At 41.4% G+C, this 288,358-nt stretch overlaps 4 protein-coding genes and 1 long non-coding RNA gene across 7 annotated transcripts in view; all 5 read right to left on the reverse strand.

Moving 5' to 3' along the window:
- Positions 1 to 40,740: 40,740 nt before the first annotated feature.
- Positions 40,741 to 51,880, reverse strand: LOC132805807 (protein S100-B-like). The gene is made up of 2 exons (XM_060821082.1): positions 51,749 to 51,880; positions 40,741 to 40,884 (listed from the first exon to the last, which is right to left on the reverse strand). Exons 1-2 carry the CDS (start codon positions 51,878 to 51,880, stop codon positions 40,741 to 40,743), a joined length of 276 nt encoding a protein of 91 aa, XP_060677065.1.
- A 16,781-nt stretch (positions 51,881 to 68,661) lies between these two features.
- esyt1a (extended synaptotagmin-like protein 1a) lies at positions 68,662 to 228,359 on the reverse strand. 2 transcript variants are annotated; one of them, XM_060821180.1, is made up of 31 exons: positions 227,456 to 228,359; positions 160,731 to 160,772; positions 157,347 to 157,481; positions 155,880 to 155,953; positions 141,622 to 141,694; positions 135,434 to 135,523; positions 133,995 to 134,050; positions 133,144 to 133,264; positions 129,069 to 129,245; positions 122,556 to 122,638; positions 121,526 to 121,574; positions 116,297 to 116,386; positions 114,521 to 114,616; positions 105,544 to 105,615; positions 102,355 to 102,441; positions 98,961 to 99,110; positions 96,383 to 96,577; positions 95,105 to 95,281; positions 93,195 to 93,277; positions 92,712 to 92,760; positions 90,620 to 90,709; positions 89,864 to 89,959; positions 89,409 to 89,480; positions 86,802 to 86,888; positions 86,386 to 86,529; positions 83,666 to 83,901; positions 83,268 to 83,360; positions 79,246 to 79,377; positions 76,340 to 76,436; positions 74,420 to 74,469; positions 68,662 to 72,802 (listed from the first exon to the last, which is right to left on the reverse strand). In XM_060821180.1, exons 1-31 carry the CDS (start codon positions 227,780 to 227,782, stop codon positions 72,781 to 72,783), a joined length of 3,345 nt encoding a protein of 1,114 aa, XP_060677163.1. In that variant the 5' UTR covers positions 227,783 to 228,359; the 3' UTR covers positions 68,662 to 72,780. The 2 variants fall into 2 exon arrangements, with proteins under 2 accessions (XP_060677163.1, XP_060677164.1); XM_060821181.1 differs by lacking the exons at positions 141,622 to 141,694; positions 157,347 to 157,481; positions 160,731 to 160,772; positions 227,456 to 228,359 and having other exon boundaries at positions 68,663 to 72,802; positions 155,880 to 155,955.
- Positions 228,360 to 241,083: 12,724 nt separating this feature from the next.
- LOC132805849 (uncharacterized) lies at positions 241,084 to 249,382 on the reverse strand. Its single transcript, XR_009640963.1, has 3 exons — positions 249,149 to 249,382; positions 247,332 to 247,414; positions 241,084 to 241,364 (listed from the first exon to the last, which is right to left on the reverse strand). It is a non-coding gene; the product is annotated as an uncharacterized LOC132805849 (long non-coding RNA).
- Positions 249,383 to 256,694: 7,312 nt separating this feature from the next.
- Positions 256,695 to 263,517, reverse strand: LOC132805775 (zinc finger CCCH domain-containing protein 10-like). The gene is made up of 4 exons (XM_060821019.1): positions 263,459 to 263,517; positions 261,815 to 261,893; positions 259,472 to 259,578; positions 256,695 to 258,038 (listed from the first exon to the last, which is right to left on the reverse strand). The coding sequence occupies exon 4, from the start codon at positions 258,002 to 258,004 to the stop codon at positions 257,165 to 257,167; it is 840 nt and encodes a 279-aa protein (XP_060677002.1). The 5' UTR covers positions 258,005 to 258,038; positions 259,472 to 259,578; positions 261,815 to 261,893; positions 263,459 to 263,517; the 3' UTR covers positions 256,695 to 257,164.
- A 22,562-nt stretch (positions 263,518 to 286,079) lies between these two features.
- LOC132805810 (zinc finger CCCH domain-containing protein 10-like) overlaps positions 286,080 to 288,358 on the reverse strand; it is a 5,516-nt gene continuing 3,237 nt past the window's right edge. For both annotated transcript variants that reach the window (XM_060821091.1, XM_060821092.1), the window contains exon 2: positions 286,080 to 288,358. This exon is cut by the window's right edge and continues 1,421 nt beyond it. The gene's annotated coding sequence lies outside the window, so the exon portion shown is untranslated.

Below are 288,358 nucleotides of genomic sequence, written 5' to 3' on the forward strand. Positions count from 1 at the left end.
AGCTCACCGTTCGCCTGATACTGACTGACACTGACTTTGGGTCCTCTTTTAGCTCACTGTTGTACTGATACTGAATGACTATGGATCCTCCGTTAGCTCAGTGTTCTACTGATACTGACTGACTCTGGGTCCTCCTTTAGCTCACTGTTCTACTGATACTGACTGACTCTGGGTCCTCCTTTAGCTCACTGTTCGCCATGTACTGACTGACTCTGGGTCCTCCTTTAGCTCACTGTTCTACTGATACTGACTGACTCTGGGTCCTCCTTTAGCTCACTGTTCTGCTGATACTGACGGATTCTGGGTCCTCCTTCAGCCCACTGTTCTACTGATACTGAATGACTCTGGGTCCTCCTTTACCTCACTGTTCATCTGATACTGACTGACTCTGGGTCCTCCTTCAGCTCACTGTTCTACTGATACTGATTGACTATGGGTCCTCCTTTAGCTCACTGTTCGCCTGATACTGACTGACTCTGGGTCCTCCTTTAGCTCACTGTTCTACTGATACTGACTGACTCTGGGTCCTCCTTCAGCTCACTGTCTTCCTGATACTGACTGACTCTGACTCGGGTCCTCCTTTAGCTCACTGTTCTCCTGATACTGACTGACTTTGACTCTGGGTCCACCTTTAGCTCACCGTTCGCCTGATACTGACTGACACTGACTCTGGGTCCTCCTTTTGCTCACTGTTCTACTGATGCTCACTGACTCTGGGTCCTCCTTTAGCTCACCGTTATACTGATGGTGACTGACTCTAACTCTGGGTCCACCTTTAGCTCAATGTTCTACTGATGCTGACTGACTATGGGTCGCGTTTAGCTCCCTGTTCGCCTAATACTGACTAACACTGACTCTGGGTGTTCCTTTTGCTCACTGTTCTACTGATGCTGACTGACTATGGGTCCTCCTTTAGCTCACTGTTCGCCTGATACTGACTAACACTGACCTTGGGTCCTCTTTTAGCTCACTGTTCTTCTGATACTGACTGACTCTGAGTCCTCCTTTAGCTCACTGTTCTCCTGATCCTGATGGATTAAGGGTCCTCCTTTAGCTCACTGTTTCACTGATCTTGACCGACTCTGGGTCCTCCTTTGCCTCACTGTTCTTCTGATACTGAATGACGCTGACTCTGGGTCCTCCTTTAGCTCAATCTTCTACTGATGCAGACTGACAGTGACTCTGGGTCCTCCTTTAGCTCACTGTTATCCTGATGCTGACTGAATCTGACTCTGGGTCATCCTTTAGCTCACTGTTCTCCTGATACTGACTGACTCTGGGTCCTCCTTTAGCTCACTGTTCTACTTATAATGAATGACTCTGGGTCCTCCTTTAGCTCACTGTTCTTCTGATACTGACTGACACTGGGCCCTCCTTTAGCTCACTGTCCTACTGACACTGATTGACTCTGGGTCCTCCTGATACTGACTGACTATGGGTCCACCTTTAGCTCACCGTTCGCCTGATACTGACTGACACTGACTTTGGGTCCTCTTTTAGCTCACTGTTGTACTGATACTGAATGACTATGGATCCTCCGTTAGCTCAGTGTTCTACTGATACTGACTGACTCTGGGTCCTCCTTTAGCTCACTGTTCTACTGATACTGACTGACTCTGGGTCCTCCTTTAGCTCACTGTTCGCCTGATACTGACTGACTCTGGGTCCTCCTTTAGCTCACTGTTCTACTGATACTGACTGACTCTGGGTCCTCCTTTAGCTCACTGTCTTCCTGATACTGACTGACTCTGACTCGGGTCCTCCTTTAGCTCACTGTTCTCCTGATACTGACTGACTTTGACTCTGGGTCCACCTTTAGCTCACCGTTCGCCTGATACTGACTGACACTGACTCAGGGTCCTCCTTTAGCTCACAGTTCTACTGATACTGACTGACTCTGACTCTGACTCTGGGTCCTCCTTTAGCTCAGTGTCCTACTGATGCTCACTGACTCTGGGTCCTCCTTTTGCTCACTGTTCTACTGATGCTGACTGACTCTGGGTCCTCCTTTAGCTAACTGTTCGCCTGATCCTGACTGACTCTGGGTCCTCCTTCAGCTCACTGTTCTACTGATACTGATTGACTATGGGTCCTCCTTTAGCTCACTGTTCGCCTGATACTGACTGACTCTGGGTCCTTCTTCAGCTCACTGTTCTACTGATACTGACTCTGGGTCCTCCTTTAGCTCACTGTTCATCTGATGCTGACTGAGTCTGGGTCCTCGTTTACCTCACTATTCTCCTGTTACAGACTGACTCAGGTCCTCCTTTACCTCACTGTTCTACTGATACTGAATGACGCTGACTCTGAGTCCTCCTTTAGATCAGTGTTCTCCTGATGCTGACTGACTTTGACTCTGGGTCCCCCTTTAGCTCACTGTTCTACTTATAATGAATGACTCTGGGTCCTCCTTTAGCTCATTGTTCTTCTGATACTGACTGACTCTGGGTCCTCCTTTAGCTCACTGTCCTCCTGATACTGACGGACTCTGACTCTGGGTCCTCCTTTAGCTCACTCTTCTGATACTGACTGACACTGGGCCCTCCTTTAGCTCACTGTCCTACTGACACTGATTGACTCTGGGTCCTCCTGATACTGACTGACTATGGGTCCACCTTTAGCTCACCGTTCGCCTGATACTGACTGACACTGACTTTGGGTCCTCTTTTAGCTCACTGTTGTACTGATACTGAATGACTATGGATCCTCCGTTAGCTCAGTGTTCTACTGATACTGACTGACTCTGGGTCCTCCTTTAGCTCACTGTTCTACTGATATTGACGGATTCTGGGTCCTCCTTCAGCCCACTGTTCTACTGATACTGAATGACTCTGGGTCCTCCTTTACCTCACTGTTCATCTGATACTGACTGACTCTGGGTCCTCCTTCAGCTCACTGTTCTACTGATACTGATTGACTATGGGTCCTCCTTTAGCTCACTGTTCGCCTGATACTGACTGACTCTGGGTCCTCCTTTAGCTCACTGTTCTACTGATACTGACTGACTCTGGGTCCTCCTTCAGCTCACTGTCTTCCTGATACTGACTGACTCTGACTCGGGTCCTCCTTTAGCTCACTGTTCTCCTGATACTGACTGACTTTGACTCTGGGTCCACCTTTAGCTCACCGTTCGCCTGATACTGACTGACACTGACTCTGGGTCCTCCTTTTGCTCACTGTTCTACTGATGCTCACTGACTCTGGGTCCTCCTTTAGCTCACCGTTATACTGATGGTGACTGACTCTAACTCTGGGTCCACCTTTAGCTCAATGTTCTACTGATGCTGACTGACTATGGGTCGCGTTTAGCTCCCTGTTCGCCTAATACTGACTAACACTGACTCTGGGTGTTCCTTTTGCTCACTGTTCTACTGATGCTGACTGACTATGGGTCCTCCTTTAGCTCACTGTTCGCCTGATACTGACTAACACTGACCTTGGGTCCTCTTTTAGCTCACTGTTCTTCTGATACTGACTGACTCTGAGTCCTCCTTTAGCTCACTGTTCTCCTGATCCTGATGGATTAAGGGTCCTCCTTTAGCTCACTGTTTCACTGATCTTGACCGACTCTGGGTCCTCCTTTGCCTCACTGTTCTTCTGATACTGAATGACGCTGACTCTGGGTCCTCCTTTAGCTCAATCTTCTACTGATGCAGACTGACAGTGACTCTGGGTCCTCCTTTAGCTCACTGTTATCCTGATGCTGACTGAATCTGACTCTGGGTCATCCTTTAGCTCACTGTTCTCCTGATACTGACTGACTCTGGGTCCTCCTTTAGCTCACTGTTCTACTTATAATGAATGACTCTGGGTCCTCCTTTAGCTCACTGTTCTTCTGATACTGACTGACACTGGGCCCTCCTTTAGCTCACTGTCCTACTGACACTGATTGACTCTGGGTCCTCCTGATACTGACTGACTATGGGTCCACCTTTAGCTCACCGTTCGCCTGATACTGACTGACACTGACTTTGGGTCCTCTTTTAGCTCACTGTTGTACTGATACTGAATGACTATGGATCCTCCGTTAGCTCAGTGTTCTACTGATACTGACTGACTCTGGGTCCTCCTTTAGCTCACTGTTCTACTGATACTGACTGACTCTGGGTCCTCCTTTAGCTCACTGTTCGCCTGATACTGACTGACTCTGGGTCCTCCTTTAGCTCACTGTTCTACTGATACTGACTGACTCTGGGTCCTCCTTTAGCTCACTGTCTTCCTGATACTGACTGACTCTGACTCGGGTCCTCCTTTAGCTCACTGTTCTCCTGATACTGACTGACTTTGACTCTGGGTCCACCTTTAGCTCACCGTTCGCCTGATACTGACTGACACTGACTCAGGGTCCTCCTTTAGCTCACAGTTCTACTGATACTGACTGACTCTGACTCTGACTCTGGGTCCTCCTTTAGCTCAGTGTCCTACTGATGCTCACTGACTCTGGGTCCTCCTTTTGCTCACTGTTCTACTGATGCTGACTGACTCTGGGTCCTCCTTTAGCTAACTGTTCGCCTGATCCTGACTGACTCTGGGTCCTCCTTCAGCTCACTGTTCTACTGATACTGATTGACTATGGGTCCTCCTTTAGCTCACTGTTCGCCTGATACTGACTGACTCTGGGTCCTTCTTCAGCTCACTGTTCTACTGATACTGACTCTGGGTCCTCCTTTAGCTCACTGTTCATCTGATGCTGACTGAGTCTGGGTCCTCGTTTACCTCACTATTCTCCTGTTACAGACTGACTCAGGTCCTCCTTTACCTCACTGTTCTACTGATACTGAATGACGCTGACTCTGAGTCCTCCTTTAGATCAGTGTTCTCCTGATGCTGACTGACTTTGACTCTGGGTCCCCCTTTAGCTCACTGTTCTACTTATAATGAATGACTCTGGGTCCTCCTTTAGCTCATTGTTCTTCTGATACTGACTGACTCTGGGTCCTCCTTTAGCTCACTGTCCTCCTGATACTGACGGACTCTGACTCTGGGTCCTCCTTTAGCTCACTCTTCTGATACTGACTGACACTGGGCCCTCCTTTAGCTCACTGTCCTACTGACACTGATTGACTCTGGGTCCTCCTGATACTGACTGACTATGGGTCCACCTTTAGCTCACCGTTCGCCTGATACTGACTGACACTGACTTTGGGTCCTCTTTTAGCTCACTGTTGTACTGATACTGAATGACTATGGATCCTCCGTTAGCTCAGTGTTCTACTGATACTGACTGACTCTGGGTCCTCCTTTAGCTCACTGTTCTACTGATATTGACGGATTCTGGGTCCTCCTTCAGCCCACTGTTCTACTGATACTGAATGACTCTGGGTCCTCCTTTACCTCACTGTTCATCTGATACTGACTGACTCTGGGTCCTCCTTCAGCTCACTGTTCTACTGATACTGATTGACTATGGGTCCTCCTTTAGCTCACTGTTCGCCTGATACTGACTGACTCTGGGTCCTCCTTTAGCTCACTGTTCTACTGATACTGACTGACTCTGGGTCCTCCTTCAGCTCACTGTCTTCCTGATACTGACTGACTCTGACTCGGGTCCTCCTTTAGCTCACTGTTCTCCTGATACTGACTGACTTTGACTCTGGGTCCACCTTTAGCTCACCGTTCGCCTGATACTGACTGACACTGACTCTGGGTCCTCCTTTTGCTCACTGTTCTACTGATGCTGACTGACTCTGGGTCCTCCTTTAGCTCACCGTTATACTGATGGTGACTGACTCTAACTCTGGGTCCACCTTTAGCTCAATGTTCTACTGATGCTGACTGACTATGGGTCGCGTTTAGCTCCCTGTTCGCCTAATACTGACTAACACTGACTCTGGGTGTTCCTTTTGCTCACTGTTCTACTGATGCTGACTGACTATGGGTCCTCCTTTAGCTCACTGTTCGCCTGATACTGACTAACACTGACCTTGGGTCCTCTTTTAGCTCACTGTTCTTCTGATACTGACTGACTCTGAGTCCTCCTTTAGCTCACTGTTCTCCTGATCCTGATGGATTAAGGGTCCTCCTTTAGCTCACTGTTTCACTGATCTTGACCGACTCTGGGTCCTCCTTTGCCTCACTGTTCTACTGATACTGAATGACGCTGACTCTGGGTCCTCCTTTAGCTCAATCCTCTACTGATGCAGACTGAATCTGACTCTGGGTCATCCTTTAGCTCACTGTTCTCCTGATACTGACTGACTCTGGGTCCTCCTTTAGCTCACTGTTCTACTTTTAATGAATGACTCTGGGTCCTCCATTAGCTCACTGTTCATCTGCTACTGACGGACTCTGACTCTGGATCCTCCTTTCTCTCACTCTTCTGATACTGACTGACTATGGGTCCACCTTTAGCTCACCGTTCGCCTGATACTGACTGACACTGACTTTGGGTCCTCTTTTAGCTCATTGTTGTACTGATACTGAATGATGCTGACTCTGGGTCTTCCTTAAGCTCCATGTTCTCCTGATACTGACGGATTCTGGGTCCTCCTTCAGCTCACTGTTCTACTGATACTGACTGACTCTGGGTCCTCCTTTAGCTCACTGTTCATCTGATGCTGACTGACTCTGGGTCCTCCTTTACCTCACTATTCTCCTGTTACAGACTGACTCAGGATCCTCCTTTAGGTCACTGTTCTCCTGATACTGACGGATACTGAGTCCTCCTTTACCTCACTATTCTCCTGTTACAGACTGACTCAGGATCCTCCTTTACCTCACTGTTCTACTGATACTGAATGACGCTGACTCTGGGTCCTCCTTTAGCCCACTGTTCTCCTGATGCTGACTGACTTTGGGTCCTCCTTTAGCTCACTGTCTTCCTGATACTGACTGACTCTGACTCTGGGTCCTCCTTCCGCTCACTCTTCTGATACTGACTGATTCTGCGTCCTCCTTTAGCTCACTGTTCTTCTGATACTGACTGACTTTGACAGTGGGTCCTCCTTTAGCTCACTGTCTTCCTGATACTGAGTGACTCTGACACTGGGTCCTCCTTTCGCTCACTCTTCTGATACTGACTGACACTGGGTCCTCATTTAACTCACTGTTCTACTGATACTGACTGACTCTGGGTCCTCCTTTAGCTCACTGTTCTCCTGATACTGACTGACTGACTCTGGGTCCTCCTTTCGCTCACACTTCTGATACTGACTGATTCTGGGTCCTCCTTTACCTCACTGTTTCACTGATACTGACTGACTCTGGGACCTCCTTTAGCTCACTGTTCTCCTCATATTGACTGACTCTGACTCTGACTCTGGGTCCTCCTTTAGCTCACTCTTCTGATACTGACTGACTCTGGGTCCTCATTTAACTCACTGTTCTACTTAGGCTGACTGAGACTGGGTCCTCCTTTAGCTCACTGTCCTACTGACACTGATTGACTCTGGGTCCTCCTGATACTGACTGACTGTGGGTCCACCTTTAGCTCACCGTTCGCCTGATACTGACTGACACTGACTCTGGGTCCTACTTTTGCTCACTGTTCTACTGATGCTGACTGACTCTGGGTCCTCCTTTAGCTCACTTTTCTACTGATGCTGACTGACTCTGGGTCCTCCTTTAGCTCACTTTTCTACTGATGCTGACTGACTCTGGGTCCTCTTTTAGCACACTGTTCTCCTGATCCTGACTGACTCTGGGTCCTCCTTTAGCTCACTGTTCTCCTGATACTGATGGATTAAGGATCCTCCTTTAGCTCACGGTTTCACTGATCTTGACCGACTTTGGGTCCTCCTTTGGCTCACTGTTCTACTGCTACTGAATGACTCTGGGTCCTCCTTTAGCTCACTGTTCTACTGATGCTGACTGACTCTGGGTCCTCCTTTAGCTCACTGTTCTACTGATACTGAATGACTCTGGTTCCTCCTTTAGCTCACTGTTCGCCTGATAATGAATGACTCTGGGTCTTCCTTTAGCTCACAGTCCTACTGATACTGACTGACTCTGACTCTGGGACCTCCTTTCGCTCACTGTTCATCTGATGCTGACTGACTCTGGGTCCTCCTTTACCTCACTATTCTCCTGTTACAGACTGACTCAGGATCCTCCTTTAGGTCACTGTTCTCCTGATACTGACGGATACTGAGTCCTCCTTTACCTCACTATTCTCCTGTTACAGACTGACTCAGGATCCTCCTTTACCTCACTGTTCTACTGATACTGAATGACGCTGACTCTGGGTCCTCCTTTAGCCCACTGTCCTCCTGATGCTGACTGACTTTGGGTCCTCCTTTAGCTCACTGTCTTCCTGATACTGACTGACTCTGACTCTGGGTCCTCCTTCCGCTCACTCTTCTGATACTGACTGATTCTGCGTCCTCCTTTAGCTCACTGTTCTTCTGATACTGACTGACTTTGACAGTGGGTCCTCCTTTAGCTCACTGTCTTCCTGATACTGAGTGACTCTGACACTGGGTCCTCCTTTCGCTCACTCTTCTGATACTGACTGACACTGGGTCCTCATTTAACTCACTGTTCTACTGATACTGACTGACTCTGGGTCCTCCTTTAGCTCACTGTTCTCCTGATACTGACTGACTGACTCTGGGTCCTCCTTTAGCTCACTGTCTTCCTGATACTGAGTGACTCTGACACTGGGTCCTCCTTTCGCTCACACTTCTGATACTGACTGATTCTGGGTCCTCCTTTACCTCACTGTTTCACTGATACTGACTGACTCTGGGACCTCCTTTAGCTCACTGTTCTCCTCATATTGACTGACTCTGACTCTGACTCTGGGTCCTCCTTTAGCTCACTCTTCTGATACTGACTGACTCTGGGTCCTCATTTAACTCACTGTTCTACTTAGGCTGACTGAGACTGGGTCCTCCTTTAGCTCACTGTCCTACTGACACTGATTGACTCTGGGTCCTCCTGATACTGACTGACTGTGGGTCCACCTTTAGCTCACCGTTCGCCTGATACTGACTGACACTGACTCTGGGTCCTACTTTTGCTCACTGTTCTACTGATGCTGACTGACTCTGGGTCCTCCTTTAGCTCACTTTTCTACTGATGCTGACTGACTCTGGGTCCTCCTTTAGCTCACTTTTCTACTGATGCTGACTGACTCTGGGTCCTCTTTTAGCACACTGTTCTCCTGATCCTGACTGACTCTGGGTCCTCCTTTAGCTCACTGTTCTCCTGATACTGATGGATTAAGGATCCTCCTTTAGCTCACGGTTTCACTGATCTTGACCGACTTTGGGTCCTCCTTTGGCTCACTGTTCTACTGCTACTGAATGACTCTGGGTCCTCCTTTAGCTCACTGTTCTACTGATGCTGACTGACTCTGGGTCCTCCTTTAGCTCACTGTTCTACTGATACTGAATGACTCTGGTTCCTCCTTTAGCTCACTGTTCGCCTGATAATGAATGACTCTGGGTCTTCCTTTAGCTCACAGTCCTACTGATACTGACTGACTCTGACTCTGGGACCTCCTTTCGCTCACTCTTCTGATACTGACTGACTCTAGGTCCTCATTTAACTCACTGTCCTACTGACACTGATTGACTCTGGGTCCTCATGATACTGACTGACTATGGGTCCACCTTTAGCTCACCGTTCGCCTGATACTGACTGACACTGACTTTGGGTCCTCTTTTAGCTCACTGTTGTACTGATACTGAATGACTATAAATCCTCCGTTAGCTCACTGTTCTACTGATACTGAATGATGCTGACTCTGGGTCTTCCTTTAGCTCAATGTTCTCCTGATACTGACGGATTCTGGGTCCTCCTTCAGCTCACTGTTCATCTGATACTGACTGACTCTGGGTCCTCCTTCAGCTCACTGTTCTACTGATACTGACTGACTCTGGGTCCTCCTTTAGCTCACTGTTCGCCTGATAGTGACTGACTCTGGGTCCTCCTTTACCTCACTATTCTCCTGTTACAGACTGACTCAGGATCCTCCTTTAGGTCACTGTTCTCCTGATACTGACGGATACTGAGTCCTCCTTTACCTCACTATTCTCCTGTTACAGACTGACTCAGGATCCTCCTTTACCTCACTGTTCTACTGATACTGAATGACGCTGACTCTGGGTCCTCCTTTAGCCCACTGTCCCCCTGATACTGACTGACTCTGACTCTGGGTCCTCCTTCCGCTCACTCTTCTGATACTGACTGATTCTGCGTCCTCCTTTAGCTCACTGTTCTCCTGATACTGACTGACTTTGACTCTGCGTCCTCCTTTAGCTCACTGTTCTCCTGATACTGACTGACTGACTCTGGGTCCTCCTTTAGCTCACTGTCTTCCTGATACTGAGTGACTCTGACACTGGGCCCTCCTTTCGCTCACACTTCTGATACTGACTGATTCTGGGTCCTCATTTAACTCACTGTTCTCCTGATACTGACCGACTCTGGGTCCTCCTTTACCTCACTGTTTCACTGATACTGACTGACTCTGGGACCTCCTTTAGCTCACTGTTCTCCTCATATTGACTGACTCTGACTCTGACTCTGGGTCCTCCTTTCGCTCACTCTTCTGATACTGACTGACTCTGGGTCCTCATTTAACTCACTGTTCTACTTAGGCTGACTGAGACTGGGTCCTCCTTTAGCTCACTGTCCTACTGACACTGATTGACTCTGGATCCTCCTGATACTGACTGACTGTGGGTCCACCTTTAGCTCACCGTTCGCCTGATACTGACTGACACTGACTCTGGGTCCTACTTTTGCTCACTGTTCTCCTGATGCTGACGGATTCTGTGTCCTCCTTTAGCTCACTGTTCTCCTGATCCTGACTGACTCTGGGTCCTCCTTTAGCTCACTGTTCTCCTGATACTGACTGACTCTGGTTCCTCCTTTAGCTCACTGTTCTACTGATAATGAATGACTCTGGGTCTTCCTTTAGCTCACAGTCCTACTGATACTGACTGACTCTGGGTCCTCCTTTAGCTCACTGTTCTACTGATACTGACGGATTCTGGGTCCTCCTTCAGCTCACTGTTCTACTGATACTGAATGACTCTGGGTCCTCCTTTACCTCACTGTTCGACTGATACTGACTGACTCTGGGTCCTCCTTTCGCTCACTCTTCTCCTGATACTGACTGACTTTGACTCTGGGTCCACCTTTAGCTCACCGTTCGCCTGATACTGACTGACACTGACTCTGGGTCCTCCTTTTGCTCACTGTTCTCCTGATCCTGACTGACTCTGGGTCCTCCTTTAGCTCACTGTTCTACTGATACTGAATGATGCTGACTCTGGGTCTTCCTTTAGCTCAATGTTCTCCTGATACTGACGGATTCTGGGTCCTCCTTCAGCCCACTGTTCTACTGATCATGACTGACTCTGGGTCCTCCTTTAGCTCACCGTTATACTGATGGTGACTGACTCTAACTCTGGGTCCACCTTTAGCTCAATGTTCTACTGATGCTGACTGACTATGGGTCTCGTTTAGCTCACTGTTCGCCTAATACTGACTAACACTGACTATGGGTCCTCCTTTAGCTCACTGTTCGCCTGATACTGACTAACACTGACCTTGGGTCCTCTTTTAGCTCACTGTTCTTCTGATACTGACTGACTCTGGGTCCTCCTTTAGCTCACTGTTCTCCTGATACTGATGGATTAAGGGTCCTCCTTTAGCTCACTGTTTCACTGATCTTGACCGACTCTGGGTCCTCCTTTGCCTCACTGTTCCACTGATACTGATTGACGCTGACTCTGGGTCCTCCTTTAGCTCAATCTTCTACTGATGCTGACTGACAGTGACTCTGGGTCCTCCTTTAGCCACTGTTCTCCTGATACTGACTCTGACTCTAGGTCCTCCTTTAGCTCACTGTTCTACTGATACTGACTGACTCTGGGTCCTCCTTTAGCTCACTGTTCTACTGATAATGAATGACTCTGGGTCCTCCTTTAGCTCACTGTTCATCTGCTACTGACGGACTCTGACTCTGGATCCTCCTTTCTCTCACTCTTCTGATACTGACTGACACTGGGTCCTTCTTTAGCTCACTGTCCTACTGACACTGATTGACTCTGGGTCCTCCTGATACTGACTGACTATGGGTCCACCTTTCGCTCACCGTTCACCTGATACTGACTGACACTGACTTTGGGTCCTCTTTTAGCTCATTGTTGTACTGATACTGAATGATGCTGACTCTGGGTCTTCCTTAAGCTCCATGTTCTCCTGATACTGACTGACTCTGGTCCTCCTTCAGCTCACTGTTCTACTGATACTGACTCTGGGTCCTCCTTTAGCTCACTGTTCATCTGATGCTGACTGACTCAGGATCCTCCTTTACCTCACTATCCTCCTGTTACAGACTGACTCAGGATCCTCCTTTACCTCACTGTTCTCCTGATACTGACTGACTTTGACTCTGGGTCCTCCTTTAGCCCACTGTTCTCCTGATGCTGACTGACTTTGGGTCCTCCTTTAGCTCACTGTCTTCCTGATACTGACTGACTCTGACTCTGGGTCCTCCTTCCGCTCACTCTTCTGATACAGACTGATTCTGCGTCCTCCTTTAGCTCACTGTTCTCCTGATACTGACTGACTTTGACTCTGCGTCCTCCTTTAGCTCACTGTTCTTCTGATATTGACTGACTTTGACTGTGGGTCCTCCTTTAGCTCACTGTCTTCCTGATACTGAGTGACTCTGACACTGGGTCATCCTTTCGCTCACTCTTCTGATACTGACTGACTCTGGGTACTCATTTAACTCACTGTTCTACTGATACTGACTGACTCTGGGTCCTCCTTTAGCTCACTGTTCTCCTGATACTGACTGACTGACTCTGGGTCCTTCTTTAGCTCACTGTCTTCCTGATACTGAGTGACTCTGACACTGGGTCCTCCTTTCGCTCACTCTTCTGATACTGACTGATTCTGGGTCCTCATTTAACTCACTGTTCTCCTGATACTGACCGACTCTGGGTCCTCCTTTACCTCACTGTTTCACTGATACTGACTGACTCTGGGACCTCCTTTAGCTCACTGTTCTCCTCATATTGACTGACTCTGACTCTGACTCTGGGTCCTCCTTTCGCTCACTCTTCTGATACTGACTGACTCTGGGTCCTCATTTAACTCACTGTTCTACTTAGGCTGACTGAGACTGGGTCCTCCTTTAGCTCACTGTCCTACTGACACTGATTGACTCTGGGTCCTCCTGATACTGACTGACTGTGGGTCCACCTTTAGCTCACCGTTCGCCTGATACTGACTGACACTGACTTTGGGTCCTCTTTTAGCTCATTGTTGTACTGATACTGAATGATGCTGACTCTGGGTCTTCCTTAAGCTCCATGTTCTCCTGATACTGACTGACTCTGGTCCTCCTTCAGCTCACTGTTCTACTGATACTGACTCTGGGTCCTCCTTTAGCTCACTGTTCATCTGATGCTGACTGACTCAGGATCCTCCTTTACCTCACTATCCTCCTGTTACAGACTGACTCAGGATCCTCCTTTACCTCACTGTTCTCCTGATACTGACTGACTTTGACTCTGGGTCCTCCTTTAGCCCACTGTTCTCCTGATGCTGACTGACTTTGACTCTGGGTCCTCCTTCCGCTCACTCTTCTGATACAGACTGATTCTGCGTCCTCCTTTAGCTCACTGTTCTCCTGATACTGACTGACTTTGACTCTGCGTCCTCCTTTAGCTCACTGTTCTTCTGATATTGACTGACTTTGACTGTGGGTCCTCCTTTAGCTCACTGTCTTCCTGATACTGAGTGACTCTGACACTGGGTCATCCTTTCGCTCACTCTTCTGATACTGACTGACTCTGGGTACTCATTTAACTCACTGTTCTACTGATACTGACTGACTCTGGGTCCTCCTTTAGCTCACTGTTCTCCTGATACTGACTGACTGACTCTGGGTCCTTCTTTAGCTCACTGTCTTCCTGATACTGAGTGACTCTGACACTGGGTCCTCCTTTCGCTCACTCTTCTGATACTGACTGATTCTGGGTCCTCATTTAACTCACTGTTCTCCTGATACTGACCGACTCTGGGTCCTCCTTTACCTCACTGTTTCACTGATACTGACTGACTCTGGGACCTCCTTTAGCTCACTGTTCTCCTCATATTGACTGACTCTGACTCTGACTCTGGGTCCTCCTTTCGCTCACTCTTCTGATACTAATTAACTCTGGGTCCTCATTTAACTCACTGTTTTACTTCTTCTGACTGACACTGGGTCCTCCTTTAGCTCACTCTCCTACTGATACAGACTGACTATGGGTCCTCCTTTAGCTCACTGTTCTACTGATATTGACTGACTCTGGGTCCTCCTTTAGCTCACTGTTCTACTGATAATTAATGACTCTGGGTCCTCCTTTAGCTCACAGTCCTCCTGATACTGACTGACTCTGACTCTGGGTCCTCCTTTCGCTCACTCTTCTGATACTGACTGACTCTGGGTCCTCATTTAACCCACTGTTCTACTTAGGCTGACTGAGACTGGGTCCTCCTTTAGCTCACTGTCCTACTGACACTGATTGACTCTGGGTCCTCCTGATACTGACTGACAATGGGTTCCCTTTAGCTCACCGTTCGCCTGATACTGACTGACTCTGTGTCCTCCTTTAGCTCACTGTTCTACTGATGCTGACTGACTCTAACCCTGGATCCTGTTTTAGCTCACTGTTCTACTGATTAGATTAGATTAATTACTTACAGTGTGGAAACAGGCCCTTCGGCCCAACAAGTCCACACCGACCCGCCGAAGCGCAACCCGCCCATACCCCTACATTTACCCTTTAACACTACGGGCAATTTAGCATGGCCAATTCACCTGACCCGCACATCTTTGGACTGTGGGAGGAAATCGGAGCACCCGGAGGAAACCCACGCAGACACGGGCAGAACGTGCAAGCTCCACACAGTCCGTTGCCTGAGTCGGGAAGTGAACTCAGGTCTCAGGCGCTGTGAGACAGCAGTGCTAACCACTGTGCCACCGTGCCGCCCACTACTGACTGACTCTGGGTCCTCCTTTAGCCACTGTTCTCCTGATACTGACTGATTCTGGGTCCACCTTTAGCTCACTGTTCTCCTGATACTGACTGACTATGGGTCCACCTTTAGTTCACTGTTCTCCTGATACTGACTGACTATGGGTCCACCTTTAGTTCACTGTTCTCCTGATACTGACTGACTATGGGTCCACCTTTAGTTCACTGTTCTCCTGATGCTGACCGACTCTGGGTTCTCCTTTAGCTCTCCGTTCTCCTGATACTGACTGACTCTGGGTCCTCCTTTAGCTCACTGTTCTACTGATGCTAACTGACTCTGACTCTGGTTCCTCCTGTAGCTCACTGTTCTACTGATACTGACTGAATCTGGGTCCTCCTTTAACTCACTGTTCTCCTGATCCTGACTGACACTGGATTCTCCTTTAGCTCACTGTTCTCCTGATACTGACTGACTTTGGGTCCACCTTTAGTTCACTGTTCTGTAGCTCACTGTTCTGTTGATGCTGACCGACTCTGGGCTCTCCTTTAGCTCTCCGTTCTCCTGATACTGACTGACTTTGGGTCCTCCTTTAGCTCACTGTTCTACTGATGCTGACTGATTTTCGGTCCTCCTTTAGCTCACTGTTCTACTGATACTGACTGAATGACTCTGGGTCCTCCTTTAGCTCTCTGTTCTACTGATGCTGACTGACTCTGACTCTGGGTCCTCCTTTAGCTCAATGCTTTGCTGCTACTGACTCACTCTGGGTCCTCCTTTAGCTCACTGTTCTTCTGATATGTCATGCAGCTTTGTTGTTAAAGCCTTTCTGCCACTCTCTTTGATACAGGAAACCATCTGTCCACATTATAATTGGTAAGTCACAGGTGCCCTCCATGTAGACCTGGCAGATTTCAGTTTACAGTAGTGCCATGAAGATCTTTGAGGGTAACCTTTTCCAGAAAGCAAGGTTCTTTCATCACCATCTACCACTCATTGAGAATGCGGAGATGTCACCCTGACTAGCGACCATAGTATTTTTCAGTTGGGTGCAACTAATTCGCCTTGCCTACTCCACCTCGTGAAGCAGATGTATGACACTGACTCAGGTTCCACATCTTTGGATTCAACGCTCAGTATATCAGCAAAAAAACTGCCCAGATAAGCATTTTCTCACCATTCTAATTTTCTGCAAGCTCAAGACCTCCAGTCGGTAGCTGAAAGCTTGTAAGGGAGCTGCTATTTTGGATATTGATCATGAAAGGATTTGGAATGTTCATTTAGATGAAAGGGAAATCTACTGATGTCTTGTTGGAATGAGTTGCTCTCCATGTAGAGTCATCCTATCTCAACACATCCTTCAACTACCATGCTATTTGGGTGACTTTTAACAGTGGACCCACCGCCAATGTGATTCATGCTTCCACAGGCATGAAACACAATGTGCCCATCAAGAGTTCATCCCAGGCTTATTAGTCTGTCACCTTTCCATGTTTGATGAAGCACACTTCTCCTTGACTTAGAGACCATCACAATCTTGCCTTTGGAGGTTTGATTGTAGAGAACCTTGATATTGAAGTATTTGCAGGCACTCCATCATGGAAACCGAAAAGATATCAATTCAACCTACCAAAAACCTAATGTTCGTTAGTGATTCCACCATCTGCATTTCTGATCTCATCCTTCCTCCAGCCCATCAAGAATAAGATGAGCCCATGTACTTTGCGCTCCCTCCAGATCAACAGCAATAAGGCCAACAAGGTTCATTGAGACGACTCCACCTAGTGTTGTTGCAGCCCTCTCTCCTCTTCTACTATCAAAATGTACCAACCCACCAGCCCTGGGCATCTGCCACATTTTAGACTCATACCACTGACAAGATTTGCATCACAAAGCTCTCTCTTGAATCGTGAGTCCAGTCTTGCAATGAGTATTTTTAATGAATATAACCTGTCTTCCCCCTCAGCAACCTTCTGAGACTGCAAGGTCTGTTGCGATGTTCACAGATTCACCTTTGTGTCACACAGAGGCGTGGCTCTGTGGTTAGTACTGCTGCCTCAAAGTGCCAGGGACACTGGTTCGGTTCCCACCTTTGGCGCCTGTGTGGAGTTTGCATATTCTCCCCGTGTCTGCGCGGGTTTCATCTGGGTGCTCTGGTTTCCTCCCACAATCCAAAGATGTGCAGATCAGGTGAATTCGCTGTGCTAAATTGCCCATTGGTGTTAGGTATATTAGTCAGGGTAAATGTAGGGGAATGGGTCTGGGTAGGTTACTCTTCGGACGGTCAGTGTGGACTTGTTGGGCTGAAGGGCCTGTTTCCATACTGTAGGGAATCTAATCAAAAGCATCTTGAGTGATGCTGTCCTCCAGATGTGCATTGGGCTTCATTCACTCGATGGTCCCCTATCTATCATATAGACTGATCCTGCCCCGGTTTGTCAGCCCTGTTCAGCGGTGAACTGCTTCAGGAAAGCCACATTACCACTAAACTTAGGAGACTGAAGAAACCCAAAGGAATCCAGTAGCAAAGAAAGTAATGCAGGAACATATCTTCCAGTTCCTACACCACAAACCACATGAAGGCTCTTGTTACAGCTTTGAACCTATCTATCACCAATGCACATTCCTTTTCTGTGAAAGAATTATAGACACTGAGAGGACAGTCACTAATGTATAAATTCCCCTGTTCAATACCAGGGTTATTGTGACTTAACATTGACTCTGTCAGATCAATCACCTGTCAAGTCAGAAATCCAAGGTCCCCCTAGGACTATAGCCAACACTCACTTCAATTGATATTGGCGATCTGATCTACTTCCACGCTGTTGTGTTGTGACATAGGCCTGCAAGTGCTACTTGGTTGTCTTTGTCGATAACAGCTGGTGTGATATTCACAGGTTCATCAGTTCCCAGCCGCATAGCACAGCATAATGAATCAAGAGATCTGAATGTTTCAAGGTCCCTTTCTTTTGCACTGGCTCAACAATAACTCTTATACATTGGCCGAGCTATGTATCTCTGTATCCTCAGCCCCAGTGTCAGAAGTGTTAGCTATTAGATCAACCACGCCTACTCCTGCGATAAATTGCATGGTCTTGTCTCAGTCTCTACCTTTGGGACAAATTCCTGATTTTCATGCCTCCCTCTCCATGTGCGGCGATGATATCTGATCCAGGCCACAGTCTTTATCTGTTACTCCAGTTTTGCAACACCAGATCATTTTCTTGATCCTGTAGCACTTGTCAGTTAACTATGTGTATCACTAGCCATGTTCCCTTGATACCTGTTTTAAACGTTCCACTTGTCACAGAAGACCCTCTAACCTCAGAATGCCTAAAGTTCTGAAGAAGGGTCACTAGATCCAAAACGTTAACTCTGCTTTCCACAGATGCAGCCAGATCTGCTGAATTTTTCCAGCAATTTCTGTTTTTGTTTCAGATTTCTAGCATCTAACATCTCTTTTTATCCTATGGATTGGAGAGTAGTTAAAGCAATCACTTTAATTAAAGAAGGAAGGCAGAGAGAAGACAGCTAATGATTGGTAATAGGAAAATGCTAGAGTCCATTATAAAATATGTAATAGCAGAGCAGTTTGAAGATAGCAACAAGATTGGAAAGAGTCAGCAAGGATTTACAAAAGAGACGTCATGCTTTACAAATCTGATTGAACTTGTTGAGGATGTCCCTTGTAAAGTTGATAAAGGGACCAAGTGGATGTGGTTTCATTGGATTTTCAAAATGCTATCAATAAGGTCCCATATAAGAGATTTGCATGCAGAATTAAAGTGTGTGGGATTAGGGGGTAATGTACTAAGAACTAGTTGGCAGACAGGAGACAAAGTAGGAATAAACGGGTAAAAGCAAATTACTGCGGATGCTGGAATCTGAAACCAAAAGAGAAAATGCTGGAAAATCTCAGCAGGTCTGGCAGCATCTGTAAGGAGAGAAAAGAGCTAACGTTTTGAGTCTAACTGACCCTTTGTCAAAGCTAAAAAAGAGGGAGAAATAGGGAGGTATTTATACGAGGCTGAGAGGAGGTGAGTCATGGCTCCAGAAGCAAAGGTAGCAATAAAGAGGTGATAATGACAGTGCATAGAGAGATTATGGGGAGATCAGGAGCTGTGAATGACCAAGGCTGAAGCCAGTGCTGTGTGACAAAATATGTGGGGGGATGGGGAGGCAAAATGGAAAACAGGGGAGAAGGTTAGCAAAGGGGAAGAGGAGAGAAAAAGGTTCTGTACCACTTATTTCTTGATTGTCTCTCTTTCTCTCGCTCCCCACTCTCTCATCACCTTTTTCTCTCCTCTTCCCCCTTTACTACCCTTCTCCCCTGTTTTCCATTTTGCCTCCGCTTCACCCCTCCCCCGACATCCCCCCACATATTTTGTTACATAGCACTGGCTTCAGCCTTGGTCATTCACAGCTCCTGATCTCCCCATAATCTCTCTATGCACTGTCATTATCATCTCACTATTGCTATCTTTGCTTCTGGAGCCATGACTCACCTTCTCTCAGCCTCGTGTAAATACCTCCCTATTTCTCCCCCTTTTTTTTAGCTTTAACAAAGGGTCAGTTAGACTCGAAACATCAGCTCTTTTCTCTCCTTACAGATGCTGCCAGACCTGCTGAGATTTTCCAGCATTTTCTCTTTGGGTTTAGGAATAAACGGGTCTTTTTCTGAGTGGTAGTGACTAGTGGGGTACAGCAATATTCAGTGCTTGGACCCCAGCTATTTACAATTTTTATTCATGATTTAGATGAAGGAACTAAATGTGATATCTCCAAATTTGCAGATGACACAAAGCTGGGTGAGAAGGCATGCCGTGAGGCAGTGTGATTTGGACAAGTGGGTGGCATGGAAGATAAAATGTATAGGCAGTCCCAGTATGCGAATGAGTTTCATTCTGGAGTTTTTGCAAGCCAAATTGTATGTAATTTGGAACTCAGTGCAGGACAAGGGAAAGCAGCTACAGTATTTGTAAGTACAGGGGAAAATCGGAGACGTTCTGTACTGTGTGTAATTGTGAGGTTTTCCATTTTGGTAGCAAAAACAAGCAGACAGATTATTATCTGAATGATGATAGATTGGGAAAGGGAGAGATCTGGGAGGTCACGTAGACCAGTCACTGAAGATAAGCAGGCAGATGCGCAGGCAATGAAGAAGACAAATGATATGTTGACTTCCATAGTGAGGCGAAATGGTCTTCACCCTTAACAATTTCTCCTTTGAATCCTCCCACTTCCTCCAGACCATGGGCACACGTATGGGCCCCAGCTATGCCTGTCTCTTTGTTAGCTACGTAGAACAGTTGATCTTCCGCAATTACACCAACACCACTCCCCACCTCTTCCTCCGCTACATTGATGACTGCATTGGCGCCACCTCGTGCTCCCGCGAGGAGGTTGAGCAATCCATCAACTTCACCAACACATTCCACCCTGACCTTAAATTTACCTGGACCATCTCTGACACCTCCCTCTCCTTCCTGAACCTCTCCATCTCCATTAATGATGACCGACTTGACACTGACATTTTTTACAAACCCACCGACTCCCACAGCTACCTGGATTACACCTCTTCCCACCCTACCTCTTGCAAAAATGCCATCCCGTATTCCCAATTCCTCCGCCTCCGCCGTATCTGCTCCCAGGAGGACCAGTTCCACCACAGAACACACCAGATGGCCTCCTTCTTTAGAGACCGCAATTTCCCTTCCCACGTGGTTAAAGATGCCCTCCAACACATCTCGTCCACATCCCGCACCTCTGCCCTCAGACCACACCCCTCCAACCGTAACAAGGACAGAACGCCCCTGGTGCTCACCTTCCACCCTACCAACCTTCATATAAACCAAATCATCTGCCGACATTTCCGCCACCTCCAAAAAGACCCCACCACCAGGGATATATTTCCCTCCCCACCCCTTTCTGCCTTCCGCAAAGACCGTTCCCTCCATGACTACCTGGTCAGGTCCATGCCCCCCTACGACCCACCCTCCCATCCTGGCACTTTCCCCTGCCACCGCAGGAACTGTAAAACCTGTGCCCACACCTCCTCTCTCACCTCTATCCAAGGCCCTAAAGGAGCCTTCCACATCCATCAAAGTTTTACCTGCACATCCACTAATATCATTTATTGTATCCATTGCTCCCGATGCGGTCTCCTCTACATTGGGGAGACTGGGCGCCTCCTAGCAGAGCACTTTAGGGAACATCTCCGAAATACCCGCACCAATCAACCACACCGCCCCGTGGCCCAACATTTCAACTCCCCCTCCCACTCTGCCGAGGACATGGAGGTCCTGGGCCTCCTTCACCGCTGCTCCCTCACCACCAGACGCCTGGAGGAAGAACGCCTCATCTTCCGCCTCGGAACACTTCAACCCCAGGGCATCAATGTGGACTTCAACAGCTTCCTCATTTCCCCTTCCCCCACCTCATCCTAGTTTCAAACTTCCAGCTCAGCACTGTCACCATGACTTGTCCGGACTGGTCCAACCTGCCTATCTTCTTTTCCACCCATCCACTCCACCCTCTCCTCCCTGACCTATCACCTTCCTCTCCTCCCCCACTCACCCATTGTACTCTATGCTACTCTCTCCCCACCCCACCCCCCTCTAGCTTATCCATGCTTCCAGCTCACTGCCTTTATTCCTGATGAAGGGCTTTTGCCTGAAATGTCGATTTCGCTGCTCGTTGGATGCTGCCTGAACTGCTGTGCTCTTCCAGCACCACTGATCCAGAACCATATTCACTAGAGTTCAGAAGACTGAGAGCATCTCTTAGAAGCCTACAAAATTCTACCATGATGAAGGCAGGGTCGATGCAGAAATGATGTTCTCAGTAACCAGGGAGTCGAGAACCAGGAGTCACAGATAAAGGATAGGCTTTTTGGGATTGAGATGTGGAGTAGTTTCTTCACCCAGAAAGTGGTGCGCCTAAGAAATAGTTCTTCAGATTGAAGAGATCATAGGATATGGAGAGAAAGCGTGAACACACTGTTGAGTTGTATGATCACATATGATCATATTGAATGACATAGCAGTCTTGAAAAGTAGAATGGCCTACACATGCTCCTATATTTTGCTAATCTGGCAAATCACCAATTCTGCTATCTACTCTTGACATTGTTGTTCCTTCACTATCACTGGCTCAAAGTCCTGGAACACTCTTTCTAATGGCATGGAATGTACCATCATGAGATTGGTTTAAGAAAGCAGCTCACTGCCACCTTTTCAAAGTTGATTAGGAATAGGCAACAAATGCTGCCTTGCTCACATCTAATGAAATAAGTCTCTGTAAAAGTTCCTAGGAAATTGGTAACATTTTCACATTCATACTAGTATTTCTGATTACTTTGTAAAACTTGGAAAACTGGACTGTGACCACTGCCTGAAGACTCAGGTTCAGTTGGTTGCATTTAGAACTGAAGTGCTACCATCAGTCTGTGCCTGTCAGTAATTCAATTTTGCCTGCAGGGAACCCAAAGGGTTGTGAGAAGACATCCCATTCTTTCCTTTGTTTCCAGACCCTTGGCCAATAAAGGTGGTTCTCTCAATTTGCTGTAAACATCTTGGCAGAGAGTAATCTTTTTGTTATGAGTGTGTCTGTGTTTGAAATTAAGGGGTCATAGTTCTGATTTCAGATCATAGCTTAGATATTAACAAGTGTTTGCTACTTGTTTTTAAAAATAAGATTTATGTTTATAGTTAACATTATTTTGAGTGCGAGAAAGAGACCTGATGAACAAATCTTGTACTTGTTTATAGGCTGCCAAACAGTTGTGTTAATTTCAGGTATGGTATAAATCATGAAATTACAAATGCACGCAGCAAGGGGAATGTAATAATCATGGGTGACCAATATACATAAAGGCTGTAAATCTAATGAGCATTGATGCTGTGGAGGATGAATTCCTGGAATTTCTGAGATGAATTTCTAGATCACCATTTTGAGGAACTAGCAAGAGACAGACAACTTTATATGTAGTATTACATAATGAAAAGTAACTAATTAATCTTGTTGCGAAAGAACCTTTAGGGAAGAATGACTATGATATAAAAGAATTTTACATAAAATTTGCAGATGATGTGCTTCAATCTGGAACTAGTGTCTTAAATCTAAACAAAGGAAACTAAAAGTATGAGGAGCAAATTGACCGTGATTGGGAAAATACGTTGAAGAAAAACAATGGTAGGTGGGAAATAGTTAGTATTTAATGATTTTGAGGAAGGCTAATGGCAAATGTATATCCCTAGAAAGCAAAATTAAAACCTAATAAAGTAAGTCAACTATCAATGAAAGAAAGGAAATTAAAGTTTCAATTAGATCAAAAAAGGAAGCTTATAAAGTTGTCAAGAAAGTCCTAAGCCTGAAGTTTGGGAGCCTTTGAAAATTTAATAAAAGAGGGCCAAGAAACCAATAAAGAGAGAATAGAATAGAAATAAAGAGAATAGAAACGAGCAGGGATCATGAACATGGATTTCAAAAGTTTCTTTATACAAAAACAATAGGAAAGACAAATGTGGCTCCATCATAAGTAAGGATGGGAAAATAAACAATGGGAAGTGGGGAAATGACAGAAGCTACGTAGTTACTTTGTGTATATCTTCACTCTGAAACTTGCAAGAAGTCTCACAGAAATAAAATGTATTCAAAGGACTAGAGTCATAGAAGTGTACAGCACAGAAATAGACCCTTCAGTCCAGCTTGTCCATAAGACATAGGAGCAGAAATTAGCCCATTGAGTCTGCTCTGCCATTCAATCATGGCTGATAAGTTTTTCACCTCCATTCTCCCACTTTCTCCCCACAACCCTTGATGCCCTTGACAATCAAGAACTTATCTATCTCCATCTTAAATATATTTAATGACCTGGCCTCTACAGCCTTCTGTGACAGTGAATTCCATAGATTCACTACTCTCTGGCTGAAGAAGTTTCTCCTTGTCTCTGCTGTAGAAGGTCTTCCATTTACTCTAAGGCTGTGTCCTCGGGTCCTAGTCTCTCCTACCAATGGAAACATCTCCCCAACATCCACTTTGTCCAGGCCGTTCAGTATTCTGTATGTTTCAATTGGATCGCCACTCATTCTTCTGAACTTCATCGAGTATAGACCCAGACTCCTCAAACGTTCCTCAAATGTTAAGCTTTTCATTCCTGGGACCATTCTCATGAACCTCCTCCAAACATGCTCCAGGCCAGTACATCCTTCCTGAGAAATAAGGCGCAAAACTGCACTCAATACTCCAAATGTAGTCTGACCAGAGCCTCAGCAGTACATCCCTGCTTTTATATTCAAGTCCTTTCAAAATAAATGCCATCATTGCATTCCCCTTCCTAACTACTGATTCAACCTGCAAGTTTACCTTGAGAGAATCCTGGACTAGAACTGCCAAGTCTCTTTGCACTTCAGACTTGTGAATTTTCTCCCTATTTAGAATATAGTCCATGCCTCTATTCTTCCTATCAAAGTTCATGACCTCATGCTTTCCCATGTTGTACTCCATCTGCCACTACTTTGCCCACTCTCCTAACCTGTCCACACCTTTCTGCAGCCTCCCCGCCGCCTCAATGCTACCTGTGCCTCTACCTATCTTTGTATCATCTGCAAACTTAGCCAGATGCCCTCAGTTCCCTCATCCAGATCTTTGTACTTAATGTATAAAGTGAAAAGTTGTGGTCCCAACACTGAACGTTGCGGGACAACACTTATGGAACACCATGCCACTATCCTGAGAAGGACCCTTTTATCACCACTGTCTGCTTTCTGCCAGACAGCCATGCTTCTGTCCATGCTAGCACCTTGCCTCTAATACCATGGACCCTTATCTTACTCAGCAGCCTCCTGTGTAGCACCTTGTCAAAGGCCCTCTTGTAGTCATAGAGATGTTCAGCACGGAAACAGACCCTTCGGTCCAACCCGTCCATGCCGACCAGATATCCCAACCCAATCTAGTCCCACCTGCCAGCACGGCCCATATCCCTCCAAACCCTTCCTTTTCATATACCCACCCAAATGTCTCTTAAATGTTGCAATTGTACCAGCCTCCACCACTTCCTCTGGCAGCTCATTCCATACACGCACCACCCTCTGTGTGAAAAAGTTGCCCCTTAGGTCTCTTTTATATCTTTCCCCTCTCACCCTAAACCTATGCCCTCTAGTTCTGGACTCCCCACCCCAGGGAAAAGACTTTGCCTATTTATCCTATCCATGCAGGTTCATAGCTCTTTGAAAGTGGAGTTGCAGATAGATAGGATAGTGAAGAAGGCGTTTGGTATGCTTTCCATTATTTGTCAGAGTATTGAGTACAGAACATTGGTTAGGCCACTGTTGGAATATTGCATGCAATTCTGGTCTCCTTCCTATCAGAACAATGTTGTGAAACTTGAAAGGGTTCAGAAACGATTTGCAAGGATGTTGCCGGGGCTGGAGGATTTGAGCTATAGGGAGAGGCTGAACAGGCAGGGGCTGTTTTCCCTGGAGCATTGGAGGCTGAGGAGTGACCTTATAGAGGTTTATAAAATTATGAGGGGCATGGATAGGATAAATAGACAAAGTCTTTTCCCTGTGGTCGGGGAGTCCAGAACTAGAGGGCATAGGTTTTGGGTGAGAGGGGAAAGATTTAAAAGAGAGCTAAGGGACAACCTTTTCACGCAGAGGGTGGTACGTGGATGGAATGAGCTGCCAGAGGAAGTGGTGGAAGCTGGTACAATTGCAACATTTAAGAGGCATTTGGATGGGTATATGAATAGGAAGGGTTTGGAGGGACATGGGCTGGGTGCTTGTAGGTGGGACGAGATGGGGTTGGGATATCTGGTCGGCATGGATGGTTGGACCGAAGTGTCTGTTTCCATGCTGCACATCTCTATGACTCTATGCCTTTCATAATTTTGTAAACCTCTATAAGGTCACCCCTCAGCCTCCAACGCTCCAGGGAAACAAACCCAGCCTAACATCCACTGGCTCTCCTTGGTCTAACATAGAGTTGTAGAGATGTACAGCACAAACCCTTCGGTCAAAACTCATCCAGAATGACCAGATTTCCTAAATTAATATAGTCCCATTTGCCAACATTTGGCCCATATCCCTCTAAACCCTTACTATTCATACAGTCATCCAGAAGCCTTTTAAATGTTGTAATTGTACTAGCCTCCACCATTTCCTCTGGCAGTTCATTCCATACACACACCACCCTTTGCATGAAAAAGTTGTCCCTTAGATCCCTTTTAAATCTTTCCCCTGTCACCCTCTAGTTTTGGACTCCCCCAACCCAGGGAAAAGACCTTGTCTGTTTACTCTATCCATGTCCCTCATGATTTTATAAACCTTTATCAGGCTCTGATGCTCCAGGGAAAACAGCCCCAGTCTCTTCAACCTCTCCCCACAGCTCAAATCCTCCAACTCTGACAACATCCTTGTAAATCTTTTCTGAACCCTTTCAAATTTCACAACATCCTTCCTAAAGCAGGGAGACCAGGATTGCACACAATATTCTAAAAGTGGTCAAACCAATATCCTGTACAGCTGCAACATGATCCCTCAACTCTTATACTCTCTGTTCTGACCAGTAAAATAAAGCATACTAAATGCCTTCTTTGCTATCCTATCGACCTGAGACTCCACTTTCAAGGAACTGTGAACCTGCACTCCAAAGTCTCTTTGTTCAGCAACACTCTTAGTATTCAGTGTATAAGTTCTGTCCTGATTTGCTTTTCCAAATGCAGCACTTCGCATTTATCTAAATTAAACTCCATCTGCCACTGCTTGACCCATTGACCCATCTGATCAAGATCCAGTTGTACTCTGAGGTAACCTTCTTCTCTGTCCACTACACCTCCAATTTTGGTGTCCGGCAGGGAGGAAGATATAGAACGCGTGAGCCTTGGTTTACTAAGGAAGTGGAATCCCTGGTCAAGAAGAAGAAGAAGACTTATGTTAGAACAAAATGTAAAAACTCAGTTAGCGCTTGAGGGTTACAAGGAAGTCAGGAAAGACCTAAAAAGAGAGCTCAGAAGAGCCAGGAGGGGACATAAGAAGTTGTTGGCGGATAGGATCAGGGTTAAACCCTAAGGCTTTCCATAGGTATGTCAGGAATAAAAGAATGACAAGAATTAAATTAGGGCCAATCAAGGATAATAGTGGGAAGTTGTGTGTGGAGTCAGAGGAGATAGGGGAAGCACTAAATGAATATTTTTCAACAGTGTTCACTATAGAAAATGAAAATGTTGGCGAGGAAGATACAGAGATATTTGCATCTAGACTAGAAGAGATTGAGGTTCACAAGGAAGAGGTATTAGAAATACTGCAGAGTGTGAAAATAGACAAGTCCCCTGGGCTGGATGGGATCTATCCTAGGATCCTCTGGGAAGCAAGGGAAGAGATTGCCGAGCCTTTGGCATTGATCTTCAAATCATCATTGTCTACAGGAATAGTGCCTGAGGACTGGAGGATAGCAAATGTGGTTCCCTTGTTCAAAAAGGGTAGCAGAGACAACCCTGGTAATTACAGACCAGTGAGTCTCACTTCACTGGAAAAGGTTATAAGAGATAGGATTTATAACCATCTGGAAAAGAATAATCTGATCAGGGACAGTCAGCATGGTTTTGTGAAGGGCAGGTCGTGCCTAACAAATCTTATTGAGTTTTTTGACAAAGTGACCAAACAGGTAGATGAGAGTAAACCGGTTGATGTGGTGTATATGGATTTCAGCAAGGCGTTTGATAAGGTTCCCCACAGTAGGCTATTATACAAAATGCGGAGGAATGGGAGACATAGCAGTTTGGATCAGTAATTGGCTTGCTGAAAGAAAACAGAGGGTTGTAGTTGATGGAACATGTTCATCTTGGTGTCCAGTTACTAGCGGCGTACCGCAAGAGTCGGTGATGGGTCCACTGCTGTTCATCATTTTTATAAATGACCTGGATGAGGGCTTAGAAGGGTGGGTTAGTAAATTTGTGGACAACACTAAGGTCGGTGGAGTTGGGGATGGTGACGAAGGATGTAGTAGGTTGCAGAGAGACATAGATAGGATGCAGAGCTGGGCTGAGAGGTGGCAAATGGAGTTTAATGTGGACAAGTGTGAGGTGAACACTTTGGACAGAGTAATCGGAATGCAAAATACTGGGCTAATGGTAAGATTCTTGGGAGTGCAGATGAGCAGAGAGATCTTGGTGTCCATGTAAACAGATCCCTGAAAGTTGCCACCCAGATTGACAGGGTTGTTAAGAAAGCATACAGTGTTTTGGCCTTTATTAATAGAGGGATTGAGTTCTGGAACCAGGAGGCTATGCTGCAGCTGTACAAAGCTCTGGTATGGCCACACTTGGAGTATTGCATACAGTTCTGGTCACCGCATTATAAGAAGGATGTGGAAGTTTTGGAAAGGGTGCAGAGGAGATTTACTAGAATGTTGCCTGCTTTGGAAGGAATGTCCTACGGGGAAAGGCTGAGGGCTTTGAGGCTGTTCTCATTAGAGAGAAGAAGGTTGAGAGGTGACTTAATAGAGACATACAAGATAATCAGAGGGTTAGATAGGGTGGACAGGGAGAGCCTTTTTCCAAGTATGGGGATGGCAAACATGAGGGGGCTCAACTTTAAAGTGAGTGGAGATAAGTATAAGACAAATGTCAGAGGTAGTTTCTTTACTCATAGTAAAAAGTGAGGTCTGCAGATACTGGAGATCAGAGCTGAAAATGTGTTGCTGGTTAAAGCACAGCAGGTCAGGCAGCATCCAAGGAACAGGAAATTCGACGTTTCGGGCCAGAGCCCTGATGAAGGGCTCTGGCCCGAAACGTCGAATTTCCTGTTCCTTGGATGCTGCCTGACCTGCTGTGCTTTAACCAGCAACACATTTTCAGCTCTTTACTCATAGTGGTAAAGGTATGGAATGCTTTGCCTGCATCGGTAGTAGATTCGCCAAGTTTAAGTGCATTAAAGTCGTCTTTGGGCAGGCAAATGGACGTACATGGAATAGTGTAGGTGGGATGGGCTTCAGATTAGTATGACAGGGCGGCGCAACATCGAGGGCCGAAGGGCCTGTACTGCGCTGTAATGTTCTATGTTCTATCTGCAAACTTACAAATTATACTTCCTATGCTCATATCCAAATCACTTATAGAAATGAAGTAATGGACCCAGCCACTAATCCTTGTGGCACATCACTGGTCACACCCTCCAGTCTGAAAAGCAACAATCCTCCACCACCACCACCCTCTCTTTTCTACCTTCAAGCCAGTTCTATATCCAAATGGCTCATTCTCCCTGAGAGATAACCTTGCTGACGAGTCTCCCATGAGGAACCTTGTCGAACACCTTACTGAAGTCTATATAGATCACGCCCACTGGTATGCCCTCATCGATCCTCTTCGTTGCTTCTTCAAAAAACTCAAGTCAAGTTAGTGAGATAATTTCACACACACAAAGCCATGTTGACTCTCCATAATTTGTTCTTGCCTTTCCAAATATAAATCCTATTCCTCAGGATTCTCTCCAACAACTTGCCCAGCACCAATGTCAGACTCACTAGTCTATAGTTCCCTGGCTTTTCCTCATCACCTTTCTTAAATAGTGGGACCATGTTAGCCAACTTTGAGTCTTCCGGCATCTCACCTGTGACTATCGATGATCCAAATATCTCAGCAAGAGGCCCAGCAATCACTTCCTTCGCTTCCCACAGAGTTACGATGTCACCATCTATTTCCCCACATTCTGTATCTTATATGTCCTTCTCCACAGTAAACACTGATGCAAAATACTTGTTTAGTACCTACCCCATCTCCTGCGGTTGCACACATAGGCTGCCTTGCTGATCTTTGAGGGGCCCAATTCTCTCCCTAGTTACACTTTTGTTCTTAATGTATATATAAAATTCTTTTGGATTCTCCTTAACCCTATTTGCCAAAGCTATCTCATGCTCCCTTTTTGCCCTCCTGGTTTCCCTCTTACTGCCTGGACTAGATTAGGTTGGGATGTCTGGTCTGCATGGACAAGTTGGACTGAAAGGTCTGTTTTCGTGCTGTACGTCTCTATGACTCTTCGAAGGATTCACCCGATCTCTGCTGTCTATACCTGACACATGCTTCCTTCTTTTTCTTGATCAAAAGCTCAATTTCTCTAGTCATCCAGCATTCCCTACACCTACCAGCCTTATCGTTAACCCTAACAGGAATTACTGTTTTTAGACTCTCGTTATTTCATTTCTGAAGGCTTCCCATTTTCCAGCTCGTCCTTTACCTGTGAACATCCAAACCCAATTAATGTTTGAAAGTTCTTGCCTAATGCCATCAAAATTGGCCTTCCCTCATTCCTGATGAAGGGCTTATGCTCGAAACGTCGTATTCTCTATTCCTGAGATGCTGCCTAACCTGCTGTGCTTTGACCAGCAACACATTTGCAGCTTCCTCCAATTTAGAACTTTAACTTTTAGATGCTATCTATCCTTTTTTCTATCACTATTTTAAAACTAATAGAATTATGGTCGCTGGCCCTAAAGTGCTCCCCCACTGACATCTCAGTCACTTGCCCTGCGTTATTTCCCAAGAGGAGGTCTTGTTTTGCACCTTTTCTAGTTGGTACAACAAAAATACTGTATCAGAAAATTTTCTTGTACACACTTAACAAATTCCTCTCCATCTCAACTCTTTAAACTGTGGCAATGCCTGTCCATGTTTGGAACGTTAAAATCCCCTACCATAACCACTCTATTATTCTTACAGATAACTGAGATCTCCTTACAAATTTGTATCTCAATTTCCTATTGACTACTGGGGAGTCTATAGTACAATCCCAATAAGGTGATCATCCCATTCTTATTTCTGCGTTCCATCCAAATAACTACCCTGGATGCATTCCCAAGAATATCCTCCCTAAGTGATGTTATCCCTGATCAAAAATGCCACTCCCCCTCCTCTCTTGCACCCTCCCTTTCCTATCTTTCCTATAACATTTATATCCTGGAAAGTTAAGTTACCAGTCCTGTCCATCTCTGAACCATATCTCTGTAATTGCTATGACATCCCAGTCCCATGTTCCTACCCATGCCCTGAGTTCATCTGCCTTCCCTGTTAGGTCTCTTGCATTGAACTAAATGCAGTTAGTGAGAATGAAGAACTGAAAGAAATTATTTGTTTAAAAAAAAAGTAGTCTGGATAAATTAATGGGATTGAAGCTTAACAATACCATGCGACTCTGATGATCTACGTCCTAAAATGTTGAAAGACATGCTTGTTGATGTTGTGGATGCATTAGCAATCTGTGGTTCTGCCACCTGCACAAGATATGTGAACCATCGTGCATAGTGATGAACCATATGTGCAGGTAATATATTTGCAAGGATAAAAAGAATTGGTTGGCTAATAAGCAGAGAGTAGGGATAAATGGGTCTTTCTCGTGTTGGCAAGCTCCCATGAATGGAGTGCCTCATTGATTAGTGCCAGATTCTCAATTATTTACAATTAATATGAGTGATTTGGATGAGCGGAACCCAATGTATGGAGCTGCATTTGCTGATTACACCAAGATGATTAGGAAAATATGTTGACAAGAGGCACTAGAGAGTTCTACAAAGTGATAGACAATTTAAGTGAGTGGTGGGGAGAAAAATTGGCAGATGTCGTATAACGTGGGTACCTGTGAACTTGTCCATTTTCTCAGGAGGAATAGAAACACAGTATGCTTTTTAAATGGAGAGAATCTTCAGAATTCATTGGGTTCTATATGCCCTGATACATGAATCACATAAGCTTAGCATTGTCATGAAGGTGCTTCCATTACTACTATGTTTTGAGGATCTATGTCTGAGAAGATACTTACTCCTATTTTTTAAATTAGATTAGATTCCCTACAGTATGGAAACAGGCCTTTCGGCCTAACAAGTTCACACCCACCAAGACCCACTCCTCTCCCCTATATTTGCCCCTGACTAATGCACCTAACACTATGGGCAATTTCCAATGGCCAATTCACCTGACCAACACATCTTTGGACTGTGGCAGGAAACCGGAGCACCCGGAGGAAACCCATGCAAACACAGGGAAAATGTGCAGACTACACACACAGTCACCCAAGGCGGGAATTGAACCCGGGTTCCTGGCACTGTGAGGCAGCAGTACTAACCACTGGGTCACCATGCCGCCAGTTTTCTTTCACTTTCACTGGAAAGGCACTGTGGGGCACTTTCTTTGAAAACTGCTTAATGGAAGTCACATGTCTGAATTTATGTGTGTCTGCAGTTCAAATTATATTGAGATTGTTTGGAATTCAGTTGTGATGTACCTTGTGGCCCCTCAGTTCAGCCTTTGCCACCTTTCTGAGAAGCCCTGTTGAGAATCCCATGAAAAGCTGAAAAACAAACAGCTATTGTCCCTGATAGCCTCTGGAAGGCTTCCTCTTAGCATCTTCTGAATGTTTTACTTCTGAGAGGATCTCAGTGGCGTGACATGTGCGGTGACACCAGTTTGAAAGTTGTCAGGAACATATTGTACCTTGTTTTCTGAGAATTAACAAGTATCTGGCAGAAGTTTTTCTTTCTCCAAAATTAATCTCTGTAGAGAAGGTTTCTTTATTTAACTGGTGTGTGTTTTTATCTATGTTAGGCTATTTAGTAGAGTAAATATTTACACTTTCATATTTCAAACTGTGTTAAATTGGCTTTGCATCTTTGTGAATCTTTGAAGACACCTGGTTGATGGATCTTTTTATTCTGAACTTCATATGAAATGTATGTTTGTTTTACTCAGTGACTGACAATGTTGTGACCAGTAGAATAGTGACGCGAGAGATATTGTGAACTCCTCCAACCTTGGTTGTAACAGAACAAAGGTCTAGCAAATAATTTGTAGGTAATTGGAAGGTTGTGTTTGTTGCAGTAGAAAGCAATATAAAAATAGACAAGTTTTACTGCAGCTTTTATAGAGCATTGGTGAGACCACATCTGAAATACTGTGTACAGATTCGGTCTCCATTTTTGAGGAAAAGATGTAATTGCTTTTAAAAAGCAATTCAGAGCAGGTTCACTCAACTCATTTCTGTTATGACAATGTTATCTTATGAAATAAGGTTGAGCAGGTTATGTAACCATTGGAGTTTTGTAAAACAAGAAGTGATCCTATTGAAACGTGTAAGATGGAGGACAGTAAAATGAGGGAACATAATTTAAGAATAAGAGATCGACCTTGAAGACAGATGAATTCTTTTTATTACGGAGTGTATGGAATTCTCTTTCCCAGAAGGTAGTGGAGGCTAAGTTTGTTCAAGGTTGTTTCGATTTTTGATAGACAAGGGGGTTAGTGGTTTTCGGGTGCAGTCAGTAAAGTGCAAATGAGACCACAACAGATCAGCCATGATTTTATGAAATGATAGACCAGGCTGGAAGGGCCAAATGGTTTAATCTTGCTCTTGAGTTCTGTGTTCCTATGATTTTTTAAAAATTCTGTATATTTTGGAACAATGCCAGCAGATTGTAAGGTTGCAAATGTAACCTCACTGTTTTAAAAGCGAGCGAGTGAGAGAGAGAGAATGCAGGGAATTATAACATTTTAGATTGATGTCAGTAGTAGGGAAAATAGTGGAACTGATAAAGGATGTGATAACTGGACAGTTAGAAAGTCTGATTAGGTATAATCAATATTATTTATGAAAGGGAAGTCATGTTTGACAAAGGGAGAAAACAGTGGATGTGGTGCACTTGGATTTTCAGAAGGCTTGTCATAAAGTCCTACACAGATTAGTTAACCAAATAAGATCACATAGAATAGGGGTGCAACAGAGGGGAGGTGATGGTATGGTGGTCACTGGAGTATTAATACAGAAATCCTGGTAATGTTCTGGTGACCCTGGTTTGAATCTCACCACAGATGGTGGAAGTTGAATTCAGTAAAATCTGAAATAGGAAGTCTAATTATGACTACGTAAACCATTATCAATTGTCGTAAAGATAAAACATCTGGTTCACTAATGTCCTTTAGGGAAGCAAATCTGCCATCCTTACCTAAGCTGGCCAGCATGAATACAGACTCCAACAAAGTGGTTAATTCTTTAATGCCTTCTGGGCAATTTGAGATGGGCCAACAGCCAACAATACCAACATCCCATATTTAAAAAAATAAAGTGATATACTGGCATGGGTTGAGGATTTATAAGTGAAAACAGAGAGTTGAAATAAATGGGTTGTTCGCAGATTGACAGCTGTCATTATTGGAGTAAAGCAAGGCTCTGTGCTTGGAGCCGCAATTTTTCACAATCTATATTAATGATTTGAATGTGGGGACCAAGGACTCTTGTGGTGCAGCAGTAGTGGCCCTACCTCTGAGTCAGCTGGCCTATGTTCAAGTGCCACCTGCTCCAGAGGTTTGTAATAACATCTCTGAACAGGTTGATAGGAAACTTATCTGGATGTGAGGACCCTAAGACCTAGGCGCAGAAGTAGGCCATTCAGCCCAAGTCTGCTCTCCATTCATTGAGATCATTGTTGATCTGGTAATCCTCAACTTCACTTTCCTGCCTTTTTCTGTAATCCATGATTTCCTTCCTGATAAAAAAAATCTGTCTTTCTCAGCCTTGAATATACTTAATGACCCGATCTCTGCAGCCTCTACAAAAAACAACTACACAAATTCACTGCTACCTGAGAGAAGAAATTCCTCCTCATTCTCTGTCTTAAATAAGTGATGTATTATTCTGAGATTATGCCTTCCAGTCCTAGACTCTCCCACAAAATAAACAACCTCTCTGCATCTACCATGTCGAGCTCCCTAAGAAATTTGTATGTTTCAATAAGATTGCCTTTTAAGAGGACAAAATGCAATAGTTCCGAGTTTGAGGATGGAATAAAATGAGGTGCAAAGAGAAAAGAGGCTTCATGGGGATTTTGACAGATTGAGTTCGTGGGCAGGAACATTACAGATGGGATATATGTGGATAAGTGTGAAGTTATCTACTTTGGTAGGAGGAACAAAGGTGCAAGGTGGGGGTGGGGGAATGCTCTAGAACCAGAAGATAGACTCAGAATAAGGGTAAGCCACTTTGGACTCAATTGAGGAATAATTTTTTCACTCAGACGGTAGTGAATCTCTGCAATTCTGTATCCCAGAGGGCAGTGTAAATTCAGTCATTGAGTTTTTTTCCAAGACACATTAATGAATTTTGAGATACTACTGACATACAGGAATATGGAGATAGCATGAGAAAATGGCAGTGAGGTACATGATCTCAAATGATTTAGATTGAGCAAGCTCAAGGGGCTGAGTGGCTTTCTCCTGTTTCTATAGACAAATAGTTTTGTCTTTTTACTTTTCCAGTGTTTGAAATGGAGCATACAGCACCTCATCAAACAACTTCTAGTTATAACTCTCCATACAGTCGTCGGTTTGCACTTCTGTTCCCAGAGTCACCTTTACATCTGGTGCCTGATGTTGAAAGATCTGGCCTTGAGTGGTTTGATGTCCGAGTTTCTGAAGTGATGGAACCAGGTAATTTCAAATAAAGCTCCAAAATGTTACACTTGAGAAAGCTGGTCTTCTATAAAACTTGATTTTTCTTTCACTCTTCAGTTGACAACAGGGACCAAGATGTGCCATCCTCGCCTTTGAATAACACTGTTGAGAAAATGCTGAATTCCCAGGATACAGGTAAATTTTCACTTTTGTCCTCACAAATTAATTTGTTTTTCTACTAATGTGCTCTACTAAACTACATAACATTTTCTAGCTCATGAAACTGCCAGACATTGCCTACAATGTTAATATAGATATAGCAATATATCATGACTGTCTAACCATGTACTTTTCTCAAATGATAGTGTCTGTCCTCCACTCATGTTTAACCAAATACTTGGTACAGCATTATCATGTTAACACAGCTTTTAAAGTAAAAAAAACTGCAGATGCTGGAAATCTGAAATTAAAACAAAAAGATGTCTGTAGTACTCAGCAGGTCAGGCTGAGCAAAAACAAGAGAAAACATTTTAGGTCCATGACCTTTCTTAAATGATCAATGAGTCCTGATAAAAGCTCAATAACCTGAAACATTAAGTCTGTTTCTCTCTGTCCAGGTGCCACCTGTCCTGCTGGGTATTTGTAACATTTTCTATTTTTATTTAATAATGATGTGTTTATTGATTTGCATATATAATTGCAGTCACTGCACTTCAAAAGTAAACAGTTGCATGAATTGTGAAATGCTTTAATGCAAGACTCCATGGAGTAGAATTTCTGGGAGGATTTCCTTGATCTTCCATTGTAATTCTCATAGATGACCAGTAAAAATTCTTCGGATATTGTGAAAATGGTATCTGCCCTTTTCTCTTTGTTTTTGCCGATCTGACAGTGAAATGTCTGCAGGAGTTTGGAAGAACCACTGTGGAAGTTCCTAGTCTGTAAATTTAATTGATATACAAGGTGACCCTTCCTCAGAACTGATGGTAGCTGGGAAAATCTGGTTTATCTGCAGAAGATGGGAATAAGGAGTAATCAATAGGTGGGGATAGAGCTCACAGAGAGAGAACAATTGGATAGATAAAGGAGTGGATAACAATCTGGCTAGGAAGGTGAACAGCTGTTAATGGAGACTGTTAGTGGCTGACAAGAGAGAGTCTGCCATGGCACACTGTGTGATAACCAGGCCTGGGGTGTGTGTGGTAGGGAGCTAGGACATCAGGGAGTTCAAGCACTAAAATTATTGAACTCGATATTATATTGAGTCCAGAGGGCTGCAGGGTCCCCAAGCAAAAAATGAGGTTGTTCTTCCAGCTAATGCTGAGCTTCACCAGAACACTGCAGCACACCTGAGACAGAGGTATTGACCAGGGAACAGGGTGGTGTGTTGAAGTGACAGGCGACTGGAAGCTCAGGGTCATGTTTGCAGGCAGAAAGTAGGGGTTCTGCAAAGCTGTCATCCAGTCTACGCTTTGTTTCCCCAATGTAGAGAAGACCACTTTGTGAACAGCAAATGCAGTAGATGAGATTGTGAGAAGTACAGGTAAAGTGCTGCTTCACCTGGAAGGTATGTTTGGGCCCTTGGATACTGAGGAGGGAGGAGGAAATGGACAGGACAGGTTTACACCTTGGGCAGGGCAAGGTGCTGTAGGGCTGTTTTGTGTGTGTGTGTGGGTGTCGGGGGTGGTGGGGGGGTGGGGAGCAGAGAGAGAGAGAGAGAGAGAGGAGGTGTGGAGGGAAGAGTGGACCAGGGTGTCCTGGAGGAACAGTTTCCGCAGACTGGGGAAGGGAAGGGAATACATGTGTCTGGTGGCGGCATCTCTCTGGAGGTGGCAGAAAGGCAGTTGATGACCTTCTGGATGTGAATGCTGGTAGGATGGTAGGTAAAGACAAGGGGAACCCTATCGCTGTTGTGGGAAGGAAGACAGGGTGTAATGGTGGAATTGCATGAATATGTTTTATTTTCTATATTGGATACTTGTTTTGGATCAATCATGACCCTCATTTAAATAAGGTACATGGATTTATTGATTAGCATTTACTTCAAGCTGAACATTGTTAATTTTCAGATTTTGCAGTACCTTCAACCCCAATTGATCCTAAGCTGGAAAAGGTGGTTACTGCTAGTGCTCACCAAACTTGTGTTCTGAAGCCATCCCCTCAGGGTAAGAATTTCTGCATTACTTTATTACATTTACCTCCTTCTTGCTCTTTGTTCTCCCATTTTGAGGGGAGAGCACCATTCAACTTAAAATGATCTAAATCTGAATCTAAAAGCTCATGTTTCCATGCAGCTAAAACCCAAAGTATAAAGATTGGTATGTTTATATCAAATCTGGAACAGTTATCACTAGGTAATTAAATTTGTCATTCAACCCTCCTTCCTCTTGTCTCTGACCTGTCTTCTCTTCTCCCTTTTCTTCCCTTCACCAGTTCCATTTCCTTTTGCATGCTCAACCTCCCCATCCTTCCTTCCTGTAACACCTTCCTCTCCTTTCTGCCTTCCTCATTAACCCCTCCTTTGCCTCTCTCATTCTGTCCCTGCCACTTCTACCCGTCTTCCTTATCCCCTTCCTCCTGCCCCTATCCCCAGGCTCACTTTCCCTTTCACTTTCTCTCTTTACCCTCACTCCTTCTCTCCCCTCTAGTTTTTTCCACACAGCTACTCCTTGATCTTGCTCTACCCACAATGCCTCAGCCCTCCTTTCTTTTTTCCTGCCACTTCAATTATCTTCCTACCCAGTCTCTAATCCTCCTTGATCTGAAAAATGCTCTTGACTGTCGTCCCTTGAGCTTTACCACAGGGGACCAACTAGTATTTTTTTTTAAAACCATTGAATTGGGTAGTGCTGTTGTTATACCCAATTATTGGCATCGGGTTTAGTGCAGCTAATCACATGTTGTGCCACTCCTTGCCTTGTGTACAATTTCTTTTGCATCATATTTATGCCTGTAGACTGTTTCACGTATGTACAATGTAACACTGATCTCCAATTATAGTGGAGTATCCGAGAATAGATATTTATTAGAACGTTAAAAATCTACTGCTTGCTTTCCATTTTGTAAGATATAGTATTAATCTTATCCATTCTTAACAGCTTTCTGAACTTTGTTAATTCCTTTGATTCCAAATGTGCAGATCTCCCATAGCCAGTTCTAATGCTAACCAGTAGCTAGATTTGACAAAGCTGGAGACTGTGTAGTTTTGCTTACTAGCCGTAGCAAATCTGGCAAACTTACTTTGGTGTTGGCATTGTGTTGTAACAAAGTTATAAATTTATACAGTCTCTATTTCTTACATAAGTAATGTGAGCATATGTATGGAAGTCTATATTGCTGTCTTTGTAATTTTTATATTTATGTTTTTGTTCAGTGATACAAATTGTGCCCTTGTTAGAGAGGAAGTCTTTGAAGAGTAGCACAGGCCGGCAACAGACAGTTATACGAAAACAGAACATTGGAAAGGAATAAAATTCCTGAAATGGTTTACACTTAGATTGGAACTCAAATATTTCCTACAGCATTGTTAGCTGCTTGATATACTTCTGCAAAATTAGCTATGGGGTGTTACTATTAGTTACAAAATAGTTTTTTAGGATCGTATTTATTGTAAAATCTGATGCATGAGTAATGCTTGCATGAATATATTGATGTCTTCTCAAAATAAACAGTTGTATCACAAAGCATTCTATCTTTCAGTAATAACTTTATATCCTCTTGTTCCCAAGCACTAACCAGTGAAAAATCTTTCACTAATTACAGCCTCAAAACCTTTGATAATTTTGAAAACCTCCATTAGATGCCCAGTTAGTGTTTTTATGAAAAGTGTGCATTTTTTAAGCCTTGTGTTATAATTTTAATTTTTTTTATATTATCATTGTACTGAATAATTGCTAGATTATTTTCATTAATCTGATTTTCTTTCTATAATTGAACGTCCAAACCTATAAACAACAGCGGTCTGACTGACATCACTTACAAATTTAAATTCACTTTTGTTTTTGTAATCAATGATCCAATGTAAAAAAAATCCCATCTCATTTGCTTTCACTGAGCTTTTCTATCGGTGGCTCCACTCTTTAAAGTTAGAATTGAGATTCCTGTTTGAGATAGTAACTTAACGTTGTCTGTTGTAAGAATTTTGGAAAGTTGCACCAGTAATGTTGTCGACTCTTAAGGAACCTAATCGAAAATGACAACTGTTTGGATACTGGTTTTGTGAAGCTGGAACTTTCAGTCATCACTAAATCTAAGCAAGGTTAGTGAATTTTGCTGCCAAATTAATTATAATATCAGTATAGGTTTGGTTTGACCACCATTTAATAATCCCTAGAATTTTGAAACCCTTTGAACCTTCAGAGACAATTTGATGTACAACAATATAGTGATAAATTGTAATGATACTGAAAACTGCATGTTGGTGTGCTGTAGAAACGGGTGCATTGTTGCAGAGGCTGTGCATTTTTTAATAGCTCAGTGAATGCAAATTTTAAAATAAAATATCATTAGCTCTTAATTTTTTAACTTACTTGAATGAAATTTGCTGTGAATGTCAAACTGCTCAGAATCCAAAACCTGATAAACTATTCCAGGAATATGTTGGAACAAGTGGTAATAGGACTCACTAGTATGTGAAGTATAATTATTTCCCCTGTGTTTTCATAAACTATCTTTGTTTTACCCTTCATGTCTAAAGTGTATTCAACCTATTATGTAGTAATTGACTGAAGCCTGCTATGATCATGAAATCAAGGAGATTGGGTACCTCATGCCAAGTAATGGGTTTTCCCCTGATATTTAGAGAATAAAGCATTCTGTTATCATACTGATGCTCTGAAGGATATTACAAGTTAGGCTTTCAGAATACTACCTGCTGCCAGGGGAGCTCTGACATATCACAGTCAGGGCCCTTTATTTCACTGCTCTCTTTATTCAATCAATAAAACTTCCATTTGGGTAACATTCTTTTTGTGAGTTCAAATTTTCCAAACAATCATTAATACTAGTGCAGTTATCTTAAAGCAGACAACTACATTTAGTGGGAGTTATAAAGTGGACATTTCTGAAGGACTGCATTTACAGCTGACATCCAATTTAGAATACTCTTATTTTCAAAGCATATATGCATATTCAGTTGGACTTTTCAGGGTCATGGAGTCATACAACATGGAAACAGACAGAATACAAGTAAAGGATTAAAATATTCTTAGCCGTTCTAGACGTCTCTATAACACTTCTTATTCTGATCTGATAATTATGCTTCTATTCTCCTTGAAAAGTTGTTTGCTTTATTTAGTTGGGGTTTTTCAACTCATCTCAGAAAGCAATGTACACATCCAGAATTCGCTCTTAGTTCCAACGTTCGCTCTTGGTTCCAAAATTCACTCTTGAGGTGCAAAGAAGCTGTGACATGCTGAGGTAATCATAGCAACAAAAGTGACAAATTCTTGAAAATCAATTTCCATATCACCATTTTCATCCAAGTCCAGCATGAGTGTATCCAAGGTCGCTTGGTCTTTTATGTTCTTTGCAAGATTGATTGGAAGATTAAAAAAAATTGTTTAAACAAATAAGCATAAACAAATAAGTGGAATGATTGATTACAATATCTTGTTCTCATATTCAATCCAGTTCTGAACTCATGTTCAGTCTCAGTAAAATACAAAAGGAATAGTTCACATATTCTTGGTTGGGCTGCTAAATAGAGTGACTCTTTTGTTTTGATGTGGGCCTGATTTTATATCCAAACACAGTTAGAATCCACTTGAAGAAAAAAGCCCAGGAGTTGATGGAAATTGCTGGGCATTAATGCATTGACACAAGCTGTTGGCAGTGGTCACACAGCTGCAGGAAGTTCACCTGAGCAAAAACGTCAGGCCACCTGCTTGACTGGATGTGGCCCTTGGGTAAGTTCTGGGAAGGGCATTTGTGACTGCTTTTGAGTAAGAACACTCATGCTCCTCCAAGCTCCACATGATGAAGGGCTTATGCTCGAAACGTCGAATTCTCTATTCCTGAGATGCTGCCTGGCCTGCTGTGCTTTGACCAGCAACACATTTGCAGCTGTGATCTCCAGCATCTGCAGACCTCATTTTTTACTCGATGATTTTCTCTAATCCAACTTTCAATCTGACCTGAATGCTTTAAGAAGGAATCATGCAGTAACTCACCTCCTGACATCCCAATACGTGTAAACTATCTAAGAAACACAAGTCAGGAAGGTTATGTAAAACTCCCCACTTGCCTAGATTGGTCCAAGTCCAGTAACACTCAAGAAGCTTGACACCATCCAGGACAAGCAACCTATTTACTGGCACCACATCCATAAACATCCACTCCCTCCACCAGTGATGCTCAGTAGCAGCAGTGCATATTATCTACAAAGATGCAGTGTAGGCATTCACCAAAGATCATCAGATAGCATCTTACAAATTACTTCCATCAAGAAGATCAAAGAACAGTAGATACATAGGAATACCACCACCTTCAAGTTCCCCTCCAAGCTACTCATCATTATGACTTGGAAATAGATTGCCATGTCTTCAGTGTTGTTGGGACAAAATCCTGGAATTCCCTTCCTAACTGTATTGTGGATATACCTTTGTTGCATGGACTGCAGCACTTGGAGAAGGCAGTTGACCACCAACTTCTCAAGCAACCCGCGATAGGTATCAAATGCTAGCCAAAGCAATATCCATGTCCCATGAGTGAATAAGAAGTGCCTAAACTTCACTGCATTAGTTTGGCATGAGCACTTTGTATCTGTGATATACATCTGTATAAGCTGATGTAGCTCAGAATATTGAGGCATGACACTGGCCTTGTGAAGCTGCCAAAGTATTCTGTCAGGTGGAATGATTGTAATGACATCAGTCAGGTGGGCCTCATAGAATAGGAGTTCACTGATTGGGGCTGTTAATCTGGTCCAGTCAGGGAGTCCTGGCTGACAGATAGAAACAGGAGTGTCTACCCGGGTGTTTTCCTATCTTCCAGGTGGTGGAAATTAAAGAAAGATTTGTACACTTTGTGTCTCTTACTAAAAAATAATCTAACAAAAAAAGAGAAAAAAAATATATAACCAGGAGACTCAGGCAACATTGGGCCCTGATGTGAAGGGCACTGCTTTGTCACAAAAAAAAACAGGAGTGTAAGGGCACTGCTTTGTCACTGGACCAAAAAAAAAGAAACAGGAGTATCAGCATTGCCCCTTTTGATGTGAAGGGCACTGCTTGTCACTGGCCACCCGGGTATTTTCCTATCTTCCTGGTGGTGGAAATTGAATAAAGATTTGTGCACTTTGTGTCTCTCACTGTGTCTCACACCTGCACACACACACCATGGGTGCTGGGGAAAAAATAAGCACTACCGCAGTTAGGCGGTAGTGTGGGGGTTAAATAATAAAAAAGAAACAGGAGTGTCAGAGATTCTGCTCACTCTGAGAGTTGGCTCTGAAGGAGTTGGATCAGTGTCAAGGACTTTCCACGTGTAAATAAAGGGTGACTTGGTGACGGGATACTGGCCTCTGTGGAGTTATTTCTGTGGTGACCAGAGCAAAGCACGCTTCTGAAGAAATTCACTTGTAACAGTCATCTTGAATTGAGGTGAGTGTTTCTGGCATCATGCCATTATTTGGGAAACTTGACTTGTTTGATGCTGCTGAAGAATGGGCATGGTACATGGAAAGAATACATTTCTTTTTCATGGGAAATGCCATTGAGGCAGATGGAAAGCAACAAGTAATTCTGACAGTTTGTGGACCCGCAGCTTTTTCAGTTATTAGGAGCCTAACTTTCCCTGAGGTACTAAAACCCTTTGAGTTTATGGATTTAGTTAAGGAATATTACAACCCCAAGCTGCACCTCATTCTGAGATGCTATTGTTTTTACTCAGCAATTTAAGAACCAGGGGAATCCATATCATGATTTTTGATCAGTTTTTGACGACTGGCACAGTCATGTGATTTTGGTTTAACCCTTAATGAGATGCTGAGAGACCATTTGGTATGTGGAATTAATGATGTTACTGTGCAAAAGCACCCACTAGCTGAAGTCTAACTGGACTTCAAACAGGCCTTACAACTGGTTTTATCCTTGGAAAATGCAGTAAATGGAGCATATAAGTTGCAGAGTATTTAGAGGGAAGCAGACACCCTCTCCAATGCAACTGAGCTTGGGGAACACCATTTGAGTGGAGGCAATTGCACAGCCTCACTCAGGACATATCCTGAACAGAGGGACTCTAGGTCAACCCACAGCAAACCCCAAAACAAACCCAAGGTTTGGCCAGAAGGTTAAAATTTTCTTCAGGATCCTGGCCAGCAAGCCATCATAGTTGCTGCCGGTATGCGGGCTTGAGGAGAGAGTTGGTTTTGTTTCCCCCTGAAGAAGGGTTACACCCAAAACGTGACTTCTCCACCTGATGCTACCTGGCTTGCTGTGTTCTTCTAACCTCCTGCCTGTCTACATGTGGACTTGAGACAGCAAAGGAGACCCACTAGACCAAAATTGATTAAGAGAACACACAGGATGGTATCTAGGAGAGTAAACACCCTGGAACATCCACCTACATCCGATGTGGAACAGTGAACTTGTTTAACAACATCCAAATCAGAACCAATCAAAATAAATATCTGGTTAAATGGAGGATGATATTAGCACAATCATATCAGTGACTGAAGAACAAGTCTTTAATAGAATTCGCTCTGGACGCCAACCCTTAAGTTTGCACAAGGCCTCGTTTAGACTGAGAACCTTTAGAGATTAAGGGTACAACTTCAGTTCTGGTCTCTTTGTCACTGATTGTGGTAAAAGGCTTGGGCCCAAGCCTGATGGGTCAAAATTGGTTGAGAAATATTCACCTTGATTTGAAAATGACTGCCTGACTGAAGTCCTTATTAAATACCTGGAAGTTTATCAGGAAGGTCTAGGGACTATCAAAGGAGCCGTGGCCACCTTACATATTGACCAGGAAGCAATTCCATGATGCTGCAAGGCCCACCAAAAGTAGAAACAGATACCAGGAGGCTGCAAAGCGAAGGAATCATCAAACCAGTCCAGTTTGTGGAATGGACAGCACTTTTCTTTCTGGCAGTGAAGCCTACTTGGATGATTCGCTTTTGTGGGGATTTTAAACAAACAGTAGACTGATTTTTGCAGCTGGATAAATAACCAATCCCCTGTACAAAGGATTTAGATACAAAGCTGGCAGAGGGGCTATCCTTCAAGAATACTGGACATGAGGCATGCATAGTTGCAATTGCAGCTAGATGAGGTTTGTACCAATATACGAGACTGTGTTATTTGGGATATTGTCAGCCTGCACTACTTTTCAGCAGAAAATGGAAAACCTTTTACAAGGTCTACCCCAGGTTGCAGTTAATCTAAACGATGTGCTAAGAACAGGGAAGACCAATAAGGAGCACTTAGAGAACTTGGACATGGTTCTTAGATGTTTCTCCCACATGGGGATGCCTTACAAGGGAAAAATGTCTGTTCCAGGCACCCCAAGTGACCTACTTGGGTTACAGAATTGAGAAAGACCAGGTTACACCATTTGGAAGATAAAGTGAGGGTGATCAAAGGTGTCCTGGCTCCCCCGTCTGTCCCAGAGCTTAGGTCTTTCCTTGGGTTGGTGAATTATTACGGAAAGTTCAGACATAACCTGGCCTCCATCGTGGCACCATTGTATCAATTCCTAAAAAAGGGTCAGCTTTTGAAATGGTTGCGTAGCCAAGCCATTGTCTTCAGGGAAGTGAAGAAACAGCTATCATCCTCTCAGGCATTGGCACATTTATGACCCCAAGCGAAATCTGGTATTGACATGCAATGCCTTCCTATACAGCATCGAAGTGGTATTAGATCATAGGAGGCCCAGTAGAGAGGAATGCCCAATAGCGTATGCATCCAGGACTTGGGCTAATGCAAAGCATAAATACGCCCAGATATGGAAGCAAGTTCGGCGATCATATTTGGAGTCAGGAAGTTTCACCAATACCTTTACGGATGTAAATTTGTAATAATAACAGACCACAAGCCCCTGCTAGATCTACTTAAGGAGAATATGGCAGAGCCACCCATAGCTTCAGGCTGAACTCTGCACATAACTACAAGTTGGAACACTGTCTGGGAGGCTGAGTAGCGAATGTGGATGCATGAACCCCCTCTCATTGGCAGGTACACCAGTAGTGGTACTGCCACTGGAAGAGTCCATAATGGTTTTAAATTTTCTGGACACACTTATAGTCAGAGCTGACAATACCAGACTTTGGACGCAGAACGATCCAGCCCTGGCAAAACTGAAACAACTGTTGGTAATGGGGGAAATCAAAGAACCGTCACAACCCGAATTGAAAACGTTTTGGACACCAGTTCACAGTAGGGGATGGCATATTATTATGGGGATTAAGAATGACTGTACCAAGCAAAGTTCGCTGCCAGATACTGGCTGAACTCCACCAGGAGGTTCCAAAGGATGTCAGTGAGAAGCTATGTCTGGTGACCAGGATTGGATGCATGCTGGTGAGGCAGTGCCCAGATTGCCAACAAGGACAGAAATTCCTGGCAGCAGAGCCCCCACATTCGTGGGAATGGCCAGGTAAACCCTGGACTCGATTACATGTCGACTAGGCCGACCCTTTTATGGGCTCGATGTTCTTAGTCATTGTGGATGCCAGTTCAAAGCAGGGACAACAATAGAAAAATTGTGTGCATGTTTTGTAATACACAGACTCCCAGAAGTGTTGGTCACAGATAATGGGCCACCGTTTACTAGCAGGGAATTTGAGTACAGTCAATTCTGCTATAACGTGTATTTCATTAATGCAGGTTGGCTATAATGCAACTGGTGAATAGGGAACGCTGTTTCTAAAATGTGAACTTGTAAAATGTGTTTGGTTACAATGCGATTAGATTACTAACACTTATGTATTATTTGTATTGCACAGGGTCACATAGGAACGTGACTATCGTGTTATAGAAGGAATGACTCTATTTCATAAAGTCAAATGGTATTCATCAAAAAACTACTGCTCCATACCATCCAATGGTCTGGCAGAAAGTGTAGTCCCAACTTTGAAGGCAGGCTTAAAGAAATGGCCTATACCTTCACTAGATACCAAGTGAACTGGATACTAAACTGTCCAGGATCCTATTTGATTATCAGACCACCCCTTATGCAAATACAGGGATAGCTCCAGCAGAGTTGCTTATGGGGAGACGACTCCGCACCAGGTTAAATCTGATCCTCCTGCTCCTGGGGCAGGGGGTGAAATGCCATCACGAACGCCAATGCTGGACACAAGACTCCTCTAAGTGATAGAGACAGTTTCCTGCAAGGGGTGAAGTTTGGTGTAGAAACCATGGGAATGGCCTTACATGGGTAAGAGGCATGGTTGACATGAGATCAGGTCCAGTGATATATAAAGTTTGGATAGATGCGATGGTTCTGAATAAGCATGTGGGCCACATGAAAGCTGCAAATTTGCAAACATGCAGGAGCAAAACCTGCCTGCCTCAGAAGATTCGGAAAGGCTGTTGGAACCTGTGTGTTCTCCCTCTCCGTCAAGCATTGAAGAGATCTTGGAATCTGAGATAGACACGGTGGATCTCCCAGCCCCAACACATTTGTCGCCTGAAGAGGATGAACTTCTTCCAAAATGCTCTGGGCACAAGAAGCGAACGAATGTGTGTTAAACACTGTCTATATCTGAAGCAAAGTTGGAGGAACCTGACCCAATATTAAGATGCCCCAGGAAGAGATGGTCAAGAAAGACATGGCCGATGACTTCAGACTCTGAGGGAGAGGGATGTAGTGATTATAACAAGGTCAGTTAGGTGAACGTCTGCAATATGAGTTCCCTATTAACATATTAACAGTCCAATCAGGGACCCCTGGCTGACAGATTAAAACCAGGGTGTCAGACATTCTGGCACGCAGAGAGCTAGCTCTGAGGGAGCTTGCATCAGTGTCAAGGACTTCCCATGTGTGAATAAAGGGTAACTTGATGATGGGATACCAGCCTCTGTGGAGTTATTTCACCAGGGATTTCCACATTGTTTCATTTTGCTTGATGTGAAGGATCAAGGGTACCATTACTGATATGCTCCAATTTAGACAGTCACCATTTTTTATCCGCTTGTTCATCTGAGATGGGATCTACGATTGGAGGAGTCCTTGACAGGAAAGAGCACAATTATAATGGTGTGACTGAGCCCAACACGAACAACAGCCCCCAGCAACTGCTGTACAGTATCCAGAGGGAAAAGCAGCATGTGTAGATCATCCAAGGAGACAGGACAGTGAACCAAACCCTTGAATCTACTGGCTTCATTATCGCCATCACTTGCATTCTCAGGAACCAAGCAAAGATAAGGACTAAGAATACCCCAGGTCATCATTGCTGAACTGGATCATCTGCTGGAACTGAATGTCCACTCAGAAGAATCATTCCATCCCAATGCCCATTAAGATTACATCTGCCCTGAAACGTTATGTCAGCGGCTTGTTCCAAGGAACAACTGGAGACATTTGGGGCATCTCCCAGGTTGTGGTCCAAAATGGATCCGGGCTGTCGGTGTTGCAGTTTCTCCAGATTACACCAGTTTATATCCTTTCTCCACAACGAGGTGAGTGAAACAACTCAGGCACTGGCACTGACAAATATCGCTGGCTTCCCCTAGCAGCCAGGCACTATAGACTGCAGGTTTTGAGACCTCAGCTCTATCGCTATCCTGCAGCAGTCATCAATGGAAAAGCCTTCCACTCCATCAATATCCAGTTTAACTCTGACCATCCACGTCAAATTCCACCAGGCATCCTGTAAGCTGCCATGGTGTGTACGCATTAGAAAACTCACAGGTTCCTGTATCATGAAGGTGAGATCTTGATGCCAAGACCACTCCAGTGGGCCTTGCGTTTTAGCCCCTAAAGAATGTTTGCATCATTAATATTCACAACAGGAGCAGACAAAAGTGGGGTGGAGATGCTAGATGCAGAAGAAATTGGGCATTGAGAGCAATCCTCTGAAGAGGAAAATTGACTGAGGGGGACATCCTGGAGACCATGTTAGAGTGATGCACCATCAAGTGTGCAAGGTGAGACAGAGCCTATTAAAACCAACTTCCAGCATGAATGAGACGTTGTCATTTTTCATATGGCATGCAGTCCCTGCAGCCCACAGTACATGGGAACCTGATTATTTCTGTACTCCTCGAACCTTTCTGTTGCTGAATAAATGTTTCCATACCCATTTGATTGATTGTATGCATGGTATCTTTGGCTGATCCCACCTTAAAGTATTTGAACCTCTTCACCGTTTGCAAGAAAAGATCAGTCAGTGAAACAGGGCAATAGTGTCGCACGGCACTGTGGCTAGATTGCTTTTAAGGCTTCAGTCGAGATGCGAGTGTTGTAGAATACATTCCCTCCTGAGAGGCAGTAGGTTGGTAGCAATCGTGAGGCAAATTCTTTTCACCCTTCCATCATCGTTTTGCTTTCAATATTTCAGAATTCACTTGGCCTGTTAAATTGCCCTGAAGAATACCGGAGAGAGAGTGTTGTTCAGCTTCTCTCAGCAGCCCAGTGAACTAGGAGGGAGAGTGGAGATGTGTACTTCCATTCACACTGGCCACTCTTCAATGACAATGTGCTCCCTTGAAAAGCTGAAAGGCAGAATTTAACATTGCCTGCAGAGATCTGTGCAGTTATCACTCATTCTGCGCTTTCACTCAAGTTATGTGCCATTGTGGATGGAACAATCAGGCTGAGCCCCAAAACAATCCTTGCATATTGCTTTTAGCCTTAGTATTGTTCACATTGAAGTTCAGTCCATTGGCTGCAGTCAAAACGTGATGGTACAAAGCTTCTCATCTGCTGAAATCTGCAATCAAGGAGGCAGTTGCTTGTGAGAGATGAGCAATGTTTGGTCATTGCAACTTGGAAAAGTCTGAAAAGGCTGCTCATTACATCAAATAGGAGCAACTTCACCCATTCGGAAGGCTGCAAAAGGACAAGAATAGACATTTTAAAAGTGCAAGTGAACATACATAAACAAAACTGCAAGGTTATTTAACAATAAAATATTTATTACCTGTGCCACTGATATGACCTCAGTCAGCTTTTCTCTTCCTTTCCCTTGCATTATGTCGAAGTACAGTCCTGACTTCTGTAGCTGTGGTAGAAGGAGTTTACTCCGTACTTGACCTTATTGTTCTGGAAATCTTGACCAGTCAATGTTAAGAGTGTTTGGGTTTAAAGCGCCTGGGCCTAATGAAATACAGGCTCACCTTTTTAGGCTTGGATTTCTACATGATTCAGTGTCACAGGCAATGGGAAGGTGGTAGGCTGGACATTCAAGGGTGTCCTGAGAGGAAGTTTCTGAAGGTCTTGCGTCTGCTTCCCCCCCCCCCCCCCCCCCCCCCCCCCACCACACAGGTTTATCTGCTGTCACCATCTTGTTTCCCTGAGAGGAAGAAGAATGATGTTAAGGTTTCCCACCTTCTCACCTTGCCATTAACACTGAGCACCTGTGGCTACAGTGATGGAGTGCAGGTCTGCGTGCATATCCAATAGATACTGAGTGTGCTGGACCTAGCTGTGCGTGGCGGACAGACATGCATGTTGGAGCCACCATGGTACTGATAACATTGGATTCCTCCATTCTTCCATCCAGGTTCCTGATTGTCGTGGACAAACTAGCCTGAGCCTCTCTGTCCATTTTGACAAAATCATTAATAGCCAAGACTTCTGCCTGAAGTGTCTGGTCTCTGGCAGTCCTCTGAGTGCCAGAAACCTGGGCATTTCTTCCTTGCCCACCTGTGGAGATGGGGCAGTGATGTGTTCACCAGATTGTGCTCCCAAATCTGATCGAGAAAGAGAAATCACCAAGGTGACAGTATCTGATCTGGGGGCAGGTGGGGTGGGAGGGAACAGGTGAAAGCCTTGCTGGTACATCTCCAGGGGTTGAATGGCTTCTTCCTCAGAGGTTGAGGTGGGCGTGAGGGTTGGCAGTGCTGCTTTCTATCATGTGGTGGTTCACTGGGTCCCAATAGTGCCTGCATCCTGTTCACCTGCATCTCCAAGTCCCTGCCTGCAAAACAGAGTGCCAGCTTCCCTTTTGGGGCCATTTGTTGGGTTACAGTGGTGCAGGATCACAGTGTAATAGGTAGTTCATGAAATGCTGTGAAGCTGGAATGTAAATATGGCACCAGTGGTGAGACTGTGGCCAAGTGCCATCAAAGGTCAGCACTTCCATATCTCTTGCCACACGATTCTGGAGTCAGGTGCCATTGAAGAGGAAAAAGTTGTTTGACATGAGACGTGGTGGACTGCTCATTGAATCTCATTGAAAACAATCACTGCCAAAATATGGAAGAATTCTGTAAATAGGCAAGTTTAAGTGAGTTGGCATCAATGTGGCAGATGGAAAATAACATGGAAAGTTGTGCCGCTATTCACTTTGTTAGGATGAATAGAACAGTCGTACATATTTGAAAGGTGTGGAACTGTTAAATATTCAGAGAGAGTTAGGGTGCCCTTATATAAAGAACAAAAATGGTGTGAAGTGGCAACCTGCAGTTAGGAAGGCAAATGGCATGTTGTCTTTTATAGAAAGGAGATTGGAGTACATGAATAAGAAAGTCTTAATACAGCACTTTGGTGAGATCACACTTGGTGCACTGTGTGTAGCTTTGTGTCCATATTGAAGCAAAGATATACTTGCCTTGCAGGCATAGTGGAAGTTCACTTGAATGAGAGGGTTGAGTTTTGAGGAGAGATTGAGCAGGTTGGACCTATACCTCGTGGAGTTTAGAAGAATGAGGAGTGGTCATATTGAAATGTAAGATTCGGAAGGGGCTTGACAGAGTTGACACACAGATTATTTTCTCTGGCTGTACAATGTAGGGTGGAGGGGGCAGTGGGGGGAGCACAGTCTCAGGATAAGAACTTGATCATTTACAATTGAGGTGAGAATAAATTTCTTCACTGAAGGCTGTGAATGCGCAAAACCCTTCCCTAGAGTATTCCACCATGGCTGGAAAGTGGGATTAAGGCAGATCTTGTGATTTTTATTGAATGGTAGAGCAGGCTTGAAGGGCCATACAGTCTACTGTTGCTGCTTGTTTACTTTTGTAGAGTCTGTGTGGTACCTCGTGACAACAGAAGTATTATTTGGAACATTTTTCAGTATCTCCAGCTCTGGAACTAATGCATAAAATTTCAATTACTGTTAAAAAATGTATCAATGCAATAAAAAGATTAGATGCAAAAAACTGAAGTCCTTATTTGGAGCAACATATCAGATGTACCTTACATGAGTATTCATCCCAGCAGAGTGTCACAAAATAACAGAAATGTTTCATATACAGAGTGATTGCTTAGAATTTCTTCTACCTCAATAAATTGGTTTAACTCATTGTTGACAAGAGCCTTCAGCTGGGTTTTCTTAAGTTTATGTCTCTTGCATTCTGTATACTTGTGAAAGACTTTTATGATAGCAATCATTGCATTCTCCAAGTCAGACATTCTGCCCAGTCAATTTTCCTGTTAAGAAAGAGAGGATTTGGGGTGAGAATGAGTTTGTATTTCATGATACCAAGGCTAGAAAAATAATCTTTTGTCTTGCTCTTCATATCTAGCATCTGAATCAAATGTTCAAAAGTTGAAATTGATTCAAATCAAGATTAAAGTCTGCATTAGCATCTCCCAGCAATTTTTTAAAAAAACAAATGTCACTATGCTATGTCCATTTCCAACACTAGCCACCTTAATGGTTTTTCTGAGAGAAATTTGGGATAAGAGAACAAATTATGGGCTATTTTATATTGTTTTAATGTCTCTACCATTTCCATATTCTCTATTATTATTTCCCCTGTCTCAGCATCAAAGAGACACACTTGTTACTCTGTTCTTTTGTTTATAGTTTTAGAACATATTAACTATCAGTTTCTGTACTTTTTCCTAGTTTACTCTCATCCTTTTACTTCCTCTAATCAATTTTTGGACATCTTTTGCTACTTTCTGAAATCCTCCCAATCCTTATTGTGTTACTCTTGGTAGTATTATAAGCTTCTTTTAATCTAATACTTCTCTTCGTCTGTGGCTACTTAAAGATATTATGATCACTGGACTTTTTATTTATCAAAGGAATCTGTATTTGTTGAGAATTATCAAATATTTCTTTAAATGTTTGTCATTGCTTATCTATTAACATAAGTGAAATCTAATTTCCAAATCTACTGAGAAAATTTGCCCCTTATGCCTATCTTGTTAGTTCACTGTCATATTCTAGCTTCAGACACATGTCTGTTACTTTTGAATTCACTGTGAAATTCAAGTTAACTTCAGAGATGGGGAAGTTTCTAGAAGTTATTTGGTATTGAATTAGTAATCACATGGAAGAAGTTGGATTGATTAGGACGAGTCAGCTTGGATTTCTAACAAGGAGATCATGCAGAGAATAACTGTAAGCTCCAAAATGATATAGATGGGTTGGTGTAGTGAACAGGAGAGTGGCAGGTGGAGTTCAACTGTGATAAGTGTGATGTAATGCATTCAGGGAGGTCATGCAGTAAAAGATAATACAGAATAGACAGGAATGTACTGAGAGGAATAGATGAAGTCAGAGACCTTGGCATGCAAGTGCACATATCCCAAAGGTAGCAGGACAGGTGGATAAGCTTGGAACAAAGGCATATGGAATGCATTCCTTCTTTGGTAGAGAAATAGAATAGAAGAGTAGGGATATAATGATGAAACTGGATAAGACACTGGTAAGGCCACAACTGGATGTTGTCTGCAGTTCTGGTCATCCCATTACAAGGAGGACATAATTGCTGTGGCTGTGGAGACAATGCAGAGAAGGTTACTAGAATGAGGCCAGGACTGTAGCTACAATGAAAGAGGGTGGGATTGTTTTCCCTGGAACGGAGAAGGCTGAGTGGTAACATGATTGAGGTATACAAAATCGTGAAGACTAGAGATAGAGTAGACAGGAGGAACCTGTTTCCCTTAGCAGAGATTCAAAAACCAGGGGTCATAGCTTGAATCTATGTGGCAGGAGGGTTAGAGGGGACTTGAGAAATAACATTTGTACACTGAGGGTGGTTGGTGTCTGGAATTCATGATGGCTAAGTTGGTGATGGAGGCAGAGGCAGAGGCCCTAAACTCTTGCAAAAAGTATGTGGATCTACACCTGGAGTTTTTGAAGAGGTAACCAAAGGTTCGATTGAGGTCATGCTGCTGATATGGTTTACATGGATTTCCAGCAGGTGTTTGATACAGTGCCACTCAACAGACGAGTGAGGAAAGTTCTAGGTCATGACAAAAGAGACAAAAGCATCATGGATTCAAAATTAACAGAGTGATAGGACACAGATTGATAGCCAAGAGATATTTTTCAGATGGTGGAATGTTTGTAATGGAAAAACATACAACTGATACAGCACAGAAGTGGGCCATTCCGCCCATCTTGTCAGTGCCAACCCAGAGACATCCAGATGCCCTTTCTAATCCCATTTTCCTGCACAACTGGCCCATAGCCCTGCAGCTTACAGGTGTAGATCCATGTACTTTTTGCAAGAGTTTAGGGCCTCTGCCTACATCACCAACTTAGGCAGCATGAATTCCAGACTACTTGAAACATCTTTATGTTCACAAGGGCAGCCATTGACCATTACCCTTTCAATAAGCCAACTTTGGATCCAGTTCATTCACATTACCCTGTTTCACAACCATCTCATAAAGGAGCAGCGCTCCAAAAGTTAGTGCTTCCAATTAAACCTGTTGGACTATAACCTAGTGTTGTGTGATTTTTAACTTTGTACATCCCAGTCCAACACCGGCATCTCCATATCATCACTGAACAGTCTGCAATGTGGGACCTTGTCAAATGTTTTACTAAAATCCACACAGATGACATTCACCGCACTACCCACATTGATCCTTCTTATCACTTCCGCAAAGAATTCAATCAAATTTGTACGGTATGACCTTTCCTTAACAAAGTCATGATGACAATCCCTGACTAGTCCGTGCCTTTTCTAAGTGAAAGTTTATCCAATCTATCGGAAGATTCTAACAATTTTCTCACCACCAAAGTTAGACTGACCGGCCTGTAATTGTTTGGCATTTCCTTTGTACCCTTTTTAAACAACGGAACCACAATTGCATTCCTCCAGTCCTCTGGTTCCTCACCTGTGTCAAGTGAAGATTGGAAAATAATCCTCAGTGTGTCTGCTATTTCCTCCGTGACCTCCTTCAACATGTGAGGGCACAATCCATCTATCACTGGCAACTTATCCACTTTCAAGGATTCTAACTCCGCTAACACTTCCTCTCTTGTTATGATTATTTTGTCCAGGATTTCACACTGCTCGTCTTGGATTACTATATCCACATCATCCCTTTCCTTTGTGAAAATGAAGAATTCATTTAAAATTCATTCCATTTCCTCTGCATCTTCACACAAGTTTCCTTCTTCATCTCTGATTAGGTCTCATTTTTTCCTGATCCAACCTTTTCCTCTTTATATACTGATAAACTACCTTTGGATTTTCCTTTATCTTATTTTCTAATATTTTTCATTTTCTTTCTTTGATCTCTTGTTTCTCTTTTAACTTGATCCCTGTATTTTCTACAGGCTATCTGCAGTTTTGAGTTTTTTGTGACTATCATAAATTTTCTTTTTCTGTTTAATCTTCCCCTGTATTTTTCCATAAAACAATGGGGGTCTAAATTTGGCAGTACCTTTCTTATTTTTGGAGGGGACATATCTGCTTTATGCTGTAAGGATCTCACTTTTTAGCATTTCCCATTGATTTATCCTTTGGGAGTGCTGTCCAATCCACTTCCGCCAAATCACTTCGCAGTTTTATAAAATTTGCCTTCCCCCAGTTAGAAACTGTTACTCATGATTTATCTCTGTCCTTTTCCATAATAATTTGGGGCGGCACGGTGGCTCAGTGGTTAGCTCTGCTGCCTCACGGCACCAGGGTTCCAGGTTCGATTCCAGCCTCGGGCGACTGTGTTCAGATATCCTTGTCTGCGTGGGTTTCCTCTGGGTGCTCTGGTTTCTTCCCACAGTCACAAAGATGTGCAGGTCAGGTGAATTGGCCATGCTAAATTGCCCATAGGTTAGGTGCATTAATTAGAGGGAAATGGGTCTGGGTGGGTTGATGTGGACTTGTTGGGCCAAATGGCCTGTTTCCACGCTGGAGCGGATGTAATGTAATACTAAATCTAACTGAATTATGATCATTATCCCTGAAATAGTCACCCACTTGAGGATCATTTCCTAAAATAAATCGAGAATTGCATCTATTCTCGATAGGCTTGTCACGTATTGTTTAAAAATAAAAATCGCTGAATACAATATCTGAATTTTTCACTCTCAGTACCCTTTATATTGTTTGAAGCCCAATTGATATTCGGATAGTACATATCTCCTCCTGTTATTGCCTCTTATTTCCGACAGGTAAAATTTTGTCTACATACATGTTCTTCCATCTGCCCGTCACGACTTGGGGGTCTGTAGTATATTCTTAGCCATGTGACTGCCCTTTGTTTTATTCAACCCGTAAAACCTCATTTGTTAACCCATTCAGTCTATTGTACCTTCTCTCAACTGTAATTCATTCTTTAACCAATACTGCCATCTCCCTCCTTTTTTTGGTCACACACTATCCTGCCTGAAAACTCCACATTCTGGAATATTGAACTGCCAACTTTACCCTCCCTTGGCCAGGTTTCTGTTGTAGCAACATTGTGCTGCCATGTATCTGTCTGTGCCCTTAGTTCACCTGCCTTCTTTGTAATACTCCTTGTATAAACAACTCAACCCCAATTTCCTTTGGATGCTTTTAAACCTAGTTTGTTTTTGTTTTTCCAAGTCATATAGAGAGAGAGTCATTGAGGTGTACAGCATGGAAACAGACCCTTCGGTCCAACCTGTCCATGCTGACCAGATATCCCAACTCAATCCAGTCCCTGCCAGCACCTGGCCCATATCCCTCCAAACCCTTCCTATTCATATACCCTTCCAAATGCCTCTTAAATGTTGCAATTGTACCAGCCTCTACCACATCCTCTGGCAGCTCATTCCATACACTTACCACCCTCTGTGTGAAAAAGTTGCCCCTTAGGTCTCTTTTATATCTTTCCCCTCTCACCCTAAACCTATGCCCTCTAGTTCTGGACTCCTCCACCCCAGGGAAAAGACTTTGACTATTTATCCAATCCATGTCCCTAATAATTTTGTAAACCTCTATAAAGTCACCCCTCAGCTTCCAAAGCTCCAGGGAAAATAGCCCCAGCCTGTTCAGCTTCTCCCTATAGCTCAAATCCTCCAACCCTGGCAACATCCTTGTAAATCTTTTCTGAACCCTTTCAAGTTTCACAACATCTTCCCAATCGGAAGGAGACAGGAATTGCACGCAGTATTCCAACAGTGGCCTAACCAATGTCCTGTACAGCTGCAACATGACCTCCCAACTCCTGTACTCAATACTCTGAACAATAAAGGAAAGCATACCAAATGCCTTCTTCACTATCCTATCTACTGCGACTCCAATTTCAAGGAGCTATGAACCTGCACTCCAAGGTCTCTTTGTTCAGCAACACTCCCCAGGACCTTACCATCGGTGACAACATCACTAAATAATACTCTACCTCATGTTTCCTGATCCGAATCTGACCCATCTCAGCTTACTTTTTTGTTCCCATCCCCTGCCGTGCTAGTTTAAAACCTCACCGACAAAATTAGTAAAAGCACCATGAGGATATTCAACTCAGCTCTATCCATGTTCAACCAGTCAGGTCCCACCCTCTGTAGATATGGTCCCAATGCCTCAAGAATCTAAGTTCCTTCTTGTGACACCATTTCTCCAGTGATGCATTAATCGGATCTATCCTCTTATACCTGCTCTCGCTAGCACATGACACTGGGAGTAATCCTGTGATTATTATATTTGAGGTCCTCCATTTTAATTTACTACCTAACTTCCTATGTTCAGCTTTAAGGTCCAGATCCCTTTGTTTACCTATGTGTACCCCAATCACTGGCTATTCACCCTCTTACTCCAGAATGTCCTGCCGTAGCTCCATGACATCCCCGATGCTGGCACCAGGAAGGTAACATCCCATTCTGATTCACAAATGCGGCCACAGAGGCGCCTGTCTGTATCCCTTACTATTGAATCCCTTATCACTATAGCCGTGCTGATCATTTTGCTCCCTTCTGTGCAACAGAGCCACGTGTGCTACCATGAAATTGGCTGATGCTGCTTTCCTCTGAGATACCATTCCCCTCCCTCCCCAGTTATATCTATTGCACTCAATCTTTTAGCTTCACCTACTCCCCGTCTGACTTAACTCACTATCTTCACACAGAGCACTCATGTTTAGCTAAGCAGCACTCAGTGCAGAGTTCCCCAGGGGTCAGAATTAGGACCCTTGCTTTTCCTGGTATATATTAATGAGCTGGATCTTGGTGTGCAGGGGACAATTTGAAAGCTTGCAGATGGCATGAAACTTGAAATTGTAAACTGAGAAATATGAACTCCAGAAGGACATTGATAAGTTGGTGCAGTGGGCAGATAAATGGCAGATGAGGTCCAATGTAGAGAAGTGTGACGTGATACATTTTGGTAGGAAAAACATTGAAAAACAATATAAAATAGGGAGTACAATTCTATAGGTGGTCCAGAAGTAGAGGACCACATATGGGTGCATATGTGCACAGCTCAGTGAAGATCTGTGGAAACAGCTGGAGAGAGCAATTAAGAAAGCACACAGTGTCCTCGGCTTAACTAATAGAGTACAAAAGCAAGGAGGTGGTGCTGTACTTGTATAAGACGCTTGTTAGACCTCAGCTGGAGTATTGTGTACAGTTGTCAGTGTCATGTTATAGGAAAGATGTGAATGCATTTGAGAGTGTGCAGAAGTGATTTACAAGCATAGTTCCAGGAATGAGAAACTTCAGTGATGAGGATAGATTGAATAAGTTGAGACTGTTCTCCTTGGAGAAGTAAGCTCTTCTCCTTGGAGAAGTAAGAGTTACAAGAGGTTTCCGAATGATGAGTGGCCTGGATAAAGTAGATAGGAGAAGCTGTACCCACTCATAAAAGGAGCAGAATAAGAGGGCATAGATTTTCAGCGTTTGCAAAAGAAGCAAAGATGGGGTGAGAAAAAAATCACTTTCACAGTGAGTAGTCAGGGTACGAATGCACTGCCTGGAAGTGTGATGGAGACAAAAAAACTGGAGATGCTGGAATCAAAATAGACAGGCAGGAGGCTGGAAGAACACAGTAAGCCAAGCAGCATCAGGAGGTGGAGAAGTTGATGTTTCGGGTGTAATCCTTCTTCAGGACTGGGGGTACATGTGGGGGGAGCTGCAGATAAAGGGGGTGGTGAAGTGGGGATAGGTGAAGACAAGTAGAGGGTACGACCTGGTTGGTCAATGGGGGGAATTAACCCGGTTGGTGGCAGGGAGCAGTAGAAGGGAGGAGGAAGGACTGGGAAGGGAGTCAGGGGTTGGGGAGGGAGATTTTTTGAAATTGGAGAGCTCAATGTTGAGTTACCTGCCGGCACACCACCCCCCTCACCTCCAACCAGGGCCCTAAACAGTCCTTCCAGGTGAGACAGAGGTTCACCTGCCTCTAGTCCATCCTAGTTTACTGTATCCAGTGCTTCCAATGTGGTCTTTTCTACATCAGGGAGACCAAACATAAACCAAGGGAACAGTTCCCTGAGCATCTCAGCCAGGCCTGCAGGGGCCGACCGGGTCTCCCAGTCACCCCCCATTTTAATTCCCCTTCCCACTCCCTTTCCGACATGACCATCCTTGGCCCCCTCCGTTGCCACAACAAACCAAACCACAAATTGGAGGAACAACACTTCATCTTCCATCTGCCCGAAGGACTCAACATGAAGTTCTCCAATTTCAAATAACCTCCCTCCCCTTCCCCTGACTCCCGTCCCAGCCCCTCCCCCTCCCTCTACTGCTTCCTGCCACCAACTAGATTCATCTCTCCCATTGACCAACCAGGTCACACCCTCTACCTGTCTTCACCTATCCCCACTTCACCACCCTGCCCCCGCCACCCCCTTTATCTGCAGCTCCCCCTTACACCCACCCCTAGTCCTGAAGAAGTGTTACACCCGAAATGTTGACTTCTCCACCTACTGATGCTGCCTGGCCTGCTGTGTTCTTCCAGCCTCCTGCCTGTCTACTTTGGAAGTGTGATGGAAGCAGGTTCAATTGAGGCATTCAGGAGACCATTAGATAGTTCTTTGGAGATAGAAATGGGGTACAAGGAAAAGGCAGGAGATTGGCTCTAGATAATGATGCTCATTTGAAGAGCCAGTGTAAGCACAATGAGCTGAATGGCTTCCTCCTGTATTATGACAATTCTGTGAAATTTATCATTTTAAAGCAGCTGTAACTTCAATATGACAATTTAACCCTGTTTCAAGGCACAAGGAAACATTTAAAATAACTTCTTTCCTGATTGGCTGTATAATATGTTGCGCTTGTAATCTGGCTCAGATGCATTCTATGGAACTACTTCTGTCAATTTTAATTTGTCCATTCTATGAGATCAAACTCCTTGTGGTTTATAAAGCTATTTTGTTACAAACTCCTATTTCTTCATCAATGTTTTGTCTAACAGTGTAACTGTTACAGGGGCTCATACCCTGTAATATTCCCACCAGTGTTTTCTCATCCCTTGCTATTCCTGAGATGCTGCCTGGCCTGCTGTGCTTTGACCAGCAACACATTTTCAGCTATTCCTATCTCTACCTATCCTGATTCAACTGCTTCCTCCTTCGAGCCAAGATTCTTCTCATTATTTTTCTTACGTTATTCTCAGTGATCGGGCAAATCCCTGCTTTTCCATTTGACAGTCTTTTCAAAGCATCAAGTCATAGAATCCCTACAGTGCAGAAAGAGGCCATTCAGCCCATCAGGTCTGCACCAACCCCCCTGGTAGCATCCCACTCAGACCCACACCCTATTCCTATAACCCCACATGGTTTTTACCATGGTTAACCCACACACCTCTGGACAGTATAATGGCAATGTATAGCATGGCCAATCCACCTAACCTGCACATCTTTGGACTCCGGGAGGAAACTGGAGCATCCAGAGGAAACCCACGCAGATACGGGGAAAATGTGCAAACTGTACGCAGATGGTTGCCCAAGGCTGCAATTGAACCCAGGTCCTTGGCACTGTGAGGCAGGAGTGATAACCATTGTGTTACCATATCCTGCAATATTTAATTGCCAAATTGATTGCATAGTTTCTGTCTCTCTATAATGGCTTTTAGATTAATTCTGTTTATCTCTATTGGTGCCATTAATTCATCTAATCACCAATGCTTTGTACATTCAAACATTGTGCTTCTAATTTTAACTTCCTACCATTTTTCTGTGATTTGAACTTCAATAGCTGATGCAGTATTACTCAAACTCTTTGCTCCTTCCTGTCTCAACTTGTCTTTACCTAACTCACGATTTTGCTCCATGGCCTTGCTCTTTCTCTGTATAGATTTATAAATCTCCCTTGTCTGCAGCCCTAGTTAATTGATTTGCAAAGACACTGCTTCCAGTCTGGTTTAAGCAGAGCCTGCCCTCATGGAACCACTCCTTTTCCTGGTACTGTTGTCATTGCCATGTGAACTGAAAAACCTGTCTCCCACATCTTCTTTGATTCATGCACTAAATTCTCTGGTTCGTTTAACCCTATGTGAATTGCAGTATGCTGGACACTCTCGGGAAGGAGAGGTCATATCCAGAGCATGACACAGCTCGAGTGTGTATACATTTCTGGGATTTTGGGCAGCATGGGAATAGAGTCAAGTTGTAGTGCTGGAAAGGCACAGCAGGTCAGGCAGCATCTGAGGGACAGGAAAGTCAATGTTTCGGGCATAAGCCCATCATCAAGAATGTGGAAGGGGAAGGGGACTGAGAGATAAATAGGAAGATGGGGCTGGGGGGATGCAGCTGGGAAGGCGATGGGTGGATGCAGGTGGGGGGGGTAATAGTGATAGGTCGTTGGGGAGGGTGGAATGGATGATGGGAAGGAAGATGGACAGGTCAAGAGAGCAGGGCTGAGTTGGAGGTTTGGATCTGGGATAAGGTGGGGGGAGGGGGAGATGAGGAGACTGGTGAAGTTAGTGTTGATACTGTGTGATTGGAGGGTCCCAAGGTGGAAGATGAGATGTTCTTCCTCCAGGCGTCAGGTGGCTAGAGTTTGGGGGTGGAGGAGGCCCAGGACTTGAATGTCCTTCGGGGAGTGGGGGAGTTGAAGTGGTCGGCTACAGGACGGTGGGGTTGTTTAGTGCATGTGTCCTGGAGATGTTCCCTGAAACCTTCCGCGAGTTACTGTCCTGTCTCCTTGCTGTAGAGGAGACATCGAGAACAACGTACACAGTAAATGAGGTGGGTGGATGTGTAGGAAAATTTCTGCCGGATGTGAAAAGATCCTTTGGGACCTTGGATAGAATTGAGGAGGGAGGAGTGGGCGCAGGTTTTACACCCCCCCTTTCTCCATTATAAAAGTTTAAAATTTGAAATCTAGTGAAAAGGTGAATAAGGTACCTGACTGAGGGACAGTTATCAGTCAATCACGTAAAGCTTGAAGAGGGCCTTAATAGGTGTTGATTACTATTGAAGTTTAACTTAAAGCATGTCATATAATTTAAGTCAAAATGTAAATAAACTGTAATCTAACCAATTATATTTTTGGCTCAGGGTCTAAGAGTACATGTGAATGCATGAGAAGGTTTGAATTAATTTACAGTTTCACTTAATGAAATTACTCAATCAATCCTTGATGTTTTATATCCCTCAGCTGTATGCATGAGAAAGTTCAGTAAAACCTTGCATCGTTCGGTTTCAGATCCAAGCACGATATACCCTCTTTTAGCATTTACTAAAATGACAGCACAATTCTAGCTTGTAATGGGCATGTGCTGTCTGCCATATTGCAGGCTTTATAGCCCTCTGAAAAACAGGGGGTGTCCATGACCAAATTTCAATGCTATTATTTTTGTAACAGTGTCAATATGACAAATTTATTTTTAACAAGGATGAGCTAAGCAAGATACTGAAAGGTTAATTCTGAACTTTGTTTCCTGATCAGCAGTTTTGCAATTTGAATCCAATATTTTAATGCAAAGAACTGTACTCACCTAGTATTTTACTTCTGATGTCCACTTGATGCTTGAGTGCAGTGAGTTGAATTCAACAGCTTTGGTCTCATTTAATTCTTTGCTCTGGGCACGCCCAGTCTGAAACAGCCTTCATTATTCATTGATTCGCTGCAAAAACCAAGTTTTACAATTAATGGCTCTTTACATTTTTAATGTAGAGAGCCATTAAACTGGAATTTGCTGCTAATTGCTTTTAATTTGGTTTTAGTACAATGCTTTTAGTGATTTTATGGATCACTTAGTGTAAAAGTGCATTAGGTACAGGTTCTGCTAAACCATAATCCAAAGCAAACGTAAAAGGCTATGCATTTCATCAATACATTTAAAGGGAAACTAGATAAGTACAGGATGGAGAAAGTTATAGAATGATGTTAATATGCTGAACATTGTCACTGGCTTAGACCTGTTGGTCCGTTTAGACTGTTTCTGTGCCATAGAATTATTTGCCTTGCTGTATTTATCCATGTGTTATTCAAAAATAGTTCTGAACCTATCCACTGATTATCGAGAACAAGGACTGGACACAATACTAGGTGTAGAATGAATGGAATCAGTCATTATGCTTAAGTGGAGTTAGATGCACATTGATTAAGACCATAAGACATAGGAGTGGAAGTAAGGCCATTCGGCCTATCGAGTCCACTCCGCCATTCAATCATGGCTGATGGGCATTTCAACTCCACTTACCAGCGTTCTCCCGGTAGCCCTTAATTCCTCGAGACAACAAGAATCTATCAATCTCTGCCTTGAAGACATTTAGCGTCCCGGCCTCCACTGCACTCCGTGGCAATGAATTCCACAGGCCCACCACCCTCTGGCTGAAGAAATGTCTCCGCATTTCTGTTCTGAATTGACCCCCTCTAATTCTAAGGCAGAGTCCACGGGTCCTAGTCTCCTCGCCTAATGGAAACAATTTCCTAGCGTCCACCCTTTTCAAGCCATGTATTATCTTGTACGTCTCTATTAGGTCTCCCCTTAATCTTCTAAACTCCAATGAATACAATCCCAGGATCCTCAGCCATTCCTCATATGTTAGACCTACCATTCCAGGGATCATCCGTGTGAATCTCCGCTGGGCATGTTCCAGTGCCAGTATGTCCTTCCTGAGGTGTGAGGACCGAAACTGGACACAGTACTCCAAATGGGTCCTAACCAGAGCTTTATAAAGTCTCAGTAACACATCTCTGCTTTTATATTCCAACCCTCTTGTGATAAGTGACAACATTACATTCGCTTTCTTAATCACGGACTCAACCTGCATGTTTACCTTTAGAGAATCCTCGACTAGCACTCCCAGATCCCTTTGTACTTTGGCTTTACTAATTTTCTCACCATTTAGAAAGTAGTCTATGCTTTTATTCTTTTTGCCAAAGTGTAAGACCTCGCACTTGCTCACGCTGAATTCCATCAGCCATTTCCTGGACCACTCTCCCAAACTGTCTAGATCCTTCTGTAGCCTCCCCACTTCCTCAGTACTACCTGCCTGTCCACCTAACTTCGTATCATCTGCAAACTTCGCTAGAATGCCCCCAGTCCCCTCATCCAAATCATTAATATATAATGCGAATAGCTGTGGCCCCAACACTGAACCCTGCGGGACACCGCTCGTCACCGGCTGCCATTCCAAAAAAGAACCTTTTATCCCAACTCTTTGCCTTCTGTTAGACAGCCAATCCTCAATCCATCCCAGCAGCTCACCTCGAACACCATGGGCCCTCACCTTGCTCAGCAGCCTCCCGTGTGGCACCTTATCAAAGGCCTTTTGAAAGAATACTACTACTTACCCTCATGGATTCAACCTAGACTGATGCAATAACAGTCACTTTTCTCTGCTAATTGTAATGACGTTAATATCAGCATGGTGCTAACAATTTGCTGTGATGCACAGCCTGCAAACACTACCTTGGGGTTAACTTGACATGAGGAATCTATTCCTGATGAAGGGCTTTTGCCCGAAACGTCGATTTTCCTGCTTCTCGTATGCTGCCTGACCTGTTGTACTTTTCCAGCACCACTCTGACCAAAACCTTAACATGAGGAATGCCATTTCTGAATTCCATGTTCTGGCATGTAATGTAAATTTATCTTTATTTTGGCACAATTGAGTGAACAATTGGAACCTCCAACTGCAGAAGTCATAAGCTTTGTAACAATCAAAAAAATGAAACTGCATTAAAGGGTGATTTTCTGATAGTGCAGTTAAAGTACCATAGGGACAGAAGTAAGCCATTTAAGCCCTTCAAGTATATTGTGACATTTAATTAGATCAGGGCTGATCTTGACCTCAACTCCATTTAATTCCTTTTGTTCCAAAGACTTTGATACCTTATCCCACAAAATTCTATTGATCTTAATTTTGAAAAGTTTAATTGATCCAACTTTGGGTAATACTTTGGGGCATGAGTTTTAAATTTCAGTCCTAATATCTTAGCTCTAACTCTAAGATTATGTTCTTTTGCTCTACATTCCCTGAATAGAAAATTTCTCTGTCTTTAGGAAGAAGAACTTGCATTTGTATAGTGTGTTTCAAAACATTTCAAAGTTGTTTACATTAAGTACTTTTGAACTGTTGTCATGTAGCAGTCTGTTTGCACACACAGTCCCATAGACAACTTACAAGATAATATGGTTAATGATGTTGGTTGAGAGATACATTCTGACCAGTACTTTGATCTTGCCTGCTCTTCTCCAAATGCTGTCATGAAGTCTTTATCTCAACAAATATTTCTTAAAATGTTATTTTTGAATATTGCAGTAAAAGAACCATACTTTTTGGCTTTATCTTATCAGGCCAGAATTGTAAGATAAGGTGTGACCTTCATGGTAACCTCACACTGTTGGCATCACTCTGTATCATAAGCCAGCTGTCAAGTCAAGTCAGCTACCTGACCCACAATTACCAAATCTCACAGGAACAAAATTTATACTGTATGAGAAGAGTGCGCAGATTGGTTCAGTTATTGTTACGAAGAATGCACTGAAGAACAGTTAAATTCAAATCAGCGAACTAATCCGTGAAATATGATCAAGTGTATGCCTGGACATTGAATGAAGCTAGGGAAGAAATTGCAGAGCCCCTTGCAGAGATATTTGTATTGACAGCCACGGGTTAAGTGCCAGAAGACTGGAGGGTGGCTAATATTGCAGCATCATTTAAAACTAACAACCACACAACACCAGGTTATAGTCCAACAGGTTTATTTGGAAGCACTAGCTTTCGGAGCGCTGTGCCTTCAGGTTGTTGAAGGACAACCTCCTGAAGGAGCAGCGCTCCGAAAGCTAGTGCTTCCAAATAAACCTGTTAGACTATAACCTGGTGTTGTGTGATTTTTAACTTTGTCCACCCCAGTCCAACACTGGCACCTCCAAGTCATGGCATTATTTAAGAAAGGCCGCAAGGAAAAGTCAGGGAGCAACAGACCAGTGAGTCTGACATCAGTGGTGGGTAAGTTATTGGAGGAGAGTCTGAGAGACAGGATTTTGATGTGCATAGGCTGATTCAGAAATATCAGCATGGCTTTGTATGTGGGAATTTTCATCTCACAAATTTGATAGAGTTTTTTGAAGAGGTGACCAAGAAAATAAATGAAGGCACAACAGTAGACATTGTCCACATGGACTTTAGAAAGGCCTTCGAAAAGGTTATGCATGGTAGATTGATTAGTAAGGTTAAATCCATTGGATCCAAGGAGAGCTGGCCAATTGAATACAAAATTTGGCTTGATGGTTTGAGACTGAGGGTGGTGCTGGAGGGTGGTTGTTCATACCAGAGGCCTGTTACCAGCTGTGTGCCACAAGCATTGGTTCTGAGTCTACTTTTGTTCATCATTTATATAAAATTTGAATGAGAACATGGGAGGCATGTTTAGAAATTTGCAGATGATACCTAAATTGATGTTTTGGTGGATGGTGAAGAGGTTATCTAAGAGTACAGTGGGATCTTGATTAACTGGGCCAGTGAGCCAAGAAGTGGAGTTTAATTCAGATAAATGTGAGCTGTTGCACTTTGATAAGAAAAACCAAGGCAGGACTTGTCAGTTTAATCGTAGGGCCCTGGGGAGTGTTGTCACACAGAGACCTAGGGGTGCGGGTGCATAGTTCCTTGAAAGTGGCGTCACAGGTAGACAGGGTGGTGAAGAAGGCATTTGTCACGCTTGGTTTCATTGGTGAGAACATTGAGTTTTGGAGTTGGGACATCATGTTGCAGCTGTACAGATATTGGTGAGATCATTTTTGGAATGCTGCGTTCAATTCCAGTTGCCTTTCTATTGGAAGGATGTTGTTAAACTTGAGAGGATGCAGAAAAGATTTACAAGGATGTTATCAAATCTGCAAGGTTTGAGTTATAAGGTGTGGCTGGACAGGCAGAGATTTTTTTCCCCTGGAGTGTAGGGGGCTGACAGGCAACCTTATAGAGGTTGATAAAACCATGAAGAGCATAGATTTAAGGTGAGACAGGAAAGATTTAAAAAGGGACCTGAGGGGCAACTTTTTCACACAGAGGGTGGTGCTTATATGGAAGTCAGCTCCCACTGACTTCTCAGATTTGTCTCCCTCCCTGAGCAGAAGAAGAGGTGGAGGTGAGTAAAATTACATTTAAAAAGGCATTTGGGCAGCTGCATGGATAGGGAAGATTTATAGAGATTATGAGACTAGTTCAGTTTCGGAAACCTGGTCAGCATGGACGAGTTGGGTTGAAGGGTCTGTTTCTGCGTTGTGACTATGATTGCATAGCCAGATGCATTTAATCATGTAATCTAAGATTTAGGTCAGATAATGGGGAAATATGGTTGTGAGAATGTACAATAGACCACTGGAGTTAGAACCAAGATTAGAGTAGTGCTGGAAAAGCACAGCAAGTCAGGCAGCATCCTGAGGAGCAGGAAAATCGACTTTTCAGGCAAAAGCCCTTCATCAGGAATGATGATCAGAAAAAAATTTCCTGCTCCTCGGATGCTGCCTGACCTGCTGTGCTTTTTCAGCACCATTCTAATCTTACTCTAATTTCCCGCATCTGCAGTACTCACTTTCGTCACTAGAGTTAGGAGTTGAAGCAGAGACAGTAGCCTGCAATTTCCTTGGGTTCTCTAAATCCACTGTCAATACTATTTTTGGAAGTGCAGTGGAGATACTATTTAGGTAAATAGGATTTTGTTAAACCAGTGGATTTCAATATTTACAAATAGATTGGATAGTTTAAGGTGGATAAATGTGAATTAACGTGTTCAAACAATTTGTTTCTGTGTTGTTGTTTTTATTTTACTATACATAATGGACAAGATGTGATGATCCTGGTCATTGTCATGGTTCAAGAGCTGGCACCAAGTGCTAAAAGTGTGAGATACCTAAGAGGCTTGCAGCAATGTTAAGTGTGTGAGGTGAAGCTGTGAAATTATGATTCTTGCTTGATAAATTATTGATAGGTAAATGATGGGGGTATGATGCATTGTGTAGTGTGAGGCTAGTGGTACAGTTGACAGAATGTGGCACTTTAAGGTGCATTCACTGACCTTAACCACTTGTCCATTGCTAGCATTGACCTCAATGGATGTCAGCTCCCACTGACTTCTCAGATTTGTCTCCCTCCCTGTGCTTTGTTTATCTCCTGCACTCAGACCTCTAGGGCTGTCAAAGTCCGTAAGAGCCTGCTTTCTTCCATGTAATGTCATTGGTCTTTCTGGTCCAAATTACTTCTGCAGTGCATTCTAATGTCTGCTCAACCCCGAAATGCATCTCATCTTTCAGCGTTGCAGGCTTGCTTTAAGTAGTACAAGCATGTAAATTAGCAAGCAGCTGATGTTTGTATGCTGCTTTGCAACAAATGGATTATTTACATAAAGATTGGTTACATGTTGATAGTATTATCTTTCAATGTTTCATTTCTTCAAGTCCTGCCTGAAATAGCAACCTAAATTCTGTACTTTAGAAAAGGCAAAATACTATGTACTTTTGTCTCTGGCTTAATTACACAAGCTTTTGATAACAAGGTAAGAGTGCTGCCACTGAGCCAAGCTACCCAGGCAAAGATGGAATAAATAATCAAAACTATAAACTAAAGGTTGATTATATATGGATTTTCACTCTTTATTATATAGTAATACAATACATGTACATGCAGGAATATTCCACTTTATCAATTTAAATTAAGTGATCTACATATTCAAGTGCTCAATCACAATGTGCTATTGTGGAACTATACATTTAGCAAAAGTAGCAGTTTATTTTATGCTAGTTATGTATTTCTTTAATAAATGTAATTTTAGTTGAAAATATCAACAGCAATCACACTTACTTATCATGTAACAAACAAAATAATGGCTACATAATTCATATGAAATGAAAGCTCTAGATATTGAAGAATGTAAATTATAAATAGCTGGTTGGCTTTTACTACTTAGACCAGTCCCGTCATTTCCTGACTGACATACAAAAAAGAGGAGCATTAAGCTTAAGGAGAAGGGCAACAAATACACCCTCTGCAAGTTCCCCTCCAAGCCATACACTATCCTGACTTGGAAATATATCACCATTCATTCAGTGTTGCTGGGTCAAAATTTTGGAACTCCCTCCCTTACTGCACTATATTTCCACAAGGACTGCAGTGGTTTTCCACAAGCACCTCACCACCTCCTCAAAGGATGAAGGATGAGCAACACATGATGGCCTAGCTAGTAACCCCACCCACATCCCATGAACTAATTAAAAGAAAAATCAGGAACCAGAATGAAATCATCAAATTGCATTAACTGAACCAGAGAGAAACCTGGACTTTAAGGACTGCCTGGATGTAAACTTTCAAACATTGCACCTGAAGTTTAACTCCACCTTAAAAAAGAAACCTTAGGTATGAACATTAAAATTGATTATCAATTATAAAATTGATTATCTTGCCTGACCATGTCTTTCAATATATATTGATTACTCTTGACTGTTGATCAAATATTACGATGTAGTCTTTTAAACCATTTTTATATACAAATACTCAAAAGGAACAAAATCCAAATAATGTATCATAATACAAAAGTCGTACAATATTGTAAGTTTCTATTAGAATTAAAGATGAATCCTTGCAGATCTGATTATCGAATTGTCGGATTGTCAAATTTAAAAAATCAAAATATGAACAGCATGACCCAGGCTGAATGTTAGAGGAAAGAATTTTCATTTATAATAGTACCTTTCACAGCCACAGGACATCCCAGAGTCTTAAGTCTGTTTTAGCTGATCAGATACAGGATCCTTGAGTACAGTAGCTCAGTGGACCTTTTCCAATCAGAAGACTGATTTGGCTTTTTGCAGCTTCCTTGTGGATTTGCACAGATTGGAATGTTTGCTATATAATAACCCTTCCCAAAACTTGCTTAGTAAAGTATTTTGTATTGAAAGATCTTCTCTTTCCACAGTGATACTTCATTCATTTTGTAAATAGTTTCCTAAATGCTGACATCAATACTTGGCAGTCTACTTTACGATATCATCAGTCTTGGTTTTCAGGAGTGATATTTCATTAATTGATCATGGACCTAGAATTTAAGGAAAAATCAATGGATCGAAGGAATCTATAGACTTGTACAAGGATAGTCGACAAAAGGAAAGAAAAACATCAGTGGTTTCCTTGCTATTATGAAGGGGATCACTGGACCTGAAACATCAACTCTATTTCTCTTTCAACAGATGCTGCCAGATTAGCTGAGTTTTTCCAGCAATTTCTGTTTGTGTTGCTGTATTATTAATCTTCAGGTAAAACATATTGCAGCTTTTAAACAATCGAAAACCTGATGTGAAAATCTTGGATGCACCAGAGTGAAATCTGAACAAAGTTACACTGGGTCATGATTGATTTTGCTGCATGAATACATAATACATTTTAACAACAGTGTGTATATGTATACAAAAAGCTTTCTCAAAGCTAATTACATAAAAGATTCAATTGAAAACCCTGGTATATAGCATAAAACATTTGTGCATACTATTTATGCAAAACTCCAAAATATGGACTATTTGGTTATAGAAGGTATCTTAATACTGTACACAATGTTTATCTCTGACATTAATTCAATTTTATTCACCGTGGAGTCAAGCTATGAACAGAGCAGTACTCATAGCTCCATCTGTGGCCTTCCATCATTCTAACAAGGTACTTGTTGCTATGTTCTCAACATGTTATTTCCATGCTTAATCACACTTTTCTGCTAAAATTACACCACAGCTTGCACAACAAATATTCCAGTGGAGCGAGTTTTCCTAGTTTTGACACACCTCATCTCAGTTTTTCTCAGTGCATGGCTTGCCTTTAAAGGGCACTGTGAACATAGTAACTTTTTTTGCTGTTTATATATGCACTATAAACTACCCATATATATTTCCATCTGCTTCATTTGCAATTGCATATTTGTCTTGGGAACTTCACAGAGCCCAGAACAATTCTACTATATTGTAAAGCTGTTCACACTACTGGCTTCTACCCAAAGCATGGGAAACCTTTATTTTAAAATGTATTGTCACTAAAACCCTTCAATATCTTTGTATTAACTGGGGTTGAAAGTCTAGGCAGAAAAAACACAGGACAACAGTAATAAATTTGGACTGGTAGGGGGCAACATCCTTGCAAGATGTTCCTTAAAGGTTGTGCCACAAGGAATTTGAAAAGGGCCCACACACTTAAAGCTGCAGTGCACTGTGGGAAAAAAGGTTAGAGGACATATTGCACCATATTTATGTAGACTGCTTTTCAGGATTTCTTGGCAGCTACCTGAAACAAATGCTGAGTCAATGCCACTCAGATTTCCTGAGCAGCCCTGGTGGAAAAGGTAGATCAGATTTATTTTTACATGTACGGATCCAGATAGAGTAAGAGTAATATCTTTGCTATGGCATACTTTGGGAACACTCTTGGCAGCATTGATGACCTGATATTCACTTGCAATGTGTAAGCTGCCTGCAAAGTTTTGGTGCTCTGGTAAATAAAATGTTAATGAGGTCCAATGTCCAAATGCTGCAGTAGGTTTGAGCCCCAAAACACACACAAGCAATTTCTACCCTATTATTTCGAGAGGCTCATTCACTGCTTGTCTTCAGCAAACCTGGTTCAGCCTAAATGTATAACAACCCATTCTAAACTGAAATTGGTCTATAAACTAAACAAAGCCCAATATTATATCTCAGGGTGGGGTGAGCAAGGGCATCATCACTCCTGATGAAGGGCTTATGCCTGAAACGTTGACTCTCCTGCTCCTTGAATGCTGCTTGAACTGCTGTGCTTTTCGAGCACCACACTCTTTGACTCTGATTTCCAGTACCTGCAGGCCTCACTTTGTCCAAGGTGAGCGAGGGGGCAAGGGGCAGGCTTGTTTGGGTAGCACGGGACAGGAGGGGGTATAACTTCTGTTGGTGCACTGCTGAAGATTGGGATGGTAATGTGCTGTGTATGTGAGGAGCTACTGCTGAAATACTGGTGTCCACGCTGTAGCCTGCACTATTGTTCGGTAGGATGCGACAAGAAACATACAGATTATGGTAAATCCCAGGACAGTTCTTTAAGTTCCATGATGTAGAACTTAGTATTTTGGATTAATTTCTTGAATAAGTATTGGAAAGTTGTCTATGCTAGGGAACAAGACTGCTTTCCAAACCCTTGGAACAGTACACTGCTATCAACTATTACACAACTTCTATCAATCAATCCTGCCTGAGTTCCATTTTCTGTACACCCTCTTTTCCAGTGTGAAAGTTACATTTTTCATACGAGCAATCCTTATAAAATTTTCATTAAGACTCCAATTTTACATTAAATGATAGAATTGCATTGATGCCTCCTGAACTTCTTTCACATAGGACGATTAGGATAAATAGATTTCCATTGCATTATGTCTGAGCTAAATCTGTTCTAGTCATTGAAAAGCATCACAGTTTCCAAGAACATCTCCACCCCACTCCTTCCCTCCCCCACAGATATCATACTGATGTTTAGATAAACTTCAAACACGAGAAGGGACTAATGCTTTCTCAATTCCCTGAAAGCAGTCTCTGGAACTTACTTGATGAATTAAAACAAATAACATAGTAATTGAATATAAAATGTCATTAAAAATTGTAACATAATACTTTAAGTGGTATAAAATATTTCAACTGAAATAAAACCATTAAAAATAGTTGGTCATAAAACAAAAACAAACTCAATATTGGGTTTAATAAAGCCACAGAACCACTCTATTCTTCCTTCAAATCGAACCTGTAACATGAAGAGAAAATGTATTTTAATATCTAGGATTTTTGAAAAAATACAGTAAAAAATGTTTTTTGTCTCTAGCACTGACACCTCACTGGGGAACAGATTTGAAGACAATGACCACCTTGCAGTGGGTCACTAAAATGGTGTTACCTTCATTTGTCACCCAAAACAATTAATGATAAGGTGGTGCTGATGTTGGACTGGGATGGACATAGTTAAAAATTACACAACACCAGGTTATAGGTTCAACAGGTTTATTTGGAAGCACTAGCTTTCGGAGTGCTGCTCTTTTATCGGGTGGCAGTGGGGCCACTAGCCTGCCCCACTAGTTATCTGATGAAGGAGCAGCACTCTGAAAGCTAGTACTTCCAAATAAACCTGTTGGACCTATAATCTAGTGTTGTGTGATTTTTAACTTAAGCAATTAATGCATTTTTTAATCAACCTGTTTGGACATGTTATAACAGACCTCCAAGCCAGCTATGAATTGAAGCCGGACCTTCTGGCCCAGAATTAGGATCACTATCACTGCACCACAGACCCCTGCCTAAACAGCAAATATTGTTAATGACAGTATAGCTGAGCCTAATACTGTCTTCATCTTTTTCGTGACATGATAACACTAGTATTACTATTTATTTGTCACAAAGGAAACCATTTTAAAAAGATACAATAAAATGTGGAAATGACAGTACTGATCCAAAGTCATTAGAGTCATAGAGATGTACAGCACGAAAACAGATCATTTGGTCCAACTCGTCCATGCCGACCAGATATCCCAACCCAATCTAGTCCCACCTGCCAGCACTTGGCCCACATCCCTCCAAACCCTTCCTATTATATACCTATCCAGATGCCTCTTAAATTATACAATTGTACCAGCCTCCACCACTTTCTCTGGCAGCTCATTCCACACACGTACCACACTCTGAATGAAAACGTTGCTCCTTAGGTCTCTCTTATATCTTTCCCCTCTCACCCTAAACCTATGCCTTCTAGTTCTGGACTCCCCGACCCCAGGGAAAAGATTTTGTCTATTTATCCTATCCATGCCCCTCATGATTTTGTAACCCTCTATAAGGTCACCCCTCAGCATCCGACTCTCCTGGGAAAACAGTCCCAGCCTGTTCAACCTCTCCCTAAAGCTCAAATCCTCCAACCCTGGCAACATCCTTGTAAATTTCTTCTCAACCCTTTCAAGTTTCACAACATCTTTCCGATAGGAAGGAGACCAGAATTGCATGCAATATTCCAACAGTGGCCTCACCAATGTCCTCTTAAGTTCTATTGCTCTTTTACTTCACATCAACAATTTCTGCTAATCATCCTGGGTTGCAAAACTTGTTGCCGCTCACTCTCTGAAAACATGAATCCCGAACCCCCGTACTCACTATGAGGAGATTGACCATGTTACATTCTGTAGTCATCAGCTAAGGGAAAGTCTCCATTACCATTATTGAAGAAAACGGAAAAGGCGAAAAAAAAATCAGAAGGTGCGGAAATATCAATGTGAACTTGGGAAAGATCAATATGGTAAACATCGCATAAAAATTGTTAACTGACAGCGACATACAACTCCTTAGCCCAATTCATATTCGAACAATATTGTTCACTTACCACTGTGTTATCTCCTGAGTCAAGTCAAGTGGTGACAGATCAAAATGGAGCTGGAAAAGAAGCAAAAAGGACTTGGTTGGAATGCAGATTTAGTAAAATTAAGCTGACAGGGCAAAGAATAATAGCTATTTAGAAGTAGTTACAAGAGGGAAATGATCATAATCCTGCCAACATTCTCAAATACCTAGAGAGTCCTCCAGCAAGTTCATGATTTACCCAAGGTTCTTATAAAATCCTAATCAGACTATCATTCTTTTTCTTTTATTTTTCTCATTTTTGGTTTGGAACTGTGACTTGAGAATTGAACTCTGAACAGCAGTTTGCTTTTTAAATAAAAGGAGAGAACAAAAGACTGATGTTTGCTGTTAGAAACCGGCCTGGAAAGGTAATGCAAGTGTTGCTCGAACAAAACTATAGATGAACTGGCACCAAGAGGTTGTTATGTTCTGGGACTGCAGTGAGTTGGATATTGAATTGGTTAATCAAGAGAGGACCAGTGCTGGCCAGCCAACCCCAGCAAATATTGAAAAATAAACAGAAACCAAAGGGTGAACTGTGTTTTGACTGGGCTTTTGGGCAGGCGGTAGTGTTTCTTTGGAAGCTGCAGGACTGTTTTTTTTATTTTGAACTCTCTGGTACAGTGAAAAGAACCCCAATCCCTAAGAAATAAGGACAAGTCTCCAGAGGTCTGTGCAATCAGTCTGCATTGACTGGTGATTTCAGAATTAAAGCAATATACAATCCTACTTGCCTAGAATACAACCTATGCATTTCATGCAGGCTTGGTATCCATTGTTGAAATGGAAATCGGACTGGTAACTTAGGATTTTTTTTTGTTTCTAATTTATCCCTTAATTGTGTCTATTTGTTGGTACATGCTGTCACAAAGCTAGTCCTTTTTCTTTTCTAAAAGCTGTTCCTTGGCTCAAGGAGACTCTGTCCTTGATTTTTTCCAGAGGGGTAATAAACCAGGCTGGGCTCCAATCAGACTGGTTTGGTACAGAGATTAAAGGGTATTGAGAGGCCTTTTGTTTATATGTAAACAGATGAGACTTCAGGCCAAAGTGGTCATGCTTTAGAAGTGACCTGTATAAGGAAAGGGGAATGGTCAGCTCTCTAGCTGAGCTGAGCAGAGCAGTTTTTAGTTCAGTCTTGAACTGGCTGAGAGTTCAACAGTAACTCTCTCTCTCTCTCCTTCTAACTTCAACCAGTAAGCACATGTTCCATTTATACTGGTTTTTAAAGGGAGTTTGCTTATTGGGACTGTTGTGTGTATTTGGAACAGCATACTTAAGTCTAGTTTGGATAGACTGAGTTCTGTAGGGGTTCTTTATTCTGTTCTGTGTTTCATTGTGTAATTTTGTGAATAAATGTTTTGTCTGTTTTAAACCTGGTAGTCAATCTTGCCAACTTACTCTGGGTAATTTTCACTGTGCACTTGTTGAAACAAATTGCAAAGTTATGGTCTGGGCTGCCTGCTTAAGAATGTTTAGAGTTGTCTGGCCTAGTCCATAACAATGGTGGGGTGGGGGGGGTTGGTGATCAAAGAAGATTGGCCTCAGATCAGATATATTAATTAGACTGCCCTATAGTTATCTATGTTCTGCAAAGTTATATTATTAATAATTGTTAATTTTTGTTTAAGTTATAAACTTTGTTCCGCAACTGATTATTTGTGAAATCTAGTTAGGGACAAATAAGCAATTTAGGGTCATTGAATGTTTTAAATTCACTGTGTTGCAAATTTAGTGCTATCTAGTCTCAGATGATCTAAGTGTCATAACAATCCTCAGGATTAATGCAGCTTCTGGCTATTGAATCATGATAATTTTAAAATAATTTGCATTGGAATTATGAATGAGTTATGCTGAATTGTTACACATTTACAATTTTTGTGCAAATTGCACAAGTGTACAATACCTTTCCAATCTCTCTGGACATGAAGGAAACACTGTTCTTCACAGTGAGCTCCAGTTTTCTTTTCTGTGCTTCCTCCAATGATATTTCAAACTCAAATCTAGTTGGGGGGGGAACAAAAAGCACAAGGTCCAGAACAAGTAAAGACCATTCTGCCCATCAGCCTAGATGCATCCAGAGTCCCTATATGTATTCCTTCCCACACTAACTGTTGATCCCTGATTTTAGGGACACCAGCTTCCTGCCACAACTTTTCCAGAGAGAGAAATAAATAAATTGAAATGTTTTTCTTGCCTTACTAACTTATGATTCCCTCTTCTTGACAGATTTTAATTCATACCCATTTCCAATATTTCAACTGACCCCAAACCAACTTTTTCCCCCAAGAGGGTGTTCTAGATATGGGGTAAAAGGGACAGATTTCTTCTGATTTGAATGTAAAGGAGATGTGTAGAACATTTCACAAAGCACTTAAAAATAATTTACTGTGATTGTGGAGGCAACTTGAATAGGGAATCTAATCAGATTATTTGAAGTGCTGTAATATTGTTTATAAAATACAGTAAAATACAAGTTATGTGCCTACTATTCTACTAAAATTTCCTCAAGTCATACATTTCTCTCGCATTCTTGGAAGTTGTAAACATGTGCAAAGGTCAGATTTGGTGGCTTCATTTTTATGTTGAAATAAAGGTTCAACACAGCAGGATGATTAAAAATTTACAATTATGTTACCCCTACTATTTAAAAGTATCCTGATAATAACACTGCCTCTTTCGATATATTGGGTATTTCCTTTCTTAGTTCCAAGCCTGTTAATAAATCTATAATTGTTTTGGTCTGCTTTCCCTCAGTTTTTCATTTACCCTTCCCTCCTTTTTCCTTGATTTCTTATTCCTTCAGTTTCTCTTCCTTCTCCTCCACAGAAACATAGAAAACAGAGGAATAGGATTAGGCTATTTAACTCTTCAGATCTGCTCTGTTATTCAATATGATCATAGCTGACCATCCAACTCAGTACCCAGTTCCTACTTTCTCCCGATAACTTTTGATCCCTTTAGCCCCCTCAGAACTATATCCAACTCCTTCTTAGAAAACATTCAACATTTTGGTTTCAGTTGTTTTTTGTGGCAGAGAAAATTCGACAGGCTGGGTGAACACATGTTTCCTCATCTCAGTCCTAAATGGCCTATCCTAGATCCTTCAACTGTGACCCCTGGTTCTGGACTCCCTGGTTATCAGGAACATCCTTCCTGCATCTTGTCCTGTTAGAATTTTATAGGTTTCTATGAGATTCTTCCACACCGCTCCCCCCCCCCCCCCCCCCCCCACCACCCCAAACAAAAATCCAGTGAATATAATCCTAACCAATCCAATCTCTCTTCATATTACCAGTTCTGCCAGCCCAGCAATCAGACTGGTAAACCCTTGTTGCACTCCCTCCATAGCTATAACATCCTTCCTCAAATAAAGAGACCAAAACTGCACACAGTACTCAACAAGGCCCTGTACAACTGCAGTAACACATCCCTGCTCCTGAACTTCAGTAAAGCCTTTGATAAGGTCCTAATTAGTAAAGTTAGATAATATGTGATTTAGGGTGAGCTTGCCAATTGGATACAAAATTGGCTTGATAGTAGGAGATACAGTGGGTGGTGAAAGATTATTCTTTGGACTGGAGGCCTGTGAACAGCGGTGTTCCACAGGGATCGGTGCTGGGTCTTTTGTTTGTCATTTATATAAATGATTTGGATGAGAATATAGGAGGCATGGTTAATAAGTTTGCAGATGACACCAAAATTGGTGGTATAGTGGACAGTGAAGAAGGTTATCTAAGATTACAAAGAGATCTTGATCAATTAGGAAATGGGTTGATGGAGTTTAATTTGGATAAATGTGAGGTATTGCATTTTAGTACAACAAACAAGGGCAGGACTTATACAATTAATGGTAGAGCCCTGGGTAGGGTTGTAGAACAGAGATACCTAGGGCTTCAAGTACCTAAGTCTTTGAAATTTGCATCACTGGTAGACAGGCTGGCTAAGAAGGCATTCAGCACACTTGCCTTCACCGCTCAATTCACTGACTATAGGAATCGGGACATCATGTCGAGATTTTACAGGATACTGGTGAGGCCTCTGCTGGAGAACTGTGTGCAGTTCTGGTCACCCTGCTAGGAAGGATATTATTAAATGGGAGAGGGTTTAAAAAAAGATTTGCCAGGATGTTGCCTAGAATGGAGGGCTTGAGTTATAGGAAGAGGCTGGATAGGATGGGACTTCTTTCACTTGAGTGTAGGAGGTTGAGGGATCACCTTATGGAGGTTTATAAAATCATGAGGGGCATGGATAAGGTGAATAGCAAGGGTCTTTTCCCTCAGGTGGGAGAGTTCAAAACTAGAGGGCATATTTTTAAGGTGAGAGGAGAAAACTTTAGAAAGGACTTGAGGGGCAACTTTTTTTAGAGAGAGTGGTTCATTTGTGGAATGAACTGGCAGAGGAGGTGGTGGATGCAGGTACAGTTACAAAATTTAAAAGACATTTGGATAAGAACGTGAATAGAAAAGGTTTGGAGGGATATGGGCCAAACGTAGGCAAGTGGGACGATTTTAGTTTGGAAACATGGTTGGCATGGACTAGTTGGACGGAAGGGTCTGTTTCCAGGCTTTATGACTGTGACACTCATTATGAAGGCCAACGTCCCATTTGCCTTCTTCCCTGCTTGATGTACCTACATGCTTACTTTCAGTAACTGGTGTACAAGGACACCCAAGTCTCGCTGTACCCCTGCCTTTCTCAATCTACTGTCATTCAGATAAAAATCTGCCTTTCTGTCTTTCCTCCCAAAGTGGATAAGCTCACATTCTCTCACCTACTCCACAAGTTCCTCAAGTAATGTGCGTTCCTTACATGTCATTATAGTCTGGATTGATTGTTTTCTTTTTTATACTTGTCTTCCTCTTTGTCACTCGATTTTTGTCAGGAAGCAGAATTAGAGAGACATACGGATCAGGGATCTCCTTGGAATGAAGCTTCAGATTCCTGCAACAACCAACCAACCAACATTCAGCAAAACTTTTGTACATATTTCATGTGTAGATTTCATTGTATTGTAGAGATCATTTTCAGCAGGAGACTTCTGTGGTGACTTTTGTGGGTTGCTATCCATGTTCTTTTTTTTTTGTTCCCTAGCTGACAGGTGAATGTAACTTGTAGTCACAACTGTTAGAATGGGAAAGTCAGTAGTTTGGAGGCAAATTAAACCCAAGGGACTCAAATGTAAGAGGCATGATTGGGAAACTTCACAGATGACCCAAATTTTAGCTGGATAGTTGATAGTGAAGAGGATGGATGTTGTCTGCAGGAAAATATCAATGGCTTGATTGCATCGATGGAAAACTGGCAAACGGAATTCAAACTGGAGAAGTGTCCCCTGGGCCAATTGGGATCTATCCTAGGATCCTCTGGGAAGCAAGGGAAGAGATTGCCGAGCCTTTGGCATTGATCTTCAAATCATCATTGTCTATAGGAATAGTGCCTGAGGACTGGAGGATAGCAAATGTGGTTCCCTTGTTCAAAAAGGGTAGCAGAGACAACCCTGGTAATTACAGACCAGTGAGTCTCACTTCAGTTGTTGGTAAAGTATCAGAAAAGGTTATAAGAGATAGGATTTATAACCATCTGGAAAAGAATAATCTGATCAGGGACAGTCAGCATGGTTTTGTGAAGGGTAGGTCATGCCTAACAAATCTTATTGAGTTTTTTGACAAAGTGACCAAACAGGTAGATGAGAGTAAACCGGTTGATGTGGTGTATATGGATTTCAGCAAGGCGTTTGATAAGGTTCCCCACAGTAGGCTATTATACAAAATGCGGAGGAATGGGATTGTGGGAGACATAGCAGTTTGGATCAGTAATTGGCTTGCTGAAAGAAAACAGAGGGTTGTAGTTGATGGAACACGTTCATCTTGGTGTCCAGTTACTAGTGGCGTACCGCAAGGGGCAGTGTTGGGTCCACTGCTGTTCGTCATTTTTATAAATGACCTGGATGAGGGCTTAGAAGGGTGGGTTCGTAAATTTGCGGACGACACTAAGGTCGGTGGAGTTGTGGATAGTGACGAAGGATGTAGTAGGTTGCAGAGAGACATAGATAGGATGCAGAGCTGGGCTGAGAGGTGGCAAATGGAGTTTAGCATAGACAAGTGCGAGGTGTTACATTTTGGACGGAGTAATCGGAATGCGAAGTACTGGGCTAATGGTAAGATTCTTGGGAGTGCAGATGAGCAGAGAGATCTTGGTGTCCATGCACAGAGATCCCTGAAAGTTGCCACCCAGATTGACAGGGTTGTTAAGAAAGCATACAGTGTTTTGGCCTTTATTAATAGAGGGATTGAGTTCCGGAACCAGGAGGCTATGCTGCAGCTTTACAAAGCTCTGGTATGGCCACACTTGGAGTATTATGTACAGTTCTGGTCACCGCATTATAAGAAAGATGTGGAAGCTTTGGAAAGGGTGCAGAGGAGATTTACTAGAATGTTGCCTGGTATGGAAGGATGTCTTACAAGGAAAGGCTGAGGGCCTTGAGTCTGTTCTCGTTAGAGAGAAGAAGGTTGAGAGGTGACTTAATAGAGACATACAAGATAATCAGAGGGTTAGATAGGGTGGACAGGGAGAGCCTTTTTCCAAGTATGGGGATGGCAAACACGAGAGGGCACAACTTTAAAGTGAGGGGGATAGTTATAAGACAGATGTCAGAGGTAGTTTCTTTATTCAAAGAGTAGTAAGGGTATGGAATGCTTTCCCTGTAACGGTAGTAGATTCGCCAAATTTAAGTGCATTTAAGTCGTCATCGGACAGGCATATGGACGTACATGGAATAGTGTAGGTGGGATGGGCTTCAGATTAGTATGACAGGGCGGCGCAACATCGAGGGCCGAAGGGCCTGTACTGTGCTGTAATGTTCTATGTTCTATAAGTGTCAGGTTATGCATTTGGGGGAAGGTAAACAAAGCAAGAGAACAGACAATAAACGGGAAGGTATTGAAAGAGATCAAGGTAGTCAGAGAGAGTGTAAATCCACAGGTTCCTGTGGATGGCAGGACTGGTAGATAAGGTTGTAAAGAAGGCACGTGGAATGCTTTCCTTCAATGGATAGAAGAGAAGGGACGATTGGTAGAAGGATTAGAGGGGATGTGAGGAAACATGGAGTGAGACTATATGCCTTTCATGTTCAGTTCTGCAAACTCAGACGGATCTGGCAAAACATATCGTTGTTTGCTAAAATCAGTATAGAACATGATAAAATGAATAGCTGATTCATGAAGACCTGACTTGACCAATCTATGGATAATATCACTTGTGGGAAAACATACAGCACCACCATTAAAATTGAACATGATCAATAACTGGTTGGGATCAAAACTCAGGACTCTGGTGCAGCAGTAGACAAACAGGAGGCTGAAACAACACAGCAAGCCAGGCAGCATCAGGAGGTGGAGAAGTCAACATTTCCGGTATTAACCTTTCTTCAGTAAATGCACAGTGTGTTACATTTTCTACTCAGTAACTTTGTACTTTTCCAGCCAGAACACTCAGCATAATTGCTTAGGCCAAACACAGTTACCATGATACCTTTCTATTTGGTCTGCTAAGAATCATGGTGAAAACTATATAGAGGTGATCAGAATCTCAAACTCTCTGCCACAATGTAGTAAATGCATCTGAGTGCTTGGGGTGGGGGGTGGGGGGTGGATGGAATAAATAAAAGGCTATACAGTATGAAGAGACTGTCTTACGATGAGTGATTAAGTAGTTTGAGCCTGTACTGATTGGAATATAGAAGAACAAGAGGTGATCTTATTGAAACATACAAGAATCGGGGTGGGGTGGACTTGACAGGGGAAATGTGGAAAAATTGTTGCCACTTTGAGACTTTAGGACCAGAGGGCATCATCTCAAGGCAGAGATGAAGATGAATTTCTTCTCTCAGAGGGGAGTGAATCTGTGAAATTCTTTACAACTGTTGCCTGTAGAGGCTGGGTCATTAAGTATATCCAAGGCTGAGCTGCAGATTTTTAATCAGCAAAGGAATCAAGGCATATGGGGATATGGCAGGAAAGTGGAGTTGAGGATTATCAGCCACGATCATATTGAATGGAGGAGCAGACTCAATATGCTGACAGGCCTACTTCTGTTCCTGCATCTTATGGTCTTACAGGGTGATGAAGTGGCCGTGACAGGAGACTCAGCTGAAACATAAACCAGTTGAGCTGAATCTGATTCTACACTACAAATTTTACTTAATGACAATATCACAATGTTATTTCAATTATTTCCAATTTAAACAATAATAACAATAATAATAGTAATAATACCAACAACTCTGGGAGAGAAAATTTTGCACAAATTTAGGAAACTTTTTATGAAGTGCTTCGAAATGATTGAAGTGGTATGCCAATGAAGAAGGATCAACAGAGAATCCTTTATTAGCACCTTGTAAAGGATGACAATAATTGATGACATAATTTTCAATATAGGAATTCAGTACCATTTGCACGTTCTCAAAAATAATTTGACAATTTACAATAATTAACTGAAACAATATTTCAATATTGAAAATTCTTCCAATGGATATAGATATATGACTAACTGCAGCAGCCAAAGAGAGTTGACACAGCTATATTATTCCTAAATCTACAGGAATCGCTCCACAAAGCAACAAATGTATATTGATAGGAAAGAAGATAAAAAGGAAAGAAAAGAGAGAATTCAAAATGCATATCATGGTATTCCACTCATTAAGTGAATGAAGGACTTAAGTGACTATAAAATGAAGTCAGTATAGGACCTATGAAACAATCCACAGATTTTATTGATCTGTGTAGTGTTGTAAGTCAGCAGTAAAATACAAAGACTGCCTCTCAAACTCTTACCTGCAGGAATGCACTACAAGTAGCAGTTTTCCTTGCTGCACGTGGTACTGCAGTGTTAGCTTGATCTGTGGTGACTCTAAAATATCCATTTTACTGAAACAGGAAGAAGACAGTGTCTGTAGTTACATGAAAAGATGAACAACAACTATGCAGCTTGGTTTCTGAGCAGTCACATGAGCCATTCAATGTTAAAATGCCTCCAGCTACACTCCAATCTCCTCCCTGGTTTTCTTTGTGGGGGGGGGGTGGATGGTGGTGACTGCAATTTAGACAACAAGGCATTACAGCATGATTTGACCTTTAACACTTGACCTTTGCCATGCTTAGCAAGCTAGTGTAGTCAACATACTCAATGGAATAATTTGCATTTGATATGAAACTAAAAACTTGTCATCTACCGATGCAGTCTCTGTCGCAGATCCAGTTCAGATGACACCGATTCACTGATTGGAACGCTGCTGTTCTCGGAAACTGAATGGTTACTGGGATCATTCACTAGTGATGAAACAGGTTTCAGTTCACTCTCGTCACTAACTGAAGGCAAGAATGACACATTCTCCACCTCACAGTTAGCTGGGTCCTGTGCCACAGACTGAATTGAGAAAAGTTCCCTGGAATGCTCAGAAACTAGGATCTGTGGCAGAGTAAAAAAAAGACAGAACATTGACAATAAATAAAAGAACAATTGCAGCAAACCCATTACATAAAAAGAGCATCACATGTATAAACAAAACATTTGGAGCCACAAAGAACAGAAGACTTGGAACTAATGATTAAAACAGTCTGAGCAGCCCTATATGCAAAGTAATACAACAGTTAAAGCGGCCTCATGTATGGAAGGACGATCAGGTGACTTTGAATCAGGCTCCATTGTGTGGTAAGGGCCATTTATCTCAGTACGGGCAAATGCATAGCAGATGAAATATAATGTCTATAATTGTGAGGCTACCCACTCTGGTATCAAAAATAGGAAAACAGATTATGATCTGAATGGCTACAGACGGGACAAGTGGGAAGTACAACGAGACCTGGGTATCCTTGTATACCAGTTGCTGAAAGTAAACATGCAGGTGCGGCAGGTCGTGCAGAAGGCAAATGGTATGCTGGTTTTCACAGCAAGTGCAGGAGCAGGGATGTCTTGCTGCAATTGTACAGGGCCTGGGTGAGTATTGTGTGCAGTTTTGGCTTCCTTATCTGAGGAAATATGTTCTGGCTTTGGAGGGAGTGCAGCAAAACTGATTCCTGGGATGGCAGGACTGATATATGAAGAGAGACTGGATTAGTTAGGACTTTATTAAATGGAGTTTAAAGAATGAGAGGGAAATACATTAAGGACAAAAGGGTAACTAGGGAGAGAATAGGGCCCCTGAAAGATAAGCAAGGCAACCTTTGTGCGAAGCCGCAGGAGTTGGGGGGCGATACTAAACAAGTATTTTGCATCAGTGTTTAATGTGGAAAAGGACATGGAAGGTATAGAATGTAGGGAAATAGATGGTGACGTCTTGAAAAATGTCCATATTACAGAGGAGGAAGTGCTGGATATCAAAGTGGATAAATCCCCAAGACCTGATCAAGTACCCTAGAAAATCTGTGGGAAGCTAGGGAGGTAATTGCTGGGCCTCTTGCTAAGATATAAATATCATCGATAGTCACAGCTGAGGTGCCAGAAAACTGGAGGTTGGCTAACGTGGTGCCACTGTTTAAGAAAGGCGATAAGGAAAAGCCAGAGAACTATAGACCAGTGATTTTGACGTTGGTGGTGGGCAAGTTGTTGGAGGGAATCCTGAGGGACAGGATGTACATGTATTTGGAAAGGCAAGGACTGATTAGGGATAATCAACATGCTTTGTGCGTGGGAAATTATGTCTCACAAACTTGATTGAGTTTTTTGAGAAAGTAACAAAGAGGATTGACGAGGGCAGAGTGGTGCATTGATCAGAGTATTGATCTTTATTGATCAGAGTATTGAGTACAGGAGTTGGAAGGTCATGTTGCGGCTGTACAGGACATTGATTAAGCCACGTTTGGAATATTGCATGCAATTCTGATCTCCTTCCTATCGGAAGGATATTGTAAAACTTGAAAGGGTTCAGAAAAGACTTACAAGGATGTTGCCAGGGTTGGAGGATTTGAGCTATAGGGAGAGGTTGAATAGGCTGGGGCTGTTTTCCCTGGAGCGTCGGAGGTTGAGAGGTGATCTTAGAGAGGTTTATAAAATCATGAGGGGCACGGATAGGATAAATAATCAAGGTCTTTTCCCTGGGGGTGGGGGAGTCTAGAACTCGAGGGCATAGGTTTAGGGTGAGAGGGAAAAGAAATAAATGGGATCCAAGGGGCAACCTTTTTATAGAGTGGGTGGTGCATGTATGGAATGAGCTGCCAGAGGAAGTGGTGGAGGCTGGTACAATGGCAACATTTAAAAGGCATCTGGATGGGTATATGAATAGGAAGGGTTTGAAGGGAAATGAGCCAAGTGCTGGCAAATGGGATTAGATTGGGTTGGGATATCTGGTCAGCATGGACGACTTGGACCAAAGGGTCTGTTTCCATGCTGTACATCTCTATGACTCTATCTCATAGAAACCTGTAAAATTCTAACCGGATTAGACAGGGTAATGCAGGAAGGATGCTTCCCATGACCAGGGAGCCCAAAACTAGGGGTCACAGTTCAGGTGTATTTGCTCGGCCATTTAGTTCTGAGATGAGGAGAAATGTATTAGCCTAGAGAGTGGTAAGCCTGTGGAATTCTATGCCACAGAAAGTGGCTGAAGCCATATCATTGAATGTTTTCAAGAAGGAGTTACATCCAGTTCTCAGAGATGAAGGGATCAACGAGTATGGGGAGAAAAGTGGGAACAGGGTATGGAGTTGGATGTTCGGCCATGATCGTACTGAATGGCGGAGTTAGCCCCAAAGACTGAATGTCATACAACTCCTGTTTTCTCTGTTTATATGTATAAAGCATTTCTACATTTTGAATTTTATCACATATACATATACACAGATTAACATGCATAGGTATGCATAAATATGCAGGCACATATAAACATACACCTAAGTACACATAGCAACACAATTTTTTAAACAAACAATCAATAATAGTTTCATATTCACTTACCCCCAGCATGACTTTCAACATGATTTGACTATTGGGTCCAGAATTTTCCAACTTAAACCATTTGTCGAAGGTCAGATTCTTGCTGGTCAGCAGTTGGCAGAGTGGAAGTGTCAGAGTCCCCAGGACATGACTGTCATCTTTAACCTAGGCAACAATTTTGAAAATACCTTTTAAAATGACAATATCACAAGCCAATACCATGGAAGTCAAGTAAAAGGACCGTGGCTAGATATTAAATCAGATTTTAAAATCTGATAAAAACAAAATCCATTAAATTTACTCAATCGTCTGTTGAATCCACACTGAGTTAGATTCGGTAATGTTCTGAGATGATTTTGCTGATGTGCTAAGGTGACATATCCAAGATGTAAAATGGAATTAACAAAAGCATGTCATGCTCTACTCTTGCAGTTTACCTGAAGCTCCATACGCTCCAAATTTGGATTCCCTACAAGGAATGAAAATGATTCCTCCCAAATGGGTAGTTCTGTGCTATTAATAACCTGTAAAAGAGAAAGGCACCAGTAACAGTTTGTAGTTGTGCATGAAGAAAAGAAATGCTCATCAGTGTGACCCCTCAATCTCAAACACTGAGTCTAAACCACTTCAACATTCCATTCTTTTGAATATGCCAAGCTGCACTTTGCTTTAAAAGATATTCTTTCGGCCCTCTTTAAATAGGTTTTCGGGGAAAGAGGGTTAATGTCTTGATCATAATGGTGATAGTCTCATTGTCAGGAATGGAACACACAGTGCCAAATACTCTCAGAACAGGTATAGCATGGAATTAGAGACAGAGTAAAGCTTCACGTTATCTCTGTTAAATGCTACTAGTTGTAATGATCCCAGCTGACAGTAATACTAGATAGTTAGGTGTATTTAAGACAGAAATAGAACGGTTCTTGATTAACAAGGGCATTAAAGGTTACAGCGATAAGGCAGGAGAAAGGATTTGTGAAACATACCAGTTATGATTAAATGGCAGAGCAGACTTACTGGACTGAATGGCCTAATTCTGCTCCTGTATCTTATGGTCTTTACAAGTTGGATCCCAGAGTGATACTTGGCTTGATAGATCATAGCTTTATTTTTGCAATTGATTACTTTGGTTAGTCACTGAACATGCTCACCCGAGGCTGCTGATGTTCTTTAAATAACACAAGTTTATTACACAAAAGGAACAATTATTCAAACTGTAAAGATTTTACTGTTTTTGATTGTTGACTGAATTAGGAAAGGACTGCTTTACGACAAAGGATTGTGGAAGGGATTGTTGCATTTTTAAGAAAACAGGTTACTGAAAATCAGTGCGTAGTGTTTACACCACTGCTTTGTTCAAGCAGTGGGGAAGGTGTTTGTAGGTGGTCCAGCTGTGTATAAAGTGAGAACTGACTGGCAACGGTTGCTGATTGGTTGATGGAATTGTGACCAGTTGTGGATGCCAAAGGCCATGAACCTGATAACAACTCTCTGATTGGCTCTTCGGTAGCTGATCAGCTTGAGGGTGTGAATGACACTGGCATAAGCCTTCAGACAAGGGTAAGTGGTCTCTCTCTCTCTCACCTGAAGAAAGCCAGTTTATATTTTTTCCCTAACAGTTGTTATAAGCGATTGCTTTTAACCAATAAGTTAGAGACTTTATAATTTGTGAACCAATTGTTCTCTGCCCCCTGTGAAGAAATGAGAGAACCTGAAGGAAAAGATTCAAGAACTGAAGGACGTGGGAAACAAAAAGAACACTCCATTGAATCAGGAGGGCTGTTACTATTGGACTGTTACCCTATTTCCCCCCCTTCCCCACTACCCATGATGCCAATTTATTTTTGTCTGTCTATGTATGTGCAGGATGCAGTTTAGAAGGAGATTGGAGTTTTAACAAGTAGAGTTATATGTTGACAATTAATAGTTGTTTAATCAGTGGTTAGGATCGATTTATTTGTGATAACTAGTAGTTCTCGTTAAGTATACAAATGTTTTACCTGGTTTTCTGTTAGCCTGGGTCTATCTGACAGGTAAACTGGGGACTTTGCATACTTTGATAACAATTGTTTTTAAACTTGGATAATGTCTCTGGGAATAGCAGGGCTTGATTTCCAACATGCTATCTCTGTCTTAACTCTTCAATTCCTTATTTAACTGACGGTTTCCTGTTTTGATAGCTTGAAGACTTCTTTTCTGTTCTGATGGCCTGAACTTCCTTTCTAAACTGAAGTACTTCTGAGAATTCATACTGGACTTTGAAACGTTACTCTTTTTCTCTTTACAGATGCTGCCAGACCTGCTGAGTTTCTCCAGCACTGTTTTTATTTCTAATTTGCAGTATTCCTTGAGAGCTTCTATAAAGCTCTCACAGTTTGAAGACTAAACAAAGTAAAACACTTCTGCGAAGGTGAATTAAATCTGATTCTGAACTGAACTCAAAAACCAAGGGGCTCCTGGTCTGATTTCTCTGTACATCATAAAAGTTCAACTTTGTAAACACTTTATTATCCCCACAGGTATCCTGCTGGGCACTTAACTTAAATCTCACGTCTTCTTGGAAATAATGTCTTTCGTTCACTGATCCAAATGACTTTATGACCTTTTAAACAAAAACATCTATCTTCACAGAACTGAAACTGCTGTGAACCGGTGAAGAGGTTGTCCAATGATACCCAGCTGAGGAGTTTCTTTGCTGTTCAAATGGTTGCTTGATCTGATGGCTAAGTTTGGCATACAGAATCAGAACAGATGCTGACTTGTCACTCAATCCTCCTCATGTCTGTTTCTTGAAGCATGTGATTTAATTTACCAGCAATTACTTCAGGTATACTTTGCAGTGAAAAATCACCAACTTTATGCTAAATGTCAAGGATTACACATTAACATGGAGATAGGAGAATTTTCCCTTCCATGTCTTTGATATTGATTCAGAACAAGCTCAGCATTACTACAAAGAACACCATTTTCCCTGGATACCTGAAATTTGTGCAATTCAGAAGTTCCAAAGCAAACTAACCTGTGTGCTAGGGTCACTCTCTTACCTGACTTTTAAATGAAGTGCCATTGACAGTGATCTGAACCATTGGACTGGGCTGCTTCTTCCCTTTCTTCACCTGCATGAAGATGTAACAAACATAGTTAGAATCATAGAAATGAACAAGTCCTAGCAACTTAATTTAACTCTCAATGGTCTTATTCTATACACTAACAGTGACACAGTCAGTAGGCTGAGCAAGATTAGAAGAGAGCACATGCATTTGTACACAAATCCTATTTGGAGGAGTGGTTGGGTGTCACCTTGATAAGATTGCCTATACAAATTGATACGCAAGCCATGCTGCACTGCTTATAAAATTGGATCCCTCCCTTTCCAACCACATGTTTAACAAGCCTAGATGCTGACTCGCCCATACTACAGCAGTGATCAAGCAACCAGCAAACATAGCTGGGACAGAAATATCCAATTTTATTGAGAATTGACAAGCCTGAGGCCTACAGGAAGATCGTGTGCCCTGTCCAGGTAGACGGTCAAGATGGCAGCAGATGGTTCCAAATCATTCTGTGTGAAGATGGTCCTGTTTGCCTGAAGCACCTGAAAAGAGATGGATTTGGCAAAAATAAACATTTAAAGCAAAATATCTGCTCTTGGATTTGAATGAACTATGGGATAAGAGTTTTTCTTAAAGCTTCTCATTAACAAAATAAAATTCAGTCGTAATGCAAATGCTTCGTCTAGATTCCCTTTCAGTCTGGCTGGTTGCAGTGTCCAGAGGAGGGGAGGGTAATGAAAGATCTTAAAGGAGTCAAACCAGAGACCACATCCTCTTTTCATTCTCTCAAATAATGATGACCATATATGTGTCATATTTAAACAGTTGCAAAGGTGCAATTAACTGTATCTCATTTACCATAAAGAGACTCTTCTAATTATACCAAAAGGTAACTATCCTCACCTACACTAGACCAAGAGGGCCCTCCAGAAGGATATTCCCAGAAAGTATGGATGACAGCACATACAGCATCATCCAGTTCAGGCCCATTAATAACGGAAGTGCATGTTTGTTCTTTCATGTTTCAAAGTAACAATGTTCAGCTTCGAAAAGTGAAAATGATCTGTTCTCTCCTCAGCCAGCAAAGAACATAATACATAGATTCGACCTGAAGGAGCAGAACTTCATTCGAAGTTATTTGGAATTCAACAAGAGTAATAAACCAGACAGCAAGTAGAATGAAAACTCAAAACTAATCTCACCTGATCTAGGACAAGTGCATCCATGCCTGGTGGCAACCATTCTAACTTGAGGTGAAGTTTTCCTGATTTGACGTCGTTCAGCATGAACCACTATAGATGGACAAAGAGAGGAAACAGACAGTTTGGTAGCTGCAAAGATAGGGTCTTTTTTATTTTACGCTTTTTAGAGTTTTGGACTGAAATGAGAAAAAAAACTGTTTTAAAACCAGTGTTTTGAAAGGATGGCTGCATGGTTTATAAGCAAGTAACCTGACACTCGTGGTAAGCATCATAAGTAGCTGTTTGAACAAGCAGAATTTGAAATGGCTGCAGAGGAACAACAGCCAAGTAGTTTTGAATTCAGATACAGTTCTGGTTGGCAACAGGACGTTGATTGGTCTATGGACTAATGACAAGTTACTGACGACAAGGGCATTTTGTTTGCAAACAATTGTCTGGTTGGGTTCTCAGGTAACTGAACAGCTTGGGGTTGGGAACAAGATAAAGAGAAGTGTTCCGATCTCCACCAGCTCAGGCACTATCTCTCTGTTCTCTCTGCTATGACTTTTAGTCTATAAATCAGAGGCATTTTACAAGTGAACCAACCGTCCTGTGCCAATTACAAACCAGTGGATCAATTTGAAAAAAAAGAAAGCTAAGAAGAAACCTTTGGATCAGCAAGAACCAGCTCAACTGAATTTTTGGACAAAGACTATGCACTGTCTTTCTACTTTTTCTCCTCTGTCCATGTGTTTTTTCCTCGTCAATGCATCTATCTCTGTGTATGTAAAGGGGATTTTAGCTACAGCTGAATTACTTGGTATAAATAGTAATACTTGTTAGGTATAGAAACCTGGTGTGTGCTTTCTATGACCTCAGGTGGAAAAGTCAGGTAAATTTTGATTTGAGTTTGATTTATTATTATCACATATACCGAAATACAATGAAAAGTATTGTTTTACGTGCTAACCAGACAAATCCTACCTTACATAAATACATCAAGGTAATAGAACCTAATGCAGAATATAAGTGTTACAGCTACAGAGAAGGTGCAGAGAAAGATCAATTCTGATATATGAAAGGTTCGTTCATAAGTCTGATAACAGCGGGAAACAAGCTGTTCTTAAATCTGTTGTTATGTGATTTCAAACTTGTGCATCTTCTGCCCAATGGAAGAGGATGGAGAATGTCGTGCATTTGTTTTAAAAAATCTTCGACATTTGTGAAAACTCCAAGAATATCCGGGCTTAATTTCCAGTGCACTACCCCAGTGAGTCATGACATTGGAGCCGATAATGAAACTTCATTATTGTAAACTTGGCAGCAAAAGTTTAGTTTTCAGGGCACTTTTGTCTGTTATATTGTGGAGCTTATAGTAAAATATCAAAACATGACTGTCACAAGATCATCAGATCTTAAAACAAAGTTCACCAGCATCAGACTGAGGTAAAATGGTTTCATTTGAAAAGACATCATAAACAGGTTGAATTGCCTGTCTTGGCATTTTGACAAGCCAGGGAGACTATTTTCAGTAGAAGGGTCACTGACCTGAAACGTTAACGCTGATTTCTATCCACAGATGCTGCCAGCCCTGTTGAGCTATTTCAACAAGTTTCATTTTTGTTTCTGATTTACAGCATCCACAGTTCTTTCAGTGTTTATTTTGCGTGGAGACTATTTTCAACTGCCTTCCTATCTAGAAAACAGGCTTCTTCCCACACTCTGTCAGTAACGCTACAAGTTAATACCTTAATGGATAGGATGTTCTGACAAACACTCAGTGCTGTTAGGTTAATTGGTTTTAGTTGGTTAAATTCCCTGATCCACGACATTTTCCAACCTGTATTTTAAGTTTAGTTAAGTGCAGTGTGTCACAATGCAGAAAGAGTGGGAATCTATATCAGCGAAAAAAAACTCCAGTTAGGTAGAAGCTCACTATGGTCCACAATTTATATCCATTAATTTAAAACAAAACAAAAAAAAACCAGAAAGACTACCTCCATGAAGTATTCCTACCCCCTGGGCCATTACAGTAGAGGGATTCAATATTCCTAGCTAGAAGGAATGGGAAGTTTGCCCCATTATATGATTTGAACTACCAAGAGTTTCCTACCTCATCCATAACTTTACTGTTCATGATGTCCTTGTAACTGATCTTCAATCTGCATGTCAAAGAACAACTTAAGTCAAACACTAACAAAAAAATGTTTACATTGTGTTTACATCTGTAAAAATTGAGCATGGCTATTCTTAGAAAGCAACTCATTTATTAATAAAAGTATAATGGAATTTCCATGACCATGCAGAGAACTTCAAACAATGTTTTGAAAAGATTTATAGAGTATTGTTTACTGAGAGAGCAGTGCAGAGAGTGCTTTACACTGTATCTAACCCTGTGATGTCCTTGCCCTGCGAGTGTTTGATGAGGACAGTGTAGAGGAAGCTTTACTCTACATCTGTCCCCATATTGTCCCTGTTCTGGGAGCGTTCACCAAAACATTTGAAGAACCAATGGTCCCATAGAAGGCACTTTGCTCTAATGTAGTATTAAAATTGTCCTCAAACCTTTTCTGAATTTTCTGATGGAGTAACATACCTTCCAAGGAAATCATCCTTGTCAATGTCCTTATCGAAGAGTTCAAACTCTAGCTCCTGACCTGGAATGTGATTTACAATGACCTAAGAGGAGAAAGGTTACCACAGGTCAGAACATGCCTTTGGAAAAGAGTTAGAGACAAAAAAACTGCAGATGCTGGAATCCAAGGTAGACAAGCAGGAGGCTGGAAGAACACAGAAGGCTTATGTTAGGATGAGACGTGAAGGCTCAGTTACGACGCTTGAGAGTTACAAGTTAGCCAGGAAGGATCTAAAGAGAGAACTAGGAAGAGCCAGGAGGGGGCATGAGAGGTCATTGGCGGATAAGATCAAGGAAAACCCTTAAACTTTCTATAGGTATATCACGAATAAAATAATGACGAGAATAAGGTTAGGGCCAATCAAGCATAGTAGTGGGAAGTTGTGCATGGAGTCAGAGAAGATAGAGGAAGCACTGAATGAATACTTTTCGTCAGTATTCACACTAGAAAAAGACAATGTGGTCGAGGGGAATACTGAGATACAGGCTACTAGACTAGATGGGATTGAGGTGCATAAGGAGGAAGTGTTAGCAATTCGGGAAAGTGTAAAAATAGATTAGTCCCCTGAGCCAGTTGGAATTTATCCTAATATTCTCTGGGAAGCCAGGGAGGAGATTGCTGAGCCTTTGGCTTTGATCTTTATGTCGTCATTGTCTACAGGAATAGTGCCAGAAGACTGGAGGATAGCAAATGTTGTTCTCTTGCTCAAGGGGAGTAGAGACAACCCTGGAAATTATAAACCTGTGAGCCTTACTTAAGCTGTGGGTAAAGTGTTGGAAAGGGTTAGAAGAGAGAGGATTTAGAATCATCTAGAGAGGAATAAGTTGATTAGGGGTAGTCAACACAGTTTTGTGAAGGGTAGGTTGTGCCTCACAAACCTTATTGAGTTCTTTGAAAAGGTGACCAAACAGGTGGATGAGGGTAAAGCAATTGATATGGTGGGTATGGGTTTCAGTAAGGCATTTGATAACGTTCCCCACGGTAGGCTATTGCACAAAATACGGAGGCATGGGATTGAGGGTGATTTAGTGGTTTGGATCAGAAATTGGCTAGGTGAAAGAAGACAAGTTGATGGGAAATATTCACCCTGGAGTTCAGCTACTAGTGGTTTACTGTAAGGATCTGTTTTGGGTCCACTACTGTTTGTCATTTTTATAAATGATCTAGATGAGGGCACAGAATGATGGGTTAGTAAATTTGCAGATAACACTGCAAATCAGAGGGTTAGATAGGGTGGACAGTGAGAGCCATTTTCCTCGGTTGGTGATGGCTAGCACGGGGAGACATAGCTTTAAATTGAGGGGTGATAGATATAGGACAAATGTCAAGGGTAGTTTCTTTACGCAGAGAGTAGTAGAGACACGGAACATCCTGCCTGTAACAGTAGTAGACTGGCCAACTTTAAGGGCATTTAAATAGTAATTGGATAAAAATATGGATGAGAATGGAATAGTGTAGGTTAGATGGGCTTCAGATTGGTTTCACGGGTCAGTGCAACATTGAGGGCAGAAGGGCCTCTACTGCATTGTAATGTTCTGTGTTCTATGTTCTAGCAAGCCAGGCAGCATCAGGAAGTGGAGAAGTCAACATTTTGGGTATAACCCTTCTGAGGAAAAGAGCAACAACTGATTAAAAAACACTAGGTAGGAAGAGTTAACAGGGCCAGATAATAGCACCCTAGCATGAAATAATCCACCACTTTTATACAGTACCAAGACTGAGCGGAAAAAGACAGCATGTCAGTAAGTGACCCACATACAGGACCTGCCCACTTGTCAGCCAGGCTCATTCATCTGGCGCTCATCATGGTTCTGCTGGATCAAGAGTTTTATCTTATTGGTTTCAAAGGGCAGTATCTAAACACACTGACCTCATACATCTCATGCCACTTGGGGTTAAGGTTTTCTTTAATTGTTTTGCTCCGGAAGCTTTGGGCACCTGCTCGCACTTTGACATAGGGATCAGATTTCCCTTTCACCATCCCTTTCATGAAATTGTCCTTTGCAATTAGGTTCTCAGCTTCTAACAGATGAATCCGTATCACTCCCTGAAAGAAGAAAAAGAAGTTAACACTGCTACCTTTTAGCAACATAAGAACAGGTGCAGAGCACTCATCCCCTGAAACCTGCTGTACTCTTCCACTGGATTTGTACCTCAACTCTATTTCTGATTGCTCTTGTACCTGTCGACTAGTTTTTAATTATTTTTTGAACCTGGACTCTCAAATCTCTATGTTCTTGCACAGTTTCTAGTTTGTCACCATTTAGATAGTAGAGGCCAGAAACTTGTGTCAGACTGGCCTTCTATGTATACTAACAAAACGCTGTTTCTGCACAATCATTCTGTTTAAAAAGTGCATTTCTCCATCAGTTTTAGTAATAAATCTCTTGACAATAATATAAAATTTCACAATGTCAGCAGAAACCAGTTGTTTGAATTTTAAAAAATGTTCTTTTATTAACCAATTTTTCTATTCGACCTGCTCAGAGATGTTATTACACACCTCTGGGGCAGTTGGGAGTTGAACCTGGGCCTCCTGGACCAGGGATAGGGAGACCTGGATGCAAGGTGAAATGAACCAAAAAATTGGATGAAAAACATTGTAAACAATTTCTATAATCAATCCCCATATTTGATCCCTAGAATCACTCACTGTAATTCCTCTCCACAGTCCAACACCTACCCTCTTTTGTTCAATCTTACACTCAGTCTTTATTTTTCAATTTCATCCTGATCATTTTTCTTTTTACATTCATACATTTTTGCTTCAGCCAAACCTGTTCTTTGAAGTCATGCGAATGTCAGTACAGTCCCAGGGGACAATTGACTGCTCCCTTCTTACAGAGAGGGAGAGAACTGACAGTCAGTGTAACCTGAGAGTCACCATATCTCTCACAACAGACAAGGTTCAGAACACAGGGTCTTCATGTTAACCTCCGCTAGGATGGGAATTGCACCTATGCTGTTGGTATCACTCTGAATTGCAAACCAACTATCCAACCAACTGAGCTAACTGATCCCTATGCATCAGTCAAACAATGAAAAATTTTATTTTCATAGATCTGCTTTCAGTTTAATCTATAATCATTGGAATAGTGAATCCTTTCATACATGAAAATATGAAATGGTTCTGTAATTGACCAAGTACCTCAGTCCCCACACTACTTGGGGCACTGCTCTCAGTTGGTAAAGGAGCTTGGATCAGGCTGCCCACTCCAGCTTCTACTAACTTAGCTGCAGTCATATTCATCTTGTCAGACTTGGCTGATCCGGTGTTTTTTTCCAGTGTGGATTTCCGAGTTCTAGGCAGCTTCTCCAGATCAACTGCGTCAGCAATCAGGATCTGCCAAAGAAACAAACACACAGCCACAGTAAAGAAGGGAAATAGTGTGATACCAATTTGTGCTGCATCAGTTATAAAGCTTAGCAATGCTAAGTGATTTATTTCTAGCATTTAAGAGGTTCTTATTTAAAATCTAACACATCATAATAGGAGAAGGCACATGCAATTCAGTCTCTTGAACCTGCTCTGCCGTACAGATCACAGCTGACCTTCGAAATTAAGTTCACTTTCTCGTCCTATTTCTTGACCCTCAATGTCCAAAAATCTATTGATCTCTGTTTTGTACGTAATGATTCAATGTCTGTACCCTTTGGGTGACAAAATCTCCTCATTTCAGTCTGAAATGACTGACTCCTTATCCTGAGACTGTGAACCTCCAGCAGGGGTCAGCAGAGGTACTGCATCTCAGCACTGACCCTGTCAAACCCTCCATGCATTTACACATTTCATTGTGGTCACCTCATGCTTCTACACTCCAGAGAATATCGGCCTGTACTACTTAATCATTCCTTATAGGGTAGCCCTCTTGTCCCAGGAACCCTTCCTGTGAACGTTTGTTGCTCTCCGCCATGGCAACAAATCATCCCTTAGGAAAAGCTAAAATTATGCTTAGTACTCCAGGTGTGGTCTCAAAGCCCTGTATAATTGTAGGAAGACTTCATTCCTCTTGTTCTCTAGCCCCTTCAAAATAAAGACAAACAATCAATGTTCCCTCCTAATTTCTAGTTCTGCCTGCATGACAACTTTGGTGTTGTCCCAATCGAATTCGTGTTGTTTGTCATCTGAGTGTATGGCTACTAGGGATAGCTGGTCGTGTCGTTTCGTGGCTAGTTGGTGTTCATGGATGCGGGTTGTTAGCTGTCTTCCTGTTTGTCCTATGTAGTGTTTTGTGCAGTCCTTGTATGGGATTTTGTACACTACACTATTATAGGGCAGGCCAAACAGAGAACAGTCAGGGAATTCCTAGAGGCATGGCACTCATCCACAAATTCTATCAACAGACACATCGACCTAGACCCTATATACCAGACACTGCAGCGGACAGCAACTGACAACCGGAAGCGGCAGATTCAAACCAGTATAAATGCCGGAGGAATCAGCACAGAAGCGCTTCACAGGAGGCTCCCAAGCACTGAAGATGTCACCTAGAAAGGGGACGAAACGTTTGCAACAAAAACTCCCAGCTCGGCGAACAGAACCACAACAATAATTAAGTTGAGTTAATGATGACAATACAATAATTTTAAGCGAACAGATTAAACCATATGCCGTCAGAGGAAATTAAGCTGCATTGAATCCCAGAGAGAAAGAGGAAGTGGGGAACAGAAGGAAAATCACAGAAAGCAACGAATTGTGATTGAGAAAATTTGCTCTTTCCTGAAATGCGAAGGTGTTAAATCATTTATACAAAACTGGTACAACTTTGACATCCTCCAGTCTGACTGTATAATGTCCTTTTCAGGCAATAAGACACTATTGGATTTACAATGACAGCCATCCTGGTGACAGCACAGAATGGAGCAGAGTAGGATGTTTCTTTGTACATGAAGCAACATATATTTCCACCACTGACCAGAAAGAAAGATCATTTACTTTGGTATATATTGGTAGGTTTTAAATCTTAAAGTCATTTTACATTCAACTGTTCATGGAACAGCTAAAGAACAGACTGAATAATGACCTGAAGACCAAGGAAGAAAACAGAGGGAAAGTGAGAAACTGAAAAAGAAACTGCAGAAGCTAAAAGAACAAACTAAGCAGTGTTGAAGTGCAGCTTCATGTCTTCTTATCCTCACGTAACAATGATTTGGAGATGCTGGTGTTGCACTGGGGTGTACAAAGTTAAAAATCACACAACACCAGGTTATAGTCCAACAGGTTTAATTGGAAGCACTAGCTTTCGGAGCGTCGCTCCTTCATCAGGCCACCTGATGAAGAAGCGTCGCTCCGAAAGCTAGTGTGCTTCCAATCAAACCTGTTGGACTATAACCTGGTGTTGTGTGATTTTTAACTCACGTGACAATGTTATTCTTGCCCATGCCATTGGACGGAGTTGGTGGGTTAAAGGAGGGGAACATTGACGGTTACAATCCAACATAAAGAGGTGGATTTCCACCATGAGTACCTTGGTGGTAATCCAGAGAGTGGATCCCCCACCTTTTAAGCTCTTCAACTGATTGAAAATTTGTGGAATTTAGAGAATAAGACTTAAGTTGGCACCAGATACTGGGCAGCTAGTGAAGACAAAGTGTACCTAAAAAGTCCCCTGAACTCTGTTCAAGCCACCTGACTATTCCTGGTGTTGGTTTCACCTCAGTTCTTTTAGTCCTCAGAATGTCCTTTTAAAAAGATCCAAAATCCCTTGTTTGTTGGATTTACTCACCCGCATTATGATTTTCAGGTAGATTTGGCTGTAGCGCCCAGAATGTTCTAGTGGGAACCACTGGTTAAAGCTCATATCTGGGCTCATCAGCAACTGTGACAGAGAAATGGATAGTGACCCCAGACTAAATTGACGGTCATCATCTTTAACCTAGAAGAAAAATTAACGTGCACAGATTTAACTGAAACATGTACTTGTAATTAATGATTGTGATTTATAATCCTTCACTTCTCTTATTTTATCTTTACCCCATTTTCAGTTATTGCCCTTCCTTGTTTTACTTTCCTAAATGTTAGCAATGTTGCTTTAAGACTGTTTTAGGATCATCACATCTTGTCCATTATAAAGCATAGAACATTACAGCGCAGTACAGGTCCTTCGGCCCCTGATGTTGTGCCAACCTGTGAAACCAATCTGAAGCATATCTAACCTACGCTATTCCATTTTCATCCATATGTTTATCCAATGACCATTTAAATGCCCTTAAAGTTGGCGAGTCTACTACTGTTTCAGGCAGGGGCATTCCACACCACTACTATTCTCTGAGTAAAGAAACTACCTCTGACATCTGTCCTATATCCATCACCCCTCAATTTAAAGCTATGTCTCCTCGTGCTGGCCATCACCATCCAAGGAAAAAAGCTCTCATTGTCCACCCTATCAAACCCTCTGATCATCTTATATGTCTCAACTAAGTCACCTTTCAGCCTTCTTCTGTCTAATGAAAACAGCTCAAGTCCATTAGCCTTTCCTCATAAGGCCTTCCCTCCAAACCAGGCAACATCCTAGTAAATCTCTGAACCCACTCCAAAGCTTCCACATCCTTCCTATAATGTGGTGACCAGAACATTATGTATAGTAAAATAAAAATGACAACACAAAAACATGATTTGGAGATGCCGGTGTTGGACTGGGGTGTACAAAGTTAAAATCACACAACACCAGGTTATAGTCCAACAGGTTTAATTGGAAGCACACTAGCTTTCGGAGTGACGCTCCCACTCCTACCACCTGATGAAGGAGTGTCGCTCCGAAAGCTAGTGTGCTTCCAATTAAACCTGTTGGACTATAACCTGGTGTTGTGTGATTTTTAACTTTGAAAACAGAAACAGGTTGTTTGAACACACCAATTTACATTTACCCACCTTTCCTTAAACTATCTAATCTATTTGTAAATATTGAAATCCACTGGTTTAACAAAATCCTATTTGCCTAAATAGTATCTCCACTGCACCTCCAATAAAAGTATTGACAGTGGATTCAGAGAAACCCAAGGAGATTACAGGCTACTGTCTCTGTTTCAATTCCTAACTCTAGTGGTGAAAGTGAGCACTGCAAATGCTGGAGATTAGAGTCAAGATTAGAGTGGTGCTGGAAAAGCACAGCAGGTCAGGCAGCATCTAAGGAGCAGAAAAACCAACGTTTCGGGCAAAAGCCCTTCATCAGGAATGGGCTTTTCCAATCATCATTCCTGATAAAGGGCTTTTGCCCGAAATGTCGATTTTCCTGCTCCTCGGATGCTGCCTGACTTGCTATGCTTTTCCAGCACCACTCTAATCTTGCTCCTAACTCCTGTGGTCTATTGTACATTCTCACAACCATATTTCCCCATTATCTGTCCTAAGTCTTAGATTACATGATTAAATGCATCTGGCTATTCAATCGTAGTCACAACGCAGAAACAGACCCTTCAACCCAACTCGTCCATGCTGACCAGGTTTCCAAAACCGAACTAGTCTCATAATCTCTATAAATCTTCCCTATCCATGCAGCTGCCCAAATGCCTTTTTAAATGTAATTTTACTCACCTTCACCACTTCTTCTGGCAGCTCATTCCATATATACATCACCCTCTCTGTGAAAACGTCCCTTAGGTCCCTTTTATTTCTTTCCCCTCTCACCCTAAATCTATGCCCTCTAGTTCTGGACTCCCCCTCCCCAGGGAAAAGACCTTGTCTATTTATCCCATTCATGTCCCTCATGATTTTATAAACCTCTGTAAGTTTACCCCTCAGCCTCCTATGATCCAGGGAAAACAGCTCAGCCTATTTGGCTTATCCTTATAACTCAAACCTTCCAGTCTCTTTCCAACAGCAAGGCGACCAGAATTATGTGCAGTATTCCAAATGTGGCATTACCAATCACCTGATTTTTGTCACTGATGCTGGTGGGTTAAGATTTGGAATCTTCTCCCTTGCTAATTCAAAACTATCTCCTCATTAAAGTTGCTCAGCAAAGCAAAACCTTTGGTCTCTGTCTTAAGTTCCATTTTATAGTTGTTTGTAGGATGTGGAAGTCACTGGTTAGACCAACAATTGTTGCTCATCCCTAACTGTCCTTGAGAAGGAGTGGACTGTTGCCTCTTTGGGGGAAAAAAAACCAGAGTAACCTGTTATGTCATTTGAAAGTAGACAAGCAGGAGGCTGTAAGAACACAGCAAGGCAGGAGGTGGAGAAATTGATGTTTCAGGTATAACCCTTCAGGAATGGGGGGAGGGGGAGCTGCAGATAAAGGGGCATGGGTGAGGGGGGTTTTGGGTGAGGAGAGGGGCTGGGTGGTAGGTGAAGACTGAGGCTGTGATCTGGTTGGTCGATGAGAGGAGTGAATCCAGTTGGTAACTGGAAGGAAGGGTTAATCAGAGGAATGGAAGGGAGGCAGAGGGGCTGGGAAGGGAGTCAGGGGATGGGAAGGGAGGTTATTTGAAATTGGAGAACTCAATGTTGAGTCCTCGGTCTGTAGGCTGCCAAGGCGGAAGATGGTGTTGTTCCTCCAATTTGCGGTTTGGTTTGTTGTGGCAATGGAGGAGGCCAAGGATGGTCATGTCGGAAAGGGAGTGGAAAGGAGAATTAAAATTGATGGATGACTGGGAGGTCAGGTGCACCTTACAGTCATTTGAAAGGGCAGTTTAGATTTAACCACATTTCTGTGGGTCTACAGTGAAAACAGCAGCCCTACCAAGATACGGTTTTATAACAATCCAATAATTTTGTAATCAATGTTTTTTAAAATTTCAAGGGAATTAATTAATTGAATTTAAATTTCCCAGTTGCTATGATGGATCTCATGTCTCTGGATCATTAGTCAAGGTCTCTGGATTATTAGTCGAGTAACATAACCATCACATGACCTTACACAGTAACTATGTGGCTCAGTGTTAACTTTAGTCTGATTGTGCAATTATGAAATGCTTTGGAACACTTTAACATATTAAAAGCACGACATAAGTTCTTGTTATTGATGGTCATAAAAGTTTGAAAATGCTTCAGGTGATGCAGTTCACCACAAAATCCATAGACAATGCAAAATTAAGGAGTTCCTCTAAGGAAAATAAAAGGTGACAGACACCGTTTAAATTAGCATTTCAAAACCCCTCTGGAGGAGTGAAGGAAGGTACCTGTATATCAAGGTCTTGTTGATTTGGATTTTGAACAAAAAATGTAAAGGCATCCTCCCAAACTGGGGCATTTGTGTTATACACCGTCTGTGGGAAGAGAAAATCATGTGACATATTGGAGAAGCAGAAATTTGTCAACTTAATTTGTCAGTTTAAAAATATAACTCTGAAAGTCAGAAGGAGTGCATTGTCTTTCTCTTGACATACTAATCCATGAACCATAACACACATTTAATTGTTTTTTAAGATTACTTATAGTGTGGAAACAGGCCCTTCGGCCCAACAAGTCCACACCGACCCTCCGAAGAGCAACCCACCCAGACCCATTTCCCTACATTTACACCTATTCACTACGGGCAATTTAGCATGGCCAATTCACCTAATCTGCACATTTTTGGACTGTGGGAGGAAACCGGAGCACCCGGAGGAAACCCACACAGACACGGGGAGAGTGTGCAAACACCACACAGACAGTTGCCTGAGGTGGGAATTGAACCCGGGTCTCTGGCGCTGTGAGGCAGCAGTGCTAACCACTGAGCCACCGTGCCTTGTTTTACCCAGTTTCCAATATGTCCAATGGTATGATCTCTCTACATCACACTTAAAATATAGAAGAATATTGACTTATTATAAAGTAAAAGAAAAACCATATTGATGAAAATGATGAACTGGCTAACATATTCAGTTTGTAATATGAAAATATAAATGTTACCCCTGTAAATAACTCAACACCCACCTGTGCACGCACGTGCACATGCACACACACTCTCTCTCTATATATCTCTTCCACTCACGCACATACACACAAAAGGGAAAATTGTTTGGGAGAAACATTTGACCAATAAGTCTTAGTTCATGAAGCAAAAAGAATACTGTGACAGAGAGTCGCAGAGTCATAGAGAAGTACAGCACGGAAACAGACCCTTCAGTCCAAATTGTCCATACCGACCAGATATCCTAACCTAATCTAGTCCCATTTGCCTGCTCCTGGCCCATATCCCTCTGAACCCTTCCTATTCATATAACCATCCAGATGTCTTTTAAATGCTGTATTGTACCAGCCTCCACCACTTCCTCTGGCAGTTCATTCCATATACACACTACCCTCTATGTGAAAGCATTGCCCCTTAGGTCCCTTTTATACATTTCCCCTCTCACCCTAAATGTATGCCCTCGAATTCTGGAGTTCCCCACCCCAGGGAAGAGACTCTGTCTATTTATCCTATCCATGCCCCTCATGATTTTATAAACCTCAATAACGTCACACCTCCGCCTTCGATGCTCCAGGGAAAACAGCCCCAGCCTATTCAGCCTCTCTCTATAGCTGAAATCCTCCAACCCTGGCAACATCCTTGTAAATCTTTTCTGAACCCTTTCAAGTTCCATAACATCCTTCCATTATGAAGGAGCCTAGAATTGCACACAATATTCCAAAAGTGGCCTAACCAATGTCCTGTACAGCCGCAACATGAACTCCCAGCTCCAATGCTCTGACCAATAAAGGAAAGCATACCAAATGCCATCTTCACTATCCTATCTACCTGCGACTCTACTTTCAAGGAAATATGAACCTGCACTCCAAGGTATCTTTACTCAGCAACACTCCACAGGGCCTTACCATTAAGTGTATAAGTCCTGCTAAGATTTGCTGTCCCAAAATATAGCACCTCACATTTATCTAAATTAAACTCAATCTGCCACTCCTCAGCCCATTGGCCCATCTGATCAAGATCCTGTTGTACTCTGATGTCACCTTCTTCTCTGTCCACTACACCTTCAATTTTGGTGTCATCTGCAAACTTACTAAGTGTACCTCCTATGTTCGCATTCAAAACATTTGTATAAATGATGAAAAGTAGTGGACCCAGCACCGATCCTTGTGGCACTCCACTGGTCACAGGCCTCCAGTCTGAAAAACAACTCTCCACCACCACCCTCTGTCTTCTACCTTCAAGCCAGTTCTGTATCAAGTGGCTAGTTCTCCCTGTATTCCATGAGATCTAACCTTGCTAACCAGTCTCCCATGAGCAACCTTGTCGAATGCCTTACTGAAGTCCATAAAGATCACATCCATTGCTCTGCCCTCATCAATCCTCTTTGTTACTTCTTCAAAAAACTCAATCAAGTTTGTGAGACATGACCTCTGACACACAAAGCCTTGCTGACTATCCTGAATCAGTCCTTGACTTTCCAAATACATGTAAAACCTGTCCCTCAGGATTCCCTCTCTAACAACTTGCCCACCACTGATGTCAGGCTCACCGGTCAACAGTTCCTTGGCTATTCGTTACCACATTTCTTAAATAGTGCCACCACGTTAGCCATCCTCTGGCATCTCACTTGTGACTATCAATAAAATATCTCAGCGAGGGGCCCAGCAATCACTTCCCTAACTTCCCGGAGAGTTCTGGGTTACACCTGATGTTCAGACACCTGTTGGTCTGGCATTGTGCCACATGGAGACAGTTATCACCAAACATAGGCTGATGTTTCTGCGAAATTGGTAGATGCGGCTTGCTCAGGAAACACAATGCCTTTTGGTCTCTGTTCAAGATCACAATCTGCTTTCACAATATATTTATCACAAATGTGCTGCAGAAACTGCAGACATCAGCTGGGTGGGGTGTTTTTTTTAGAAGGCTTCCACACAACTGAAAATCCAAAAAGAAATATCTAAGCTTGTAAAACACTATTCACAAACAGACATAAAATAGTTGGAAAAGTAGTCAGGTATTTTATTTGGCATGAGTTCAAGCAACCAAAATCAGCAATTATCCAGAACAATGTGGCTCCCAAGAAATGCATTGTTAAAAAATGTTCCAATGTGACTTTTTAATCCTCTTAAAAGAAATCCTGGTATCCAAAGTCATTTAAACTCAAATGTGCAAAAAATATTGAATGAGAAGCCAAAATAAGACTAAGGAGATCATGTTTAGTTAATTCTGATAGTTATGTACAAACTTCAGTACTTTACTGTATGTTTCCATGGACTGTACGCCACACTAAAGAGTATGTGAATGAGAGAAGCAGAAAATCTGAAGGAGAGCAAATTCTGCATGTGGAACTAATGACAATGATGGGGCTGTGCAAAGGACCATCATGGAGAACATGGTGGCAGTTCTTCCTTACTCAAAATTACACTGCACTCTCTTGACTTTAAGCAATGGACCTGGTAGTGTTTATCCATACCCTGCTCTCGAAGGTTTTGTCCAATAATGAGATCTGTACCAGTGCATTTGGTTCCCTGGATCCTTGCTTTAGCTGTGGATAAAAAGAAGAGATCATGAAACAGCAACTCCTGGAGGGGGAAATACAAGAACTGAGGAAGAGGAAGAATGAGAAAGGAGAGACACGAAAGAGAAATAATTAGCAGTCAGAAATATAGAAGGAATGGAAACCAAGAAGGTAGGAAATTAAAATTCCACTTGAACTACCATGAATTTCACCAGTTTCTGAGGATACATATTCAAGCCAGTTCTTTTTCAGTGGTTGTATATCAGGTCCGATGATGACCTAGCTAGGTAGCAGATTGAAGTCTAGAAAGGACCAAGGAGATGGGTTTACATACTTTTAAAATTCATTTTTTGAGTTTAGGAATGCCGCTATGAGGTTATGATTTCTGAGGCTTCCTGTGAGCAATTTTGACCTCCCCTGATGATGAGGACAATATAAAATGGGCCATTAGCCACATCCACAACTTGACCAGACGTTGTCAAGGTTTTGCGACATTCGGGCATAGATCATTTCAGGATCTGAAGAGTCACAAATGGTGCAGAACATTGTGCAAATCACTGATGAACATCCCCACTCTGACTTTATAACAGGAAAGGTTACTGATGAAGCAGCTGAAGTTGGTTGGGTCTGGAGCACTACCCTAAGAAACTCCTGCAGAGATGTCGTGGAGCTAAGATGATTGACCTCCATCAACCATAACTATCTCTAATGTGCCAGATTTGACTTGAACCAGTGGAAAGATTTCCCCAATCCCTACTGATTCCAGTTTCACTTTGGCTCCTTGATAGCACACAGTTAAATGAAGCCTTGATGTCAAGGGCACTCACTCTCAGCTTATTTATGGAATTCAGCTCTTTTGTCCATTTTTGGATGAATGCTATTGAGGTGAGGAGCTGAGCAGTCCTGGCAGAACCCAAACAGAGTCTCAGCGAGCAAATTATTTCTTTGCAATTGCCACTTGACAGCACTGTTCATGGCCCTTTCAATCACTTTGCTGGTTATTGAGAATAGAATTAAGGGACAGTAATTGGATGGGTTGGATTTGTCCTGACTTGTTACAGAACACAGATGGGCAATTTACCTACATTGTCAGGTACATGCTAATGTAGGTCTACTGGAAGAGATTGGCACGGTATTTCTGGAGCACAGAATTCCTTTAGTATTATGTCAGAATATTTTCAACGCTGTAGATTCGCAGGGTTCAGCTTTCAGCTATTCCTTGATGACACATGCAATGGATCAAACTGTCTGAACACTGTGATGCTGGAGTCCTCTGGCTGAAGTTGGATGCAAATATTTGAACCTTTTTCACTTGTGTGCTGGCCTCTTCCATTGTGGAGGATGAGGACATTTGTGGAGCCTGTTCCTCCAGTGAGGTGTTTAATTGTCTACGAACATGCTCAACTGGATGTGACAGGACTGCAGAGCTTCGGTCTGATCTATTGATTGCAAGGTCACTTAGCCCAGAGTGTTGCATGCATGCCAAACAGTGGAAGCAGCAACAAACACAAAGTGCTGGAGAAACTCGGCAGATTTGGCAGCATCTGTGGTGAGAGAAAGAGTTAAAAGTTTTGAATCCAATATGACTCTTTTCCAGAACTCTGTCACTATAAGAACTACACGATGGTCAATCTGCACGGGAGGGTCCGTCTTCCCAATACTGTCATGGACATGTTGCAGCTGTGACAAGTAGACAGGTGAGCAAGAGGTGATGTCCTTACTCTTTGTTGATTCCCTCACCATCTGTTGCTGACACAATCTAGTAGCTATGTCCTTTAAGGCTCGATCAGCTCAGTCATTTGTGGTGCATGCTGCTGAGCCACCCTTGATGGACTTTGAAGCCCCCCACCAAGAGTACATTCGTGCACCTGCCAGACAGTGCTTTCCAGTTGTATTCAACATGGAGGAGTACTGGAAATGCAACACTCTTGTCCCCAAAAAAATATGATAAGCCCAGCGACTACAGGCCAGTCAGTTTAACTTGAATGGTGGCAAAGCTTCTACAAGAATAATTCTGACAAAATTAAAAGTCACATGAATAAATGCAGTTTAATTAAAAAACGCCAGAAAAGATTTTTGAACAAAAAATCATGTTTAACTAATTTGATGGAGGTAACTTTGATCAGGTAATAGAAGGTTAACCAAGTGCAATCCTGTTGATGTGGCAGACATGGACTTCCAAAAAGTATTTGATACAGTGCCACATAACAAACTTGGGAGCAAAGTTACAACTCGAATAAAACAGACAATAGCATCATGTATTCAAAACTGACAGAGTGACAAGAAATAGTAGTGGTAATAGATGTTTTACAGAACGGAGGAAGGTTTAGAGTGAAGTTTCCCGAAGGTCATTGTTGGGATCCTTGCTCCTGATAATGACCAGGACATTCATGAACAGGGCACAAAATATGAAAAGTGGAAGCTCTATGAACAGTGAGGAAAACTTTAAAAGGATTTCAAGACGAGGAGGCATATTTTTAAGGTGGGGGAGAAAGATTTAACACGGACACGAGGGGCAAATTCTTTACACAGACGATGCATGTGGAATGAACTTCCTGAGGAAGTGGTGGATGTGGGTACAATTACAACATTTAAAAGACATTGAATAAGTAAATGAATAGGAAAGGTTTGGAGAGAGACATGGGCCAGGAGCAGGCAGGTGGGACTAGTTTAGTTTGGAATTATGTTCGTCATGAACTGGTTGGACCGAAGTGTCTGTTTCTGTGCTGTATGACTCTATGACGTCGATGATATGGACAAGTTGGTGGAATTGGCAGACAAATGGCAAATGAAGTGTAGTGGAGAGAAATGTGGAGTTATTCATTTTAGAGTTGTAATGTTTTACAACAAAGAAACAGGCTCTTCGTGTCCATGCCAGTCATCAAGCATCTAATTCTATTTTCCAGCACTTGGCTCAAAGCCTTGTATGCTATAGTGTTTCAAGGGTTCATCTAAATAGCTCTTAAATGTTGTGATGATTCTTGTCTCTTCCACCATCTCAGAGTCCCAAATACGCACTACCGTCTGGATTGAAAAAAATCTTCCTTAAATCCCCTCTAAACTTGCCCCTTGCCTTAAATCTATGCATCCTGGTTATTGACCTCTCCACTGAGGGAAAATGTTTCGCCATATCTGTGCCCCTCATAATTTTTGTACACCTCAATCAGGCCTCCACTTAGCCCTTTCTGCTTTAAGGAAAACAATTGCAACCTATCTAGTCTCTGTCTTCATAGCTGAATCATTCCAGTTCAGACAACATCCTGATGAGTCTCCTCTGCAACGTCTCCAGTGCAATCACAACCTTATGATGGTGTGGCAACCAGCTGTGACCTAACTAATGTCTTAAACAGATCCATCATAACCTCCCTGTTCTTGTATTCAGTGCTTCGACTCAAGGATAAGTATCCAATATACCACCTTATCTACTTATCTTGTTGCCTCAAGGGCCTATGGATATGAACACAAAGATCCCTCTTAATCCTCTGTACTTCCTCGTGTTCTACTATTCATTGGTCCCTTGCCTTGTTAGCGCGACGAAAATGCATCACTTCCCACTGTTCAGGATTCACTGTTCACCTGCTACTGTTCAGCCCATGTAAATCATCTGTAGTCTACGTGGTTTCTTCTTTGCCATTTACCACACCACTAATGTCAATAGGCATGCCTTTCTTATACCTATCATGTTATTCCAGCTGTTTGGTTTGTCTCCAGCACCGTCTTATTTTTAATTATTTGTAATTATCTGCTGCCTCAATTAATTGGATTATAGGTCATCCCCTTCACTTACTATTCAGCTGTTGGCACTTTACTCACACCATCTGATACTTCTGGTCAACTGCAGAGACTTATTATTCAACCTATTGACACTCCACTCACACCGTTTGTATGATCTTTTGATCTCTCTGCCTATAAATTCTGTGCCTATGTGCTTTTTTTCACTTCACCTGATGAAGGGGCTACGCTCTGAAAGCTTGTGATTTTGAATAAACCTGTTGGACTATAACCTGATGTTGTGTGATTTCTGATGTTGTCCAACCCCAGTCCAACACTGGCAGCTCCACATCATGTTATTATCATAGAGTTGTTACAGAGCAGAAGGCTGCTATTTTGCCCAACAAGTGACTATGAGCTCACTATACCGTACTAGGTGAATCACTCATTTTCTGTGCAGCATGGCACAGTTGTTTTCAGATGATAATTTCTCTCTTTTGAAAGTCACAGTTGAATCCAACTCCAGTTTGCTTCTGCCAGTTAGCTTAAATCTGTGCCCTTTCTAGAACTGGGAATAGTTTCTCTCTATTTAGTCTGTCCAGCCTTCTAATGATTTTGAGCACCACTATCAATCTTGTCTCAATGTTCTCTTCTCAAGGGAAAACAGCCCTACTGTCTGACCTTCCTTCATAACAAAAGTTCCTCATCTCTGGAACCATTCTTGTAAACTAGTTCTGCACTTCCTTAAAAGCCTTCTTGTCCTCTGTAAAATGTGGCATCCAGAACTGTACACAAGAACTAGTCTAACTGGTGTCTTATACAAGAATTGTTGGTGCAGGAGGGAGGGCTTTAGATTCCTGGATCATTGAATCCATTTCTAGGGAAGATGGGATCTTTTCAAGCCTGCTGAGTTGCACCTGAGCTGAAACAGGACCAACATCCTTGCTAGTGTTGTTTGTGTTTTGTTCGGGGTTTAGACTAATTTGACAGGGCAATGGAATATGGAGTGGAAGTACAATAGTGGGTGATGCACAGACAAATATAGGAGAGAAGACAAGTCAGTACGGGAGTCAAAGTATGTAACACTAAGTCAGGGCACAAGGGAGCGTGGCAAGGCTGCATGCCATTGTTTTAATGCAAGGGGTCTTGTCAATAAGGTATACGGGTTGATCATAGAATTTCTAAAGTGTGGAAGAAGGACATTCAGTCCATCAATTCCACACAGACCCTCCAAAGAGCATCCCACCTACCCTACCCCTGTAACCCTGCATTTCCTGTGGTCAATCTACCCAAGTTACACATCTTTGGACTGTGGGAGGAAACCACAGCATCCAGTCACTTGAGGATGGAATTGAACCAAGGTCATTGGCGCTGTGAGGCAGCAGTGTATATGGGCTGATGGTGCTCATTAACATGAGGATATATGGTTGAGGGAGGGACAGGACTGGTAGCTCAACATTCTAAAGTATAGAATCTTGAGATGAAACAGGGAGTGAGTAAAGGAAGAAGTGGTGTTACAATATTGATCAAGAAATCCATTATGGCAATAAAGAAAGATGTTATCCTAGAGGGTTCCTGAATAGAGGCGATATGGGTAGAATCTAAAGGCAAAACAGGAGCAATAATGTTGTTGAGAGTATACTATGAACCCATGACCAATTATAAAAAGAGAGGATAGTTATGTTGACAAATTTCCGGGAAAGCCATGGCATTCCTAAACTAATAATCCAGAACCCATGGCAGATGGAGACATTTGAATTAAAGCTTTTTTAAAATCTCCCACATCAATGTGTTTGACTCTTAACTGTCCTCTGGGGCAACTAGGGACAGGCCATAAATGTTAGTTTACCCAGTGAGATCCACATTTGGTGAATGAATTTAATTTTTAAAAAAATAATAGGCTAAGAATAGTGGTGGATGTCAACTTCCCAAATTAACTAGAACAGACAAAGTGTGAAAGGCTTAGAGGGTTTGGAATTCTCAAGATGTAACCAGGAGAGGTTTTTAAACGCGCATGTAGGAAGTCCCACAGGAGAGGGTTGGTGCTGCACCTAATTTTAGGGAATGAAGCCAGGCATATGGTAGAAATGTCAGCTGGGGGAACATTTCAGTCATAGTGACCATAACTCAGCAAGATTTAAGGTCTTCATGGAAAAGGACAAATATGGGTCAGAAATAAAGGCTCTGAATTGGGGCAGTCTGATTTTAAAATGACAAGACAGGATCTGGCCAAACTAAACTGGGAGCAGCTACTGGTAGGAAAATCCACATCAGAGCAGTTGGAGTGCTTCAGAAAAGGAATTGTGAAAGTGAAGGGTCAACATATTCCTGTCAGGGTGAAGGGTAGGATCAACAGACCCAGAGAACCCTGGATGTCAAGGAATCTAAAGGACTGGATAAGGAACAAAAGGGAAGCTTGTGGTAGATCCAGAAGGCTCATAACACCGGAAACCCTGGAGGTTTGTAGGAAGTGAATGGAGTTGCTTAAAAATGAAATTAGGAAAGCGAAGAGGTGACGTGAGAAAACCTGGGCAGGTAAAATAAAAGAAAATTCAAAAACATTTTGAAATATAACATGGCAAGAGTTATAGGCAGCCAAAAATGTGTTGCTGGAAAAGCGCAGCAGGTCAGGCAGCATCCAAGGAACAGGAAATTCGACGTTTCGGGCATAAGCCCTTCATCAGGAATGGCTTATGCCCGAAACCTCGAATTTCCTGTTCCTTGGATGCTGCCTGACCTGCTGCGCTTTTCCAGCAACACATTTTTGGCTCTGATCTCCAGCATCTGCAGACCTCACTTTCTCCTCGAAGAGTTATAGACAATCAGGGAAAGAGTAGGGCTCATTAGGGACGAAGATGGCAATTTCTGTCTGCAGCTGAACGAGGCAGCTGAGGTTTTAAATGAGTACTTTGTTTCTATATTCACTATAGAGGAGGATGATGTAGGTATGGAAATCAGGGAGGAGGAAGGTCAATGAAATACTTAAACAAACTACAATTGACAGAGGGAGGAGATATTAGTGGCTTTATCAAGCTTAAAATTGGAAAATTCCTGAGGCCCAGATGAGATCTTTCCAGACAGTAGTTGGAGATGGGGGAGCAGATTGCAAGGTCCCTTGCAGGGTCAAATCCTCTCTGGCCATAGGAGAGGTGCCAGAGGGCTGGAGGACAGCTGATGGAGTACCATTATTCAAGAAGGGTAATAGGAATAAACCGGTAAATTACAGGCCAGTGAAGGGAAGGGAAACTATTGGAAAAAAATTGGGGACAGAATTAACCTCCATTTGGAGAGGCAGAGATTAATCAAGGATAGTCAGCATGACTTTGTCAGGGGGGAAATGTTGTTTGACAGGCTTGATTTAGTTTTGAAGGATGACTGGGTGTGTAGATGAGGATAATTCAGTTGATGTAGTCTGCATGGACTTAGGGTAAGGATTTGACAAGGTGTTGCATGGGAGATTTGTTGAGAAAGTAAGAGCACATGGGTCCAGAAAACCTTCACAGATTGGATCCAAACTGTCTTAGTGGCAGGAGGTAGAGGATGATGGTCAAAGGTTGTTTTTGTGACTGGAATCCTGAGTTCAGTGTTGTACCACTGGGTTCAGTGGTGGGTCCCATGCTGTTTGTTATATACATTAATGATCTGAATACAAACACAGTAGATTTGATAAGTAAATATATAGATCACACAAACATTGGTGGTGTGGTAAATGACTAGGAAGAAATGATCAAGAAGCAAGAATCATCACAACATTTAAGAGCTATTTAGATGAACCCTTGAAACACTATAGCATACAAGGCTTTGAGCCAAGTGCTGGAAAATAGAATTAGATGCTTGATGACTGGCATGGACACGATGGGCTGAAGAGCCTGTTTCTTTGTTGTAAAACATTACAACTCTAAAATGAATAACTCCACATTTCTCTCCACTACACTTCATTTGCCATTTGTCTGCCAATTCCACCAACTTGTCCATATCATCAACGTCATAGAGTCATACAGCACAGAAACAGACACTTCGGTCCAACCAGTTCATGACGAACATAATCCCAAACTAAACTAGTCCCACCTGCCTGCTCCTGGCCCATGTCTTCTCCAAACCTTTCCTATTCATTTACTTATTCAATGTCTTTTAAATGTTGTAATTGTACCCACATCCACCACTTCCTCAGAAAGTTCATTCCACATGCATCGTTTGTGTAAAGAATTTGCCCCTCGTAGTCCGTATTAAATCTTTCTCCCCCACCTTAAAAATATGCCCCCTTGTCTTGAAATCCTTTTAAAGTTTTCCTCACTATTCATAAAGCTTCCACTTTTCATATCATCTACAAACTTTGAAATTGTGCCCTGTTCATGAATGTCTTGGTCATTATCAGGAGCAAGGGTCCCAAACAATGACCTTCGGGAAACTTCACTCTAAACCTTCCTCTAAAACATCTATTACCACTACTGTTTCTTATCACTCAGTCAGTTTTGAATACATGTTACTATATTGTCTGTTTTATTCAGAGTTGTAACTTTACTCCCAAGTTTGTTATGTGGCACTGTATCAAATACTTTTTGGAAGTCCATGTCTGCCACATCAACAGGATTGCACTTGGTTAACCTTCTATTACCTGGTCAAAGTTATCTCCATCAAATTAGTTAAACATGATTTTTTGTTCAAAAATCTTTGCTGGCGTTCTTTAATTAAACTGCATTTATTCATGTGACTTTTAATTTTGTCCAGAATTATTCTTATAGAAGCTTTGCCATCACTCAAGTTAAACTGATTGGTCTGTAGTTGCTGGGCTTATATTTTTTGGGGACCAGAGTGTAGCATTTCCAGTCCTCTGACACCTGATAGCATATAATCAGGAAAAGCACATGATCCCAATACCAACTTCTAGGGAACCGCTGAAATCACAGATAAAATAGAAGTTGTATGCAGAGTGGGGATTTATTCAAACTTCCTTTGATCACCCTTTTGAAGTCATACCATTGGTGAACCATACAACAGAGTAACCTGAACACCAAGAGTGTCTCACTGGACAGATGCCAATTTTGTCAGGTTGAAGCAGTGTGAGTATACCCCTACCAAATTCAACATTCAGCATTACAGTCAAACAGAAGGATTGAGGTTGAAAGACACTGTTGGTGTTATATTCTCACAGTTCAGCTACAGCTGTGAAATGGGATCTATTGCTGATTGGAGATCCACATTCTGTGATCATTATACATACCGGAAGATCCTGTGCTTGGTCCACGTAGACAACCATGATAGCAGCAGAGGGTTCCTCACTGTTCTGCACAGTGATGGAGTTATTAACCATCAGTGCCTAAAGATAACAAACAATTAGTATATTTTGTAGACCACAATTTTGAGGGTATTTAGTCCTTTGATATCTTCTTCTTGCACATGTCACTGACCACACATTTATCAAGTTACTGACTTGTAGACAGGCTCCAAATAATACAAGCCACGTTCAACATGGTCTCCTGGACTAGCTTTAATTGCCCAATAAGATAAAAGAGGAATGTCCCAGATTTTGTTTTGACCCTGATTGGTCTTGTTTTTGTTTTACCTTTCCTATGAAATTTTATGGACTTAATGGATGGGAAATGTCTTAATCATGAACCAAAAGCATTACAACTTTGATGGGAAGGAATAGGTGGACCAGCTGGTCTTTGCCTATCCAGTATTTTTAATACGTTATGACCATGAAAGGATAGTTTCTTCCCGAGCCCTCCACCAGAACCTGCTTAAGCTGGAGCTATGACATTCTGACCTCATAACGACTCGCTCTCTTATTTGCTCTCCTCCACTCTGCAGGAATTGTTAAGTGGAAGCTCAGGTTGTAGTGCAGTCTTTAATTGTATTGTAAGTATGGTATATGTTTCAAAAAATGACATAAGCTGTATTTATGTTAGAACTCAGGTGGAATTTAAAACTACAGTAAGTGCTCTCTGATGATTTAGCTAGTAAAGGTAGTATCTAACCGAGCTTTACAGATCAAGGTCCCACCTTCAATCTTTGATCAGAGCTGAATTAACTAATCTCAGCATGGATAGTGGTCTGGGATGCTACATTTTCCCCATGCCTTCCAGATGTGGGAAGTAGAGAATAAACTAGGGTTCTTGCTCCTGCTTTCTATTCAGTGATCCATGTGGGAAAGTGTGTGTGGGGAGGTCAAATGGTATTGATGTATTCTACAGTGGAATGGTGTGATGGCATTCGTGTAAGGAACTGACACTTGGGCAAGGCATTCAAGCCTTCAGGAAAGGAGGAGGCAAAACTTTTTTTTAAAATCTCAATTTCATCTATGATCTCTTAGGACATCACTGAAGCTTATGAATAAATCAGAGGGCTCATTCATTCTCACCATCCATAATTTTACATATAACATTGAATAGAACATAAATCTCCTATTATTTGCAGTCAATGATTAACTGGTGATATTCCAGTTATAAACACACAGTGATGTGCAAAACCTTTTTTCACACAAGTTGTTAGGGTATGGAATGCGTTGCCTGAAACACGCTGAAGGCAAGTTCAACTGAGACATTCAAGAGGGCATTGGATAATTTTTGGGGGGGGGCAATGTTTTGCAGAGATATAGGATAAAAAAGGAGGCCATTGGCACTAGGGCGTAGAGCTGGACTCGATAATACAACCAGTAGAGGCACAATGGGCCAATCACTTCCTTCTGCACCATAATAATTATAGTTGTGATCCCAATACTGTTTGTGAAGATAATATTAAAGTTAACTATCATCTCAAAGGCAAGGCAACACTGAGTTACACGATCATCTCAAGGGTGATGCTAGTTATGCATTTAGTGTATACACTTGATAATTTCAAAGTTATTTTTGAGCTAATATTTCAATCTAATAATTTGAATTTTGAGTTGACTATGTGTTGAAAATCATGCATAACCTCAAAGGAATGGTAAGCTACGGTGTGATTTCCAAAGTGAGTGATGAGCATCTTACATGTAAGCTTTAATCTTTGGAATTACCTGTTCCAGTTTCGTTGGGTCACAGTACAGGGACAGCCACTCCAGTTTCAGACGAATTTTCCCTCTCTCAACATCTTTCAGAGTGAACCACTGCACATAGAGAGAATATTAGGGTCAGGCATCGGGCAAATATCACAAGACAGGCCACAAAGTGAAATAATGCCAAATAGGAACAACAAAATAGTTCACACATATCAGGTCTAAATGTAATCGCATCTTTAATAATTCAATATGAATCTCCTCACAGCTGTTCCCAATCTGCATTGTTGAAAGTCTTACAGAGATAAAAACAATTTGTATTAACATAATGTCTTCCAGTAAAACCTCCCAAGGCACTTCACAGGAGTATTAAACCAAATCACATAAGGAGATATTGGTAGACAGAACATAGCACAGTACAGCATAGTACAGGCCCTTCAGCCCTTGATGTTGTGCCGACCTTTTATCCATCTCTAAGATCAGACTGACCTACAATCCCTTCATTTTACTATCATCCATGTGCTTACCCAAGATTTGCTTAAATGTCCCTAATGCATCTGACTCTACTACTACTGCTGGCAGTGCATTCCATTCACCCACCACTCTCTGTGTAAAGAACCAACCTCTGACATCACCCTAAACCTTCCTCCAATCACCTTAAAATTATGCCCCCTTGTGACAGCCATTTCTGCCTTAGGAAAATGTCTCTGGCTATCCACTCTAATCGATGCCTCTCATCATCTTGTACACCTCTATCAAGTCGCCTCTCACCCTTTTTCGCTCCAATGAGAAAAGCCCTAACTCACTCAACCTTTCTTCATAAGACATGCCCTCCAGTCCAGGCAGCATCCTGGTAAATCTCCTCTGCACACTCTCTAAAGCTTCCATATTCTTCCTATAATGAGGTGACCAGAACTGAACACAATATTCCAATTGTGGTCTGACCAGGGCTTTATAGAACTGTAACATAACCTCACAGCTCTTAAACTCAATACCCCTACTAATGAAAGCCAATACATCATACACCTTCTTAACAACTTGGGTGGCAACTTTGAGGGATCTATAGACATGGACCCCAAGATCCCTCTGTTCCTCCACACTGGCAGGAATCCTGCCTTTAACCCTGTGATCTGCATTCAAAAACGACCTTCCAAAGTGAATGACTTCACACTTTTCCAGGTTGAACTCCAGCTGCCACTTATCAGCCCAGCTCTGCATCCTGTGAATGTCCCGTTCCACCCTACAACAGCCCTCCACTATCCACAACTCCACCAACCTTTGTGTCATTGGCAAATTTACTAACTCACCCTTCCACTTCCTCATCCAAGTCATTTACAAAAATCACAAAAAGCAGAGGTGCCAGAACAGGTCCCTGTGGAACACCACTGGTCACCAAGCTCCAGGCTGAATACTTTCCATCTAATATCACCCTCTGTCTTCTATGGGCCAGCCAATTCTGTATCCAGACAGCCAAATTTCCCCACTTCCCATGCCTCCTTACTTTCTGAATGAGCCTACCATGGGGAACCCTATCAAACGCTTTCTAAAATCCATATATATCACATGCACTACTTTACCTTCATCAATGTGTTTTGTCACATCCTCAAAGAATTCAGTTAGGCTTGTGAGGTATGACATGGCCCTCACAAAGCCATGCTGACTATCTCTAATCAAACTATGGTTTTCCAAATAATCATAAATCCTGTCTCTCAGAATCCTCTGCCATAATTTGCCTACCATTGCCGTAAGACTGACTGATTTGTCATTCCCAGGATTATTCTTATTCCCTTTCTTGATCAAGGGAATAACACTTGCCACCTTCCAACCATTTGGGACTACTCCAGTGGACAGTGAGGATGCAAAGACCATTGCCAAATGCGCAGCAATCTCTTCCCTCACTTCTTGTAGTAACTAGGATATATCCCGTCTGGCTCAGGGGATTTTCAAAATTTTCAGCACATCCTCCATCCTAACATCAACCTGTTCGTGCATATATCGAGCATGGTCCCTCTCAGTAGTGAAAACTGAAGCAAAGTATTCATTAAGGACCTCCTCTACCTCCTCCGACTCCAGGCACAAGTTCCCTCCACTATCCCTGATTACCCCTACCCTCACTCTGGCCATCCTCTTCTTCCTCACATAAATGTAGAACGCCTTGGGGTTTTCCTCAATCCTAGCCACCAAAGTTTTCTCATGCCCCCTTCTAGCTTTCCTAAGTTCATGTCACCAAAGCCTTGATCAAAGAACTGGATTTCAGGGGGGTCTGAAAGGAGAAAAGAGAGGTCGAGAAGTTTAGCAAGAGCTTGAGACTTTGTCAGCAATAGGCTTAACCAGCAAGCATCGAGCTAGACGAATTGGAAAAAATGAGTGACAGAGACCTGATGCCTGGAAATGTTTTGTCATCATTGACTTTTTAGGAAGTTCTCAGCCTAAATATTCTTCTCATGGCTGAACAACATCAGTGGGGCAAAATAAAGAGGGCTTTAATTTGGATTTAACTGCCCTGAATGGGGTCTTAACAGACAGAACCACACCATTTGCTTCAACTGGTCGAACTGCTGTTTTTGCCCCACAAAAGTTTCCTTCCAGCCCATCAGCATATCCTTCTAAATTAAAAGCAATTGCCAAGCACAAGCATTCATCTCAGGGCAAGAGCACATTTCTTTGGGGTAAATTACAAACAAAGAGTTCGAGCAGGTCATTTAGTCCCTCAGGTCTGCTCTGTCATTCAATAAGATTATGGCTGTAACCTCAAATCTACATTCCCACCTACCCAGATGACTTTCAACCTCTCATTTAACAAGAATCTATCTACTTCTACCTTAAAACTATTGAAGGACTCAGCTTCCACCACCTTTTCAAAGAGACATTTCCAAAGATGCATGGCACTGTTTAAACGGGTGACCCCTGAATTTTAAACCCTAGTTCTAGTTTCTCTCATAAGAGGAATCATCCTCTCTATATTTAATTTGTTAAGATCCCTCAGGATTAATCAGGTTTTCTTTTACTGTTTTAAATTGCAGTGGATACATGCTTAACCTGTCCAACATTTCCTCCTAAGACAACCCTTCCATTCCAGGGATCAGTCTGGTAAACCTTCTCTGAAATGCCTCCAAAGCATTTGCATCCTTTCTGAAATTACAGTGACCAATACTCTTTGCATAGTACTGTAGATGTGATCTAATCAGTGCCGTATATAACTAAAGCCTCATCTCTTTACTTTTGCATTCAATTCACCTCACAAATAAGTGATAACATTGTTATCTTTCCTAATTACTTGTTTCTACATACTTACCTTTTGCAATCAATGCATTAGTACATCCAAATCTCTCTGCAATTTCTCATCATTTAGATAATGTTTCCTTTTTATTATTCTTGACAAAATGGACAATTTCAATTTTTCCCACATTATCCCTTTGCCACATCTTTTCCCACTCACCTAATCTCTTAGGACTTATACACTTAATGGTAAGGTCTGAGGGACTGTTGCTGAGCAAAGAGACCTTGGAGTGCAGGTCCATAACTCCTTGAAAGTGGAGTCACAGGTAGACAGGAAAGTGAAGAAGGCATTTGGCATGCTTTCCTTTATTGGTCAGAGTATTGAGTACAAGAGTTGGGAGGTTATGTTGCAACTGTACAGGACATTGATTCGGCAACTTTTGGAATATTGCGTGCAATTCTGGTCTCCTTCCTATCGGAAGGAGGTTGTGAAACTTGAAAGGGTTCAGAAAAGATTTACAAGGATGTTGCCAGGATTCGAGGATTTGAGCTGTGGGGAGAGGTTGAATAGGCTGGGACTGTTTTCCCTGGAGCGTTGGAGGCTGAGGGGTGACCTTATAGAGGTTTATAAAATCATGAAAGGCATGGATAGGGTAAATAGACAAGGTCTTTTCCCTGGGGGTGGTGGAGTCCAGAACTAGAGGGCATAGGTTTAGGGTGAGAGGAGAAAGATATAAAAGAGACCCAAGGGGCAACTTTTTCACGCAGAGGGTAGTGCGTATGTGGAATGGGCTGCCAGAGGATGTGGTGGAGGCTGGTACAATTGCAACATTTAAGAGGCATTTGGATGAGTATATGAATAGGAAGGGTTTAGAGGGATATGGGCTGAGTGTTGACAGGTGGGACTAGATTGAGTTGGGATATCTGGTCGGCATGGACGAGTTGGACCGAAGTGTCTGGTTCCGTGCTGTACATCTCTATGACTCCTGATGAAGGGTTTATGCACAAAATGTCGATTCTCCTGCTTCTCGGATGCTGCCTGACCTGCTGTGCTTTTCCAGCACCACACTCTTGACTCTGATCTCCAGCATCTGCAGTCCTCATATTCTACTAGTTTAAATTATGCCCCAGGATAAAAACCCAATCAAGTTTGAATTTATTGTTTTGTCAACATCGAACCAGTGAGACGATCCAAAGTTGGGGCTATAAGAATGTGGACGTTTTGAAAATTGGTCAGAGAGCAACTGCCGTAGAGAGAGAAACTCCTGGAGAGCTAATTGTCCATCTAATATCTTTCTCTCAAAGAAGTTAGAAAGCATTCTCTATCAAAGGTACCTTTTCATGTGAAACATGCAATGAAAAAAAGATGACCCAGGGAGAATAGTGAAGACACAGAAGAAGACAGAGACTGTGTGGCTTTGAAATTAAGTTAATGTAATTTTAGTAAGTGTCTTATTGGAACAGTGTATTGTTATAGAGTTGGAGGCAGATAGTAAGCAGTTAAGAGAAAGGACGGTTTAGATCTGTGAATAGTTTTTGTTTAATGTTCACGTTTAGAGTTAGGAAGTAAATTGATGCTATTTTCTTTAAATAATGGAATTTAGGAGTTCTTAGTCACAGATCATGAGGCAAGGTATGCTTTTCTGGGTGTTTGGTTTAATTAACAGAGGGGTTCACCGCTGTGTCATAACACAAGCCCAAAATGCAATTAATGTGTTATATAAACATGCCACAAATGATGCAATCCTTCCTCAAACAGCATATGACTAGAAATGACAGAATGACATCATCCCATGACTGTTTAATGCATTCCGGTCAAATTTCTTTGTTTTAATGGAGATGTAATCTATTTATTCTAAATTGTTAAGGTCACTTCTAAAATGGTAGAATTTTGTCATACATTCATATGATAACATCACCAAAAATAACTTGCACTCTTTAGTTTTGTCTGGATTTTTCATGAAGATAGTGCCCTGTTATTCTTCTTCCCTTTGGCCAGCAGTTAATGTCAGCATCTCCGCAACTCCTTACCTCTTCCACTATTTGATTTTTCATTACTTCCCCAAGGTCCAGCTGCATTCTGAAAGCAAAAGAAATACTCATATCATCCTCTCACACCCATTCTAAGCACATTGGTGTTCGAATAAGAAACAATCAAGGCCCCTCGGAACATTCACAAAAGAACGGGAATCAAATAACGGGGGGGGTGTTGGCAGTGTACGATAAATGATGGGGAAGTGATCTGTAAAAGTACAAAGGGACAGGTTACTATTTCTACATGTTTTCTGTTGATATCCTGCAATGGAAAACCTGTTTAATTTATTATTGCTTGAGTGTTCGTTTGTTTATATTTTACCAAATCTCATTCAATTTAGTTTAAAAGTAGCAATATTTAGTGTCCAAGTCAAATGGTTTCTTTTTAAGAGGGCTCAACATAACTTTTTAATATACCATAACCTGGTATTATTCATGGAGCTAATTTTCCTAATATTGAGCTCGTTAAGTGGCAACTCTTGTTGAGTTTGCTTCTGATATATTGAGTATTGTAACAATATTTTTAATTACAGTAACACTGGACACAAACATTGTCACATGTATCTCCATCTTGTGATACTTTATCAATTTCCCCTGTAAGTTTTATTAAAAATTTACTATTAGCAGTTCTTCCATGGCATAGATGATATGTTGCTTTATAAACACGAATTGCACAACCCAATGCGCAACAGGTTACATTCCTGTTTGGTTTGACATTGCTTGGATGGTGATCTGCAAGACTGGCTTGATTGCGAAGCATAGATTATCCCGAGTTTTCATTATATTCATTCCATGGTTGTGATGCAGATTTGTTGTTTTTCATTGGAGTGCTAGATTACAGGGGCAGTAAACAGTTTGAGGATGGCAATGTACACTTGCAGAGGCAAGTAATGAGGAATGTGACAGGTGGCATTTGGAGACAAAGTATTAATATAAAGCCAAATGAACACACCTATGCTCACACAGTCCTAGATGCAGGACCATTAATACTGACTCATACATGTACACAAATGTTTAGTGCTCTCACCTGCCCAGGAAATCGTCCTGATCTGGGTCTTTATCAAATATCTCAATTTCCAACAGTTGACCAGGAACTTCATGGATAATCACCTGTGAAGTGTAGAAACTCAAGGGTCAGAAAAGAGAACTCACAGGATATACTGCTATTCAAAACTATCCTTTTCTATAAATTCCAACAATATAGAAATTTAGTTTTTCCATCTCTCAGAAGTTGTTTCATTCTCTCAAAATCAATGGTGATTTTGCCCACTTTGTGATCATAATACACTAAAATTAGCAAATGGAAAAAAAACTTAATTCCAAAGCAGAGCATAATTCTATCATATCACTATCTAGCGCTAGATATCAGCAATGTGCTCACTGGGGCAAAATTGGACAACAGTTGTTTGTGGCTGTTGCTGAGTTAAAGACGGATACGGCAGGTGGGAAAGAAATATTAACTGAGGGGATTCTATGCACAAGTTACAAAATCTGCTTTGCTGATCAATAATGTCGTTGGAGCATCTATATGCACACTGCTCATACTCCACCCTTTATCTGTGGACAGCATATATCATGTATAGTGGATAGGAGGGACTGCAGTGTTATTTGGTGATGCATACAAGGGAGTCTCAGTTTCACATCATCACTCACCTAAGTGAAAAGCTAGGTTGAATTGTTGTGTAACCTCTTAAGTGAGTAAATAGGGAAATAGTCACTGACAAGCATGACTGATGGAAAAGCATTTCAGTAGCATTAGGGATAATGCGATTAATTTCAATGTCATACAGATGGTACCAGTACGTTGCAGAAGCTGATTTCTTTTTAGGGTGACACTTAATAGTTTTGCTTCCCTCTTTCATTATAGAATATCCTTTCTAGTCACATGTGGTATATTTCTGGATCTCTTGACATTTTATTTTTGGAACTGATTGCTGGCAACGTAACGTGAAAATGATTCTTTTTCGTAATGACCCTCCCAGAAGTGAAATGTGTGGCTTTTGTTTATTTGCAATTATATATCAACAATTGTAATATTGCTGTGGTTTATTTCAATATGTCATATTTCATCATGTAGTGCAAATCATTTGCTTTTGCATGATGCGCAACATGCTGTGGTCAAAAGGGTTGATGCCAGTGGGGCAACTCTTGTTCTACAGGAAACACACACATTCTTGCACTCCGACTTTATTGAAAGATTTTCATGACTTGAACCTTCCAGTCCTGATTAAAAAAAATTTACCAGTTAAAAAAGTAACTGTTTCAGGTACATAATTCTTTAAAGTTTATGTCACATATCGACAGGGTGGTTAAAAAGGCATTTAGCATGTTTGCCTTTATTGCTCAGACCTTTGAGTACTTGAGTTAGGACGTTATGTTGAGATTGCACAGGATATAGGTGAGGCCTCTTCTGGAATAATGTATCCAGTTCCAGTCACCCAGTTATAATCTCTAGTTATTAAACTAGAGATTATTCAGAAGAGATTTATCAGGCTATTGCTGGGTATGGAAGGTTTGAGTTATAAAGAAATGCTGGGACTTTTTTCACCGAAGCGTAGGAGGTTGAGAGGTGACCTGATAGAAGTTTATAAAATAATAAAGGGTGTAGATAAGAGTTAATGGTAGTTGTCTTTTTCAATGGATGGGGGATTTCAAGACTCGGAGGCACTTTTTTTTAAGTGAGAGGAGAGAGATTTTTTAAAAATCATGAGGGGCAAATTTCTTATATAGGGGGTGGTTCATGTGTGGAACGAACTTCCTGAGTGGATGTGGGTGGATCACTGCATTTAAAAGATATTTGGATAAATACATGAATAGGAAAGGTTTGAAGGGATATTAGAATTAGAACAGAATTAGAATTAAAAAAGCCTTTATTGTCATGCTGCACTCAAATGAGTGCAGTGAAAAGTTTGTAATGTTGCCTCTTGGCACCATCTTAGATACTGGGTGCATAGGTACAGATACTTTAAGTGTTGTTATTGGAATTGAAACAAGGAAAAAATATTAGCATGGGAATACAGAGTTTAAAAGTCCAGAATGAGAATAAAAAGTGCCTTTAAAATACTCAAAATATAGTCCTTTGTCACTGAGTCAGTGCTCGCCAGGCTTCAGAACACGAGGCCACGCTGCCTCCACACACTGGCCTCTATTCAGGACTCACCTCCAGAACACATCCACCCCAGTCCCCGCTCACTCTGCTCCCGCTCCGGGCTCCGGTGGCAACTCAGCTCCCAGCTTAGCCCACACTCGCTCTGCTCCCACCCTGGGCTCCAGCTGTGATTCACTTCCAGGATTCTACCCACTCTCACGTTGGATATGGGCCAGGATCAGGCAGGTGGGACGAGTTTGGTTTGGGATTATTTTCAGCATGGACTGGTTGGACTGAAAGGTCAATTTCCATGATGTGTGACCCTACGCAGTTCAGTCCCTACTATGCTGAAATTGGAGAATATTCTCCATTTCAAATATGATGCTGGCTAAGATGCTGAGAAAAAAAAGATAATCACCTTTGATGGAATACTGCTCCTTTCTCCCATACTGTTAGTGGCAAAGAATATACCGGTCACCAAACATCTCTCAAGTATTATGTGTGGTCTATTGCCCAGAGAAACAGGGAAAGAGGATGGACAGACTTATAACTTCCAGAGACAGCCATTTTAAACTTAAAAATAAATAGCTAAGTGAACACTGAAACATTTGTCTGAAGAAAATCATTCATGGGATGTGGGCATTGATGGCTTGGCCAGCATTTATTGTCTTCCCTGGTTTCCCTTAAGAAGGTGGTGGTACACCTTCAGTAGAAATGCTGCAATCCACTTGGTGTAGGTAGACCCATAATGCTGGTAGGAAGAGAGCTCCAAGATTTCGATCCAGCAACAGTGAAGGAACTGCAATATACAGAGGAACGTCGATTATCTGAATGAGATAATTCATTGGAATTGAAACAGGGCACTATTTCGTTCGGATAATTGATTTTACCTTAAACAAGGGAAGCCATACTGATCGAAAGCTGTGCTCGACTAGAGAATTTGTTTAAATCTATAATTTTAATGAGTGTGTCATTTAAACAAACTAATCCTTGCAGTCTGCAAATTACAGGTTAAACTGAGAAGGACTCAGCATCACATAAATACTGTAGATCAAATCCCAGTATCAAACAAGGTCCTGAACAGCTTCTACAATCGCAAGAGCATTTGTCAGTTTCCGGAAACTCAGTCTCGTGATAGAAAGACAGAAACACTGCCTCGTGCAAGCATTTACGTTCACGACCATTTTGTTTTTAATGAACGGCCGGTAAAGTGACGGGAATACCCCGTGCTGGAAAACACTTACTTTTGCAAAAGGCTGTGTAACAACCCTTACCTAAAAAATATCCAGTCGCTGATGCTTGAGCTGCTTGTGTTTCTTTGTTTTTGCCAGCGTTTTCACGTGTTCTTCTGTACAGGTAAATCAAATACACTTACCTCTTTGATACAACACTTTTGTGGGACCCTGAAATCTTCTTTGGATAATCCGAAATTTGGATAATCCGAAATTTGAATAATCGAGGTTCCTCTGTGTTTCCAAGCTAGGATGGTGAGGGGCTTTGATGTAGTGGTGTTCCCTTGTACTGCTGCCCTTGTTTTTCTGGAAGTGGTCATGGGCTTGGAAGATGCTTTCTAAGAAGCCTTAGTGAATTTCTGCAGTGCATCTTGTAGATAGTACACACTGCCGTTATTAAGCATCAGTAGTGAAAGGACAGGATGGTGGAGGTGATGCATGAGGTTCAGTCAAGCAGACTGCTTTTTTCTCAATTGTGTCAAGCTTCTTGTGTGGTGTTCGAGTTGCATTCACCCAGACAAGTGGGGAGAATTCTATCACACTCCTGACATGTGCCTTTTCAATAGATGGGCTTTGGGGAGTCAGGAGGTCAGTTACTCACCACAGGCCCCTGGCCTCTGACCTACTTTTCCAGTCATAGAATTTATATGGCCAGTCCAGTTCAGTTTCTGTCAATAGTAACTCTCAGGATTTTGTTAGTGGAAAATTTACTGTTGGTAAAACCATTCAATGTCAAGGGACAATGGTTAGATTCTCTCGTTGGAGATGGTCAGTTTTGTCTCAAGTGCTAGGCAATGTTACTTGCCACTTATCAGCCCAAGCACGAAAATTGTGCAGATCTTGCTGCATATGGGCACAAACTGCTTCAACATCGGAGAAGTCACAATGCTTCAAAACATTGTGCAATCATCAACAAACATCCCCACTGACATCTACATTTTCTGATGTGGGGACGGTCATTGATGAAGCAGATTGGACACTACCTTGAGAAATGCCTGCAGAGATCTCCGAGGATTCAGATGATTAACTTCCAACAAAAACTATCCTGCTTTGTGCTAAATGTGACTCCCACCAGCGGAGGGATTTCCCACAATCCTCATTGACTAAATTTTGCTAGGCTCCTTGATGCCATACTCACTCAAATGCGTGGTCTTGATGTCAAGGGCAGTCACTCTCACCTCCCATCTGGAATTCAGCTCTTTGGTCCATATTTGAACCAAGGCTATAATGAGATCAGAAGCTGAATGACCCTGACAAAACCAAAACTGGGCATCACTGAGCAGGTTATGTCTTTGCAAATGCTGATTGATATCATTGTTGATGACCCTTTCCATCACTTTACTGATGATCGAGAGTAGACTGATGGAGTGGTAATTGGGTGGATTGGATTTGCCCTATGTTTTGTGGACAAGGCAGGGCTGGACAATTTTCCACATTGTTGGGTAGATGCCAGTATTGTAATTGTACTGGAGCAGCTTGGCTAGGGGAGCGACAAGTTCTGGAGCACAAGTCTTCAGTACTGTTGCCGGAATGTTGTCAGGACCCATAGCCTTTGTAGTATCCAGTGTCTCCATTCATTTCTTGAATCGAATTGGCTGAAGGCTGGCATCTGTGATGATGGGGATCTCTAATGGAGGCCGAGGTGGATTGACACTTCTGGCTGAAGATTGTTCGAAATGCTTCAGCCCTATCATTTGCACTGATGTGCTGTGCTCCACCATTGTTGACAGTGGAGATGTTTGTGGAGCCTATTCCTCCAGTGAAATGTTTATTTGCCTGCCACCATTTACAACTAGACTTGCCAGCGCTGCAGAGCTTAGATCTGATCCATTGGTTGTGGAATACTTAGTTCTCTCTATAATATGCTCCTTTTCCATACAAGTTTGGTAGCTTCACCAAGTTGACGCCTCATTTTTAGGTGTGCTCGGTGCTGCTCCTGGCATGCCATCGTGCACTCTCCATTGCGCCAGGGTTGACCCTTGGCTAAAATTAAAGAACTGCAGCTGCTGGAATTGGAAACAAAAAACTTCTGGAGAAACTTAGCAGGTCTAACAGTAACTGGGGAGAGGAGGCAGAGTCAATGTTTTGGATCCAGTGATCATTCTTCAGAACATTAACTCCGATTTCTCTTGACAGATGCTGCCAGACCTGCTGAGTTTCTCCAGCAATTTCCGTTTTTGATCCCATGGCTTAATGGGAGCAGTAGAGTAAGGGACATGCCTGGTAAAATGTTTACAGATTGTGCTGAGTATGATTCTGCTGTTGATGGTGGTCCACAGCACCTCATGGATGCCTTCTTTAGTTGCTAGATCTGTTCAAAGTCTGTCATATTTAGCTCAGCGATAATGCCACACAACATGATGGAAGGTATCCTCAATGTAAAAACAGAACTTCATTTCCACGTGGACTGTGCAATGGTCACTCCTATTGATACTGTCACAGATGAACGCATCTCTGCTGGGAAAATTAAGGAGGTGTAGGTCAAGTAGGTTTTTTCCTCCTGTTTTTCTTCACTGCCTGTCGCAGACCCAGTCTGGTAGTTATGCCCTTTCAGACTCGGCCAGCTCAGTCAGTAGGGCTGCTGCCGAGCCAATCTTGATGAGGGACATCGAAATCTCCTACCCAGTGTATGTTCTGTGCCCTTGCCACCCTCAGTGCTTGTTGCAACTACTGTTCAACGTGGAGGAGCACAGAGTCATCAGCCAAGGGAGGATGGTGCGTGGTAATCAGCAGGTTTCCTACCCCATGTCCAAAGCAATACCATGAGGTGTCAGAATTAATGTTGTGAACACCAAGAGCACCTTGTTCATGACTGTGTATCACTACGCCATCATCTCTGCTGGGTCTGTCCAGAGTTGGTGATGGTAGTGCCTATGACACAGTCATACTCATGGAATCACACCTTACAATGCCAGGCAGTCACTTTATGAGTCTGTGGGACAGTTCTCTCAAATGTGAGACAAGCATGCAGGTGTTGGTTAGGAGGGCTCTGCAAGATTGACCAGGCTAAGTTGCTGTTGTAGGTTCAGGGTGAAAATGCCAGAATTCCCTGACATTCACAAATTTGAGTCCTGCTTCAGATTTTAAACTTGTACAGCCAGTATACCACAAAATTGTTTTCCTGGGAATTGCAGAAGTCATATTTTAAGCAGCAGGGATGCCAGAACCTGCTAGTTAAAAGGTTGAAATGACTATGAGACATGCAATCATATTCACCCACCTCATACATTTCATTCCACTTGGGATTCACTGTTTCACTGACAGTCTTGCTCATGAATGCCTGTGTGCCCACTCGTACAATTGCATATGGATCAGACTTTCCTTTAATGAATCCCTTAACGTAGGTGTCCTTTGATTCCAGGCTTGCTGCTTCAATTAGATAGATCCGCACTATTCCCTAGGGATAAATAGACAAGTTTAAGATTTCCTTTCTGAAGGACTGGATTACTTCACATGGAATAAAGAAATGCTGTGGAGTGTAGAAATAAAAATTAACTGAGTACAAGCCACATACTCTGGATATTTGTTTGGTGTTAGCAATAACACAGGATTTCATCAAATAATATGGCAGCAGCACTAGTTTTCACCCTTTCTGCTCCTGTTATCACCAGAGTAGAGTATATTTCCCAGAGAAGTTATTGCCACTCTAGTTTCCTGGTACTTGTGGCACTGAAAATGTTCTATCTGGAGGAGCATCAGTTCAAAAGTAGACTGGTGGGGTCGGGACCATTTTCATCACCATGTAGGCAGTTAGTTGGCAGATGTTGTATCCCACTGAAATCAATGAACAAACACCTTACAATGTGCCCCATCTAGTTAGCACTCAAGGGGTGAAGTTAAAAATGTCTATTCACACAAACAAATCAAACCATAACTATAATGCTATAATTGGTTGGTGAGGGATTTTGCTGCTTGCACACCACCAAAGCAGCACCATCTTGGAGCAATCCCACCACAGGAGTTATGATCCCAGTGAAAAGAATACCAGACAAACTAAATCCTTGTTAGGATTTGGCTTGATAGACAGTAAGAATACAACGTGTGGAAGAACAAGGGTCAGAAAAATTAGTAGCAGGAATTCAAAGTTGAATTGAAATGCCCAAAAATCTTAAGTATTCAAACTTGAACAAAACAAATAAAAAATAATAATGACTAAACAGATAGACTAGACAGATAGGACAATGATTTAAAACCACATACACTGTACATTAGGTGGCACGGTGGTCGGCACTCCTTCTCTTACCTGTACTGAGCAATCAATGGCTTCCAGTTAGCCTGAGCTACGTTCTATGGTATGGAGCAACCATACCCTGGGATCTTTCCTGAGTCCAAACTACGTGGAGTCTGCTAACAAAACTTGTGCTGCCTGGAAGTACTAGTTCTGCTCAGCATTTGCCCAGCTCCAAACTGCAAGTGAACACCTCTCCCAACAAATAGGCAGCTACATTGAAACTCCATGCTGTACATCTGTATGACACTATGACTCCAAGAGAACATTGTTAACCTCCACCTATCTCCATGATGACATGGTCTGCTTTGCTATCTTCAAACTGACTTCTCGGATTTACTGCTTGCTTTTAAACTAATTCAGCTCCAACTCCAAAATAGAGACATAGAAATGCAGATGCTGGAAATCTGAAACACAGAGCGTGGAGAAGCAGGGCAGGTCTGGCAGCATCTGTATTTAGAAACAGTTAATGTTCGCAGTACAGTGACCCATTGTCAGAACTGAAGATAGCTGGGGAAAGGTGGAATTTATGCTAATAATGGAGTGGGGGTGTGGAATTGCATACAGTTCAGGTTGCCATGTTATAGGAAGGATATTATTAAATTGGAAAGGGTGAAGAAAATATTTACAAGGATATTACTGAACTGGAAGGTTTGAGTTATAAGTATGGGCTTTTTTTTCTCTGAAGTATAGGAAGTTGAGAGGTCACCAAATAGAGATTTATAAAATCATGAGAGGCATGGATAGGATGAATAGCAAAGTTCTTTTCCTAGGGTGGGGGAGTTCAAAAGTAGGGAAATCATATTTAAAAGGGAACTGAGGGGCAACTTTTTCACACAGAGGATGGTGTGTATATGGAATGAACTGCCAGAGTAAGTGGTAAATGCAGGAAGTCACAACATTTAAAAGACATTTGGACAGGTACATGACTAGGAAACGTTGAGAAGGATATGGGTGAAATGCAGGCAAATGTGAGTAGTTTAGTTTGGGAAACCTGGTTGGCATGGACGAGTTGAACTGAAGGGTCTGTTTCCATGTTGAATGACTATGATTCAATGAATAGGCAAATAAAGAGATTGCTGGTAAGCCGTGAGAGATAATAGCACAGTGGGGTGCTGTCAAGAAGTGTAAATGATTGAAAATGGGTTGACTGTGCTGGGAGCAGCCCATATAGGACGGGACCTAGCGGTGGCAGAGGGTGATTACGTTCTGAATTTGTTAAACTCAATGTTGAGTCCCAAAGGATGTAAGGTGGAAGATGAGATGCTGTTCTTCCAGCTTGCACTTAGCCTCACTGGAGCACTTCAGCTAACCTGAGACAGAGATGTTGGCCAAGGAATATGGCAGCGTGTTAAAGTAGCAGAAAACTGGAAGCGCAGGGTCATTTTTTTGGTAGAATGTGAGTGTTTTGCAAAATCGTCACCCAGTCAGTGTTTTGTCTGCCCGATGTAGAGGAGACCACATTGTGAGCAGCGAATACAATAGACTAGATTGTGTGAAGTGCAGCTAAATCATTGCTTCCCCAGAAAGGTGTGTCGGGGCCTTGGATCATGTAGGTACAGAGGAGGTAAATGCGTAAATATTATCCTTTCCTCAAATGCACTGGAAAGTGCCATGGGGGTATGGGAAGGTGATGGGAGCAGAGGAGGAATGGACCAGTGTGTCTTGGAGGGAGTGGTCCCTGTGGAAGGCTGACAAAGGAGGGGAGGGAAATTGTGTGCGTGGTGATAGCATTCTGCTGGAGGGGGAAGAAATGGCAGCTTATGAGCCTTTGGTTGTGGAGGCTGGTGGGATGATAGGTGAGGACTGGGGAAATCTATCATTGTTGTGGGAGGAAAGGCAAGGGAAAGGTGAGATTAGAAATACAGAAAAAGGTCAGACGCAGCTGAGAGCTGTGGGGATAGTGGGGAATCCTCGATTGAAGAAAAAGGTGGATGTTTCTGAGGCCCATCTCCAGTTCTGATGAAGGGTCACTGGACTCAGTCCTGTGTAAGAAACTTTACCTACTAATGTACCTGTCTAAATGTTGTTTTACATGTTGTACTTTACCCATGGAAGGTAAGATTTATGGAAGGTAAGATTTCAATTCACCTGACCTGCACATCTTTGTGACTGTGGGAGGAAACCGGAGCACCCGGAGGAAACCCACGGGGAGAATGTGCAAACTCCACACAGACAGTTGCTTGAGGTGGGAATTGAACCTGGGTCCCTGGCGCTGCGGGTGGCTCGGTGGCTCTGTGGTTAGCACTGCAGCCTCACAGCACCAGGGACCCAGGTTCAATTCCCGCCTCAGGCAACTGTCTGTGTGGAGTTTGCACATTCTCCCCGTGGGTTTCCTCCGGGTGCTCTGGTTTCCTCCCACAGTCACAAAGCTGTGCAGGTCAGGTGAATTGAAATCTTACCTTCCATGGGTAAAGTACAACATGTAAAATCAATCTTGTGCAATACAATTCTATCAAACAAATATGTGCTGCCTTTTGTTTAGGTGTTCCAATCAATCAGTTGCAATTTTGCAATTACTAAAGCCCAACACTAAACCTGAACTTCCTAGCTGTTATCCTCTTAAAGAAACATGACCCCAAATATTTAAATATGCACCAGTCTTTTATTGCTATAATTGCATTTATCCCATACTCTATCATTAAAATTTAATTCCTTAAACTAAAAGTGATATACTAAAACACATGAACCATTGTTAATAGATTCAAACTAAGAGACACAGACTTCCTTTGTGCAGTTTACTGACCATAAAAGGCCAACTTCTCTCCCAGTCCCAGCTTTTACCCTGTTCTTAAAAAAAATTCAACCTGTTCAGAGGTGTTATTGTGCACATCTAGAGCATTTGAGACTTGAAACCAGGTCTCCTGGCTCAGAGGCAGAGACATTACCACTGCACTATGATAGCTCCTTTACATATCCAGACATCAAATAATCAATTAAGAGCCATCATCTATTGCTGTTCTAATCTTAATTACTTGTTATATTAAGACCACAAACTAGGTATTTGCAACACAAGAAACAATTTTATTGGCAATAATTTGGTGAAATCATACAGTGTGATACATACCCGAGGCAGGGGAGAACGGAGCTCAGCCACATGGAGTTCTCCAACAAGAGGGCAGGTGATTCGGTTTGGCAAAACCAGGAAAGAAGCAATGGTGTCCATAAGTACCGAGTCAGACTTTGAGCTGTCCAAGGAGAAAAGAGAGAGAAGACAGGAGAGAGATAAGGGCGAGAAGGGAGAGACAGTGAGGAGAAAGAGTAAAAAATATATAATGGATATAAACTTAAAAAGGCACAAAGCTATCTAAAGGTCAGGACTATGAAAAGCAAATACTTTTACTGAAATGTTTCAGGTGTACTCAAATAAAACAAAGAACTGCAGATGCTGGAAATCTGAAACAAAACCAGAAATTTCTGGAGAAACTCAGCAGATCAGGAAACAGAGTAAACGTTTCAAGTTAAGTATGATTTCTTCAGAACTATGGACTCAAATATTAACTGTTTTCTCTCCACAAACGCTGCTAGAGTTGCTGAGTTTCTCCAGCAATTTCCAGTTTTGTTTCAGGGAAACTCTCTGGTATTTCTAACTGTTTGCTGTGTTTCCGAACATGCTGCTTTCAAAACTATCTATTGACAGGATTCCCTGTAGGATTCTGTGATTGTTGTCTTTTAAACAAAATATTAAATTCTGAATAAACCATATAATTCTCAAAATACTGCATATTTGTGAAATTATTGCTTACATTTTCTAACGTGTGTTAGTTTGTTTGGATATGAGATGTAACTTTTGTGGGGAAAAAGGTAAAAAGAAATCCAAAACTCCAGAATGTTGAATGTAATTATCTTCCAAATGCTTTGGATTAGTTTTGATCCTGAAAAGATTAATTCTGTTTTGCCCCTATGAATGATCAATACCTCAGTCCTGGAATATCCAACAGGTTGGTAAGTCCTGTCCAGTTTATGTCAAGTACCTGAAAGGAGACAAAAAGTCTAAAATCACTTCCAGAATTTAAAAGCACCTCAATTTCATGTGCATCAGACTCGTCAAGTCAACACAGACCCTTTCCGTATCAGATTGAAGACTCTGAAACACAGGGTGGAACCTTATAGGGATCTGAGCAAAGTCGCTATGGCCGGATTTTTGGCAGAATCTAGTGAGAAGTCTGGCGAGGCCTATTTCGATTTTAGGAGCAACTTGTAGCATCTTTTATGAATTTGCCAAGGAGCAAGGTGAGTTTCCCGCTGGGCAGCAGAGAGTTACTACTTAAGGAGGATTATAGTTTGTTAAATGCTTTATCAATGCTACAATTCACCTCATTAATATTCAGCTTCCTGCCTTCCCAAACTCACTAAACAAACTAGATGCCAAGAATTCTCAACATAGAAATCAGAGCAGATACCTGGTGAATTCAGCTCACTGCTTGCTCCAAACAACCTCCATGTTGGACACGAGGTACCAACATCTCAGGACACGCTCCATGGTCACCAGCTACAGACACCCCACATCCACAGACATTGGCATCCAATATGTGCCAGCCTGTGAGAACCCTCATGGCACATCTCCGATTCACTTACAGGACACTTCTGCTCATCAATGTCCCACCTCAGGCTGTACTGGTAACTCTCACAGTAATGCTGCAGTAAGGACACTGTGTGCTCAGGGACACACCAGGCTATATCTCCAGCCTGTTCACTAGCTGTCATAGCACTCACTTACTCGGAGTCAACCTGGATACTCATAGCATCCCTTCCCTTCACTACCTTGCACCACAACTCCTAATAATGGGAGTGATTTAGCAGCAAATAATATGCAATGTGCCTAACACATTTAGCTTAAGACTTAACTCATTCTGAATCATGTCTAGAATACAGCCCAAAATCATTGAGCGAAAAGCTGCAATAATCCCACATCAAGATTATTGACTTAAATCCTTAGTTAAGTTCTCCTGTATTAATCTCTCTTTGTTTTTAATATATATTCACTCATGGGGTGTGGGCGTCGCTGGCTCAGCCAGCACTTACTGCCAATCCCTAATTGAGTTAAGAGTCAACCACATTGCTGTAGGGCTGGAATCACATGCAGGCCAGACCAAGTGACGTTGGCAGTTTCCTTCCCTAAGGGACATTAGCAAACGAGATGGGTTTTTCTGATGATCAATAATGGATTCATGGTCATCATTAGACTCTCAATTTCAGATTTTTACTAAATGCAAATTCCTCCATCTGCCATGGTGGGATGCAAACCCAAATTCCAAAAAGATTAGCTGAGATTCCATATTAATAGTCTACCAATAATATCACTAGGTCATTGCCTACCCCCATCTTTCATTTTTTTTTTGCATACACACACTTACTGGGCGGCGGACAAAGAACAAAGTCACTGCTCCGACTAATGGCATCTGTCCAATCAATGGTTCAAGGATCACACGAAGCATCCCATGAAGCTGCAGGAGCGGTGGTGAAAAAAAGTCAGTGAATGAAGGAATAGACACTTGAATAATAAATGCTGGAACACCTCAAGAGAAATGTGTTTCATACAGTAGTGGGTTTTGCTATAACACAATAGCTCTGTTCTCATGCAACCCCGTGTTGTAAGAATATCAAGTTAGCAGCACCATTTAAACTAACAAGGCCAGAATCATGTTATAACCAATACACGTTTTAAAAGTTTGCGCTTTAGAACCAGTGTCCCCAATTTTTAAATCATGTTACAGCGAATTCATATTAATAAACCACATATTAGAGCAGAACAACCCTGTATTAATTAAGTTCATAACAAGATTACTTATAGACCTGTAGCTTTCTCCTTAAGCTTGCCTCACATGGATCTGTCGTGTCAACCACATTTCAAGCTGAAAAGCAGGACGTCCAAGGTGGTTATCTCCGGTTTGCTTCCAGTTCCTCGGGCTGGTGAGGCCAGAAACGGGGAGATAATGGACTTGAACGTGTGGCTGGGGAACTGGTGCAGGAAGCAAGGATTTAAATTCTTGGATCACTGGGGTATGTTTTGTGGTAAGCATAAATTCTACAAGAGAGACGGTTTGCACCTTGATAGGTTAGGGACCAGCATTCTGGCAGGCAGGTTTGCTACTGCAACACAGCTACGTTTAAACTAAGTAGTGGGGGGGGAGACAAACTGGATGTTTAAGAAGGAAATTGATGGGAAAGTTAGAACAAGAGAAGTCAAGAAAGACAACTGTATCAATGAGGGAGAAAATTCAGAAAGGGATCATGCTGTAAGGTTGAGTGAAATAGGAGTTGATGGGAAGGTTGAGGGCAGTAACAAATTAAAAATACTATACATGAATGCACGAAGCATTAGAAATAAGGTGGATGAGCTTGAGGATCTTTTGGAAATTGGCAGATACGATATTGTGGGGATAACTGAGACGTGGCTTCAAGTGGACAAGGCCTGGGAAATGAATATTCAAGGCTACACGTGCTATCATAAGGACAGACTGACGGGCAGAGGGGGTGGGGTGGCCATGTTGGTAAGGGATGATATTCAGTCCCTTGCGTGGGGGGACCTAGAATCAGGGGATGTAGAGTCAGTGTGAATAGAGCTGAGAAATACTAAGGGTAAAAAGACCCTCATGGAAGTTATCTACAGGCCCCCAAACAGTAGTCTGGATGTTGGATGTAAGTTAAATCAGGAGCTGAAATTGGCCTGTCGCAAAGGTGTTACTACAATTGTTAAGGGGGATTTCAACATGCAGGTAGACTGGGAGAATCAGGATGGTATTGAACATCAAGAAAGAGACTTTGTGGAGTACCTCAGAGATGGATTCTTAGAACAGCTCGCGCTGGAGCTGACCAGGGAGAAGGCAATTCTGGATCTGGTGTTGTGCACGAACCAGAATTGGTCAGGGACCTCGAAGTGAAGGAGCCATTGGGAAGTAGTGACCATAATACAATAAGCTTCAATCTGCAATTTGAGAGGGAGAGGGTACAATCAGAAGTGACAATATTTCAGTTGAATAAAGGGAACTATGGAGCTATGAGGGAGGAGCTGGCCAAAGTTCAATGGTGCAATACCTTAGCAGGGATGACAGTGGAGGAACAGTGGCGGATATTTCTGTGTATAAAGCAGAAGATGCAGGATCAGTTCATTCCAAAAAGAAAGAAAGATCCTAGGAGGAGGCATGGGTGGCCGTGGCTGACGAGAGAAGTTAAGAAACATGTAAAGTTAAAAGAGAAAAAGTATAACATAGCAAAGATAAGTGGGAAAATGGGGGACTGGGAAGCTTTTAAAGAACAACAGAGGATTACTAAGAAGGAAATACACAGAGAAAAAATGAGGTACGAAGGTAAACTGGCCAGTAATATAAAGGAGGATCGTAAAAGTTTTTCTAGGTATGTGAAAGGCAAAAAAATGGTTAAGACTAAAATTGGGCCCTTGAAGACAGAAACAGGGGAATATATTACGGGGAACAAAGAAATGGCAGAAGAATTGAATTGGTACTTCAGATCTGTGTTCACTGGGGAAGACACAAGCAATCTCCCTGAGGTAACAGTGGCTGAAGGACCTGAACTGAAGGGAATTTATATTTGCCAGGAATTGGCGTTGGAAAGACTGTTAAGTCTGAAGGTTGATAAGTCCCCGGGGCCTGATGGTCTACATCCCAGGGTACTGAAGGAGGTGGCTCGAGAAATCGTGGATGCGTTGGTGATTATTTTCCAGAGTTCAATAGATTTGGGATCAGTTCCTGCGGATTGGAGGGCGGCTCATGTTATATCATTTTTAAGAAAGGTGGGAGAGAGAAAGCAGGAAATTATAGACCAGTTAGTCTGACCTCAGTGGTGGGAAAGATGCTAGAGTCTATTATAAAGGATGAAATTACGACACATCTGGATAGTAGTAACAGAATAGGTTAGAGTCAGCATGGATATATGAAGGGGAAATCGTGCTTGACTAATCTTCTGGAATTTTTTGAGGATGTAACTGTGAAGATGGATGAGGGAGATCCAGTAGATGTAGTGTACCTGGACTTTCAGAAAGCTTTTGATAAAGTCCCACATAGGAGGTTAGTTAGCAAAATTAGGGCGCATGGTATTGGGGGCAAAGTACTAACTTGGATTGAAAGTTGGTTGGCTGATAGGAAACAAAGAGTAGTGATAAACAGCTCCATTTCAGAATGGCAGGCAGTGACCAGTGGGGTACCACAGGGATCAGTACTGGGACCGCAGCTTTTTACAATATATGTTAATGATATAGAAGATGGTATTAGTAATAATATTAGCAAATTTGCTGATGATACTAAGCTGGGTGGCAGGGTGTAATGTGATGAGGATGTTAGGAGATTACAGGGTGACCTGGACAAGTTAGGTGAGTGATCAGGTGCATGGCAGATGCAGTTTAATGTGGATAAATGTATGGTTATCCACTTTGGTGGCAAGAACAGGAAGGCAGATTACTACCTAAATGGAATCAATTTAGGTAAAGAAACAGTACAGAGAGATCTGGGTGTTCTTGTACACCAGCCAATGAAGGTAAGCATGCAGGTACAGCAGGTAGTGAAGAAGGCTAATAGTATGCTGGCCTTCATAACAAAAGGGATTGAGTATAGAAGCAAAGAGGTTCTTCTGCAGCTGAAAAGGGCCCTGGTGAGACCACACCTGGAATATTGTGTGCAGTTCTGGTCTCCAAATTTGAGGAAAGATATTTTGGCTATTGAGGGAGTGCAGCGGAGATTCACGAGGTCAATTCCTGGAATGGCGGGATTACCTTACACTGAAAGACTGGAGCAACTGGACTTATATACCCTTGAGATTAGAAGACTGAGAGGGGATATGATTGAGACATATAAGATTATTAAAGGATTGGACACTCTGGAGGCAGGAAACATGTTTCCACTGATGGTTGAGTGCCGAACCAGAGGACACAGCTTAAAAATACGGACAGAAATGAGGAGAAACTTCTTCATCCAGAGAGTGGTGGCTGTGTGGAATGCTCTGCCCCAGAGGGCAGTGGAGGCCCAGTCTCTGGATTCATTTAAGAAAGAGTTGGATAGAGCTCTCAAGGATTGTGGAATCAAGAGTTATGGAGATAAGGCAGGAACAGGATACTGATTAAGGATGATCAGCCATGATCATATTGAATGATGGTGCAGGCTCAAAGGGCAGAATGGCCTACTCCTGCACCTATTGTCTATTTAGTTAGAAATTTGCTGTCAAAGTTAACTGTTCCAGTTCTCCTGTTCTACCCCTTCCATTCACAGTCCTGTTGCCCACTTGCTGTCATTTCCAGTCAAAAATTTTTCAGTCCATCAATGCTTTTGTAACCTGAGCCATCTGAACCCAGATAGTTTTGCTCCAGGCAGCAGACTGCCAGCTCTACTGACTTCTGAAACCCAGCTAATGCTGAGTGAGTGAATAGCAGCTACTGGTTGGCTAATGATTGCCTGATAGGGACTGATTGCTGATTGGCTGCATGTGGTTGGTTGCAGATTAGCTGCGGCGAATTAGCTGCTGGCGGCTGTTTGTAGATTGGCTGCTGGTTAAAGAGCAAAATACTGCAGATACTGGAAGGCTGAAATAAAAATATAAAGTGCTAGAAATACTCAACAGGTTAGCAGGTATGTGCAGGTAGAGAAACATAGTTAACGTATGATGAAAGTTCATTAACCTAAAAGGTTAATTCTATTTTCCTTTCCAAACTGTCAGATTGGTTTTTGATGACTATCTGCAGTTTGGCTGCTGATGACATCATTAGATAATATTGGCCTTGTTCATGATACCTTATTTGCAATCCACAGAATACTGTGCCATTTGAACCTAAAACTTTTTTCTCCAGGCAGCAGACTGTCAGCTCCACTGACTACTGAAATCCAGCTGGCGCTGGGTGAGTGAATAGCAGCTGGTGCTTGGCTAATAGGCATATCTTGCAGGCTGGCTGCATGTTGCTGGCTGTGGATTGGCTGCTGGTACATGAACAGTGTTTCACAAACACCCACACCCTCCACCACCAATACTCAGTTGCAGCAGTGTGTACCATCTACAAGATGCACTGCAGAAATTCACCACAAATCCTGAGAGTGTCTTCCAAATCCATGACCACTTCCATCTAGAAGGACAAGCACAGCAGATACATGGGAACACCACCAGCTGCAAGTTCCCCTTCAAGCCACCCACCGTCCTGACATGGAAATATATCGCTGTTCCTTTGCTGTCACTGGGTAAAAATCCTGGAATTCATTCTCTAACAGCATTGTGGGTCAACCCACATCACATGTACTGCAGTAGTTCAAGAAGGCCGCACGCCACCACTTCCTAAAGGGGCAATCAGGGATGGGCAATAAATGCCAGCTAGTTAGTGACACCTATGTTCCACAGGTGAATTCAAATATTCAATATTCGGAATGGGGAAATACAGCTTTTCATTTTATTTCTCAAAACCAGCTTTCCTTATTTCATAACTTCCTCACACCCACATTATTTATTTTTGGGTGGAATGACTAAGTGGTCAGGATTGTCACTTATTACTGCAACAAGGAAATGCATTGTCAGAGTATTGCATAGTGCATGATTATACTGCAACCTCCTTGGGATTATGACAAATCTGTGCTGGCAAGCGCTGATGTTTCGGAAAAGTTTAATCCAGGAGAAATCGCCAGAAAAATCTGTTCAGCTAAAAGTACTATAGAAGTCATTATATAATAATGGCCTGCTTTGTTCAGTGTCAGCTCATCCACTTCAATAATGGCTTCTATACCTTACAATATTGATATTTATTTACGCAACCTAAGGTCTTACATGACTCCTTCCAGTTCAACCTCGTGCTGCTTATTCCTCTATTTGAAAGCTAATAACAATGCGGGGTCTTAACAGCTCTGATGGTTCTCTCTTCAATGTAATTGGAGAAATGTATTGAATTGTTAAATAGATATCCTTTTTGTTCATTCACAGGATGTGGGCATCACTGGCAATTATTGCCCATAACTCACTGACCTGGAGAACTTGTGGTGAGCCTTCTTGAACTACTTTGTGGTGTAGATAGACCCAGAGAGCTGTTTGGTAGTTCCAGGATTTTGACCCAGCAATTGTGAAGAAATACCAATGACATTGTGTGGCTTGGAGGGCAAGTAGTAGATATTGATGTTCCCATGCTTTTACTGCCCTTGCCCTTCTAGGTGACAGAAGTTGCAGATTTACAAGGTGTTATCATACGAGGCTTGATGAGCTAAAGCCATTGCCAAATCTGATGGAACCTCATACTTCCACCCACGTAGTTTCCATTTACAGTCCCTTGACTGGGAATCTTGACCAGTTTGCCCTTTCTCTAGCGTGGAGATACTGAGGGCAGGAGTCATGCCTTCACTGTTACACAAGCTTCTACAAGTGATTTGAGCACATGCCAGGGATCAAACCATCCAAATCTGTGTGGCTTAAAACTGTGCCTGATGATGTATGTGCCCACTGAGCCATTGAAGGTGACATTTTAAATAGAATAGGATTTCTTTTCAAGTGTCAATAAATGTACTATGAAATGTGTACAGGTTTGCAAGGTGTACTGAGCTTTACTATTTCCCATCAAATGACCTACCTGGATACCATTCACTCCAGCTTTGCAGAAATACTTCTTCACTTCAACATTGATTTCACAGTCACCAATGTAACTACAGAGGGAAAGACAACAGAGGAAACCCCATTTTAGAGAATCTGGAAGTGTACAGTGTTCTGGTTTCAAAAACTGTGTCATTTGTTTGGGATTGTTTGGATAATCCATTCAGTTGTGATCGAGGATTCATCAGTTAGGGAGTTGAATGCTGTGTTTGATCAGAGGTCTCTAGATTCAAAATCCTGAACACAGAGTAGCCGTTTCAAAAATTCATAAGTGCGAGCAGATTTTCTTCAACCAGGCTGTTGAAGGTAAGCTCTGAGGGGTTTCCATAGTTGCCACATGCCAATTGTAGAGCAGTGTAGGGCAGAAGCCAGGAGTATGACACTAACTGCCTTATCATGCAGTGATGGTGTTGAGAGTGGGTGGACTAAGGAAAATGGAAAAATACATTCATTGTAGAGTTTCCTCTAATTTTGATAATTTAAAAACTGTCCAAACCAAGTTATAAAAACACATTTTATTTTTTTCACTTTACTTGTGAGATACATTACATAAATGCAAAAATACAGTCAAACCTGTAAGAAATTCTATGGAAAGAAAGAAAGAAAGAATTGCTTTTAGGACATCCCAAAGCACTGCCCAGCCAATGAAGTACTTAATCCAAATGTAAGCCTGCCCCAGAAAGCCCACATAAAGCTTGTTGCTTTGGTTAGATTTTCAAATCCACTTTTGTTTCTGGGAGACTTTGAAAGAGGTTCTTTGAACATTTTGAAGCTTGTTTTCCCCTAATGCTGTATTTTCACATAATCATCCCTTTTTCTGCGTGGTGTTGCATTTCAAGCAGTAAATGTAGATGCAAATGACACCCAGGGGGGTTGGCAGGTTTAGATGCAGTATCTATTGCCAGACGGCTACATGTTCTGGACAAGGAGGACCAGTTAAGGCAGAGACAGAATCTGCAGATCCAAAGGTACCTCAAGAGCACTTATGCATCTGCCACTGCTACCTAGACATGTCCAATGAGCCACACCTCCGCTTCACTGCTGCCCGATTTTCAGGCAAGGTCTATACATTAGATTGCAGCAGATCATACAAACTGGGGTATTCTTCCTGTTGCTACCAAAGTGGCTGCTAAATTAATCCTTCCAGGACAACCTAAAAGGCATCATCAAGATTAACCAGCTGAAATTTGTTCACATACAAAAGATGCTGCAATTTCCAGTAAAGGAATTGACTGGAGAGCACACAGGAATTTGCCATCTGAGGGACTTAGATGGCACCTATATAGGCACAAATGCTCCCCACAATAACTACAGTACCAACATTGAGGAAGGGTGTATCACTCTGTTAATGTCCCACTACATCAGTGCTAGTTTTTATTAGTGGATCTCAATGGAGAACTCCCAATACTTTTATTCTGCAACAATGCACAGAATTGCACTGTTTGAGGGTATGATTGCTCCCTATAAAGATCAGAGTTACTCTTTGCACCCATACATGACTGCAGTTCGAAACCCCCACAAAGCAGTTATTATGACACGGTTCATGTCACTGTGGAGCACACTACTGAGATGTTGAAACAAAGGTTCTGCTTGGTCAGGTGCTGTAAAATCATTCCTGTCTGTGCTATGGGCACAATTTTCCAATTAAGAGAAAGATGGGCATGAAGGTGGAAGAAGGGTCCACATAAAAGTGCATACAAAGTGAAATTCGGAGGCACCGGCCAGTCATCTTTAGATTTGGGAGTGGTGCCAGAAGTCTAGAGAATTGTAAACAATATGCCCTTGTTCAAAAAAACTCAGCATTACACACCACTCAGTTTACATTGAACTCCAATTTTCCTTACAGGCTCTCTAGCCACCATCAGAGATGTCCTACTGACAAGTATGGCCTTCTCCTCAAATCTTTGTCCCTTACCCATGCCTTCTCTCTGTGCCCCCACTCCAAACTGCTTTGGATAGAAGCGGACATCGATGTACTCTCACCCACAATTGCCAACTACTATTGGAGGCCCCCCTGCACAACAGAAGCAGAGAATTTACTCTGGGAAAAAATGTAACCAAATTAAGTCAGGCAAAGCAGGAGGTCAGGAATCCAGATAAAAGAAAGAAATGGGAGGAGAAAGTTCATAAATCTTGGGCAAATATATACCAAACCACAGACTGGGTGAACTTAGGGCTGAGGGCCAACAGACCTCTTGTAATTGAGGCTTTCTCCTGGGAGGTAGGGATAAGTTGATTGGTTCCAAATTAAATGCTCTACATCTCTTGCACATGATTAAATAAAATTTGATCCAGACAATGGGCAGAGCCTGGGGTGAAATGGGGGTCAGCCTTGATTGTGGACCACATCAGCTCCAAGCCAATGCTCCCCACATTCAGGAAGGTGGAGGGACTTCCATTCACACAAGTGCAAATGCATCCTGGTGAAAAAGGCACTGTCATGGTAGTGAGACATCACTAGCACCATCTGCACGTGTGCAGGTGCGACTCATCTTTGCCAGCCATCTTGGCATTAGCAACACTCACTCCACTGGCAAAAATGAAAAGGAGATGGTGTGGTGCGCTAATAAGGGATGGGTCAGTATATCAGTGACTGAGGATCTCCATTTGAAAGAACAGGATGTAGAATCTATTTGAGTGGAGCTAAGAAACACAAGGTACAGCAAATATTGGAATGAATGGCTTATAGACCACCAGCTGTAGTGGTAATGTAGGGTATGGTATAACTTACAAAATTACAGGTGAATGCAGCAAAGGGAGTGCAGTTATTATATGTGACTCCAATCTAAATATAGATTGAGTAAAACTAGTGAGTATCGATGCTGTAGAGGAAGAATTCCTGCAATGCGTTTGAGATTATTTTCTGAGCAATATGTTGAGGAGCGAACTAGGGCACAGGCTATTTTAGATCTACTATAATGCAACAGGAAAGGGATTATCAGTAATCTTGTTGTAAAAGAACCTTTAGGCAATAGTGACTACAGTATGACAGAATTTTGCATTAAATTTGAAAAAGATGCAGTTCAGTTTGAAACTGGAGTTTTAAATCTAAACAAGGGCAGTTATGAAGGTAAGAGGATGAATTTGACAGTGGTGGATTGGAAAAATATATTCTAGTTAGGCAATGGCCTATTAAAAGAATTAATACTTGACTTTCAAAAAGCATACAAAATGTTTTAAGGCAAAAATATTCAACAAGCAATGTGAGGCAGCCATGGCTAACAAGGGAAATTAAACATAAATATAAACATTATATCAAATGAGAAAATTTATAAAGTTGCCAAAAATGTTGTGAGCCTGAGTATTGATAGAATTTTAGAATTCAGTAAAGGAGGATCAAGAAAATGATGAGAAATAGAATAGAATACAACTGTAAAATAGCAAAAACATTGAAAAAGCTTCTACAGGTATGTAAAAAGGAAAAGAAAAGTTAGCAAAGATAAATATAGTTCCATCATAGGTAGAGACAGGAGAATTTAGAAGAGGAAAGAGAAATGGCAGAGAAGCTAAGTAAGTGCTTTGTGTTTGTCTTCATAGAGGAAGACCCATGATGTTTCCCTAAATAATCAAGGTCCAAGGTTCTAGCAAGAGCATGGAATTGAAAGAAATTAGGATTAGGACAAATGTAGTATTAGAAAAATTAATAGGACTAAAAGTTGACAAATCCTCACAACCTAATGACCTTCATCCTACACTGTTGAAAGAGATGGCTAGAGAGATAGTAGATGCATTGATGATCATCTAAAGTTGTACTCATTCTAGAACAGTGCCTGCAGATAAGATTGCAACCCCACTGTTTAAAATAAGTCAGAGAGACAAAACAGGGATGATAGACCTTGTGAGCCTGATGTCATTAGGGAAAATACTAGAACCTATTATAAAGGTTTTTGAATATTTAGAAAAAGAACTGTCTGACTGAACAGAGTCAACTTGGGTTTATGAAGGAGAAATCATGTCTGTCAAACCTGACTAGAGTTTTTTGAAGATGTTCCTAGCAGAGTTGGATAAAGTGGAACCAGGGATGTGGTGCATTTGAATTTTCAGAAGACTTTTAATGAAGTCCCACACAAGTTAATAAACAAAAGTGAATGGGATTGTGGAGTAATATATACTAGTTTGGACTGAAGATTGGTTAACAGGCAGGATGTAGAGTGTAATAGTAAATAGGTTATTCTCAGGTTGGCAGCTCATTGCATGGGCCCTACCTGTTTACAATGAGTGAGTGTGTGTGTGTGTGTGTGTGTGTGTGTGTGTGTTCAGAAGTCATTGAAAGTTAGCATGCTGGTGCAGCAAGCAAAAGTAAGCAGTATGTTATATCACAACATACTTTCAGTCCAGGAGCAAAGAACTCTTTCTTCGATTATAAGGAACACTGGTATGGTTGTGGAGTATTTTGTGCAGTTCTGGTCTCCTTGCTTAAGAATGATTAGAGGGAGTGCAGCAAAGGTCACCAGACTGATTCCTGAGATTGTGGAACTGTTCTATGAGGAGAGATTGAGGAGATTGGACCTATATTCTGAGTTTTGATGCATAAGAGGTAATTGCATAGAAACTTACAATATTCTTAAAAGAATAGACATAAAGGATATTTCTCTTGTCTCTGGGATCTAGACCCAAGCGACACAATCTCAAGATAAAAGGCAAGCCACTTTGGCCTGAAATGAGGAGGAATATCTAAACTCAGAGGGTGGTGAATCTTTGGAAATCTCTACCCAAGAGGGAAATGGAAGCTCAGCCATTAACTAAGTTCAAGTCATAGATAAATAGATTTTTAGTTATTAATGACATCAAGGGATATGGGGTCAGTGTGAGTATATGGCTTTGAGGTAGATGATCAATGACGATCTAGAATTGCAGAGCAGGCTTGAGGGACTTAATGTCTTACTCCATTGTTCCTATTCGAGATAAAATAAGAAAAATACCAAACAAGAATCTTCTTCTTAGAAAGCCCCTCAAGACCAAACAAGGCTTTTTTTCACTCCAAAGTTGTATGTCCTGAGGTGGCAAAACAGTCCCATGTTGAACCTGCACAGCCTGCCACAGGGGGGGGATGTATTACTTGAAGAGATGGTGGGTGGGATGGTCGAGGGTTTGCACACTCCTTCCAAGTGTTTGCGCTTGCCCACTATCTAGGCCTTTTGGAAATGATCAATCCATTTGGCACTTTGCGAATGCTGCTGCTCCAGTTTAGGTGCTCTTGGGCAAAAAAAACTCTGAAGATGTTATTGGGGATATTGCAATTCAAGGATGTCCTTGAAGGATTTCTCTGCCCTCTTGGTAACTGCTTACCATGATGGAACTTGCAGTAGATAGCTTATTTTGGAAGACTTGTTTCAGGTTTGCAGAAAGCTTTGTTGTGATGACAAAGGGGATGTTTTGCTTTGGAGTAAATGTAAAACAGTTCTGACTAACCCAGCACACCCGTTGGCTAATATTGAAAAGCCACTTCTCCTTAGAACATTGCAAGGAGTTCTGAGAAATGCTGTTGAACCACCCATAGCAAAAAAGTCCAGGAAGCTGGATAAAGACAGTTGAAAGTGCTTAGAAATAGGAACTGCCCTCAGAGTAATGTGTGCAACAGTGTTTGTTCAGTAAGTTAAAAATCACATGACACCAGGTTATAGTCCAACAGGTTTATTTGAAAATATAAGAGCGCTGCTTCTTCATCAGATAGCTAGTGAAGCAGATACATAGGACACAGAATTTATAAGAAAAGGATCAAAGTGTCATGTGATTTTTAACTTTGTCCACCCTGGTCCAACATCGGCACCTTCATATCATGTTCAATAAGTGGAACAACTTTAAACTTCTGAAAAGACATCTAGAATATTTCATTCTGTTCACGATACTAGCTGCAGACATTGACTTTTAAGCTGATAAACTCTAAGCCAAATATGAAGAGCAACATCACATGAAATACATTTAATTACACCTGGCTGTTATATGATATACACTGTGCTTAGTTGTACAAGCTGTAGCAGACATTTGGTTATTCTAGCCTTGCTTTGCATTTAGTTCTCTTCCGCCTTTGATTTTGCGCCAACAGCCATTGCACTTGTACACTACTTATGCCAGAACTCATTGAAGCTCCAGAATGCATGCCAAAATATTTTAATGAATAGCTTGAGCATTTTCTTGATTTTTGCACTGGGAATGTATTTTTTATCCTCTAGGAACTTTTTGCCTATTTCTCAATAGATCCCTCTCATTTTCTACCTCAGTCTCTCTGTCTTTCCCCAAAACATTCGCAGACCACACCCTTCCATCCTAAATGACTCCCACAAATTACTCATACATCCTTCCCACAACCACTACTCATAGCATTGCTACCCTCATTTTCAGTCATCCATTACACACCATATCCATATGCCTTCTGCTTCACTTGGTGAGTGAGGATACAGAGAAGTAATCCATTATTCTGCATCCATTAGCACTCCTAAATGGGGAATTAATGTGCAACCATAGAGTCATAGAGCACAGAAACAGATGCTTCCATTCAACTCGTCCATGCCAACCAGGTTTCCCAAACTAAACTAGTCCCACTTGCCTGCATTAGGGCTTTTGCCCAAAACATTGATTTTACTGCTCCTCGGATGCTGCCTGAACTGCTGTGCTCTTCCAGCACCACTAATCCAGAATCTGGTTTCCGGCATCTGCAGTCATTGTTTTTACCATATCCCACCAAACCTTTCCTATTTATGCTCCTATTCAAATGTCTTTTAAACGTTGTGACGGTACTTGCATCTACCACTTCCTCTGGCAGTTCATTCCACATATGAACCACTCTCTGTGTGAAAAAGTTGCCCCTCAGGTCCCTTTTATATCTTTCCCCTCACACCTCAGGCGACTGACTGTGTGGAGTTTGCACGTTCTCCCCGTGTCTGCGTGGGTTTCCTCCGGGTGCTCCGGTTTCCTCCCACAGTCCAAAGATGTGCGGGTCAGGTGAATTGGCCATGCTAAATTGCCCGTAGTGGAGGGGGATCCAAGATGGCGGCAACCCAGCAAGACTGAGTCCACAGTGCTCTACCCAAAACTTGGGCAAAGTGGATCACCCACCCCCACCACACTCACTAAACCATTTATAATAGTTGTTAACCTTAAATAGTTACCTATTAATACATTTAAATAGTCTAATACTAGCTGAAAAATGAGTAAAGGGAAGGGAACAGGCGGCTCTAAGAAAGCAGGGACCCCTCCCCCACCCTCTCCCTCTTCAGCTGCAGCAAAGATGTCTACAGCCACTTCAGGAGAGTTAACAATGAAGATGAGCTTTGAGGAGATGTTTGCCAGGTGGGAGGCGAAGATTGATGCTTTTATTGATGAGTCTCGGCAGAGCAGGGAGGCACTCTCCGCCGAGCTGCAGAAGCAGGGCAGAGACATTCAGGAATTGGAGTGCCGAGTCAGAGAGGCGGAGTTGAAGGCCGCAGCCTCGGAGACTGCGATAAAATCGGCAGCCGACCACATCCGTTTTCTCGAGAATCGAGTCCAGAACCTAGAAAACCACATAGACGATCTCGAAAATCGAGGTCGTCGAAAAAATATTCGGTTGCTGGGCCTTCCCGAGCAGGAAGAGGGAGGCCAGCTGACAGCATTCTTAGAGCATTGGCTGCCACAACTTTTAAATCTGCATAATGGATCAGGCCAGGTAAGGGTAGAATGGGCCTACCGGGTCGCAGTACGTGGGCCCGGCTCAACCCAGCGCCCACGCCCGGTCCTGTTCCAGCTGCAGAGCTATAGGGAGAGGCAGATGCTCCTGGAAGCCTCAAGAAATCTGGGAAAAGATCCCCAAGCTATGACCCACAAAGGATCCAGGATCATGCTGTTCCAGGACTTCTCCCCAGCTTTAGTCCGAAAGAGGAAGGCATTCGATGAGGCGAAGAAGCGTTTAAGGGACTTAAATATTCAGTACTCCTTACGATATCCAGCGACGCTACGCCTTAGCCACGAAGGATCCATATATAACTTCGGATCACCGGAGAAGGCTAAGGAATTCTTGGACTCTCTTAAATAAACTGTAAGAGATTGTGGACGTTGGTCTGCCTTTCCCATTATTTTGGTTTACATCCCTTCATCTTTTCCTATCTTTCCCCCTATGTGTGTATGTATATATATATGTTGGGGCGTTTGGTTAATGTTGATGGGGAGAGGTGGTTACCTTATTCTATTTTACTTCTGTTTTTAGGAGCGGGGTTGTTTTTCTTTCCTCTGTTATTTTGTGGTATTATATTTAAGTATTACGTGTTGAGATTGTAATCTTATAGTTATATATTTATATATGGTATTAATATTCCCAAATATATTTAGATGTGGGTGTGGGTGGGGGTGGGGTGTTCACTGTTAACTCTAGCTTTATATTATATTTGAATTCTCCTCATTTTATTGAGGAACACCTGGGTCAAGGGTGGGGCACTGGTTGGAAGAGGAAGTGACGCTCCCTGGGAACAAGGGAGAAAATCTCCAATTCGGAATGTTTTATATCTTTTTTACTTAGAAAGAGTTTTTTGTTATATTGTTTTGAGTGTATTAGAGAGTCTTTACTTTTGTAAATCTTGTATGCTCCATGCTCGGGATGTTCTAGATAGGGTTTCCCCTCCCGAGGGGTCTCGGATCTGTCCAGATGATTATGGCGGATCAGTCGATTAAGTGGTGCACCTGGAATGTCAGGGGGAGTAATTCGCCAGTTAAAAGGAAGAAAATATTATCAAATCTTAAGAAGGAGAGAGTTGCTATAGCTCTCCTACAGGATAAAGAAAACTTAAAATTACGACAGGGCGGATTTGATCAGGCCTTTTTTTCCTCTTTTAATTCAAAAAGCAGGGGAGTCGTTATCCTTGTCCGGAAGAATTTCCCTTTTAAAATTCTAAATCAGATAAAAGACGAATCTGGACGATATATTTTGATTAAAGCCCTCATAAATGGAGAGGAATATGGGATCTTAAATGTGTACTGCCCCCCGGCACACCCCTTTAAATTCATAACGGAAGCTTTTTCAAAACTGATGGCCTTTGGTGCCCGTCATACAATTATTGGGGGAGACTTTAATTGTATTATGGATCCGGAAATAGACAGGATTCCCAAGAGTACCGCTGGAGTATCTCCCAGATCTAGACAACTGGCGGACCTGAATAAAGAATTAGGATTGGTAGATGTATGGAGATGTCTCCATCCACAGGGTAGAGATTTTTCTTTCTACTCTAATCCACATAAATGTCACACAAGAATTGATATGTTTTTTGCCCCGTCGATCTTTCTAAATTCTATATCAACCTGTAAAATAGGTACTATAGCAATCTCTGACCATGCCGCTGTATACATGGAAACTAAGGTAAAGAACAATGGGATATCCGCTCGGCATTGGCGTATGGACCCCTTCCTGTTAAAAGATAGCAAATTTTTAAAGTACTTCTCCCAAGAACTTAAAACTTTTTTAGAAATTAATACAGGTACGGCTAGCAATTCGTCAATGATGTGGGAGACCATCAAAGCTTATGCACGAGGTTTGATCATCTCCTATTCAGCGACCCAGAGGAAAATGAAGGGAGAACAACAGTGTCTGCTCAAAGCTCGCCTAAAAGCAGCCGGAACAGCATACGCTGATAGACCTTCTATCACAAAATTGCAGAGGATTACAGCTCTTAGGACAGCTTTAAACACCGCGCTTACTCAAACGGCTAAAAGGGAAATATTATTTGCGAAACAAAGATTATATGAATATGGCGACAAACCGGGTAGATACCTAGCATTTCTTGCAAAGAAAAAGAAAGCCCCGCAAACTATCCCGACCATCAAGGAAAGTACAGGTACCCTGACTCATGATCATAAAAAGATCAATGCGACCTTTAAAGAATTTTATTCTGAACTATATAGATGCAGGATTGTGAAGATAGGATTAAGAGGATGCAGTCATTTTTTAAAAATTTGATCTTCCCGGGCCTGACTCCGGAACAGGTGTCGGCCCTTAATACCCCTTTAACAGTCCAAGAAATACTTGAGGCAATTAGGCAACTTCAGAGCGGAAAAGCACCGGGCCCGGATGGTTTTCAAGCTGAATTCTATAAAGAATTTACAGGACTATTGGCTGACCCACTTATGGATATGTATAATTTTGCGTACAGTCAGGTCTGTCTCCCGCCCTCGCTGAAAGAAGCAAATATTTCTCTTATCCTCAAAAAAGGAAAAGACCCAGAAGACTGTGCATCTTACAGACCAATATCCTTACTAAATGTAGACTTTAAAATTCTCTCAAAAATGTTGGCACTAAGACTAGAAAGGGTACTGCCATATATTATAAAGGAGGACCAGACGAGATTTATTAAGGGCCGCAGATCATCCAATAGTATCAGAAGGGTCTTGAATATGATCCAAGCCTGTCATCAGGGAAAGATACCAGGAGTAGTAATTTCATTGGATGCGGAAAAGGCATTCGATAGGGTTGAATGGTCATATTTATTTTACACATTGGAAAGGTTTGGCGTTGGACAGGTGTTTACCAAATGGGTTTCAACATTGTATAATGACCCCAAAGCAGCTGTTATCACTAATGGGTTAAGATCGGATGGCTTCAGTGTGGGTAGGGGCTGCCGTCAAGGATGTCCTCTCTCACCGTTGTTGTTTACGCTGATAATCAAACCATTAGCAGAAGCCATCCGGACTGATCCTAATATAACGGCCCCGAGGATTGGTACAGGTAAACACAAAATTACCCTCTATGCAGATGACGTTCTCTTATTCCTCAGTAATCCTTTAATGTCAGTGCCTCGTCTAATTCAAGTTATTAATACATTTAGTGCATTCTCAGGCTATAAAATTAATTTTTCAAAATCGGAAGCCATGCCAATGGGTGGTCTGGCTATGATACCACGGATCCCTTTTTCCCTCCCGTTGGTCCCTGGAGGGCTTCTTATATTTAGGTATTTTTATCACGCCAGTATTTGGTCAGCTGTATAGGGCTAATTTTGTACAATTAATGGAAAGGATAAGGCAGGACCTCCAGCGATGGAGAGACCTTCCGATTTCCTGGCTAGGTAGAATAGCATTAATTAAAATGAATGTTCTGCCCCGTCTCTTATATCCTATGAGAATGCTCCCGCTGATGCTGCCAAGGCTAGCCCTACGTAAATTATATGGCTGGTTGGGCTCCTTTATTTGGAACCATAGACGGCCCCTTATTAAGCTGAAGAAGCTACAGCTTCCACAGGCAAGGGGAGGACTGGACTTCCCAGACTTTAGGAAATATCAGTTAAGCTCCCTACTAAGTTACATAGCTGATTGGGTTTCATCTGATCCACAATCAATCTGGCTGGATATCGAAGCCTCCCAAGTAAAATATCCACTTACTAACCTTTTATTTTCAGATAAGAGGAAAATCATTACAGACCACTGTAAAAATCCCATAATATTAAACACAATTAAGGCCTGGAATATAATGCGGCAAAATGAGGGTAACTCACATAAAACATCCCCCCATGCGCCAATAGTAGGCGCATGGGGATTCCAACTGGGGATTACAGATGCCACCTATAAACTCTGGAGATCCAGGGGCATCTCATGCTTAGGGGACCTATTTAAAGATGGGATCCTGATGTCCTTTGAGCAGCTGCGTCTGAAATTCGGAATACCTAATGGGGATCTCTTTCGATACTTCCAAGTTCGAGATTATATACAGAAGAAGACTACATTAATAGATAGTCTTTATAAATCAGACAGAGAACGTAATGTCCTACGACCAGCGGGGGTATCCTCCGTTAGTACTATATACCATTTGCTACATGATGGAGTTTCAGGAGACATGGATGACCTGCTTAAAACATGGGAGCAGGACTTGGGGCTAGAAATCTCTGAGGATATGTGGAATGACATTTGGGAAAATGCTAGAAGAATTGCTATCTGTAACAGAACTCAGGCTATCCAACTAAAGATACTTCATAGGGCCCATATAGCTCCGGCTCGACTGGCAAAATTTAAGGCAGGAGCATCTCCAATGTGTCCCAAATGCAAAATAGAGGTGGGTACTCTTGTACATTGTCTATGGACTTGTCAGAAAATCCGCAGATACTGGACTAAAGTGGCAAATACCCTGACAGAAATTTTTGGAACGGAAATTAGGGTGGACCCTGTATCTCTCCTTTTGGGCTTTTCGAACCTCTCATTTCTGGATATGCACGGGAAGAGACTATTTTCTATTCTCTCTTTCTGTGCAAGGAAAAATATTTTGGTGAACTGGGTGGCTGAGGGCCTCCCCTGGACTTTCAAATTGGCACAGATTAATTATGGAATATATCCCCCTTGACTTCCTCACAAATATGGTGCGCCGAAAGACTGAATTATTTTATAAAATATGGCAGCCCTTTTTGAATTATATAAATGCAGATATTTCGGCTATCCTAACAAGGGCTTTTATTTAGTGAAGATTTCAGATCTGGCTGCTCCGGGGCCCCTTGGGAGAGGAATCCTGCGCGAATACGGGTTTTATTATATTTGATGTTTATACATTCCGAGCATGTAAGAGACTTAGGTATACACTCTGGTTAGTTATAGGTTAGATTAGTAGAAAGTTGAGTTTTTTTTTTCTTTCTTTCTTTCTTCGGTTCTTGTTTTTTTTTCTTTTTCTTTTTGTTTTCTTTCTTTTTCTTTTCTTTGTTAAATTATGACTATTGTATATATGATTTAATTGTACATCAATGTTTGTATTTGAGAGTTTTGTTTATTTTTGTAAAGTTGCAAAAATGTTAAATTTCAATAAAAATATCTATATAAAAAAAAATTGCCCGTAGTGTTAGGTAAGGGGTTAATGTAGGGGTATGGGTGGGTTGCGCTTTGGCGGGTCGGTGTGGACTTGTTGGGGCGAAGGGCCTGTTTCCACACTGTAAGTAATCTAATCTAATCTAAACCTTAAAAAGATGACAATTAGTTTTGAATGCCCTACAAAGATAACTCCAGAGAGGCCGGTATCCCATCACCACTTCAACATTTATTTATGTTGGAGAGTCCTTGACACTAATCCACTTTCTCAGAATGAATAGAACCTCCTGTTTATATCTGTCGGCCAGGGCTCCCTGATTGGAGCAGATTATCAGCCACAATCAGGGAACTCATATTCTAAAGTCCATCTGGATGACCTCATTACAATAACTCCATCTGCCCTAGGTTAAGTCAGAATGAGGTCAGAATAAATATCATCTGACATCAGACAAGCTCAGTCTGTGACCACTCTAGGCAATTTAATGATGAACTACCTTGTTTTATGACAAATTAATGGCAGCTTTATAACATACTTACCGGTTAAAGAAAAAAAAAGCAAGTAGTTCCAAATAGTACTGACTGAGCTGTTGCTTTCACAAGACCTCTGCGCCTCTTGCATTCATTATCCACCTTCCTTCACCAGTTTCTATTCACAGTTCATTGCTATTCTGGTCATCAACTGGTCATCAACAATGCAACAGCTGCCTCACCAGTCAGGATTATTTCACTCGTATAATGGGAATATTCAGTCAACAACAATGTACCTATTAGGTTATATAATGTTTAAATATTATGCAATGATTAATCAAGTGAAATGCTGCTGAGGCACTTGTCATAAAGTAATTGAAGCATTAATGTGGTAATGACTTTGGGCAATGAAGGTAACCAAAATTAATGCAAATTACATATCTGAGGGTCCCAGATAAATTTAAGTTGCAAAGTACTCATAGATGAACTGTTTCCGATTGATGGAGTTTTAGATTTACTATAAAGTTACAGTTTATTTTCCTGCACTCTTCAAGATTTAAAAACTGCTAACAGTGGAGCATCTGTGAAGCAGTTCCATATACCCTTTTATTTAGGGTATAGCTGAGGTACAGCTTGGTGCCAAGTAAGAGTAAAGAGAGCTAGAACACAGTTCAGGGCCTCACTTTCCCAGGCAGTGAATCCCTGGTTTAAAAACACAGGTGATGAACAGAAGGTTGGACAGAGCTTTCCTGACACCTCCAATGACACTGGCAGAGACCTAGGAATAATTTTTAAAAATGCGCTAAGATAATTTCACTGATATACCCCAGTTTTTTTTTAAAGCAGTTGTGAATCAATCAAAAAACCAAGTGTCAACATCAAAGGTCAGGGAAATACACTAGATTAATGCATCAAGCAGGAGAAGGCAAATAAATTACAAATATGACAGCTAATATGTGCTTCTATATGCAAGGAGCTTTCATCTTGCAGCTTCAGCAGGAAAGTGGAATTGAACAGTGAGTCAATTACCTGATATGCAGGTCAAGTGTGACCTGCCTTTTGTCTGTACCTGTATGCACCTGTACTCCATGAATCTTCAGAGGCTGAAAGACATTCAGAGGTATGATCAGATCTCCAGCAACACAGACCTGAACAATTCGCATTTTGTAATATATTTGGAACCTATTTCAGCTTTTTTGGTCCACAGTAAACAGGCTTCTGCTTCTGACAGTAAAAGTTCCCACTGGCTCCTCAAATTTAGCAAGGGAACAGCTGAAAGTCACAGATTTCTCAGTCAATTCTTCGTTGCTTCCACTGGAACAAGGATGTACCTGATGACTAGGGAGTCCAGAACAGTCTGAAGATACAGGGTAGGACATTTAGGACTGAAGTATGGAGAAATGTCTTCATCCAGACCGTGGTGAACCTGTGGAATTCTCTACCACAGAAAGTGGTTAAGGCCAAAATACTGAAGGTATTCAAGAATGAGTCAGATATAGTTCTTCAGTTAAGGGATTAAAAGGTATGGGGAGAAAGTGGGAACAGGATACAGTGTTGGACAATCAGCCATGATCATACTGAATGATGGAGCAGACTGGAATGGCTGAATGGCTGACGCCTGCATCTAATTTCTATACCTCTACGTTAACAATTGACTGCAATGCCCTGTATTAGAGGAAGCTCTTTAGGCTGGGATGAATGCTATCCTGTAATTGCAGCTGAGATGTAATCATGTGTAAATGTCGAGAGATGACAGCTTCAGCTGTCATGGTCCTGACAAACTCATGGCTTCGTTTCACACTCAAATGATGGCCACCATCATAAGTTACAGAAGGGTGATCAGTACCCATGATTCATCATGATAAGATACTAGAGGGGACAGCATCCAGGGTGAGCCCTCTCTTGTGTAAATATCCCAGTATGACATTTCTTTTCAGTAGAAATGAGTCAAGTGAGTCGACACATTCATCATTGACCAAATTATGCTGATAGGTCTCTAGAAATCTACAAATTCATTAATATTGTAGGCTGCATTCGATTGGAACCTCAGTAGATATTTGTTATTGTCAATGCGAGGGAATTGGGAGGCAAATATATCTTGCAGGTAGTTTAGTAAAGAATAACAGACTACTAAAACCACCAATATATCATTTCACCGTGTTGCACAGTTCAAAACATTCTCTTCACACGTGACCCAACCTTGGAAGGGGAAATGAGTTGTTGTCAGTGAGGACAAGTTTGGATTCTACAGTCAAATAGCCTACCAGCATTCATGGCCAACACTCAGATGAGAAGGGTTTGCATGGAACTGGATCAGCAACTTCACTCGAGGATAAAATTGGGGGAAGGTGCTGCAAAAGGTTAACATTCAATTGTTCTTTAAATGTACCCGAGAGATGCACTGTATCAAACACAGAAAAAAACCCATACCAAAACATTGTGGAAATTAACGATTGTTAGAGTAACACCTTTTAACTTGCACAGGTACAGAATTACCTTCACTCCAAAGCTGACTTTTGTGAAGGCAAAGGTTTGCAGATGGTTGTTTGAATTCCGAATAATGGGAGCAATGGAGTTCACCAACAGCTTCTCCAGGTACTGACCAATAAATGGCCATGCTTGCTGTAGAACCTACCAATAAAGAATCTCCGTTAGCTTGTTACATTTGGGATCTAACAATTACACCTTGCCCCAGATGTCATAATAGTTTTGTCAGTTATTGTTGCTTTCTTTAAGCTTATTCTGTTCATTCTTCCTAACTGACAGGACAGTCAAAAATATCTTCTTTTAGAACTTTAGATAGCTCCATAAGTAGTTGTTCGGAAACTTGCAAGAACAGTCCCAAAAAAACCTGCCCTCCAAATTTAGTTTACTCCCTAAATGGGAAGGAAGACACCTGGTCATCTCCTTTCTAAGTAGACATTAAATACTTGAATTATGAGCAATTTCAGATAGAATCCTGAACAAATTAATCAGGCTTAACCCAAGTTCAGTAGTCAGGAATTAAAGACCATATGTTAAACTAACTCGTCTGGCAGGAACTGAGCAGGTCAGTCTTATCCTATATTTTAGCACTGGCAGACTACCTTTATTTTGATGTTATTTGGAGAATATAGAAGTTTGTAATCAGTGTAGCATTCAATATTATTCATTTACACACTTACTATTCAATAAAGGGTCTGCTATTTTTAGCCTGAATGAAGTCTGATACACTACTTATTCTCCTGTGTACTGAAGTGAAGAAAGCAATTTCAGCTCACATTGGATACCCAAAGAGCAATGCTACATAGCAAGTGAGTAAAAACATACTCCAGTTAGTAGAGGGAGGGGGTTTTGGCACTAAGCCTGAAGAAAATATCTTGTGGGAAACAGCACAAACCAAATGCTGCCTTTCCCTACTGTGGATATGGTTGTCTGATGCACACTGGCATTCACTATCAAGGAACAAGGTTTAAAACTAGAATACTTACAGCACATAAAGAAGCCATTTGGCCCATCAAGTTATTTCTCACCCTTCAAAAGAGCATCCCACCCAGACCCAGACCCAGCCTCAGTCCACTACCCTGTCCCCATAACACCACATTTAGCAGGGTCAATCCATCTAACCTGCACATCCCTGGGCAGTACAGACAATTTAGCATGGCCAATCCACCTCGCTTGCACATCCATGGACTCTGCAGGACAATTTAGCATACCCAATCCACCCTAACCTGCACATCTTTGAACTGTGGGATGAAACCGGAGCACCCAACAGAAACTCCCGCAGACATTGGGTGAATGTGCAAACTCCACACAATCACTCAAGGATGGAATTGAACCTGGGTTCCACCACTGAGTCACCATGCTGCCCTAAAATATATATAATTGGATAGATATAAGAACTCTAGTTTAAAAATTACTTTTCAGGAAATATTACAACATTTGTAAGAGTGTAGTGATTGCATTAAGGTTGGCCAGGTGGATCTCATTGAATAAAGTCCCCTGATTGGAACTGTTAACCTGGGCCAGTCAGGACGCCCTGGCTGACAGATAGAAACAGGAGTGTCAGAGAGTCTCCTCACACAAGGTGCTGGCTCTGATCTAGCTGGTCAGAATCCATGTACTATGCACATGCAAATAAAGGATGACTTGGTGATGGGATACTAGTCTCTGTGCAGTTATTTCAAAGAAGAAGCTAACTTGCAAGCACAGCATAATCAATTCCTTTGCAACAGTCTGAAGTTGCAGTTAAGAATTAAACACATCTAAAAAAAACATAGAGACTGAATACAAGCCCTAAAGATGCAATGCTAACTCTATAAGCAAAGTCACTCTCAGATAAAGGAAATGTGAGACCGCAAGTCTTATTATCTTGCTGGACATGGTATCTTGACTAAACAGATTACTCAACCCTAGTTTTAAATAATAAATTCAAAATAGCATTCCCCATAAATTGAATAGATAATTTTAATAAAATAGGTGGTCCACCTCACTTAATATGGAATAATAATTGAGAGTGGTATACTACAATTCCACCTTTTAATTGTGCAATACCAAAAACTCCATTATAAATATCTCAACATAATGTGAAAACTTTGGAGATTCATTAGATTCAGTCAGCTCTGCTTGAGACTCTTTTTGAAACTAATGAGTTTCACACACTTTGGTATTAAGGTAATCTCACTTTGATGCTTAATGAATATCCTTACTGACTTTTAAAAATCTTAAAATCTGTAACAAGTTTGAATTTTGGACTCTCATAAATTCTCATTATTATCTCTTTTTGGGTTTTATTTAGCTTTGTGATGTATATTCTGTATAACCACCACATTGTAAGTTTTCTTATATTAAATTTGTGCATATAGTTAAAACCCAATTTGTTTCATCCAGTCTTATTTCTCAAACCCTCAGTGAACTCAAACTCTATTCCCTTCATATTTACTGAGTTTTACTTGGATGCTTGTATTATCTGAGAAAACTACAAATTATCTAAAGATTTTAGGCTATCAGGAAGTGAGTAGCCTCTTGACTAGTTTTATTGCTTTGGCAGAAGGGCATGTTGGATTCCTTGGGCAGAAGTTATGTGTCTTAGAGTCTGGCCCCTTCGAGCTGAGGTTGAGGGATGTTAATCAAGGAATACACCTGATCCCAATAGCCCCAGGTAAGGGATTGTGATTGTAAAATATAATATCATGTCCTTGGACAATTCTAGTCTCCCAGGTTGAAAAGAGTGCTTGGAACCATGTGTTAAAAACACAAATATATTTTTCAGTACAAATAAGCCACTTTCCCTGCACCACACCCAACCCAACACCACAAACTGGAGTGAAAGACTGACCAGAGAGCATATGGCATTCATCAACTTGTGACTATCATGAGAGCAGAAGGGGAGAAATCGATAAAGCAAAGGGCTGCATTTTTCTTTTAAATGAGTTCCAATAATCATGTAGTTGTAGGATGTGGAAATGTTCCTGTAAATTGCCCACATGATGATCTCAAGCTGCAGTGGAAGCTGTTGAGACACAAGAACTGAAGTACTGGCTGCCCTATCCTGATTCCTTATGACTTCTCCTTCAACCTCCTGAATTGTGAGCATTCACAATATTTCTGGAAATCACAAGGTTTGTAAGCAAATTGCAAGCATTAACTCGATGTGATATTGAACAATGTCATGGGACAAAGGAAACAGTTTATTAATTGTTTAATTAAATGTATGTAACAAAAAGAATGAACATTTAACTTGAATAAAACACGTCTTCCCTGGCTGCATTCAACATATTTGTCTGTATGTGCAGCAGGCTGAGTTGGAGTCAGTGCTGACTGCTTGCAGGAACACCCTTCCACTGAAAAGGCAGAAAACATTTCAGATTCAAAGACAGTCATTAACGAAGCAGTGCCTACCTTGTTTAACCAGTCTGCACGCTCAAGATCCTGGAAGTTAATCTGTGAAGAGAGAATGCATTGTCAGTTTTAAAATGCCGATTGATAAAATCAGTCCAGGATGTCTGCTGTGTCACAGACCTGAAAAAGCCAGTCTACCCCGAGTGTCTAAGTGTTATTATAATATGAATCTAGTGACTATCCAGTGATGTGATTTTAGATCTCTGTGATTGGTGGGAAAGGAACAAGACAGCAGATAAAATAGAGCAACTCCATTTCCTAGGAGAAAGTGAGGACTGTAGATGCTGGAGATCAGAGTCGAGAGTGTGGTGCTGGAAAAGCACAGGTCAGACAGCATCCGAGGAGCAGGAGAATCGACGTTTCGGGCATAAGCCCTTCATCAGGAATGAGGCTTGTGGGTCTGGTCTGAGAGATAAATGGGAGGGGGGGTGGGGTTGGGGAGGTAGCTGGGAAAGCGTTAGGTGGATAAAGGTGAGGGAGAAGGTGATAGGTCAGAGGGGGGAGTGATGGATGGGTCTGGAGGGCAGGGCCGAGTTGGAGGCTTGAGACTGGGATAATGTGGGGGGAGGGGAAATGAGGAAGCTGTTGAAATCCACATTGATCCCATGTGGTTGCAGGGTTCCAAGGCGGAATATGAGGCATTCCTCCTCCAGGCGTCGGTGATAATGGTTTGGTGATGGAGGAAGCCCAGGACCTGCATGTCCTTGACGGAGTGGGAGGGGGAGTTGAAGTGTTCAGCCACGGGGCGGTGGGGTTGGTGGGTGCAGGTGTCCCATTTCCTGCTGGTTTCCACATTTTAGCAACATTTTCTTTGATGGATGAGGCTTCTCAAGACCCAGGTGAATATACAAGGCATTTGTTGCCCAAATTCTAGCCCTCCTCATCCTCAAAGTTCTCACATGACATGAGTAGATTTTGCAAACAAGTTCTGCCAGCATATAGTATTACAAATGGGCAGTGGATAAGATGTGTACATCAGTGTGCCTCACACAATCTGCAGTCAACTAACTTTAATTCACATGTTGCAGCTGTATAAGACTCTGGTGCAGCCTTATCTGGAGTATTGTGTGCAGTTTTGGTCGCCATACTATAGGAAGGATGTGGAACGGGTGCAGAGGAAGTTTACCAGGATGTTGCCTGGTATGGTAGGAAGATCGTATGAGGAAAGGCTGAGGCACTTGGGGCTATTCTCATTGGAGAAAAGAGGTTGAGGGGATATTTGATAGAGGTGTACAAGATGATTAGGGGTTTAGATAGGGTTGACAGTGAGAACCTTTTTCCACGTGTGGAGTCAGCTGTTACTAGGGGACACAGCTTTAAATTAAGGGGGGGTTGGTATAGGACAGATGTGAGAGGTAGATTCTTTACTCAGCGGGTTGTGAGTTCATGGAATGCCCTGCCAGTATCAGTGGTGGACTCTCCCTCTTTATGGTCATTCAAGCGGGCATTGGATAAGCATATGGAGGTTATAGGGCTAGTGTAGGTTAGGTAGGCTTCGGTCGGCGCAACATCGAGGGCCGAAGGGCCTGTACTGCGCTGTATTTTTCTATGTTCTATGTTCTAAAACAAAACTTTGCTTCACATTGCTTAAAAAAGTACCCTTGTTCATAAATGTATAGCGATTTCCTCTCTTATATTTCTTATTGTAATATGTTTATTTTTAAGGTGGAAATCTTCACAAAGGCTCCTGTAATGTTGCTACAAGTTACCAGAGGAAGTATCTCAGTGTTGGATATAACTGCAATCAGATGATCATCAAAAATCAATATATTACCATTTCATTTTGATTAGATACTTACAGTGTGGAAACATTTACAGTGTGGAAACAGACCCTTCAGCCCAACAAGTCCACACCGACACTCTGAAGAGCAACCCACCCAGACCCATTCCCCTGCATTTACCCTTTGACCTACCACTACGGGAAATTTAGCATGGCCAATTCACCTAACCTGCATAATTTTGGACTGTGGGAGGAAACCCACGCAGACACGGGGAGAATGTGCAAACTCCACACAGTTGCCCGAGGCGGGAATTGAACCCGGGCCCCTGGTGCTGTGAGGCAGCAGTGTACAAATTCCAGCAAACTTCCCTTTGTGGACAAGGTGTTGGGCAGGGAAACTGGTCAGTTATTTGTTCACCCGATTAATTTCTAAACTAACAGAATAGTTAGGTCATATTACCACCTATTTGATTTTGCCTAATTTTTACATGGGATTATGAGGAAGCTTTAAAATCAAATCCCAGAAGACTAATGTTACATCTTTTATTTTTACAAATAGAAATTTTTTTTCTATATTTTTATGTTTGTTATTGTCTGGACTGTTAGTTATTGAAATCTTTGATCAACCTAAGTCATTAGCAGGATAGACCTTAGAATTCAAACGACTCTCCTACATAGCCTCCATCCCATATTCTGAACACTGAACAGTTTTCAGGTTGATCTTACAATACTTTTGTCCAGCTTCCAGAGTTCAGACAGCAGGAGGCAATGTGCCTATCCCACTATGTCTCCAATCCATCTTGTTTTTTTGTCATGCCTTTGATCCTCTTCCTATTATCAAAACCAACATCCATGTTGGTAGTGTATAGTTCATAACCAGGACTTAATCAAGTCTATGAAAAAAATTATTTCATCAAGATAATTCTGAAATATTCTCTTTCCAAGAAGATTATGGATGTTGAAGATCAACTGAAATTTGCTGGGTAAGGATGTCAAAGGATGCAAATCAAAAGTAGGTAAATGGGTTTGACATGCAGATCATGATCTGATGGAATGGCAAAATGGACTGAAGGGGACTGAATGGCCTGCTCCGAGGCAGCTGTCCTTTTGCATGAGGCAGACTTTGAGCGCACAATCTAGAATATTTCTGGGATGTAAACCTGACACCAAGAGATTGTGACTTTATGGCACTGTGATGTATATGCTTTCTTTTATATAGTACTCTGCATTGCTTTAAATACTCTGAGTGTCCAGCATTTCTGTCAGCATTTATGGCTTGCTGGAAAGTGATTATAGCTGCTGGTGAGACACCTCTGTCGATTTGAGGAAATGCAACCCTTTTGTTACAAGTCACCACTGCCACCTGGCCCCATTGATAAGACAGCATACAAGCAGTTACATCAGAAACCTGATATCAGAAGAAAAGAAAACTGACACTGTGGCTGTACCATCAGATCCAACTCAAGCAGGAAACCACATTGGATAGTTGTTCAAAACACTGTTATTAAGGTATCAAACACATCTTAAAGAAAATACATGTCACTAAGTTAAAGCATCCGAAATGGAGATGACCCACTGGTATTGTCACTGGATTAACCATTCAAACATTGAGTTAATAGAGGAAGCACGGTGGAATTTAAATTTAAGGAATCTGCAATTCATAGTGAAACCATTGTCAATTACCACAAAAACCCATCTGACTTAGGCCCCTAATATAACAACTGTAAATACGACCTCATTGATCATGCAAATTCCTTCTTACTAACATCTGGGGTCTCATGCCAAAATTGGGAGAGCTGTCACAACACTCATCAAGCAACAGCCTGACATGGTCATACTCACAAAATCATGCCACATAGACAATGTCTCAGACACCACCATCACCATCCCTGGATATGTCCTGAACCACCAGCAGGACAGACCAAGCTGAGGTGGTGGCACAGTGGGATACAGTTGGAAGGGAGTTTCTCTGGGAGTCCTTAACATCGACTCTAGTTCCCATGAAGTCTCATGGCACCAAGTCAAATAGGGCAAGGACACCTCATGCTGATTTTCACATACCATCCTCCCTTGACTGATTAATCAGTACTCCTTCATGTTGAACAACACTTGGAGGAAGCACTGAGTGTGGCAAAGGTGCAAAATGTAGTCTGGGTGGGGGATGTGAATGTCCACAACCAAGAGCGGCTTGGAAACAGCACTACTGATTGAACTGGTCGGGTCCTAAAGGATATAGTTGCCAGACTGGGTCTGCGGCAGGTGGTGAGGGAACCAACAAGAAGGAAAAACATACCTGACCTCATCCTTATCAACCTGTCAGCTGCAGATGTGACTGTCCATGATGGTATCAGTAAGAGAGACCACTGCACAGTCGTTATGGAGATGAAGTACCACCTTCACATTGAGAATACCCTCCATCGTACTGTGTGGCACTATCAATGTGCTAAATGGGACAGACTTCAAAAAGATCTAGCATCTCAAGACTGGGCATCCATGAGGTATTGTGGGCCATTAACAGCAGCAGAATTGTACTCACGTGCAATCTGTAACTTTGTGGCCTGGTATATTCCCCAGACAACTATTACCATTGAGCCAGAGGATCAACCCTGGTTCAATGGAGAGGGCAGGAGGGCATGCCAGGAGCAACACCAGGCATTCCTGAAAATAAGATGTCAACCTGATAAAGCCAATAAACAGGACTACTTGCAAGCCAAACAGTGCAAGCAGCAAGTGATAGACAGAGCTAAGCGATCCCACAACCAATGGATCAGAACTACGCCTTGCGGTCCTGCCGCATCCAGTCATGAATGGTTGTGGACAATTAAACAACTCACTGGAGGAAGAAGAGGCTCCACAAATATCCCCATCCTCAATGATGGCAGAGCCCAGCACATCAAAGCAAAAGATAAGACTGAAGCATTCTCAGCAATCCTCAGTCAGAAATGCTGAGTGAATGATCCATCTCAGCCTTCACAAGTGGTCCCCTGCATTACAGATACCAGTCTTCAGCCAATTCAATTCACTTCACATGATATCAAGAAATAGAACATAGAACAATACAGCACAGAACAGGCCCTTCGGCCCACGATGTTGTGCCGAACATCTATCCCAGATTAAGCACCCATCCATGTACCTATCCAATTGCCGCTTAAAGGTCGCCAATGATTCTGACTCTACCACTCCCACAGGCAGCGCATTCCATGCCCCCACCACTCTCTGGGTAAAGAACGCACCCCTGACATCTCCCCTATACCTTCCACCCTTCACCTTAAATTTATGTCCCCTTGTAACACTCTGTTGTACCCGGGGAAAAAGTTTCTGACTGTCTACTCTATATATTCCTCTGATCATCTTATAAACCTATATCAAGTCACCCCTCATCCTTCGCCATTCCAATGAGAAAAGGCCGAGAACTCTCAACCTATCCTCGTACGACCTATTCTCCATTCCAGGCAACATCCTGGTAAATCTTCTCTGCACCCTCTCCAAAGCTTCCACATCTTTCCTAAAGTGAGGCGACCAGAACTGCACACAGTACTCCAAATGTGGCCTAACCAAAGTCCTGTACAGCTGCAACATCACTTCACGACTCTTGAATTCAATCCCTCTGCTAATGAACGCTAATGGTGGGAGACATTCCATACTGCAAAGGCTATGGGCCCTGACAACATTCCAGCAATAGCTGGAAGACTTGTGCTCCAGACCTTGCCACTGCCTTAGCCAAGCTGTTCCAGTACAGTTACAACACTGTCATCTACCTGGCAATGTGGAAAATTGCCCAGATGTGTCCTGTATATAAAGTGCAAGGACAACCAACCAATTACTGCCCCATCAGTCTACTCTTGATCATCAGTAAAGTGATGGAAAGTGTTATCAACAGTGCTATCACGGAGCACCTGCTCAACACTGACAACTAGTTTGAGTTTCGTCAAGGCCACTCAACTCCTGACCTCATTATAGCCTTAGTTCAAACATGGACAAAAGAGCTGAATTCCAGAGGGGATGTCATACCTAGCACAAAGGAAGATGGTCGGGGTTATTGGAGGTCAGTCATCTCAGCTCCAGGACATCTCTGCAGGAGTTCCTCAGGATAGTCTATCTTCAGCTGCTTCATCAATGACCTTCCCTCCATCATAAAGTCAGAAGTGGGAATGTTCATTAATGAATGCGCAATGTTCAGTATCATTCACAACTCCTCAGATATTGAAGCAGTTCATGTGCAAAATGCCACAAGATCTGCACAATTTCCAGGCTTGGGCTGACAAGTGGAAAGTAATAAACATGTCAATTCATAATAATCTCCAATTACAGACAATCTAATGACTCTTCTTGACGTTCAATGGTGTTACTGTCATTGAATCCCCCACTATAAACATGCTAGGGTTTGCCATCGATCAAAAACTGAATTGGACTAGCCACATAAATACAGTGGTTACAAGAACAGGTTAGGAATCCTACAGTGAGTAACCCACTTCCTGACTCCTTCAAAATATGGTCGTGTATACAAGGCACGAGTCAGGACTGTGATGGAATACTCCCCTCTTGCCTGGATGAGTGCAAGTCCAACAGCACTCAAGAAGCTTGACACCATCCAGGACAAAGCAATCCGCTTGATAGGTATCCTACCCACAAATATCCAACATAGACGAACAGGTCTGTCCCGTCTACAAGGTGCATTACAGAAATCCACCAAACATCCTCATACAGCACCTTCCAAACCCAGATTGCTACCACATAAAAGGACAAGGGCAGCAGATGCATAGGAACGCCACAACCTGCAAGCTCTCCTCCAAGCCACTCACCATCCTGCCTCAAAAATATATCGCTGTGCCTTCATTGTCACTGGATCAAAATCTTGAAACTCCCTCCATAACAGCATTGAAGATGTACCTAAACTAAAAGAACTGCAGCAGTTCAGGAAGGCAACTCATCACTTTCTCAAGGACAATTAGGGATGGGTTATAAATGCTGGCCCAGTCAATGAAGCTCACATCGCCTGAATGAATAGTACAAAATGAGACCCTTCCATTTCAGTGTTATATATGTCAGACTTGAAGATATTAATCTGACCCATAATTCCCCAGCACACTGAGTTCCCAATCTCATGCCTGTCATAGACATAGAGTGAGAATGAGATGTTCAAAAGAAATAGATGAAGTTCAAGTCATCCTGGGATACTCCCTGCTGTAATGCACATAGAGGAAATAAAACAGTGCATGTGACAGAGATCGAAGGATCACTATCTGTTCTACCGGGAGGAGCTACACCAACAGGGGAAAACAAAAAAAAGGACTCCGCCCAGGGTGAATTTTTCCTTGTAAAGACAATGAAATAATTGCAGTAACACTCCGGTTCACAACACCTGACACAATTGTTGTTATTAGCCTGTCATTAGTTGTTAGCCCCTTGCAGAAACCAATACAACCCAACCGTGAAATTGAATAATACTACCTCCACCCTACCACATATCACAAACTCAACACTGGTAACATGCAAGATCACTCAGGTATTCTGTGGGTCCTTTACACATAAATCAACCAAGAGATTTTAATAAGCAGAAAGCTACAATTATATGTTCCACATGAATTGTGGACATTTGATGATACTCCCACAAACCACAGAGCGATAAAGCAATAGCAATACTGCAAGTTGTACTCATAAATATATCAATGTGCAGAGACATAGCACATCTCAGGGTCAAGGTTACTGATTAAATTTTCCACCAATCCCTTCAATGTTCCAGTTTATGATAGTATTACTGTGTTTACCAAATATGCAATCTATTCCAGCCTAGCCTGCTCTAAATGCAGGACACTGACCTGACTCAAGAACATTTAATGCATTATTTAATTTTTAAAAATATTTAAATCCAACCATGGTTTGGTTCAAGTGATTTAAATTTCTGATTATTGCATCAGTATAAAAAAGCATGGGGATCGGTGTAATCTGATTGAACAAATTATATACCTATTGTGATTGTCGAATGACAAACCCATTTGTCTGGAGACCCATTTGTTTGCAGACAGAAATTTACTTTCCTATTGTCTGATTCACTTATAAAAAATGCCCATATGGGAGGCGATTGCTGCCTGTGGAATTATCTCCCACCAGCAAACTGTGCTGTTGCAGCAGAGGAGCGAACCTTGAGGTAACAACAAAGAAAATACTACCCCATAACATTAAATGTATGTCCACTTCCAAATATCCAAGATCCACTAACATTTAATTGGACACAACAAAAGAGGAAGGAAGCCACTCAATGTACTTCTGCGACGATGACAGACAACACATTCAATATTAAATTGAATGTATTGAAATACGTACCAAAAATATCCAAGGCAAATCCTCTGGAAAGGGACAGTGTGACAGGAAAGAAGGGGATAAGGTGGAGAATTGGATGAGAATGAACAAGGTGGAGGCAATTACAGGCTAACAGTGGTCCTTGTGGGTGTTATGGTGTCAGGAAAGACTTTTTTTGCATCAACATAAAGGCAAGTTAAAAAGGACATTTTCTAAAAATTAAAGTGTTACTGGGATGCAGTGGTGTAGTGGTAATTGGACTAGTAATCTAGAACCCCATCCTAATGTTCTGGGACATGGGTATGAATCACACCATCGTGGCTGGTGAATTTTTAAATTCAATAAAATTCAGGGTTAAAAACTAGTCTAATATCAACAATGTAATCACTGTTCACTAATGTTCTTTAGGGAAGGAAACTGCCATCCTTATCTGGTCTGGCCTACATGTGACTCCAGACGCACAGCAATATCATTGCCTCTAACTGCCAACTGAAATGGCCCAGCTGCATCAAATGCCAGAAAGTCTAAAGATAGGAATGAAACTGGACAGACCATCTGACATAAACCTAAGGGAACAGCAACAACTTACTCAGCCCCGTTGTAAAGATAGCTTGCTCTTTTCTTGGACTGTGAACTAATAATGGAAAAAGATATAGTTTTAAATCAAGGAAGCTTTGTAAGAAGATGTTTGCAGTTTTAAAAACAAGTTACTCGAACTCATTGTGAGTTATATCTCCAAAGAAACATAGAAAATAGGAGCAGGAGTAGGCCATTTTGCCCTTTGAGCCTGATCTGCCATTCAATATGATCATGGCTGATCATCCAACTTAGTCCTCTGTTCCCACTTTCACCCCCATTCCCTTTGACCCCTTTAGCCTTAAGAACTACATCAAATTCCATCTTGAAAGCATTCAATTCTTTGGGCTCATTGTAATGACTGTAACAAGGTCAGCCAGCTGGACCTCACAAAATATGAGTTCCCTGTTTAGGGCTGTTATTCTGGTCCAATCAGGGAGCCCTGGCTGACAGAGAAGGGCACTGCTTGTCACTGGCTACTCCAGTGTTTCCTTTCTTCCTGGTGATAGAATATCAATAAAGATTTACATATTTGTTGTTCTTCACTATGTCCTACATCTGCACAACCATGACATAGGTGCTGGGGAAAAATAAGCACTACCGCTGTTTAGATTAGATTAGATTAGATTAGGTTAGGCCCTTCGGCCCAACAAGTCCACACCGACCCGCCGAAGCGCAACCCACTCATACCCCTACATTTACCCCTTACCTAACACTACGGGCAATTTAGCATGGCCAATTCACCTGACCCGCACATCTTTGGACTGTGGGAGGAAACCGGAGCACCCGGAGGAAACCCACGCAGACACGAGGAGAACATGCAAACTCCACACAGTCTGTCGCCTGAGTCGGGAATTGAACTTGGGTCTCAGGCGCTGTGAGGCAGCAGTGCTAACCACTGTTAGGTGATAGTGTGGGGACAATTAAAAGAAAGGAGTGTCAGAGGTTCTGTGCGCTCTGAGAGCTGCCTCTGAGGGAGGTGGAAGAAAAAAATGGTTGGTTATCATCCCGTGCGGAGGGGGGAGGGTAGGTCAGAGGACTTCCTCATGGGTCTGCTCCTGGGCCTGGCCAAACTGGCCATAAACAGGTCCAGGCAGCGAGCCGTGGACTGGGTTGTTATAGCCAATTGCCTGTCCCTCTTCCGTGGAAAATAAACCCAGAGTTTCTCATTGCCCTTTGTCGAGAAGGGCACTGCTTTGTCACTGGCCACTCTGGTGTTTCCTTTCTTCCTGATGGTGGATTATAAATAAAGATTTACGCACTTGTTCTTTACTGTGTCCTACACCTGCACACGCGCGACATGGGTGTTGGGGAAAAATAAGCACTATTAGTGTGGGGGAAAGTAAAAAAGAAGAAAAAAAGAGTTTTGGATATACTGACACTCTGGTACCTGAGTCTGAATGAGGCAATACTAAAGTCAAGTACTGCTTGAAACTATGTTTGAAGTCATGTTTATGTTTAAATAAAAGGTGACCTGGTGATGGATACCGGTCTCTGTGGAGTTATTTCAGTGGCAATGGGGTAAAGCATGATCCTGAAGAAACCTGCTTGCAACAGTCATCTTTGAGTGTGGGTAAGCATTTCTCACATCATGCCTTTGTTTGAGAAGCTTGACTCGTTCACCTGCTGTCGAAGACTGGGCCTCGTACATGGAAAAAATGTGTCTAGCAGATGAAAAATAATGAGTAATTCTCCTGATGGCCTATGGAGCTGCAGCGTTTTCTGCTATTAGGAGCTTAACGTTCCTTGAGACACCAGATACTAATACCTTTCAAGAATTGATGGACATGGTAAAGAATTATTACAAACGCAAGCCTCCTCCAGTTGTGAGATGCTATCATTTTTACTCTGTAATTCGAGAACCGGGGAATCCATAGTGGGAATTTTGACTAAGTTAAGACAACTGGCAGACGCATGTAACTTTGATTTAACCCTTAGTGAAATAAAGTCATAGAGATGTAGAGCACGGAAACATATCCTTCAATCCAACTCATCAATGCTGACCAGATTTCCCATCCCACTCTAGTCTCATCTGCCACCATTTGGCCCATATCGCTCTAAACCCTTCCTATTCATATACCCACCTAGATGCCTTTTAAATGTTGTAATTGCACCAGTCTCCACCACTTCCTCTGGCAGCTCATTCCATACACATACCACCCTCTGTGTGAAAAGGTTGCCCCTTAGGTCCCTTTTAAATTTTTCCCCTCTCACCCTAAACCTCTAGTTTTGGACTCCCCTGCCCCAGGGAAAAGACTTTGTCTATTTATCCTATTGAGACAAAATGAAGAGAACTCATAGACCAGTATTCAGGAGATTGCACACCCTGGGAAATCCACCTAATCTGGTTTGGAACAGTTAATTTGCTTAACAACATCCAAATCAGAACCAATCAGAATAAACATCTGGTTAAATGGTCACCCAGTTCTAATGGAGATTGATACTGGTGCAACTGTATCAGTGATTACAGAACCAGTCTTTAACAAAATTCACTCTGGACTCCAACTTGGTTTGTGCAAGGCCTCGGTTAGACTGAGAACCTACGCCAGGGAACCTTTACAGATTAAGGTCCAACTTCGGTTCCGGTCTCTTATGAGAAGCAGTTGGCTGTTACCACTGATTGTAGTAAAAGACTCTGGCCCAAGCTGGATGGGGTGAAATTGGTTGCAAGAGACTCACCTTAATTGGCTCAACATTTTTCAATTAGAAAGTGGCTGCCTAAGTAAAGTCCTAATTAAATACCTGAAAGCTTTTCAGGAAGGTCTAGGGACTATTAAAGGAGTGAAGGCCACCTGGCATGTTGATCAGGAAGTAATTGCATGATTCTGCAAGGCTTGCCCAATGCCATTTGCCTTACAGGCAAAAGTAGAGCCAGAAATCAGGAGGCTGGAAAGTGAAGGAATCATCAAACCAGTCCAGTTTGTGGAGTGGGCAGCACCAATTGTGAAGCCAGACGGGTTGGTCCACCTTTGTGGGCATTATAAACAAATAGTAATCTGCTTCTTGCAGCTGGATAAATATCCAATCCTTGGCCTAGAGGATTTATGCGCAAAGATGACAGGGGGCTGTCCTTCACAAAGCTGGATGTGAGCCATGTGTATCTGCAATTGTGGTTAGATGAGGATTCCCAGTAGTATGCTACAATTAATACCCATGAGGGTTTGTACCAATATACGAGACTGCCATTTGGGGTCTCATCCATCTGTGCAACTTTTCAACGAACGATGGAGAACATTTTGCAAGGTCTACCACAGATGGCCATTCATCTAGATGATGCCCAAATAACAGGGAAAACTAATAAGGAACACTTAGAGGACGTGGACATAGTCCTAAGGCATTTTCCCAAAGCAGGTGTCAACACAAGATGGGAAAAAATGCCCCCCAAGTGAACTATTTGGGCTGCAGAGTTGACAAGACTGAGTTTACACCATTGGAAAATAAAGTAAGGGCGATCAAAGGTGCTCGGCCCCCATGTCTGTCAAGGAGCTTAGGTAATTTCTTGGACTGGTAAATTGATTATGGGAGGTTCATACATAACATGGCCTCCATCCTGGCACCTTTTTGTATCAACTCCTTAAAAACAAGGGTCTGCTTTGGAAATGATCACACTGACGAGCTCAAGCTTCCAGCTCTCTTCCTGTAATGTGTTGGCTCACGATAATCCCAACTATTGACATATGATGCCTCCTCATACAGCATCAAGGTGGTACTAGCTCATAGGTGGCCTAGTGGAGAAGACTGCCCAATGGCATATGCATCCAGGGCTTTTGGCTAATGCGGAGCTTTAATATGCCCAGATAGAAGTAGAAGGATTTGTAGTTGTAGTTGGAGTGAGGAAGTTCCATCAGTGCCTTCATGGATGAAAATTTGTGATAATTAGGGACCACACGCCTTTATTTGGTCTAATTAAAGAGAACAAAGCTTCAGGCCGAATTCAGCAGTGGGCTTTAATACTAAGAACATATAATTACAACTTGGAACACCATCTGGGAGGCTGAGTAGTGAATGTGGATGCATTGAGCTCCTTCTCATTGGCAGATACACGCCCAGTGGTACCACCACGGAAAAGTCCATAATGGTTTTAAGTTGTCTGGTCACAGCTTACAACATCAGACTTTGTATGCAGAAAGATCCAGTTCTGGCAAAACTGAAACAGCTGGTGGTGACGGAGGAAACCAAAGGGCCGTCACAACTAGAATTAAAATAATTTTGGACCTAGAGAGACTAGTTCACAGGAGAGGGGTGGAATATTGCAAGGGGATTAAGAGTGATTGTCCCGAGCAAAGGCCGCTACCAGATGGTGGCTGAACTCCACCAGGGTCACCCAAGGGTGTCCAAATGAAGATGTTGGTAAGAAATCATATCTGGTGGCCAGGATTAAGTACAGGCATAGCCGCATTGGTGAGGCAGTGCCCAGAGTGCCAACAAGGACAAACATTACCAGCCTCCTCTGGAGATCCCTAGTCTTCAACCATTTCATTCATCCCACGTTGTATCAAGCAAAGTCTATGGTCCCTGATAACATTCTGACAATAATACTCAAGATACATGCTACAAAACTAGCCACTTCCCCAGTGACAAAGGGACTCCAAACATTAACTCTTGTTTTTCTCTTCATAGATGCTGCCAGACCTGCTGAATTTCTCTAGCACTTTCAGTTTTAGTCCCGAGCCAAGTTCTTCCAGTACAGCTACAACACTGGCATCTACCCAACAATGTGGAAAACTGCCCAGTGATGTCTAGTACTCAAAAAGCAGGAAAAATCCAGCCCGGCCAAATGCCGCCCCATCAGTCTACTTTTGATGATCCCCAAAATGGTGGGATGGGTCGCTGACAACACTATTGGGCAGCACTTATGAAGAAATAGCCTGCTCACTGACACCCAGTTTAGGTTCTGTCAGGGCCACTCAGCTTGTGACCTTATTGCTGCCTTCGTTCAAATATTGATAAATGATCTGAATTCCAGAGGGGATGCCTTTGACATCAAGGCTACATTCGACAAGTAAAGCATCAAGGAGCCCTAGCAAAACTGAAGACAGTTGGAATCGGGGGAAATGTGTCGCAGGTTAGAATTATACCTGTCAAAACAGAAATAGTTGCCGTTGGTTGTCGGTCATCTCAGCTCCAGGACATCGCTGCAGGAGTTCCTCAAAGTAGTGTCCGAGGCCCAATCATCTTCAGCTGCTTCATCAATGACCTTCCCTCCATCATAAGATCAGAAGTGGGGATGTTCACTGATAATTGCACAATGTTCAGCACCATTTGCGACTCCTCAGATACTGAAGCAGTCCATGTTCAAAATGGACAATATCTAGGCTTGGGCTGACAAGTGGCAAATAACATGCCACTCAAATAACAGGCAATGACCATATCCAGCAAGACAGAAGGTAACTACCACCCTGTGATATTCAATGGCATTACTTCCCATCACTGAATCTGAACTCCCCACTACCAACTTCCTAGGGCCTACCACTGACTACAACATGAAGTGAATTGACCATACAAATACAGTGGCTACAAGAGTAGGTCAAAGGTTGGGGATTCTGCAGAGTGCAACTCATCCCTTGACTCCTCAAAGCCTATCCGTCATTTACAAGTCACAAGTTAGAGTGTGGTGGAATACTCCCCACTTACCTGGATGAATGCAGCTCCAACACTCAAGAATTTCAAAACCATCCAGGTCAAAACAGCCCACTTGATTGTGTACCATTCACCATCTTCAACATCCACTCCTTTCACCATCAATGGACAGTGACAGCAGTGTGTACCATCTACAAGATGCACTGAAGAAAAGCAATAACGCTCATATTACAGCACCTTCCAAATCCATAGCCTCTACCACCTAAAGGCAGTAGATATATGGCAACACTATTGTCTGCAGGTTCTTCTCTGAGCTACACACCAGCCTGACTTGGAAATATATCACCATTCCTTCATTGTTTCTGGGTCAAAACCCTGAAATTCCCTAACAGCATTGTGGTCTACTTACAGCACATGGACTACAGTATTTCAAGACAGCTCACCACCACCCTCTCAAGGGCAACTAGGAACAGGCAATAAATCCTGGCCCAGCCAGCAATGCTCATATCCTAAGGACATATAAAAATTTTTAATCATCTGGACAATTTATTCCCCATGGATTCATAAACATTAGCCTGAAGCTGCTTCTATTGTGCATGCTGTTTTCCTTCAGATTCTTGGAGATTGATGCCTATAAATTGAATCCCACTTACCCCACTAACAGAATTACTAATCCATGAGAAACTGAATGAGTAAGCTGTATTCAGTCATTTCATTATTAATAATTGGCCCTGAAATCTGTACTCTAAACAACAGCAACGTAAAAACAGTTTAACACTGTTGTACAAATAATTATTTTCTGGCTTAAATTTAGCCATATCCCTCAATCTTCCGCATCATTAACTGAACCTATCTCACTTTACAATCTCCTTTCAATTTATCTTTGAAATGCATTGCATCAACACTGAGATGACTCAAATTAAGATGATAGCACGTGTTGATTTTCTACAGTTAGTTTATCTGTTCTTCTGAATCTGCAATTCACTGGCAAATGTTACAAATACATTTTTTGGTATCTATCATCAAATAATTCACTAAGTATCAAAGCCCAAAGCATTCATATTCAAACAATTTGAAATCTAAAACACATCCTAACAAAAACTAAAGAGAAATTGTTACATGGTAGTACAAAGCATGAGTATTGCTGGAAAGAGACATATTGTCAAAGCTTTTAAACTTGTACTTATCAGGACAGACTTGCAAGAATGCAAAATCTGAGTGGAAACAATATCTACTGCACAAGAAGAGGGTGGTCATTGGTTGGCAAGTGGACTCTAATTCATAAAGTGATGCTATGGAGAATGCATCAAGGAGCCGTTAATTACAAGCTTTTGTTTAAATTCAAACCAGGGAAGTCGACTGGCAGGAGCTTGGAAACGTTCTTTCTGTTTGCAAAGGACAAAGTCCTAGTGTGAATATTTGTAACTTCTAGTATACGTGAGCCTGACTGGTAACGCACTTCAGGAGAAGTAATAAGACAAGGGGGTACTCAATGAATGGCAGGACTTTTGGAGGTTCAGAGGAACAGAGGGATCTTGGGGTTCTTATCTACAGAACCCTTAAGGCGGCAGGACAGGTTAATAGGGTAGTTCAGAAGGCACATGGGACACTTGTCTTTATCTGTTGTGGCATAGAATAAATAAAAGCAGGTCATGATGGAGCTGTACAGAACTTTGAATCAGACACAGCTAGAACACTGTGGGCAGTTCTGGTCACCACACTAATAGGAAGGATGTGACGGGGGTGCAGAGGAGATTTGCCAGCTTGTTACTTGAGATGGAGCATTTCAGCTATGAAAAGAAGCTTGATAACCTTGGGTTGTTTTCTTTGGAGCAAAAAAGGTTGAGGGGGACCAAATGTATAAGGTTATGAGGGGTATGAACAGGCTGGATAGAAAATAGCCAATCCTCTTAGTCAAAGGGTCAAAAACAAGGAGGCACACCTTTGAAGTGAAAGGCAGGAGGTTTAGAGGGTGATGGGGATCTGGGATACACTGCTGGGAGGGTAATTGATGCAAGTAACCTCATACCTTTAAAAAGTACTTGGATGAATACTTGAAGTGTCATAACATTCAAGACTATGGGCCTAATGTGGCAAAGTGGGACTCGGGTAGGGAGTAGTTTATTTTTGGTGATACAGACTCAATGGGCTGAAGGTCCTCTTCTGTACTGTATGACTCTATGACTGCTAATTTTAAATTGATTGTTTGAGTAATCCTATGAACACAGGATTATTTAGCAAATGTTATCCAATGGTGGAATCACATCCAACATTGGACACTATGTTCTGAGTTTTGCAAGCATTTTGGTTGCGTATGGTCAGTCCTCTGCGTGTCATGGACAAATCGACTTGCTGTTTAGTAATGATCCATCAATTGTTAAGACTTACAACCTATCCAGCTGGCATCACACTAGCTCTGAAATTCATATACCACATTCTTTCTGTGTGTAGTAGACTGAACATCTTTTCTGACTTGACAGGAACATTCCGTCAGGTGCTGAATACTGAATTTCACTAGTGTTACAATTGCACAGTAGCAGCACAACACAAAGAGCTTACTTGCTGTACAAACTTCTGAGACAACGTAGCCTTCCAAGAGTAATTGGAGGTAGACTGAACATTTGCTAGGATCAAAAGTGGCAGCTGAGGCCGTTTCATGATGTTGTGTGTCATACAGTGAACAATGACCTGATTGTAGCAGCCATTATTACACAGGATAGCTTTGATGCAAACGATTTCTGCATCAAGCTTGTACAGTCAGTTACTGACTTGGGCCTATTCACAAGGTTGTCACTAAGGCCAGTCTTATAGCATGTGGAACTACAGGAATTGCAACATTATTGACCAGTGGTAGAGAACCTATGAGCAGATTTCTCAAATGAACATATTGAGGAAAGGGAGCTTGTTTGACTGCTCCATTTCAAAGGTGAATTTGAGCACAGGTGGGACCCATTAAAGTGTGGAAAGAAGTTCTTGCATATAGCTGCAGAAATAAATACAGCAAATATATCATCTACATATCAGAAATTTGCAAGGTGTTGAAGATTAGGTATCATTCCATTGAAGACAGGTTTCTTGTGGAAACCAATAAAGATGTTAGTCTAGAGGGGATCCAATGGCAACATAATCTATTATGTTAAAAATCACACAACACCAGGTTATAGTCCAACAGGTTTAATTGGATGCACACTAGCTTTCGGAGCGACGCTCCTTCATCAGGTGACTACCACCTGATGAAGGAGTGTCGCACCGAAAGCTAGTGTGCTTCCAATTAAACCTGTTGGACTATAACCTGGTGTTGTGTGATTTTTAACTTTGCACACCCCAGTCCAACACCGGTATCTCCAAATCATAATCTATTATGCACTACATGAATTGGCAAAAGGTCAAGTGAATTGCTACAACCAGTTCTGAGCAGATCTTCTACTGATATAGTGCAGGATTCCTTTAGCTTCACAAAGAGCAAACAGGACTCACCAGTCGATAACAATACCATGTCAATGTGTTCATTCCATGCTTTCACCAAGATTATCTATCTTCACCCCATGTCACCTCATCTGCTGTTGCAACTCTCATTCCCACCTTTGTTACCTCCAAGCTTTGGTATTCCAATGTATTCCTGGCCCGCCTCTAGTGGTCCATCCTCCAGAAACTTAGAGTAATCTAAAACCCTTCTGCTGCTGTCCTAACTCACAGTGAATTTCATTCATCTAGCAACTCTTTGTTCACTCACTTACATTGGCTCCTAATTAAGCAATGTCTTTATTTTAAAATTCTCAATCTTGTTTTCAAATCTGTCTATGCTTCATTGTTCCCTATCTCTGACATCCATTCTACAATCCTGTGAAGTATCTGTGCTCCTGTGGTCTATTCAGCAATCCAGATTTTAATTATTTCTTCAGCTCCCAAGGTCCCAAACTCTGGAATTCCCTCCTTAAATCTCTTCCCCTATATAACTCCCTTTCCTCCTTTAAGATGTTTCACTTTGCTTCTTTTTTTCTCTTTCCTCCTTTGCTTACAACGTTCCTTAAAACCTATCTTGATTTGCCCCAATCTCTATGTAGCTCAGTATCAAATTTTGTTTTATAGCACTCCTGTGCAATATTCTGGGTTGTTTTAATCCATTAAATATGCTAAAGGTTATTGCATTTTCTGTACTCCTTTATGCACTAGTGGTAATAATTGGTATAGCTCACACTTCTAATAAAGGAAGCATAATGTGAGCCTGCAAATATCTCCATCAAGGACTCAATGTTCTTGCACCAATATATAGTGGTGCAGTAATTAAAATTGGGAATGTACAAGTGTCTAGATTTCGTGGAGTGCTGATATCTAAGGGTTGTGGGGCTGGAGGAGATTACAGATAAGAAGGGGACAAGATCATGAAAGGATGTGAAAGCAAGGTTGAAATGTTTAATGTCGTGACATTGTTCAATGGGGAGTTGATGGAGATCAGCGAGCACAAGGGTGGTTATGGGAAACAAGACTTGCTGTAAATTAACACATGGCAGCAAAGTTTTGGATGACCTGAAATTTAGAGAGGGCAAGAATGGAGGAGACCAGCCAAGAATATATTGGTACAGTCAAGACTAGAAGTAACAAATGCATTAATGAGGTATTCAATAGCAGACGAGCTGTCAGCCCCAAAGTGTCCGTTAAAGTCTTACTGTCTGCAGAAATATTATTACTTTCAAGTTATTTTTTGCGATGTCAAAGTTATGTGCCTGGACACAAGACAGACAGTGAAGTTATTTCATATCAAAATAAATTTGCTTCACCTTGGGAACAAACAAATTGTTTTATTTTGCACCATAAAAAGAGTTGACCAATGTATCCATCCATTACTTCCTGCAATTTACATACTGGCAGAGGTGAAGTCGATAAAATGTCTCTCTCAATTCTTGTGACTGACCTGTGTCTGTGCCAACTTAGTTCAGACTCTGGGCATAGGAAACATCAGCAAAAGCAGCCAATATCTTGCCAATCCCCAATGAGGCAAGTAAAAAGCATTTGCTCCCAACATGCAACAATTATATGGTAAATGAAAAGTGGCTCAAAATTAAATCGGTTAACATCTCTTCAGGACGCCATGGTAACTGATGTTGTAACTGGTTTCATTGCCTCAGATATTGTCTTCTCCCTTTCAAAACTGTTATTATCATTCACCTATTCCAAAAGGATCCACTTATGATCTCTATGTCCCTGCAAGCTTCTCTCTCACCTCTCCAAAATCCTGAAACATGTTATTGCTTCCAAACGTATTGCCACCTTGCTGCAAATAGTTAAATTTCTTCAAATCAGATTTCCAGCCCACCACAGCCTTAATCAAAGGCTGAAGTAACATTTCCAATGACTGGCAATAGCATGTCATTTCTCGAATTCCTCTGTTTTTGTTGACGTGGTCAATCATACTATTCTCCTGCAATAAGTTTCCTCTGTTGTTCAGCCGAGTGAGAAATTGCCTGGTTTCACTCTTACTGATCTGCCCTTCGAGCCAGCACCACCATTCACTATGATCATGGCTGATCATCCTCAATCAGTAAACTGTTCCTGCCTTATCCCCATAACCCTTGATTCTGCTATCCTTAAGAGCTCTATCCATCTCTTTCTTGAAAGTATCCAAAGACTTGGCTTCCACAGCCTTCTGGGGCACAGCATTCCATACACCCACCACTCTCCTCTGGTTCAGCACTCACCCATCAGCGGAAACATGCTTCCTGCCTCCAGAGTGTCCAATCCTTTAATAATCTTATACGTCTCAATCAGATCCCCTCTCAGCCTTCTAAATTCAAGGGTATACAAGTCCAGTCGCTCCAATCTTTCAACGTAAGATATTCCCGCCATTCCGGGAATTGACCTCTTGAACCTACGCTGCACTCCCTCAATAGCCAGAATGTCTTTCCTCTAATTTGGAGACCAAAACTGCACACAATATTCCAGTTGTGGTCCAGCCCTGTACAGCTGCAGAAGAACCTCTTTGCTTCTATACTCAATTCCTCTTGTTATGAAGGCCAGCATGCTTTCTTCACTACCTGCTGTACCTGCATGCTTACCTTCATTGACTTGTGTACAAGGACACCTAGATCTCATTGTACTGCCCATTTACCTAACTTGACTCCATTTAGGTAGTAATCTGCCTTCCTGTTCTTGCCACCAAAGTGGATAACCACACATTTATCCACATTAAACTGCATCTGCCATGCATCTCCACTCACCTAACTTGTCCAGGTCACCCTGTAATCTCCTAACATCCTCCTCACATTTCACCCTGCCACCCAGCTTTGTATCATCAGCAAATTTGCTAATATTACTTTTAATACCATCATCTATATCATTAATGTATATTGTAAAAAGCTGCGGTCCCAGCGCTGATCTTGCGGTACCCCACTGGTTGCCGTCTGCCATTCTGAAATGGAGCCGTTTATCACTATGCTTTGTTTCCTGTCAGCCAACCAATTTTCAATCCAAGTTAGTACTTTGCCCCCAATACCATGCGCCCTAAATTTGCTCACTAGCCACCTATGTGGGACAATATCAAAGGCTTTCTGAAAGTCCAGGTACACTACATCCACTGGATCTCCCTTGTCCATCTTCAGAGTTACATCATCAAAAAATTCCAGAAGATTAGTCAAGCATGATTTCCCCTTGATAAATCCATGCTGACTCTGACCTATCCTGTTACTGCTATCCAGATGTGTCGTAATTTCATCTTTTATAATTGACTCCAGCATCTTTCCCACCACTGAGGTCAGACTAACTGGTCTATAATTCCCTGCTTTCTCTCTCCCACCTTTCTTAAAGAGTGGGACCCTCCAATCCACAGGAACTGATCCTGAATCTATACAACACTGGAAAGTGATCTCCAACACATCCACGATTTCTAGAGCCACCTCCACCCTGGGACGTAGACCATAAGGTCCCGGGGACTTATCAGCCTTCAGACCTAACAGTCTCTCCAACACCAATTCCTGGCAAATATAAATTCCTGTCAGTTCAGGTCCTTCAGCCACTGTTACCTCAGGGAGATTGCTTGTGTCTTCCCCAGTGAACACAGATCTGAAGTACCAATTCAACTCTTCTGCCATTTCTTTGTTCCCCATTATATATTCACCCATTTCCATCTTCAAGGGCCCAATTTTAGTCTTAACCTTTTTTTTGCCTTTCACATACCTAAAAAAGCTTTTACTATCCTCCTTTATATTTTTGGCCAGTTTACCGTCGTACCTCATTTTTTCTCTGCGTATTTCCTTCTTAGTAATCCTCTGTTGTTATTTAAAAGCTTCCCAGTCCTCCGTTTTCCCACTGATCTTTGCTACATTATACTTTTTCTCTTTTGACTTTATATGTTTCTTAACTTCCCTCATCAGCCGCAGCCACCCCTGTCTCCTCATAGGATCTTTCTTCCTTTTTGGAATGAACTGATCCTGCATCTTCTGCATTATACCCAGAAGTACCTGCCACTGTTCCTCCACTGTCATCCCTGCTAAGGTATTGTACCATTGAACTTTGGCCAGCTCCTCCCTCATAGCTCCATAGTTCCCATTATTCGACTGAAATATTGTCACTTCCAATTGTACCCTCTCCCTTTCAAATTGCAGATTGAAGCTTATTTATTATGGTCACTACTTCCCAATGGCTCCTTCACTTCAAGGTCCCTGATCAATTCTGGTTCATTGCACAACACCAGATCCAGAATTGCCTTCTCCCTGCTAGGCTCCAGCACCAGCTGTTCTAAGAATCCACCTCGGAGGCACTCCACAAACTCCCTTTCCTGGAGTCCAGTACCATCCTGATTCTCCCAGTCTACCTGCATGTTGAAATCCCCCTTAACAACTGTAGTAATATCTTTGTGACAGGCCAATTTCAGCTCCTTATTCAACTTACACCCTACATTCATACTACAGTTTGGGGGCCTGTAGATAACTCCCATGAGGGTCTTTCTACCCTTAGAATTTCTCAACTCTATCCACACTGACTCTACATCCCCTGATTCTAGGTCCCCCCGCGCAAGGGACTGAATATCATCCCTTACGAACATGGCCACCCCACCCCCTCTGCCCGTCAGTCTGTCCTTACGATAGCACGTGTAGCCTTGAATATTCATTTCCCAGGCCCTGTCCACTTGAAGCCACGTCTCCATTATCCCCACAACATCGTAACTGCCAATTTCCAAAAGAGCCTCAAGCTCATCCACCTTATTTCTAATGCTTCATGCATTTGAGGTCAGTTATGGCACTGCTATTAATTCAGCATGACTGGTCCCTAGCTGTATCAATAATTATGCAGTGCTGAATGTACAGTTTTCAAACTATAAAGATAGGTCATTAAATCTAGAGGTTTGGGCTCAGAAACTGGGCACTCTCCATGTGCCAACTTAACTAGGACCGAATAGAAACCAGACATTCCTACAGACTGGAAGTTATTTACTGCACATTGGTCAGTTAATGAGGTAATAATAAGAGGAAATAAATTGGTTTAAAACACAAAGCTTTACAGGGGGGAAAGTCTAGCCATGTCTGCAAATGATTTTGGGGCCATGTTGAATCAAATGAATAACTGAGTGAGGGAAGAAGTATTGCTGACAAAGGGTGACTGGACTTGAAACAATAACTCTGTTTCTCTCTTCACAGATGCTGCCAGACCTGCTGAATTTCTCACTTATTGTTTGTGTTTCAGATTTCCAGCATCTACAGTTCTTTGTTTTTATTTTATTTAAGAAATAAATATTGCTTGCTTGAGCCATAAATTAGAATACTCAGTGACTCAGAAAGAAATATATTCATGGAGTGTGGCTATTGCAGACACTGCAGTTATTTCTCTGGGGTCCATGTTTTATTGTGAAATTGGACAGGAATATGCTAGCAAGGTTAAATTCACCTTATATCTTGGCATATGTAAACAAGCCCATAGTTTTAAAATGGAGCTGTTGCTACGAGACTTATGTTTCAATAAATCTGTCCAGCAGTTCAAAGCATGTGGCATAGTTTAATAAAATGTGTTCTTCTACTAATTGTTTCTGTAATTTCAGAAGCAGAAGAATAAATAATTATCACAGCGGGTGCTCCTTTGCATGACTACTGCATGAAATGGAGGGATTATCGTTTTCGACATTTCCACAGTAGCAATCTGGACTTCAACCAAACTTCCTCAGACGAATTAGGCCAAATGGTCTGTTTCTGTGCTGTGTATTCTGTTCATACATACCGATTGGTTTCTCTGCTGATACTAATTCGGCTCAAGCATGCCACTGGGCTCATTACTCCTCCCAACCATTTGTTCCAATTATGTCACAAGGATAGTTTGCTTTCCATTCATCAGCATCTACAACAACTGCAATGTCATTAAGAAAGCGATTGGTTGGGGGGAACTCCTGTATTTCAACAAACAAGCAGGTAATGATCTTGGTTATAGTGGGTACTCGTCTCCGTGGAGTCAGGCATCTCAGCTGCACCAGCAATAAAATATACCAGAATGGTCTTTAAAGTACTTGGGTAAGTGGAAAACAGCCAGTACGCCATCTGTTAATCACTGTACAGCAAATGTTAGATGAAAAAAATGCATTAAAAAGAAAACAGGGTCCGGTCAGCTTGCCCTTCAGGAGTAGCAGAACCGCCCAGTAGAATTAATAGCATTTAGTACAGCTCTTTCTTGTTGCTTCCATTAACCTCTGTTTTGTTGCTTCTATTATGACATCAGTTGAAATTCTGAATTTATTTACAATACTGCAGCCAACCAGCAGGAAAAGACGTATCAATTCTGCCACAAGACTGCAGCATCCTGACTAAGCTCCATCGATGGAACAGCTACTGATCTCAGCAGAATAATGTCTGCACCTGTTACCAGTATTTTCTTTGAGGCACAGCATAAATGATCTTACTGTACAGCTCCCTCACATGTTCTCTTTTAGACCTGTGCTCATTAGTAAATGAATCAGTTTAGCCTCAACTTAGAAACAAAATTAGAAACTGCTGTAAAAACTCAGCAGGTCTGGCAACATCACTGAAGAGAAGCAGAGTTAACATTTCAAGTCCAGTGACCCTTCTTCAGAACTGATTGTAGCTGAGAAATGGTTGGCATTTATGCCGAAGATGAAGTGGGGGTAGGAGGAGGAGTAAACAATAGGTGGCAATAGAGCCCAGAGAGAGAGTAAAACAGTTGGTCAGACAAAGGCATGGGTAAAGGTCAGCCTAGGAGAATGAATAGCTGCTAATGGAAACTGTTAGTGCCTGAGAATGGGCTGTTTGAGATAGCTGTTTGTGTAATGACAAGGCCTGGAATGTGAGGCTGGGGAGAAGGTGCCTCAAACCCCAAGGTTGTTGAACTTGATATTGAGTCCGGAAGGCTGTAAAGTTCCCAAGCAGAAAATGAGGTGCTGTTCTTATAGTTTGTGATGGAGCACTGCAGCAAACTTGAGACAGAGATATTGGCCAGGGAACAGGGTCATGTGTTGACTGATTGATTTATTGTCGTGTACTGAAGTACAGTGAAAAGGTTTGTTTACAAGCAGTATAGGCAGATCGTAGTCAGCAAGAATGTACAGATGGACAGAGACATACAGGTTACATCACACAGGGCAGCGCTTGGCAAGATCGACATTAACAAGATCAGCATTATTTGAAGTTACAGAGTCCATTCATCAGACTAATAATGGCAGGGGAGAAGCTGTTCCTGAACCTGCTGGTCCATGTGTTCAAGCTTCTGTATCTTATGCCTGATGGAAGAGTTTGTAGGAGAGCATTACCAGAGTGCAATGGGTCTTTGATGACAGCCTTTCTGTGACCCTCTAACCACACAGCATCAATGTCAATTTCACCAGTTTCCTCATCTCCCCTCCCCCCACCTCATCCCAGACCCAACCCTCCAACTCAGCACCACCCTGTTGAACTGTCCTACCTGACCATCCTCCCTCCCACCTATCCACTCTGACCTATCACCATCAACCCCCCCACCATGCATCTATCACCTTCCCTTCCTATCATTCCTCAAGGCCCTTCTCTACACTCCCACCCCCCACATTCCTGATGAAGGGCTTTTGCCTGATATGTCAACTCTCCCGCTCCTCAGATGCTGCCTGACCTGCTGTGCTTTTCCAGCCCTACATTCTTCGACTCTAATGTCCAGCGTCTGCAGTCCTTACTTTCGCCATGGAAATGTCAAAGTTGATGCTAATTGTTGTGGAATCAGGCAGGTAACCTAGTGTGATCAGATTCTCTATAAGCCCATTGAACAGCACAGAATTGAAATGTATTGGATCTCCAAAATAACAACTGTTCTGAACTGATACGGTGCATGTTATATCCTTCACTTTGTGGTACAATCTGTTAAAACTCTACCCTGTTGAAAGTTATGAAGATAGCATTGTAATTGAAGCACTGCACAGCCAGCTTGCATGCATTAAAAGGAGGATTTGGAACTGAATTAAGAAATGAGAGCTGTGATCATTTAGGTTGTACAGTGTAAATCTACAAGAGTGAGTAGAGTGGGTTACTTTCACGGAGGGTGCTACTTGTATGGAATGAGCTGCCAGAGGAAGTGGTGGAGGCTGGTACAATTGCAACATTTAAAAGGCATTTGGATGGGTATATGAATAGGAGAAAGTGAGGACTGCAGATGCTGGAAATCAGAGCTGAAAAGTGTGTTGCTGGAAAAGCGCAGCAAGACAGGCAGCATCCAAGGAGCAGGAGAATTGACGTTTCGGGCATAAGCCATTCCTGAAGAAGGGCTTATGCCCGAAACGTCGATTCTCCTGCTCCTTGGATTCTGCCTGACCTGCTGCGCTTTTCCAGAAACACATTTTTCAGCTCTGATTTTTAATAGGAAGGGTTTACAGGGATATGGGCCAAATGAGACGAGAAGAATTTAGGATGTCTGGTTGGCATGGACAAGTTGGACTGAAGGGTCTGTTTCCATGCTGTACGTATCTATCAACTCTGTAAAGTTTAATTTGTGCAGCTTCCAGAACAGAATTTGGCCTGAAATCTTCAGCTTATTCGAAGCTACCTCAGCAAAAGTTTTCTCCAGCATTTGTAAGTTTTGAACAGTGTTAAAAACTGTTGAGAGCAGCCAATGTGCAGAACTCCAAGACAAAGGCTTTAAGAACCACTCTCAAAGGGGGTGGTTTTGACCAGAGAGGACAATAAGAAAAGGTATATACAAACCAAACACTGTTCTGTTGATGGTTTTCAGGCAATGTGGAAGCACTGAGACCTCAACGATTCAATGACAGAAGCCATCACAGCTTCTGAATCTGACTTCAAGTGTTAACATCTTCACTTCAATAGGAAAGCCAAGCAAAAGCTTCAAGCACCTATTGAGGCTTTCTTATGAGTTTCTTTTTGTCTATACTTGTTTTAATCTTGTTATATGCATCTTTCAGTTAATAACATTATCTCTTTATCCCAAAGGAACCTTCTTTAATAGCTGGTAATAAATAAACCTTTAATCTATTTTAACAAAAGCTTGACAGCTGATCTACTTTAATTTGTATCACTAAAAATTAAAAGGAGAGCTAAGCAAGCTATAATAATTCATTTCACTGACCATGTTGTGGACACCATGGTGGTCACGAGAAGTCCCAGAAATGAAAGCTGGGATTTCTGAAGAGGAAGGAAGTCAGCTGTCAGAATTATTTAGGACTGTTTTTTTGTTAGGTTACAAGCAAGGAACAGTCTTGGAGATCGAAAAGGAGCTGAAAATTGTTCCTTGTATCTGATTATGTTTCTGAAAAACAAATTACTTTCTCTGATACATTGCAACCAATCAGAAAACTGGCACTTGAGGCTACAGACATACATAACATAATAAATAATTAATATTTTTCACCTCCTTTAATTTTAGATGGCTCTATAGCAGGAGTTTGCAGAATAGATTATGAAGACATACTGAAAACATTTACAATAGATCATGATATTGTTACACCTCACTGGGTTAGTCTGCTGGAAATCAAGCCTCATTCATCCCAGAGTCATCACAAAATTGACAGATTTTATAAAGTATGCAAAGTTCCCCAATTTACCTGTCTTTCGGACCCAGGTTAACAGAAAGCATGGACTAGGTTTCTGTTATTAACAAAAATTACTATGTATTACAGATTATTAGATTGGAGCAACAGGTAAACAGTATAAACTGTTGGCATATAAAACTACTGATAATTAATTCTCATCTTCTTATAAACTCCCCCTAAAACACAGACAGGATGAAAATAGTTTATGGACGGAGGGGGAAAAAACTAGAAAGACAGGTCAGTAGTCTTTATTCTTAGGTTCTATTGTTGAGATGATCTTTATGACTCTCCTGCATTGGCCATCTTTCTCTGGATGCTTCCACTGGCTAACAAGAGACATAAATCAGCTGATTGACTTCTAGAAGTCTGACTTATCAGTTCAAAGTCACAGCATACAACAACCACTGCTGGAAAGATAGGTTGGTTTTCTTCAGGTTTACAGTGCACTTTGACTACAGAGAACAGAGAGACTGCTCCTAAGCTGAGAATGAGCTAAATACTTTTCACTCTCTTTTTCTGTAACTTGTTCCCAACTGTTCCAAGCTGTTCATTGCCTGAGAACCAATCACAAAGTTCTTGGCAAGCAAAAAGGTGTCTCTCATTGATAACTGATCAGCAATCCATAGACCAATCAACTTCTTATTGCCAGCAAAACCTGCATCATCAGTACACCCCCTCAACCTCAAATCATCTGCAACTCAAACTTCAATTATTGCTTGTTCAAACAGTTGTTGATGCAATGCTTACAAAACAGGTTACTTGTTTTCAAAACTACTGCCACACTTTCAAGCACTGATTTTTAAAACAGGTCTTTCTCATTTCAGTCCACAGATTTTTTTTTAAAAACAAAAAAAAACACGGTCCTGACAATATAAACATTCCATTCTATTCATACACCTAATCTATTACTTAATATTAAAAATGGTCACACAGGTGTCACACACTTTTTTACACTTCATTATTGATGACAAGTCCCCGCCTGAGCAAGCATACTCCGATTGATCTCTGATGAGGCTGCATTTACTTAACAACTAAATTTTATGAACCTAAATGGTCACTGCAACAATCTCTTGCATTACATATACATAGTATGAGTTGCTATTCCTGTATATCAGCATCTATCTGAGTTATCACAAGCAACATGACAGGGGGTGCTCATCGCATTGTTGAAAATAGAAAAGAAATCGCAAGCATTTAATTCTGGTAAAGAAAAATGAGGAAGGTGGTAAGTCATTTCCTTCTGTTTTTTCTGACTATCATCAGGATGACTCAAGTAGCTGTCAGACAAAGAAACTACTGCCATCAATCATCATCCAGTTAATATCAGGCTAAACCTATTTAAATCTCTTCCTCACAGGTAGCACCAAAGCTGGCTTACAGCTTGCGCCATGTTGGAACCTGTGCTTCAAGACCCAAAATTCATACAGGGATCACCACAAGCAATCAGCTGAAAGCATGCACAGTAAACGGTTACCCCTTAAACACATGCCAATTATCAGAGTTGCTCAATAAACATGCAATTATGAAGTGCTTGAAACACACTCATTGAACATTAGTAGCAGGCAATGCACTGGTCAGTGTCAACACTGAGACCCCCATTATGGATAAAGGAACAGCAAAAATTTCAGTCCACACACAGGATGATGCTTTGGCAAAGCTGTTCATGCTGACCTCATTCATTTGCATGATGACTCAAAAGTAAGTACGGTAACAGAAAACTACATTACTTCAAGATTCTAATCTCATTCTGGGGCTCAGACTGAAGAACACAAACTTAGCTGCTGTAGTCAATAACGTCAAGTAAGTCAAACAATTCAATTTTAACCGTGGAATTCCTCCTTGAATGTTTTTTGTTTAAACTGCAAATACTAAACAACAGAATTCTTCTTCAACCAAATACTTGTGAAAATGGAAGGATTAGGCAGAGCAGTGTGCCAGTATTTACAGTATCACTCTGGGAGAGAGCAGAACAGTGCTCTTCGATGTAATATAATGGCAGAGAAAAGCATAAGCTGAACAAACTGACAATACTGCCAGAAAAGCACGGCCCCAACCAAAACAAAACAGCTTGGTATTGATATGGTTGTCAGATAGCAGCTTGGAAAGCAATGCGATGTGGAAGTTTCATTCATGTAGGAGGTGCAGGATGGGACTGAGTGTGAAAAAGAAAACTTGTTTACTATCTGTTGTGTGCAGATCTGATTTAATGGCCTTGCCCTTGAAAAAATGTTTCAATGCAGATATAATTGGTTTAGAGAACAGAATGAGTAATAAAGCGAGCTCTCCATTAAATGTGACTCATCGCCAAAAAGCAAGTCTAATTCTTTTCAGGCCAATTTGATTTTTTCCATCCAATGTTATCTCTTAAAGGGACTGTGCTGTGCAAAGAACAAAGAACAGTACAGGACAGAAACAAGCCCTTCGGCCCACAAAGACTGCACCGAGACATGACACCTTTCTAGACTAAAATAGCTCTACATTGTCCATATCTCTCTATTCCCTGCCTATTCATATATTTGTCAAGATGTCTCTTAAACGTTGCTATTGTATCTGCTTCTACCAACTGAGGACTACTCTTAAAACTTAGAGAATTATGATCAATATTCCCAAAATGATCCCATACTGAAACTTCAATGGCTTGTCTGGGCTCATTCTCCAATATTGAGTCGAGGGTAGCCTCTTCCCTAATTAGGTAAAAACAATGACTGCAGATGCTGGAAACCAGATTCTAGATTAGTGTGGTGCTGGAAAAGCACAGCAGTTCAGGCAGCATCCGAAGAGCAGCAAAATCGACGTTCGGGCAAAAGCTCTTCATCAGGAATACAGGCAGAGAGCCTGAAGGGTGGAGAGATAAATGAGAGGAGGGTGGGGGTGGGGAGAAAGTAGCATAGAGTACAATGGGTGAGCGGGGGAGGGGATGAAGATGATAGGTGGGGGGGGGTGGATAGGTGGGAAAGAACTCCCTCCCCTGACCTACTCTTCCCTAATTAAACTATTTACACAATGCTTCAAGAAACCCTCCGTGATACGTTTAACAAATTTCTCCTCTCATCTAAGCTCCTGACACTAAGTCAATATGTGGGAAGTTAAAATCACCACCATAACAACCTTGTTATTTTTGCAATGTTTCATAATCGGTGCACATATCTATCTCCCACTTGCTGTTGGGAGGCCTGTAGTACAACTCCATCAAAGTGATTGCACCCTTTCTATTCCTGAGCTCTACCCATATGGCCTCCAAGGTGTTCTTCTCAGTGCAGCTGTGATATTCTCCTTTGTCAGTAACACAACTCCCCCACCTCTTTTACATCCCTCTCTATCTTGCCTGAAACATGTAAATCCCAGAATGTTAAGCTGCCAGTCTCTATTCCTGAGATGCTGCCTGGCCTGCTGTGCTTTGACCAGCAACACATTTGCAGTTGTCCCTCTCTCGACCAAGTCTCTGGAACAGTTACAACATTATAGTTATATGTAATAATCTAAACTCATCTGACTTATCTGTCATAATCCTGGATTCCCTACAGTGTGGAAACATGCCCTTCGACCCAACAAGTCCACACCGACCCTCCAAAGAGCAACCTACCCAGACCCATTCCCCTTCCCTATTATCCTATGTTTACTCCTGACCAATGCACTTAGCCTACATATCCCTGAACACTATAGGCAATTTAGCATGGCCAATTCACCTAACCTGCACATCTTTGGGTTGTGGGAGGAAACCAGAGGAAACCCATGCAGACACAAGGAGAATGTGTAAACTCTACACAGAGTCGCCTGAGGCTGGAATCAAACCTGGGTCCCTGGCGCTGTGAGGCAGCAGTGCTAACCACTGAGCCACCATGCTGCCCCAATAACCTCTCCTGTAATGTTCTTAATGCCATATAGAAAGTACCCTCATCTATCCTTTTGGGCCAAGAGACATAACCTCACACTTGCTTACATTAAACTCCCCACCTGCCAGTTTTGCTTATTCACCTCGTCTATCAATATCCCTTTGTAATTTTATGCCGTCATCTACACTGTCTACAGTGCTCCCTAACTTTGTGTCATTAGCATGTTTGAATATATTTCTATGCCATTATCCAAGTCATTAATAAATGATGTGAATAACTGAGGCCCAAACACAGATCCTTGTGGGACACCACTAGTTGCATTCCACCGATTTGTCCTGTTGGAAACTGGCCTTGGAAATAATGCAACTTAATTACTGATATAAGGACACTGTAAGTGAATCAGCACCAAGTTGATGCAATACTACAGGCTGTTACCTAGTTGGATGTTGAATTGGTCAATCGGGGCTAACCAGCCAAACACAGAGAATGTTGATTAAAAGGAGAAGAAAAAACAGACAGCCAGTTCTGACTGGGTTTTGGCAGGATGTAATGTGATTTTTGGAAGCATCTGGACACTGTGCTGCTCTGTTTTGCTCTTTCTCTAGTTACTTTTCAGTTGTTGAATTGTAGAATTATTGAATTTCAGTCTGTAAGAAACATGTAAATATTTCTAGAAAGTTGCTGAAACAGTTTGTATTAACCGGTGACTTTGGAATTCAAGCAAGGTACACAATTATATTTTCCTGTGGACAACTCATTGTTCAAGGATTTCATTAGGACCTAGTATCTATCATTTCAAACTGTTCCTTACTGGCAAATGATAATTCTGCGTGAGAGTGGGTGGTCCTGATTAAAAGAACCTTGGGCTTTCGATTGTAGATATTAATTACCTTATTGCTTGTGTGTTCTGCTAAAGTTACATTAGTAATAATAAATTGTTTTATTTTTGCTAAAGTTATAAACTTTCCGCCCAAGACTTGTAAAGTCTGGTTGTTAGGAACAATTGGGCAAATTTGAGGGTCATAGCATGTTTTAATTGTACGTTGTAAATCAGGCAGATTTGGTTTGGCTTACTATCCCCTGGGTTATAACAGCTGCCTGGTGTGAAGTCACAATGAATCCTTTTTCCAGAACATCCCTGCGTTCACTGGCCCACATTTGCTAAGCCAAACTACTTCTCAACTTTAAAATTTTATCCTTGTTTCAAAATCCTTCCATACTGTTGCCCCTCCCTCTCTTTGCAAAATCCTCCCACCCCGATATCTGTGCTCCTCTAATTCTCACCTCTCGAGAACCCTAATTTTAATAATTCTACGATTCAAATTTGCCATCAATCCTCTCCACTTCACTTTCACTTCTTTAATACATCTCTTAAAAAACTTGACCAAGATTTTGATCATCTGAGCTAATATCTTATGCAGCTGTGTTAAAGTTTGTTTCATAACACTCCATAGAAACCTCTTATGTTATTCCATTTATGTTAAAAGGTGCTAGATAAATATATATTGTTCTTGCTACAAGTACAAGAAGAATAGACACAGAATTGACACATAAATAATAGCTGGCCTGCTCTAACTGTGTTTTATACAACTTTGCCTCTGGTGCCTCAAGCAAACATTAACACTAAAAACAAAATCAGTCTTGATGCCTAATCTAATTGGCAGCGATGCAAAGTAATAAACTCTCAGTCCAGTTATTACCTGTGACTGACAGCAGTAGAGAGTCAGCCTAGATTTTGTGCTCCAGCCTCTGGACTAGGACTTGAAGCCACAACCATCTGACTCAGAAGAGAAAGTGCCACTCACTGAGCCACAGCTGACACTGTGAGTAAATCAGTCCCTCAGTTTAAGGCCACCTGATCCACCCAAATAAACACCAGGTGCCAATCCCAGTAACTACACCCTGGGCCCTCTCAATTACACAGTGGCACTTAGTGCTGAATGTATAAAAAGGCAAGGCAGGACACGAAAGCGGGAGTAGTGCATGTCCCCAAGAAGTCCAGTAATGTTCAAATTCGTTTTAACTTTGATGACAAGTGATACAACGAAAGCCGTGCTTCATGGTATGTACTGGTCTGGTGATAAGAATTTTGTCGTTTTCAGTTGCTGAAATTGAAGGAAAACATCATCATGCTTGTGGAGGGATCAGGTGATGGTGGCGGTAGAAAATTTTTAAAAATTCTGATTCATGGCTCTTAGTCTTGTACAAAAGGGACGTAGTTGCATCTGTCATGCTACTGGCTGACTTTCTACTACTGTACTTATTTTGCCTTTATTCATTCACAGAATGAGGGTGTCGCTGGCTAGGGCAGCATTTATTGCCAATTCCTAATTGCCCAGAGAACAGTTAAGAGGCAACCATATTGCTGTGCGTCTGGAGTCACATGTAAACTAGACCGAGTAAGGATAGTGAACCAGATGGGTTTTTTTCCCAACAATTAGCAGTGGATTTATTATAGTCATTAGATTCTTTATTACAGATATTTATTGAATTCAAATTCAACCATCTGCCGTGGCCGGATTCAAGCCCAGGTCCCAGAACATTATCTGGGTCTCGGGATTAACAGTCCAACAAAAATACCACAAAGCCATCGACTCCCCACAGTACTTTGGAAGCACTGCAGTTCAGTCAAGATGCTAAGCCAAAGTCCGTCTGCCCTCTTTTCTGCGTACAAATGGCCTGGCCAATATTTATTTCTCAAACATCAACACTATATTGGATTATCTAGTTAGTCCTATCTGTGGGAACTTGCTGTATGCAAATTAGATGTTGCGTTTCCTTTATTAGTGCAGTGACTACATTTCTTCATCGGCTGGAAAATGCTTTCGAACATCCTGAGGCCATGAAAGACCCTGTTTAAATGCAAGTTTTTTATCAGTGGTTATACTGATGGATACTGACCCAACAAGTTCAAATTCTATTAAGGAATGATGTCACGCTGAACAGCAGTAGAGAGGGCGGCATGGTGGCTCAGTGGTTAGCACTGCTGCCTCACAGCACCAGGGACCCAGGTTTGATTCCAGACTCGGGCGACTGTCTGTGTGGAATTTGCACATCCTCTCCGTGTCTGCGTGGGTTTCCTCCGGGAGCTCCGGTTTCCTCCAACTGTCCAAAGATGTGCAGGAAAGGTGGATTGGCCATGCTAAATTGCCCATAGTGTTAGGTGCATTAGTCAGAGGGAAATGGGTCTGGGTGGGTTACTCTTCAGAGGTCGGTGTGGACTGGTTGGGCCGAAGGGCCTGTTTCCACACTGTAGGGAATCTAATCTAAATCTGATTATTCTGATGCCATCCCACAAATTACGACCATGACGACTGCTGCAAGGCTGACAATACGAATCTAAACAGCTCTACTTGTAATGCCAAACGACACTACAATTTTTAATGCCCTCCGAGAAACTAAGGCAAGGCAATAAATGTAGAATTTAAAAAGAAACCTTCTGGAAGATTACTCAACTCCTCTGCACTGATTTGGGCTTCCTATAAGTTCTGATGTTCTCATCGAGGATGTTGCTGAGAGGCTGTGGTCCTGGAAATTAACGTATCCTATGGGTTACATCCCACCACAGTGACAGATCTGTAATATCTGGGATGACTGCAAGAAAATTGAAGATTCCCACACTTACAGTATTGCAGCACATAACTGCTTCCAAGCAATAGGTCTACAGTTTCACAACTGATGGACAAATCATCCCTCAGCATTGAAGTTTCACTTCTGAACATAAATATGAAAGGGTCTATTATTAAAATGTGAAGTGCACAACCTTCAGGTGAGCGAAGCTAAAACACTAGTCCAAACATATTCTGTGCTAAACAAAATGGCTGTTTATTCAACAAAGCAAACTGTATCTGTGTTATTTTGATATCTTCTGATGCTCTACATTTGTTCTTTATGATTTGGGAAGGTTGTTTGCAATTATATCTTTCAAAGGGCATTCTCTTCTCCACCCTGACCTGCAAGTTTTAAATCTCCTCTACTCAACATCTTGCGGAGAATCTTGGACATGTCGCTGTAGACAGTACTTTTTTCTGGTTCTGTCAGTGACTTGTTCAGAATTACAGAAAATTTGTTGTTATTCTGGCGTATAATTATTAAAGCAAATGACTACCTTATCTATTACTTAATCAACAAAACACAAAGTTTGCGGTTAATTAATCTTGGCTAACAGGCCCACCTCATTAAATTATACCAATTAACTCAGGTAATGAGCTGAACAAAAACATGTTTAATCAATTTATTAATTGGATTTCTCCAGGGACTATAGTGGTTCAAGACAGTGGCTTACCACCAAATTTTCAAAGATAATTAGGGGTCGGCAATAAATGTCAGTAATGTGCACATCTTAGAATAAACGTAAAAATCTCTTGTTCCCAGAACCAAAGGTTCCTAAAATTGCTTCATCTTTTCTCATCAACTTTCTCTGTTAATTATTTTCTTCACTCCAATTAACAGGTGTAGTGGAAAGTGAAGAAGATTACATCAGATTACAACAGGATCTTGATGGAGTTTAATTTAGATAAATGTGAGGTGCTGCATTTTGGAAAGGCAAATCAGGGCATGATGTAATGGTAAGGTGCTGGGGAAAGTTGCTGAACAAAGACACCTTGGAGTGCAGGTTCATAGCTCCTTGAAAGTGGAGTCACAGGTAGATAGGATAGTGAAGAAGGCATTTTGGTATGCTCTCCTTTCTTGGTCAGAGTATTGAGTACATGAGTTGGGAGGTCATGTTGCATCTGTACAGGACATTGGTTAGGCCACTTCTGGAATATTGTGTGCAATTCTGGTCTCCTTCCTTTTGGAAGGATGTTCTGAAACTTGAAAGGGTTCAGAAAAGATTTACAAGGATGTCGCCATCCTTGGAGGATTTGAGCTATAGGGAGAGGCTGAATAGGATGGGGCTGTTTTCCCTGGAGCATCAGAGACTGAGGGGTGACCATGCAGAGATTTATAAAATCATGAGGGGCATGAATAGGTTAAATAGACAAGATCTTTTCCCTGGGTAGGGGAGTCCAGAACTAGAGGGCATGGATTTAGGGTGAGGGGTGAAAAATTTAAAATTGACCTAAGGGGCAACTTTTTCACACAGAGGGTGGTGCGTGTATGGAATGAGCTGCCAGAGGAAATGACTGAGGCTGGTACAATTACAGCATTTAAAAGGCATCTGGATAGGTATATAAATAGAGGGAGAGGTTTAGAGGGAGATGGGCCTAGTGCTGCCAAATGGGACTAGATCAGGTTAGGATATCTGGTTGGCATAGACAAGTTAGACCAAAGGGTCTGTTTCTGTGCTGTCCAGCTTTGTGACACTATGACACTCCTAAAGCTAGTGACTTGTTTCAGAACTGTTTCGCAATGCTATACAGCCTCTGGTTCACCAAGTGTGATTTCATGAGTGAGAGAATCTCAGGAGTGAGTGTGGGTATGCTATTCTGCAATTACTCAATTTTGAGGTCACCAGATTCTGACTGCGCCAGGTGCTCATGCACACATACAGCCAGCAGGACAACAATCAGGAATCATAACCGTGGCCAATGTGTCCCTTGCATTACCTCAGGGCTGCAAAGGATAATTGTCATAACCTGCTGAGATTAATTAACAATGCAGATCCAGGTTCAAGATGTTTTGGAACTGTACAGTCCAACCATTCACTTGTTAAACTCAGCCAGTGGGGGAAGCTGGTCCCTAATGCCTGTCATTTATTCGAATGCTCTATAGGAAAGACTTTTTTGTATACTGGCTGTGAATAAACATATAGGTTTCCTATTTGGGTCTCATGCAAATATACAAGAGGCCACAATTGGAGGACTAAAGATCTCTTGGAGAATTGGGGAAAGCTTACTGAGACCTTTTTCAGGAGGGGGAGGAGGAGGGAAAGTGATGAAGAGAAAGGCCACAGATTGACTTTAAAACAAAGATGAAAATTTTAAAGTATAAGAAGTTCCTTGATCAGAAGTCAATGTATGTCAGTAAACATAGGGGTAATAGATGAATGGGACTTCAAGTGAACTTGGATATGGGTAAGAGGAATGGTCAACATGAGGTCAGGTCCAGTGACGGTAGGTGTGACAGTCCTCACAAGCATATGCACCGTTTGAAAGCTGCAAATTTTCAAACAGTGTGGGAGAAAAACATGCCCAACTGCTCGTCAGCCTTTATAACTGTTCCTGAACCCATGGGTACTCCCTCTCCATCAAGCATTGAAGATACCTCAGAATCTGAGGTGGACATGGCAGATGTCACTGCCTCAATGCCTTTGCTACCTGAAGAGGAGAATTTATTTCTTCCAAGATGCTCCTCGTGCAAGAGGCGAGCTGTGTGTAATACAGCCATATCAGAGGCAGAGGCAGAGGAACCTGACCCGGTGTTAAAATGCCCCAGGAGAAGCTACAAAAAAACAGAATCAGCGTATGTCTTTAGACTTAGGGGGGAGGACTGTAGTGATTGTAATGAGGTGGGTCAGGTGGACCTCATAAAATGAGTTCCCTGATTGGGGTTGTTAATCTGGTCCAATCAGGGAGCTCTGGCTGATAGATATAAACAGGAAGGTCAGAGGTTCTGTTCACTCTGAGAGCTGGCTCTGAGGGAGCTAGATCAGTGCCAATAACATTCCATGTGTAAATAAAGGGTGATTTGGTGACAGCATACTGGCCTCTGTGGAGCTATTTTAATTACCAAATATGTAAACACAAAACTGTGTTTTTGGATGGAATTGCCAATAGTTAGCATGTAGATGAGCCTTGGATGAGACCAAAGATACATCTTTAAGGGACACTAGAGATAATAGTGCAGAAGCAGCAATTAAAACCACTGATAATGATTCTCTGGCTACTATGATGGTAAGAATGAATCCACACAAATCAGTCAACACCATAGGGCTTTGTGACAGTGGAAAGCTGTTGGAGAAGGATGGCATCATCATTTGTGTCCAAGGCTGCAGGCAGGTCAAGAAGGATGAGCTGGGGCAGTTCATGATCACAACAGTCACATAGGATACCAGCAGCTTTTACATGAAAAAAACTGAAAGCATATAAGCCAATCTCAAAATTGGCCAATCTCAAAATTCTCAAAATTGGCCACTCAGGCAAATACTAGAAACATAGCCAATGCCTGAACCATAAAGGGGTAAGTCTGACCATGAGCTATGTTAATCAGACAGTACTGTGATAAAAGGTGTATAATTTATATATTATCATTTTTGGAATTGGACTTCAAAATAGAGGCAGATGGGTGTTGATTATTTTTGTCAATGTTTTCTTTTTTAAAAAGTCAAGAGTTCTGACAAAACAGTGACTAAATCCAGCACTTTGTTAAAGCAAGTGACTACAGAAGCCCTATGGTGTTGATGAAAAGAGATTTGTATTGTTGGGCTTACACCAGATAGGGTAAACGTATCAGGCCATCAGTTTTGTTTTCATTTTTTAGAAGAATCTGGGATAAGCAAGTGTTTAAATTCAGATCAGATGTCACCAGGATTGAGTTTAAAAGTTTAGTTTCTCCACAAGAATGATTCAGGGCAGCTCAGGAAACCCATCACCTGAGCAGAAGGGTTTAATTGGTGAAGTTACCAAACCAGGAGAGTTTAGTTAGAAATCTACAGATTATTAGAACTGAAAATGTTTAGGCTCTCTGATGTGTGGAAACATTCATGTCACCAGATTTGGAAAGGATGCATCAAATTGTCTCCACAGCCCAAGGCAATAAAAACTGAAAGGAGTTAGGGGTCTGTTTCCATGCTGGACACCTCTATAACTCTATAAATAAGCAGAAATTTGAAATAGTGGTGTAATTTCTCCAGACTTAAGTTTCTGTAATGTATAATGTCAGGAAACAGTTTGAGACTGTTTTCATTGTGTTTTAAGATGATTATAATGATCTTCTATATTTAGATAGCTTGCTTTTTTAATTTCTTCTTTTCCATGTTCAGCTGTTAAAGTTAACTGCAGATGTGTGTGACTATGTCTCAGTGATGAATCACAACATTAACTGACTTAAAAATAATAAACCTACAATCTATCAAGTCAGATTTTATTCAAGGATCTGACTTCTCCAGTAGTATACAGTATACATCTTCACAATAAGGGATGGAATACTGTCCACCTGCTTGGATGAGTGCTGCTCCACCATCACTCAAGAATCTTCACACCATCCAGAAAAAAACAATCCATTTTTTTTGGTGCTCCACCCTACCATCTTCAAAATTCACTCCTTCCACCACAGACACACAGGGACAGCAGTGTGTCCCAGCTATTAAAAAAATCTATTGCAGCAACTCACCAAAGCTACATTGACATCACCTTCCAAAACTGGAACCTCCACCAAGGACCAAAGCAGAAGATACTGGGGGCATCAATACCCATAAGTTCTCCTCCAAATCACACATTATCCAGAGCTGGAACTATATCACTATTCCTTCATTTTTACAGAGTTAAATTCTTGGAATACTCTTCCTAACAACACCATAGGCAGCTTGCCAATACCTTTTCAAGGGCATTTCAGGGTCAGCAATGAAATGACATGACATACGACAATATTACAATTTAGATGTTTGGCTTCTAAAGTGACATTTGTCTTGAAGGGCTTATGCCCGAAACATCGACTCTCCAGCTCCTCAGATGCTGCCTGACCTGCTGTGCTTTTCCAGTGCCACACTTTACAAATCCAAAGTAGAACTACCACATATAGCTTTAAGTTTGATTTGTATTTTCAAATTGTGTGTTAAGAAGGGGAGATAAAGATGCAAGGTGTTATGAGCAATGTGTTAGCATGGATAGAGGATTGGTTGACTAATAGGAAGCAAAGCATGGGGATAAATGAGTACTATTCTGGTTGGCAATCAGTGGCAAGTGGTGTGCCTCAGGGATCAGTGTTGTAGCCGCAATTATACACAATTTACATAGATGATTTGGAGTTGGGGACCATGTGTAGTGTTTCTAAGTTTGTGGACGACACCAAGATGAGTGGTAGAGCAAAGTGTGTAGAGGACTGTGAAACTTTGTGAAGGGACATAAATAGCTTAAGTGAGTGGGTAAAGGTCTGGCAGATGGAGTGCAATGTTAATAAATGTGAAGTCATCCATTTCAGTAGGAATAACAGTAAAAAGGACTATTATTTGAATGGTAAAAAATGGCAGCAGAGGGACCTGGGTGTCCTTGTGCATGAATCACAGAAGGTTGGTCTGCTGGTGCAACAAGTAATTAAGAAGGCAAATGGAATTTTGTCTTTTATTACTAAAGGAATTGAATTTAAAAGCAGGGTAGTTATATTGCAGCTGTATAGGGTGCTGATGAGGCCACAGCTAGAGTACTGCGTGCAGTTTTGGTCTCCTTACTTGAGAAAGGCAATGGAGGGGGTGCAGGGGAGTTTCATTCAGTTCATTCCGGAGTTGAGGGGGTTGGCTTATGAGGAAAGACTGAGTAGACTGGGATTATATTCATTGAATTTAGAAGAGTGAGGAGGGATCTGATAGAAATATATAAAATTATGAAGGGAATAAATAAGTTAGAAGTAGAGAGGATGTTTCCACTGGCAGTTGAAGCTAGGACAAGATGGGGGAGCAGATTTAGGACCAAATTGAGAAGAAACCTCTTCGCCCAGAGGGTTGTGAATCTGTGGAATACCTTGCCCAGTGAAGTGGTTGAGGCTTATTCAGTAAATGCTTTCAAAGCCAAAATAGATTTTTTTTTGAACAGTAAAGGAATCAAGGGTTATGATGAGAGGGTGGGTAAGTGGAGCTGAGGCCACGAAAAGATCAGCCATGATCTTATTGAATGGTGGATCAGACTCGAAGGGCCAGATGGACTATTCCTAGTTCTTAAGCTACATAGCTTTAGTTTCATTTTAGATTTGTTCTAAGAGTGGTGAAACAGTGTCTGAACTTTACTGATACATGCAATTCAATGAGGCTTTACAGATTTGGAGTCGACTTTGAGGTGAACAGTTCAAGAAAAAAAACATAGAACAGAAAAAAATAACTGCTGCTGCTTAGCACCAGTATTCCAATATTACAGAAAGTCGGAGCCGTCCAGAAGGTCAGTCAGTGTGCATAGTTTCTGTCAGAGCAAAAGACTCTGTTATTGTAGCAGTGTCCAGAAAGTCCTAAGTGACTTTGAGGAAAACTCCAGAACCAGAAAACTGTTGGAAATCTATGTGGTTGCTCTGAAAATGTTCAGAAGTTAGCAAGAAGGGCTCCAGCTATTCCAACTTAACAAGTAGAGACCTTTCACTGAGGTTTGGATATCTGCAAGGTTGTTGTTAAGGGTAAGAGTTAAACTTTTGTTTCTGACATTTGCAATGAAATTTTTCCAGATAATTCTTATCTAGTGTAAACTAGGTATTTCTTGTCCCTTCAGTGTGTAATAAACTTCAATGCTCTTTGATTAAAAGTATATTGACATCCTCTAATGAATACATTCAGTAACTGATCACCATAGTAAATAAATAGCAAAAATAAAATGTATGATCTATCAAACCGGGTCTCAATCTGGGATCAGACTCACCCCACATACAATCAATTGGTATCATAACATGTGAACAAACAAAAAGTGGAATGCTATGTCACATGATCTTGCCATGTCTTACAGTCTCATAGGAAGATTAGACACAGCATGATGTTCCTTAAGTCAGATTAGTGTTTTCCTTACCGTAATTAAATAATCTGTAGCAACACAACTAGATTAAGGAATATTATAATACCTTACTCAACTCTACATACCAAATTCATGTTCTGGCAAGCAACTCTCAGTGACAAGATTTGAACATTAACATCTCTTCTCTATTAATTCCAGGGAATTTAACATCTGCTTTAACTTTTAGCAGCACAATATGGTTTCACCAATAATTCAGAGCCACAATAAAATATTTTAATAACTAGGCTTGATCCATCTTCCCATATTAACTAGAAAGCAACAGATTCTTTCATACCTGATTGGCTGATAATTGACTTTGAGAGTGTATTGCTGGAAAAGTACAGCAGTCAGGCAGCATCCGAGGAGCAGGAAAATCGACATTTTGGGCCAGAGCCCGTATTCTGATGAGGGGCTCCGGCCCAAAATGTCAATTTTCCTGCTCCTTGGATGCTGCCTGACCTACTGTACTTTTCCAGCAACACACTCTCAACTCTGATTTCCAGCTCATGGTCTCCTGATAATTGACTTTGCCACCCCAATCCTTTTTTTTAAAACATCATCCCAGGATTTTTCAGGAAACTGCAGAAAAACCCAGGAAGGTTTTCAACCCTATTAGTAACTAAGGGAATATTAACAGCTGGCCTTAAATTTACTGTAAGTTGTTTGTTGGCGTACTTTCAGGTCAGCACAGACTGTTGTGTCAGAGATGAGGAATCCACACCCAGCCCCAGAGGGAAGTGCAAAATAACTCTCAAACTTGTAAGAAGATTATTTTTAAAAATAAACACAGAGGAGAAACACTTTACAGGATATCAAGGCTTTGTAAGGCAGCAGAGGAAATTTACAAGAATTGGAATGTGAGTATTTAAAATAACTACACAATGACAGTTAAAGGGAAATTTAATACAGATGTTCAGCATGGAAGGGTTTTTGATGGAACAGATCAGGAATGTTTCCTGTGGCAGTAGCCATCAACATCAGGATACAGATTTAAGACAACTGTATAGCAGTGATAAGAATGCTTTCACTCCAGCAAGTTATGATAATATGGAACACACTGATTAAAAAGCAGTGAAAGCAGTTTCAATAATAACTTGCAAGAGTAAATTTGATATACTTCAAAGAAAATAAAATGTAAAACTAATTTGATAGCTGTTCCAGAGCCAAAAAAAAGCACAACAGGCCTAATGGTTTCTATGAAAAATAGAAAATCAAATACACTCTGAGTTTTGAACACAGAATGTTCATTAACATTAGGAGCATGAGTCATATCAATGTATGGTTTAATGCAAAATCTCTTTTAGTCGCCAGTGTCTTGATCCACAGCAGATGCGAAATTTCACATTGCATTAGCAAATTCCTAGAGCTGCTTCTGTAAGCAGACAGTTTTGTTTTGAAATGAAAGCATGAGATTCCAGTCTTTAAGAAGATGCAACACATTAAAAGAACTGAACTGTTTTTTCACGACAGCTCATCTTCATAACAATCTTAGAAGCAATCTTTACTTCTTAGGTTCCAAACTTCAAATTTGCGACATCACAGGAACAATCCTCTACTCAACCGCACCCCTCTACCCCCCACCACCCCCCAACCATTCTGTATTATTCAGACAGATCAGGCTTCTGATAACCTCTGCATATATTTTCTCATTTTCCCCTAATGCCACTAAACTTCTACTAGCCCACACCCACATACACTGTGCCAGGTGGCCTGTGAAATATTACGGTGTTCAAGACGTCTCTGATGCCAATCGTTTTATCGAAAAATTTGCTCAGTTTCCCAGAGTTACACTGTGAAACGGTGATGTTATCCAACTGGAAGTTCAGTTAGATAATCACAGGGCTCTGTTCCTGTTCTGTGAATAGTTACACATTGGGCTGCACTCTAGTGATGTAATTGAAAGAGAGCTTCTCAAATATGTTTCTGAAAAGCACTCTGAGCAGTTATCACAGAGGGGAAATCTGTGCAGTACCCTCACAACTAATGCCAGAGTTCCCTGGGACTGGTCATATCTAGGTAAATGGATCATCGGTCAGCGGTCGCAGATTTAAAAGATTTAAATGTGTTTACAGATTTATTGGGGAGATAAAGAGATTTGTTGGGATCTGTGAATACATGGCAGATGCTGATTACTGAATAATTTAAAAAATAAGTTGCAAATATTCTTAGGGATTGGAGACAACAGGACTATCAGCAAAAAGAAAGGCTGAAGGTCTAAGCATGACTGCTCTTTCAAAATGTTAGCAGATGCACGTCAGGATGAGTAACCCCTAATCGTGCTGTAACCTTAACGATTGTATGACTGATGCAAAGTCATGACTTTCATTAAACTCAGCCAATCCAGATGTAAGCAATTCTTCTATCATTACATCCTTTATTCATTGTAAATATATAAATTGTATGACAAGGATTGATGAAAAAAGGGTTCTTTATTTGAAGATAAGATTAATATAACATAACGACAGTAGTCTACACAAGTGTACAAGACTGTACACTAGTGTGGACTACTGCTGCTATATTCGGAGTACAGTCGTGTGACAATTACAGCACATAATTTAATTTTTATTCACTCATGGGACGAGGGTGTTGCTGGCAGGGCCAGCATTTATTACCCATCTCTAGTTGCCCTTGAGAAGGTGAGCTGCCTTCTAGAACTGCTGTAGTCCATGCGCTGGAAGTTAGTGTGACGAAACTATGGCTTTCAGAGGTGTATGTTGTCCTTTTTCTTTGAAGAGTGGTTTAAAGACAGAAGCAATGAGCTGTCTATTGAAAGCCCATAAAGTGAACAGATTGAGACCTTGGGGACTTTTTTTAAAGTTGAAACAATAGAAGCAGCCTGAATGGGTGGGGCCAAGCTCCCTCAGAGCCAGGAGGTTTAGTTTTAGCTTTCAGCATTTGCTGCTGGGGTCTTGAAGCTAGATGTGGAAGCTGTTCTTTCCTCTCTCGGTTACAGCTAAAAGGTAGGGGTTCTCTTCCAGCTACTGGAGTTACATGTGAAACAATCTATTTTTTTCTAAGCTTGCTTTTTGCCAAGGATGTGTTTAGGGGATGTAAATGTAATGTTTAGGTAATGACAACATCCTTTAGGTCTCTGGATCAAATGATGACATAGTTGGTCATGTGCAAATGCTTTGATCGTGGCTATCTCCAACAAGTCTTGTACATGTTGCGGGTGAATCACCACAAGTTACCTTTAATTTGGCTACTGATTAAGAAATCTCATAATCAAGTACTGAAACAATGATTTAAACTTTATTGTGTGTAGCAACCAAAATAAGACCCTTCAAGTAAGCAAGTTAAACCTCTCAATCCAATTCGGCTATTACCTGATTCAAGGTAAAGTTTGGCTAATTTTCATCAACAGCGATCTGTCTCTGGAAGTGTCCAGGGTTCAATCCTTAAGCAGTATTGTTCTTCAAAGTTCTGCTACTGAATTGTTCTGGTGTTTGATTTTCATCCTTCAGATCATTATTAATGCTTCTTTAAATTCCTTTCATCCAAATTGCAGCAAGTCCGCAGCTTTCCTTGTTCTCAGAAGTAATGTCTCTACTCCTTGTTACATTTGGCCTTAATTGTCTGTTTGAAGACACAGCTTTCCTGTGATTAACTCCTTAAATTCTTCTGCAGGCCAATCTTTGTCCTTTGTGGCAATAAAGCATCCAATTTAATCAGGTGTCTAAGCAGTTTGATTTATGTAATCTCAATTCCCTCCTTCCAAGGCATGGCTTCTCGCTTTCAATTCCTGTATAACTTTGTTCTTGTTTTTAATAGACTATTCCAGATAGAGCTATTGCTGCTGCTTTTCATATGTAATAGTTTATATTTTGTTGATTCATTCAATCCATGAACAGTTACTAAAGTTATGAAGTCTATAATATCACAATGTCTTTTTGGCAAAACAGTGTGTATGTGATGATCAATTATTGTTCTCTACATTTGGTGAACAGAAGAATCCTATTGGAATTTCAATTCTTGACTTCTTCTTTTTCCGATGGCTCCTTTCCAGAATTGGGTGTCCTTTTCAACCCTGGATGACTGTTTTGCTTGTTTTCTTTAGATAGTGGCATTTTATTAGCTATCTTCCAATCCATAGGAAATGTTTCAGAGTCTATTGAATTTTGAAAGATAACCATCAATACATCTACTCTTCTTAGGGCCACTTCCTTAAATGCTCTGGGATATATTTATTGAGCCCTGGGATTTATTGGCCTTTAATCCAATCAAAATTTCTTCAGTTCCTTGCTCTTTTTAGACCCTATGTACTGCAACATTTCTGGGACATTATTTGTATCCTCATTTGTGAAGACACAACCAGAAGTATCTCATGGACGGATGCATCGACAGAAAACAATATGAAGTCAAGTAAGATTCTCCCTCTTGCTGGTTCTCTCACCACCTTCTGTAGACCCTGTCTCGTGGCCATGCCCTTTTAGACATGACCAGCTTGATAGTAGTGCAGTTGCTGAGCCACTCTTGGTGATTGTTCATGAATGTCTCCACCCTCAGTGCTTCTTGTCAGTAATATTCAACATGGAGGAGCACTGACTTTGGACCCCTTCGCTAATAAATCAATGTTGAGGACTCCCATAAGAACTCCTTCCCATTGTGCTACCACTTCTGCTGGGTCTGTCCTGCAAGTGGAACAAGATATACCCAGGGACAGTGATGGTGGTGTCTTGGACATAGTCACACTCACAGCATCATACTTTACAGCATTGTCAGGTTGTTACTTGACGTCTCTGAGACAGCTCTCCCAATTTTGGCACTAGCTCCAAGAGCTCAGGAAGGTGGACTTTACAGGGTCGACAGGGCTGCATTTATCATTATCATTTCCAGTCGATAGGGTCTGTCCAGTTCTATTCCTTGCTTTAGACTTTGTAATGGATTTGATACAACTGCATAGCTTGCTCATCCATTTCAGAGTCAACTAGATTGCTGTGGGTCTGACGTCACAAGTAGGTGACACTAGGTGAAGACGGAAAGTTTCTTTCCCTAAAAAATATTAGGGTATTTAACAACAATTAGCATGGTTACATGGGCTGCGATTAAACAAGCATTTCATTCCAGATTTTGTCTTCATGTGTATGGATGGGAGAAACTTGTTCATCTTGTTTGTGACTATTTTGGAAATTGGAAACAAAGCCAAATTCTATAACACTGGCTTGTGTAGAAACATTTTCAGCAGGGATTTCACAACTGCGTCAACAACTGAGCTTCTTCATTATATTTAAAACATCAGCAACAACAATATTAGACCACATGAAATAGGAACAGGAGTAGGCAATTCGGCTCCCCAAGCCTGCTCTATCATTCAACAGGATCACGGTTGATCCAACACTCCTCACTGCACTTTCCTGCCCTTCCCCCATAACCCTCAACTCCCTGAAAGATCAAGAATCTATCTCAGCCTTAAATATACACAAGGACTCTGCCCCTATAGCTCTGAACCTTTTGAGAGAAGAGAATTTCTCCTCATTTCAGTGTTAAGCTGGCACTGCTTTATTCTGACACCATGCCCCTCTGGTCCTAGAATCTCCCATAAGGGGAAACATCCTCTCAGCATTTACTCTGTCAAGCCCCATAAGGATCCTGTATTTTTCAATGAGATCACCTCTCATTTTTCTAAACTCTAAACAGTAGAGTTCCAACCTGTTGAGCCTTTGCTCACAAGACAATCCCATTTTCTCTGAAGTGTCTCCAATGAAATACCTCTTCTCACATAAACGGGTCTCTGAATATCCAGATTTTCTTCTCCGTTTAAAAGTACTGTTCTTTGGTCCTCCCTTCCAAATTGAAAAACTTCACATTTTTTCCACATCATACTCCACTTGCCAATTTATTGCCCACTTACGTAATCTATTAATATCTCTCTGTAAACTGTATCCACCTCACAACTTGCTGTTCCAACTATTATTGTGTCATTTACAAATTTGGTTACAGTACATTCACTTCCTTTTTCCAAGTTATTGATATATATTATAAACAGGTGCAGTCTCAGCACTGATACCTGTCAAACCCACTGGTCACAGTTTGCCAATTTGAACAAGAATCCCTTATCCACACTTGCTGTTTCCTATCCATGAGCTACTTCTCTATCCATGTCAATATACTACCTCCAACACAATAGGCTGTTATCTTCTGACTTAATTTTTTATGAGGTATCATGTCAAATGTCTTCTTCAGGTCTAAATGCAATATATCTACCAGTTCCCCTCTATTCACTCTGGTTGAAACCTATAATAATTTAGTCAGACGCAATTTCCTTTTCATGACGCCATGCTGAGTCCGTTTGATTAGATTATGGTTATCGAAATGTGCTGCTATTACTTCTTTAATAATTGATTTCCAATACTTTTCCAACAACAGATATTGGGCTAATCAGCGTTGAGTTACCTGCTTTTTATCTCCCTCCCTTTTTGAATAGGGGTGTCACATTAGCAGTCCTCTGGTTCTTCTCCAGAATCCAAGGATAATTGAAAAATTACAACCAATGCATCCAATATCTCTGTAGCTATGTCTTTTAGGATCCTTGGATGCAAGACATCAGAGCTAGAGGGTTTATCTGCCTTTAGACCCATTAGTTTGTTTAATACTATTTCTTTAATGATGGTGACGGTACTGAATTCCCTCCTTTAATCTTTAGTATTAATGGGATGTTCAAAGTATCTTCCATTGTAAAGGCTAATGCAAAATATCTATTTAACTCCTCTGCCATTTCCTTGTTCCCCATAATGTCTAGATTCATTTTCTAAGGGGCATATGTTCACTTTGACCTTTCATGTCCTTGTTATTATATTTAAAGAAGCTCTTATTCTCAGGTTTTATATTCTTCACTAGTTGCTTATTTTCTCTCTCTTTGTTAGTAGTCCTATACTGGATACTGAATTTATCCCAGCCTTTCGGATATCACTGACTTTGGTCTCATTGTATGCTTTTTCTTTCAACTTAATATTCTCCTTACCTTCCTTGGTTAGCCATGGTTAGTTTATCCTTCCCTTTAGAATTTTTCCTTCTTACTGAGCTGTATTTTGGCTGAGTCATGAATTACTTCCTTAAATGTCTGTCACTGCTTGATTACTATCATCTTGCTAATCTATCTCCCCAGTTCACTTTAACTAACTCTATCCTCATTTCATTGTAATTTCCTTTATTTAAGTTAAACACAGTTGTTTTCGACCCATGTTGCTCACTCTCAAACTTAAATTCTATCATGCTATGATCACTGCTCCTTTTACTCTCAGGTTATTTACTAAACGTGCCTCGTTACCAGGTCCAAGATAGCCTGCTCCTTGGTTGGCCCCAAGAGATATTGCAGTGTCATCAATCAGTGCAGCAAGATTACCACTTAGATTATTAAAACAATAAGAAATGGAAAGAGTCCATTCAGCCCCTCAAGTCTGTTCAGCCATTCCATGGGATTATGGTTGATTTGTATGTCAACTCCATTTATTCTCCATGACTCAAAAATTCCTGAATAACCTCGTCCAACAACAATCTATCAACTTCAGTTTTGAAATTATCAACTGATGTCCTCCTCCAGCCTTAACCTTTTGAGGGAGAGTGTTGCAGATTCCCACTACTTTTTAAATGAAGAAATGTTTCCTGACATCTAAGATTCTTTGATCATCCCTGAATGGCCTGGTTCTAATTTTAAGGTTCCGCCTCTTTCTTCTGGACACCCAGCAATGCACTTATAAGCTTCAATCCCTCAAACCTGGGTGGCATCTGTAAAGCGGATTTTGAGATGATAGTATTCACTGAGTATGTTCCCCATTAGGAAAGAAGCTCAATTTTCAGTATGGAAACAGACCCTTCGGCCCAACAAGTCCACACCGACCCTCCGACGAGTAACCCACCCAGACCCAGTCCTCTACCCTATACTGACCCCTGACTAATGCACCTAACACTACAGGAAATTTATCATGGCCAATTCAGCTGACCTGCACATCTCTGGACTGTGTGAGTGAACCGGAGCACCCAGAGGAAACCCACACAGACACGGGGAGGATGTGCAAACTCCACACAGACAATTGCCCTAGGTGGGAATCAAACTTGGATCCCTGGCACTGTGAGGCAACCGTGCTAACCACTGAGCTACCGTGCAGACAAAGCTGCTGCTTTCTCAAACTTGCAATGAAATACATTAAAAAAACCATTAAATGAGAAGATGATTTTCAGATACAATAAGAGGAACAAGAAATTGGAATTTTGATCTCTCATGTCCCACAGGGTTTCAGGTATAGCAACAGCCAATTTGCCAACATGCTTGCAGCTTCGCCAAAGCTGATTCCACACAAATAAACCCAGGATAGTACAGGTCAGAAGACTGCCTTGTTGGTACCTGCATAGTGCCCTGATTATCCTGCCCTCCCCTTATACTTCTGGTCATTCACTAATTGATGCCATGACTAGGAGACAGAATTTGTTGCTTCACCAGTGCACTTCCATGATGTTACTGAATTCTTATTTCCCCTAAGCAACTCAGATTTGTCAATAATCAATCTGGGATGAAGTGTTACACACCGACCAAGTCCCATATTGAAATTCTGGAGTTTGACGATACCACCTGGGGCATGGTTAGCATCATACAATAAACCAAAATATCCCTGGCAGTAAGAAGGAAACAAAAAGAAACTTTCTGTTTAAGAGAGAAATCTGTGTCACTCTTTTTCCAAACTCTAGAAACATAGCATGTACCATACTGTTGTTATTGTAAATGCCTATCTCTTATTTTGCCCCATTATCCAATACTGGAAGACAACTATCAGAAATAGCAGGAAACAAAGAGTGAACAAAAGAGACTCTTGTTCTAAATTTTAATGAGGTGGATTACTTTCCTGTGGCTCTGGCCTGTTTTCACAGACCACACCTACAATTCTAAACAATTTCCAACCTCAATGCCTAAAACAAAACCTTGTTGTCTGAGCGACAACTTAACAGAACTGGTTTGTTTTATTTCATGTCTGTGCACAGCCTTATCACAGTGAGGCTGTCAGAACCTTTGTGAGAACATGGAAACAAAGGCAAAGTTCTGCAGATCCAAATTAAAAACAAAGAGCTGAAAAAACTCAGCAGACAATTGGATTGAATTAGAAATGTTAACTCTATTTCTCTCTCCACAGATGCTGCCAGACCAGCTGAGTTTCTCCAGCAATTTCTGTTTTTATGTTGGAGCACGTATCTCCACTTACACACAGAGCAGGAAGTGGCTGAGAGGTAATATCACTGGATTAGAAATCCAGAAACCCAGGTTAATATCCTGGTAACAAGGAATCAAATCACACCATGGCAGATGGTGAAATTTGAATTCAATAAAATCTGCAATTAAAGGTAAATCTAAAAGCCACTGTGTAAATTATAGGCAACTGGATATCACCTGTCCTACTGGCAGGACAGACCCAAAAGAGGTGGCAGCAGAGTGGTAATCAGTCAGGAACGGGTTCACCTGGGAAATCTCAACATCAACGGCATACCCCATGAAATCCCATTAAAACAGGCAAGAAAACCTTCTACAGCTCCATTACAGATCAAGTTAGTCAGGCCCTAAAGGAAATAGCTGCAAGACTGGGTCTGCAACAGGTGGTAAGGGAACCAACAAAAATATACTTCACCTCTTTCTTACCAATCTGCGGCTGCAGATGTATGTGTCCATGACAGTATCAGTAAGAGCGACCACTGCACTGTCCTTGTGGAGACGAAGATTTGCCCTTGCCAATGAGGGTGCCTTCAATTGTGTTGTGTGGCACTATTAGGCAAAAGTGAGGACTGCAGGTGCTGGAAATCAGAGTCTAGATTAGAGTGGTGCTGGAAAAGCACAGCAGGTCAGGCAGTATTCGAAAAGGAGGAAAATCAATGTTTTGGGCAAAAACCCTTCATCAGGAATGAAGGGGCAATGTTCAGTTAGCACAGCACTATTGCCTTGCTAACTGAACAGATCTAGCAATTCAATACTGGGCATCCAAGAGGTGCTGTGTGCCATCAGCTGCAACAGAGTCATACTCCAGCACAATCTGTAATCTCATGGCCCATCATATCCCCCACTCAAGTATTACCATCAAGCCTGGAGATCAACGCTGGTTCAATGGAGACTGCAGGATGGTATGCCAGGAACAGCATTCCAAAAATAAGATGTCAACTTAGTGAGGCTACGAAACAGGACTACTCGGAGAATGTTGATGAATTTCACTGGAAAGCTGGCCTTCCATAGCACTTCCTGATTGAGTCAAAGGCCTTGGTCAGATTGATGAAGGGCATGTAGAGAGGTTAGTGTTGTTCCTGGAACTTCTCCTGGAGTTGCTGAGCAGCAAAAATCATACCCATCAAAGCCACAGTAACTTTCAAGAAGGATTTCCTCACGCTGGGAGAAGGCACTTGGGAGGATTCGGGCGATCAGCTGCCTGGCAATGGAGAGTAGGGAAATTCCACAGTCGTTCCTACTGCCCACTTTATCTCCTTTCTTGAAGACAGTGGCGCTGGCAGCATCTCTGAGGTTGGCAGGGATATCTTCTTTTTTCCATTTTTCATGAGACTAATGGAGGCTTCAACTTCTGCCACACTAGGTAGGAGTCCAAGAACATCTTTGACGGGGAGTTGGGGGATTTCCTCAAACACATTCTGATCTCCAGTTGTATCACAGTTTAGGAGTTCATTGAAAGGTTTTTTTTGTCAGAGGCTGATGTTTACTCAGACTCTTAAAAGGATTCCATCTTTACTCCACACCGGTTTGAAGCCATGGGTATTGGGTTCTTCAATTGCCTTGGTGGCACTGAGGAAACCCCAGTGTCATGCTTGTCAGCAATGAGCTGCAGCTCCTTAGTTTTCTCAGTCTATCATTGGTTCTTGATGCCCCCAGCTCTTCTCTGTAATGCTGCCTTTTCAGTTTGATGAGTTCTCCTCTTTGCTTCACTGACAATGTCACTCACCCAGGAATGGAGAGCTTTCCTCTTCAATGAGGTCTTAGATGATGTGGTCATTCTCATTAAACCAGTTTTGGTGTTTCCTGGTCTTGTAGCCAATGGTTTCTTCACAGCTACAGATGATGGCTGTCTTCAGCTCTTTCCAGATTTCCTCCACCCCATGAAAATGAACTCTGTGCAGCTTTTAGTGAAGACACTGTGGGAAGTTTGCTAGCCTTCTTGAAACTACTAAATGATGAGCGTTTTTCTGAAATGTTTCTTAGTCTTCAGCTGCTTCTGGTGGCATTTGATGGATATTGAGGAGCAAATGAGCCGGTGTTCTCTCCAGCAGTCATTTGCACTGGTCATCGCTTTGATAATGACAGCATCCTTTAGGTCTCTGGATCAAATGATGACATAGTTGATCATGTGCAAATGCTTTGATGTTGCTGTTACCTGGTTACTTCTTCAATACATTTGACCAAGTTGGTCAGACATGACTTCCAGTTAGCAAAGCCATGCCGACTGTTCTTGATTAATCCCTGCATCTCCATGTGCAGTTTCCTTCTGTCCTTCAGAATTGCTTCCAATAGGTTCCCCAGCACTGAGGTTAGAAAGACTGGCCTGTAGTTTCCTGGTTTATCCCTTCTTGAATAACAGCACCATGTTAGCTGTCCTCCAGTCCTCTGGCACCCCTCCTGTGGTGAAAGGAGTTGAAACTTATTGACAGCACCTCTGCTATTTCTTCCTTTGCCCCACTCAACAGCCTGGGATACATTTCATCTGGCCCAGACGATTTGTCTGCTTTTAATCCTGCCAGACCACTCAGAACCTCCTTTCTGTCTGTACTAGTTTCTTTCATTATATCACAGTCCTTCTCCTACTCACCATTGATTCTCTCCCTTTCTGTTCTGATGTTAGAAGTGTAGTCTTGCTAAAATTTCACAGTAATGTCCCTGCCTCTTTTGAAAATTCTGTGAAAAACTACATTGTATTAGACTTGCAAGTAACGACTCCAGGGTCCATTTGCACCAAAAATGTTTCTGCACAGTACCAGAAGACTAGAGTAGACTGCACATTCCAGTCCAGTCACATGCTTAGTCTAATTTATTGCTGTGGCTAAATGTTAACTTTTATTTCCCCAAGCCTGAACAATTAGATCAGGCCATTCCATCCTCTTATTTCAATACCACAACCCATTCAATACAGATCATCACAAGGTGTGACTTTTTAAAGAGTGCTCATATTCTTCATTAAACAATTTGCAACAATAACTGAAACTGGTCTTTAAAAATGCATGGTCTTGCAAAACAAAAAGAATCACTGCAACTGTACTGTGGGGTTTAAGTTCACAAAAATCCCCATGGCACCATGTTTCTAAATCTCAGTAAAACCTGCCTGAGGCAGTTTTGATCTAAACGAATAAGTTGTTCATTCAAAGCTAAATGTATTTGATGACTGTTCAATTGACTGTAATGGACATTGATACTGCTCAAAATAGAGTTATCAAAGGGATACTGATACTGTAACAATGTTTGAAAAGCTGTGGTTTTAAGCCTTGATTTCTGCTGCATTGTGTGGCTTAGAGGAAATTTCAAAAAGATAAAGTCACCGATGCTCCATGCCAGGTGCTGCAGCTGCTCTTTTGATTTAAATTTTTCATGTCATCCTTGATGTCAGCTATACCAGCTAAGACTTGACTGTGCCAACCAGCCTATGGCTACTACTTCCCAGGTTGTTCTGCAGAACATAAGGATTGCTTTCATTGACCATCAGTTGTACATACTATTAAGCACATTGAAAAGTTAGTATTCATTTAGATGACACAATCCAACCATTAAAGCTGTGCTTTCATCACTGTAAGCTGCATGCTGCTTATGTTTGCCATTTGAGAACTTTCATGTCTTGTGCAACCAAGCCACAAAGTAATGGTCTTGGTTGATACTTTTGAGTTCTTCAGCTGACATCTGCGGACAGTCCATATCTCTCAGCTGTATAGAAGAACAATAGCTTGGTAAATCTTGATTTCTATCAATAGCTTCATGGAACACTTTTCGAATACTCAAACACTTTGTCTTCAAATGCAACATATGCTGTTACATTGCAGCTCACGTACCGATTGTTATGATGCCAGTTGTGGCAATGCTGCCAAGGAAGATGAACTGCTAATCTGTTTTTGGCTTTGACTTTGTGTTACGAGAAGCAGGGTGAAATATCACTCCAACTTTGTCAAAGTTGAAAGTGTAAAGCCTAGCAGCAGAAAGTACATTCCTACCTGCTATTTAAGTTCTCTGCAAGGAATTGAAAGTCATGCTCTGACTGAGCTAACAAAGAACAGCCATCAGCAGACACAAGTCTGTGAATGTTCTCATCACTGATCTTTGCTCTTGCCCACAGAATTAGTTTGAACAAAATGCTACTTGTTCTGAAGCTACTGCAGATACAGGATGATCAACAAGCTGTGGTGCATTCCACAAAATGACAGCTCAAAAACTTTACAACCAGCCTTGTTTCAGTCCACTGATCATTTGGAAATCATTTGACATCATGATGCATGTTGGCATTGTTGAAGCACTTGGCAATACGTTTGAGATTTACCAGGGTATCCCATGATGCTCGCCTGTTCATGGTATTAGATATGTTTTTAGGTCAATAAAAATGGTTAACAAACCTCGATTCTACACAGTAGCATTCTGCCAAACTTTCTCCTGTACCCAGGCAATAGGGGGATGGTCAGCAGGCTGTAGGCCCGAGCAGAGCAGAGATGGTCAGTGAGGCTGGAGGCCCAAGTGAGGTTGGGATGGTCAGTGGGTTGGAGGCTGAGTGCTGGCAAGTGGGACTAGATTAGGTTGGGATATCTGGTCAGAATAGATGAGTTGAACCAACGGGTCTGGTGTATATCTCTATGACTCTGTGATGTATAATTCCCAGGATTATCCCTGTACTCTTTCCTGAACAAGGGAATAATGTTTTTCATAACCTCTATATTCTCCTTAATCATTCCATATATTGACCAACCCTCCCCTTCAGAGTCTGTCCTTCTTACAGTCATAGAGATGTACAGCATGGAAACAGACCCTTCGGTCCAACCTGTCCATGACGAGATATCCCAACCGAATCTAGTCCCACCTGCCAGCACATGGCCCACATCCCTCCAAACCCTTCCCATTCATATACCCATCGAAATGCCTCTTAAATGTTGCAATTGTACCAGCCTCCACCACTTCATCTGGCAGCTCATTCCACACACGTACCACCCTGTGTGTGAAAAAGTTGCCCCTTAGGTCTCTTTTATATCTTTCCCCTCTCACCCTAAACCTATGCCCTCTAGTTCTGGACTCCCCGACCCCAGGGAAAAGACTTGCTGATGGTATTTATCCAACCCATGCCCCTCATAATTTTGTAAGCCTCTAAGGTCACCCCTCAGCCTCCGATGCTCCAGGGAAAAAAGCCCCAACCTGTTCAGCTTCTTCCTGTAGCTCAAATCCTCTAACCCTGGCAACATCCTTGTAAATCTTTTCTGAATCCTGTCAAGTTTCACTGCACGGATCCAACCTGCGGAAGACATCCAAATTATCCAGATATCTGAAACCCTCCCTCCTTCACCAGCTCTTGAGCCATGCATTCAATTGTATTATTTTCCAATTTTTGGCCACACCAGCACATTGTACACACCATTGCACAGTTATTGAAACAAATTTAAGGAAGTGTTGAACAAAAATGAAATACTGCAGGAACTTGACAACAATCAAGTTAAAATAGTCCTATGGAAGGTATTCTGTAAAATCAATTGTGCTTTAAAAAGCTTTGTTAAAAAAATCACACAATATCAGGTTATAGTCCAACAGGTTTATTTGGAAGCACTAGCTTTCGGAGCGCTCCACAACCAGATGGGCTGTGGAGTGTAAGATCGTAAGACACAGAATTTATAGCAAAAGTTTACAGTGTGATATGCAACTGAAATGATATATTGAAAAAGACCTGGGTTGTTTGTTAAGTCTCTCATCTTTTGTTCGCAGCAAACAGCCAGACTTTCAGAACAATGCCATACAACCCTGTCACATAGGACGCTGCAAGACATGTCACAGAGTTGACGTGGATACCACCACTACATATGCGGACAACACCCGCCATGTACGCGGCAGGTACTCATGCGACTCGGCCAACATTGTCTATCTCATACGTTGCAGGCAAGGATGCCCCGAGGCATGGTTCATTGGCGAGACCAAGCAGACGCTACGGTAACAGATGAATGGACACCGCACAACAATCACCACTCAGGAGGGTTCCCTCCCAGATGGAGAGCACTTCAGCAGTCCGGACATTCAACCTCAGACCTTTTGGTGATCATTCTCCAAGGCGGACTTCGGGACAGGCAACAACGCAAAGTGGCCGAGCAGAGGCTGATGGCCAAGTCTGGTAGCAATGGTGAATGGCTTCCATCAGGACCTTGGGATCATTTCACACTACAGATGACCCCACTGCACTACACACTCTCTCTCACTCACACAAACACACCTAAAGACCTTCTCTCATATGCTCACACATACACACCCTCTCACGGACTTATACCCCTTTACACACATACACATTCTCTCACAGACAGTCACATCTATTAGCACACACGCACACGTACACACACAGAAGTTTGTGGGGTGCATTTGTACTTGCAGAATTACATTTTATTTTGCTCAAATGCATGAATCCAAATAAGATTCTGTAAATCCTCTTTTTAGAAATAGAATCAGTCTGAACATTGGGGCACAGATAGAAAAACTTTAACCTCACACCTTCAATGCATTATCTGAGCTGACATGGCACCTATTGTTAAAGTTCACTTGAGAATCTAACTTTTAAAAAAAGTTCTGGGGTTTACATATGAAAGAGCTGAAAACAATATGGTTATTCCAAAAGATGACAGGCTTAACAAACAATCTCGGTCTTTTTCAATATATAATTCTAGTTACATCACACTGTAAACTTTTGCTATAAATTCTGTGTCTTACGATCTTATACTCCACAATCACCTGATGAAGGAGCAGTGCTTCCAAATAAACCTTTTGGACTATAACCTAATGTTGCGTGATTTTTAATTTTGTACATCCCAGTCCAACACCAGCACCTCCCAAATTAAAAGAAAACAGGCTGTGAGGAAACAATTCAGTGGGATTCTGAAATACTAGTACTTGGTTGTAGAGAATCTTCTGGTCAACATATAAACAGTATTTTTCGGAAACAAAGCCAGCTTCCTTTGGTGTCTAGGATTAAACAAATGTTGATCAGTATTCTCAGTGAATCGATCGAACCAATGGGTGACGTTAATGGATTTTGAACTTTAATTGCAGCCTTTACCTGATGTAAAATAAGTGTTTCGTTTAAACTTCAGATAAAGGATGTAATTGAGGAATATTTGTGTTTTGTGAACATAATGTTCACTGAGCTGATGCATGTTGCTGCTTGAGAATAAAGCACTTCATTGTGGGCATCAGGCTGCGTCAGGTCAAATACAGAGTTCTTTAGAAGCAGGTTCTGAAATCATTTACATGATTACACTGTGGGGTGAATTTTCTCCTTTAATAATAAATTGGAAAATAACTATATTTTACAATAAATTCCAGGAATGTGTGTTATGAGAATACAATTTGTTAATTTTAAGCAAAAACAGACTCGCTCCAATTTTCAATCCAGAGGAATTTCACCCTGTTCTCTTTAATATATATTCTTCACTGTAACCGCCCCACATATTTCATTGTTTCCAAATGAACATGTATTTTGGCTTTCTCACATTTAGCAATTAATTTTATTTTCTTTCCTCCCCAAACATTGACTGATAGTGTTGCAATCCTGACACCAGAAGGTACCGAAGGGTGGCTTGGGAATGACGACAGCTACTCCACAAAGTAATGTTCGCATCAAACGACTCCAATTCAGGCACAAAATACAATGGGGGAACCAAATTGTGCCCTGACACAGTGGTAATACTTATTATCTTACACGAGTTCACTTTGTGTAATTTCTGCCTTCTAACCAGTCTTCAAGATGTTTCCCCCTTATCTACTGAGAGCTGTCAAGTGTGTTAGCATGATTGTTACTTCCTCATTTTAAGTGAGGCCATCCCTCTCTTTGCTGCTGTTTGAAAATCAGCATTTAAAGAAAATCTACTCTCAAGCTTGTTAACACATAGGAACTTACCCTCTTTAACAACATCCAGACTGTATTTTATGACTAGCTTTGATTTTATCTTTTTTTTCCAAGATTCTTTAATATCCTGACTCTTTCATCCACTTTCACTCACACTCTTCCCCAATGCACATGCCCGAAACATTTTCTTCAAATCACATCCTAGACGGCTTTGTAACAGAAGTGTATCTTGTGATCTTTGCTCGTCAAATTGGTGACTGGAGTAAAATGAAAGTGGCTGACAACCTCAGCCAGCATTGTACACATATGTTCATGACTCTCTCACCTTCTGAGCTTCTTGTAAACATGATCAATGTATTTCCAAGAGTTAATCGGGCCTTTCATCTGCATTTTCAAACTGCTTCACCCAATTTAAGAAATCTGACACCTTCTCTGCTTATTGTTTGTTAAGCATTCTGATTTGTTTATATATCTTATTAACAGTGAATACGGACATTACCATTCACTGATAAAGGCTTGGCATAGTGAATGGTTACTACAGGAAAGTGGAAAATGTACTTTTTCCAAATATTGAGATAATAGAATGTGAGAAACATAATATTGGAGAAAAACTCAAGCTCCAATTAAAAGTTATTTGGAGTTTTAAAATCCCTTTTTAAGCCTTCTTGTTAAAACTGAGTCAATCTATCACTTGTAATTTTGATTTGCATACCCTATGTAATTAAATCTATGGAAAGATATTGAGTAATATTTGAACAATGTTAATTTTGACTATAGTTTTATATAACCCTTCATCCACCGAATCTCATCTGTTCCCCATCCTCTAGCGCATCTCTCCTTTCTACCAAGACAGCACACAGCAATTGATGCATAATGCAATCAAAATGTTCAGTTAGTTTGAGAGGCTCTGGGTGGGATAAACTGCCAGCAGGTAAAGATTCATTTTACTTTATACAGAAGCAATGTATTGAAAATGACTGTGGAAGCAGCTTTTAAATTAGTTTCACTCAATTGCTGCAATCTGAAGCAATGCTTCATTATTTATATGACATTACCAGGATGTGATACACTCAACAATGGCAAGACTAACGTCAGAACATTGATACGTGTACATATATTTGCGAATACAAAAATTCTCAGACTGGCAAAGCAGAGAATGAGGTAAATTAAACTGCATTTATTTCAATGCAAGAGGCTCAACAGGGAAGGCAGATGAACTCAGGACATGGTTAGGAACATGGGACTGAGATATCATAGCAATTACAGAAACATGGCTCAGGGATAGACAGGACTCACAGCTTAATGCTATAGGAAAGTGAAAAGGGAGGGGAGGGCAAGAGAGAGGAGGAGGAGTGGCATTTTTGATGACAGGTAACATTACAGCTGTACTTAGGGAGGATATTCCTAGGAATGCGTCCAGAGAAGAAGTTATTTGGATGGAACTGAGAAATAAGAAAGGGACGATCACCTGATTGGGATTGTACTTTAGACCCCCAATAGTCAGTAGGAAATTGAGATACAAATTTGTAAGGACATCTCAGCTATCTGTAAGGATAATAGGGTGGTTATGATAGGGGATTTTAACTTTTCAAACATAAACTGGGACTGCCATTGTGTTAAGGATTTAGATGGAGAGGAATTTCTTAAGTGTGTACAAGACAATTTTCTGATTCAGTATGTGGATGTACCTACTAGATAAGGTGCAAAAGTTGACCAAATCTTGGGAACTAAGACAGGACAAGTGACTATGTCAGTGGGGAAGCGACCATAATTCTATTAGATTTAAAATAGTGATGGAAAGGGATAGACCAGATCTAAAAGTTAAAGTTTGAAACTGGAGGAAGGCTAATTTTGATGGTATTAGGCAAGAACTTTCAAAAGTTGATTGGGTGCAGATGTTTGCAGGTAAAGGGATGGCTGGAACATGGAAAGCCTTCAAAAATGATATAATGAGAGTCCAGAGACAGTATATTCCTGCTAGGGTGAAAGGAAAGGCTGGTAGATGCAGGGAATGCTGCTTGACTACAGACATTGGGGTTTTGGTCAAGAAAAAGGAAGCAAGCATACGTTAGGTATAGACAGGATAGAATTCTTAGAAAGAGTATAAAGGCAGTAGGAGTATATTTAAAATGGAAATCAGGAGGGCACAAAGGAGGCATGAGATAGCTTTGGTAGGTAGGGTTAAGGAGAATCCAAGGGGTTTTTACAAATATATTAAGGACAAAAGGGTAACTAGGGAGAGAATAGGGCCCCTCAAAGATCAGTAAGGCAGCTGATGTGGGGAACCGCAGGAGATGGGAAAGATACTAAACGAGTATTTTGCATCAGTGTTTATTGTGGTGAAGGACATGGAAGATATAGGATGTGAGGAAATAGATGGTGACATCTTAAAAATCATCCATATTACAGAGGAGGAAGTGCTGGATGTCTTGAAATGCATAAAAGTGGATAAATCCCCAGGACCTGATCAGATGTATGCTAGAACTCTATGGAAGCTAGGGAAGTGATTGCTGGGCCCCTTGCTGAGATATCTGTATCATCAATAGTAACAAGTAAGGTGCCAGAAGACTGGAGGTTGGCTAACATGGTGCCATCATCATGATGGGGTTATATTATAGGCCTCCTAATATTCAGCAGCAGATTGTGGAAAGATGTAAAAACAACAGGGTTGTAGCAGTGGGTGATTTTAGTTTCCCCAGTATTGACTGGGACTCCTTTAATGCCAGGGCTTAGATGGGGCGGATGTGTTAGGTACATTCAGGAGGGTTTCTTGAAACAATATGTAGACAGCACAACTAGACAACAGGCCATACTGGACCTGGGAATGGGAAATGAGCCCAGCCAGGTGATCAAAATTTCAGTGGGGGAGCATTTTCGTAAAATGAACAAGGGCGGGACCTATGCAGTTCATGGGAGGCCCCTGGGTAGAGCTGTTGAACAGAGACCTAGGGGTTCAGGTACATAGTTCTTTGAAAGATGTATTGCAGGTAGGCACGGTGGTTAAGAAGGCATTTAGCACACTTGCTTTCATTGCTCCTTCCACTGAGTATAGGAATTGGGATGTTATCTTGAGGTTGTACGGGACATTCGTGAGGCCACTTTTGGAGTGCTGCGTACAGTTTTGGTTACCCTGCTATAGCCAGGATATTATTAAATTGGAGGGGGTTCAGAAAAGATTTACCAGGATGTTGCTGGCACTGGAGGGTTCGAGTTATAAGGGGAGGCTGAATAGGCTGGAACTTTTTTCACTGAAACATTGAAAGTTGAGGGGTGACTTTATAAAATCATGAGGGGCATAAATAAGGTGAATTTCAAATTCCTTTTCCATAGGGTGGGCGAGTTCAAAACTAGGGGACATATTTTTAAGATGTGAGGAGAAAGATTTAGAAAGGTCCTATAGTATGTGTAATGAACTTCCAGAGGAAATGGTAAATGCAGGTACAGTTACAACATTTAAAAGACATTTGGACAGGTAGGATAAGAGGGATGAAGGCCAAACACAGGCAGTGGGACTTGTTTGGTTTGGGAAACTTGACCAGCATGGACAAGTTGGACTGAAAGGTCTGTTTCCATCTGAATGCTGTATGACTCCATGAGCCCCCTTGCAACAGAGTGCCTTTACTTAACATCTTCCCTTGACAATGATGTGAGGGATCACAAATCCCATCTGTTCATGATGCAGTAAATTAGAGTTTTTCAAGGCACAAAAACCATCCAGGGTGATAAAACCCTACAGAGATCAAAAGTATTCAATCAAACGTGCATGCGCTGCACCCATTTTTTTAATTTAAAAATTCAAGTTTGGTATATATGGTGTCTACAATGAGAAGGAATAGGGCACAGTAACCTGTACTATTTGCAATCTCTCCTCCCCTCTTTGCGATCAACTACCTCAACATCTATACAAGTGACTACAGGTCGTTCTGTTACAATGTGCGTTTTGTCAGCGTGAATTCACTGTAAAGTGATTGATGAATAGGGGACACTGTTTTTAAAGCACAAACTTTTATAACTTGTGTTGGCTGTAACATGATTAAATCACCAACACTAAGTGTTATTTGTATTGTGCGATTCTTGTATAGAGTGGGATCACACAGAAATGCGATTATCATGCTGCAGAAGAAATGACTATACTATAGTGATGACTAAGAAATGACTATAGTTCTACTTTAATGAAACAGTGGTCGCGATCTCTGCGATCAAGGTTGCCAAGATCCACAATTGTAAGCTTGTATCAAAATGTGTAACTATGCTAACAATGTATTTTGCTTCAGAGCCACATCTGTACCTGAAAGAAAGGGAAGATACATTTCACAGGCAAATAACAATCTTTCAATAAGGAATTTTTACCACATCTGATCAGGCAAATTATCAAAAAGGAGATTTTTTTTATTGTCGGTTGTGGACCTCACTAACTATACCAATATTTACTGTCCATCCCTAATTGCCCGCAAGAAACTGATGGTGAGCTGCCTTCTTGAAACACTGTACTCCATATGTAATTACACCCACAATGCTGTTAGGGAGGGAGCTCCAAGATAATGGAAGAACGCTGATATACTTCCAAGACAGGATAGTGAGTGGCTTGGAGGGGAATTTATAGGTGGTGGTGCTCACCGGTGTCTGCTGCCCTTGTCCTTATAGGGGGAAGATGCTGCAGTTTGGAAGGAGCTATCCAAGGAGTTTTAGCGAGTAGTCATGTAAATGGCACACATGGCTGCCAATGTGTGTCAGCAGGAGAGGCGATGTTTATGACGATAGATGGTGTTCCAATCCATCAAACTGCTTTGTTCTGGAGTGTGTCAAGTATTTTACATTAGAGCTGCACTCATCCAGGCAAGTCGATAGCACTCCACCACACTTCTGACTTGCACCTTGTAAGTGACTGAGAAGCACTGGGGAGACAGAACGGGAGTTGCAATTTCCTAATCTCTGACCTGTTCATTTGCTAATGCATTTATATGGCTGATCCAGTTCAGTTTCTGGTCAATAGTATTTCCCCAAGATGTTGGTAGTGGGGATTGAGTGACTGTAATCCATTTGAACATCATGGGAAGATGGTCTATCCTGCCACAGAGTGTCAGGCAATGTTACTTGTCACTTAATCAGCCCAAACCTGGATACTGTCCAGATTTTTTAGCATTTGAACGCAGACTGCTTCAGTATCTGAGTTGCAAATGATGCAAAACATTTTGCAATCACAAGCAAACATTCCCACTTCTGACCTTATGAAGGTGGTCATTTATGAAGTGGCTAAAGATGATTGAGCCAAAGACACTACTCCAAGGAACTGGGGCTCTTATGACACAGTAAGTGTTCCTACTTCTGAGCCAGAGGCCCAGGTTCAAGTCCCACCCACTCCAGATGTGCGTCATAAGATGTCTGAAGAGGTTGATTAGAGGTTTTGTTATACTAAGGAACCTAGGCAAAAGTGAGGACTGTAGATGCTGGAAAAGCACAGCAGGTCAGGCAGCATCCGAGGAGCAGGAAAAGCCCTTCATCAGGAATACTAATGAACCTGGCGACAGAATGCTATGGCACAGCAGTAGTGTTCCTATCTCAGCGTTCCTATTGTGCCAGAATTTGTTCTAAAATATTAATGTTGATTGGCAAGCATTGGAGCAAAACCTTACGTCTGCTGGTGCAAAGGGCACCAACATCTTGGGCTCCTTCCCGCAACTGATTGCAGGAATTGCTAACCTTAGCCTGGTTCCTGGTAGGCCCATGAGTCGAAGGATACTCTGACCAGCCTGGCGCAGAAGCGGTTGAGAGTATAGTTCCTAGGACCACACAATTTGAATTTAATCCTAGTAAAGAATTTGATCTGCGTGTAGTTGTTTTGGTCAAATGTGAGGCATGTGGTCTCAATTATTCTGCATACCTTCTGCAGTCCAATGTTTTCTTGACCAACAGGTTGTCCTGAGATTTGGGTTGAGCTGAGAGAAGAGCTTTTGGTGCTTTATGTATCTGTCAAACTATCACTCTAGTTCAGTACTCAAAAATAGAATCCATTTAGGGCACCCTACACTTTCGTTCCTGAAATTGTAACTATTTTTTACAAGAGTCTTTACACTTTTGGTCTCCTTTTGTGGTTGTTTATTTACTGCACATTGAAAGAGATTGAATGAATTCTCTTAACAACGGATTAACCATAGATGAAATGGTCATGATTTCCACCATCATGATTGTGTTCATGTTTCGGAAGGTGGTGTCGCAATGGCAAACGTAATCGTTTTAAACTCTTGAGCTGCACAGTCAAATTCTGACAGAACATCTTAGCTTCAGCCTAATCTTGGTCCTGATGCAGATATGGACCCAAGAGTTGTATACCAAATGGAATGCAAGAGTAGCAAGCATCCTTTACGGCAAGACAGTATTTAAGTAGGGGAAGTCGACGAAGTATTGGCAAATACGAATTGGAGTGAAGGTAGTGTCCAGTAAGTGCAGTTGTACTTGATGCAAATGAAGTTCTTTGTTAGGTGGTCATTGTACCCTTGGTTTGTCGCTGCAAGGTGCCATAAGTTTCCTCAACTCGATCATCTTCAGCTGCTCCATTCCGAATTACGTCTACTCGCCAAAGATTGAGTGTGGAGCTGTGGCTGCTGATTATTAGTATATAACTCTATTCACAGCTCCAGATTATGAAGTAGCCAGTTAGGTTACAGTAGGATGTGGATATCATTGGGGCTTGGGACTTGATCAACCATTTTCTACTGGTCTTGGCTAGATGGCACAGTGGTGGTGTCCCTACCTCTGGCCTAGAAGACCTGGATTCAATTCTCATCTGCTCCAGAGGTGTGTCACAACATCTTGGAACAGGTTGATTCGAAATATCTATGTTAAAGAACTCCTGCAGAGATGTCCTGGAGCTGAGATGACTGACCTCCAACAACCATAATCATCTTCCTTTGTGCCATGTATGACTCCACCCGGCGACAAGTTTTATCTGATTTCCATTGTCTGCAGTTTTGCCAATGCTCCTAGATGCCACATTCGGTAAAGTGTGGCCTTGATTTTGAGGGCGGTCACTCTCATCACACCACTCGAATTCAGCTGTTTTGTCCATGTTAGAACCAAGTCTGTGCACCGTAGTGGAACACAAACTGAGTATCACTGAGCAGGCTATCCCTTTGCAACTGCTGTTTGATAGCACTATTGGTGGCCCTTTCCATCTTTTTTTTAAACTGGTGATTGACAGTAGGCTGATATGGTGCCAACTGGCCAGGTTGGATTTGTCCTGCTTTTGTACACAGGACATACCTGGGCAATTTTTCACTTCGCTGGATAGATACTGATGCAGTAGCTATACTGGAACAGACTGGAGGCAAATTCTGCAGCCTTAAGTCTTCAGTACTATTACCAGAATGTTATCAGGGCCCAGATCCTTTGCATTGTCCAGTATCTTCAGCTATTTTTTGATATCCCATGGAATTAATTAAATTGACTGAACATTGGCATGTGATACTGGAGGCCTCTGAAGGAGGATGAAATGGATCATCCACTCAGCATTTCTAACTGAAGGTTGATGCAAGTGTGTAAGCCTTATCTTTTGCACTGTGTTGAGCTCCCTCATCATTGAGGATGGGGATATATTTTGAACTGTAGTTCTACAACTATTATACCAAAGAAGTCATGCAACGTCAAAAAATATGCAATGATCTCACCCTGTTGAAATTTCTAATCCATCACTCGCAATCTTAACCGCAGAAATACAATGCCAAATGTTCGTTCATGAAGAAGTTATATTTTTATGTAAGAAACTGAGCTATTACGTTAAAATAACTCGCAGAAATAAAATCGCATTTAAAATTATTCACATTTTTTTCTAAGATGCACGCATTTTAAATGTTCTTTACTCCTGCAGATCTCTGTAGGAAATCACAAACCCACTTGCTAGAAAGGATTAATTGAGGTAGCACGAGGACCCCGCGCATCCCTCCCTGTTCAAATTTTCTGACTGGGATTGTAATTCCCCATGGAGTCAAAAACTTTGCAGCTAAAAAGATTCTTATACTTTCTACACAGCGAGACTTCCCGCTGTATACCCCTTACCCAAGCTGGCAGGCTCTTGTTTGTTCTTTTTCTGGTGACGTTCTCTTCGTTTTCCAGGAGGTAGAAGGCGTCCCTCAGCTTGTTCTGTTTGCTCTGTCTCCGCATTTTCCACCCCATCCACAGCATCAGTCCGAAAACCAGAAAGCTCACACTCAGCCCGAAGTAACCGGTTAGATAGATCAACATGAGCCACAGAAGTGTTTTGCCGAAGCGAGTTAACAGAGTCATCATGTCGTTGGCGGCGAGACTTGGAACCCCGGCTTCATCAGGGGTCCCGCCAATTGAGGTTGGCGCTCCCTCCTCGCGAGCACTGTAGTTTCGATCCATGGGGTGATTCAATTTGCACAAAGGAAAGCTTTAAAAAAAAGACGGGGCAAACAAAAAATTGAAAACAAATAAAGTGGACCAGTTTTAGTGAAGAGCACGGTAAGGGACCTCAGCGCGAGCGGCCGGGGTTCCTCCCAAACTGCAGCAGCCCAGGTTCCGGAAAACAACGAATCATACGATCTCAACACGATTTACTAGGTGTCAGAGATTCGTACTTATGCGTACGAAAAATCGCGGCCACATTCACCCTGCGTCTGTCCGCAGTAAGAACTGAAACCGAGCTCTCCTCCCTTTCTCTTATAGTCTCTTCCTAGAGGGCGTTGGTTGCGTCTGCATCCTGAAAAAATTCTTTCCTCAGACTCTCTGCTTTTTTTTCCCCAAGGAATTTGCAAGTGGCTACAAATCTCAAATTCATTTCTAACCACGTTTTTTCACCTCCACCAAGAAGTTGAGGAAAGCACTTAATTCATACTGTATCCACAGTGACTTAGCTGTTGTGTTGTTTTTGAAGTCAGAAAGTTTTGCCTCAAATGAAAGACCAGACCCACGCATAAAGGGGTGAGCCGAACCAAACCCTCCAACCTCCACTGCAGCCGACTGGAAAAAAACTTCCGTCATATCCGTTCACTCGCATTTTTTTACATTTCTTGTTCTTAAACACATTGGTTATCAGCAGTTTCTCAATCCCAGCCCATGGTACGATGGCAAGTAAATTATAACCTTATTAAAGATCATACTGCATATTTCAAAGGCCAGGATTTATTCCGAAATTGTCAATTATGAAGGTTTTAAGGTTGTACACGTAGAGTTGTCAACAATATAACAACTGAGAGCTATATTCCGTGAAATGGTAAATCAGTTTAGGAATGGTTTTCAAAGTTTGTCACAATGTACGAATGTTCCTTTACCCACGTTGAAGTGTACTTATGACGGAGGTATCCGTCCAGACATTGGCACGTTATAAAACCAAACTTGAGTGACAATCCTAATATGTTACCACCTCACCTCTCCGACCTCCCCCGCCCCATCCTCCAGCTTCCAACTACGTACCTCACCAGTTCTCGTACCAGCAACAACAAAGGTTGTTTCATTAAGGATCTCAAAAGTTATCCACCACAGTCAGAGTTTCCAACAGCTCAAAATCCAAATTATTTATTGCTAATTGTATCAGTGGCAGTTTTCGTAAAGCAGCATTCACATTCAAACATACTGAATATGGAACATTCTGAACAGCACCGCAACAGGGAATAGATTTTTTTTAAAACCCGGATGTCTGGTATCAAAAGGTTGTTGCTTCTGACTAGTTCTAATCGGTACAGATATTAGCCTTCTCATTCGCAAAAATAGTTTGAAAACTGAATTGTTCTTAGTTGAACCTGCATGACAAGTTACCACTACAAGCAGTATTACAACAGATGGTTGCCAGCCTTCTATTGGCTGAATAATAAAGAGCTTTTCAGGCTATAATACGCGTTTGTCTACAGCTGAGCAGTGATACCAAATATATGCGAGAATATGCTATTTTGTGATGCTATAAGTTTAAAAAAGACATTGATGTAGCACCTTTCATGACATAAGTTTTCAAAGCCCTTTACAACCAAACAAGTACTTTTAAAATATGGTTACTGTTGCCATATAGGAAAAACAACCCGTTAACAGAGTAGAAAAATTTGTCGCTGTTGTGACTACAAGTTTTCAGCTAATTCTTTAGTGGAAAAGCCATACTGAAATTGTAATAATGATGTTATGGGAATATTATTTTAAACACTGCTCTCAAATATTTGATATTTATTTAACAATGCCATAGAAATTTCCAAAGTCTGAGTCTGGCAACTTCTCATCTGATCTTTCAAATTTAGAGTCATGGTTCATAGTGCAGGAGCATAATGGCATTGCAGGAGGACTCGGACAGGCTAGGAGAATGGGCAAAGTGGCAAATGCAATACGATATGGGAAAATGTGAGGTTATGTACTGTGGAAGGAATAGAGGCATAGTCTATTTTTGAAAATGGGGAATGGCTTTGGAAATCTGAAGCACAGAAACGTAAGAGAATCCTAAATTAGGACTCCTAAGGTTGACATTCAGGTTCAATTGATGGTTGGAATGCAAATGCAATGTTAGAATTAATTTAAAGAGGGCTAGAATACAAGAGCAGGGACATACAAGTTATATAAGGCTCTAATCAATCTGCATTCCGAATATTATGAGCAATTTGGGCCCCATGTCTAAGGATTTGCTAGCCTTGGAGGGGATTCAGAGAGGTTCACAAGATTGATCCAAGGAATGAAGGATTTGTCATTGAGCAGGAGGACTCTAGGTCTGTACTCAATGGAACTTAGAAGGATGACGAGGAGGTCTGATTGAAACTCTCAGTAAACTGAAAGGCCATAATAGAATGGATGTGGAGATGTTTCCATGAGTAGGAAACTAGGACCTGAGGGCACAGCCTCAGAGTGAAGGGACAACCCTTTAGAACTGAGCGAAATTTCTTCAGCCAGAGGGGAGTGAATCTGTGGAACTCATTGCTGCAGAGGGCTGTAGAGGTCAAGTCATTGAGTGTACTTAATGACTTGATTAGTAAGGGGATTAAGGGTTACCAGAGGAAGGCAGGATAATGGGGTTGAGAAACATATCTCCAACAATTGAATGATGGATCAGATAAATGGGCTGAATGGCCTAATTCTGCTACTATATACCTTAAGGACATCTTATGGTTATATTGCTGGCCCAGTAATCCAGAAGCCGGAACTAGGTTTAGCAAACCAACTGAAGACAGTTGGTTTGCTAAAAAAAATAAAAAAAACGTGTTATGCTGGAAACAAATAAAAGATAGGAATTGCTGGATAAACTCAGGTGGTCTGGCAGCACCTGTGGACAGAAAGTAGAGTTAATGTATCAGGTCTAATAACCCTTCTTCAGAACTGTTCTGAAGGCGGCTCCCTGGACCTGACACGTCAATTCTGCTTTATCTCCATAGGTGCCGCCAGATCTGCTGAGTTTTTCCAGCCAATTTGTTTTTGTAGTTGGCTACCTCAATTGATTGGGTGTCTGGTTCACAATGCAGTGATGTTCAATTCCTGTACTAGCTGAGGTTCCCATGAAGGACTCTCCTTTTCAACCTTTCCCCTCACCTGAGGCATGGTGACCCTCGGTTAAATCATCTCATCATCTCTGACGAGATAGCAGCCCTATAATCTGATCAGACTATGGCAACTTTTCTTTTACAGTTGGGGAATTCAAATTTAATTAATCAAAACTGAAGTGATGAAATGTGCAGCCATTTATCAGCTTCTCGAAGGCCTTACCTGGATACCGATTGGCGAATCGACTGTGGAGTGGACCTGATGTGGTCCCAATGCCCTCCCTGACCTTGTGGTGTACTGACTTTTGAGGCCCAATCAGACAAAAAACAAGACCTCCAGAGTGTCCAAGGCTGCAACCAGTGTCCAAGACCCCAACAGATGCATCCACTCACATTCCAAATGGCAGACTATCCACATCGCCTCCTGAACCTGACCAGAAGCAGCCACTTACCAAGGAAACGTGCTGACCGACAGGTGAGACTGAAACAATGCGGTTTTAAGTCCCCCTTCCCCAGTATACTCCTAGCAAATGTCCAAGCCATTGAAAACAATCTGGACAAACTTAAAGCTAGATAGACTCACCTACCAAAGGAAATTGTGCACTCTGCTATACAGAGATAAGACTAAGACATAGGAGTGGAATGAAGGTCATCAGCCCATGGAGTCTACTCTGCTGATGGGCATTTCGACACGAAATGACACAACCAGCTATCCTTAGCCACACACGCAGATGACAAGCAACATGAATCCGACAGGGACAACACTACTATTATAGGACAAGCCAAACAGAGAACAGCCAGGGAATTCCTAGAGCATGGCACTCATCCACAGATTCAAATCAATTAGCACATCGACCTGGACCCAATATAGACACCAATGCAACAGACAGCTGGAACTGACAACCGGAAGCGGCAATTCAAACCACTACAAATGCTGGAGGAGAGATCACAGAAGCGCTTCACAGGAGGCTCACAAGCACTGAGGATGTCACCTAGACAGGGGACGAAACGTCTGCAACACAAATTCCCAGCTCGGCGAACAGAACCACAACAATGAGCACCCGAGCTACAAATCTTCTCACAATCTAGATAGATAACATCCACTGAGTTTCCCTGGTCTAACCTACTTGTTACCTCTTCAAAAGAATTCCAACAGGTTTGTCAGGCATGACCTCCCCTTACTAAATCCATGCTGACTTGTTCTAATCCAACTCTGCCTTTCCAAGAATTTAGAAATCTTATCCTTAACGATGGATTCTAGACTTTTACCAACAACCAAAGTTAGGCTAATCGGCCTATAATTTTCCATCTTTTGTCTTGATCCTTTCTTGAACAAGGGGGTTACAACAGTGATTTTCCAATCATCTGAGACTTTCCCCGACTCCAGTGACTTTTGAAAGATCACAAGCAACGCCTCTCAGCCACCTTCCTCAGAACTCTAGGATGTAGCCCATCGGGGCCAGGAGATTGTTCAAATTTTTAAAAAAAATATACGGCTTACTTCTACTTCCCCTGACTGTACCTTTCAACTGGAGGGCTTCTTAATCCACCAGATAGACCACACAGGGTTCTCGAGTAAGGCACAAGGGTCTGCCTCCTGGTGCTCAGACATGACCTTGGTGAGTTACTGCACCCCGAACTGAGAATATTTTACGGTCAGGGGCTGTTCTCTACTACCTGCCGCAGGGGTTTACTCTGACAGTAGTTTACACCCCACCCCATGTGGAAGTAAGGAGCATACTTGATAAAATATATATCACTACAAATAGCCGATAGATAGAACACCCCAAAGCCTTGCTCATCATAACCAGTGACTTCAACCAGGCCAACCTCAAGTGTACTACCAAGTTACCATTAACTCATCTCCTGTTAAACAATCAAAGATGCTGACCACACCATTCGCCGCCCATATTTTGGTAAACCAGACCACATGGCAGTGCTCCTTCTCTCAGCTTACAAACAGAAACTGAAGCATAAGGATCCGGTACAGAAAGTCTTACAGTGCTGATCTGAGATAGCAGACCAGCTCCTACGCGACTGCCTGGACTGGTCCATATTCAAGAACTCAGCAGCCAACCAAAATGAGTCTGCCACACAATTGTCACAACCTCAGTCAGTGTATAGAAAACAGTGTGCCAAAAGAAGTTAATCCGAACGGTCTCCAACTGGAAACCGTGGATGAACCAGGAGATCTACTCCCGACTGAAGTCCAGGCTCAATACACTGAAATTGGGTGACCCTGACTTCTACAGGAAGTCTAGGTGCGTGCGACCTTTGCAAAGCTATTAGGGATGCAAAGAGACAATACCAGACTAAACTAGCGTCTCAAGCTAACTACATGGAGACACGTCAACAGTGACAAGGCTTACACAATATAATGAGTTACAAAGTGAAGTAGAGTTGAATCACTGACAATGCATCCCTCCCTAATGAGCTCAATAATTTCTCTGCTCATTTTGAATAGAAGGTTAGTGAAATGATTTCACCTGTACCCACAGTCACCACCGCAATCATAAGATCAGCCTTCTTGAGAGTGAACACACAGAATGTGACTGGCCTGGATACAGTCCCCAGCCATGCACCCAGATCCTGCACAGACCAACTGGTGAGTGTATCTGCGACATCTTTAATTTCTCCTTACTCCAATGCTAGGTTCCCACCTGCTTTAAGACTATCACTGGCATCCCAGTGCCAAAGAAAAATTAAGCAACGCGCCTTAATGACTACTGCCTGGTGGGTCTGACATCCATCATTATGAAGTGCTTCGAGAGGTTAATAGTGGCATACATCAACTCCAGCCTCTCAGATTGCCTTACTCCACTTACAGTTCACCTACCGTCACAATAGGTCCACAGCAGACATCATCTCCCTGGCCTTATATTCATCCTTGTAACATCTGCTTCTTGGAACTCTGCTTCCCCTCCCTGCTAATGGATCCTCAACTTCCTAACTCTCAGACTGCAATCAGTAAACATAGGTGACAACACCCCCTCCACAATAATCTACAACACCAGTCCCTGCAAGGCTGCATAGACACGCACAAGAATTCCCAGAAGCATGGCATTCCAACCGGATCTCTATCAACACACACAGATTTGGACCCCATTTACCACCCTGAGAAAAAGAACAGGAAATGACATCACTGAGGAACCCTAAACACAAATAGAAAGTGGGTCATAACACCAGCGCTTCACAGCAGGCTCACTAATAATCTTACCTAGTATGGTGACAAAACATCTGAAAACAAACCTTCCAGCTCAGTGAGCAATCTTACATCCACAGATAATAAATGCTGGCTCTACTAGCCAGAGACCCATCCGACAAATAGAAAAGTAAAAATTCCTTCTCTAATCACATTGTTTGATGACTGCATGTCTTTTTCTTAATTCAGGGTTGTTCAGCCTCAGAATTCTTTTATCCATTCATTCCATATTCAATCTATATCCAACCATTTTTTTTTGTTGATGATTACATAGTCAACAGTTTCCTTTATATAGTTTTGTACAGCATGGAAACATACCCTTTGGTCCAACTATTCCATGCCAACCAGACAGCCTAAATTCATCTTGTCCTATTTACCTACATTGGCCCATATCCCTCTAAACCCTTCCCATTCACATACCCATCCAAATGCCTTTTAAATGTTGTAATTGTGCCAGCCTCCACCACTTCCTCTGGCAGCTCATTCCATACATGTACCACCCTCCGTGAAAGTAACCCACTCTACTCACTCTTGTAGATTTACACTGCACAACCTAAATGATCATAGCGTTCATTTCTTAATTCAGTTCCAAATCCTCCTTTTAATGCATGCAAGCTGGCTGTGCAGTGCTTCAATTACAATGCTATCTTCATAACTTTCAACAGGGTAGAGTTTTAACAGATTGTACCACAAAGTGAAGGATATAACATGCACCGTATCATTTCAGAACAGTTGTTATTTTGGAGATCCAATACATTTCAATTCTGTGCTGTTCAATGGGCTTATAGAGAATCTGATCACACTAAGTTACCTACCTGATTCCACAACAATTAGCATCAACTTTGACATTTTCGTGTCCGGTCATGGTTCCAGGTGACTCCTAATAATGGCAATGGATCAAACATGACAATCTAAAAACAAATCTACCAGATTTGATTGTAGAAGTGTTTGCAAAACGACTTTAGGTGAAATTCAAAACGTTTTATTCACATTATTTTCAGAAATTGCTCTTGCTTGGCATTTACCACCTGTTAAAGGGAGGTCTGTTTTTCTTTAGGTATCAAGACATTTTACAGACTAATTGGTGCACAAATGTGCTTTATACAAAAAAGACAAACACAAGTGAAAGAGTAGGTGACTAATTTCAGTGTACTGTTTACAGTATGATTACCTGTCATGAAAAGTACTGTTGCTGTTCTATTCAGAAACTAATGAGTGGTCATTACCCAATTAAATTATTTGAAAGGAAACAATTCCCCAAATCCATATCTCTATTATTTAGAACCATAGTGAAAAAGAAATAGCTTGATAAGATTCTACACATCCTTTGGATCACTGATATTCATTTTTCTCCCTTGCACTGTGGACATAAGCAGTTGTTACTAACCTCTTCCATACCTGATTCTGATCCCGGTACCCAATCAGGTTCTATATTAAAATATCTCACCGGCACAAAGGTCATCTCTCAGCCTCCGACATTCCAGGTAATACAGCCCCAGCCTATTCAGCCTCTCCCTATAGGTCAAACCCTCCAACCCTAGCAACATCTTGGTAAAACTTTTCTGCACCCTTTCAAGATTTACAACATCTGTCCGATAGCAGGGACAGCAGAATTGAAATTGCAACAATGACCTGACTAACATCCTGTACAGCCACATGACATCCCAACCCCTACACTCAATGCTCTGTCCAATAAAGACACATGTACTAAATGCCTTCTTCACTAACCTGTCTACGTGCGACTCCACCTTCAAGGGGCTATGAACCTGCACCCCTAGATCTCTGTTCAGCAACACTCCCTAAGAGTTGACCATTAAATGTCTAAGTCTTGCCCTAACTTGCCTGACCAAAATGCAACACCTCTCATTTATCTGGCCTTTCTTTCAACAAACTTATCACAGGAGCCGTTACAGTGCCGAAATTTAGAATGAGTCTCTGATAAAAAAACACACATGCAAACGTATCTCAAAATGTCATGCTTATTTAAGGCACAGAAAACCCAAGATAGCGCTTATTTTTGTTTCTCGAGCTGTTACTTGGGTTGCACTGTGGACAAAGTCAAACCAGTCCCTTTTGCTTGAGCAAGTTGATTTTTAACTAGATTTTGGACTAACTTGGCTCATTGTAACCAAACAGTTGGTTCAAGTGGTGCATCTTCCAAGGTTTAGCTAACCATCATCAAATCATCAATATAAACAATACCATTAGATTAACCAAGTTATTCAGTATTATTAAAAAGTTGCATCTTTCATTTTAAACAGCATACCATTACATTGATAAAGTCCAGCTGATATTAAAAATCATGATTTTTTGAGGCTCCATCAGATGAACCTTGTCAACATGTTTTTAACAAGTCAATTTTTGCAACAAACTGTGCTCGTCTAATCCTCATGATACAATCCTCCAATTGGATAGGAATTCACCTTGCTATAATCAGTAGGATCTGTGACCAACCCATGCCCTCTAATGCACAGCCACTTAAACATGTCACATATTGTGGCACTAATGTCCAGTTCTGGAAGTTGCTGTCACAAAAATTGAAGAAAACAGTTTGTGACCCATCCAGTTTTGGCAATGCCGTAACAAGTGAGGTCCAACTACTAAAACTAGGTACAATAATGTCATTATTCATCATGAACTGAAGTCCCTTACCTCATGAGTTAAACCTCTCTGGGTTCAGTCAAAAAGGTTATTTTTTGGGAAACATATAACCTACATTAACATGCAGTGATGCTTTATATAGTTTCATAGTCTGCACATTGTTCTTTTGACAAATTGGCACACGTTTAGATCCGTACCTATCAAAACACCAACATTCAGGTCCAAACTGCATTTTCAAACAAAACAAAATATCTTTCAACCCATCTTCCAAACTTAGATACTAAACTTTGATTTCTAGTTAAGTAAATCCCTCAGTAGAGTCAGAATCATCCGCTGAGTTACTACCTTTTATTTCCTCTTTTATTCTAAGCTTTTCTCTTTCCAAGTTGTCGGATTTCTTTCAAGAGCTTAGAAATATTGATCTCCAATTTCCCTTTCCATTGCTGTTTGTCTGTTTTCTCTAACTCAAGTTATCTTTCATTTCTAACCTGAATTTTAGCTAAATTCTATCACCAACATCTCAACTTCAGATGTCCCTCCACATAAATTTCAGAATAGCCCTTATGTCTTTATTTTAAAGAGACACAGATCCCACATAAATTCAATGAATTCCCTATCCTAGCTAACAGCACCCACTTTATAATCCCATTCGATAGCAACACTGGACAAACCACATCCCAGAATGAAACCTAGACTTTATTGATCAGTTTTTTTTTAAATTGGTTATTGTGGTATTTAGTCTTTGAACATTTACAAGCAAGCTGCAAAAGCCAAAAGAACACATTTACAACATTGAAAACAAAAATACTGACAGCTTAGAAAGATCTGAACATAAGCACTAAAAGTTTCTAGCAATATCCTTTGCAGATACTCAGTTCACTGGTCCAAAAAAATCTTGCAACTTCAAAAGTGTTACCGCCACAGAACTGAAACATATATCTGCCTCGATATTAAAATTCCAGACGATAATATTAAATGCATTTTATCACACCTCATAAGTAACACAGCTCAGTTCACTAAGTGAAGCAACTTGCTTTACAATACAAAAGCTCAGCTTTTGTACAAGAATACAACACCAACCATGAAACGGTCCTTTTAATAAGCCAAACTGCTTGAAACCACTTGCAAGTACTACCAACTTACATTAGCAAATCAAACAAATACTCTTGTGCTTCTTCTATGGCTTCAAAAGTATCACAAGGCAACAATGAAACTGTTTTGCACGCTTTAGTGAAGTTCATTTAATTCTCACATGGGCGACACACCAGAAATCTTTGTGGTGACTTAAGAGTGTCTTTTGGCACCATAGTAGAAATTTTGGTCTGTAGGATCTCACAAAGACCTCAACAGTTTTCTCAATATAGACGCTATGTAGTCTGAGTTTAGTTTGACTAAGTACATGATTAAAACAGAGTCCAGCATAAAAGAAAAATTTATTTTCAAAAAGGAAATGCCATTAAGGCAGTTTATCAAATCACTCACAGAGATTGTAACGTACATAAACAAATAGTATGTTTCATACTATACATCAATTGGCCTGTGGAACATTTTCCAATACTACTTTTAAAACAAAGTAAACAGTACAATAAAGATAGAAACTGTTCATTTCAATATGGATACAAACAAAAACCAAAACAATCAGAAATAGATAATGTGAAGACAATGGAGCATCAATATAAAGTCACATGTTAAAAAGGTGCCTTGAGGTTCAGTGGGTAAATGCATCACCTGAGGTAAATACAACCTTTTTTCTTTTTTTTTGGGGGGGGGGGTGGGAAGAAAGGGGTGAGGACGAGGAGGAAAAACAACAAAAGAGAGAGACACAGAGTGGGAGTGAGCGAGAGGATAGTTCTACTCAGCTAGTTAAGAAGAGACGCATTGGAAAAATGGCATAGGCAACTGTTTTAATGACTTCAGACATTTTTTTTAGATTAGATTACTTACAGTGTGGAAACAGGTCCTTCGGCCCAACAAGTCCACACTGACCCGCCAAAGCGCAACCCACCCATACCCCTACATATACCCCTTACCTAACACTACGGGCAATTTAGCATGGCCAATTCACCTGACCCGCACATCTTTGGACTGTGGGAGGAAACCGGAGCACCCGGAGGAAACCCACGCAGACATGGGGAGAACGTGCAAACTCCACACAGTCAGTCGCCTGAGGCGGGAATTGAACCCAGGTCCCTGGTGCTGTGAGGCAGCAGTGCTAACCACTGTGCCACTGTGCCGCCCAAGAAGGTTGAGAAGGTTGAGAAGGGATAATGTGCCATAGTAACAGTCATTCTGGATATTATTTTGACTATAATCATGGCCACTTTAGTTCTGCAGCAGGGTCAGAAACCTGAGTGGAGAAGTTAAAATATTGAGTTATTATAAAGATGTTGTAAAGGACAGATTTTAGAGGCAACATGTTCAAGCATTTAGAGAGGAAATGGAGGTTGGAGATGGTGTGGTAGGATGCAATGACAGAGACAAAATTATTTTGAGAAAGCAGTGAAAATTGCGGATTTGAAAGGAACAGTACGGTATCAGAGGAGAGGAAACCATTTATAACATCAGTTCACATGAGGGCCAGGAAAAAAAGGTGGGAAGTCAATAGTTTAGTTATAATATAAATGAGAGAACAAAAGATGAAAGTTGAGGATTGGAGCATAAAACTTAATTTGGTAGGCATGGATGTGATTTAATATTTTCCATGGAGTTCCCCATTTTTTTCTTAGGAGGCAGCAGGGAAACTTGTTTCAGCGATGAAACGAGATGACTGGCACAGCAAAAAAAAGCCAGGGGTTACTTTTGCACTTTAAGGTGAACTGTGCCCAATAGAACTTGATGTAGTCCTGCCAGATCTGCCAATAAATGACTAAATCAGGTGTGCATGATATATGCCAAACCTGCACCCTTTGGATGCAAGGAAACAAAGAGAGAGAAATTGCAGTAGGGGAAGAAATGGTTGGGAGAGAAGGCATCAGACTGGGGTGAAGAGCAACAAAAGGTGTAATTCAAGGCATTGTTGAGCAGATAGGCAACTACAGAATTATTGCAGTCAATGAGAGTATGAAAATGCTGTTGTAAGTGACCTGGAAGTTTTATCCTGCAGGGCTGATGCAGGAGGAAGTGGGTTAGAATTTGAAGGTGTAAGCTGATCGAGGTACAGAAAAGGATTCAGAGATGGCCTTGTCAAAGAATAAGTTGATGACAATAAAGGAGGTCATATGTGATTGCAAACATGAAAACAATGATGCGTTCATATGGAAAGAGGATAAGAGTACAGGGAACCAAGAGGAGAGATGGAACACAAATCACTGTTGGTGGAGAACTTCAAAGACCATCAACTGGAGAGGCTTGGTAAAATCACTACTGACCAAGTTAGCCAAACATAAAGAGCATAGTAGCCTGCATCAGCAGGAGAAAACCAACAAGGAAACATTATTTGATTTTCTCAACAATCCATTTGCTGCAAGTGCACTTGTCCGTAACAGTATTGGCAGGACTCATCAATGCACAGTCCTTGTGAAAATGGAGTACCATCCTCACTGTGAGGATACCATCCATATTGTATGGTACTACCATTTGCTAAGTGGGGCAGATGCACAGCAGTTCAAGCTGCTCAAAACTAGGCATCCATGAGGTTGTGTGGGCCATCAGCAAATTATTCACTGTTGCAATATGAAATGTTGTGGCCCAGAATATCCCCACTCCACTGTCAGGACAGGGGATCAACTTTGGTTCAATGAGAACAGGGAGACAGGTCAGAAGCTGAAGGCCAACTGAGTGAAGCTACAACATATGACTACTTACATGACAAACAGTGGAAGCAACATGCAATAAACTGACACAGCTAAGCAATTCTGTGATCAATAGATTAGACTGAAGCTCTGCAGTCTTCCACATCCACTCATGAACAGGATAATTAGCTCCACAAATATCCCCATCTTCAATGGCAGGGATGCCCAAAACATCAGTGCAAAAATGACTGAAGCATTTGCAACCATATTCAGCCAGAAATGAGAAGTGAATGATTTAGCTCAGCCTCCTTCTGAAGTCCCCATCATAGATGTCAGTTTTCAATCAGCTTGATTCACTCCACATGATATCAAGCAGCTGCTGAACACCTCAAAGGCTGACAATTCAAGAGGCAGCTCACCACCACCATCAAGCATAATTAGGATTGAAGAACAAACTCAGTCCCACATGCCATGAATGAATTAAATAAAAAGACTGAAATACAGAACTGTATAAGGAAAAGAACAGTTAAAAGGTTGAGAGAAGAACAAATCTTTCAGTCATTATTCTAGATATATAGGTACAAGTGTGCATAAGCAATCAGAAATCATGGTCAGAGCTCAATTATTCTGAACCTTGTCATGGAAACCTTCCCAGTGTTTCCATGACTTCTTATTCTTGAGGCTTCACTTCTTGTATAAATGTACATTAATACATTTTAGCTGATCTTATTTTTCTATGAACATTATTCAACTCAATCCATTCCCTTAACGTAACCTTGGAGTAAATATGTGACACGTTGTTGAAATTGCCTTTTAGTCCCACATTCAACTCTTCCATTCCCTTAATGAAACCTAGGGACTGAGCGTAGACAGGCCACGAGTTTCTACAGGCTGCACTCTAGGACCAGCGTTGAATTCATCCGCCCAAACCTCTCGTGTTCAAGCAATGAAATCTCAGGATACTGCTGTTGAGAGATAACAATGGTATTAAACTAGTGCAGAAATTGAACACAGTTTGACAGGTGTGTTAGCACATGCAGAAATTAAATCCCTAAACGTTCCATATTCAAAATAGTTTTTGAAATTGTTGTACACTTTGCATGGTGACAGTTTTATTGGGTTTATTAGCAAAATGTTGCATTTGCAGCAGCAATGTCCATTTAAAAGATTGCAGTGGTTTGTTAGTTAGGGAATTATTGAATTACATTGCCCGAAACATTAATGGAAATAAAAGCACCCACAAAGACCATATTTTTCATGTGCCTATTTAAACATTCAACACACTTGGCATAAAACAGCACGGCACTAATAGATACTATAGCTGAAGGCAGATTTCAACATATTTCAAAATGCACAATTGCAAATTAACGTAAAGCAATCAAGTAACCAGGGTTTGTGCGAAGATTTGTAGCTCGGGTGCTCGTTGTTGTGGTTCTGTTCGCCGAGCTGGAAGTTTTTGTTGCAAACGTTTCATCCCCTGGCTAGGCGACATCATCAGTGCTCTGGAGCCTCCTGCGAAGCGCTTCTTTGATGTTTCTTCCAGTATTTATAGTGGTCTGTCCTTGCCGCTTCCGGGTGTCAGTTTCAGCTGTCCGCTGTAGTGGTTGGTATATTGGGTCCAGGTCGATGTGTTTGTTGATGGAGTTTGTGGATGAATGCCATGCCTCTAGGAATTCCCTGGCTGTTCTCTGTCTGGCTTGCCCTATGATAGTAGTGTTTTCCCAGTCGAATTCATGTTGCTTGTTGTCTGTAGTCACGAAACGACACGACCAGCTATCCCTAGTAGCCACACACTCAGACAACAAGCAACATGAATTCGACTGGGAAAACACTACTGTCATAGGGCAAGCCAGACAGAGAACAGCCAGGGAATTCCTAGAGGCATGGCATTCATCCACAAACTCCATCAACAAACACATCGACCTGGACCCAATATACCAACCACTACAGCGGACAGCTGAAACTGACACCCGGAAGCGGCAAGGACAGACCACTATAAATACCGGAAGAAACATCAAAGAAGCGCTTCGCAGGAGGCTCCAGAGCACTGATGATGTCGCCTAGCCAGGGGACGAAACGTTTGCAACAAAAACTTCCAGCTCGGCGAACAGAACCACAACAATCAAGTAACACTTCACAGCATTTTGAGGTAATTTGCAAAATTCTGCATGAAGATTTTGCATTTACTGTACATACAGCTTCTCAAGGCACTTAAATGTTTTACAGCCATTGCGCTGTTGGGGAGTTCAGTTACTATTGTTGGTAGGCAAATGCAGAATCCAATCTGCAAAAGAGATCAGTGAATATTTAATCTGCATTGGTGGTGTTGGTTCAGGAGGACTGTTAGCCAGGATGCTGTAAGATCTCTTTGCTTTGCTTCAAAAGTAAAGAGCCATATGATTGTTTTACATTGACTTGAATATATTGATCCAGGCCATAGTGTAATCTCTCAACTAAAAAGGTAGTATTACCAATAGAGCACTCAAATGAAGCTTCATTATAACTTCTGACTTGGAAAATAGGTGCACCAATATCGAGCCAGTTGAGACATATTGATCACACACTACTCTCGCAGATAATGAGAATCAAGACAAACAGAATGAAATGAAAAAAAAATCCATAGCAAGAGGACGACAAAGAGAAAAACAGCAACATAGAATGAATTAGAGTAGGGAAAAAAAAAGAGGCAGTTCCAGGAGGAAACAATTTTGATTTCACTTTCCTGCAAGTAATATCATGACAGACCAATTAATTGTCATTTTTATAGACTGTTTATGCTCCATATCAACCAAAAGCAAAAACTTCCAAAAGGCTTAGCAAGCAGAGTTTCTAACAGTCTGTAAACCTACCTAAAATACCACATTGATTCTTCAACTAAGAATGCGCTTGTTGCAAACCACACAAAAATGTCAAGAATTTATGGTGCAAGTACTTGGCTCAAAGCTCAAAATGTAAGTATTACTTGCTGATCTTGGATCTATTCTGGATTGTGAAACAGATTTACTCAAACTAGCATTTACTGTGGGCATGGAAAGCAAGGGGTTGGATGAAGATTGTTGCTATTTTGTTGCACACTTTGGGCCACTTCACAACTAGAAACTATGTAAGTGCCATTGTAAGACCGTGCACAACACAGAGCTGCTGCAGACTTCTAACATGCCTGATTTAACTTCAAAATTTCCAGCATATGTATTTTTTACTAGTGAACATCAAAAAACTAGTTTGATATGAAGTTAAGAGCACAAAACTCTGGGAAGTTACACTCAGTTCAGATCATCTGAGTTGAAAGTGAATGCAATGCTGACAGGGTAAAGAGGCTACAAAATAAATAATGCAGTTGCTACTTTCTCATAGCTTAGTACATCACAGTTATCAGTTATTTTTTTTTAAAAATTCACTCACAATGTGGGGATCACTGACTGGGTGAGCATTTACTGCCCATCCCTACTTGCCCTTGAGAAGGTTATGGTGAGCTTCTCATCGGGGGAGGGGGGGTTGGAACAGCTGCCATAGAGGTTGTGATGGTTGGAGGAGGTCAGTCATCTAAAGGTGCCCCATTTGGTAACGTCCTTGGCCCAACCATTTTCAGATTCATCAATGACCTTCCAAAGCTAGAGGTGGTGGTGGTTTTGGGGGGGGGGGGGGGGGGGGGGGGGGAGAGAGAGAAGGAAGAGAGAGAGAATTCAAGCATTCTGACCCAGTGGCACAGAAGGAGTGGCTATATATTCCCAAGTCAGGATGGTGTCCAACTTATACAACTAGGTGCACAAGTAACTTAGTCTCTCGAGCCTACTCCGCCATTCAATGTGATCGCGACTGATCTAATTTCTGCCTCTACTCCACTTTCCTGCCTGCTCGTCAGAACCCTTCAACCATTTACGAATTAAATATAATTTCGTTCCTAAATTTACAGTGTTCTAACATCCACTGCACTGAGGTACTGAATGTCATAGATCTTTGCAGACTTGGAGGGTAACTTGCAGGCGGTGGTATTCCCATGCATCTTGCGACAATACTATGGCTTTAAGAGTGTATTTTTGAAGATAGTTTGAGAGGTGGTGCCAAGTTCTCTCTTCCAAGCCAATAAAGTAAACCTTAAGGGGCCCTGGGTTTTATTTTAAAAAGTTAGAAGCAGCATGAATGGGTACAGTCAGGCTCCCACAGAACCAGGGCTTAGTTTAGCTTTCAGCAGTTGTTGGGGCTTTGAAAGCTATTATAAAGCTTTTTGCTGTCACCAACAAAGATGTAAGTTCTCTCTCTCTACTGGAATTTTCTCTTGGTGTTCTGTGCTCCTGGATTGGAGAAACATCGCATGTGAGACAATCTATTTTACTGAATTTGTCTTTGCCAAGGGAGTGCTTATGGGATGTTACTATATTGGAACACTTGCTGATTAGTAGTGAAATAATCTATTATTCTATTAAGTTTTCCAATTAGAGTTAAAGTTATACCAATTATTTTCTTTTGTTTGCATATTAATTTGATGTAAGGATAAAGTGTGTGTTACTTAAAGCCAAGTAGTGTGACCAATTAATTGGACTTGGAGCACAGCATCTTACACGAGCCTTTAAGACAGATTGGTTCTGGTCCAGGCTCTCTCTTTGATATATATGAAGGGAATTTGGTCAGCTTTGTAGCAATCTATTGCCTGCATTCTTCTAGACAATAGGGATTGCAGGTTTGGAAGGTGCGAAGGAAACTTCAGGAATTTCTAAGGTGCATCTTATGGATAGTACACACTACTGCTACTGAGCACCAGTGAAAGGAGTGAATGTTTGCAGACATGGTGCCAAACAAACAGGCTACTTTCCTGGATGTGTCAAGTTTCTTGAGCGTTGCTGGAGCAAAACCACCCCCCCCCCCTCCCCAGCCAAGTGCAGAGTATTCCAACATACTCCTGACTTGATTCTTGTGGACGATGGACAGGCTTTGGGAAAGCGGGTGGGTCAGTTACACACTGCAAGACTCCTAGCTTCTGACTTGCACTTGCAGCCGCAATAACCCAAGATGTTGATAGTGGGGAAATTCAGTGATGACAACACTACTGAATGTCATGGGGAAATATTAGATCCTCTCTTGGAGATGATCATTGCCTGGCACTAGTGTGGCATGAGTGTTACTTGTCAGCTCCCATCTGGATATTGTCTAGATCTAGCTGCTTTTGGAAATGGACTGCTTCAATATCCAAGTCATTTCGAATGGCAAGCATTTCACAATCATCAGCGAATATCCTCACTTCCAGCTTTATGATGGAAGGAAGACCATTGGTGAAGCAGCTGAAAATGGTTGGGCTGGGCCAAGGACATTACCCAAAGGAACCCCTGCAGAGATGTCCTGGAGCTCAGATGACTGATCTTCCCCCATCACAACCATCTTCCTATATGCCAGATATGACTCCAACCAGCGGAGAACTTTCCCTGGTTCTTACTAATTCATTTTGCTAGAGGTCCTTGATGCCACACGCGGTCAAACGTAGCCTAGATGCCAAGGGCAATCACACTCACCTCAGCACTAGAAATCATGATTTGATGTTGTTTTAACTGAAATTATTGAAAGTTGAAACTGTGTTTCCACCAGGGCACAATGGTAAAAGCTGCTGTGCATTGACATTACTGCTCAGATAAGAACAAGTGTCAAGTCTTAATTCTACTGAATAAAGCTGCTCAGTGGATGGGCAGCTCAGTGGTTAGCACTGCAGCCTCACAGCACCAGAGACCAGGTTCGAATCCAGCCTCAGGTGAACGTCTGTGGAGTCTACACATTCGCCCCGTGTCTGCGTACATTTCCTCCCACAGTCACAAAGATGTGCAGGTCAAGTGAGTTGGCTGTGCTAAATTGCTCAGTGTTAGGTGCATTAGTCAGAGGGAAACTCGTCTGGTTGGGTTACTCTTCAGATGGTCGGTGTGGACTTGTTGGGCCAAATAGCCTGTTTCCACACTGTTGGGGAGTTTAATCTATAAAAATAAGCATCATCAATAGGCTCATCACATCAAATCATTTCAAAATTCAAAATATTACTGTCCAACAACTGAGTTCCGTTAAGTTTATTGCTGACAAGCTTGTGAGGAAAATACACAAACAGTATGCAACAAAAGCTGCAAAAAGATATAGACGGTTAAGCAAGTAAATAAGAATGCAACAAATGAAATATAGTGACAAGTGTGAAGCTATTCACTTTGGAAATACAAAAAAAGAGCAGATTTCTTTTTGGAAAATGCTGGTTCAGAGAAATCTGGATGTGTGTGTACAATAACCACTAAGTTAGTACGCAGGTACGAGGAATTAGGAAAGGAAATGGTAAGTTAGCCTTTATTGCAAAGGAGTGGAGTTACCTCTAGGAGGAGAATTTGAGTATACTCAGTCTATACTCCCTATAATTAGAGGAATGAAAGGTGACATATAGAAATCTGAAGCAACATGACAGAGTATATGCTGGAAAGATGCTAGAGAGTCTCCAGCTACAGATCAGCCATTTAGCTTCAAGATTTAAACAAAAACAATCAAAGGTTCTGAATCTTTTAAATTCTCGACCACCAAACTGTAGATGCTTAGCCAGAGCATATTCAAGGCAGAGTTTGATTGATTTTTGATTACTAAAGGAACCAAGGTATCTGGGAATAACACAGGAAGGTGGCGCCAATGTAGAATATCAGTTGTGATCTTATTGCATGACAAGGCAGGTTTGAGGAGCTGAGTATTTTACGCCAAGCCATTTACAACTAATGGATCACTTCTAAAACAGTGTCATTATTATATGGCAAAATAGAACAGGCAATTTATACAATACATTACAAAAGGGCAAAACAAGAATCAAGGCTCCAAATTCTTATTATTCATGGCTCTGCAAGATTGCATGGCATGCAGATATTGAAATGGGCATAACTTATTTGTGCCATCAAACTTCCAAACTGAAATGACCTGACAATACTCACTCGATCGTGGATAATTCTCGTTTGGTCAAGGCACCAAATGGTGACTGTCAACAGTTATAGTATCAGAGTCAGGAATGAATGTCCTGGAAAAGAAAAATGAAATTTAAACAGAGAAATATAAATACAAAAGACAAATATAGAAAGTGGTAAGAAACAGATATGATCCAACAGCCAAGAACAGTATGCTTTACATTGCTGCGAATGAGGTGGACAAAGAAAGGGATGAAAGAACTGGGAAAACCAAAGATAAGGAACATAACAGAAGCAAAACAATTAAGGCAAGTTTGGATTGATCAGATTTCATGAGATGACAGATAAAACAAAGATTGTACAGGCAATGCTTCCTCTAAGGCGTAGAATCTGCAAGTTTCCACACAGGCCGTGCACACGCTAGCCATTTTAAGTTATCATGCAAACTAATTTATAGGGCCTGAAGACTTAAAATGAACTGTCTGTGCACAACAAAACAAATTAGGAGGGACATTGAACACAGTGCTTAAAAAGCAATTCCACAGGAAAAGTTATTCACTTATTCATGTGCTTTGTTGCAAATACAAAATCCATAAGTGTTAAATTGCCATTCATGCAAGTGTTTATGTTTGAAATCTTACCATCACTAGGAAGGTATTGTGGACAATGATCTCTAAAATTATTAAATAGCTATTCCATTAATTCTAAAGTATCTAACTGATTCATTGATTTGTGGCTTCATGATGTTTATGTTGCTTTTCTGTAAAATCTGGGCATACTTACCAATAACATAGATCAACAAAAGCCAAGGTGTAGCAGTCTCAAGTGCTTAAGGAAACCAATAAGATTTTAAATATACAAAAGTGCACAATTTACTAGAATACTAGTAGGTTTTCCATCGCCAGTCCAGCATGATCATCCTACCCATTAAGCATTTGCTTGTAGGAACCAGATGGGTAGCATCACAGACCTCAGAGGTCAAACTCCTACAGATTCCATTACCAAGTCAGAATGGGTAGTCAATCACCATTTGCTCTCTCAAATACATTGGCCAGTATGGCAAAGGTATCCACGAGATGATTAACTTGGTTCCATTCTCCCATCATTTGGTACGTTATGTTGGAGGCCAACTCTGCTGGCAGGCTCCGACTAACCCTGGTCTCCCTTGTCAATCATGAATCTAACTCTGCATTGAATACATTCAATGACCCAATCTCTAGGTAAAGAGAATTACCAACACTAAAAGGCCTCTGAAATCCAGCTCACCTTCCTCCCAGAAGGGAAGAGTCACTATCTGGGCAATAGACAACCAAAAGGTGCCCATCATGCCAAAAGCAGGCACCAGGAATCCTCAAAAAGCAATGTGGTGAGCAGCATAATTCACAACAAAAACACACATTTGTGCATTCTTACATACCGCCTGGAAATAGCATTGGCATATATCACATTCCATTAAATAATTGTTCCACCAGTTAGGGTTGCAAGGAGTGAACAGCATCCACCATCCTTTCTGCAACTCAATTATTATAGGTCCAGAGCCTTGGACGTTTGTAGATTTTCTCATACTTGGTCTTCAAGTTGTGCCCTTCAGCAGTTCTTCAAGGTTCAGAATTTATTTGTCACTATTGGTTGCGTCAAAGGATTTATGCGGAACAGCTTGAAATATGCCAGCCACCTTAGTGCTCTATTTAAGTTCAACACAGCCCAGGAATGCAATAAATTTGCTATAAGCTGCAAAAAGGAGCAAATTAATCCCTTTTTCTGACAATGTGTCTTCTATTTGTCACTATAAAGCAAGGTACAAAAGTCCACTATATCAAATATTTTCTTTCTGCGCATGCTCTTACCTTGGCTGCAAATAAATGTCTTGCTGGGAACTTTGCAATTTTTGACGTAAGTGATCAGCTGAAAAACATCAAAATTTTGATCCTTCACTCAGACTCGGTCAGATCAGACTCCAACGATTGTCTCCCACTCTGCTAACAAAATCGGCCTTAGGGTGATTTTAAACAGTGTGGTGCCTGCTCCAAAATAGACAAGTCACAGAGCCACAGGATAACATAGCTTTACTAGTTAAAACTAGACAATTCCATGTTCTTCTTGCAATTGATACAAAACTAAATGATGACAAAAGAAATTAAGATAAAAATAGAGAATACGGAGAGGAAAAAGACAAGACAGCACAGGAGTAACAGTTTCACAATGGTTTAATATGCGCTATTATAGTAAAACTTCATGAGATCTCAGCTGAATGTCATATTGTGAGGTGACTTTTAAACCGGTTTATCAGATGAAATAACATGTTGCATTTTATATAGCGCCAAAAGCCTCATCATATGAATTATGCCAAACTGCAATGATTAATAAATGCAGCAGCCATTTTGCACACAGCAATATCCCATGAACAGCAATGAATAAATGACAAGTTTGTGGTGGTATTGGGTCAGAGAGAAACGTTGGACAGGCCATCTCCCTATTCTGTCAAATAATGCCTTAGGATTTTTAATATAAATTTATTAAAAGGGACGTACCCCACTGTATTACACTGGAATTGTATTCCAACCAATCTTTTGATCAAGGACAAAGTGCAAATAAATTATTCGAACTGACCCATAATACTTCAAATTAAAAGGATACTACCAGAAAACCACCATTAGGCAGCCCTTTATCAAGTTCAAACCTTAATTTGTAATTAACTGCAGCATTGGCACTTTGGAGAAATAAATTTGAGTGTGTTGCACGTCCTTAAAGTATTAATACAAAAGTTTATCAGAATATTAATAAAAGATGGTAGGGCATAATACTATATTATCCCTGGACATAACGAACGGTAGCATCCAGAGTTTAATTTCCTACAGTTAGGCTGTTGATCTCAAATCGGGCCAATTGAACTGGCAAGCCTTTTGCACTAAAAACAAAATTTTAGAGGAATGGTTTACTTCTCCCCCTAGTGGTTTATTATGAAATGGTGCTACATGGGTGCTAACATTATAAAATGTTAAATCTTGTAATATTTTTCCACAGCTGGAATTATGTAAAGCTTTTTAAATATAATTAGAGCATTGCATACTAGCAAACGATTAAAACAAAGTGAAGAAATTCCAATATCTCAGCTGGGTTCATGACAAGAGGCATTGAAAATATGATGAGGTGAGGGAATTGGAAGGGGAACAGAGGTGGTGGTCAGGAATAAATAAAGCAAGTGGATCTACCTGCTTTCGCGCACTTCCTAACAGCGCTTTAACATTAGCGGAAGCCAGGTCTAGTACCTGCCCATTCTCCTGACCTGGGACCTTCACTTTAAAGAGAGGAAGAAAGTGGATGAAGGGGGACAAAAACAAACATAGAAGGGGATCACTTAATTCAGGATAATTGCATCACATACTGAAGGTAACTAAAGACTCTTGTCCTTACCAAATCACATCAGTTCAAGGCAAAAATCCAAACAATTGTTTTGCTTTGGGACAAGCAGCCATTAATGTTGAGATGTACAAATTATGGCAAGTGGGTCAAATGCAACTTGCAAGTCCCAATAGCCCAGTTTCAAAATTTAGCTCTATTTGCGCTAATATTTCTTTCTTGTTGGTTTATTCTATTAGAACAGTGGATACCTGGAGGCTTTAGTAATAGCCGCTTTCAGCGCTGTTACCTCAATGATGGATAATTCTAAATCAGAACACCAAAATCTGTTAGTATAAGCAAGGTGACATCTGCAAATTAATGCAAACAAGTTTAAACTTCAAAGTAGCCCCCCATGACCCCACTACATCCACCATTCCAGTTCAAATCTTGGGATATTTCTGTTTACATGACATTGAGAATAGAAGTTTGCTCATCTTGGGACTGCATCAATTATTACAGAGGGATCCAATGTTAATATGCAAACCCATCTGGCAATTCAGCAATTTGAACTTTCTCCACAACAATCTTCTGCAAACTAAAAGGGAAATGTATTCAACCCTTAAACCAAGTTAATCCACTCTTCCTGATCTCTACTGATGCCTCCTTCCAAGTCATGTTTTTGCTTATTGTTTTACCACAGCATTGCTCTGAGGCTTCTTGTTTTCACTCCAAGAGTGGCCCAATTCAGATGCCAAAGTTCCTGGACTCAGTCAATGAAGAAAAGACACCTAACCAATGAGGAAAAAGATAAAAAAAATGGATGTTTAATAATAGAAACCATAATCACTAACTGGATTTATATTTCATTTGTTGCCATGCTCAGACAATGAGCCCCGGAGGTGATTGCTACAGTTTGTATCTTGACATTTCATTGTCTTTATGGATGGACAATGACTTTCATAAACAAATCTTTTGAGAAGCTAACCTTTAGACGGTGTTGTGTAAATTAGCATAGCTTAGGTCCATTGAATTGTAGTAAATCACTTACCACAGCACCAGACCACTGCATGAGCAAAAGCAATTTGTTGAAGTTTTATTCCAAAACAAAATAATACAGAAGCAAAGAGCAGTAAGAAACATTACAGCATAATGAACAAACTTACAAGACAGCCAAATGGGAAAATTGACTCCTTGAAAATACAGCATCCATTGTTCTTACAGCTCCTCTTGAAAAGTCCTTAGAAACACACTGCCATGGCCAGTAAACACACGAGTATTCTTTTGAGCCTTTATTGCCCATTTCATAAGAGAAGATGACAAAGGATCACAAGGAAGTTCCTGAATTAAAGGAATGTCTTTTCTGTTGAAGTAGAAGCAGTCCACTCTGAAGATTGTCATCAATAAACAAGCATACTAGTCTTAAAGTACACAAGTTAGCGGCTTGGAACGGTCTCTCCTCTTAATGGTCTTCTCTCTCAGCCTGACCAGTTTATTGACATCGTTAACATAAATTACATTTTAGACACACTGCACTGCAATGAATTCACAGAAGTACATCAAAGGATCTTACATAAATAATGGACTGCATTTTGCCAGCCAGACATAGATATGAAACAAACAAACAATATTCGCATTAACTAAGCTGAAGACGATGGATTGCATGCAATCATCCAAATATATTAACCAGAAAATAAAGGATATTTCAGTCACCCCAGCTGACCAATACTATTTTTTTAAAAAACTCAATTTACCTTAATCTAATAAGATTAAATCAAGAAAACATTTCTTTCCCCATCAGAAGGTTCTTTGTTTCAGCTTAGGACCAGACTTCAGAATTATACCTGCACTTGTCTTCTCCGCCTTAAAACAGGTTACCAGACATGATACTAAAAGCTACTAGCCTGACAAACTTACATGTATGCATGGTACAAAAAAATATGCCTGGCCTGAAAAATATTGCAAATAGAGGCTGAAGAAAACAATTGAGTTCTGTCTGGCAAAATATAAATATAATCATTAGAAGAGGGAAGATTTGTGACAGGGATAAGGCCAGTGAGGCTTCCCAGGTAACAACTGTGGATGGGGGAAGCAGAACAAGTCGAAGAATTAATGTTTACAAGCAGAAAGTTTCAAAAATGGTGTGTTGAGGTAAAAGTTTAAAAAAAAAGGATAAGAAATAAAATTCTCAAAGCATCCATTAACTTTCTCATTTTTTGTGGGATGTGCTCAGTCCACCACCAACCAAGTCTCATGAACTTATTTGTCAACAATGTGTTTATGATTATTGCTTCGGTCAACATGAAATCTGGAACCTTAAAGGTGCATAACTTTCAGGAGATGCAAAATGCTGGATAGATCCGTTACGTATTTACATAAAATGGCAATGATGGCCTGGATCAGTTATTTGATTTAAATATTTAATTGGAAGCAAAATTTATCCCAAAATAGGAGATTAATGAAATCCGAGAACACCCTTCAGAATTGGACTCCCTGGCAGACTGAGGCAGATTGTATTTAAGAGAATAAAATGGCAACAGTTAACACACACACAAATCCCATCACACTGTGAACACAACACGACTTGATGGTCTAAGTATGAAATGCAGGTAGATGCAAGAATCCATTGCATTTTCGAATTATTTATATGGTTTGTTCCATGAACTTTGTTGAACTAGTTATTCACAGCCAAAGTTGTTTGGGTGTTGCATTTGGCCTCCATATGTCTTTAAGGAAGGGAATAGCACCAGCGTCAATCAATGTTTACTATCTAAAATATCAAATCAAGGCAACATTTCAAACACACCAATAGCTTTGATTTTGAGTAGTCTCAAAGAATTTTTAAACCATAGCTTCCTATCGGAAAGATGTTGTGAAACTTGAAAGGGTTCAGAAAGGATTTACAAGGATGTCGCCAGGGTTTGAGGATTTGAGCTACAGGGAGAGACTGAACAGGCTGGGGCTGTTTTCCCTGGAGCATCGGAGGCTGAGGGGTGACCTTGTAGAGGTTTACAAAAATTATGAGGGGCGTGGATAGAATAAATAGACAGAGTCTTTTCCCTGGGGTCAGGGAGTCCAGAACTAGAGGGCATAGGTTTAGGGTGAGAGGGGAAAGATATAAAAGAGACCTAAGGGGCAAGTTTTTCACACAGAAGGTGGTGTGTGTATGGAATGAGCTGCCAGAGGATGTGGTGGAGGCTGGTACAATTGCAGCATTTGGATGGGTATATGAATAGGAAGGGTTTGGAGGGATATGGACCGGGTGCTGGCAGATGGGACTAGATTGGGTTGGGATATCTAATCGGCAATGACGGGTTGGACCGAAGGGTCTGTTTCCGTGCTGTACATCTCTGACTCTATGATCTCTCAGAATCATCTGTTGAGGCCTTAAGTATGCAAAACAAGCAATTTATCCAGTATGCACTTTCTAAATTAGCTATATATCCAGACTGTCATTGAAATTTCCTGTACTTCCCAATTTAACGGCCTAGACATATCTTAAGTAAAAGCAGGTAGCTCATTTTCATTCAGGGTTCTGCCAATTCTCCAAGAGTAATTCTGGATGAGCTAAACACTAAGTCTATCCTCCTGTGATCTGCAGAGTGCAAAAATAAAGACAATGTACTTTATATATGAAAAATTACTTTATTGTTATACACTCACTAATAGGTTTTCTGAAATTTCTACTTTAAAAAGGTGCACAATTCTGCATTAAATGATGAAAGAAGTTCCCCAGTTTTGTGTTCATGTTGGGGTTAATAAGTGGCATACAACAACATTAAAATGGTCTCATTTTTAGGATGGTAAAATTTCAAAGTAGAATCTCTCCACATTGGAGATTTAAACAAAGTATTTTGAACCTGAAGATTTTCAGGAAAAAAATTAACCTTGACAAAAAAAGTGATCAAACTGAAAAGCACTTCTACCGTATTTACTAATCAGTATAAATAGTATCACAATTATATATAGTGGAGCATTAAATCTTTAGCCACAAAATAAAGGCATGAAGGTAACAATTAACAATTTTATTGCCTTTTAAATCCAGATTAATCATCATCTGCAGCATCTGTTATTCTACTAACCATATCAGATAACTAAAATTCAAAAACATTTAAAACAATGCTTTCAAGAAAATGATTTTTAAATTTTTAAAAAAATGGAACTCATAAGCATGGCTCAACTATTATAATTCAGATATACGTGTTCAACATTTAATCATGATATTATGGAGGTCCTGTTTTTTAAAAAAAAATGTACATAAAAGCACATTTGGCTAAGTGCCTAATCCCATAGACTGAACTCTTTTTGGGTGAAACTAATACAATCTAACATGGTATAAAATTTCAAGCTTTGGAACTAATAAGACCAAGAACCACAAGTGAAAAGTGAAATACTATTTTTGAAACTATGCCACAAACAAAGGTTGCAATAATTGAATATCTCAGCCTTTTTCTCACTAAACATCTGAAGTCTAACAGTTGTCCTGTAACTGCTTTATGAAGCGAACCCTAACGAAGTTCCAGGACACCTAGGGTATACCGATGGCCATACAATCTTAGCATCTGTTAATGATGTAAAATGTTCCTGGAGAGCCAACAGCCATTATGGTATAATCATGAGATATTTTGGATCAGATAGTCTTTAAATTCAAGAGTTTGGTCAGGTTTCCTTGGCTGAAAACGGATTTATAGTGTTATGCCCAAATATTTATAGGCAAACAACTAAGCTCATGCAGCAAGTTCATACTCGATTGCATTAGGAGACAGAAAGATAGAATTTCAGCATACTGGTGTTAAAATGCATTAGATTGAATACATGTGACATTCAAAACAGCTAAAGGCATCTACAGAATGTTTCAGTACTGAAAGTGTACATCTCAAGCAATGGTATTATGCGCCTTCTTGCGCACAAATTCTGCTCCGACTCCAATCTGGCATTTCTTTATTATGTGGCCAAGAGATTAGTCAGCACAACAAAACTGGAAGATAGATACCATCATGGGTTGATCCAATATTTGGTGGCAGTCAAATTGTTGATATCAGCTACCATTTTATGAAACATTGTATTCCAAGTACAGTGTCTACAATATTACAGCAACTGAATAAAAATATCAAATTTCAATTACACAGGCTCCTTCACAATTATAATCTTAGAACTGTAAACTCTCATGCCTTTTTGGAAGGGGATGGAAAGGAATTACATAATAATCTGATACCTACATAATTATTGATATCCAATGTGACTATTACCAAGTTTTACAGCAGTTTATCTCATTCCAAGCGCAAAAGCGCGAGTGTGAGAGAAAGAGCATGTGAGAGCACACTCACGTTGGGGGCCAGAAGGGGCAAGGCAGGAGGGGGAAGGAGACTAGCAGAAAGTCTTGTGGGGGGGCGGGGCAGCAAGGGGGGCCAGAAAGAGGTTGGGGGGGATGGAGAAGAGAGGGAGGGAGGAAGCGAGGTGAATGGCATGATGTGTTGCACAGTGGATGTAATCTGTTGGGGTGATGGGGTCGTGGGGGTGAGCTGTATAGGGGAACTGCAGGAAGCAGCACAGTGAAGACCCTCTAAATCTTTCAAGGGTGTAAAAGGAAATTCGGCTTGTCAAAGATGTTCAGATTGCTAAAAAGTCAAAATGGGCATACATATACATACTGCATTGTCGATTCAGAAAAGATCATTGTGGGCAACATCCGAATCAATTTTAATTCTTTTTTTTCCCATTACATGCTCGCCACAGTTTGATTTTCAAGGCACCAAAGATCTGGGGTGTGAGAAAGTATAACAGCTCTATTGTGTCATTAGATTTCAGAGTGTTGATGTGACTGATATTGTAACATTGTCAGAGTTTCTTGCAATAATTTACATTATTGTTTCACTTGTTAGGTGCTGTTCCAGCTCATACGCTTAAAGGGTTTTGGAACTCAGTTGTCGGTGCACTGGAGTCTAATTCCAAAGACAACATAGCTACCATTCTAAGTCCAAATAGGTTGTAACCCAAAGTCACCACTAAATGTCTGTGATGACACTCACACAGAGTGCAGCCTTGAAATTAACCTGTTGTGTTACACATTGCTTTTTGCACCAAATGGTGTTAAAACAAGCTGCATTTCAATTAATTTTGCCAAAGATTTGCTGCTCCTATGATGCTGACATATTTTAGCAAGTATCAGTATTTGCCCTTCAGCTGTTCTTTCAAGTAACAGCTTTTCCCACAGTACAGCTTCAATTAGCAACTGCAACCAGGAAAAAGTAACCCAGCTAAAATCCATAGGTGGCTCCCACATGGCCTTTTAAAATTGTCAAGAAGCTTGATATGTTCCTTGATTGGACACGCTGAAGCAATAAACAGTTTTAGGTCTTGAATGATATTCCACATCCCGCACCCCACGCCCCATCCCAACCCAATGTCACAGGAAGCAGAGTCGAATGCATTTAGGATCACTGCTGAGATGTTAAGAATATTGGAAATGAGCTCATCCAGAACTACAGGACTAATTTTTAGATTTACAATTTTTGGAAGTAATTTTACTCCCAAAGTCCCCTTGTTTTAAGTCCTGGGGAAGTGCAGTGGCCAAATCTCCCAGCCGTTGTTGTGGGCAAGGAATTCACCATTGCTGCCTTTATTTGGTTGCGGAGAAATGCATTCTGCTCCAAAAGAACCTCATTGTTACCCATCAAATTTGACACCTGCTTTTTCAGCTCCTCATTCCGGTTTCGCAGCATAAGATTCTCCTCTTCCAGATATCCTGAATCAACCGACCGGCGACTTGAGAGATCATATTCATACACTTCAAACTCAAAACCTTCCAACTTTCTCCTCTTCAAACGGTGGTCATACTCATAGCAAGTGATACCACTATCCTTATCCGATCGTTCATATCTACGCAATGGCTGAGAAAGTGGGGTGTCCCGTGTCAGTCTGATATCATGTTCTGCATTGTCACGCTTGAAGTGCCGGAATCTACATTTTGAGCCTCTTTGACAATCACCTTTTAGGTAATCTCGGCATACTGGAATCTCACCTTTATCCGCAGGCAGATCAGAAACTGACAGACCGTAGGTTTCAGCCACCTTGGAGCGCAAGTGCAGAGGAAGCTCCCCTGTTTTTTTGTAGTATTCCTCATCCTCTGCTGTACCGTGTATGAATGTGCACTTTGCACGGGTACAAACATTATTCATAAAGTAATGACAGAAGACAAACTCATTCTTTTTCACACCTAAATCATGTACCTCATTTATGTCCGGGTGCAGGTATTTGCAGGTCTTGCCGCGATAGCAGACATTGCGCAGGTAGTCCCGGCAAACGTCTTCTGTGCTCTGGCCAGCCCCGTCTTTGCCATTGTTAACAACATTATTGTCTGCCATTTTACCGATTATTTCTGCGCTGCTCAACAAACAACTGCAAAAGAAGAATGAATCATGTCAGAGAAAAGGACTGACCACAAAGTGTGGTTCATTTTTGCTCCCCACCGCCCCAAGTCAAGAATAAAAATCAATGCAAAGATGATTTAGTTCAAGATCAGCTGGAATGCTTATACCAAGTGTGTGACAAATTTCCCAAACTGTAAGCACTCTTTTCATGTTTATTAGCCGCCTCATTTTATAAAAGCAGTCACATTAAGAAAAGTGTTTGCACAATTTTTCAATAAAGCCAATTTTAGCCATTTTGTATTGCGCCAAAATTGTTTCATTGGAGTGAGAGTTCACTTTCCAGCTGTTGGTAAGTGTATTGAACAGTAGGCTCTTGAATTTGACATACAAAAACTACAGCAAAAATGCACATGGTGATATTCACAACTATTTTAAACTTTGGATTATTTGCCCTCAACTGCCTGAAACAAAAACCAATGAATCTTGTTCTGAGCCAAATGCCATTCTATTGGAACTTGATTCCCTCTTTCCAATTGGATGCAGAGATCCAGGAGACAGAAGTTAATTAAGATTTAAGTACACAACTTTGATTGGATTAGATGGAAAATAATTCAAGTAGGAATCATAAAAATAGCACACTAAGGGAAAATGTGGACAAAGAAGGAGCTTTAAGTCAAAGACAGGCCAAGAAGATTTTGCTTAATTTTTTTGTTAAATCATTTCAGAATTTTTTTTTTTACACGTTAATAAACAACTGCCATTTCACTAGCTTTATCTTGTAATTTTTCAACACCATAATATACAGATTGAAGATATAGAAAGATGGTGTTAACCGAGAGAGCCTCAGATTTTCCCAGGATAGGAGAATATTTTGGAAAAAAAAGCACTATTCTATAAACTATAAATTGCACAATACTCTATTTATATGCATATATTTTGAACGGCTCCACCAACCAATGTTCTCGAGTTGAGGATCAAGCTAACATACTATTTTATTAGCAGTATCAATACTACCTTTCAATGGATAAGGTAAAAGGTGTTCTTAAGAAATACTGGAAAGATTCAAGGTTACCCTAAAAGCAGGTCACAGCATAGAACCTTGAGAAAGCAAACTATTAACAGGAATATGCAGCCAAGACAGAAACTTGTTGGCAAAATGCAAAATTATCATGGAACTTCTTGAACGAAGCTATCTAATTCTAGACTATTTTGAAAAACCTGATTTTAGGGAGAAAACAGGAACAGGGTACAGAGTTGGATGATCAGCCATGATCATATTAACTGGTGGAGCAGGTTCAAAGGGCCAAATGGCTGATGCCTGCTCCTATTTTCCAAGCTTCTAGATCAATACTCTTTTGCCTTTCACCCGCCCCATGCACCATTTCCTGATAGAGGAGGAAACTTTCATACTTTTCTGAAGGAAAACACCTCAAGAAACATGGGACAAAATTCATTACTTACTGTTTCTTTGTGCAATGTATGGCATTATATTTCACCTTCAGCACACCACCTCCATCTCAACTTCAAGGTTATGTCTTGCATGACTGTCGTGAGGCAGTGTATCATAGCTGAAAGTTAATGCACTGCGTCATTCAGTTATGGGGAGCCACAGCAAATGTGATGACAACTTTCAAACTTCTATTTAACCTTGGGTCTTCGTCTGACAATCAACAATACGTTTACCATTTCTGGTGGTTTATTCCAGCCAAAAAAAACTACTTAATCAAATTATGTTGCCTCATATCCATTGTAACTTTATTACCAGGTTCTTAAAACTCGTGGCCCGAATCAGAAATGCCCAAGACTGGGATAACAGCAAGAGATGTTGAATGCTTTTTACAGGTGCACATTTTGATGCAACTGCTTTTCAAGTTGAAAAGTTGACTTTTCTAATAGTTCTCAACTGAAACAATGGCACAGTCATTCTCACAATATGGCAAAATATATTAAGTATTACAATATAGATAGAAGCAACAATATTCCCCTGTAAGCTAGATAGTAAAATAATTCTTCAAATTGTGATACAACATCCTCAAGAGAATGGATTGGCATTTAGTGCTCTCAGGATTTCATAAGGTGCTTTATAGCTGATGAATTGTTTTTGAAACGCAGTCACCATTGTTTTGTAGGCAAACACTGCAGCCCCTTTGCGCATAGCAGAGCTTCACAATAATTAAGATAAATGGCAAGCTAATGTGTTTTTTACAATGCTCAATGAGGGATATATATTGCCCACATCACTAGGATAATGCCCGTGCTCCTCAGGTCCAGCACATAGCATGATTTTATCATCTGCAGTGCCACAAACAAAAGTAGTGAAATAATACAAGACCAAGTTTCTCAAATTATAAGACAACACTTTTGTGAAGCATTCCCAGGAACAGCACATCTTATGATGCATTTAGTGGTAATTGAACACAAACAAGTGGATAACATTTATGGGGAGTATTCACATTTAAAGACTTGGTTCACTGCACATTAAATTCATGGGAAAACTTCACAACATCCTAGTCTAAGGAAGCAAAGGTTCAAGAATCAGTTTGACTATCTTCAACCTGCACTTTGTTAATATGCTCTCTATTCAACACCAGAGGCATAAATGTTGAGTGATCTGATCAGATACTTAATTACTCACTCAGAAATAAGAAACAGTAAAATTGTCATGAGGCAATGCAACCACTGACAACAGTGAAGTACTGTTTTTATTTTGCCAGTAACTAGTGGATTAGCAAATATATTTATAGAGGAACTGTTTCTCATAGCTGCCAGAGTATTACTACAATTATTCTCTTTTGGCACGTGACTAGTAATATCTGGAATTGGCAGATTTTGCTCATAGCCACAACAATGCCAGCTATTCGCCAGGAATAACGCATTTTTTTGCGCATGACTGGTGCTATCCAGAACAGGGGCTAATTGTGCTTGGAGCTACTGACAACAATTTATTAATTACTTGCCAGGATAGCGCTAAACTCATTTTTTGTTTGCGCATAACTGGTTTATCAGAACTGGCACTGGTTTTGCTTACAGCCGCTAGCACAGACCTGTTAGTTGTTTGCCACAAAGGCAAAGGCATTGCTTCCAGTTTAAAAAGCAGTATGACGATGAAATAAAAGCCTTAAAAATTCAGCACGATGTAAATATTCTGAAAGGCCCCTCCAAAGTTTCATACTAAAGTCCGAAAATACTTCATTCTACACTTGATTCATATTTAAAGCCAGCATCCATTTTTTTTCCTTGAAGCGATTTGGCTACCAATGCTCAAATGTTGCAAGACACATCATACAGCAAATTAAAGAAAGCACAGAATAGCGCCAGTTGGTGGGGAGGGTAGTTTCTAAAAACTTTGGAGCCAGGCTTTAGGCTATTCATAAGAAGAATCTTAAGGAACCCTACTAACACTCTTAAAAGCAGTGAAGAAGGCAGCGAACAACAGCAGAGAGTCTGGCTTTTATTAAATGGACTTTCCTCCATTTGCTATGTTAGTTCAAACGTTTGGCATGACTGCAAGCATGAATTCAAATCACACTGCATATAGTTTTGACAATTAAAGCACAGACTGATTTTTATCAAATGGATGCCAAACAATGTGTCTATAGATTTAATAGACTGCTTAGAAGGTTGCGATTAAACACCAATACACAATCCAACATTTGCATTTATTGTTCACTTGTATTGTACAAACTATATTTTAACAAAAGTTACTTCAGATTGAACCAAAATCTTAACTCTGAGATCATTACTCAGTGCCTATTACAGCAACAAGTATGGCTTTTGGTTTAAATAATACTGAAAGGAACCCACCAGAGTCCATGAAGACAAAGTCCCTTATCTTTTTATGGAAGGCAAAAAGCTCCAACTGGCCATAAAAGGATCAGGTGTACTGAGAGAAAAACAAGAGCAGAATTATTTGAAGCTGCTGACTTTTCAGGTCACCAAAGCTGGAAAGTAATTTGTCTCAGGGTATTCAAAACATGGAATATTTCAGCTGAAATTCCTGTCATACATTTGTGTAACGCTTCATGGGTTATGCAAGTAGAAATCATGCACAAGTGGAAAGTCTGTACTATTATTTTTATTAAATCTATAGGTGTGCAAGTCAAAAATTAACAATGCAATTAAAGCCTACTGAAAGTCTTAACTTACTGGGCATATTAGTATTTCTGATACAGAAATAAAAGTACATGCACCTCCAAGTTTGCCAAAGAGCTAATAAAAATCCATCACTAACTTAGAGTTCCATCAAGTCTGCACCCTTGTTTCTCTCAAGTTACCTAGTCGAAGCCTACTTTCTTGCCCATTCTCCACGCCCTTTAATATCTCAGCTTGTTGAATTACATTCAACTCCCTGCACCTTCTCATTTTTTTTTCCAAACAACAATCTTGAGTTTCTTTTAAAATAATGTACTGTTTCAGAAAGAGGACTCAATAAACATCACACTGAAGTTTTTTCAACACTCTGCCCCAAATTTCTGAGATTATCTTGAATTTGCACAGTATTATCATCAAACTCTTAGTGACAGGCACCCACCCCATGAAAAATGTCTCTCAAGTCTCTCATAATAACCACATCTTCTCATCCCTGGTATATTGAACCCATGTTACACCTATTTTCATAAACGTCTTATAAATGGTATAGCCAAGGAAATCTTAAGAATGATCCAACTGTAGTTTGACTGAGGTCCTTTACAAGTTCAAGTTCACTTTCTGACTGTTGGAAGATTTAGATTTTGAAAAATAAAAAAAAATCAAGGATTCGGTTTGGTATTGTTAACTGCCTTAATCACTTCAATTTCTACATTCAATGATTTGTGTCTCTACACATCAAACTTCTGTTACTGCTGTTGAAGTTTCTCTCCTTACAGCATACTTACTTTCTCTTTCCTTATTTTCAAAATATACTACTTCTACACTGAACTGCATCTGCTACTGCATCTATCCTTTAGTCCAAGTCCTCTTATATTCTTTTATTCTTGTATTCCTCGGTTGCCAAGGAGATAAAACTGGGGAAAGTCTACGTTTCAAACAGGCCCATTATTTAAAGGTACAAAGCACTTAGGACAAGAGAATACTTCTGAAATTTAGTCCCAAGACAGTGTTGAAATTTAAAAATGAATGGTGACATTAAAGCTTGCAGCATGAGTACTACTAAGCACAACTAGCATATTTATAAAACTACAAACCACAACTTCTTTCCAAAAAAAAAATACATTCACTCAAATCATGCTTGGCTTTTAATAAAAGTGCAAACAAAATTTCTAAACAATTTTGAGAACTTTTAAGACTCACCTGTTGCCAGTATTCCTCATTCTGTGCCAGCTAGGCAAACCAAAATCAAAAGGCAAGGTGACAAGTATAAATCAAAATAAAAAGGTTGAATAAGACACAAGCATATGTACCTCTTAGTGACTTGAATAGAGCCACAAAACTGAAAAAAAATCTACTTACTTCTTTATTACAGAGTTTGGAGAACTGCTCTGGAGATGCTCCATTGAACCTAATTTTCATAGTAATAAAAAAGGCATGTTATACCACCTAAGTGTGTAGCATAGGAGTTAATAATTCATTTGAAGCAAGATAACACAATCCAGAATAATCAAAGAAATAACATTACCTACATCGTAAGGTGTTTCGTATTCTTCAAATAAAAGTATCCTTCATATACCTCAAGAGAGAGCCCACGTTACCTACATGGACACAATCCCTTCAGGTGTTTCACTTTGATGTTGCTGCTCATGAGCTTTTTCCCATCCAGTACCCATAAAGACACAATTCATTTGATGTGTAATTTTCCATAGCAAGTAGAACAAAAGGGTAATACATGATAAAACAACATATTATTGCGCTATGTAGATATAGAAACACACAGGAAATAACAAGGCTTTTGTTAAAAATGGTTTTCAATCAATGCTTTAAATATGAAGACTGGATATCATAAAAATCACTATCACATTTTCAAAAAACACTACATGTTACCAAACATCAATGGTCAAATGGAAAACAGAAAAGGACCTAGTCCTACTGAACAAGAGAACCACTCTTCACAATGAAAGAGAACTGTCACATGATCAAAATATGGCACCCTCATGCCATAATTTAAAAAGGTCTTGTGCTTGCTATTCCCAAAGTGTTTGTTTTCGTTTGGCTGATAATCTGGAATTGTTCATAGTAGTAGCAAAGATACCCAAAATGAGACAGAATAACCAAAAATCTGCAACTATGAAATAAATAAGTACAGGAAAAAAAACCTCAATAAAATGTAAATTCAAAAGAGTTTACTCTGAAGGAGTAACTTTTTGAAACTCCCTCCCCAGTATCATTACAAATGTTGAATGATTTTGCTTCAATTAACCACTTGTTTGCTTTTTGCCTACAGCTTAGTGCACCAAGTGAAATCTAACAAAAGTATTACAATCACATTTTTAAGACATTAACGCATATTTAGACCTATCCAAATTTGTCAAAGTTTCCTACAGGCTTGAAGCACAAATTGCCAGAATACATCAGCAGCTCCCAATAAAGTAAACATACTAAGTAGCGCTATACAGACCAGGAAGGCATATTAGAAGAATTGTTCTGTAATTAAATGGTTGAAGTTGGATGAAATCATTGTTAAACATAGCGCTCGCCAAATAATTATGAATTGCACACGCTGATACGCACTTTCACCCGAGACCAAGAACAACTGGAAAGACTGAGCATCAATATTACAAAAGTTGCAATTAGGGTTTCAAGAGTTTTCAGTACAAGCAGCTTCAACGTTTTAAGAAACCTTCTACTTTCAGTGTTGTATATTAAGAAGCATTAAGTTAGAAATCCTTATTGTGGCACTCTGGTTCATGCACAAAGTTCCATTATTGCATATCACTCAACTTGTACACAATCCTTTCCTATCCAAGATTCAACTCAAATCAGTACTTCAAATCCTCAAGCCTGCTTTTGCAAGGAATCTCATACCTCAAATCCAGATACAAGCTAACTTTTTTTCTGATCCCAGATACTAAAAAATGGGTAGTCATTTTCTGGCCTGCCCAGCATATGATTTAAAAACAAATGGTCCCAGGCTTTAACAGCTGCTTGTAAGAGCTTGTAACAATGCTCAAAATAGCAACATTGAAGATATTTCGATCTTTAAGATGTTTAATAACAAACATTGCAGTCCGTACCTGGGCATGCCCAATATACAGTTAGCTGAACTGGCTGGATCACGCAATCTACACTAAATGCTAAAAACTACTGGGTCAAGTATCGTATTACATTTAAATGATTTGGATTATTCCGTTCATACCCTTGGTATTTACCAAACCTAAATAAACCTATATCCATTAATATATGCAGTAATGACAAATCTACTGAGAGGAAAGAGAAAGAATAATTTATATTAAGGTTTTAAGCTGCTGTAACAAAATTTATTTTTGGCTTCCTTTCTTGATGGAAGCTTTTAAGGTTTAAAAAGTGGTAGAGTGAAGAATGGTTGGAGAACAAAGGTTTTGGAAATGCGAGAAGTAGCAAGATGGATTAACAACTTTCCAGAGGTCAGGGCAGTGACTAGAGGATTCTGCCGTCAAAGGAGGAATGGAACAGGAGTATGGTTAAACTGACATTGTAACAGGTTCCCTCATGCAAGAGAATGCCCATCCTTCAAAATTGCTGTTACTCCACGCTTTAAAAAGATGAACTTACCCTCAAACTGTGTCCTTCAAACAGTAACTCTCAGGCAACTGCCTTTCTTGGATGTGTTGCCATCTCCCAAATCCATGCTAATCCTTTTGGATACCTGCCTGAATCTGCCAGTGAGTGCCTTGGCTACTCCCACATCAAAACACCTTCAACCACAGGTACAATCAAGATTCTCTGCAACTGTTACTACTACTGGGGCATCATCCCTCTGATGCAGCCCTCCACCAAATCGGTCTAGTTTTGCGGCATTGCATTGCCTAGTTCCACTGTTCCCGATTCAGCATACCAGGAAGATCTATTGAAATTGCTTCTCTTCCTGCATCCAATCCAACCATAGATGAGCTGCTGTCATACATTCTCAGTGCAATGAGCACTGACTTCTCCTTTGGATACAATCACCCAGCTCTACATTAGCCCATCTTCCATTGAGGCTTTCAGTTCTACTTCATGTTCTCTGGACTCCATTATTCCAAGGCTCTTCCATTCTCCCCAGTTGTTAAACCAGTTTGCAAGACTATAAAATTCTACTGCCTGTTTCATATCCTACACCAAATCCTGACTCTTTAAAATTACATCTGCAAACTCCCTCTATTTCAAAGTTAAGGTATGTGTAAATGCAAGCTGTTGCTGAGATGGTCAGGAGAATATTCCTGTGTTCTGGATCAGATTTATCATAACAACTGTGAGAGATACCCTTTTTACACTCATTCCCCAAATGTCATCAACACTATCAAGCATCACTCACACTCTCACTCTTCTGGAACACAAAAATTGAAGTATTTCAGATCAGTCTATAAATTGGTATCAGGAGAAACAACAATACTAGTACAATTGGTATTGCTAGAAAGAAGCATCAGAAGTACAATAGTTTACAAAGTGGTAGCTGTGATTGAAAATACAATTTTGGGAATGAACATTGATGTGCATACATTTGGCTTTCATGAAAAAAGGCTTGTAAAAGCTGAAAGATAAGCTCTTCACAACAAAGTATGTCTTGAAAGTAATTATAAAACCGACCAGGAAAGCAAGAACAGGTAAAGCAGTCTATGCAAGATATATGAAAAAAAAGCTATGCAGTGACATCAGTGCTCTTCAGACAAAAAGGACCAGAAAGGCTCGAGCAGATTGCAGAGATAAGAACAAAATGGACTGGTGAACAACACAACCTCCTATTTTTTTTTGGCGTGCACTAAAAGCAGGACAAATTCAACCCAATCAATTACGGCCCAATCAATCTACTCTCGATCATCAGTAAAGTGATGAAAGGGGTCATCAACAGTGCTATCAAGCAGCACTTGCTCAGCAACAATCTGCTGTGACACCCAGTTTGGATTTCACCAGGATCACTCAGCTCCTGATCTTATTACAGCCTTGGTTCAAACATTGGCAAGAGAGTTAAATTCCAGAAGGGAGGGGAAGAATGTGACAGCCCTTGACATCAAGACTGCATTTGACAGAGTATGGCATCAAGGAGCCCTAGCAAAGCTGAAATCAATGGGTATCGGGGGGCAAATACTCCGCCAGTTAGAGTAATACCTGGTACAAAGGCAGACGGTTGTGGTTGTGGAGGGTCAGATATCTCAGCTCAGACATCTCTACAGGAATCTCTAAGGATAGTGTCCTAGACACAAAAATCTTTAGCTGCTTCATCAATGACCTTCCTTCTGTCATAAAAAGGTCAAAAGTGAGGATGTTCGCCAATGATTGCAATATTCAGCACCATTCGCGACTCCTCAGATCCTGAAGCAGTCAGTGCTCAAATACAACAAGATCTGGGCAATATCCAGGCTTGGGCTGACAATTGGAAAGTAATGGCCATCTCCAATAAGAGACACTAACCACCACACCTCGACATTCCATTACTGAATCCCCCACTGTCAATATCCTTGAGGTTACCATTGACCAGATACTCAACTGGACTCACCATCTAAATGCAGTGGATACAACAGCAGGTCAGAGACTAGGGATACTGCAACAAGTAACTCCCCTCCTGGCACCCCAAAGTCTATCCACCATCTACAAAGGCACAAGTCAGGAGTGTGATGGTATACTCCCCACTTACCTGGATGGGTGCAGCTCCAGCAACACAAGAAGCTTGACACCATCCAGGACAAAGCAACCCACTTGATTGGCACTACATCTACAAACATTCAATCCCTCCACCACCGTTGGTTAGCAGCAGCGGCGATGTGTATTATCTATAAGATGCACTGTAGAAATTCACCAAAGATCTTTAGACAGCATCTTCCAAACCCACGACCACTTCCACCTAGAAGGACAAGGGCAACAGGTACTTGGGAACACCACCAACTGCATGTTCCCCTCTAAGCCACACACCACCCTGACTTGGAAATATACCGCCTTCCCTTCAGTCGTTGGGTCAAAATCATGGAACTCTCTCCCGACTGGTATTGTGGGTCAACTCACAGCAAGTGGACTGTAACGAATAAAGAAAGCAGCTCACCACCACCTTCTCAAGGGCAAATAGTGATGGGCTATCAACACTGAAAAATGTGTTTCTGGAAAAGCACAGCAGGTCAGGCAGCAACACTGGCTGGTCAGCCAGTAACACCCAAGTCCCACAACTGAAAAAAAAAGGATCTCCAAAACTGGATGTCAATGTATCAGCATATCAATTAGTATGCATGGAACCTCAAAGTGAGAACATGCACCTTAGCAGGAATACCACTGGCGAGTATTTGCGGAGATTAAATTGGTTTCCTGATTATGACATCATCAGATTCCAAGAAATGTCCATGAGATCCAAGATTGCGTATTAGTCATTTATCCTTAGGCAAAGGGTAAACAAAGTTAATTGTAGATGAGTTGAGTCAGACTTATTTCTTTACCCCATTCTTCAGTCCTGCACTGGACCTATAACATTAATTGATTTCTCTCCACAGATACTGCCAGACCTCGTGAGTTGTCCTAACAGTTTCAGTTGTTATTTAGGATTGCCAGCATCTACGGTTCCTTAGTTGTTTTTCCTATTTGACAGTTCAGAACACTAAAAATTCAATCAAAGGAGGATTAAAAAATACAAAACTCTCAAGTTTTCTATTTGGCAGTCTTCAAATAGATTCTGGCTTTCATGCAGAAAATAAAACAGAGAATGCAATACTGTGTTAAACAGTTGGAAAAGGGAAACATTGAAGACACAGCAAGGTAGTGTGGATTGCAATGATATCCCTTGCTGTTGTCAAAACTGTGCCCAAAATGCACCAGAACTTTTAAAGGGGTTGCAGTAGCCAGTGGGAATTGTATGTCATCAGGCCAGTTATGATCCAAGGAAGCAAAAGTATTTTGTCTGGGGACTTTAGAATACGACTTCTGATAGATGCAACTCTAGACCTAAAATGAGTGGATGGGAAGGGAGAACACGACATTGGTTAGGCCACTTTTGGAATATTGCGTGCAATTCTGGTCTCCTTCCTATCGAAAGGATGCTGTGAAATTTGAAAGAGTTCAGAAAAGACTTACAAGGATTGGAGGATTTGTGCCAGAGAGAGAGAGTTGAATAGGCTGGGGCTGTTTTCCCTGGAGCATTGGAAGCTGAGGGGTGACCTTATAGAGGTTTATAAAATCATGAGGGGCATGGATAGGATAATTAGACAAGGTCTTTTCCCTGGGGGCGGAGGAGTCAAAAACTAGAGGGCATAGGTTTAGGGTAAAAGGGGAAAGATGTAAAAAGGACACAAGGGACAACTTTTTCATGCAGAGGATTGTGAGAGTGTGTGCGTGCGTGTGTGCGGAATGAGCGGATACAATTGCAGCATTTAAAGGGCATCTGGATGGGTATATGAATAGGAAGGTTTAGAGGGATATGGACCAAGTGTTGGCAAAAAGGACATTAGGTGGTCTGCATGGATGAGCTGGTCCAAAGGGTTTGTTTCTGTGCTGTATATCTCTATTCAGTAGAGCTATCAGTCTCTATGCAGATTGCAACAAAGGGCATGCAGCATAGAAGCAAGGCAGGCAGTTATTAAAAGGTGGAAGCAGAGTGCCACAGCGATGCATACATTATATAAACTCAAACAGGTTATGGGCATATCACATCTAATGCATCCTGAGCATTCAGCTAGAGAAAAGGACCTTAACTCAAGGGCAAAGTTCAAGTGTTTGAAGTTAATTATCAGCAGACATTTGCTAAATGAAAAGCTAACAAAATACTGGAGCCACGTAATAAGGCCGTACAAACTCTATGATGGCTGTATCAAAACTAATAGTCAATTCAAATAAAATCGTTGTGGTCATATACCTTGCTGAGCAGCAAAACAGTGACTTCTAGTTGAGATGATGAAAACACAGATTCATCATGTTGGGAACTATGACAGAAAGCAGGATAATTAAATAAAACTTTCAAATTTATTCTGTACATGTACAGTATAAATGAGACAGTAAATGAGTAAAAACTGCATAAACACGAAAGCAAAGCCTCATGTATTATAAATTATGATGTTCTACTAACAGAGGATGCTTTCTGTAGTCATGTAACTTAGGCTAACTAATCAACGTAAACTGACATGGCCACATCAAAAGGGACCATGAAGCAACTGAAAGTCATTAATGTGGCTTTCAGACTTGAAACATGCTTTTGTTAAACTAGTTTTACATTTAAATTATAAAGACACTAAGAAGGGAAAGAAATCTGCATGACTTCTGATAATAGAATTAGGGCAACAGACTAGAATGAAATCTTTTAAGTGAGGACTTAAAAGGTTTCTCCACCTCCAATAACAAGGATAGAGGTGAAAATTCCTGGTTTATTGTAGCTAGTAACTTGAATTCATAACTCTTGTTCCAGTGCAATCATACGTGTGGTTACTTACTGCCTTTCAGAAACTCTAGATACATGCAGCATTTTCCCCATAGTTACATCACTGCAGTCTTTTTTTCTTGACCCAGCTGTTATGGAACATGCTGCTTAATAACTAAACAAACTTTACAGTTTGTCACTAATATGTTGTGCAGGGTTCATTATTTTCATGGGATAACTTCCAAGTTAGGGTCAGGGTACACACAACATACAGATCAGTTGGTAAAGCTGCAACTTTGAAGCTTTTCCAGTCCAATGTGTACCGAATCAAACACATTTTTATAAAATAATAAACATTCACTTGTTGGTTTGTTTTCCAATTATCAAAAGGTACACTCATTCAAATGTGCTCCCAGGCCTTTGGATTCTAACTTCTTGCAAGAAACTAGATGGCCATACATCCAATCTAACCCATACTCATTTCATACAGCACAATAAAATTTTATAACCCCACCTTATCAATAGAACCATCAATAAGCACATGTTTTTCCACAGCTCCAACTCCGACTTAGTCTTTGACTGAGAAATCTTCCACTAACTCCACAAGAGGGATCAACAAGCATCTCAAACAAAACAGAACTGTTAGAATCGCACCGTTTTTCCAATTTTACATTTCATGCAGAGTAGCAATTTGTGAATTAAGAAAAATTATGCAACTGAACAAAATCATCAAGATTTAGTTAATTTTGAAAAAAAGAGGAAAACATCTCAATATCCCTGCCCTCACAATAATACATCACGGTTAGTTTTATGTACATAGGAAGCAGGAGGAGTAGACATTCAATACCTCAAGCCAAATCAGGTATTCACTAAGATCATGGCTGATATAAAGACCACATATTTGTTAAAAAATTGTTCTCTCATGGGAGTTGCTGGCTAATCAGCATTTAATGCCCAACCTTAATTGCCCTTGAGAAGGTAGTGGTGAGCTGCTGCCTCAAATCACCGCAGTCTGCGTGTTGTAGGTAGACCCATAATGCTATTAGAGGGGAACGCTAGGATTTTGACAGTGGCAGTGAAGAAACTGCATTATATTTCCGAGTCAGGGTGGTTAGTGGCTTGGAGGGAATACCATCTGCAATTCCTCTCCAAGAAACTCACCATCTTGACTTGGAAATATCAGTTTCTTCACGGTCACTAGGCCCAAACTCCCAGAATTCCTCCTCTAATAGCATTGTGGGTCTACCTACAACACGCAGACTGCGGTGATTTGAGGCAGCAGCTCACCACTACCTTCTCAAGGGCAATTAAGGTTGGGCATTAAATGCTGATCAGCCAGCAACTCCCATGAGAGAACAATTTTTTTGTTAACAAACATGTGGTCTTTATATCAGCCATGATCTTAGTGAATACCTGATTTGGCTTGAGGTGTTGAATATCTACTCCTCCTGCTTCCTATGTACATAAAACTAACCTAGGTATGGGCAGTGTGTGCTGGTTGGCAAGCAAAATGGCCACATCCCACAAGAGAATGTAAGAAGAAATTCCTGCCCACTGTACCCACACCCCACCCCAATAAATTTTCATTCTCTTACTCAAGAATCTCTCTTCCTTAAAAGCTCAAAAACTCTGCTTTTGGAGTGCTCCAAAGACACACAACTCAATTTCCCACATGTCTTAAAATTCCCCATAGACATCCTTTTCACATACACCCTGTCAAGGCCCCTCAGGATCTTGTACATTGCAGCCAAGTCACTAGTTGCCCTTTTAAACTCTATTGGGTACGAACCTATCTTATCCAACTTATCATTTGACAACCCACCAATTTTAGATAATCTTCTTCGAACTGCTTCAAAACATACTTGCATCCTTTCTTAAATAAGACAACTAATACTGTACAAATGTTGTGGTTCTGTTCGCCGAGCTGGGAGCTTTTGTTGCAAACGTTTCGTCCCCTTTCTAGGTGACATCCTCAGTGCTTGGGAGCCTCCTGTGAAGCGTTTCTGTGATGTTTCCTCCAGCATTTATAGTGGCTTGTCTCTGCCACTTCCGGTTGTCAGTGGCCAGTATATTGGGTCCAGGTCGATGTGTTTGTTGATTGAATCTGTGGATGAGTGCCATGCCTCTAGGAATTCCCTGGCTGTTCTCTGTTTGGCTTGCCCTATAATAGTAGTGTTGTCTCAGTCGAATTCATGTTGTTTGTCATCTGCGTGTGTGGCTACTAAGGATAGCTGGTCCTTGCATGGAAGGACTGCACAAAACACTACATAGGACAAACAGGAAGACAGCTAACAACCCACATACATGAACATCAACTAGCCACGAAATGACACGACCAGCTACCCTTAGTAGCCACACGCAGATGACAAACAACATGAATTCGACTGGGACAACACTACTATTATAGGGCAAGCCAAACAGAGAACAGCCAGGGAATTCCTAGAGGCATGGCACTCATCCACAGATTCTATCAACAAACACATAGACCTGGACCCAGTATACCGGCCACTGAAGCGGACAGCAACTGACAACCGGAAGCGGCAGAGACAAGCCACTATAAATGCCGGAGGAAACATCACAGAATCGCTTCACAGGAGGCTTCCAAGCACTGAGGATGTCACCTAGAAAGGGGCCGAAATGTTTGCAACAAAAGCTCCCAGCTCGGCGAACAGAACCACGACGAGCACCCAAGCTACAAATCTTCTCCCAAACTTTGAATACTGTACAAAGTACTCCAGGTGTGCTCTACCCACTGCCTTGTATAGCTGAAGCATCACCACCTTGTTATAATTTATTGCAAGGGGAAATAAGTATATTCTATTAGTTTTCCTAGCTGCTTACTACACTTACATTTAACCTTTCGCAACACGTGCGTTAGTGTGCCCAGAGCCCATCAATCTCTCTCCATTTAGGTAACATGCTTTATTCTTCCACCAAAAATTAACAATTTCAAATTTTCCCATATTATGTACTATTTGCCAGACCTTTGCCGACTTTTTCAGACTCACGTCCTCTTCACAACTCTCTCCTACCCAGATTTGTGTCATTAGTAAATTTAGCAACCATGTCCTTGGTGCTTTCTGTAAAATGTTGAGGTACAGTACTGATGCTGATGGCACGCCACTTGTTATTCATTTGCCCATACCATTATGTATCGGCTGGCAAATCTTCAATCCATAACGATGTTACCCCCTACACCATAAGCATTTATTTTCCAGAATAATTTTTGACTCAAATATTTTCTGTGCAAAGTACAGTGCATCCACCAGTTCCCATTTATCTACAGTATGTATTACCTCCTCAAAGAATTCCAATACAGGTAGTCCCTGGGTTGCAAATTGGTTTCATTCAAGTCCACTTGCTAGTCAATTTGTATACAAGTTGGAATACAATGCAGGACAACATAAAATAGTCATGTGTGTATAGGAAACATTCATGCATCAGATTTTTAAAATTACACCCCTGCATGAGATCGCATTCTTAAGTATGCGTATTCATAATGCAGACATTCATGACTCAAGGAGCCCCTCCAGATTGCTTAAACATCATTTCCATTTCGCAAAACTCTGCCAGAGTACCTTTTTCTAGATGCCATTACGCGTTTAATAATGGCTACTAACAGTTGTGTGGTAGATGTTAAGTCAACTAGCATTGAGTTTTTCTTTCTCTTCCTCCCTTTCTGGGAATAGTAAATGTTAACTCATCTAATCTAATTTGGCTTTTCCCAAATCTAGGGAATTTTGCAGCATTACAACCAAACATTAACCATCTCATTAATCATTTCAGACCCTAGGGCAAAGCCATGATGCAGGACTTGTCAGCTTACAACTCCAATGCACCTTCCCAGAGTTTACAATTTGGAGTTCCTTCTTCCCTTCAATTTCCTAATTTAGCTATGGAACGTAAGTTCATTCCTCCGTTGTGAAGACTGATACAAAATAACTGTTTCAATTCATCTACTGTATCCTTGTTTTCTATTGTTTAATTATTTTTATGTTCCTAGCTAGCATTCTCTTGCATTCCCGCCCCAGTCACCCTTATTAGCTGGAGTCATTCTTCGCTTTGGTCAACATTCTGTCCAATCTTCTAACCTATTGTCTATCTTTGTGCAACTATATGCTTTGAGGGGGAGCTCCAAGATCTTTTTCTCCCCAAAGTTGTTTCTGAAACTTTAAAAATGAAACACGAGAACAAACTGCACTCCCCCACCCCAAACCCTGATGATAAAGAATTTGAAAGAACTGTTATGGGGCCAACACGAACTTAGAGATAAGGTTGTAAAGAAAGAGCATTAAAAGGAGATGTCAGTGATGAGTTGATTCTAAAGTTGGATCCAGCAAATCTGAAGATTGACATTTGATAGATAATTCCTCTCTCGCCTGCAGCCTCCAAAGCTTATCCTCACAATTGCAAGTTTCCTTACCTTTCTTCACTCTGTTGAAATGAAGTCGCCTCTGAAAACATACACGTCTCGATGCTCTTTCCCTCCTTGCATCCCCAATGTGTTGAGATCAAGATTAATTGCACAGTATCCTACTTTTACTCAACATTTCCACATCAGAAAACGTACATTAAAATGATTACAAAGATTTTAATTTTTAAATCAGCAAAACATAAGAACTCCAAGTATTATCCCACATCTAATGTCTACAAACAAGTTAAATTTCCCAAAATGTTGCAATCCTTAGAGTCTACAGAGGCAACAAGGTTGCTAACAGCAGCCTGTGTTTCTCAAGCTGGGATGAGAAGAATCTAATCTGGATTCTACTCCCAACTGTCATTTACCATAAGTATTCAAGAATAGGTCAAATGCCAGCGCAATTCACACGTTTACCAAAATCAAATGTCCAAACTCACCATCAAGGGAAGAATATAGAAAACTAATATAAACAGTAAAATAAATAATCATTTTCTGTATTTCCACCTCACTGCTAATGAAAAGCCTGACCATTTGCTGATAAGAAATGTAGCAGACACTTAGGACTTGGAAAACCTCATTGCTATTCTCGAGATCAAAGCTCCAAGACCAATTATGCCAAACACATTGCTTAGTATAGTCTCTTAATATAGTTCTGGTTGAAGCTAACAGAGGTTGATAAAACAGCATCTATCAGATGATTTATGTATTGGATAATCATTTAGAAGCAACAGCATAACACATTCAGATAAGAAATACCGCATGCAAAAAAAAAATGCAATAGGCTGCAGAAGAATATATCTTCGATATCCATTAAGTGCTTGAGGCAGTTTCCCAGTTTCTCTCTCTAAAAACACAACTCAATGGAACTCCAAAGAAATTGTTTGCAGTTTAGGTTGTAAGTTTCTCACTGAGCTGGAAGCTTTGTTTTCAGACATTGTCACCATACTAGATAACATCATCAGTGAGCCTCCAGTGAAGTGCTGCTGTTGTGTCCCACTTTCTATTTGTGCATCTTGGTCTCAAGGTGGGTGATATCATTTCCGGTTCTTTTTCTCAGAGAATGGTAGATGGGGTCCACATCGGTGTGTTGATCGAGTGTGTCCCGGTTAGAATACCAGACCTCCAGGAACTCCCGTGTGTCTGTTTTGCTTGACCTAGGATGGATGTGCTATCCCAGTTGAAGTGGTGGCCTCCTTCATCTGCATACTAGTGATAGTGAGACATGTCTTATTGTGGCTAGTTGGTGTTCATGCATACTGCTGGCTAGCTTTCTGCCTGTCTGTCAGATGTAGTGTTTGTTACAGTCCTTGCACGGTATGTTATAAATGACATTTGTTTTGCTGGTCGTCTGTATAGGCCCCTTTAGGTTCATCAGCTGCCATTTAAGTGTGTTAGTAGGTTTGTGGGCTACCACGATGCCAAGAGGTCTGGGCAGTCTGGAAGTCATTTCAGAGATGTCTTTGATGCATGGTAATGTGGCTAGGGTATATGGGCTCATTGCGTCTGCTTATTTGAGTTTGTTGTTGAGAAATTGGCGGACTGTTTATATTGGGTACCCACTGCTCTTGAGTATGCTGTATCAGTATTTTTCTTCTGCTGCTTGTAGTTACTGGGTGCTGCAGTGTGTTGCAGCCCATTGAAATAATATCCTGATGCATCTTTGTTTGTGGGTGCTGGGATGATTGCTTCTATAGTTAAGTATTTGGTCTGTGTGGTACTTTCCTGCAGCCCTGGTTTGAAGTTCTCCATTAACTGTTTGTTCTACTGTGATATCTAGGAATGGGAGTCTGTTGCCGTTCTCCTCTTTTGTGAATTTTATATCAGTAAGGATATTGTTGATGCTGTCGTAAGTTTCATCTGATTTATTTTGTTTAGTGATGACAAAGGTGACATCAGCATAGTGGAGCCAAAGTTTGGGCTGTTCAAGTCTCTGCATTACTGCTTCTAAGAACCCGGATATTGGTGATCCCATGGGGTGTTCTATTGATGTATTTGTCGGTCTTGTTAGTGAGTGTGGAAGTGGGACATAACACCAGCCCTTCACCAGAGGCTCACTGATGTTGTTACCGAGTATGGTGACAAAATGTCTGAAAAACAAACTTTCCAGCTCAGCTATAACCACTATATAAAGATTACCAAAGAAAAACCTACTTACAACCTGAACCTCAACCTGTGCTACAAATCTTCTTGAAAACCATAAACACCTTTGGGTGCAATATGCTAAAACTAGCCTGAAGATGGGAAACCAACGCCATCTAACTGAAGGTCACCCGCAAACAACTGTACTTCCTGCATGAATGCCTCAGGAATCAGGTACTACCAAAATGTCTTAAATACAAACTACTGTTCAACACCCCACTAGCCAAAAGAATAACAGAACAGAAAAGCCGCAGAATGTTGAGAGAAATGATTAAAGATGCCCACAACCAATGACACAAATACATTCAGGAAATTTCACACCAAAAAAAACTTTTATATACTGACATGACAGACTATGAATGGACAGGCACGCTAGAACGAGCCATATGCATCAAATAACAGCAAACAAAAAATGAAAAAATTAGACCTACATGAAAAATTGGACAAGCTCACATAAAAAGAACAAAGACAACAAAGAGGCTTGGGTCAAAACCTCAGACCAACCACTTAGACCATCCAAATAAGAGGGTTAAACTACAACTACAGAGACATGACAAAAGGACTTCCTAACAGCATTAGGATCAACCCTGAAGGACAACGGACTCAAAGAAGAAACCCAGCAGACAAGATAGTTGCACCAGCATTAAGTGGGAAAAAGGAACAAAACATAGGAAAGCCCAAGAAAGACTCAAAAAAGACAAAAAATGTTGGCTGCAGGTAGGATTACAAAAGGCGCACGACCGTCATTCTAAATAGAACAGAGTACATTGACAAAGCAAACTCACTGATCGCAGATACAAACACTTGCCACTTACTGGCTGACACCACAATGAGAAAACCATGTCATAGCCACATTGAAAAGACTTCATAAACCAGGACAAATAAACAAGACAGATTTCCCCAAAAAAAGAAGCCAGATGGATCCAACACATCCGCTTCTGCGGACTACCTGAAGTACACAAACTAGGGGGGCCCCCTCAGACCCATAGTCTCACTTACCTATACAGACGAGCCAAAGAAATCTACCAAAAACTGAAATACTTAGTAGAAGATTCATGCCACTCCATTCACTCCACCCAAGAATTCCTGAACACCAAAGACACCAAGATAGAAGACGACAAAATAATTGCCTCATTTGATGGAACAGCCCTGTTCACATCAATTATCAGAACAGCCAAGGACACAAACACCGGACAGCACCAACTTAGCAGTAAAGACAACATCCTCAACATCCATGCGTCACCACCCACTTCACATTCAATAACAAAACCTACAAACAAATGACCCATGGGGTCACCAATATCAGGGTTCTAAGCAGAAGCAGCAATGCAGAGACTCAAACAAAAAGCCCTCCCAACTATTCAAACCAAACTTTGGACTCCACTATGTGGATAACACCTTTGTCATCACAAAATGGAACAAAGTAGATGAAACCTACATCATCATCAACAATATCCTTACTGGCATAAAATTCATAAAGGAGGAGAATGACAACAGACTCCCATTCCTAGATATCACAGTAGAACGAACAGTTAATGGAGAACTTCAAATCAGCATCTACAGCAAAGTAACACACAGACCAAATACCTAACAACAGAAGCAATTATCCCAACACCCACAAACAAAATTACATCAGGACATTATTTCAATGGTGCGGCACCTAGGAACTACGAATAGCAGAAAAGTACTGATACTTCAAGAATGGATGCCCTATAAACATAGTCTGAGTTCGTTGTTGAAAAATCGAACAAACAGACATAATGTGCCCAAAAACCCTAGCCACATTACCATACATCAAAGACATCTCTGAAATGACTTCCAGTCTACCCAAACCCCTTAGCATCATGGTAGCCCACAAACCTACAACACATTTAAACAATGGCTGACGAACCTAAAGGGCCCTATACAGACAACCAGCAAAACAAATGTCATTTACAAAGTACCGTGCAAGGTCTGTAACAAACGTTACATCGGACAAACAGGCAGAAAGCTAGCCAGCAGTATACATGAACACCAACTAGCCACAAAAAGACATGCCCCACGATGACTAGTATCCTTATATACAGACAAAGGAGGACACCACTTCAACTGGGACAGCACATCCATCAGAGTCAAGCCAAACAGAGACACACACGGGAATTCCTAGAGGTCTGGCATTCTAACCGGAACTCCATCAATACACACCGATTTGGACCCCATCTACCATTCTGAGAAAAAGAACCAGAAATAATATCACCCACCTTAAGACCAAGACACACAAATAGAAGGCGGGACATAACACCAGCGCTTCAGTGGTGGGTCACTGATACTACCTAGCATGGTGACAAGACATCTGAAAACAAACCTTCCAGCTCAACAAGCAAATTTACAACTTGAACCAAATTGTTTAGTATATTTTCCAGTCTTCTTCTCTCAATTAAATTAAGCTTTTCTGGCAAACTTTGAGTTAGATTAAGTTCTAAAATCCAGCAAAAACTATACTTCTACCAACACTTCAAAAGTGCTACATAGAAGTCATCAACTGCTATAAACATGGTCAACATGACATCCAGGATAGTTTAAAATTGTGGCTCATCAACTATTTGTAGCATTGTTTGCTTACGATTTTGATCAGGGCTTGAAATATCGACAAGCAAGCACAATCTGAACTAGCATAAATTCCCTTCAGACTAAGGAATGCCCTTGTTGCCTACTGATATTCACCGTCTAAAATTGCTACTGGAAGTCATGACCTGAACTTTTAATTGTCTTCACAGATGCTGCCAAATCCGCTGAGCATTTCCAGCATTGTATTTTCATTATCCATATTCGAGAATGGGGAGACTATAGCATATGCATCAGCCCAAATGAAGTACTTAAACAGTGACAGGGTATGTTCAAAGGAAGTAAAGCAAGACTAGCATAAGCAAGATTTGCTTGATCAGTGACCAAACCATTGTGCATTGGCCTGGAAGTATTTTATGAACTTTCATAATTACTTACTAATTGTCCATGCAATTATTTTATTAGCCTGAATTCAGGAAGCACACAACAATGTGTCCTAATAGCCTTTTTGTTTTAGAACTTGAAATTTGTGAACAGGACCATTAACTGTATTGACTTCAAACCTAGTCAAGAAATTATTCTGACTCAAAACAGTTTTCAGGACAGTTCCTTCTTCCAATCCAAACAGTACAAAACTAAAACCTTCAGGAGGACCTTAAATAAGTTGGAACAAAAATGTGGAAAATGTCCAATAGTAAAATAAAACAAACACAGGTTACGCTTTTTCCTATGATCTTACTAATTTCACATCTTCAAATAACTGAAAATTATTTTCCCTCCTATTCCATGTTTTCCCCAGTCACATTAAAGGTTTCTTTTATTCAATATCTAACACCCACTGAGTATTTAATTCAACACTTCTTTCAGATGCACACTCTCTGCACATTTACAACATTTTGATATTATTTAGGAGTAATGAAAATGGTTTTTAACAGCACTTTTTGGTCTCTTATTTCCCTCAGTGTGTCATTCTTGGTGACCATACTTTATTGATATAGACTTTGACTTTCATCTGGCCCCATTAAGTAACCTTACACACCTTATCCCTACATCATCACTTTATTGATATCAATATGACCTCCCCATGCCCTCTTGTTGCTTTTGCCTACATCCAAAGACTTTGAAATCCCAAGTTGGGCATCAACCCAACCATGGCTTATCTGGTTTTTGCCTCATCACAAATATTTACTTAACTCTTCATAGTACTTATCCAATGTATACCTACTCTTACATTGAGCACCCTCATTGCTGCATACAAAATCTACATTTCCCCAAAAGGTGGGCGAACAGCTTTCAGAAGAAAATCCTGTGCTGTTCGCTATTATGGACAATGCTGCAATAGCACTTAATGCCCATCCTTGGTCACCTGGAGATGGCCTTAAGTTACTGCAATTCTAAAGATAAGATCTTCATAATTATAAGCAGGAAATTGCAGGATATGCATTAGAGCTGAAAATGTGTTGCTGGAAAAGCACAGCAGGTCAGGCAGCATCCAAGGAACAGGAGATTCGACGTTTCAGGCATAAGCCCTTCTTCAGGATATGCATTAGAGACAACACCTGCCCAAATTGGAAGTTTAAATTATGGAAGGGAACTTGAAAGTGATATTACCCCTTTTTGATTAGATTAGATTCTCTACAGTGTGGAAACAGGCCCTTCGGCCCAACAAGTCCACACCGACCCTCCGAAGAGCAACCACACAGACCCATTCCCCTACACCTATGGACAATTTAGCATGGTCAATTCACCTTTGGACTGTGGGAGGAAACCCACGCAGACACAGGGAGAACTCCACACAGACAGCTGCCCAAGGTGGGAATTGAACCCGTCCCTGGCACTGTGAGGCAGCAGTGCTAACTACTAAGCCACTGTGCTGTCCTTGACATTCTTGCCCATTTCAATGATTGAAACCCAATGGAGGGAGGTTTTAACGCCTTCAGTACATTGTATAAACCAGCAGCCAAGACCAGAGGTTATCAAGCCTCAAGCCCTAATGGTTATTGGAGGTCAGTCATCTCAGCTCCAGGACATCTCTGCAGGAGTTCTTTAACATAGATATTTCGAATCAACTTGTTCCAAGATGTTGTGACACACCTCTGGAGCAGATGAGAATTGAATCCAGGTCTTCTAGGCCAGAGGTAGGGACACCACCACTGTGCCATCGAGCCAAGACCAGTAGAAAATGGTTGATCAAGTCCCAAGCCCCAATGATATCCACATCCTACTGTAACCTAACTGGCTACTTCATAATCTGGAGCTGTGAATAGAGTTATATACTAATAATCAGCAGCCACAGCTCCACACTCAATCTTTGGCGAGTAGACGTAATTCGGAATGGAGCAGCTGAAGATGATCGAGTTGAGGAAACTTATGGCACCTTGCAGCGACAAACCAAGGGTACAATGACCACCTAACAAAGAACTTCATTTGCATCAAGTACAACTGCACTTACTGGACACTACCTTCACTCCAATTCGTATTTGCCAATACTTCGTCGACTTCCCCTACTTAAATACTGTCTTGCCGTAAAGGATGCTTGCTACTCTTGCATTCCATTTGGTATACAACTCTTGGGTCCATATCTGCATCAGGACCAAGATTAGGCTGAAGCTAAGATGTTCTGTCAGAATTTGACTGTGCAGCTCAAGAGTTTAAAACGATTACGTTTGCCATTGTGACACCACCTTCCGAAACATGAACACAATCATGATGGTGGAAATCATGACCATTTCATCTATGGTTAATCCGTTGTTAAGAGAATTCATTCAATCTCTTTCAATGTGCAGTAAATAAACAACCACAAAAGGAGACCAAAAGTGTAAAGACTCTTGTAAAAAAACAAAAACCAGCAATATTAAATAGTTACAATTTCAGGAACGAAAGTGTAGGGTGCCCTAAATGGATTCTATTTTTGAGTACTGAACTAGAGTGATAGTTTGACAGATACATAAAGCACCAAAAGCTCTTCTCTCAGCTCAACCCAAATCTCAGGACAACCTGTTGGTCAAGAAAACACTGGACTGCAGAAGGTATGCAGAATAATTGAGACCACATGCCTCACATTTGACCAAAACAACTACACGCAGATCAAATTCTTTACTAGGATTAAATTCAAATTGTGTGGTCCTAGGAACTATACTCTCAACCGCTTCTGCGCCAGGCTGGTCAGAGTATCCTTCGACTCATGGGCCTACCAGGAACCAGGCTAAGGTTAGCAATTCCTGCAATCAGTTGCGGGAAGGAGCCCAAGATGTTGGTGCCCTTTGCACCAGCAGACGTAAGGTTTTGCTCCAATGCTTGCCAATCAACATTAATATTTTAGAATAAATTTCATATTCTTCAAAGTTTTACTTTGATGGCAGGTAGTTTCTTTTTGTTTTTCCCATTGGCAGAGCATGTTGAACCAAACAACTTAAGTTTAAGGTCATGTCTGAGTTTTGCATGTAATGAACACTTGGGAGAGGTGCTGAAAGGCCACTGAGACTTGAAGAACTGGAATCCAGCAAACCTTTAGGAGATAAGGAGGAAAAAAAAGGAAAGGAACTACTCTTCAATTGCCAAGAGAAAGTTGAGAAAACAAAACTGGAGCAGTTAATTGCATCCCTTGGGCTTTTGTGGTATAATATCAACAGTTGTAATAATCCAAGTTCATATTTTTTAAATGTATGCCAAATGAAATTTGAAATTGAATTGCAACTGTATGAGTAACGTTGAATAGAGTAACAGGAAAATAAAAACTGGTTTAGCGACACAAACAGGACCTTTTCAGGCAATTTTCAACTCTCACATATCCAAACACCATTACCATTTGGCATTATTTCACTTTTGGTGGATTCTTTTAAATTTAGAAAAATAGCTGTCAACTTTCCTATTTTATTGATGAAAACAAACTCAATCAATAAGAGATACATATATATGAGAACTAAATTTTCCATTTTAGACACTCACTAAGCACATCCAATCAGAAACGAGACTAGTAAAACTGCTCTACTTCAGAAAATCTTTAGAGCTTCCTTGACTGTACTTGCATAGTGTTTTCACTTTCCATACAGTGATCTCACTAATTATTTAATGCTGAATTGGAAGCAAATTCTCACATGAACCTATTCCTACCAGAGATGGGCATCAATCTACAGATATTCACTTCAAGTGAATGCAGTAGAATAGTCATGTTAGTTCTCATCTCTAGTCCTGGAACATTACAACATGGCAATTCAAACTCAGCTTTAGAAAATCTAGAAATACTATCACGCAATTTTCTAACAGTTGTAAAAACCAAATTGGTTTATTAATATCTGTACATTAAAGTCATCACTTCTGTACCATACAAACATGATTCCTATCATGTAGCCAACAGGGTAGTCACTTGCATCTCAGGGTAACATTGTAAGAAAGCAAAGATCAGTATTAAGAGCAGTTACTCAGATTAAAGGATCCACAAAGTTCACTGCTTAGATCACAATGATTAACTATTTGATTTATTCATAAATCTTCTCAATCAAAATTTGCCAATTATACCAAACATGGAGGTATGGTAGAGGAAAATGCACCATAAGACACTATAAAACTTACAGTTGAGCAGGAAATAAATTTTCACATAGATGACCAAAAAGTGATACCCTTTGGTTAGAAAAGCTGAAACATCACCCACACTTTGGAAAACAAGAAATTAAAGTACAGAAAACAAAAACTTCAGGATAAAAGGGGAATTTTTTTTTAAAAAAACAGGCAAGACTGGTCAGCAAATCATCAAAAAAATGCTTTCAAAGCATTTCAAAGGGTTTAGTCTCATGGATATAGAATTTGCAAGTAGAGAATTTAATAAACTTGGTCAGGGCTGTTCTGTGAATAGTTCTGGTTCCCATGCTGTATAAAAAGACATGGAGAAAGTAAAAAAAAAGTCCTTCAATCAGAACAGTGGGAAGGAGCCCAAGATACTCGTGCCCTTTTCACCAGCAGACATAATGCCTTGCTCCAATACCTAGGCCTCATCAACATTAATATTTTAGAATAAAACCTGGTGCAATGGGAACATGCTTCATATTATTTAAAGTAAAACTTTAAAAACATGTAGTTGTGCGTTTTCCCCATTAGCAGAGGATGTTTAAACAAACAACTGAGGTTTATAGGCCATGCTTGAATTTTACACAATGAACACTTGGGAGAGGTTCTGAAATGCAAGTGCCACTTGAAGAACTGGAACCCAGCAAACACTTCGAGGTAAGGAAAAAAAAAAGAAAATGACTGGAAATAAGTTTTCAATTTCAAGGATGTTACTGGAGTTGAGCATATCAGGAAAAAATTTAAAATTAAGAGAGAAGACTTGACAGAGTTGCTTGAAATTATAAATGGCTAGACAAGGTAATTGTGGAAAAAATATTTCCACTTATTGCAGAATCCAAAATTAGGGGTCACAAATTCAAACAGTTCAAAAGGAACAGCATCTAACCAAACGGACCATCCATTACTCATCAGTGTCCCTCGCATCATGGCTTCTCTCTGCCTCAAATATTTTCTACAGATAGTGAGAACAAATTTAGCAGGCATGATCTATTTATATCTTTCTTACAAAAAAAGACTTAGTCTTAACATTTACCGCTCTTCAATGGCTCTCCTGAACATAAACCTTCATATTAGCATGCACACATGGAAAAATGTCAAACAAGGTTTAAATTCCCAATGGACATAATTGGTTTTAATTTTGATTATATTCAGGGTCCTTGGAAATTCAGCAGTCTGTACTGAATTCAGTAATTTAGGTACAATAGAATGACTCTCAACACCTCACCTAGCCAAAAAAGACCGTATTCCAAATCCGGAATACTGCTGTATGTCCCTTGCTGGGAGAGGATGTTTGGATGCCAGGGAAGGATGGGATCATTTATTTTGCAGGGTATCCTGTAGAACCAATGACCAAATATGGGAACATTTTTGACTAGAATTACATTTACCTTCCATTCTTCTAACATAACCTGCTTCTAAATAGAATTCAGATTTAAAGAAAAACACTCCTGTTTAAAACCACTAGCTAACAGGCAACTCACCTGCTTCTGATCCATGCTTTTTCCAAGATAAGCCCTTTCTCAACGGCTCCTCATATGGTTTCCAATTTTAAAACAACCCATTTCTAGTTTTTTAAAAACTATCTTCAAATATGATTTGCATAAAATCTTAAACAAATTAATTCCCCATCCTAGGTAGGTCACATACATCAGATCACTGACTGCAGTCAAAGTAGAAGACACAGGGAACTTGGAAAGTAGGTGGCAGTCTTTTCTTAAATAAATGCCATAGCCATTTCTCCCTCCTGCTGGTTAAAACAGCTCCAAAGTGATGAAGCTTTAACAGCATGTTTCATTGTACCTGTCACCTCCAAATGGTTTAGTAATCACGTTCTAATATTATTAGATTAGGTTGCGTTTAAACACTTCCTGGGGTGAAGGACAGAATTTTAACTCAAAGAACCATTATATCCCAGAATAGGCAATGCTATTTAAGTATGCACTACAAACACAAGAAATACAAAACAATTCACAAATGAAAATTTGCTTTATTGTTATACACTCAACAGACTTCCATAGAAATGAAGGTGAACACATTTTTGCTTTAAAAGATCTACAATTAAACGAAGTACACTTAGTTTAGGACTCTATAGGTTCTGCTGTCCTGGAGGTCTGCATCAGTGGAACGATTAACCATGGGAAAGAACAGTCTACATGTAATCGCATAGAAAAGCATTAACCATAGCAAAGAATTATGCAGCAATCAATATATACACATTATACACATACTGTACCATTAAACCTTTCCAGCCCATAAAGAACCCAACAATAGCAGTGATGGTTTCCCATTTTATTGGCATACCTAGATGGCAATTGAAGTGTTTACTAATATCAGAATAACCACTTCTCTGCAAGTTAAGTCCAATGCAGGAAACAATTTGGTAGCATAGTAATAATAAAACATTGAATGGTAAAATTAAAAAGAAACTACTTAGCAATCAGTAGTAAAAGCCAGTACTTAAACTGAAGGAACAGAATTGCAGTTCAGATCAATGGCAGATAGAATGCATGCGCTATCACAGTACTGCAACATTCTCCAGATGCACAGATCTCACTATGACCACATTAACTCAGACCTCAAATCAAAATCACAATTCCTTTGTATAAAATGTGTCAATAATTATGACAGGGTCTGTGTAAACTGTATAAAGAATTTCACTGTGAAAATACACTAAGAAATACAATTAATAATTATTTCTGAATCATTAAATAAATCTTGGTGCAACAGTATAGCCTGGGAGTTGTAAGCCAAGCAAAAACACTGTTGAACATCTTTTTTGACTGGAAAGGATTAACAATAACTGATGAGTAGCCATTGACCAAGAACTGCTCCTGACCACCCTCCCCAGAGTTAACTTAAATTTGAGTGGTGCCCAACAATTTAGGTAAATGTGAGGGGTGGGAGAAGAAATATTAACGGCTTAAATATTGACCCCAAGCTTTAAGTTGAAATGAACTAAATTCACATAGTACATACAAACACCATAATGGGGGATAAATGGATGCCAGAATCCTAAACCAATGAGGCCAGTTAGGACTGTAAATAGTATCACGGTGTGTTGCAGTGTAAGAATCTAAAATAAACACTACAAAGAGCAAGCGATACTCAAGCACTGTGGTTTGAGGAACTGAAAGAGGCTACAGTTAAATCCATGAAATTTGTATCATATACATTAATGGCAAAAACCTGCTTTAGGTCCTGCTGCGAGAAATTGATTTGAGTCATTTATGCAAATCTGATGAATAAGCTATTGTGCCCCATCTATCACAAACAGGATTCTACTGCACACTCAATTATGACTCATCCATCCCCGTATACCAATTATAACTAAAATAATTAATATTCCTAAACTACAAGAAAGGAATTCCAAAAGTATCTAGCAGTCGCAGTATTAGCTTGATATCCATCATCACCAATACCTCGTGGTAGCGCAATGAATTGCATTTTGCAACACAAAGCTGTATTTTATCCCTTGAGCTTAAAAGATGGCACAAAAGGAAGGAGATGGAAGCAGGTGGACAAAGGGAAATCAGGAATACAGTAGCTGTAGGGGTTAGCCCATGTCCACCATTACCAGTTGGAGTGGCAGAATGAAGACCAGCTGTTTCTTCAAAGAGAGGATGAGAATCGGAAGAAGGTTGTCTCTTTATTTGCTGCAACAGCCAGAGAAAGATCAAGATTTTCTGAGGCTAAATTTCTGGCCTCCAATAGGGGTAGCAGAGTGACAAGAAAAAATTTTTAAAACTTATGCACAGTAGCTGGGGAATTACTAATAGCAGGCAAAACTCTCTCTTCACTGGACATAGTGAAAACATGGCAACTAATATCTACACTCATTCAATTGTTTTAAATTTGAGTTTTAAAGTAGAAAGCAATACAAGATGACTAACAGAAAAACTGCATGGAGGAGCCATGGGCTCCCACCAATGCAAAAAAACAACCCACTACAATACAGATTTCTAATGACCAAAGTACCACCAACCCAACAATACCCATTATGCAGAGCATTAAAAATGCCTCATTCTTGTGGCACAGTTGACTAACTGGCAAATGATTGACTTGGTTCTCACAAAGGTCAGTTACATACAAAGTAACAAATACATGAGGCAGCTAACTACATGTTTAAAAGATGATTTGGGTATATGAAGGGCTGTAAGTTCCCATTCCCGAGATTTAGCTGACAAAATAGATCAGGACAGCAAGATCGATCAAGACTTATACAGCCCTTTAGTACCCAAAACCATTA

Source organism: Hemiscyllium ocellatum, chromosome X, assembly GCF_020745735.1.
Source record: "Hemiscyllium ocellatum isolate sHemOce1 chromosome X, sHemOce1.pat.X.cur, whole genome shotgun sequence".
NCBI classification, from domain to species: Eukaryota; Metazoa; Chordata; class Chondrichthyes; order Orectolobiformes; family Hemiscylliidae; genus Hemiscyllium; species Hemiscyllium ocellatum.

Excerpts from the sequence above, each read along its gene's own strand:
- LOC132805807 (XM_060821082.1), bottom strand. The coding sequence starts at position 51,880 with ATGTCTGACTTGGAGAATGCAATGATTGCTATCATAAAAGTCTTTCAC. Across the intron at positions 40,885-51,748 it reads AGTTAAACCAATTTATTGAG|AACATAAAAGACCAAGCGAC; the intron begins GTAGAAGAAATT and ends AATCTTGCAAAG.
- LOC132805775 (XM_060821019.1), bottom strand. The coding sequence starts at position 258,004 with ATGGCAGACAATAATGTTGTTAACAATGGCAAAGACGGGGCTGGCCAG.
- esyt1a (XM_060821180.1), bottom strand. The coding sequence starts at position 227,782 with ATGGATCGAAACTACAGTGCTCGCGAGGAGGGAGCGCCAACCTCAATT. Across the intron at positions 133,265-133,994 it reads TTGGATATTCCAGGACTGAG|CTCAAAGTCTGACTCGGTAC; the intron begins GTATTGATCATT and ends CTCCTTGGACAG. Across the intron at positions 76,437-79,245 it reads AATCCAGACTATAATGACAT|ATTTGAGTTTGAAATATCAT; the intron begins GTAAGGAACGCA and ends CCCCCCAACTAG.